The 243,793-nt window shown below is 40.6% G+C and overlaps 39 protein-coding genes across 44 annotated transcripts; all 39 read right to left on the bottom strand.

The window, feature by feature from the left end:
* Positions 1 to 262: 262 nt before the first annotated feature.
* Positions 263 to 2,665, bottom strand: LOC128363430 (protocadherin gamma-A10-like). Its single transcript, XM_053324432.1, has one exon. The coding sequence runs from the start codon at positions 2,663 to 2,665 to the stop codon at positions 263 to 265; it is 2,403 nt and encodes an 800-aa protein (XP_053180407.1).
* Positions 2,666 to 7,173: 4,508 nt separating this feature from the next.
* LOC128363429 (protocadherin-like protein) lies at positions 7,174 to 14,242 on the bottom strand. Its single transcript, XM_053324431.1, has 2 exons — positions 11,870 to 14,242; positions 7,174 to 9,606 (listed from the first exon to the last, which is right to left on the bottom strand). The coding sequence occupies exons 1-2, from the start codon at positions 14,240 to 14,242 to the stop codon at positions 7,174 to 7,176; spliced, it is 4,806 nt and encodes a 1,601-aa protein (XP_053180406.1).
* A 3,978-nt stretch (positions 14,243 to 18,220) lies between these two features.
* On the bottom strand, positions 18,221 to 20,918 carry LOC128363428 (protocadherin beta-16-like). Its single transcript, XM_053324430.1, has 2 exons — positions 18,532 to 20,918; positions 18,221 to 18,272 (listed from the first exon to the last, which is right to left on the bottom strand). The coding sequence occupies exons 1-2, from the start codon at positions 20,916 to 20,918 to the stop codon at positions 18,221 to 18,223; spliced, it is 2,439 nt and encodes an 812-aa protein (XP_053180405.1).
* Positions 20,919 to 23,150: 2,232 nt separating this feature from the next.
* On the bottom strand, positions 23,151 to 25,854 carry LOC128363427 (protocadherin beta-16-like). Its single transcript, XM_053324429.1, has 2 exons — positions 23,486 to 25,854; positions 23,151 to 23,202 (listed from the first exon to the last, which is right to left on the bottom strand). The coding sequence occupies exons 1-2, from the start codon at positions 25,852 to 25,854 to the stop codon at positions 23,151 to 23,153; spliced, it is 2,421 nt and encodes an 806-aa protein (XP_053180404.1).
* A 2,314-nt stretch (positions 25,855 to 28,168) lies between these two features.
* LOC128363426 (protocadherin beta-16-like) lies at positions 28,169 to 30,836 on the bottom strand. The gene is made up of 2 exons (XM_053324428.1): positions 28,468 to 30,836; positions 28,169 to 28,220 (listed from the first exon to the last, which is right to left on the bottom strand). The coding sequence occupies exons 1-2, from the start codon at positions 30,834 to 30,836 to the stop codon at positions 28,169 to 28,171; spliced, it is 2,421 nt and encodes an 806-aa protein (XP_053180403.1).
* Positions 30,837 to 32,147: 1,311 nt separating this feature from the next.
* Positions 32,148 to 34,553, bottom strand: LOC128363425 (protocadherin beta-15-like). The gene has a single exon (XM_053324427.1). The coding sequence runs from the start codon at positions 34,551 to 34,553 to the stop codon at positions 32,148 to 32,150; it is 2,406 nt and encodes an 801-aa protein (XP_053180402.1).
* A 2,004-nt stretch (positions 34,554 to 36,557) lies between these two features.
* Positions 36,558 to 39,004, bottom strand: LOC128363423 (protocadherin beta-15-like). Its single transcript, XM_053324426.1, has 2 exons — positions 36,966 to 39,004; positions 36,558 to 36,924 (listed from the first exon to the last, which is right to left on the bottom strand). The coding sequence occupies exons 1-2, from the start codon at positions 39,002 to 39,004 to the stop codon at positions 36,558 to 36,560; spliced, it is 2,406 nt and encodes an 801-aa protein (XP_053180401.1).
* Positions 39,005 to 41,210: 2,206 nt separating this feature from the next.
* On the bottom strand, positions 41,211 to 43,622 carry LOC128363422 (protocadherin gamma-A11-like). The gene has a single exon (XM_053324425.1). It carries the CDS (start codon positions 43,620 to 43,622, stop codon positions 41,211 to 41,213), a length of 2,412 nt encoding a protein of 803 aa, XP_053180400.1.
* A 6,040-nt stretch (positions 43,623 to 49,662) lies between these two features.
* LOC128362773 (protocadherin gamma-A11-like) lies at positions 49,663 to 52,089 on the bottom strand. Its single transcript, XM_053323625.1, has one exon. It carries the CDS (start codon positions 52,087 to 52,089, stop codon positions 49,663 to 49,665), a length of 2,427 nt encoding a protein of 808 aa, XP_053179600.1.
* A 7,735-nt stretch (positions 52,090 to 59,824) lies between these two features.
* On the bottom strand, positions 59,825 to 62,236 carry LOC128362772 (protocadherin gamma-A11-like). Its single transcript, XM_053323624.1, has one exon. It carries the CDS (start codon positions 62,234 to 62,236, stop codon positions 59,825 to 59,827), a length of 2,412 nt encoding a protein of 803 aa, XP_053179599.1.
* A 2,203-nt stretch (positions 62,237 to 64,439) lies between these two features.
* On the bottom strand, positions 64,440 to 66,976 carry LOC128362771 (protocadherin gamma-A4-like). The gene has a single exon (XM_053323623.1). The coding sequence runs from the start codon at positions 66,846 to 66,848 to the stop codon at positions 64,440 to 64,442; it is 2,409 nt and encodes an 802-aa protein (XP_053179598.1). The 5' UTR covers positions 66,849 to 66,976.
* Positions 66,977 to 67,216: 240 nt separating this feature from the next.
* Positions 67,217 to 70,797, bottom strand: LOC128362770 (protocadherin gamma-A11-like). The gene is made up of 2 exons (XM_053323622.1): positions 68,404 to 70,797; positions 67,217 to 67,231 (listed from the first exon to the last, which is right to left on the bottom strand). Exons 1-2 carry the CDS (start codon positions 70,795 to 70,797, stop codon positions 67,217 to 67,219), a joined length of 2,409 nt encoding a protein of 802 aa, XP_053179597.1.
* A 1,026-nt stretch (positions 70,798 to 71,823) lies between these two features.
* LOC128362769 (protocadherin gamma-A11-like) lies at positions 71,824 to 74,238 on the bottom strand. Its single transcript, XM_053323621.1, has one exon. The coding sequence runs from the start codon at positions 74,236 to 74,238 to the stop codon at positions 71,824 to 71,826; it is 2,415 nt and encodes an 804-aa protein (XP_053179596.1).
* A 1,759-nt stretch (positions 74,239 to 75,997) lies between these two features.
* Positions 75,998 to 78,421, bottom strand: LOC128362768 (protocadherin beta-15-like). Its single transcript, XM_053323619.1, has one exon. It carries the CDS (start codon positions 78,419 to 78,421, stop codon positions 75,998 to 76,000), a length of 2,424 nt encoding a protein of 807 aa, XP_053179594.1.
* Positions 78,422 to 80,573: 2,152 nt separating this feature from the next.
* LOC128362767 (protocadherin gamma-A11-like) lies at positions 80,574 to 82,991 on the bottom strand. Its single transcript, XM_053323618.1, has one exon. The coding sequence runs from the start codon at positions 82,989 to 82,991 to the stop codon at positions 80,574 to 80,576; it is 2,418 nt and encodes an 805-aa protein (XP_053179593.1).
* A 906-nt stretch (positions 82,992 to 83,897) lies between these two features.
* On the bottom strand, positions 83,898 to 86,545 carry LOC128362766 (protocadherin gamma-A11-like). The gene is made up of 3 exons (XM_053323617.1): positions 86,526 to 86,545; positions 86,328 to 86,358; positions 83,898 to 86,240 (listed from the first exon to the last, which is right to left on the bottom strand). Exons 1-3 carry the CDS (start codon positions 86,543 to 86,545, stop codon positions 83,898 to 83,900), a joined length of 2,394 nt encoding a protein of 797 aa, XP_053179592.1.
* A 1,550-nt stretch (positions 86,546 to 88,095) lies between these two features.
* On the bottom strand, positions 88,096 to 90,516 carry LOC128362765 (protocadherin gamma-A11-like). The gene has a single exon (XM_053323616.1). The coding sequence runs from the start codon at positions 90,514 to 90,516 to the stop codon at positions 88,096 to 88,098; it is 2,421 nt and encodes an 806-aa protein (XP_053179591.1).
* A 114-nt stretch (positions 90,517 to 90,630) lies between these two features.
* LOC128362764 (protocadherin beta-15-like) lies at positions 90,631 to 95,095 on the bottom strand. The gene is made up of 2 exons (XM_053323615.1): positions 92,708 to 95,095; positions 90,631 to 90,723 (listed from the first exon to the last, which is right to left on the bottom strand). The coding sequence occupies exons 1-2, from the start codon at positions 95,093 to 95,095 to the stop codon at positions 90,631 to 90,633; spliced, it is 2,481 nt and encodes an 826-aa protein (XP_053179590.1).
* Positions 95,096 to 96,766: 1,671 nt separating this feature from the next.
* Positions 96,767 to 99,214, bottom strand: LOC128362763 (protocadherin beta-15-like). The gene has a single exon (XM_053323614.1). It carries the CDS (start codon positions 99,212 to 99,214, stop codon positions 96,767 to 96,769), a length of 2,448 nt encoding a protein of 815 aa, XP_053179589.1.
* A 1,589-nt stretch (positions 99,215 to 100,803) lies between these two features.
* Positions 100,804 to 103,224, bottom strand: LOC128362762 (protocadherin beta-15-like). The gene has a single exon (XM_053323613.1). It carries the CDS (start codon positions 103,222 to 103,224, stop codon positions 100,804 to 100,806), a length of 2,421 nt encoding a protein of 806 aa, XP_053179588.1.
* A 2,733-nt stretch (positions 103,225 to 105,957) lies between these two features.
* Positions 105,958 to 108,375, bottom strand: LOC128362761 (protocadherin gamma-A4-like). Its single transcript, XM_053323611.1, has one exon. The coding sequence runs from the start codon at positions 108,373 to 108,375 to the stop codon at positions 105,958 to 105,960; it is 2,418 nt and encodes an 805-aa protein (XP_053179586.1).
* Positions 108,376 to 110,802: 2,427 nt separating this feature from the next.
* On the bottom strand, positions 110,803 to 113,256 carry LOC128362760 (protocadherin beta-15-like). Its single transcript, XM_053323610.1, has one exon. The coding sequence runs from the start codon at positions 113,254 to 113,256 to the stop codon at positions 110,803 to 110,805; it is 2,454 nt and encodes an 817-aa protein (XP_053179585.1).
* A 2,644-nt stretch (positions 113,257 to 115,900) lies between these two features.
* LOC128362759 (protocadherin gamma-A12-like) lies at positions 115,901 to 118,303 on the bottom strand. The gene has a single exon (XM_053323609.1). It carries the CDS (start codon positions 118,301 to 118,303, stop codon positions 115,901 to 115,903), a length of 2,403 nt encoding a protein of 800 aa, XP_053179584.1.
* A 1,465-nt stretch (positions 118,304 to 119,768) lies between these two features.
* On the bottom strand, positions 119,769 to 122,162 carry LOC128362758 (protocadherin gamma-A12-like). The gene has a single exon (XM_053323608.1). The coding sequence runs from the start codon at positions 122,160 to 122,162 to the stop codon at positions 119,769 to 119,771; it is 2,394 nt and encodes a 797-aa protein (XP_053179583.1).
* A 984-nt stretch (positions 122,163 to 123,146) lies between these two features.
* Positions 123,147 to 125,871, bottom strand: LOC128362757 (protocadherin gamma-A12-like). The gene is made up of 2 exons (XM_053323607.1): positions 123,487 to 125,871; positions 123,147 to 123,182 (listed from the first exon to the last, which is right to left on the bottom strand). Exons 1-2 carry the CDS (start codon positions 125,869 to 125,871, stop codon positions 123,147 to 123,149), a joined length of 2,421 nt encoding a protein of 806 aa, XP_053179582.1.
* A 563-nt stretch (positions 125,872 to 126,434) lies between these two features.
* On the bottom strand, positions 126,435 to 129,815 carry LOC128362756 (protocadherin gamma-A12-like). Its single transcript, XM_053323606.1, has 2 exons — positions 127,428 to 129,815; positions 126,435 to 126,458 (listed from the first exon to the last, which is right to left on the bottom strand). The coding sequence occupies exons 1-2, from the start codon at positions 129,807 to 129,809 to the stop codon at positions 126,435 to 126,437; spliced, it is 2,406 nt and encodes an 801-aa protein (XP_053179581.1). The 5' UTR covers positions 129,810 to 129,815.
* Positions 129,816 to 143,154: 13,339 nt separating this feature from the next.
* LOC128363136 (protocadherin alpha-C2-like) lies at positions 143,155 to 188,519 on the bottom strand. Of its 6 annotated transcripts, none has more exons than XM_053324060.1 (5): positions 162,123 to 164,436; positions 161,818 to 162,080; positions 158,101 to 158,165; positions 155,376 to 155,461; positions 143,155 to 146,342 (listed from the first exon to the last, which is right to left on the bottom strand). In XM_053324060.1, exons 1-5 carry the CDS (start codon positions 164,419 to 164,421, stop codon positions 146,035 to 146,037), a joined length of 3,021 nt encoding a protein of 1,006 aa, XP_053180035.1. In that variant the 5' UTR covers positions 164,422 to 164,436; the 3' UTR covers positions 143,155 to 146,034. The 6 variants fall into 6 exon arrangements, with proteins under 6 accessions (XP_053180035.1, XP_053180030.1, XP_053180031.1 ...); XM_053324055.1 differs by having other exon boundaries at positions 161,812 to 162,140; positions 162,171 to 164,421; XM_053324056.1 differs by having other exon boundaries at positions 161,818 to 162,110; positions 162,174 to 164,421.
* On the bottom strand, positions 176,831 to 179,260 carry LOC128363421 (protocadherin alpha-3-like). The gene has a single exon (XM_053324424.1). It carries the CDS (start codon positions 179,258 to 179,260, stop codon positions 176,831 to 176,833), a length of 2,430 nt encoding a protein of 809 aa, XP_053180399.1.
* LOC128363420 (protocadherin alpha-2-like) lies at positions 179,876 to 182,713 on the bottom strand. Its single transcript, XM_053324423.1, has 2 exons — positions 182,689 to 182,713; positions 179,876 to 182,415 (listed from the first exon to the last, which is right to left on the bottom strand). The coding sequence occupies exons 1-2, from the start codon at positions 182,711 to 182,713 to the stop codon at positions 179,876 to 179,878; spliced, it is 2,565 nt and encodes an 854-aa protein (XP_053180398.1).
* Positions 182,813 to 185,209, bottom strand: LOC128363419 (protocadherin alpha-13-like). Its single transcript, XM_053324422.1, has one exon. The coding sequence runs from the start codon at positions 185,207 to 185,209 to the stop codon at positions 182,813 to 182,815; it is 2,397 nt and encodes a 798-aa protein (XP_053180397.1).
* A 1,344-nt stretch (positions 188,520 to 189,863) lies between the features above and the next one.
* Positions 189,864 to 192,284, bottom strand: LOC128362755 (protocadherin alpha-3-like). Its single transcript, XM_053323604.1, has one exon. The coding sequence runs from the start codon at positions 192,282 to 192,284 to the stop codon at positions 189,864 to 189,866; it is 2,421 nt and encodes an 806-aa protein (XP_053179579.1).
* An 8,137-nt stretch (positions 192,285 to 200,421) lies between these two features.
* On the bottom strand, positions 200,422 to 202,857 carry LOC128362754 (protocadherin alpha-3-like). The gene has a single exon (XM_053323603.1). The coding sequence runs from the start codon at positions 202,855 to 202,857 to the stop codon at positions 200,422 to 200,424; it is 2,436 nt and encodes an 811-aa protein (XP_053179578.1).
* A 957-nt stretch (positions 202,858 to 203,814) lies between these two features.
* LOC128362753 (protocadherin alpha-4-like) lies at positions 203,815 to 206,232 on the bottom strand. Its single transcript, XM_053323602.1, has one exon. The coding sequence runs from the start codon at positions 206,230 to 206,232 to the stop codon at positions 203,815 to 203,817; it is 2,418 nt and encodes an 805-aa protein (XP_053179577.1).
* Positions 206,233 to 207,201: 969 nt separating this feature from the next.
* LOC128362752 (protocadherin alpha-3-like) lies at positions 207,202 to 209,667 on the bottom strand. Its single transcript, XM_053323601.1, has one exon. The coding sequence runs from the start codon at positions 209,665 to 209,667 to the stop codon at positions 207,202 to 207,204; it is 2,466 nt and encodes an 821-aa protein (XP_053179576.1).
* A 1,007-nt stretch (positions 209,668 to 210,674) lies between these two features.
* LOC128362751 (protocadherin alpha-3-like) lies at positions 210,675 to 213,074 on the bottom strand. Its single transcript, XM_053323600.1, has one exon. The coding sequence runs from the start codon at positions 213,072 to 213,074 to the stop codon at positions 210,675 to 210,677; it is 2,400 nt and encodes a 799-aa protein (XP_053179575.1).
* A 1,252-nt stretch (positions 213,075 to 214,326) lies between these two features.
* Positions 214,327 to 216,732, bottom strand: LOC128362750 (protocadherin alpha-8-like). The gene has a single exon (XM_053323599.1). The coding sequence runs from the start codon at positions 216,724 to 216,726 to the stop codon at positions 214,327 to 214,329; it is 2,400 nt and encodes a 799-aa protein (XP_053179574.1). The 5' UTR covers positions 216,727 to 216,732.
* A 4,587-nt stretch (positions 216,733 to 221,319) lies between these two features.
* LOC128363137 (protocadherin alpha-8-like) lies at positions 221,320 to 223,707 on the bottom strand. Its single transcript, XM_053324061.1, has one exon. The coding sequence runs from the start codon at positions 223,705 to 223,707 to the stop codon at positions 221,320 to 221,322; it is 2,388 nt and encodes a 795-aa protein (XP_053180036.1).
* Positions 223,708 to 224,998: 1,291 nt separating this feature from the next.
* Positions 224,999 to 234,368, bottom strand: LOC128362749 (protocadherin Fat 4-like). The gene is made up of 5 exons (XM_053323598.1): positions 231,962 to 234,368; positions 231,659 to 231,713; positions 228,630 to 231,024; positions 227,522 to 227,564; positions 224,999 to 227,403 (listed from the first exon to the last, which is right to left on the bottom strand). The coding sequence occupies exons 1-5, from the start codon at positions 234,366 to 234,368 to the stop codon at positions 224,999 to 225,001; spliced, it is 7,305 nt and encodes a 2,434-aa protein (XP_053179573.1).
* A 143-nt stretch (positions 234,369 to 234,511) lies between these two features.
* LOC128362748 (protocadherin alpha-3-like) lies at positions 234,512 to 240,608 on the bottom strand. The gene is made up of 3 exons (XM_053323595.1): positions 240,490 to 240,608; positions 235,338 to 237,727; positions 234,512 to 234,579 (listed from the first exon to the last, which is right to left on the bottom strand). The coding sequence occupies exons 1-3, from the start codon at positions 240,606 to 240,608 to the stop codon at positions 234,512 to 234,514; spliced, it is 2,577 nt and encodes an 858-aa protein (XP_053179570.1).
* Between the last annotated feature and the right edge of the window lie 3,185 nt (positions 240,609 to 243,793).

The following is a 243,793-nucleotide window of genomic DNA, read 5'->3' as shown; positions in this document are numbered from 1 at the left end:
TACTTTAATATTTCCTTTAATATTTTTTGGCGAGTAATGACTTAATTTATTATTATTATTATAATTATTATTATTATCAGTAGTAGTACTAGTAGTTGTAGTAGTAACCGAGTTGATGCGAACACTTCAAAGTCAGTCCAACCTTTCGACAACAAAAGTCTCAGTTCAGCACTTCAGCACCATGGACAGTGACAAGGCAGAGTGCAGAAAATACAAACATATGAAAATGTACTTTCTGCCAACAAATTATTATGTTCACAGATCAACTTACCAGAGTAGACATCCGAGATACAGCTGATGACTGTTCTCCATTCTGCATGGTTTCAGCGTCATCCACACTAACCAAACTTTGACTCATCGGTTGCATATACTTGATGTCACTCTTTCTGGAGTCAGTCGTCCTGCACACCTCGTAATTGTACACGTGTTGGAGAGTCCCTGTCCCCAAAGTGTCTGAGTAACGTGGTGGATAATATGGAATCACAGGGAGATTGGAGTGATACAGGATGCGAGACTGTCTCCATCTGTAGATTTTCACTGATATAATAACCACTAAACACGTGATGAAGAGGAAGGAAACTACAGCCAGAGCCAACACTAAGTAAAAAGTCAGGTTATCATTGTACTCCTTGTCGTGTGTAAAGTCAGTGAACTCTGACAGCACTTCAGGGAAGCTGTCCGCCACCGCCACGTTAACAATGACTGTAGCTGAACGAGAGGGCTGCCCGTTGTCCTCCACTATAACAGTCAGTCTTTGTTTCACAGCATCTTTATCAGTCACCTGGCGGATAGTTCTTATTTCTCCATTCTGTAAGCCCACTTCAAACAGCGCCCTGTCTGTGGCTTTCTGCAGTTTATAGGAGAGCCAGGCATTCTGTCCAGAGTCCACATCCACAGCCACCACTTTAGTGACCAGATAGCCCACATCTGCTGAACGAGGAACCATTTCAGCCACTAAAGAGCCACCGGTCTGGACTGGATACAGAACCTGAGGGGGGTTGTCGTTCTGGTCCTGGACATGTACGATAACTGTAGCGTTACTACTTAATGGCGGCGAGCCTCCATCTTGCGCTTTAACTTGAATTTTGTACTCTTTGACTTGCTCATAGTCAAGTGAACGCAAAGATTGAACGACTCCACTCTCCGTGTTAATAGAGAAATATGTGGACACGGGATTTCCATTAACCTCGTCGTCAATAAGAAGATATGATATGCGTGCATTCTGACCCTGATCTGGATCAGTAGCGCGGATCTGCAACATTTCGACACCAGGTGAATTGTTTTCCATCACCTGAGTGGTGTAAACGCTCTGGCTAAATGCTGGTGCATTGTCATTAATATCAGTGACGTCTAAAACGACCGTTTTCCTGCTTGATAAGGCAGGCAAGCCCTCATCTGTGGCAGTGAGAGTGATGTTGTACTTGGGATGCTTTTCTCGGTCGAGACTTTGCTCCGTGACCAGTGCGTAATAGTTTCTCAGAGACGTTTTGATTTTGAATGGGAGATTTTCATCTATATTTAAATGAACCTGTCCATTTTTACCGGAATCTTTATCCTGGACACTAATCAACGCCACAACTGTGCCAGGAGTAGAATCCTCTGAAATTTTACCCGAATAAGAGGCCATTGTGATAACTGGACTATTATCATTCACATCTGCTATCTCGATTATTAATTTGCTGGCGCCCACCACACCCCAAGGATCTTTTGCTTTAAGATTTATTTCGTAATTTGCTAATACCTCGTAATCAATGTCACCGGTGAGTTTAACTTCTCCCGTGTAAGGATTGATTTCAAAAGGACAGGAGGAGTCCTCTAGATGTGTGAACGAATATGTGACGTTACCATTGTAACCTTGGTCCGCATCTATAGCACTCACTTTAGCAATAACTGTGCCGTGCAAAGCATTTTCCAACACTGATACTTTGTATACGGACTGTTTAAAAACGGGTGCGTTGTCGTTTGCGTCCAGAACAGATACATGTATCCTTACTGTACCAGACCTCTGCGGCTCGCCACCATCCACAGCTGTTAATATGAGGGTATGCTCGCTTTGCTTCTCGCGGTCCAAACCACTCTGTAGTATCATTTCAGCATATTTACTCCCATCTGCCCGAGAATGTTGTTTGAGAACAAAATGCTCGTTCGCTTTTAAAGAGTAACTCTGCAGTGAGTTTATTCCTACGTCATTATCAACTGCGCTATCAAGCAAGAATACAGTACCTGTGGGCGTCGATTCGCTTATTTCCAAATTAATTTCCTTTTGGGGAAAAGCAGGAGCATGATCATTTACATCTTGTATTTCAATGGTAATGGAAAATAATTCGAGTGGATCTTCCAGGACTATTTCTAGACTAAAGCTACACGGAGATTTCTTGGCGCATAATTTTTCTCTGTCAATTCTTTCATTGACAACGATATGCCCTTTGTTCTGGTTCAACGCGACATATTGGTTATCGTCATCTATAGCGAGTCGAGCCCGACCAGAAACCAACCTTTTAACATCCAAGCCCAGGTCTTTCGCAACGTCTCCGACAAACAGCCCTTTCCTCATCTCCTCTGGTATAGAATAACGAATTTGTCCGCTGACCGCAGCAACAACGCAGAAAAGAAAAATGGAGACTCTCCAATCCCATGATGTACCATTGCTCTTCATCTTATCCATATCTGCTCCAGTTATCCGTATGATCAGAGAGACACCGTATCTCGCTCACAATATGCAGCATATATTTTGTATAGACATCTATCGAATCCAAACAATGTCACTATCTACATCAGCGTCTCTCAGCGGATATATACACAAAACCATCGCCTATTCCTTTCGAAGAGGGGTGGTGACTTGGTCTCAGTAATAAGGCCTATGTTATACAAGTAGTCTGCTTAGGCAACAGCTCCACCAACAGTGACTAAGTAAAATAACACCAGGTATGTGCGGACCAGTGCTCCACTGTCTGATCTGTCTTTTCTCCTGAATCAAAACCTTTGATGTTACGCATCTACAAAATCACAATCAAGATAAGAATCAAAGTCTTCTTAAAATGCCACTATTTTCAGAACGGATATTAATCAAATTCTTGAATTAAATCAACCAATATGCTTTCTCAGTAAACTGGCTATTATATCAGTCGACTGGGATTACAACTAGGTAAAACTGGGAGTATTGTATTTTGAAGTGGTCCCCTGTAATCACAGCTTCCTTTCAGGTCCTTTTAAATGTAACACCCAAAAACACTCAAATGAAAGAGAGAAATGGTATATTTTTTTAACAGTGCATTCAAACAATCATGGACATATACACACAGAGACAGTCAAACTGTATACTCTGTCGATAGACAGATAAATAGACAGACAGGCATATGATAGATAGATAGATAGATAGATAGATAGATAGATAGATAGATAAATAGATAAATAGATAGATAGATAGATAGATAGATAGATAGATAGATAGATAGATAGATATAGACTCTCCTCTCCTGATCCAACGTAACTAATAAGTCCAGTGACCTACATTTGAGCAGTGGAATTTACATCCCCTGTGAAATGACTGCAACACTCACACACAAGCATGAAAGTATACTGACAAATCTCACAGCAGTATATTTCTTACATTGTGCCTGCACAGACAGGAATGCAGATTTTAATAGGGCAGGACTGTGCCTAACACCGTCTCCCTGTTCATACACATTATTAGCATATAATGCCGCAAACCTTAACATTTTGCACATCGTGATTGTGCATTATTCAGGCAATGACTGCAGCAGCCAGGATTATTAATATTCATATACTTTCAAGCTTAGGGTAATATTGCACACAGCAATAAGTGCAAAGATGCTCTCTGTGTTACACTACAGATATAGCTGAAGTGTCAGTCTTACATCAATATGACTTTTAAAAGCAGTATTTGGGATTATATGTGCTTTATAAACATTCAAAAAGTTAGGTTTGTTATTTGGCTTCAATGTAGTTTGTGTATGATGAAAAAGAGAGTAAAGAAAAGAGAAAGAGAATCAATAGAAGCACATTCTGGGTCAACACTTCATACTGACTGTGGGGGATGAGTTTGGTGTAGATGCAACTATGCTGCATAAGAGAGTAATAAAATGTAGTGTACGGTGTGAGAAATGACAATGATAAATATCTTACCTGTCAGACCGAAATGGAAGTTTCATTCAAGGAGTGCACCGAGAAAAGAAAGGACAAAAAGAAAACATTTAGTGTGAATCCTGATGATAGAACAGTAATTGATGATAACATCGATCAGATATTGTCACATTACATTAATGTCCATGGTGGAACTGTGAAAATAACATCATACACTGACTTAATACTCTATCTGAAATAAACATGGACAAAGTGCTGTGGTAACATTTCAGTGGCTGTAAAAAGAATGACAGAGTCAAATTATGTCAAGCAATTCATTTTCATGTTTGTATGTTTCCCTTATTCTTTAACCAGCGTAACTTATCATCCTTTGTCATGCGATGTCATTCATTTTCACTGTCATAAGAATGACATAGCAACTCATGTGAAATCACATTCAATAAGTTCATTACATTGCAATCAAAGTACAATGCTATGCAAGAACCAGCTACTTGGGTGATAGTATGGTTTCAAATTTGAGAAACTGACAAGAAAACGTAATCAATGTCTACACACTGTTACCCAGCAAAAGTTACTTTGTGTATGTGTCTTTAAGTGCAGCTTAAAGGTGTTTCTAAAAATGCCCATGCCTACATTTACATAGATAATGTCTCAGCGTTTTCCCCAACATTTTATCCCCGACTCTGCATAATATGCGTCTTGAAAACAGAACATATCCATCCACGGTATGCAAAAACACAGAAAACTCTGATGCTTCTGTTAATTAAAATCAGTCATGCTGTTAAATCGACACACTTTTTAAGCATTCTGCAGTACTGTCGACCACACTGCTTCATACTGTGTGTTTTTGTGACCCAGATAATTTTTCCTCCTACCATAGCTGGAATTAGGAGCACAAATGGGCCTGCAGCTACATCAAGAAGACACATGAATTCACATAGGGACTCTTTTGATGACATAACCTCTCTGCTTCACTACTATGACATATTTCGTAGAAGACAAGAATACACACAGTGACACAGAAACACACATACAAAACATCATGTAACTGAGGTGTAAGGCTCTAACCACTGAGATAAGTAAGTAAGTAAGTGAGAAAGAAAGATACATCACTGAAAAAGCTGAACATTTAAAAAAGAATAATCCTTTCATCAGCACAGATATTCACCTGTTAAATACGAAAACAGAAATCTATTGTTGTCTGATGCTTATGTCTACAGACTGCTATGCAACATCTTTCACATGGTACAATAGAATAAATCAATTTGGAATATTGCTGTTATCTATCATTCAGACAGAATATTTCAAATTGTGGAAAATAAACTGTGAAAAGTGGAACTGCTTACAAGTTTTGAAAGCCTTTCGCATGTTTGAAGTGTAAGTACATGCAAATATTGCATCGTCCATGTTTGAAGGATCAGAAGACAGAGAGTCTAGAGCAGGGGTGTCAAACTCTCTTTCATTCAAGGGGCACATACAGCCCGATTTGATCTCATGTGGGCCGTACCTTTAAAAAGAGGGAAGGAAGGAAGGAAGGAAGGAAGGAAGGAAGGAAGGAAGGAAGGAAGGAAGGAAGGAAGGAAAAGAAGACAGGAAGGACAGAGGGAAGGAAGGGAGGAAGGAAGGAAAAGAAGACAGGAAGGAAAGATGGAAGAAAGGAAGGGAGGAAGAAAGGGAGGAAGGACAGATGGAAAGAAGGAAGGACATACGAATGGAAGGAAGGAAGGAAAGAAGGAAGGAAGGAAGGAAGGAAGGAAGGAAGGAAGGAAGGAAGGAAGGAAGGAAAAGAAGATAGGAAAGAGAAATGGAAGAAAGGGAGCTTTGGGAATAAAATCTGCCTAATATAAGTACAAACTTGGATGATTTTATTTTTGAATAGACTGTATCACAGCTTTAAAGTAAAATAAACTGTCTAATGCACACCTGAAATAATTGCATAGGAAAATGAAGTCATGCAAAAGAAGGCAGTGAACACTACTAAATTTCAAAAAACAAAGTTGAAGATACATCAGCTATAGATGCGTAACTTTACTCAAGGGTCTACGACAGAAACCTTTGATGTTTCAACTAATGCAGTGCTTACAGTGTGTAGGGTATCACTACCGTCTTTTTAAAATACAAAGCACCTTAAAAAGTAGCTAGTGAAAAAGTTTAAAGCATTTTCTCTGCTATGAACGGATTTATGCTGACATGCCAAGATAGATAATGATGTGATCAATTTGTTGTTTTTATCTTTAGATGATGCATTAACAATGGCATTAATCATGTTTTATTTTATGTTTTTAAATGTCTTACACCTGTGTCCTTTACAGGTTCTGTGCAAAAGCTTCATTAAGCCATTAGAGAAGTCAAACTTTTTTTCTTCAAGTTTATTTGTAATCAAATACAGTCTGTTTACATACTGTTTAAATTCATGACACCTAGTGAAAAGCTTTCATTATCTCATTATATTTTTGATTAAAACATAACAGTTATCAAAACTTCATTGTATTTCAAGTCAAGAATAGACAATAAATAACAGTATGGGAACTCATATTTGGCATCATACTAAAGTAACAGAGTACACATATTTGTAGATAAAACATCAGAAAAAAGGTCATTCTTAAAAGGACACAGATACACTGGCAGAGAGAGGGACAGACCTACTAACTACTGCTGAAGAGACAGGCAAACAAAACAAGCCTGACCAAAGTAACCACAAGTAAACTATCTGCTGCAATCTGCTAACAAAACAGAGCCAGTACAATGACATTATTTATGCCACCATGAGACTTTCTACAAGGATAATATTGCTGTTTATGTTGAAGGTTAGGTCTTTGGGGGTGAGGTTGAGATAATATGCAAAACTCCAAGTAAAATTACACATATTAATGCATTGACAACATAGTCATGCACAAATGCTGGTCACATGTTCACATTTTAAATATAGCTAACTGCAAGATATACATTTTCTATACAACCTTATTAAAACAATGAATGCAATTACAATATATGTGACAACCAGAAGGTCCAAACTAAATTCACTGCACAAGGAGTATTTCTTCAACACAATATGCTGTGACTTGACTCTCATGTGACCACATAACAAGGATGTGGTGCACCTGCCCTCACTTTCAGAGTAGATCTGTCTGTACTGGGGCGCCTTAGAGTATTTTTTTGGTAGGCTGCACTCCTTTTCTTCAATGTGTCAGTGTCTGTGTTGGTGCCGAAACGAAAATCGCCCCTCCACGACCCAGTGGTCAAAAAGGAATCATACCGCTCATCTTTTAGCAAGGTCCCACAGCGGCTTAAATCTGTGAAACTAGAGGGGCAGTATGTCGTGGGGAAAACGGGGAGACTATCAATGGTTGAACGGTAAACATAACTACGACGACACAGCTTGAAATAAAACACTGCGCTTATTAAAAGGATGAAAAGACAAGAAACAGTTAACAAAGCAACAATCAAGTATAGTGTTAAGTTATCGTTGTCCCGTGATTCATCTGCAAACTCAAAGAGTTCGTGTAAGATTGGCAGTCCATCGCCAATTACTATGCTGACTGTGGCAGAAGCAGAGAGAGTTTCGGGCCCGTTATCCGTTACTAAAACCACAACAGTTTGCTTTGGTTCATCGTCGTCCATGAATGTTCGCACAGTTCTGATTTCTCCAGTATGCAGACCTACCATAAACAGGTCAGGTCGTGTTGCTTTGATTATTCTGTATGAAAGCCAAGCGTTATGGCCAGAGTCTGCGTCCACGGCTACCACCTTAGTAACCAAGTAACCCCTGGGCGCTTCAAGTGGCACCATATCCTCAGCAATGAACCCGGTGGTTTGGACAGGATATAAGACGACAGGTGCATTGTCATTTTGGTCCTTAATGAAAACGTTTACAGTGCAGGTAGTGGAGAGTGGAGGACCCCCTCCGTCTCGAGCAGTCACCTTGATTTGGAAGTGGACTGATTGTTCGTAATCGAAGAGCCGTGATGTGAAGAGCTCTCCTGTTTCTGAGTTGATGGTAAGAAAAGAGGACACTTCTGAGTTTGTGTCTATTTGGTACAGTAGTTTAGCATTAGATGCGTCATCAATGTCCTCAGCTTTCACTTTCACCACAAACGTGCCAACGGGTTGGTTTTCCAAAATGTTGGCATTGTACTCGCTCTGCGTAAAAGTCGGGGTGTTGTCATTTATATCACTGACCAAGATTGTTAAAACTTTGACACTGGAGAGTAAGGGAGAGCCTGCATCAGTGGCAGTAACTGTGATGTTATACTCTGGTTGAAGCTCTCTGTCTAGTACTTCATCAGTCACTAGCATGTAATAGTTCTTGACCTCTGATACAATTTTAAATGGAACATGGTCTGAAATTGTACACGTGACGCGCCCACTACTTCCAGTGTCCAAGTCATAAATATTAATCAGTGCAACCATAGTTCCTGGTCTACAGTCTTCAGCCACGTTAGCAGATGCTGACTTTATTTCTATGACTGGTTTATTGTCATTTACGTCAATAACGTCAATTATAAGTTTACAGTGAGAGGTCTGACCACCGCCATCTTTAGCTTGGACATCCAGCTCGTGTGTACTGGCCTCTTCATAGTCTATGACACCTACCACCCGAACTTCTCCGCTTACAGGGTTCATTTCAACAACTCCTCCCATTTTGTCTGACAGGTGAGTGAAAGAGTATGTTACCTCTCCATAAACACCTTCATCTAAGTCTGTGGCATTTAGCGTTGCTATCACTGTCCCTATAGCAGAGTTCTCTGGCACAGAGGATTTGTAAACTCGCTGGCTAAAAACTGGGACATTATCATTGGCGTCCAAAACACGGATGTGTATAGAGGCAGTTCCTGATCTGACTGGATTTCCCCCATCGATTCCAATGATTTTCAGTACATGTTCGGTTTGTGCCTCCCGGTCCAGGGGCTTTTTAAGAACCAATTCTGGATAAGCATTGCCGTTTATTTGGGTACTCATTTCCAGCGCAAAATGATCATTTGGGCTCAGTTTATATTCACGGACAGAGTTCATGCCCAGATCGGGGTCGTGCGCGCTCTCCAACGGAAAGCGCCTGCCCAGGACTGTGGATTCGACTAAATCTAATTGTATCTCCTTCACAGCGAACACTGGGCTGTTGTCATTTATGTCTTCAATATCTAAAACCAGGCTGTATGCTTGAAGGGGATCTTCAAGTAAGAGCTGATGCTGTATGATGCAGACACTGGCTTGCGTGCAGAGCTCCTCTCGGTCTATTCGTTGGCTGATCAAAAGATTGCCCGACACAGTATCCAGTTCACACAGCTGGCTGGTTCCTTCTGCAACAACACGGGCACGACGAGAATTAAGCTCCCTTACTTGCAGCCCCAGATCCCGCGCAACATTTCCAATAACCGACCCCCGCTGCATCTCCTCTGGAAGGTCGTAACGGACCTCTCCAAACGAAATGCCAAAAAACAGGCTAAACAACAAAAAATGCAGCCACCGTTTTAAGTTTATTCGCGCTTCCATTACTAAACATGCCTTCAGACAGAGATGTGCTATCGAAATCATATCTAAATCCTTCATTTATGCATCCAAATATCGAACTGAAAGTGCTGTAATCCAACAGTTCCCTGCCTCTGTAGCTGCGTTAATCATGCTCTAATAGGAAAGCTGTCGGCTTGGATTCCTCTCTCTATCCCCATTTCTCTCTCTCTCTCTCTCTCTCTCTCTCGCTCCGGTTGCAACCTCCCATCTCCCTCTCTCACTCTCTGTGTGCCTCTGCTACACAGTCACACTCTCTCTCTCTCTCTCTCTCTCTCTCTCTCTCTCTCTCTCTCTCTCTCTCTCTCTCTCTCTCTCTCTCTCTCTCTCTCTCTCTCTCTCTCTCTCTCTCTCTCTCTCTCTCTCTCGCTCTCTCTCGCTCTCTCTCGCTCTCTCTCGCTCTCTCTCCTTTTCTCCCTCACACACATAAACACACATGCATACTCAGCCGTTGGCTCTAACCCAATGCTCCAGTTTCACTGACACAGATAGGGTGAGACTACAGAGCATCCATGAGTCAGACATTATAAAAGAGCGCCACTGAGAGACTGAAAGGATAATTACAACGCAATGAAATGTGCAATAAAATGTTTGAACTTGAAATATTAAACATTATCTTGCAACACCAAGATAACAAACACTAGGCAAAAATCAGGTTGGATGAATTAGATTTGTGTTTCAAGCAACAGAGGATCGAGACAGTAAAGGTAAAGCCTAATGTCATAAAATCCTATATACATTTTTTACAAAGTACTACTTTATGGTTAAGTTTATAGTGCTTAATAGATTTTACATTTACATTTCCATGTTCAGAAAATATAATTGATGTCACTCTGCCCCTAACAGGATTTAAACACCTCTGGAGTCAGGAAACAGGCAGGGAAAATCATTGCAGACCCATCCCAACTTTTCTCCTCTGGTAGGTGCCACACCAAACAACCCAACCAAGACACAAACAGATTTTTGAAGTTTAAATGTATGCTTAGACCTATGGTTAAATGTAGTATCTAATTGCATCTGTTGTATTAGTCTTTGCCTGCCCAGATGATACAGAATCTGGTTCTATTCATCTCTTCTATTTGTATGTGATTATTTATGTATTTATTTATTGTACACGGTCTCTGACAAATAAATGGAAAAAACCTGAACACATGCTTTATATCCCCACATTACCATACATAAATCTAAGTGTATATACTGTAGATAAAATATTCCAACAATATATATGCTTTAAAAAACTTCATAATTCATCAACATGTTCAATATGATCACTTGTGAGTAAAATGTCAAACAATAAAATTAAAATGCAAAATAAAATACCTTAAGCTGTTGCATACCATTTATACCCAAAGTGTAAGGACCAGTGAACATGCAGAACTAAAAAGTGGACTATCGCATTATGAAGAAGACGGTGCTCTGAGGGTATATAGCATTCACCATTCACAACTACTACACAAAAAGGAACCCAGAAGCTTGACAATGTCTTAATGGCAAGAGGACCACAATATCCAGAGTGTGAGGGCTCTCAAAGATTTTATGAACATATTAAAAAAAGGTCAGTGTTGTACTTCTTCACAGAAAAATATAACATTCTGTTCTTGTTTTTGAGTATACCCTACATAGTTTCTATCAATGGACTTGTTAATTTAGCGGGGATAACGCAGGTTAATTGCTTGATAAATGCACAGTAATATTTCACTTAATTACATGTCTAATATGACTCCATTATCACTTAAAGTATACAACCATTTTTCATTTTTACAATAAACAATTAAATATTGTCGTCTAGCTAGTAAATATGACTTTAAACATAATATCTCCTCTGGACCTGTCAAATCTGGGGGGTATAGAAAAAGATTTAAACAACTTATGAAAGTGAAAACACAATAAAAAATTAAAAAATCTTGAATGTGTAAGAAAGTGTTTTCAAATAACCAATTCAAACAAATTAACACAAAGCAAAAGAAAAATAAAGTTACAAATGAATACATGACAGGAGTAAATAGGCCCAAAATCACTGTTCAGCACCAAGGACAGGGGTACAAGCTGCAACAGTCACACAAAGCAGTGGCTGAAAGCAGTGGACACCACATACAGCACTCATGAACAACTATACACAGACACAGCTTAGACTGACTGTGTGTGTGTGTCTGTGCCTGTGTGTGCCTGTGTGTGCGTGAGTCCTCAAAAACAAATACTGAAGAATGACTTGTTGGACACAATTTTCCCATATAACAGATTATATGATGCATGTGCCTACCTCAGGTGAACCATTACTATCTCCAAACACATCTGCAAAGTCTGATGGACTTTTCCTCAGAGTCTGGTCAGCAGGCAGAGTGTTGTCATTGTAAGATGAAACGAACTTAAAGTCACTGGTTCTAGAACCTGTTGTCAAGTAGGCGTCATAATTATAAGTGCTGCGTAAAGTTCCTGTGGGGTCAACATCTGCGTAATTAGGAGGGAGATAAGCGCTGGGGATGGCAACTGCTCCATCAAACAACAGTCTGGGCTTTCTTCTGCGACAAAACCTCACACCCAGGATGATGATGATGAAGGTCAGAAAAAAAGTGGACACAGACACCAGCGCGATGATCAGATAAGAGGTCAGTTTGGAATTCTTCTCATCGTAAGAAATATCCTTCAGTTCTGGGACCTCAGCCAAGTTATCAGAAATAAGTAAATACACTGAACAGGTGACAGAGAGAGAGGGCTGTCCGTTATCTTTCACTGACACAATAAGGTTCTGTTTCATGCTGTCAGATTCAGAAATGTCCCGCTGTGTCCTGATCTCTCCGCTGTGAAGGCCAATAGTGAAAAGTCCCGGATCAGTGGATTTCACTATATGATAGGACAGCCAGGCGTTCTGTCCGGAGTCCGCGTCCACTGCTATCACTTTGGACACCAGAGATCCTCCGTGTGCAGCTTTGGGGACCAGCTCGGTCATGAACGACTTGCCCTCAGCAGAGGGGTACAGTATCTGAGGAGAGTTATCATTCACATCCGTTATGAACACACTGACGGTCACGTTGCTGCTCAGCGGAGGAGAACCGTTGTCTCTGGCCATCACGTGGACTTTAAAACTCCTGAACTGTTCATAATCAAACGACCTCACAGCGTGGATCACCCCCGTGTCTCCGTTAACAGACACATAGGAGGACACCGGGGCTCCGTTCACCTCACCAGCTAACAGAGAATAAATCACTGTACCGTTTTGTCTCCAGTCGGGGTCTCGAGCAGTAACAGAACATAAAGTGGAGCCAGGTTTGTTATTTTCAGTCACATATGCGCTGTACGACTGTTCCTCAAACACAGGTGGGTTGTCGTTGATGTCTGCTACAGATAACTGAACACTTTTGGAGGAGGACAGAGGTGGAGAGCCCTCGTCAGTGGCAGTGATCGTAATGTTGTAATCAGACACTAGTTCACGGTCCAGTTGTCCTGTAGTCACCAGAGAATAATAGTTTTTAATAGAAGGGACTAACTTAAAAGGAGCGCCTTGCTGAATGGAGCAGCGGACCTGTTTGTTATTCTCAGAGTCTCTGTCCTGCACATTAATGATGCCCACCTCTGTACCAGGAGGGGTGTCTTCTGGTACAGGATTCGTCAGTGATTTTAAATTAACTACAGGGGCATTGTCATTAACATCAGTAATAGAGATGATCACCTTGGCGTATGATGATTGTCCTAATCCATCTTTTGCTTTAACGCGTATTTCAAATGTTGTGGTAGCTTCATAGTCAATGTTGCCGATTACTCTTATTTCACCTACTTTACGATCAATACTGAATATCTTCTTCACATCATCTGAAACATGTCCAAAGTCATAACTCACATCTCCATTCACCCCCTCGTCTGCATCAGTTGCGCTCACTGTGACCACAACAGTGTCTAAGGGAGAGTTTTCAGGCAGACTGGCTTTATAAACGGCCTGGCTAAACACTGGGGCGTTATCATTAGCATCCAGCACAGTGACGTGTATGACTACTGTACCTGATCTCTGAGGGGAGCCACCATCTAGAGCTGTAAGGAGCAAATTAATCTCCTGTTGTTTTTCACGATCAAGCTCTTTATCAAGAACAAGCTCTATACTGTTTCCATCAACCACCAACACAAAATTATCATTATTTTTAAGGCTGTATTGCTGGACTGAATTTTGTCCAACATCCGCATCGTGTGCTTCTTCTATCGCATAACGAGCTCCCCTGTATGTAGACTCTTGGATTTCAATATTTATCAGTTCTTCGTTAAATTGTGGCGAGTTATCGTTGATATCTTGAATGTGCAGACTGATCCGATGGAGCTCGAGAGGATTCTCCAACACCAGCTCATATTTTAGGACGCACGAAGCCTTTTCTCCACAAAGCCCCTCTCTGTCAATCCTGTCAGCCACAATCAACTCTCCGTTTCTCAGGTCACAGTAACGTTCATCACTCCCGTCGGTGTCAATGCGGGCTCTTCTGCTAGATATCGCACCCGTCTCCAGCCCGAGATCCTTGGCTATATTCCCAATCACTGATCCTCGTTTCATCTCCTCTGGAAAAGAATAGCTTATGTCTCCAAATGCGCCATGCATCCAAAGGAGGAGGACATAAAAGCAACGCGCTTGGAACAAATTCATTTTCGAGTCCATTATCAAGAAGTAGGCTGTCGAATATAAAGCGAACAACGACAGGCTATGGCACAACACGAAACCACGAATAGCAACAGCAATTCCAGGGTGTGGGTCCCTATCTGAACACAAGAATATAAGAACATGCGTTCACACCGAAGGATAGAGGCATTCAAATATCTAAAGGCTGGTGTATAGCGCCACCGTGAGTGAAGTTGAATATAAACACTGCTGAAAAGAAATTAATAATAATCTTTACAATCGTTGATAACCTTCGAATTACTTTCTTCAATGTGGAAGAAATACTTCAACTACGGTGTATGACCAACATTTGCAACTTATTCACGAGGTTCCATTTAATTAATCAATCAGGATACAACCATTACAATGTCTTACTGTATGTATTTATTTAAAATAACACATTTTAAAATCAGGGCCACTTCAGTGTTCAAGACTAAATTAAAAATGGTGCAGTGAAGGCAGTGAATACAACATATTAATGTATCTTAATAGCCATACTAGAAAAACTACATGTGTACACTATGCAATGAGTCTTTTTATAGTGTTAAAGTTTTCTTCAAGTGTGCACAGTCTCCACACTTAAATAGCAAACTATGTTAACAATACAGAATTGAATACTACTATAGCCAGTGATTGCATTATATTAAAATATTATAATTTTCCTCTTATGTAACAGCATTCAATAACTAATCCAAATCTGGAAAATATTTTACAGTCATGATGAGCAGTACAGTAGGTGGAGTTCACCAGGTTTATCAGGAACATTATAGTCCTCTGCAGATCATACAACAGGTGCATCTCAGATAAGTTTCCCTTTTGTTTAAGCCTGGATGTGCTGGATGAGGATATTGTTAGATGACCTCACTATTCCAAAACTAAAATATAATTACATTATAAAGTACCATGGTGATATGAGCAGTGTGTGTGTGTTGCAATGTCATGGTGACAAATTTATGACAGATGTGTACTTTACCTGATGTTTTGTTATCCTGTCTTGGTTCTATACAGAAAGCCTTATTCCTCATACAGTGATTACAGTGATCATTATTGCACCTCATGTTCACCAAACTATATCAACAAGCAAGTAATCTATTTGGTTTAAGTTTTGAAATATATCTGTAATTATATCTCCTTTATTTAAATGATGACTTTCTGCCCCCAATTTGTTCAATTCTGTGGTGGTTTTGTTTGTACTTTCTCAGTCTTTCATTGCAAACTGAACGTATGTTTGTTATTTCTACTTCTGCTAATATAACCAAGTCTGCAAAAAGACTCATAGGTTAAGATAAGTCTTAGCTTGGGTCTCCACTTGTTCTGAGTCATATTTTTTATATTTCATTCAGATTACATGAAATACTTCAACTTGTATATTTATTATGCAAGAGCATCAAACCTCAACATCTCAAGAAAGAGCAATCCTGCAAAAAAGTAGATCACGTCACACTGACTTTGCATTTAAGAAACAGAATAAATCTAAAAGGTGTCTGCAGGGGCTGAAATGTAAATTTGATGTACTAAAAAAAATAAGTGTCTTGAATGCAGGAACAGTGTGAGAATCTCATTTTGTACAAGACACAAATGATACTGTGATGTGTTTCTTAAAAGGAAAGACCACAACCATTAAAGACAACCATTGTCAAATACACAATGACAAAATCATATAACTACAACAAATTCACAAACGCTAGTGTGACTAGCTGTTAAATATGGATCAAACTAGCCTCTTCTCTCCTCTAAAAAGAGAAAAAGAAAAACAGACTCATTCTCAGTATCACAGAACAAAGATTCAGGATACAGTCTGTCAAAGAGTATCAACAAAAATAACAGGAAATGCATCTGATCTAAAACTTGGACTGGAAGCATAACCTAGACACATGTAGTTAAGGCCAAATACATAAAAACCTTCTCAATCCACAGATGAAAACAAACAAAGCACAGCTGGCCCAAACATGATTGCACTAGAAAAATCACTGAGCTTACCTGGAAACAAAATAACCTTCTTAGGATCAGCGCTATGTTTCTCTACCTATTTAAAACCTAACCTGTATTTTGGTGAACACTCAAAAGCAAGTTGACTAATCTTGTATCAACTGTGCTACCTGAGAAGAAAACATTATTGGCAGACAGCAAAAGACCAAACTTGGACCCTCAAAGTAAAAACACAATGAAAAGACTAGATAAAATACATGTAATTTGTCAACACAATGGGTTTAATTCAGATCATATCACTGAATTTAAAAATATCACTCCAAATATCTCCATGGACATAAATTGAATTCAAAAGTGACAGAATTAAAATCCAACACTAATATTTTTGACATGTCTACATTTATGTTAACTGTAATTTACAATCACAGTGGTTGGACCAGACAGCAATCAACCATAAAAAAGCTTGAGCAAAGCCCCAATAAACACAACTGTTAAGAAAAGGTAATGGACTGGATTAAAACGTAAATACCTACATGTCTCAAATGATGCCGTCCACTTCAGGCACCACCATTGGACACAGTAGCATGTCTACTTAAGTTTATGTTCATCCAGCTCATAAGGTATTTAGTGGATAACATTATCATTGATACTATAACAACCTAATTTCCATTAGTTTAAGTGTAAACTTGATGCCTACCAGGATTTGTTTGCAATGATGGTAGTCTAAATATTACAAGCAACTCCGATTAAAAGTAAATTAATACAATTCAAAAGCTCCACAAACTACAATGTGTCAAAATGACCATGAAGTTGAATTAACAACTCTTGAAAACAGTTTCAACAAAGGCTGAAAATTATAGAATTCACAAGTAAAGGATTTACAGCAGGACATTTAAATTGTGTTATGTTTAGAAAAGTATAAGAAATAAACTAGCAAATGTGCATATACGGTGACAGACATTTTCTTTCTAACTGTGCAGGAGATGTGCTTCAGCAATAACAGTGAATGATAAAATGTAACATTAATACACACACAATGAATATGCTGAAAGTCATAAAACCACCTTGCACCCTGTATGCTCCAGCTGATCAATGTTAGGATGGTCATTTTGTCCTCAAAAACTTGATCATGTCTTTGGTGCACTACATGTATATGCTAGTAAAGTAGTGAACAATAAAAGACCATGCTTATGATGAAAGTACAAGAACTATATTCTTAAAAAGAATCCTCTCTATGTCAAACTATAAATTTGCTTACTGCTGACCAAACATCAATAATTAGGAGCCCCAGCAAGACGCCTGACTCCTGCACAAGTTTTTAGTGATGGTAGACTACCGCAAGTTAACAAAGAAAATTGCAAATATCACAAATTAAAATGAAAAAAGAATCGGAGTTAGACAACAACCATGAAATCTTGGTGACTAATTCAATAAGTCAGGATTATATTCATATGTAAGAAGGCTAAAACAATTAAGCTTCGTGTAACTAAATCTAAAACTAAATTTACAAAAAGCCTTAACTGATAACCTTAATGTTACACTTTTAAGTATACTTTCAAATGATTATGTGTCTGAATGCAGCACATGCAGTGCCATCATATACAAAAATGTGTATGTGTGTGTGTGTGTGTGTGTGTGTGTGTGTGTGTGTGTGTGTGTGTGTGTATGTGTGTGTGTGTGTGTGAGAGAGAGAGAGAGGGAGAGAGAGGAAGAGAGAGAGAGAGAGAGAGAGAGAGAGAGAGAGAGAGAGAGAGAGAGAGAGAGAGAGAGAGAGAGAGAGAGAGAGAGAGAGAGAGTGTGTGTGTTCAAATCAGAATGAATGAATAATGAACTATGAAAGACGTTTTTTGACAAACATTTTATATGACGCATGTGCCTACCTCAGGTGAACCATTACTATCTCCAAACACATCAGCAAAGTCTGCAGGTGATTAATTTGTCTTCAGATCATCACATGATCTGTAATGTTTATTTAATAGGAAATGAGAACCAATCACTATTAACAATAATCTTGTATAGACGCCTTAATAAAAAATAAATGTCACTGTGTCATACTTTATACAAGCCAAACAACAGCAACAAGAGCCACAATGAATGATCAGTCCCAACTTCATATCAGAAGTCAGTAATGTTCAAGAATGCCCTGTTAATGTCTGCAGTGAATTCATATGTAACATTCCATATTTTTTGGAAGCATAAAAAAGCCATGTCAAATCTGTGTGTGTGTGTGTGTGTGTGTGTGTGTGTGTGTGTGTGTGTGTGTGTGTGTGTGTGTGTGTGTGTGTGTGTGTGTTCAAAATCAGAATGAATGCATAATGATCTATGAAATACGTTATGTGACAAACTTTTTAATGACGCATGTGCCTACCTCAGGTGAACCATTACTATCTCCAAACACATCAGCAAAGTCTGATGGACTTTTCCTCAGAGTCTGGTCAGCAGGCAGAGTGTTGTCATTGTAAGATGAAACGAACTTAAAGTCACTGGTTCTAGAACCTGTTGTCAAGTAGGCGTCATAATTATAAGTGCTGCGTAAAGTTCCTGTGGGGTCAACATCTGCGTAATTAGGAGGGAGATAAGCACTGGGGATGGCAACTGCTCCATCAAACAACAGTCTGGGCTTTCTCCTGCGACAAAACCTCACACCTAGGATGATGATGATAAAGGTCAGAAAAAAGGTGGATACAGACACCAGCGCAATGATCAGATAAGAGGTCAGTTTGGAATTCTTCTCATCGTAAGAAATATCCTTCAGTTCTGGGACCTCAGCCAAGTTATCAGAAATAAGTAAATACATGGAACAGGTGGCAGAGAGAGAGGGCTGTCCGTTATCTTTCACTGACACAATAAGGTTCTGTTTCATGCTGTCAGATTCAGAAATGTCCCGCTGTGTCCTGATCTCTCCGCTGTGGACACCAATACTAAAAAGACCCGGATCAGTGGATTTGACTATATGATAGGACAGCCAGGCGTTCTGTCCGGAGTCTGCGTCCACCGCTATCACTTTGGACACCAGAGAGCCTCCATGTGCAGCTTTGGGAACCAGCTCGGTCATGAAGGAGTTGCCCTCCGCGGCGGGGTACAGTATCTGAGGAGAGTTGTCATTCACATCCGATATGAACACACTCACGGTCACGTTGCTGCTCAGCGGAGGAGAACCGTTGTCTCTGGCCATCACGTGGACTTTAAAACTCCTGAACTGTTCATAATCAAACGACCTCACAGCGTGGATCACCCCCGTGTCTCCGTTAACAGATACATAGGAGGACACCGGGGCTCCGTTCACCTCACCAGGTAACAGAGAATAAATCACTGTACCGTTTTGTCTCCAGTCGGGGTCTCGAGCAGTAACGGAACATAAAGTGGAGCCAGGTTTGTTATTTTCAGTCACATATGCGCTGTACGACTGTTCCTCAAACACAGGTGGGTTGTCGTTGATGTCTGCTACAGATAACTGAACAGTTTTAGAGGAAGACAGAGGTGGAGAGCCCTCGTCAGTGGCAGTGATTGTAATGTTGTAATCAGACACTAGTTCACGGTCTAGTTGTCCTGTAGTCACGAGAGAATAGTAGTTTTTAATAGAAGGGACTAATTTAAATGGGACATTTTGCTGAATGGAGCAGCGGACCTGTCGGTTGCGCTCAGAGTCTCTGTCCTGCACGTTAATGATGCCCACCTCTGTTCCAGGAGGGGTGTCTTCAGGTACAGGATTCGTCAGTGATTTTAAATTAACTACAGGGGCATTGTCATTAACATCAGTAATAGAAATTATCACCTTGGCGTATGATGATAGTCCTAATCCATCTTTTGCTTTAACGCGTATTTCAAATGTTGTGGTAGCTTCATAGTCAATGTTGCCGATTACTCGTATTTCACCTACTTTACGATCAATACTGAATATCTTCTTCACATCATCTGAAACATGTCCAAAATCATAACTCACATCTCCATTCACCCCCTCGTCTGCATCAGTTGCGCTCACTGTGACCACAACAGTGTCTAAGGGAGAGTTTTCAGGCAGATTGGCTTTATAAACGGCCTGGCTAAACACTGGGGCGTTATCATTAGCATCCAGCACAGTGACGTGTATGACTACTGTACCTGATCTCTGAGGGGAGCCGCCGTCCAGAGCTGTAAGGAGCAAATTAATCTCCTGTTGTTTTTCACGATCTAGCTCTTTATCAAGAACAAGCTCTATACTGTTTCCATCAACCACCAACACAAAATTATCGTTCTTTTTAAGGCTGTACTGCTGGACTGAATTTTGTCCTACATCCGCATCGTGCGCCTCTTCTATCACAAATTGAGCTCCCCTGTCTGTAGACTCTCGGATTTCTAGATTGATTAAGTCGTCATTAAATTGTGGTGAGTTATCGTTGATATCTTGAATGTGCAGACTGATCCGATGGAGCTCGAGAGGGTTCTCCAACACGAGCTCATGCTTTAGGATGCACGAAGCCTTTTCTCCACAAAGCCCCTCTCTGTCAACCCTGTCAGCCACAATCAACTCTCCGTTTCTCAGGTTTATGTCACAGTAACGTTCATCAGTCCCGTCGGTGTCAATGCGGGCTCTTCTGCTAGATATCGCACCCGTCTCCAGCCCGAGATCCTTGGCTATATTCCCAATCACTGATCCTCGTTTCATCTCCTCTGGAAAAGAATAGCTTATGTCTCCAAATGCGCCATGCATCCAAAGGAGGAGGAAATAAAAGCTGCTCGGACGAAACACAATAAATGTTGAACCCATTATTAAGGATTCTTAAGAGCCCCTCAAACGTTGAAGAGAATCGATGCAACAAAAACAGTTCAACGACACAAAACTAACAGTAATTTAGCGCGGTTGCTCCTACAACTAGGCCAGTCCAAATGCGGACAAGACCACCCGTCTACAAAGAATAGAGGAATTAAAACATTGTAGACTGGTGTATAGCGACACCGTGAGTTAAGTTCAACAATCACACTAATAAAAAAAAATAAAGCGGAACATTGTTCTTACTTTAAGTATCATTGAGAGTGCATTAGTTTGCTCATAAGAAGGAATATTGTAAAGAAACGAAATGAGGACCACACAAACTTTTCAAGCCCCCCGCCCCCTCCCTAACTTCACTACACATGATCTTATATAATAACTATACAAGCAAGCTCCGTAGCATTAAGTATTGTATATGTGTAGATTGTATAAGAGACACCATGCTTAAACAACATACACTGAAATAATACATAACTTAAAGTAGTATTATGTCCTTCACATGTCACTGTATACCAACTGCAATCAAAATATTTTGTTGCAATCTGATCATTCTTGGAGAGGGGGCATTTCTTTTGTTTTGTTTTTCATCTTATGAGAGGCACATTTTATCAAGAAGCAGACCAGGTTCCAGTCCATTTTCACTCTATGTGATTAAATAAAGTATGTAAAACCGAAAGGCTGTAATGACCATGACCATGATGTGTACAACAGAAGATGAGGGACCCTGGTGTGTGTGCTTTGCTCAGCATTTGTTTGCCTTATTTGCTGCTACTGACACATACAAATGGTGATGTTTTAGTAATACAGTATTACTGCATATGTGCTTACTTTGAAGTATCCTTGCAGCCACAGTAATGACTGAGAGCTTCTATTGTTGAATTATATCCAAAACTATCCATGTTTGAACTAAACCCCTGTCTGTAGGCTCTTTAAATGCTGACATAATCCAATTTGTAACTACCAAATAGAAAGGAGATGTTTTTGCCTCTATTTGGTCTGACACGCTAGCTTTAACTTGTGATGACAAACACTTCATTTCACAAGTTCTGGAAAGAGCATCAAATATGCATCAAGTTTACAGATGGAAATTCTGACAGAGAAAGTTAAGTCAAAGTTGAACTAAATACTATTTTCAATGTATTACAAAGTACTGCAGATAATGATGAGAAAACTCAACGCAAAAACTAAAAAGTCTGAAAATCTACTGAGGGGATCGACTACTCTTTACAGTATTCTCCCACCAGTATACCACTGTCATCCAATGTGACACTACCAATCTACAAACTTCAAGTTATTTATAGTGATTACAGTTATGTAATCTTACTACAACACATATAGTGAAAAGAGAAAAGGGACCAGTCTGCACCTTGCAGTAATTTCCTCCTTCTCATGGATGAAAAAAAGATATTACCTTTCAAAAGACGTCAGAATCAAGATACATTATACAATCTAACAATTAGTATTATCACAAGAACGCAACTTCTTGACAGTCATAATGCAACTGACATACATTTAGATAGATATATCCATTGAACAGTCAATGACAAACTAAAATAACAACCAAGACAGCACTTTTTTTTACATTGACTTCTTTCTTAAGGATCAATCAGATTAGACAGTATTCAAACACGACAAGGCTCAAAAAAAGAAAGGCTAATTCAGCATGCATGTTCGTAAAGGGGAGTGGACTGGCTTCAACTGTAAGACATGCAAACTTCAGGTGATGCGTTCCACCTATATGCCTACACAACAAGGTTTTCAGTCATTCAATTCATGAGACCACATAGCAGCCAATCTGCTAGATACCACATTAACAGTTTCCCCTGGACAAGTGTCAGACCAATGCCTGCCCCTAATTTTAAGCAACAAAGTCAAATATTGTAAAACACATATCATAGAAAATATCCACAGACATTATATCCACTGCAACAATAATCATGTGGTTTTGTAAGAGATGTCATTTAGTACTGACAGTCAATCTATTCAAACAGATTTCTACAGGTCACTTAAACTGCACACTATACGTTGCTGATTAGTGATGTATGGATATATCAATTTTGTATTGCTATAAAACCACTTATTTCTGTAGACTTTTACATTACTGCAGGTGATTAATTTGTCTTCAGATCATCACATGATCTGTAATGTTTATTTAATAGGAAATGACAACCAATCACTATTAACAATACTTTTGTAAAGACACCTTAACAAAAAATAAATGTCACTATGTCATACTTTATACAAGCTAAACAACAGCAACAAGAGGCACAATGAATGATCAGTCCCAACTTCATATCAGAAGTCAGTAATGTTCAAGAATGCCCTGTTAATGTCTGCAGTGAATTCATATGTAACATTCCATATTTTTTGGAAGCACAAAAAAGCCATGTCATATCTCTCTGTGTGTGTGTGTGTGTGTGTGTGTGTGTGTGTGTGTGTGTGTGTGTGTGTGTGTGTGTGTGTGTGTGTGTGTGTGTGTGTGTGTGAGTGTGTGTGTTCAAAATCAGAATGAATGCATAATGGTCTATGAAATACGTTATGTGACAAACTTTTTAATGACGCATGTGCCTACCTCAGGTGAACCATTACTATCTCCAAACACATCAGCAAAGTCTGATGGACTTTTCCTCAGAGTCTGGTCAGCAGGCAGAGTGTTGTCATTGTAAGATGAAACGAAATTAAAGTCACTGGTTCTAGAACCTGTTGTCAAGTAGGCGTCATAATTATAAGTGCTGCGTAAAGTTCCTGTGGGGTCAACATCTGCGTAATTAGGAGGGAGATAAGCGCTGGGGATGGCAACTGCTCCATCAAACAACAGTCTGGGCTTTCTCCTGCGACAAAACCTCACACCCAGGATGATGATGATGAAGGTCAGAAAAAAGGTGGACACAGACACCAGTGCGATGATCAGATAAGAGGTCAGTTTGGAATTCTTCTCATCATAAGAAATGTCCTTCAGTTCTGGGACCTCAGCCAAGTTATCAGAAATAAGTAAATACATGGAACAGGTGGCAGAGAGAGAGGGCTGTCCGTTATCTTTCACTGACACAATAAGGTTCTGTTTCATGTTGTCAGATTCAGAAATGTCCCGCTGTGTCCTGATCTCTCCGCTGTGGACACCAATACTGAAAAGTCCCGGATCAGTGGATTTCACTATATGATAGGACAGCCAGGCGTTCTGTCCGGAGTCCGCGTCCACCGCTATCACTTTGGACACCAGAGAGCCTCCGTGTGCAGCTTTGGGGACCAGCTCGGTCATGAAGGAGTTGCCCTCCGGTGCGGGGTACAGTATCTGAGGAGAGTTGTCATTCACATCGGATATGAACACACTGACGGTCACGTTGCTGCTCAGCGGAGGAGAACCGTTGTCTCTTGCCATCACGTGGACTTTAAAACTCCTGAATTGTTCATAATCAAACGACCTCACTGCGTGGATCACCCCCGTGTCTCCGTTAACAGATACATAGGAGGACACCGGGGCTCCGTTCACCTCACCAGCTAACAGAGAATAAATCACTGTACCGTTTTGTCTCCAGTCGGGGTCTCGAGCAGTAACGGAACATAAAGTGGAGCCAGGTTTGTTATTTTCACTCACATATGCGCTGTACGACTGTTCCTCAAACACAGGTGGGTTGTCGTTGATGTCTGCTATAGATAACTGAACAGTTTTAGAAGAGGACAGAGGTGGCGAGCCTTCGTCAGTGGCTGTGATTGTAATGTTGTAATCAGACACTAGTTCACGGTCCAGTTGACCTGTAGTCACCAGAGAATAGTAGTTTTTAATAGAGGGAACTAATTTAAATGGGACATTTTGCTGAATAGAGCAGCGAACTATTTGATTATTATCAGAATCTGCATCCTGCACATTAATGATGCCTACCTCTGTACCAGGTGACACATTTTCTGGTACAGGATTAGCCAGAGATTTCACATACATTACAGGTATGTTGTCATTCACGTCAGTAATAGAGATGATCACCTTGGCGTATGATGACAGTCCTAATCCATCTTTTGCTTTAACGCGTATTTCAAATGTTGTGGTAGCTTCATAGTCAATGTTGCCGATTACTCGTATTTCACCTACTTTACGATCAATACTGAATATCTTCTTCACATCCTCTGAAACATGTCCAAAGTCATAACTCACATCTCCATTCACCCCCTCGTCTGCATCAGTTGCGCTCACTGTGACCACAGCAGTGTCTAAGGGAGAGTTTTCAGGCAGACTGGCTTTATAAACGGCCTGGCTAAACACTGGGGCGTTATCATTAGCATCCAGCACAGTGACGTGTATGACTACTGTACCTGATCTCTGAGGGGAGCCACCATCTAGAGCTGTAAGGAGCAAATTAATCTCCTGTTGTTTTTCACGATCAAGCTCTTTATCAAGAACAAGCTCTATACTGTTTCCATCAACCACCAACACAAAATTATCGTTCTTTTTAAGGCTGTACTGCTGGACTGAATTCTGTCCTACATCCGCATCGTGTGCTTCTTCTATCACAAAACGAGCTCCCCTGTCTGCAGACTCTCGGATTTCTAGATTTATCGCTTCCTCGTTGAACTGTGGAGAGTTATCATTAACATCTTGAACGTGTAAAGTGAATGAATGCAGCTCCAGAGGATTCTCCAGTACAAGATCGCGTTTTATTACACACGACAGCTTTTCTCCACAAAGCTCCTCCCGGTCAATCCTGTCGTCCACAATTAAATCTCCAGTATTGCGATTGATGTCACAATACCGTTTACGATTCCCTGTTGCATCAACACGAGCGTTTCTGGAAATCAGTGTACTCGAGTCCAGGTTCAGATCCTTCGCTATATTCCCGATGAGAGATCCGCGCTTCATTTCCTCCTGAAAGTAATAGCTCGCGTCTCCATGCACGTAGTGCAAAAAAAGGAAGACAACCAAAAAGCTATGTTTGATCGCCATCACAGGACTATGTTGGTTACACAAGAACGGTCTTCTTTTTTGTCACTAATTCGAAGAGAATCACAACAATAGAACAAGGTAATCGCGAGGACTCCACATTTATTCTGGCTCCATTGTAGGATCAACTGCAACTGAAAAATGACCCTGTTATTGCTGTGCACACCAGAGGGTGGAGTGGATATGTTTTACGTAGATTAGCAAATAGCGACACCATGAGTGGAGCTAAGAAATAACAGGCTGTACAATAACAAAAATATATTTTTTTAAGGTTCGAATGAGTTTCAATCCTTAAGAGATCGTTACAATGACTCGATCACAACAACGACTCCCATTATCCATGAACAAAACCACACTTAAAAATTAAAAGGTGTTTTTTAAAAAAGAAAATCAATACAATTCGAAAGAGTTTCAATCCTTAATATCTTCTTACAATGATAACTAGATCACAACAACGATAAATGGAAACATACTATCAGAAAAGAGGTGAGAATTTTGGCAAAGACTGTATTTTTGCAAATCTACTGAAACAATATTCATCAAGGGAGAAACAAACCAAGCGTGGACCGCATGTGGAATCTATCTCTAAAACTGCATCAGGACATAAAACGGAAGTGAGCACCAAGGACAGAGCAACTACGATCAACACGGAGGACAGAGTAAGAAGGATCAACACCAAGGACAGAGCAACAAAGATCATCACCAGCAACAGCATTCCAAGGATCGTATTAGTAAAGTTTTGAGTAATTACAACATCAATAAACAACAAATTGATCAGATGTAGAGTGATGACTTTAAGGGCAAACTTCCTTTTTTAACTGTCTTGAACAATCTAAAACGGTGCAACAAATACAGAGTAGACGGTATTAGTGAGGGCCTGTTTACCCTGATAACTTGGTTGTGTGTGTGTGTGTGTGTGTTTTGTAGGTGGAATGTGTGAAAATTGTCACGATCCTCTATAAAATTTGCTGTAAGAGGTTTTTGGCATCACCGTGAGAGTATTCATTACGTCAAAGTAAACTATTGTCATAGTTTTGATATTGAAATGTTACTTTTTAGGTCAACGTTCACCTAGGAACTTGAATAAAAAACCTGCCTAAAGTCTTTATGAACTTCCACAAATGCTAGAAACAAAATTCTTGGACTTATTGATATTTTTGAATAACAAACAGCAGAAGAGACAGAGAAAGTTAAGTCAAAGTTGAACTAAATACTCATTTCAATGTATTACAAAGTACTGCAGATAATGATGAGAAAACTCAATGCAAAAACTAAAAAGTCTAAAAACCTACTGAGGGGATATACTACTCTTTACAGTACTCTCCCACCAGTATACCACTGTCATCCAATGAGACACTACCAATATACAAACTTCAAGTTATTTATAGTGATTACAGTTATGTAATCTTACTACAACACATATAGTGAAAAGAGAAAAGGGACCAGTCTGCATCTTGCAGTAATTTCCTTCTTCTCATGGATGAAAAAAAGATATTACCTTTCAAAAGACGTCAGAATCAAGATACATTATACAATCTAACAATTAGTATTATCACAAGAACGCAACTTCTTGACAGTCATAATGCAACTGACATACATTTATATAGATATATCCATTGAACAGTCAATGACAAACTAAAATAACAACCAACACAGCACTTTTTTTTACATTGACTTCTGTCTTAAGGATCAATCAGATTAGACAGTATTCAAACACGACAAGGCTCAAAAAAAGAAAGGCTAATTTAGCATGCATGTTCGTAAAGGGGAGTGGACTGGCTTCAACTGTAAGACATGCATACTTCAGGTGATGCATTCCACCTATATGCCTACACAACAAGGTTTTCAGTCATTCAATTCATGAGACCACATAGCAGCCAATCTGCTAGATACCACATTAACAGTTTCCCCTGGACAAGTGTCAGACCAATGCCTGCCCCTAATTTTAAGCAACAAAGTCAAATATTGTAAAACACATATCATAGAAAATATCCACAGACATTATATCCACTGCAACAATAATCATGTGGTTTTGTAAGAGATGCCATTTAGTACTGACAGTAAGTCTATTCAAACAGATTTCTACAGGTCACTTAAACTGCACACTATAAGTTGCTGATTGGGGATGTATGGATATATCAATTTTGTATTGCTATAAAACCACTTATTTCTGTAGACTTTTACATTACTGCAGGTGATTAATTTGTCTTCAGATCATCACATGATCTGTAATGTTTATTTAAAAGGAAATGAGAACCAATCACTATTAACAATAATCTTGTATAGACGCCTTAACAAAAAATAAATGTCACTATTGTCATACTTTATACAAGCCAAACAACAGCAACAAGAGCCACAATGAATGATCAGTCCCAACTTCATATCAGAAGTCAGTAATGTTCAAGAATGCCCTGTTAATGTCTGCAGTGAATTCATATGTAACATGCCATATTTTTTGGAAGCACAAAAAAGCCATGTCATATCTGTGTGTGTGTGTGTGTGTGTGTGTGTGTGTGTGTGTGTGTGTGTGTGTGTGTGTGTGTGTGTGTTCAAAATCAGAATGAATGCATAATGATCTATGAAATACGTTATGTGACAAACTTTTTAATGACGCATGTGCCTACCTCAGGTGAACCATTACTATCTCCAAACACATCAGCAAAGTCTGATGGACTTTTCCTCAGAGTCTGGTCAGCAGGCAGAGTGTTGTCATTGTAAGATGAAACGAACTTAAAGTCACTGGTTCTAGAACCTGTTGTCAAGTAGGCGTCATAATTATAAGTGCTGCGTAAAGTTCCTGTGGGGTCAACATCTGCGTAATTAGGAGGGAGATAAGCGCTGGGGATGGCAACTGCTCCATCAAACAACAGTCTGGGCTTTCTCCTGCGACAAAACCTCACACCAAGGATTATGATTATGAACGTCAGGAAGAAGGTGGACACAGACACCAACGCGATGATCAGATAAGAGGTCAGTTTGGAATTCTTCTCATCGTAAGAAATATCCTTCAGTTCTGGGACCTCAGCCAAGTTATCAGAAATAAGTAAATACACGGAACAGGTGACAGAGAGAGAGGGCTGTCCGTTATCTTTCACTGCCACAATAAGGTTCTGTTTCATGTTGTCAGATTCAGAAATGTCCCGCTGTGTCCTGATCTCTCCGCTGTGGACACCAATACTAAAAAGACCCGGATCAGTGGATTTGACTATATGATAGGACAGCCAGGCGTTCTGTCCGGAGTCCGCGTCCACCGCTATCACTTTGGACACCAGAGATCCTCCGTGTGCAGCTTTGGGGACCAGCTCGGTCATGAAGGAGTTGCCCTCTGGGGCGGGGTACAGTATCTGAGGGGAGTTGTCATTCACATCCGATATGAACACACTCACGGTCACGTTGCTGCTCAGCGGAGGAGAACCGTTGTCTCTGGCCATCACGTGGACTTTAAAACTCCTGAACTGTTCATAATCAAACGACCTCACAGCGTGGATCACCCCCGTGTCTCCGTTAACAGATACATAGGAGGACACCGGGGCTCCGTTCACCTCACCAGCTAACAGAGAATAAATCACTGTACCGTTTTGTCTCCAGTCGGGGTCTCGAGCAGTAACGGAACATAAAGTGGAGCCAGGTTTGTTATTTTCACTCACATATGCGCTGTACGACTGTTCCTCAAACACAGGTGGGTTGTCGTTGATGTCTGCTACAGATAACTGAACAGTTTTAGAGGAGGACAGTGGTGGAGAGCCCTCGTCAGTGGCTGTGATTGTTATGTTGTAATCAGACACTAGTTCACGGTCCAATTGACCTGTAGTCACCAGAGAATAATAGTTTTTTATAGAGGGGACTAACTTAAATGGGACACTTTGCTGAATAGAGCAGCGAACTACTTGATTATTATCAGAATCTGCATCCTGCACATTAATGATGCCTACCTCTGTACCAGGTGACACATTCTCTGGTACAGGATTAGCCAGAGATTTCACATACATTACAGGTATGTTGTCATTCACGTCAGTAATAGAGATGATCACCTTGGCGTATGATGATAGCCCTAATCCATCTTTTGCTTTAACGCGTATTTCAAATGTTGTGGTAGCTTCATAGTCAATGGTGCCGATTACTCGTATTTCACCTACTTTACGGTCAATACTGAATATCTTCTTCACATCATCTGAAACATGTCCAAAGTCATAACTCACATCTCCATTCACCCCCTCGTCTGCATCAGTTGCGCTCACTGTGACCACAGCAGTGTCTAAGGGAGAGTTTTCAGGCAGACTGGCTTTATAAACGGCCTGGCTAAACACTGGGGCGTTATCATTAGCATCCAGCACAGTGACGTGTATGACCACTGTACCTGATCTCTGAGGGGAGCCACCATCTAGAGCTGTAAGGAGCAAATTAATCTCCTGATGTTTTTCACGATCAAGCTCTTTATCAAGAACAAGCTCTATACTGTTTCCATCAACCACCAACACAAAATTATCGTTCTTTTTAAGGCTGTACTGCTGGACTGAATTTTGTCCTACATCCGCATCGTGTGCTTCTTCTATCACAAAACGAGCTCCCCTGACTGCAGACTCTCGGATTTCTAGATGTATCGCTTCTTCGTTGAACTGTGGAGAGTTATCATTAACATCTTGAACGTGTAAAGTGAATGAATGCAGCTCCAGAGGATTCTCCAGGACAAGATCGCGTTTTATTACACACGACAGCTTTTCACCACAAAGCTCCTCCCGGTCAATCCTGTCGTCCACAATTAAATCTCCAGTATTGCGATTGATGTCACAATACCGTTTACGATTCCCTGCTGCATCAACACGAGCGTTTCTGGAAATCAGTGTACTCGAGTCCAGGTTCAGATCCTTCGCTATATTCCCGATGAGAGATCCGCGCTTCATTTCCTCCTGAAAGTAATAGCTCGCGTCTCCATGCACGCAGTGCAACAAAAGGAAGACAACCAAAAAGCTATTTTTGATCGCCATCACAGGACTATGTTTGTTACACAAAAACGGTCTTCTTTTTTGTCACTAATTCGAAGAGAATCACAACAATAGAACAAGGTAATCGCGAGCACTCCACATTTATTCTGGCTCCATTGTAGGATCAACTGCAATTGAAAAAAGACCCTGTTATTGCTGTGCACACCAGTGGGTGGAGTGGATATGTTTTACGTAGATTAGCAAATAGCGACACCATGAGTGGAGCTAAGAAAAAACAGACTGTACAAATATATATATATATATATATATATATATATATATATATATATTAAGGTTTACATGTTATGCACCTTCTTAATACACTATAGGCTATTAGTGTGAGAGTAAAAATACATAGTATCTGCAACTACGATATCTGAAGTATCGTTTACAATGGAATCAATGAGCAAATATTTTGGAATTCGGTTTAAAAAACACGTCTCCTCTGAATGTATCATCACGTCTCTGACAGTTCAAACCTCTGATCGACCACAGCACCTGATAACATGAATGCAACGCGCTTTAACGGTTTATCTAGATAACAATAGAGCGAGAGACTGATAAATCCACAAACAATAATAATTTCAAAAGTGTACAGACACTATCGTACCCACACAATGTAAGTGTCCTGGACAAGAACACTCCATACAATCAGAGATTAATGAAACATTGTTAGACAAACAAACAGACACACAGATAGACAGATAGACAGAGAGATAGGACATGGAATACATTTAAAAACGTTTAAAAACACCCAGCTGGCACAAATCAAAACGTAACCTGACAATAAGTGTTGAAATACGTATTTGAACATCTCATTCAGATCATGCTGAATCAACCTAAACATAATGGCGTATATCCAATTTAATCGAAACTTTCGACAGCAATTACATACAACTAATAAGGTTTGTGTAGAAGAAAATCCAATCAGACCTTTCATTTAATATGCATCGACCATTCCAAACATTGGCCATCATAGGCTGGACTCTCCCTTTAAGTAATTAACTGTCGAGCTCTCAAACCAAAATTACACCGTTAAATCATGAATATTTTCGAGGAAAGTTTATGTAAAATTGAAAAGAAATTAAGAACTAAGAAAGAAAGAAAGAAAGAAAGAAAGAAAGAAAGAAAGAAAGAGTGTGTGCGTTGTTTCTATTTGTATTTTAAATGGGCAGTTGAGGGTAAGAAAACATTGACTTAAAAACAAATTAATGATTTGTCCTAACCCTGGGGACTCTTCAGAATCTCCAAATACATCAGCAAAGTCTGATGGAATGAATAATGAACTATGAAATACGTTTTGTGACAAACATATTATATGACGCATGTGCCTACCTCAGGTGAACCATTACTATCTCCAAACACATCAGCAAAGTCTGATGGACTTTTCCTCAGAGTCTGGTCAGCAGGCAGAGTGTTGTCATTGTAAGATGAAACGAACTTAAAGTCACTGGTTCTAGAACCTGTTGTCAAGTAGGCGTCATAATTATAAGTGCTGCGTAAAGTTCCTGTGGGGTCAACATCTGCGTAATTAGGAGGGAGATAAGCGCTGGGGATGGCAACTGCTCCATCAAACAACAGTCTGGGCTTTCTCCTGCGACAAAACCTCACACCCAGGATGATGATGATGAAGGTCAGAAAAAAGGTGGACACGGACACCAGTGCGATGATCAGATAAGAGGTCAGTTTGGAATTCTTCTCATCGTAAGACATATCCTTCAGTTCTGGGACCTCAGCCAAGTTATCAGAAATAAGTAAATATATGGAACAGGTGGCAGAGAGAGAGGGCTGTCCGTTATCTTTCACTGACACAATAAGGTTCTGTTTCATGTTGTCAGATTCAGAAATGTCTCGCTGTGTCCTGATCTCTCCGCTGTGGACACCAATAGTGAAAAGTCCCGGATCAGTGGATTTCACTATATGATAGGACAGCCAGGCGTTCTGTCCGGAGTCCGCGTCCACCGCTATCACTTTGGACACCAGAGAGCCTCCGTGTGCAGCTTTAGGGACCAGCTCGGTCATGAAGGAGTTGCCCTCAGCGGAGGGGTACAGTATCTGAGGAGAGTTGTCATTCACATCTGATATGAACACACTCACGGTCACGTTGCTGCTCAGCGGAGGAGAACCGTTGTCTCTGGCCATCACGTGGACTTTAAAACTCCTGAACTGTTCATAATCAAACGACCTCACAGCGTGGATCACCCCCGTGTCTCCGTTAACAGATACATAGGAGGACACCGGGGCTCCGTTCACCTCACCAGCTAACAGTGAATAAATCACTGTACCGTTTTGTCTCCAGTCGGGGTCTCGAGCAGTAACGGAACATAAAGTGGAGCCAGGTTTGTTATTTTCACTCACATATGCGCTGTACGACTGTTCCTCAAACACAGGTGGGTTGTCGTTGATGTCTGCTACAGATAACTGAACAGTTTTAGAGGAGGACAGAGGTGGAGAGCCCTCGTCAGTGGCAGTGATCGTAACGTTGTATTCAGACACTAGTTCACGGTCCAGTTGTCCTGTAGTCACCAGAGAATAGTAGTTTTTAATAGAAGGGACTAATTTAAAAGGAGCGCCTTGCTGAATGAAGCAGCGGACCTGTTTATTATTCTCAGAGTCTCTGTCCTGAACATTAATGATGCCCACCTCTGTACCAGGTGACACATTCTCAGGTATGGGATTAGTCAGTGATTTCAGGTGTATAACTGGTGCGTTGTCGTTCATATCCGTAATTTCAATTATTAATGTTGCATATGACGCCAATCCCAGACCATCTTTGGCGCTGATCTGCATTTCATATGATGACTCTTTTTCATAATCAATAGGTCCTACTACCTTAACCTCTCCTGTTTTGGGGTTTAGAGAAAACATTTGGTTTTCATCTGAAACATGGTCAAATCCATAAGTAACTTCACCATACATTCCTTCGTCTGCATCAGTAGCACTCATTGTGATCACAACAGTATCGAGAGGAGAGTTTTCAGGCAGACTGGCTTTATAGACGGTCTGGCTAAAAACTGGTACATTATCATTAGCATCCAGCACAGTGACGTGTATGACTACAGTGCCTGATCTCTGAGGAGAGCCACCATCAAATGCGGTAAGCAAGAGCATCATCTCTTTTTTATCTTCTCTATCTAATTCTTTGTCTAAGACTAATTCTCCGTATTTTCGCCCACTGCCCTTTGTCTTTACATTTAATGAGAAATGATCATTCTGCTGAAGTGAGTAGCCCTGAACAGCATTTTCTCCGATGTCTCCATCGTGTGCTTCATCCAGGAGAAAACGTGCACCCTTGTCTGCGGATTCCTGTATTTCAATCTTAAGTGACTCTTCTTTAAACTGCGGTGAATTATCATTTATATCTTGAACGCGGATGTTAATACGGTGCAGTTCTAATGGATTTTCTAATACAAGTTCTTGTTTTAGGACACACGATGCCTTTTTCCCACAAAGCCCTTCTCTGTCGATCCTTTCTTGAACAATCAAGTCTCCGGTATTGAGATTAACTCCGCAGTACTTAAGGTTGTCATCCTCCGTATCGATACGAGCCTTGCGAGCAGACAGTCTGCCCAAATCAAGTCCCAGATCTTTAGCGATATTTCCAATTACAGATCCACGTTTCATCTCCTCGGGAACAGAGTAGCTGACGTCTCCATAGACGGGGTGGAGGACAAGAAACATACAAGCAAGGCCGTAGTGTACAAACCTGCCGGATCCCATTGTTACTGCGAGACAAAGCAACACATTCAAAACTCCTACTAAGCAGATCAAAATATATCACCAGTGTATTCCTGATTCTTTCCAATAGAACAAAGAACAGTCTTTGCAGTTACACACGAAACGTTTGTAGTCAACTGCGTTACAATACCAGAATGAGGCTTGAAATTCATTATCAGAGAAGGGTGGAGAATGAACGCGTCTTCTCGTTTGCTGGTACACACTGACACCATGAGTATTTCTTTAGACATAGCAAGACCATGTATTCAATATTTTATTTTTTAAAGTTAAGCCAGTTCACTTGCTCATATTTACTTCAAAAACTAAAGCAAAATATAACATAACTATTTTATTGGTACAGTACCTTTATAATTTAAATGAGCTACAACATCACTGACTCAGTTGATATTGTAAAAAAAGCCACAAAAACATGAACTTGTTCTCACTGTGTCTCGGGAAAACCCCAATTTCACATCAAGTTTGGTGTGTGAAGATTGTGAACAGGCACATACACTATACTATACTCCAAGAAGGAGAGGGAAATACTTTCATTTTAGAGTAGGTGTTTCATTTTAACTCATTACTTCACATGCAGCATGAGAACTAATGTCCAAGAATCTACTTATCCCTTCTTGACTAACTGGTGCTCACACTTTTCCTCCCATTCGGAATTTGTATTATATTGCCGCCTTACTGGCATGATGAAGTAAATCACAGGGAAATATTAGCTTATATTACACATCCTATGATAAAGTACTTTGTATTTTGTAAATTAGTAGATACAAAGCACGTGGCATAAGTTATTGAACATGTTGGAGACTACATCAGAAAAGCGAGACTCCTCCAACAAAATAAAACAAACAGACACACTGTCTCCACTGTCAGTTTCTTGATACTGTTCTCCTGCCGACTCCCATTTCTCATGAACAAAATCCAAACTTAGAAATTAAAAGCTGTGGTCAAAAAAAAAGAAAAGAAAAGCAGCATTATACTTCGAACGACTTTCAATCCTTAAGAAAAGCAAAGAAAAGCGAAACTCCTCCAACATAACAGAACAAACCAACACACTGTCAATTTCTTGATACTGCGCTAGTGCCGACTCCCATTATCCATGAACAAAACCAAAATAAGAAATTGAAAGCTGTTGTGCAAAAAAAGAAAAGCAATACAATTCGAATGAGTTTCAATCCTTAACAGATCCTTACATTGATAACTAGATCACAACAACGATAAATGGAAACATACTATCAGAAAAGAGGTGAGCATTTTGGCAAAGACTGTAGTTTTGCAAATCTACTGAAACAATATTCATCAACGGAGAAACAAACCAAGCGTGGACTACATGTGGAATCTATCTCTAAAACTGCATCAGAAAATGAAACAAGTGAGCACCAAGGACAGAGCAACTACGATCAACACGGAGGACAGAGTAAGAAGGATCAGCACCAAGGACAGAGCAACAAAGATCATCACCAGCAACAGCATTCCAAGGATCGTATTAGTAAAGTTTTGAGTAATTACAACATCAATAAACAACAAATTGATCAGATGGAGAGTAATGACTTTAAGGGCAAACTTCCTTTTTAACTGTCTTGAACAATCTAAAACGGTGCAACAAATTCAGAGTAGACAGTATTAGTGAGGGCTTGCTTACACTGATAACTTGGTGTGTGTGTTTTGTAGGTGGAATGTGTGAAAATTGTCACGATCCTCTATAAAATTTGCGGTAATAGGTGTTTGGCATCACCGTGAGAGTATTAATTACATCAAAGTAAACTACTGTCATAGTTTTGATATTAAAATGTTACTTTTAAGTTCAACGTTCACCTAGAAACTTGAATAAAAATCCTGCCTAAAGTCTTTATGAACTTCCACGAATGCTAGAAACAAAATTCTTGGACGTATTGACATTGTTTAAATGACAACCGCAGAAGAGACCAATGGACCTGTAAAGAGTAAAGACAAAACACCAAAATTACTTCTGCAGGACTCAAAGCACTAGTTGACTTAAATTAAATGTGTGCATACCTCAGGAGAGAGATCACTATCTCCAAACACTTCAGCAAAGTCTGATGGACTTTTCCTCAGAGTCTGGTCAGCAGGCAGAGTGTTGTCATTGTAAGATGAAACGAACTTAAAGTCACTGGTTCTAGAACCTGTTGTCAAGTAGGCGTCATAATTATAAGTGCTGCGTAAAGTTCCTGTGGGGTCAACATCTGCGTAATTAGGAGGGAGATAAGCGCTGGGGATGGCAACTGCTCCATCAAACAACAGTCTGGGCTTTCTCCTGCGACAAAACCTCACACCCAGGATGATGATGATGAAGGTCAGAAAAAAGGTGGACACAGACACCAGCGCGATGATCAGATAAGAAAAAAGGTGGACACAGACACCAGCGCGATGATCAGATAAGAGGTCAGTTTGGAATTCTTCTCATCGTAAGAAATATCCTTCAGTTCTGGGACCTCAGCCAAGTTATCAGAAATAAGTAAATACATGGAACAGGTGGCAGAGAGAGAGGGCTGTCCGTTATCTTTCACTGACACAATAAGGTTCTGTTTCATGCTGTCAGATTCAGAAATGTCCCGCTGTGTCCTGATCTCTCCGCTGTGGACACCAATACTGAAAAGTCCCGGATCAGTGGATTTCACTATATGATAGGACAGCCATGCGTTCTGTCCGGAGTCCGCGTCCACCGCTATCACTTTGGACACCAGAGACCCTCCGTGTGCAGCTTTGGGGACCAGCTCGGTCATGAAGGAGTTGCCCTCTGGGGCGGGGTACAGTATCTGAGGAGAGTTGTCATTCACATCTGATATGAACACACTGACGGTCACGTTGCTGCTCAGCGGAGGAGAACCGTTGTCTCTGGCCATCACGTGGACTTTAAAACTCCTGAACTGTTCATAATCAAACGACCTCACAGCGTGGATCACCCCCGTGTCTCCGTTAACAGATACATAGGAGGACACCGGGGCTCCGTTCACCTCACCAGCTAACAGAGAATAAATCACTGTACCGTTTTGTCTCCAGTCGGGGTCTCGAGCAGTAACGGAACATAAAGTGGAGCCAGGTTTGTTATTTTCACTCACATATGCGCTGTACGACTGTTCCTCAAACACAGGTGGGTTGTCGTTGATGTCTGCTACAGATAACTGAACAGTTTTAGAGGAGGACAGAGGTGGAGAGCCCTCGTCAGTGGCTGTGATTGTTATGTTGTAATCAGACACTAGTTCACGGTCCAGTTGACCTGTAGTCACCAGAGAATAGTAGTTTTTAATAGAAGGGACTAATTTAAAAGGGGCGCCTTGCTGAATGGAGCAGCGGACCTGACCGTTATTCTCAGAGTCTCTGTCCTGGACATTAATGATGCCCACCTCTGTACCAGGTGACACATTCTCCGGTATGGGATTAGTCAGTGATTTCAGGTGTATTACTGGTGCGTTGTCGTTCATATCCCTAATTTCAATTATTAATGTTGCATATGACGCCAATCCCAGACCATCTTTGGCGCTGATCTGCATTTCATATGATGACTCTTTTTCATAATCAACATGTCCTGCTACCTTAACCTCTCCTGTTTTGGGGGTTAGAGAGAAGACTTGGTTTTCATCTGAAACATGGTCAAATCCATAAGTAACTTCACTATTCACTCCCTCGTCTGCATCAGTAGCACTCACTGTGATCACAACAGTATCGAGAGGAGAGTTTTCAGGCAGACTGGCTTTATAGACGGTCTGGCTAAACACTGGTACATTATCATTAGCATCCAGCACAGTGACGTGTATGACTACAGTGCCTGATCTCTGAGGAGAGCCACCATCAAATGCGGTAAGCAAGAGCATCATCTCTTTTTTATCTTCTCTATCTAATTCTTTGTCTAAGACTAATTCTCCGTATTTTCGCCCACTGCCCTTTGTCTTTACATTTAATGAGAAATGATCATTCTGCTGAAGTGAGTAGCCCTGAACAGCATTTTCTCCGATGTCTCCATCGTGTGCCTCATCCAGGAGAAAATGCGCACCCTTGACTGCCGATTCTCGTATTTCAAATCTAAGTGAATCTTCTTTAAACTGCGGTGAGTTGTCATTAATATCTTGAACGCGGATGTTAATACGGTGCAGTTCTAATGGATTTTCTAGTACAAGTTCTTGTTTTAGGACACACGATGCCTTTTTCCCACAAAGCCCTTCTCTGTCGATCCTTTCTTGAACAATCAAGTCTCCGGTATTGAGATTAACTCCGCAATACTTAACGTTATCCTCCATATCGATACGAGCCTTGCGAGCAGACAGTCTGCCCAAATCAAGTCCCAGATCTTTAGCGATATTTCCAATTACAGATCCACGTTTCATCTCCTCGGGAATAGAGTAGCTGACGTCTCCATAGACGGGTTGGAGGACAAGAAGAATACAAGCAAGGCCGTAGCGTAGAGCAAATCCACCGGATCCCATTGTTACTTCTCGACAGCGCTACTCATTCAAACTTCTCAGTAAGCAGGTCAAATTATATCACCAGTGTATTCCTGATTCTTCTAAATAACTAAAGCTTATCGTTGCAGTCATAAGAAAGCCGGATGTAGTCAACTGCGGTACAATACCAGAAGCAGGGTTTAAATTCGTTGTCAGAGAAGGGTGGAGAATGAACGTGTCGTCTCGTTTGCTGGTACACACTGACACCATGAGTATGTATTTAGACATTACAAGGCCATACATTATTTGTTGTCTTTTTAAATTATGTGAAGGGTTATCTTAACAGTAATCAATCAATCGATAGATGAACACCTGTACCAAATTTGTGGTAACCTTCATCTATAGACAGCTTTACCACATTGTGATTGAACAAACACTTTAAAATGTGGATGGACATCAAACTGTTGTTCCTTTGTCGGTGAAAGACCCTCTGGTTTAAAAAATAAGTTTGATTTTTCAAAATGTAGATACTATACAGACGATGCCCACAGAAAAAAAGAGGAACTTTTGCATTCTGTTTACGTTTCCTTTCATCTAGAGACTCCATGTTAAATATTAAATTATGTGCAGAAACCTCATATACTGTCGTTGATGAAACGATGGTCGTATTTTCCTGCCCTTCTATTTTTTCCTATCTTACAGGGTTACGTTTTGAACAGGTGAAAAACAGGAAAATCGTGTTAAATGTCTCCATATATACAGTAGGCTTTGTGTCGACATCCTGTAAAGCACTCCACAGCTTGTAATTTTTCAGAATTTAAACATTAAGGGGAAATGTGTTACTGCGTTTTAATCAGGGAAATGATTGTATTGTACCATCATATGACTGATAATCAGTAAATACAACTAGTGTGTGCTTTCAAACATATCACAAGCTGTAATTCAATTTGAGGGGACTCAGGGCAACCACAGACAGATCAATCTCAATTTATCATAAACCCACTACTTTTTTTCTTACAATTAAATGGGGGAAATCAGACTTCTCTCAAACATAAAGTAGTAATTTAAGTTAATACTTGAGTCTTCAGTAGTAAGCAACAAACATATTAAACACTGATTGCTACTGTTAAACACATTATCGAACAACTGTAACAAACGACCAATGGTTCTGGATGTATCTTATACTTGTGCTATTGTTGCATGATATATCATTTAACTGAGGTTAGGTAAACTTAAAGACAGGCTCACACTGATTAACATCTGCTGCAAAGCTCAAAAAGATATAATTCATTATATAATGGAGGATAATAATGGAGGTTAAAATGCAACATATGAAAGATATCTACATTTCAGGATATAACTAAACATTTTTTGAAAGCTGATCCGTCCAAGCCTGACTATAATGCCTTGTATTTGAATAGATGCATTCATGTGCAAACATATTTATGTCGTAAAGTTTTAAGTTTTGTAACAGTTCAATTTAACACTCATCAGCAATGGATGCTATAAATCAAACAAAAAATACATAAACACAAATATCTTTGAAATAAATGTAACTGTATAAGATGTAGTCATGGACGGTATTTAAGACGGCATGGCATAAGCTTTAGAGAGAACGTATTTTACATATAGAAGCACAATTCAGGACAGCGAAACTCCGCTAGCAAGCTAGAAAAACACAAACTCCACTATTTCACAAAGCTCGAACGGGGCGTCTTATTTCCTGCTGATGATTAATAGATCTTGACAAAGTACTGAACCACAAGACGCTCTTGCAATACAATGAGATTAGAGCAACACTATATGAAAACATAAAGGCAATTAATCTATCATTATTTTACCAAACGATGTATTGTTGCAAATGTAAAATTACTTGCAGTATTGAAACAAAACTCAGCAAAGGAGAAAAAATTACCCAAACCAAAATCTCTAGGTCTCCATTAGAAATCTAGAAGCAATTCAGCACCAAGGACAGAGTAACAGGGAACCTTATTTAAAAAAATGTTCCTTCAATGTGAAACAGACCGTAGGATGTAGTGGTAATCAAATAGAAAGAAAAAAAATGTAAAGGCTTTCGTTAAAGTAACCTATGTGATCTCCAAAAAATGTATCGACAAAACTCTTGAATTACCATAATTCTTAGCAGTGTGACACATGTGTAAACGTTATTAATCAACACCAGAAGAACAAATGCAGTGAAAACAGATAAATAAAAATAGCTTGATCGAGACGTCAAACATGATTTGGGTTAGACTAAATATATGCGTACCTCAGGAGAGCGATCACAATCTCCAAAGACTTCAGCAAAGTCTGATGGACTTTTCCTCAGAGTCTGGTCAGCAGGCAGAGTGTTGTCATTGTAAGATGAAACGAACTTAAAGTCACTGGTTCTAGAACCTGTTGTCAAGTAGGCGTCATAATTATAAGTGCTGCGTAAAGTTCCTGTGGGGTCAACATCTGCGTAATTAGGAGGGAGATAAGCGCTGGGGATGGCAACTGCTCCATCAAACAACAGTCTGGGCTTTCTCCTGCGACAAAACCTCACACCCAGGATGATGATGATGAAGGTCAGAAAAAAGGTGGACACAGACACCAGTGCGATGATCAGATAAGAAGTCAATTTGGAATTCTTCTCATCGTAAGAAATATCCTTCAGTTCTGGGACCTCAGCCAAGTTATCAGAAATAAGTAAATACATGGAACAGGTGGCAGAGAGAGAGGGCTGTCCGTTATCTTTGACTGACACAATAAGGTTCTGTTTCATGCTGTCAGATTCAGAAATGTCCCGCTGTGTCCTGATCTCTCCGCTGTGGACACCAATAGTGAAAAGTCCCGGATCGGTGGATTTGACTATATGATAGGACAGCCAGGCGTTCTGTCCGGAGTCCGCGTCCACCGCTATCACTTTGGACACCAGAGAGCCTCCGTGTGCAGCTTTGGGGACCAGCTCGGTCATGAAGGAGTTGCCCTCTGGGGCGGGGTACAGTATCTGAGGAGAGTTGTCATTCATATCCGATATGAACACACTGACGGTCACGTTGCTGCTCAGCGGAGGAGAACCGTTGTCTCTGGCCATCACGTGGACTTTAAAACTCCTGAACTGTTCATAATCAAACGACCTCACAGCGTGGATCACCCCCGTGTCTCCGTTAACAGATACATAGGAGGACACCGGGGCTCCGTTCACCTCACCAGCTAACAGAGAATAAATCACTGTACCGTTTTGTCTCCAGTCGGGGTCTCGAGCAGTAACGGAACATAAAGTGGAGCCAGGTTTATTATTTTCACTCACATATGCGCTGTACGACTGTTCCTCAAACACAGGTGGGTTGTCGTTGATGTCTGCTACAGATAACTGAACAGTTTTAGAGGAGAACAGAGGTGGAGAGCCCTCGTCAGTGGCTGTGATTGTGATGTTGTAATCAGACACTAGTTCACGGTCCAGTTGTCCTGTAGTCACCAGAGAATAATAGTTTTTAATAGAAGGGACTAATTTAAAAGGGGCGCCTTGCTGAATGGAGCAGCGAACCTGTCTATTATTTTCAGAGTCGCTGTCCTGCACATTAATGATGCCCACCTCTGTACCAGGTGACACATTCTCAGGTATGGGGTTAGACATTGATTTCAGGTAAATGACTGGTGCGTTGTCGTTCACATCAGTGACGTCAATAACTAATGTTGCATATGAAACTAATCCCAGACCATCTTTTGCGCTTATCTGCATTTCATAAGAAGACACTTTTTCATAATCAATAGCTCCAGCGACTCTAACCTCCCCCGTTTTTGAGTGTAACGAAAATACATTACTATCGTCACCTGAAACATGATCAAATTCATAGATTATTTCACTATTTAAACCTTCGTCTGCATCAGTAGCACTCACTGTAAGCACAACAGTATCGAGAGGAGAGTTTTCAGGCAGACTGGCTTTATAGACGGTCTGGCTAAACACTGGTACATTATCATTAGCATCCAGCACAGTGACGTGTATGACTACAGTGCCTGATCTCTGAGGAGAGCCACCATCAAAAGCGGTAAGCAAGAGCATCATCTCTTTTTTATCCTCTCTATCTAATTCTTTGTCTAAGACTAATTCGCAGTACTTTCGTCCACCAGATTTCGTGTTCACGTTAAGTTTAAAGTGATCATTCTGTTGAAGTGAGTAGCCTTGAACAGAATTTTCTCCGATGTCTCCATCGTGTGCCTCTCCAAGAAGAAAACGTGAACCCTTGTCTGCCATTTCGTGGATTTCAATCTTAAGTGAATCCTCTTTAAACTGCGGTGAATTGTCATTGATATCTTGAACGCGGATGTTAATACGGTGCAGTTCTAATGGATTTTCTAGTACAAGTTCTTGTTTTAGGACACACGATGCCTTTTTCCCACAAAGCCCTTCTCTGTCGATCCTTTCTTGTACAATCAAGTCTCCGGTATTGAGATTAACTCCGCAATACTTAACGCTGTTATCCTCCGTATCGATACGAGCCTTGCGAGCAGACAGTCTGCCCAAATCAAGTCCCAGATCTTTAGCGATATTTCCAATTACAGATCCACGTTTCATCTCCTCGGGAATAGAGTAGCTGACGTCTCCATAGACGGGGTGGAGGACAAGAAGAATACAAGCAAGGCCGTAGCGTAGTGCAAATCTGCCGGATCCCATTGTTACTTCTAGACAGCGCTACTCATTCAAACCTCTCAGTCAGCAGGTCAAATTATATCACCAGTGTATTCCTGATTTTTCTAAATAAGTAAAGCGTATCGTTGCAGTCATAAGAAAGTCGTATGGAGTCAACTGCGGTACAATACCAGAAGCAGGGTTTAAATTCGTTGTCAGAGAAGGGTGGAGAATGAACGTGTCGTCTCGTTTACTGGTACACACTGACACCATGAGTATGTATTTAGACATTACAAGGTCATGCATTATTTCTTTTCTTTTTAAATTATGTGTAAGATTATCTTAACAGTTATCAATCAATCGATAGATGAACACCTGTATCAATTTGTGGTTACCTTATAGACAGCTTTACCACATTGTGATTGAACAAACACTTTAAAATGTTGATGAACATCAAACTGTTGTTCCTGTGTCTGTGAAAGACCCTCTGGTTTAAAAAACAAGTTTGATGTTTCTAAATGTAGATACTATACAGACGATGCCCACAGAAAAAAGAGGACCCTTTGCATTCTGTTTAGGTTTCTGTTCATTTAGAGACTGCACATGTTGCATGTTCAATAGTAAATTATGTGAAAAAACCTAATATACTGTCGTTGATGAAACGGTGGTCGTACGTTCATGTCCTTGTATGTTTTCCCATCTTACTGGGTTACGTTTTGAGCAGGTTTAAAACAGGAAAATCGTGTTAAATGTCTCCATATATACAGTAGGCTTTGTGTCCACATCCTATAAAGCACTCCACAGCTTGTAATTTGTAAACAGAACCTTATTGTGTCAGTCAAAGATAACGGACAGCCCTCTCTCTCTGCCACCTGTTCCATGTATTTACTTATTTCTGATAACTTGGCTGAGGTCCCAGAACTGAAGGATATTTCTTACGATGAGAAGAATTCCAAATTGCTGCTGACTGTGTGCTTTCAAACATATCACAAGCTGTAATTCATTTTAAGGGGACTCATGGCAAGCAAAGAGATCAATCTCAATTAATCATAAACCTACTACTTTTTCTTACAGTTAAATGGGGGAAATCAGAGTTCTCTCAAACATAAAGTAGTAATTTAAATTAATACTTGAGTCTTCAGCAGTAAGCAACACAAATATTAAACACCGATTGTTACTGCTAAACACATTATCAAACAACTGTAACAAACGACCAATGGTTCTGGATGTATCTTATACTTGTGCTATTGTTGCATGATATATAATTTAACTGAGGTTAGGTAAACTTAAAGACAGGCTCACACTGATTAACATCTGCTGCAAAGCTCAAAAAGATGAAAACATGAATTCCACTATTTCACAAAGCTCTAACAAGGCGTACTGTTTACTGCTGATGATTAATAAATCTTGATAAAGGACTGAACCACAAGACGCTCTTGCGATGCAATGAGATTAGAGCAATAACATATGAAAACATAAAGGCAATTAATCCATCATTATTTTACCAAACGATGTATTGTTGCAAATGTAAAATTACTTGCAGAAGTATTGAAACAAAACTCAGCAAATGAGAAAAAATTACACAAACCAAAATCTCTAGGTCTCCACTAGAGATCTAGAAGCAATTCAGCACCAAGGACAGAGTAACAGGGAACCTTATGAAAAGGTTTGCCTTCAATGTGAAACAGAACGAATAGAAAGAAAACAAATGTAAAGGTTTTCGTTAAAGTAACCTATGTGATCTCCAAAAAACTGGTATGGACAAAAGTCTTGAATTATTATAATTCTTACCGGTGTAATACATGTGAAAACGTTATTAATCAACACCAGAGGCAAAAAAGCACTGAAAATAGATACATGAAAATAGCTTGATCGAGACGTTAAACACGATTTTAGTTAGATTAAATATATGCGTACCTCAGGAGAGCGATCACAATCTCCAAACACTTCAGCAAAGTCTGATGGACTTTTCCTCAGAGTCTGGTCAGCAGGCAGAGTGTTGTCATTGTAAGATGAAACGAACTTAAAGTCACTGGTTCTAGAACCTGTTGTCAAGTAGGCGTCATAATTATAAGTGCTGCGTAAAGTTCCTGTGGGGTCAACATCTGCGTAATTAGGAGGGAGATAAGCGCTGGGGATGGCAACTGCTCCATCAAACAACAGTCTGGGCTTTCTCCTGCGACAAAACCTCACACCAAGGATGATGATGATGAAGGTCAGAAAAAAGGTGGACACAGACACCAGCGCGATGATCAGATAAGAGGTCAGTTTGGAATTCTTCTCATCGTAAGAAATATCCTTCAGTTCTGGGACCTCAGCCAAGTTATCAGAAATAAGTAAATACATGGAACAGGTGGCAGAGAGAGAGGGCTGTCCGTTATCTTTCACTGACACAATAAGGTTCTGTTTCATGCTGTCAGATTCAGAAATGTCCCGCTGTGTCCTGATCTCTCCGCTGTGAAGGCCAATAGTGAAAAGTCCAGGATCAGTGGATTTAAGTATATGATAGGACAGCCAGGCGTTCTGTCCGGAATCTGCGTCCACTGCTATCACTTTGGACACCAGAGAGCCTCCGTGCGCAGCTTTAGGGACCAGCTCGGTCATGAAGGAGTTGCCCTCTGGGGCGGGGTACAGTATCTGAGGAGAATTGTCATTCACATCCGATATGAACACACTGACGGTCACGTTGTTGCTCAGCGGAGGAGAACCGTTGTCTCTGGCCATCACGTGGACTTTAAAACTCCTGAACTGTTCATAATCAAACGACCTCACAGCGTGGATCACCCCCGTGTCTCCGTTAACAGATACATAGGAGGACACCGGGGCTCCGTTCACCTCACCAGCTAACAGAGAATAAATCACTGTACCGTTTTGTCTCCAGTCGGGGTCTCGAGCAGTAACGGAACATAAAGTGGAGCCAGGTTTGTTATTTTCACTCACATATGCGCTGTACGACTGTTCCTCAAACACAGGTGGGTTGTCGTTGATGTCTGCTACAGATAACTGAACAGTTTTAGAGGAAGACAGAGGTGGAGAGCCCTCGTCAGTGGCAGTGATTGTAATGTTGTAATCAGACACTAGTTCACGGTCCAGTTGTCCTGTAGTCACCAGAGAATAGTAGTTTTTAATAGAAGGGACTAATTTAAAAGGGGCGCCTTGCTGAATGGAGCAGCGAACCTGTCCATTATTTTCTGAGTCTGCATCCTGTACGTTAATGATGCCCACCTCTGTACCAGGTGACACATTCTCAGGTATGGGGTTAGTCAATGATTTCAGGTAAATAACTGGTGCATTGTCATTCACATCAGTAACGTCAATAACTAATGTTGCATATGAAACTAATCCCAGACCATCTTTTGCGCTTATCTGCATTTCATAAGATGACTCTTTTTCATAATCAATAGCTCCAGCGACTCTGACCTCCCCCGTTTTTGAGTGTAACGAAAATACATTACTATCGTCACCTGAGACATGATCAAATTCATAGGTAATTTCACTATTTAAACCTTCGTCTGCATCAGTAGCACTCACTGTGATCACAACAGTATCTAGAGGAGAGTTTTCAGGCAGACTGGCTTTATAGACGGTCTGGCTAAACACTGGTACATTATCATTAGCATCTAGCACAGTGACGTGTATGACTACAGTGCCTGATCTCTGAGGAGAGCCACCATCAAATGCGGTAAGCAAGAGCATCATCTCTTTTTTATCTTCTCTATCTAATTCTTTGTCTAAGACTAGTTCGCAGTACTTTCGTCCACCAGATTTCGTGTTCACGTTTAGTTTAAAGTGATCATTCTGCTGAAGTGAGTAGCCTTGAACAGAATTTTCTCCGATGTCTCCATCGTGTGCCTCTCCAAGAAGAAAACGTGCACCCTTGGCTGCCGATTCACTAATTTCAATCTTAAGTGAATCCTCTTTAAACTGCGGTGAATTGTCATTGATATCTTGAACGCGGATGTTAATACGGTGCAGTTCAAATGGCTTTTCCAGCACAAGTTCTTGTTTTAAAACACACGATGCCCTTTTCCCACAAAGCCCTTCTCTGTCGATCCTTTCTTGTACAATCAAGTCTCCGGTATCGAGATTAACTCCGCAATACTTAACGTTGTTAAGCTCCGTATCGATACGAGCCTTGCGAGCAGACAGTCTTCCCAAATCAAGTCCCAGATCTCTAGCGATATTTCCAATTACAGATCCACGTTTAATCTCCTCTGGAACAGAGTAGCTGACGTCTCCATAGACGGGGTGGAGGACAAGAAAAATACAAGTAAGGCCGTAATGCAGCGCAGCCCTGCTGTATCCCATTGTTAGTGCGAGACAGAACTATAAGCAGGTCGATATATATCACCGGAGTATTCCTGATGTCCTCTAATAAACAAACTGCAGTCACAGACGACGCTTTTGTAGTCAACTGAGGTACAATAACCTACCGGAATAAGGTTTTGATTTCGTTGTCAGAGAAGGGTGGAGAATGAACGCGTCTTCTCGTTTGCTGGTACACACTGACACCATGAGTATTTCTGTAGACATAACAAGACCAAGTGTGATTTTATCTACTTTGTATGTTTGTTTTTTAATGGACGCAAATTTATTGGCCAGTAATTATAATTTAAAAAAAAAAACATGCGCTATAACACCACTTACACGTTTGTAATTTTAAAAAGAAACAGACACGTGAGTTTGTATTAACCTTATCTTTGGAAAAACCCCACTGGACATCAGTGCTGGTGTATGGAGATTATGAAAAGCAAAGGAACTATACTATGTCCAAAGAGGGAGGAGGGTCGTTGTTTTATATGTCTTTAGATTTTTCATTTTTACTCAAAAGAAAAATGCTGCATTTTGAACTGATGTCTAACAATCTACTGTCACTTCTTGATGAAATGGTGGTTGCACTTTTCCTACCTTTCTGCACATTCTTTACATCCCTAACCTCCTGATGGGATGGAGAATGCCAGACTCCTCTTGTAAAAACAAAATAAACACACACACTGACTCTGCTTTCAGTTTGCTCATACTGCTCTAACAACTTAACACTTGGAAATAAAAAGAAGGTTAAAGAAATTATCTGTAAATACACTTCGAATTAGTGTCAATCCTGAATATGCTCTTACAGTGAAAGCACATCACAACAACGGCATGTGGAAATATAGAAACAAAAGAGCTAAGCATTTCGCCATAGGGTGTATTATAGTAAAGCTTTAAAACAAATTCATAGAAGGAGGATAAAGACAACAGCCTCGACTACAGATGGACAAAAGCTCTAAAAATGCATCAGAAAATTAAACGGAGGTCATCACCAACGACAGAGTAACAGGAATCAGCACCAAGGACAGAGCAACAAGGATCATACTGGAAATGTTTTGCCACATTAGAAGATTATAATGAGCAAACATGCGATCAAATAGAGACTGATGAACTGAAAGACAATACATTTAAAGATTGGGCTGAAAAAAAATCGAAATAAGTGACAAGAATTGACAGGAGAGTGTATTAATAAGGGTCTGGGTGCGTGAGTGAAGTGTGGGACCCACAGTGAGGTTGGACATATTAATGGAGATTTAGCACATCCCCAACTCACTCTTATGTGTAATTTGTGATTGTTTTGATTCATTTGTGTTTATTCACTCATGATCTTTACTCATACTTATTGAGCGGAAAGAGAAACTGTAATATTTTAGAAGGTTAATTCAGTGATATTGGAGTAAGCTCACACAGACAGCTGAGGGGTCCTTCAGGTGGGAAAGGAGGGGCGTCTCATTCAGTAAACAAAGGCATACAGCAACGCTGAGCTAATGTGCTTGTGTTTCTGTATTTCCAGGTCAGCAAAAGTGTTGAAAACCAGTACAAAAGCAGTGACACGTGTGTATAATGTGTATGTGTATGAGTAGCGAACTATCTTCCATGTAAAGAGGAGTTTTATCGCAGTTTTGTACGTTAAAGGAAGAAATGTGATGATTGTTACAAGCCTATGTGAAATTTGCAATAACGGCTGTTTGCTAGCAATATATGAATATTGTTTGGGAGGACTAGATGAATACAAAAGCTGTCATATTTAAATACAAATTTTAAAGGGGGAGGTTTAACACGAGTTAACTGAAATTAAATGTGTGAATACCTCAGGGGAACGATCACAATCTCCAAAGACGGCAGCAAAGTCTGATGGACTTTTCCTCAGAGTCTGGTCAGCAGGCAGAGTGTTGTCATTGTAAGATGAAACGAACTTAAAGTCACTGGTTCTAGAACCTGTTGTCAAGTAGGCGTCATAATTATAAGTGCTGCGTAAAGTTCCTGTGGGGTCAACATCTGCGTAATTAGGAGGGAGATAAGCGCTGGGGATGGCAACTGCTCCATCAAACAATAGTCTGGGCTTTCTCCTGCGACAAAACCTCACACCCAGGATGATGATGATGAAGGTCAGAAAAAAGGTGGACACAGACACCAGTGCGATGATCAGATAAGAAGTCAGTTTGGAATTCTTCTCATCGTAAGAAATATCCTTCAGTTCTGGGACCTCAGCCAAGTTATCAGAAATAAGTAAATACATGGAACAGGTGGCAGAGAGAGAGGGCTGTCCGTTATCTTTCACTGACACAATAAGGTTCTGTTTCATGTTGTCAGATTCAGAAATGTCTCGCTGTGTCCTGATCTCTCCGCTGTGGACACCAATACTAAAAAGTCCAGGATCAGTGGATTTCACTATATGATAGGACAGCCAGGCGTTCTGTCCGGAGTCCGCATCCACCGCTATCACTTTGGACACCAGAGAGCCTCCGTGTGCAGCTTTGGGGACCAGCTCGGTCATGAAGGAGTTGCCCTCCGGGGCGGGGTACAGTATCTGAGGAGAGTTGTCATTCACATCCGATATGAACACACTGACGGTCACATTGCTACTCAGCGGAGGAGAACCGTTGTCTCTGGCCATCACGTGGACTTTAAAACTCCTGAACTGTTCATAATCAAACGACCTCACAGCGTGGATCACTCCCGTGTCTCCGTTAACAGATACATAGGAGGACACCGGGGCTCCGTTCACCTCACCAGCTAACAGAGAGTAAATCACTGTACCGTTTTGTCTCCAGTCGGGGTCTCGAGCAGTAACGGAACATAAAGTGGAGCCAGGTTTGTTATTTTCACTCACATATGCGCTGTACGACTGTTCCTCAAACACAGGTGGGTTGTCGTTGATGTCTGCTACAGATAACTGAACAGTTTTAGAGGAGGACAGAGGTGGAGAGCCCTCGTCAGTGGCAGTGATTGTAATGTTGTAATCAGACACTAGTTCACGGTCCAGTTGACCAGTAGTCACCAGAGAGTAGTGGTTTTTAATAGAGGGGACTAACTTAAAAGGGGCGCCTTGCTGAATGGAGCAACGGACCTGTTTATTATTCTCAGAGTCTCTGTCCTGCACATTAATGATGCCCACCTCTGTACCAGGTGACACATTCTCAGGTATGGGGTTAGTCAATGATTTCAGGTAAATAACTGGTGCATTGTCATTCACATCAGTGACGTCAATAACTAATGTTGCATATGAAACTAATCCCAGACCATCTTTTGCGCTTATCTGCATTTCATATGATGACACTTTTTCATAATCAATAGACCCAGCGACTCTAACCTCCCCCGTTTTAGAATGTAAAGAAAATACATTACTATCATCACCTGAAACATGATCAAATTCATAGGTAATTTCACTATTTAAACCTTCGTCTGCATCAGTAGCACTCACTGTGATCACAACAGTATCGAGAGGAGAGTTTTCAGGCAGACTGGCTTTATAGACGGTCTGGCTAAACACTGGTACATTATCATTAGCATCCAGCACAGTGACGTGTATGACTACAGTGCCTGATCTCTGAGGAGAGCCACCATCAAATGCGGTAAGCAAGAGCATCATCTCTTTTTTATCTTCTCTATCTAATTCTTTGTCTAAGACTAGTTCGCAGTACTTTCGTCCACCAGATTTCGTGTTCACGTTTAGTTTAAAGTGATCATTCTGCTGAAGTGAGTAGCCTTGAACAGAATTTTCTCCGATGTCTCCATCGTGTGCCTCTCCAAGAAGAAAACGTGCACCCTTGTCTGCCGATTCACTAATTTCAATCTTAAGTGAATCTTCTTTAAACTGCGGTGAATTGTCATTGATATCTTGAACGCGGATGTTAATACGGTGCAGTTCTAATGGATTTTCTAATACAAGTTCTTGTTTTAAAACACACGATGCCTTTTTCCCACAAAGCCCTTCTCTGTCGATCCTTTCTTGTACAATCAAGTCTCCGGTATTAAAATTGACTCCGCAATACTTAACGTTGCTATCCTCCGTATCGATACGAGGCTTGCGAGCAGACAGTCTTCCCAAATCAAGTCCCAGATCTTTAGCGATATTTCCAATTACAGATCCACGTTTCATCTCCTCGGGAATAGAGTAGCTGACGTCTCCATAGACGGGGTGGAGGACAAGAAAAATACAAGCAAGGCCGTAGCGTAGTGCAAATCTGCCGGATCCCATTGTTATTTCTAGACAGCGCTACTCATTCAAACCTCTCAGTCAGCAGGTCAAATTATATCACCAGTGTATTCCTGATTTTTCTAAATAAGTAAAGCGTATCGTTGCAGTCATGAGAAAGTCGTATGTAGTCAACTGCGGTACAATACCAGAAGCAGGGGGGCGCTGTTGAGCGATGAGCGAGTAGGACGCACTCTCCTGTAGCTCTTGCAGATTTTAAGTTTAAAACTCCATTTCAACAAAGCCATACGGACGAAACTTTGGGAAATTTATCCAGTAACAGTTTGAGAACTTTCATACGAGATCAGGCACGTCGAAAATGCCGAGAAAAACTAATCCGAGACACGACCTGGACGAGGAGACGGACCCGCATGAAGCCTCGGGCTCAGCTATCGAGACGAAAGCCGGTGAGAGCGCCCAGCAGGCGGATAGCAACGAGGTGCTAAAGGCCATAACATCACTCCACACAGAGCTGGCGCGTGTGAAGTCGGACATTTGCAACAAGATCGAGGCGGAGATTTCGGAGGTAAAGTACACCTTAAGAGGGGAAATAGCGGCGCTGAGAACCGATAATGACACAGCAATATCGGCGCTTAGTACCCAAATGGGCGCACAAGACCAAGCTCTGAAGGAGCTAGCCGATGCTGCTAACGACACTTCAGACACAATACAAGAGCTAGAAAACAAAGTTAAGAAACTCTCTGGGCAAGTTGAAGCACTATCAGAGAAATGCCTTGACCTGGAAGGCCGTTCGAAACGACAGAATCTGAGAATGGCCGGAATTAAAGAAGGGAGTGAAAATGGTCAAAAGCCGAGAGAGTTTGTGGCTCAGCTGCTAAAGGAGGTGTTAAACCTTACAGAGGCACCAGTCATAGACCGAGCCCATAGAGCCCTGAGGAAACGACCTGACAACGGTGAACCCCCTCGGCACTTTATTGCAAGGCTGCATTACTGCCACGCTTATGAAGATATAATGCAGAAGGCGATGTCCATCAGAGATCTAATGTACCAGGGCCAGCGGATACAGATCTTCAGAGACCTGCCACCTGAAGTCGCAAGACGCCGAGCTGCCTTCACCCCAGCCAGAAAAATACTACGTGACAAACCCGGGGTCAAGTTCGGACTCCTGTATCCTGCCAAGCTACGGGTGACACACAACGGGTCAGAGAGGCTCTTCACGGATCCAGAAGAAGCGCGCCAATACGCAACCCGCCATTTCGGGCCATCAGAGTGAGGTGATGGTGAGACTACAACAAGGGTCCAGATATGTGTAAATCTCATTCCTTGAGATGAACTGAATCTGAGGACTTCAACAGGTGACCAGAAATCACGGCGATTGCCGGCGTTTTGTTTACATTTAAAGTCACGATTAATGTTATTAGTCTTAGTGTGCTATAAGATATCCCTTTCACATTTTGGTTTAATAAGCTGAGACTAATATGTATATATATTTTCTTTTACTGAGCTGGCAACAGGGTTAGAACCTTTCCTCACTCTATTTGGGGCCGTTTATAAAACTCTTCACGTACATTCAACTCGGCATCAGGAGAGGAACAAAATACTGTGTCCTAAGATTCTCTGTTCATCATTTGAATATGAATATTCCCAGTTATCGTTAGAATCAATATAATCACAGTTTATTAAGGCTTTTGATTGTTTACATAACTGCTGAGCTACACAGTTACTGTATGAGTAGGATAAAGATTAAGAATAGGTTTTTTGATAAGAGTTGGGGAGATGGGACCTCTTGGGAAGAGGCCTGTTTACACTCCCAGGTTTTTGACTGTAGGTTGACCCGTTGGGAGACGGGCTTTTTCTTTTTGCTGGGGCTTTTCTTTACGGAGCACATTGGGACAAGGGCAGGGTGGGCAAAAGTGCTACTTAGAATAAAATACACAGAAATAGAGACGCCATGTCAGAGATCACAGGTGAAGCAGATGTGCCATCATAGCTACACATACTGACATGGCAGGGGGAGACATGAGAATAGGGGGAAGTCTAACATTTTGCTCATGGAATGTAAATGGAATTAATGAACCGATAAAACGAGGGAAGGTACTATCTCATTTGAGACAGATCCGAGCGGATGTGATTTTTTTGCAGGAGACACATCTGAAAAATGAAGCACACAATAAAATTAGAGCCAGTTGGATAAACCAAGTATACCATTCCAAATTTAATGCCAAGGCAAGGGGAGCAGCCATAATAATTCGTAAAAATGTTCCCTTTTTGCATAAATCTACCTTAGCTGACAAAGATGGGAGATTCATCATGGTCGCAGGAGAGATACACTCCATACCAATCACATTACTGAACGTGTATGGACCAAATTGGGATGACCCAGAATTTTTTAGAAAGACTTTTAGTATGATCCCAGACATCTCAAGCACGAATCTCATTATCGGTGGGGATTTCAATCTGGTTTTAGATACCTATCTGGACAAATCATCAAATCAAAGATCACCTCAATCCAATGCTTCCAATTTTCTGAATTCATTTATTAAAAATACCAATTTGGTAGATGTGTGGAGAACCTTGAATGCATCCGGTAGAGAATATTCGTTTCATTCTCGAGCACATAATGTGTACTCCAGAATCGATTTTTTTCTGTTAGACAGCAAACTTCTATCTGGGGTGAATAATGTTAAATATCACAATATAATAATCTCAGATCATTGCCCGGTTTCTGTCTCACTGCAGCTGCTTGAGCTGAGAAGAAACTTTAGATCCTGGAGGCTTGATCCGCAGTTGCTAACAAGGAAAGGATTCTGCGAATATTTGGAGACTCACATAGCAATATTTTTTGAAACAAATGATAAAGATGACATCTCCCCAGTTCTTTTGTGGGAATCTTTCAAAGCATATATAAGAGGATGCATTATTTCCTATCAGTCCTCACAAAAGAAACGCAACAATCGAAAACAGACAGACTTAGAGGAGCAGATACGAAAACTAGATGCAGAAAATGCTGCCCGGCCCTCTGCAGAGAAACACAATAAAATCTCAGCCCTTAAATACCAGCTCAATACACTTCTGTCTGAAAAAATTTCTAAAGCTTTTACTTTTACTAAACAGACTTTTTTTGAATTTGGGGATAAACCTCATAAGCTGTTGGCTAGGCAATTGCGGAAAAGGGAAAGTGATAGAGCTATTCATAAGATAAGTTCAGGAACTGGCACCCCTGTCACATCACAAAACGATGTTAATAACGCATTTCGCCATTATTATGAGGCTTTATACAGCTCCCAGGCACATGCTCCTGAGACCATGAAACAGTTCCTAAATACATGTCAATTACCAACACTGTCAGAGAGTGAGCAGAATTCCTTAGGAATGGAAATTACAGAGGGAGATATAAAGAAAACAATTAATTCCCTAAAGAATGGAAAGAGCCCGGGACCAGACGGGATATGTAATGAGTTCTATAAAAAATTTGGTAATAAACTATCCCCATTTCTTCTCAGGATGTATAAAAAATCCTTGGAGGATGGCAAATTACCATCAACACTGAACGAGGCTACAATAACACTTATCCCAAAGAAGGGGAAGGACTTGGAGCAGGTGGGCTCATATAGACCAGTGTCACTACTGAATTCTGATTTGAAAATCTTGGCTAAAACTCTGGCTTCGAGACTCAGCCCTCTTGTAACCAAGCTGATACATCCGGATCAGACCGGGTTTATCCCAGGCAGGCACTTATTTCATAATGTTAGACGCCTACTTAATATTCTGCACTCCCCTCGGCATCCAAAAGAAGATCTTTTCATTCTGAGTTTGGATGCCGAAAAGGCTTTTGATTGTGTAGAATTCCCATATTTATATGCTGTATTAGAAAAATTTGGACTTGGAACAAGATTTATCTCATGGATAAAATTACTTTACTCCAATCCCACTGCTAGAGTTCTCACTAATCAGACAATGTCAGAGACAATTAACCTACATAGAGGCACTAGACAAGGGTGCCCTCTTAGCCCCTTATTGTTTGCACTAGCACTGGAGCCATTAGCGGAGACCATTCGTACAAATAAAGAAATCCATGGTTATGACACAGAGTACACAACAAATAAAATATCGCTTTATGCGGATGACATTTTGACCTTTATTACGGAGCCACAAACTTCAATGCCTGTTTTATTGGAGACAATTGATTTATTTAGTTCGTTCTCTGGATACAGAGTGAACTGGACAAAAAGTGAGCTGATGCCAGTGCGATGCAGTGACCCAGGTGCATTAGAACAAACTCCATTCAGACTGGCACAGGAGAAATTCACATACTTGGGGTTAGAAATTACAAAGAAATATAGTAAATTATTCGACGCTAATTATATGGCTATATTAAATAAGTTTAAAAACAAACTGGAGTTCTGGAAAACCCTCCCTATTTCCTTGATAGGTAGAGTGAATGCAGTCAAAATGGTCTGTCTCCCTCAGTTACTATACCTCTTTCAAAACTTACCCATCTTCCTTAGTAAAACCTACTTTAAAAAACTGGATTCTATGATTCTTTCATTTATTTGGAATTACAAAACACATAGGATTAGAAAGGGGCATCTTTGCAAGAGCAAAACAAATGGTGGGCTGGCCCTCCCGGATTTTGTCAGGTACTATTGGGCAGCAAATATCCGATGCATCTCCTACTGGCTAGACGAAACAGTTTTGCTCGCCAGCTGGCTGGACATAGAGCGAGAGGATTGTTTTCCATATTCGATTGGTGCTATTGTGATGTCTCCCATCCATCTTAAAAAATCATACTATAGTTACAACCCAATTATACATAGCACTATTCAAATCTGGAGGCAAATATCAAAACAACTCAAACTTAGGAAACTATCCTTTACACTTCCAATAGCAGCAAACCCATCATTCACCCCTTCTATTATAAATGGAGGCTTTGATAGATGGAAAGAATTTGGACTGTACAGTGTAGGTGACCTGTACATAGGTGGTTCATTTGCATCATTTCAACAACTACAGGAGAATTATGGTCTGTCAAAAAGTGATTTTTTTAGATATCTTCAAGCCAGACATTTTGTAAGGACACATTTGGACCATTTTGAAAATGCTACCCCTGACAAGCTAGACAGATGTCTTAGAGATTGCACGACGGAGAGGAATGCAGTTTCAGCTATATACGACTCACTTCAGGAGCTAGATCAGGTGAATACGGCATACATAAAAGAAGGCTGGGAAAAAGAATTGGGTATGACGATAGCGGAGGATATATGGAAGGGAAGCCTGAGATATATCAACACTTGCTCCCTAAATGCTAGACACTGTCTGATCCAGTTTAAGACCCTGCATAGGCTGCATTACTCAAGAGTAAAATTACATAGAATATTCCCAGAAATATCACCCATCTGTGGAAAATGTAACCAAGAGGAGGCAAATCTACTTCATAGCTACACACTATGCCCCAAACTAGAGCATTTCTGGACAGCGGTGTTTTCTTTTTTCTCAAAAGTCTTCAAGACTACATTACAACCAGATCCTCTCTTGGTTATACTAGGGACATCAGGGAACATTGGGAACCTGCAGATTACACAGCGCCGCCTTTTATCCTATGGTCTCCTCTGTGGGAAAAAACTTGTTCTCCTCCACTGGAAAAAAACGGAGACACCTACTTTCAAGGAATGGTTAACGGCACTGACTGACACATTGCACCTTGAAAGGATTCGTTATTCTCTTAGTGGTAGGTTGGAAGACTTCAAAAAGATGTGGCAACCGATTATTTCTTTCTTGAACCAGGATGTAGGACAACCTGAGTAGTACTGGGTGGGTGGGATGGGGTGGGTCAGGGAGGGAGGTATTATTATTTATTTATTTCAATAATGTATTTACTTAATTTTGTATATTTTTTCTTTTGATTTTTTGATTTTTCTCCCATCTATTTTTTTTTGATTTTTTATTTTATTTATTTATTTATTTTTTCTTTTTCTTTCAATTATTTACTTGTTCGTAGGACGCCTTTGTCACTTATATTACAAAATATTGAAGCATTGCATAAACCAAGATGGATGTACTGTATATTTGATATACTATCTGCTTCACAATAAAAACATTTGAAACAATACCAGAAGCAGGGTTTAAATTCGTCGTCAGAGAAGGGTGGAGAATGAACGTGTCTTCTCGTTTGCTGGTACACACTGACACCATGAGTATTTCTGTAGACATAGCAAGGCCATGCATAATTTGTTGTCTTTTTAAATTATGTGTAAGATTATGTTAACAGTATTCAATCAATCGATAGATTAACACATGTACCAATTTGTGGTTACCTTATAGACAGCTTTACCACATTGTGATTGAACAAACACTTTAAAATGTGGATGAACATCAAACTGTTGTTCCTGTGTCTGTGAAAGACCCTCTGGTTTAAAAAACAAGTTTGATGTTTCAAAATGTACATACTATACAGACGATGCCCGCAGAAAAAAGAGGAACTTTTGCATTCTGTTTAGGTTACGTTTCATCTAGAGACTCCATGTTAAATATTAAATTATGTGCAGAAACCTCACATACTGTCGTTGATTAAACGGTGGTCGTATTTTCCTGCCCTTCTATTTTTTCCTATCTTACTGGGTTACGTTTTGAACAGTTTTAAAACAGGAAAATCGTGTTAAATGTCTCCATATATACAGTAGGTTTTGTGTCCACATCCTGTAAAGCACTCCACAGCTTGTAATTTTTGCAGAAATGAAACATTAAGGGGAAATGTGTTACTGCTTTTTAATCAGGGAAATGATTCTATTGTACCATCATATGACTTTGATAATCAGTAAATAAAACTCGTGTGTGCTTTCAAACATATCACAAGCTGTAATTCATTTTAAGGGGACTCATGGTAAGCAAAGAGATCAATCTCAATTAATCATAAACCTACTACTTTTTCTTACAGTTAAATGGGGGAAATCAGAGTCCTCTCAAACATAAAGTAGTAATTTAAATTAATACTTGAGTCTTCAGTAGTAAGCAACACAAATATTAAACACCGATTGTTACTGTTAAACACATTATCAAACAACTGTAACAAACGACCAATAGTTCTGGATGTATCTTATACTTGTGCTATTGTTGCATGATATATAATTTAACTGAGGTTAGGTAAACTTAAAGACAGGCTCACACTGATTAACATCTGCTGCAAAGCTCAAAAAGATGGAAACATGAATTCCACTATTTCACAAAGCTCTAACAAGGCGTACTGTTTACTGCTGATGATTAATAAATCTTGAGAAAGTACTGAACCACAAGACGCTCTTGCGATGCAATGAGATTAGAGCAACAACATATGAAAACATAAAGGCAATTAATCCATCATTATTTTACCAAACGATGTATTGTTGCAAATGTAAAATTACTTGCAGAAGTATTGAAACAAAACTCAGCAAAGGAGAAAAAATTACACAAGCCAAAATCTCCAGGTCTCCATGAGAGAGCTAGAAGCAATTCAGCACCAAGGACAGAGTAACAGGGAACCGTATTCAAAAAAGGTGTTCCTTCAATGTGAAACAGAACGTAGGATGGAGTGGTAATCGAATAGAAAGAAAACAAATGTAAAGGCTTTCGTTAAAGTAACCTATGTGATCTCCAAAAAATGGTATCGACAAAACTCTTGAATTATTATGATTCTTAGTAGTGTGACACATGTGAAAACGTTATTAATCAACAACAGAGGAACAAATGCACTGAAAACAGATACATAAAAATAGCTTGATCGAGACGTTAAACACGATTTGGGTTAGATTAAATATATGCGTACCTCAGGAGAGCGATCACAATCTCCAAACACTTCAGCAAAGTCTGATGGACTTTTCCTCAGAGTCTGGTCAGCAGGCAGAGTGTTGTCATTGTAAGATGAAACGAACTTAAAGTCACTGGTTCTAGAACCTGTTGTCAAGTAGGCGTCATAATTATAAGTGCTGCGTAAAGTTCCTGTGGGGTCAACATCTGCGTAATTAGGAGGGAGATAAGCGCTGGGGATGGCAACTGCTCCATCAAACAACAGTCTGGGCTTTCTCCTGCGACAAAACCTCACACCCAGGATGATGATGATGAAGGTCAGAAAAAAGGTGGACACAGACACCAGTGCGATGATCAGATAAGAAGTCAATTTGGAATTCTTCTCATCGTAAGAAATATCCTTCAGTTCTGGGACCTCAGCCAAGTTATCAGAAATAAGTAAATACATGGAACAGGTGACAGAGAGAGAGGGCTGTCCGTTATCTTTCACTGCCACAATAAGGTTCTGTTTCATGCTGTCAGATTCAGAAATGTCCCGCTGTGTCCTGATCTCTCCGCTGTGGACACCAATAGTGAAAAGTCCCGGATCAGTGGATTTCACTATATGATAGGACAGCCAGGCGTTCTGTCCGGAGTCCGCGTCCACCGCTATCACTTTGGACACCAGAGACCCTCCGTGTGCAGCTTTGGGAACCAGCTCGGTCATGAAGGAGTTGCCCTCCGGGGCGGGGTACAGTATCTGAGGAGAGTTGTCATTCACATCTGATATGAACACACTGACGGTCACGTTGCTGCTCAGCGGAGGAGAACCGTTGTCTCTGGCCATCACGTGGACTTTAAAACTCCTGAACTGTTCATAATCAAACGACCTCACTGCGTGGATCACCCCCGTGTCTCCGTTAACAGATACATAGGAGGACACCGGGGCTCCGTTCACCTCACTAGCTAACAGAGAATAAATCACTGTACCGTTTTGTCTCCAGTCGGGGTCTCGAGCAGTAACGGAACATAAAGTGGAGCCAGGTTTGTTATTTTCACTCACATATGCGCTGTACGACTGTTCCTCAAACACAGGTGGGTTGTCGTTGATGTCTGCTACAGATAACTGAACAGTTTTAGAAGAGGACAGAGGTGGAGAGCCTTCGTCAGTGGCAGTGATTGTAATGTTGTAATCAGACACTAGTTCACGGTCCAGTTGACCTGTAGTCACCAGAGAATAGTAGTTTTTAATAGAAGGGACTAACTTAAAAGGGGCGCCTTGCTGAATGGAGCAGCGTACCTGTTTATTATTCTCAGAGTCTCTGTCCTGCACATTAATGATGCCCACCTCTGTACCAGGTGACACATTCTCAGGTATGGGGTTAGTCAGTGATTTAAGGTGTATTACTGGTGCATTGTCGTTCACATCAGTGACGTCAATAACTAATGTTGCATATGAAACTAATCCCAGACCATCTTTGGCGCTTATCTGCATTTCATAAGATGACACTTTTTCATAATCAATAGCTCCAGCGACTCTAACCTCCCCCGTTTTTGAGTGTAACGAAAATACATTACTGTCTTCACCTGAAACATGATCAAATTCATAGGTAATTTCACTATTCACTCCCTCGTCTGCATCAGTAGCACTCACTGTGATCACTTCAGCATCAAGAGGAGAGTTTTCAGGCAGACTGGCTTTATAGACGGTCTGGCTAAACACTGGTACATTATCATTAGCATCCAACACAGTGACGTGTATGACTACAGTGCCTGATCTCTGAGGAGAGCCACCATCAAATGCGGTAAGCAAGAGCATCATCTCTTTTTTATCTTCTCTATCTAATTCTTTGTCTAAGACTAGTTCGCAGTACTTTCGTCCACCAGATTTCGTGTTCACGTTTAGTTTAAAGTGATCATTCTGCTGAAGTGAGTAGCCTTGAACAGAATTTTCTCCGATGTCTCCATCGTGCGCCTCTCCAAGAAGAAAACGTGCACCCTTGTCTGCCGATTCACGAATTTCAATCTTTAATGAATCTTCTTTAAACTGCGGTGAATTGTCATTAATATCTTGAACGCGGATGTTAATACGGTGCAGTTCTAATGGATTTTCTAATACAAGTTCTTGTTTTAAAACACACGATGCCTTTTTCCCACAAAGCCCTTCTCTGTCGATCCTTTCTTGAACAATCAAGTCTCCAGTATTGAGATTAACTCCGCAATACTTAACGTTGTCATCCTCCGTATCGATACGAGCCTTGCGAGCAGACAGTCTTCCCAAATCAAGTCCCAGATCTTTAGCGATATTTCCAATTACAGATCCACGTTTCATCTCCTCGGGAATAGAGTAGCTGAGGTCTCCATAGACGGGGTGGAGGACAAGAAAAATACAAGCAAGGCCATAGCGTAGCGCAAATCTGCCGGATCCCATTGTTACTTCTAGACAGCGCTACTCATTCAAACCTCTCAGTAAGCAGGTCAAATTATATCACCAGTGTATTCCTGATTCTTCTAAATAACTAAAGCTTATCGTTGCAGTCATAAGAAAGCCAGATGTAGTCAACTGCGGTACAATACCAGAAGCAGGGTTTAAATTCGTTGTCAGAGAAGGGTGGAGAATGAACGTGTCGTCTCGTTTGCTGGTACACACTGACACCATGAGTATGTATTTAGACATTACAAGACCATGCAATATTTCTTTTCTTTTTAAATTATGTGTAAGATTATCTTAACAGTTATCAACCAATCGATAGATTAACACATGTACCAACCTTCATCTATAGACAGCTTTACCACATTGTGATTGAACAAACACTTTAAAATGTGGATGAACATCAAACTGTTGTTCCTGTGTCTGTGAAAGACCCTCTGGTTTAAAAAACAAGTTTGATGTTTCAAAATGTAGATACTATACAGACGATGCCCACAGAAAAAAAGAGGAACTTTTGCATTCTGTTTAGGTTACGTTTCATCTAGAGACTCCATGTTAAATATTAAATTATGTGCAGAAACCTCACATACTGTCGTTGATTAAACGGTGGTCGTATTTTTCCTGCCCTTCTATTTTTTCCTATCTTACTGGCTTACGTTTTGAACAGGTGAAAAACAGGAAAATCGTGTTAAATGTCTCCATATATACAGTAGGTTTTGTGTCCACATCCTGTAAAGTACTCCACAGCTTGTAATTTTTGCAGAAATGAAACATTAAGGGGAAATGTGTTGCTGCTTTTTAATCAGGGAAATGATTCTATTGTACCATCATATGACTTTGATAATCAGTAAATAAAACTAGTGTGTGCTTTCAAACATATCACAAGCTGTAATTCATTTTAAGGGGACGCATGGCAACCAAAGACAGATCAATCTCAATGAATCATAAACATACTAATTTGTTTTTTCTTACAATTAAATGGGGGTGATCAGAGTTCTCTCAAACATAAAGTAGTCATTTAAATTAATATTTGAGTCTTCAGTAGGAAGCAACAAAAATATTAAACACTGATTATTACTGTTAAACACATTATCAAACAACTGTAACAAACGACCAATGGTTCTGGATGTATCTTATACTTGTGCTATAGCTGCATGATATATAATTTAACTGAGGTTAGGTAAACTTAAAGACAGGCTCACACTGATTAACATCTGCTGCAAAGCTCAAAAAGATATAATTCATTATATAATGGAGGATAATAATGGAGATTAAAATGCAACATATGAAAGATATCCACATTTCAGGATATAACTAAATATTTTTTGAAAGCTGATCCGTCCAAGCCTGACTATAATGCCTTGTATTTGAATAGATGCATTCATGTGCAAACATATTTATGTCGTAAAGTTTTAAGTTATGTAACAGTTCAATTTAACACTCATCAGCAATGGATGCTGTAAATCAAACAAAAAATACATAAACACAAATATCTCTGAAATAAATGTAACTGTATAAGATGTAGTCATGGACGGTATTTAAGACGGCATGGCATAAGCTTTAGAGAGAACGTATTTTCATATAGAAGCACAATTCAGGACAGCGAAACTCCGCTAGCAAGCTAGAAAAACATGAACTCCACTATTTCACAAAGCTCTAACAAGGTGTCTTATTTCCTGCTGATGATTAATAAATCTTGATAAAGTACTGAACCACAAGACGCTCTTGCGATGCAACGAGATCAGAGCAACACTATATGAAAACATAAAGACAATTAATCCATCATTATTTTACCAAACGATGTATTGTTGCAAATGTAAAATTACTTGCAGAAGTATTGAAACAAAACTCAGCAAATGAGAAAAAATTACACAAGCCAAAATCTCCAGGTCTCCATTAGAGATCTAGAAGAAATTCAGCACTAAGGACAGAGTAACAGGGAACCTTATTTAAAAAGTGTTCCTTCAATGTGAAACAGACCGTAGGATGGAGTGGTAATCGAATAGAAAGAACACAAATGTAAAGGCTTTCGTTAAAGTAACCTATGTGATCTCCAAAAATTGTATAGACAAAAGTCTTGAATTACTATAATTCTTAGCGGTGTGACACATGTGAAAACGTAATAAATCAACAACAGAGGAACAAATGCACTGAAAACAGATACATAAAAATAGCTTGATGGAGAGGTTAAACGTGATTTGGGTTAGATTAAATATATGCGTACCTCAGGAGAGCGATCACAATCTCCAAAGACTTCAGCAAAGTCTGATGGACTTTTCCTCAGAGTCTGGTCAGCAGGCAGAGTGTTGTCATTGTAAGATGAAACGAACTTAAAGTCACTGGTTCTAGAACCTGTTGTCAAGTAGGCGTCATAATTATAAGTGCTGCGTAAAGTTCCTGTGGGGTCAACATCTGCGTAATTAGGAGGGAGATAAGCGCTGGGGATGGCAACTGCTCCATCAAACAACAGTCTGGGCTTTCTCCTGCGACAAAACCTCACACCAAGGATTATGATTATGAACGTCAGGAAGAAGGTGGACACAGACACCAACGCGATGATCAGATAAGAGGTCAGTTTGGAATTCTTCTCATCGTAAGAAATATCCTTCAGTTCTGGGACCTCAGCCAAGTTATCAGAAATAAGTAAATACATGGAACAGGTGACAGAGAGAGAGGGCTGTCCGTTATCTTTCACTGACACAATAAGGTTCTGTTTCATGTTGTCAGATTCAGAAATGTCCCGCTGTGTCCTGATCTCTCCGCTGTGGACACCAATACTGAAAAGTCCCGGATCAGTGGATTTCACTATATGATAGGACAGCCAGGCGTTCTGTCCGGAGTCTGCGTCCACCGCTATCACTTTGGACACCAGAGACCCTCCGTGTGCAGCTTTGGGGACCAGCTCGGTCATGAAGGAGTTGCCCTCTGGGGCGGGGTACAGTATCTGAGGAGAGTTGTCATTCATATCCGATATGAACACACTGACCGTCACGTTGCTGCTCAGCGGAGGAGAACCGTTGTCTCTGGCCATCACGTGGACTTTAAAACTCCTGAATTGTTCATAATCAAACGACCTCACAGCGTGGATCACCCCCGTGTCTCCGTTAACAGATACATAGGAGGACACCGGGGATCCGTTCACCTCACCAGCTAACAGAGAATAAATCACTGTACCGTTTTGTCTCCAGTCGGGGTCTCGAGCAGTAACAGAACATAAAGTGGAGCCAGGTTTGTTATTTTCACTCACATATGCGCTGTACGACTGTTCCTCAAACACAGGTGGGTTGTCGTTGATGTCTGCTAGAGATAACTGAACAGTTTTAGAGGAAGACAGAGGTGGAGAGCCTTCGTCAGTGGCTGTTATTGTAATGTTGTAATCAGACACTTGTTCACGGTCCAGTTGACCTGTAGTCACCAGAGAATAGTAGTTTTTAATAGAAGGGACTAATTTAAAAGGAGCGCCTTGCTGAATGGAGCAGCGGACCTGTTTGTTATTCTCAGAGTCTCTGTCCTGCACATTAATGATGCCCACCTCTGTACCAGGTGACACATTCTCAGGTATGGGGTTAGTCAGTGATTTCAGGTGTATAACTGGTGCGTTGTCATTCATATCCGTAATTTCAATTATTAATGTTGCATATGACGCCAATCCCAGACCATCTTTGGCGCTGATCTGCATTTCATATGATGACTCTTTTTCATAATCAATAGGTCCTGCTACCTTAACCTCTCCTGTTTTGGGGCTTAGAGAGAAGATTTGGTTTTTATCTGAAACATGGTCAAATCCATAAGTAACTTCACTATTCACTCCCTCGTCTGCATCAGTAGCACTCACTGTAAGCACAACAGTATCGAGAGGACAGTTTTCAGGCAGACTGGCTTTATAGACGGTCTGGCTAAACACTGGTACATTATCATTAGCATCCAGCACAGTGACGTGTATGACTACAGTGCCTGATCTCTGAGGAGAGCCACCATCAAATGCGGTAAGCAAGAGCATTATCTCATGTTTATCTTCTCTATCTAATTTTTTGTCTAAGACTAATTCACCGTATTTTCGCCCACTGCCCTTTGTCTTTACATTTAATGAAAAGTGATCATTCTGCTGAAGTGAGTAGCCCTGAACAGCATTTTCTCCGATGTCTCCATCGTGTGCTTCATCCAGGAGAAAACGTGAACCTTTTTCTGCCGATTCTTGAATTTCAATCTTAAGTGACTCTTCTTTAAACTGCGGTGAATTATCATTAATATCTTGAACGCGGATGTTAATACGGTGCAGTTCTAATGGATTTTCTAATACAAGTTCTTGTTTTAGGACACACGATGCCTTTTTCCCACAAAACCCTTCTCTATCGATCCTTTCCTGAACAATCAAGTCTCCAGTATTGAGATTAACTCCGCAATACATAACGTTGCTATCCTCCGTATCGATACGAGCCTTGCGAGCAGACAGTCTTCCCAAATCAAGTCCCAGATCTTTAGCGATATTTCCAATTACAGATCCACGTTTCATCTCCTCGGGAATAGAGTAGCTGACGTCTCCATAGACGGGGTGGAGGACAAGAAACATACAAGCAAGGCCGTAGTGCATTTCAAACCTGCCGGATCCCATTGTTACTGCGAGACAGAGCAACACATTCAAAACTCCTACTAAGCAGATCAAAATATATCACCAGTGTATTCCCGATTTCGTCTAACAGAATAAAAAGACGTTGTAGTCACACACGAAGCGTTCGTCGTCAACTGAGATACAACACCAGAATCAGGCTTGAAATTCATTACCAGAGAAGGGTGGAGAATGAACGTGTCTTCTCGTTTGCTGGTACACACTGACACCATGAGTATTTCTTTAGGTATAACAAGGCCGTGCATTTTTTTAACATAAGCCAGTTCACTTGCACGCATTTAAAAAATATAAACAAATTATAACTTTACTATTTCATGGGTACGATACTTTTACAACTGAGAAGATCTACAACATCACTGCCTCATTTCCTATTGGAAAAAAGCAACAGAAACATGAAATTAGTCTCACTGTGTCTCTGGAAAAGCCCAATATCACATCAGCTTTGGTGTGTGAAAAATGTGAAAAGTAACAGAAACTATACTTTACACTAAGAATGAAAGGTAAATACGTTCATTTTAGATTAGGTGTTTCATTTTAACTCATTACTTCACATGCTGCATGAGAACTAATGTCCAAAAATCTACTATTTCTTCTTGATTAACTGATGGTAGCAAGTTTCCTCCCGTTCAGCATTTTCTTTACATTTCCACTTTATTGACATGATGAATGAAAACATAGGGGGATATTCACTTATTTTACACATCCTATGATTAAGTACTTTGTATTTTGTAAAGTCGCAGATGCAAAGCACGCGGCATAGGTTATTTTACATGTTGGAGTCTAGATCAGAAAAGCGAGACTCCTCTATCAAAACAGAACAGGCAGATTCATTGTCTCCACTTTTAGTTTACTGATATTGCGAAAGAGCCGACGCTCATTATTAATTAACAAACACCAAACGTAGAAGTTAAACTCTGTTGTCAAAAAAAAAAAAAAAAATCAGCAATATTCTTAATGAATATAAATGTCTCCATATACACAGTTGGTTTTGTGTCCACATCCTATAAAGCACTCCACCTCTTGTAATTTTGCAGAATTGAAACATTAAGGGGAAATCTCTTACTGCTTTTTAATCAGGGAAATGATTCCATTGTACCATCATTATTTTACCAAACGATGTATTGTTGCAAATGTAAAATTACTTGCAGTATTGAAACAAAACTCAGCAAATGAGAACAAACTACACAAGCCAAAATCTCAAGGTCTCCATGAGAGATCTACAAGCAATTCAGCACCAAGGACAGAGCAACAGGGAATCTCATTCAAAAAAGCTTTTCCTTCAATGTGAAACAGAACGTAGGATGGAGTGGTAATCGAATAGAAAGAAAACAAATGTAAAGTCTTTCGTTAAAGTAACCTATGTGATCTCCAAAAAATGTTATGGACAAAAGTCTTGAATTATTATAATTCTTAGTAGTGTGACACGTGTGAAAACGTTATTAATCAACACCAGAGGAAAAAATGCACTGAAAACAGATACATGAAAATAGTTTGATCGAGACGTTAAACATGATTTGGGTTAGATTAAATATATGCGTACCTCAGGAGAGCGATCACAATCTCCAAAGACTTCAGCAAAGTCTGATGGACTTTTCCTCAGAGTCTGGTCAGCAGGCAGAGTGTTGTCATTGTAAGATGAAACGAACTTAAAGTCACTGGTTCTAGAACCTGTTGTCAAGTAGGCGTCATAATTATAAGTGCTGCGTAAAGTTCCTGTGGGGTCAACATCTGCGTAATTAGGAGGGAGATAAGCGCTGGGGATGGCAACTGCTCCATCAAACAACAGTCTGGGCTTCCTCCTGCGACAAAACCTCACACCAAGGATGATGATGATGAAGGTCAGAAAAAAGGTGGACACAGACACCAACGCGATGATCAGATAAGAGGTCAGTTTGGAATTCTTCTCATCGTAAGAAATATCCTTCAGTTCTGGGACCTCAGCCAAGTTATCAGAAATAAGTAAATACATGGAACAGGTGACAGAGAGAGAGGGCTGTCCGTTATCTTTCACTGACACAATAAGGTTCTGTTTCATGCTGTCAGACTCAGAAATGTCCCGCTGTGTCCTGATCTCTCCGCTGTGGACACCAATACTGAAAAGTCCCGGATCAGTGGATTTCACTATATGATAGGACAGCCAGGCGTTCTGTCCGGAGTCCGCATCCACCGCTATCACTTTGGACACCAGGGAACCTCCGTGTGCAGCTTTGGGGACCAGCTCGGTCATGAAGGAGTTGCCCTCAGGGGCGGGGTACAGTATCTGAGGAGAGTTGTCATTCACATCCGATATGAACACACTGACGGTCACGTTGCTGCTCAGCGGAGGAGAACCGTTGTCTCTGGCCATCACGTGGACTTTAAAACTCCTGAACTGTTCATAATCAAACGACCTCACAGCGTGGATCACCCCCGTGTCTCCGTTAACAGATACATAGGAGGACACCGGGGCTCCGTTCACCTCACCAGCTAACAGAGAATAAATCACTGTACCGTTTTGTCTCCAGTCGGGGTCTCGAGCAGTAACGGAACACAAAGTGGAGCCAGGTTTGTTATTTTCACTCACATATGCGCTGTACGACTGTTCCTCAAACACAGGTGGGTTGTCGTTGATGTCTGCTACAGATAACTGAACAGTTTTAGAGGAAGACAGAGGTGGAGAGCCCTCGTCAGTGGCTGTGATTGTAATGTTGTAATCAGACACTAGTTCACGGTCCAGTTGTCCTGTAGTCACCAGAGAATAGTAGTTTTTAATAGAAGGGACTAATTTAAAAGGGGCGCCTTGCTGAATGGAGCAGCGGACCTGTCTGTTATTCTCAGAGTCTCTGTCCTGAACATTAATGATGCCCACCTCTGTACCAGGTGACACATTCTCAGGTATGGGGTTAGTCAATGATTTCAGGTAAATAACTGGTGCATTGTCATTCACATCAGTGACGTCAATAACTAATGTTGCATATGAAACTAATCCCAGACCATCTTTGGCGCTTATCTGCATTTCATAAGATGACACTTTTTCATAATCAATAGCTCCAGCGACTCTAACCTCCCCCGTTTTTGAGTGTAACGAAAATGCATTACTGTCTTCACCTGAAACATGATCAAATTCATAGGTAATGTCACTATTTAAACCTTCGTCTGCATCAGTAGCACTCACTGTGATCACTTCAGCATCAAGAGGAGAGTTTTCAGGCAGACTGGCTTTATAGACGGTCTGGCTAAACACTGGTACATTATCATTTGCATCCAACACAGTGACGTGTATGACTACAGTGCCTGATCTCTGAGGAGAGCCACCATCAAATGCGGTAAGCAAGAGCATCATCTCTTTTTTATCCTCTCTATCTAATTCTTTGTCTAAGACTAATTCGCAGTACTTTCGTCCACCGGATTTCGTGTTGACATTTAGTTTAAAGTGATCATTCTGTTGAAGTGAGTAGCCTTGAACAGAATTTTCTCCGATGTCTCCATCGTGTGCTTCTCCGAGAAGAAAATGTGCCCCCTTAATGGCAGATTCCTGAATTTCAATCTTAAGTGAATCTTCTTTAAACTGCGGTGAATTATCATTAATATCTTGAACGCGGATGTTAATACGGTGCAGTTCTAATGGATTTTCTAATACAAGTTCTTGTTTTAAAACACACGATGCCTTTTTCCCACAAAGCCCTTCTCTGTCGATCCTTTCTTGTACAATCAAGTCTCCAGTATTCAGGTTAATGCTGCAGTGCTGAACGTTGTCATCCTCAGTATCAATACGGGCTTTACGAGCAGACAGTCTGCCCAAATCAAGCCCCAAATCTTTAGCGATATTTCCGATTACAGATCCACGTTTCATCTCCTCAGGGACAGAGTAGCTGAGGTCTCCATAGACGGGACGGAGCACAAGAAAAACACACGCAAAGCCGTAGTAGGGGAGAAAAAATCGGCCTTCTCCCATTATTGCGACAAGAAAACCAAAACACGAAGATTTGGGTTTGAAACAAAATACATAAACGATGTACTTGTGATTTCCGCGTATATTCAAAAGTCCTTACACAGCGGACAAAATACCCAAACCGATTTACCCACTGCTGCAGTATACCAAAATCTGGCTTGTATTTGTCTTCATAAATGGGTGGGGATTGACCATCTATTCTCGTTTCTTAGTGCACACTGACACCTCGAGTGCGTTTTAGGTTATAACAATGGCATACAGGATTTTGTTTGAACTCATTTAAATGAGAAACATGTACAGAATACATTATACATCCTAAGCCAAAGGTAATAGTACTTTTTATATATTACCTTTACAATAACTATGAACCGATATATTGGCTAATGGTTCCGTCATACGTATGGTATATAACAGATATATCATGCTGAAAAAATAAATAAACCTGACTCGCATTAAATATTATGTGACTTAATGTTTTCCAACTAACAACAAATATAACAAGGGTGAACTGACTAACAATACAGCTGGAGATAAATACTGTCTTCAGCACCATGGACAGCGAAACTCAGAGCGGTATTCATAGTGATTATTTCACGATAAAGACCAGCAATTTGGTTAAATAAACAAATGGAACCAAAATAAAAGGACCAATGCAAGCCTCAAAAATATATATCTTTAAATAATTGACCTCTGAATTCAGTATGTTGAAAGAATGTCCGTGAGTGTTTAAGTATGAAGTTAATTAAGATGGGAAGTGAAAGTCAAGACCCTTCAAAAGGTGTTTCAATAGCTTTTCAGCAGTTCTGCGTCCAGAAAGAAAGCCTCGTTGGGCTGAAAATTTCGTGTGTGAAACATTTAACAGGAAAACAGTTACGACATGACATAGCATCATGTTAAAACGCCAAAATCAACAGCTGTTAGCGACCATAATTAAGTACAACATTTTAGCCAACACAAAAATACTTGCGTTCAAGCGACAACAAATGCAAATACAAAACTAAATCTCAAGATGTCCTTATTGTGGAAGTTTCAAGTTTGGAAAGAAGATATGACACGTTTGCCTACCTCCAGAGAACCATCACAATCTCCAAACACTTCAGCAAAGTCTGATGGACTTTTCCTCAGAGTCTGGTCAGCAGGCAGAGTGTTGTCATTGTAAGATGAAACGAACTTAAAGTCACTGGTTCTAGAACCTGTTGTCAAGTAGGCGTCATAATTATAAGTGCTGCGTAAAGTTCCTGTGGGGTCAACATCTGCGTAATTAGGAGGGAGATAAGCGCTGGGGATGGCAACTGCTCCATCAAACAAGAGTCTGGGCTTTCTCCTGCGACAAAACCTCACACCCAGGATGATGATGATGAAGGTCAGAAAAAAAGTGGACACAGACACCAGCGCGATGATCAGATAAGAGGTCAGTTTGGAATTCTTCTCATCATAAGACATATCCTTCAGTTCTGGGACCTCAGCCAAGTTATCAGAAATAAGTAAATACATGGAACAGGTGGCAGAGAGAGAGGGCTGTCCGTTATCTTTCACTGACACAATAAGGTTCTGTTTCATGCTGTCAGATTCAGAAATGTCCCGCTGTGTCCTGATCTCTCCGCTGTGGACACCAATACTGAAAAGTCCCGGATCAGTGGATTTGACTATATGATAGGACAGCCAGGCGTTCTGTCCGGAGTCCGCGTCCACTGCTATCACTTTGGACACAAGAGACCCTCCGTGTGCAGCTTTAGGGACCAGCTCGGTCATGAAGGTGTTGCCCTCTGGGGCAGGGTACAGTATCTGAGGAGCATTGTCATTCATATCCGATATGATGACACTGACGGTCACATTGCTACTCAGCGGAGGAGAACCGTTGTCTCTGGCCATCACGTGGACTTTAAAACTCCTGAACTGTTCATAATCAAACGACCTCACAGCGTGGATCACCCCCGTGTCTCCGTTAACAGATACATAGGAGGACACCGGGGCTCCGTTCACCTCACCAGCTAACAGAGAATAAATCACTGTACCGTTTTGTCTCCAGTCAGGGTCTCGAGCAGTAACGGAACATAAAGTGGAGCCAGGTTTGTTATTTTCACTCACATATGCGCTGTACGACTGTTCCTCAAACACAGGTGGGTTGTCGTTGATGTCTGCTACAGATAACTGAACAGTTTTAGAGGAGGACAGAGGTGGAGAGCCCTCGTCAGTGGCTGTGATTGTTATGTTGTAATCAGACACTAGTTCACGGTCCAGTTGACCTGTAGTCACCAGAGAATAGTAGTTTTTAACAGAGGGGGCTAATTTAAAAGGGGCGCCTTGCTGAATCGAGCAGCGGACCTGTCTGTTATTTTCAGAGTCTCTGTCCTGTACATTAATGATGCCCACCTCTGTACCAGGTGACACATTCTCAGGTATGGGGTTAGTCAGTGATTTTAGATATATTACTGGTGCGTTGTCATTCACATCTGTAACATCTATGATGATTTTGGCATAAGAAGTTAATCCCAAACCATCTTTTGCTGTAACACGCAGTTCAAATGATGACACTGTTTCAAAATCCATCATAGTCATCAATTTTATATTACCTATCTTGCGATCAATGGCAAACATTGATTTAACATCTTCTGAAATGTGTCCAAAGTCGTATGTAACCTCTCCATTTAGTCCCTCATCTGCATCAGTAGCACTTACTGTAAGCACGACAGTACCTACCGGAGAGTTTTCAGGCAGACTGGCTTTATAAACGGCCTGGCTGAACACTGGGACGTTATCATTAGCATCCAGGACAGTAATGTGAATGACCACAGTACCTGACTTTTGAGGGGAACCACCGTCCAGAGCTGTAAGAAATAGATTGATTTCCTTTAAGTTTTCACGGTCAAGCTCTTTATTAAGGACTAGTTCCACAGAATTCGTTCCAACGCCCAGAATAAAGTTCTCATTCTGCTGTAGGTTGTACGTCTGAATTGAATATTTGCCTATATCGGCATCATGCGCTTCTTCTATTGGAAAGCGAGCACCTTTCACCGCCGATTCACTAATATCTATATCAATCAGATCTTTATTAAATTGTGGAGGGTTGTCGTTTATATCCTGGACATGAAGGTTAATGCGATGTAATTCTAATGGATTCTCTAACATCAGTTCCTGTTTTAACACGCAGGATGCTTTGTCTCCACACAGGCCCTCTCTGTCAATCCTCTCGGCTACAGTCAGATCCCCGTTCGTTAGGTTTATGTCACAGTAAAGTTTGGCGCTCCCATCGGTATCAATACGGGCTTTTCGAAAGGATAGTCTGTTTGAATCCAGGCCCAGGTCTTTTGCAATATTTCCGATCACGGATCCGCGTCTCACCTCCTCCGGAAAAGAATAGCTTATATCTCCACTGGCAAAATAGAAAGAGAAGAGAAGTAAAGCAACCACGCCGTTTTGTAATTGGAATCCAGTGATAGCCATCCTGGAGCCGATCTCAAACACTGCCCACTTTCTAGTCAGTATACAGGAACAAAGCCAAAAAATATATGGATTTAAACCAAAATAGATAGAATCCAAGGCCCAGTCTCTGCCTCTCTGAACGATCTACTGCAGCATCTAAAGTCACTATATGCGTCGACGGCAGTGGGTGGATATTTGACAAAAACAAATTACAGCGAGAGGAGAGCGACATCGTGAGTCTTCTCTGGAAATTACATGCTGTTTATCTGTCTGTCTTCATAAGTCATACAATGATGAGAACATATACTGTATCAATGAGGTAAACATCAATTTAAAACGGAAATGTATGGTGGAATGCCCTGAGAGTTGTTAACATGAGCAAACATATGGGGCACTTATGAAGTAACTTTGTTTCACAAGGTGACCTCATAGTGATTACTGCTTGTATGTGTGGAAATACTCATATTTGCATGGACATTTATATACCTCTGGCTTGAAATAGCATGTCTACAAATGTAATCTTTAATGAATGGATCTTTGTGTTTAAATGTTTTTTTTTGAAATTGTATGACAGCAGGTATGACACACCTGCTTTGGTCTCAAAATATAATTTCTTTGTATGCAGTATAAAAAATAATTAATTTTCCTTTAAACACTGAAATTGTTTAATTATCAACTACATTTTTTAGATAATGTTCATGGTGATTTTAATCCAATGACAAACTATTTTTCACTGACATTTCATGAATGTCTAGACAGGAAAAAAATGGGAAACTAACCAGTTATCAAGGGCACAAAAAGAATAAAACTGGTTTAATTGCCATCACTTTGCTCAACTCCACTACAATCTTGCAAAGACTACACAATAGTTATAAAATTCCACAACTTTAGTAAATAGTTTGACTTAACTCCAAAATGCAACTGAAATTGGAAACAAATGCATAACCTTTCAAAGATTAGCATACAGGTAAATAGAAAATAGGTAGCATATCGGACCTAAATATGAAGAGGCCATTAGAAATATGTGGAGAAATGACTAAGGATTTGTTGCACATGAAGACTCCTCAAAACTGAAACATATCTAGTTTTACTGTGGAAGAAATTGTACAACATACATGACAGAAAGCCAAGAAGAATTGTTCAAGCATAGGTGATAATATATTTCCAGGGTATGTATTATTTCCTATGAGCCAGCAGGAAAGAGAAGAATTTATCTGAACAATAAATCTTTGCCCACAACACCAAACACTGAGATAAGGCATCCTTTCATCAAAAGTTAAATTACTCTACATAAGCAAGGAAACTAACATCAACACAAAATTTTCCAATACTTTAAAGAGGCATGTCTGATACAAATCTGATTCCTGTAAACATGTTGGGAATGACTAAACCTTTTATGGAAATGAAACATATTGCAAGGGAATAAATGTGCCAAAATTTAAAAACTTAAATAACAAATGGTGTGTCCAATTAATAAAATGGTTGCAAATATGCAGCTAAGTACAACTACTGTAAAAATTAGGATGAAGTGACTCTAACAACATATCTATTACTTAAATAAATTAGTCATGTTTCAGAAGAAAAATAGATTCCTAAATGACTCCTACTGTATACAGACTGTTTGAGTACTACTACAATGGTTTTTATTTATAAATCAATTTTTTCTCATGATGAATATTTCCACTTATGGAATATGCTTTTCTGATGTTTGCGTGATATGAATGTAAATTTCGGATTGATAGTCACATTTTAAGGTATAAATTTTCGATAAAATAATGGATCAAACGATTGATATTCTTACCTCGGGAGAATTATCACTATCTCCAAACACTTCAGCAAAGTCTGATGGACTTTTCCTCAGAGTCTGGTCAGCAGGCAGAGTGTTGTCATTGTAAGATGAAACGAACTTAAAGTCACTGGTTCTAGAACCTGTTGTCAAGTAGGCGTCATAATTATAAGTGCTGCGTAAAGTTCCTGTGGGGTCAACATCTGCGTAATTAGGAGGGAGATAAGCGCTGGGGATGGCAACTGCTCCATCAAACAACAGTCTGGGCTTTCTCCTGCGACAAAACCTCACACCAAGGATGATGATGATGAAAGTCAGAAAAAAGGTGGACACAGAAACCAGTGCGATGATCAGATAAGAAGTCAGTTTGGAATTCTTCTCATCGTAAGAAATATCCTTCAGTTCTGGGACCTCAGCCAAGTTATCAGAAATAAGTAAATACATGGAACAGGTGGCAGAGAGAGAGGGCTGTCCGTTATCTTTCACTGACACAATAAGGTTCTGTTTCATGTTGTCAGATTCAGAAATGTCCCGCTGTGTCCTGATCTCTCCGCTGTGGACACCAATACTGAAAAGTCCTGGATCAGTGGATTTCACTATATGATAGGACAGCCAGGCGTTCTGTCCGGAGTCTGCGTCCACCGCTATCACTTTGGACACCAGAGAGCCTCCGTGTGCAGCTTTGGGGACCAGCTCGGTCATGAAGGAGTTATCCTCAGCAGAGGGGTACAGTATCTGAGGAGAGTTGTCATTCACATCGGATATGATGACACTGACGGTCACGTTGCTGCTCAGCGGAGGAGACCCGTTGTCTCTGGCCATCACGTGGACTTTAAAACTCCTGAACTGTTCATAATCAAACGACCTCACAGCGTGGATCACCCCCGTGTCTCCGTTAACAGATACATAGGAGGACACCGGGGCTCCGTTCACCTCACCAGCTAACAGAGAATAAATCACTGTACCGTTTTGTCTCCAGTCGGGGTCTCGAGCAGTAACGGAACATAAAGTGGAGCCAGGTTTGTTATTTTCAGTCACATATGCGCTGTACGACTGTTCCTCAAACACAGGTGGGTTGTCGTTGATGTCTGCTACAGATAACTGAACAGTTTTAGAGGAGGACAGAGGTGGAGAGCCCTCGTCAGTGGCTGTTATTGTAATGTTGTAATCAGACACTAGTTCACGGTCCAGTTGTCCTGTAGTCACCAGAGAATAATAGTTTTTAATAGAGGGAACTAACTTAAAAGGGGCGCCTTGCTGAATGAAGCAGCGGACCTGTCGGTTGCGCTCAGAGTCTCTGTCCTGAACATTAATGATGCCCACCTCTGTACCAGGTGACACATTCTCAGGTATGGGATTAGTCAGTGATTTCAAACTGATAGCAGGTGGGTTGTCATTGACATCTGTTATATCTATAATTACTGTACAATACGAGGTAAGACCTGGTCCATCTTTTGCTCTTATTCGCAGTTCAATGGAGGTCTCAGTCTCATAATCTATAGAGCCGATGACTCTTACGTCTCCCTTCTTAGGATCAAGCGAGAACAAAGAGACATGCTCATCAGATACATGATCAAAATTGTATAAAATATCACCATTAGGTCCCGCGTCTGCATCAGTAGCGCTCACTGTAACAACCAGGGTATCTAAAGGTGCGTTTTCAGGAACACTTGCTTTATAAACGGCCTGGCTGAACACTGGGGCGTTATCATTGGCATCCAGCACAGTGACGTGTATGAACGCAGTACCTGATCTCTGTGGTGAGCCACCATCTATAGCTGTAAGCAGCAATTTTAGTTCTTTCTGTTGCTCCCGGTCTAATTCTTTTACCAAAACTAATTCGGGGTGTTTCCTCCCACTGCCCTCTGTGTCTACATTAATGGTGAAATGCTCATTATTTTGTAAATTGTAGCGCTGCACAGTATTTGTGCCGATATCTGCATCATGGGCTTCTGTGAGTAAGAATCGAGCTCCTTTGACTGCTGATTCTGTTATTTCAAATGAAATTAAGTCCTCACTAAACTGTGGAGCGTTGTCGTTTATATCTTGTACATGAATACTTATACGATGAAGCTCTAAAGGATTTTCCAAAACAAGTTCTTCTTTTAAAACGCAAGACGCCTTCTTACCACAAAGACCTTCCCTGTCGATCCTGTCAGTAATAATCAGATCTCCGGTGCTCAGATTAATGTCGCAAAACCGTTTATCATCTCTGTCAGTGTCAATACGAGCTTTACGCGAGGTAAGAGTGGGAATCCCAAGGCCGAGATCTTTGGCTATATTTCCGATCACAGACCCACGTTTCATCTCCTCTGCGATAGAGTAGCTCACATCTCCATACACGAAATGCAGGTCGATTAAAAGAAAAACAAGACAAAAGCCTTTCATGGAAAATCCTCTGTGAAACGTGTTTTCCATGATAAACCAAGCGTCCATCCTCTCCTGACAAATGATTTCAAACTGATCAAGAACGGTTGTATTCCTTCTTGGGCCTTATATATCCTCCTTCACCGACAGAAACACTGCAACAAAGCTTTACAATGGTGGAAAAAATGGAAGAAGCAGCCGATCATTTCTGCCTTTGTTGGTGCACAGTGACACCAAGAGATTTAACCGGTTATTGCACTGCAAACAAAAACAAACTGACAACTTTACTGGCTGTTAAGGCAGATGTTTTGTGATTTAGTCTTTTCTATTATTATAAAGACACAAGCAAATAGTGTATATTTGCTACTAAGACTTACCACACAACAGTTGTAATAGCTGTATATTTTGTGTCTGAGTAAGAGGATTCAGTGTTATTTCTTGACTATTAATTTTCTTTTTTTTAATATGTTTGTAAATTAAAGCAACCCTCAATATCTAGAATACTGCAAAATACATAATACTCAAGGGAACTAAGTGTTAGATTTGATTATTTATTGAAAAAGTCAATAATCCATGTTAAGATTAAATAATGTGCACACAAAGAATAACTAAATGTGTGAAAAATACACAAGAAAATGGTTCCATAAACCAACACGAAGCAGAGTAAGATTACGTAACAATAACACAAAACATACAGCACTCAGAATCATCCATCTCCATATGAGACTTTCAGATTAAAAAACAGCATTACTCCCCTTAGCATAAAAGAGACAGAGATCCAACATTTCTGCAGTGGAAATATTGTTTCATTTTTTGTTTTGTGTTTTTGTGTAGTATACAGGAAAAGAATGTTACATAAATGTAACAACACCAGTAATGAAATAAGCCATTTTCCTAAGAAAGGACAAACCCTTTCCCTCCTAACACTTGCCAGTACACAACTAATGTAGGTAGTACTCTGCATTTAGACAGACTTGAAAATGTCAAAACAAGGTGATAACAAACTCAATCAAAGGAATTTTCTCAAAGTACAGACATGACAGTTTGTTGTGCTTGTATGATTTCATCAAGCACCCTTACTGAATCTGTATGGCCTATTTTTCTAAATTAATCTGTGCCTTATCCTCTGAAAATGTACAGCTGTGTAGAAGATTGATGGGACTCTCCCCAATAACTGATGTAAGTAAGTGGTGTAACATGATAACTACACGGTTTGTTAAAAAACATTGTACAAAACCAAGATATAAAGTGTCATATATGGATGCGCACTTTGCAATACTATGGCATAGTTATGTTATGCCTCACTGAGCACCAAGGTAATAATACGACTTAATGATATTAGCCAAAAGAAAATGAGGTAAATTGACATAAGTGTCTGTAATTAATTGTGTTATTCTTCACATTTCTAATATTTAATGTTGTTATTAGTTTCTGGACAGCAGTTTGCATTGTTTACATTTACCATATAACCAGATGAGAAAGGGTGAACTTTAAGGTTGAAATCCCAAATTACAGATGCTGCATGTGATGCTTTTAATTCGATGACATTGTTTCAGAATAAAGTGTTGCACAAAATGTGCAGGAGCGGAAAGAGGGTTTCCTCACTCTTGTTGGATGTAGCATAACACAAATTATGTATGGAAAATAAATACACTGACAGTCCAAATGGAATCTACTGTCATGGAAGCTATAGGTTTACAATTTAATGTTTGTACTGCAATAATCAGAAAGCATTTCAGACCTACCATATTTTCAACAAGACATTATCTATAAAATATTGATGTAATTTACTTATTCTGCAGCCAGTATGGAAGCAAACTGTAATGTTATAGAACTCATTTATAAGGTGATATGTAAATAACTACAATACCATTGCTGAATAGTTCTTTTAGAGAAAATACTTGTTAGTAAAGGAGGGTTTTTCTATTTTAACAATAAATAATCCAGTCAAAAATAATCATAACTCGTTAATTAAAATGTCGACAAAATAGGATTGAAAGGATTTGTTTAGGTGAATGTGGAAACACATTGAAAGCCTACATCATAACATGTTACCTTGGTGAGCAGGGACGCACAAGAGCCAATAGGAGAAAAGTGTGACCATGTAGTGTTACAAAAGAGGACCGTCAAGATTCCAAAACACCCTTATCAAATTGGTTGTAGTTGACAAGTTAAATAAACCGGACAATGACAAACCCTAAAGTTATAACATATGTTGACCTACCTCTGGGGAATTATCTGACTGCCCGAATTCTTCAACAAAGTCTGATGGACTTTTCCTCAGAGTCTGGTCAGCAGGCAGAGTGTTGTCATTGTAAGATGAAACGAACTTAAAGTCACTGGTTCTAGAACCTGTTGTCAAGTAGGCGTCATAATTATAAGTGCTGCGTAAAGTTCCTGTGGGGTCAACATCTGCGTAATTAGGAGGGAGATAAGCGCTGGGGATGGCAACTGCTCCATCAAACAACAGTCTGGGCTTTCTCCTGCGACAAAACCTCACACCAAGGATGATGATGATGAAAGTCAGAAAAAAGGTGGACACAGACACCAACGCGATGATCAGATAAGAGGTCAGTTTGGAATTCTTCTCATCGTAAGAAATATCCTTCAGTTCTGGGACCTCAGCCAAGTTATCAGAAATAAGTAAATACATGGAACAGGTGGCAGAGAGAGAGGGCTGTCCGTTATCTTTCACTGACACAATAAGGTTCTGTTTCATGCTGTCAGATTCAGAAATGTCCCGCTGTGTCCTGATCTCTCCGCTGTGGACACCAATAGTGAAAAGTCCCGGATCAGTGGATTTCACTATATGATAGGACAGCCAGGCGTTCTGTCCGGAGTCCGCGTCCACCGCTATCACTTTGGACACCAGAGAGCCTCCGTGTGCAGCTTTGGGGACCAGCTCGGTCATGAAGGAGTTGCCCTCAGCGGCGGGGTACAGTATCTGAGGAGAGTTATCATTCAAATCCGAAATGAACACACTGACGGTCACGTTGCTGCTCAGCGGAGGAGACCCGTTGTCTCTGGCCGTCACGTGGACTTTAAAACTCCTGAATTGTTCATAATCAAACGACCTCACAGCGTGGATCACCCCCGTGTCTCCGTTAACAGATACATAGGAGGACACCGGGGCTCCGTTCACCTCACCAGCTAACAGAGAATAAATCACTGTACCGTTTTGTCTCCAGTCGGGGTCTCGAGCAGTAACGGAACATAAAGTGGAGCCAGGTTTGTTATTTTCACTCACATATGCGCTGTACGACTGTTCCTCAAACACAGGTGGGTTGTCGTTGATGTCTGCTACAGATAACTGAACAGTTTTAGAAGAGGAAAGAGGTGGAGAGCCTTCGTCAGTGGCAGTGATCGTAACGTTGTATTCAGACACTAGTTCACGGTCCAGTTGACCTGTAGTCACCAGAGAATAGTAGTTTTTAATAGAAGGGACTAATTTAAATGGGGCGCCTTGTTGAATGGAGTAGCGGACCTGTCCGTTATTCCCAGAGTCTCTGTCCTGCACATTAATGATGCCCACCTCTGTACCAGGAGGGGTGTCTTCTGGTACAAGATTCCTCAAGGACTTAATAAACGTAAGGGGGGCGTTATCATTGACATCTGTAACGTCAATTATTAGAGTACAGGAAGACACTAAACCAAGACCATCTTTGGCTGTAATTTGCATTTCATAGGCAGGTAAATCTTCATAATCTATTGATCCACTAACTCTGACTTCCCCTGTTTCCTGATCAAGAGTAAACACGTTATTTTCATCAGAGATGTGATCAATCTCGTAAATCACCTTTCCATTCATTCCCTCGTCTGCATCAGTTGCGCTCACTGTGACCACTACCGTGTTTAATGGAGAGTTTTCGGGAAGACTGGCTTTATAAACGGTTTGGCTAAACACTGGAGCGTTATCATTAGCATCCAGCACAGTGATATGAATGACTGCAGTACCTGATCTCTGAGGTGTGCCTCCGTCTGTAGCGACAAGCACAATCAATAGCTCTTGCTGCTGCTCTCTATCCAGCTCCTTCTCTAAAACCAACTCACTATATTTTCCACCTGCGCTTTTTGCAATAACATTTAATTTGAAGTTGTCGTTTGTTTCAATGCTATAGCCCTGGATGGCGTTTTGTCCGATGTCTGCATCGTGGGCCTCATCTAAACGATAGCGACCTCCTTTTATTGCAGACTCTCTAATTTCAAAGTTTATGGTATTTTTTTTAAACTGTGGAGAATTATCATTGATATCTTGAACGTGAACACTAATCCGGTGGAGCTCTAAAGGATCCTCTAAAACAAGTTCTTGTTTTAAAACGCAAGATGCCTTTTTGCCACAAAGCCCCTCTCTGTCAATCCTATCAGCAACAATGATATCTCCCGTACTGAGATTAATGTCACAGTACCGTTTGTTGTTCCCGTCTGCATCAATACGAGCCTTTCGAGCAGACAGTTTTCCCACCTCCAGTCCAATATCTTTCGCTATATTCCCAACAACTGAGCCGCGTTTCATCTCCTCTGGAAAAGAATAGGCCACATCTCCACAAACAGATTGCAACGACAGAAGAAAAGCCCCCAAAGAGGTAACCAAGCCGAGCATTGAAAATCCTTTGTATTCCATTTTCCTGGTAGCCCAGTGAAGACTCCACCACAAAGAGGACTTTAAAAAAAAATTACCAGCCAGTCGGAATCTTCATCAAACAATAGTGCATGCGACTTCGCTGCACCCACCAAATAATCTATCGTGATATGGAAATGCTTAAGTGTGTAGGGTGTCATAATGTAGGGCAGTCAAGTAAAGCTGGTAGACAGCGACACTGTGAGTAAACCGTAGGCATTACAAAAGATTCTAATGACTGATCATTCGTAATAGAACCAATAAAACAACAAAGTCCAGGCTGAAGTCAGATTCAAATATTAATAAAATACCAACAGATAATGTGTAGATTTGTCCTTAAAACTGCTTTTATAGTTCATCATTGATGAGAGTTGGAATATATACAGGTTGAAATGGTTTCAGTACCAATGATAGATACCATGGCATAATGTAAAGCAAGCACCATTAACCTGAGCCCGTGTTTATCTCTACACTGACAAGACTTTCAGAAATGCAGAACGAAATGAATTATAACCCAACTGTTGTCTTATTTCGGAATATGACACAAAAATAAAAAAATAAAAAACTTGTATTTTACGGTTGATATCAGATACAATAAGAAGTGTTTCATGGATCTGTCGTATTTCTCAGTTATCTAATTCTTCTGATACGGGTTCATTGACAGAAATATAAATGATGTACGTGTGCTTAGAAATGTAAAGGAGTCTACTAATAGATTATTTAAAAAGGCAATTCAGGCATAAATTCAAGCTATTCAGATTGGCAATAACATTAAATATGTATGTTCATCAGTCCAGCCAATGAAATACACATTTACTACATATTAACAGAGTAAAGTAACAAATCTATTTCATTTTAAGAACAAGAACAAGACTTCCAAACATATTGAGGTACTAGATTTGACTCTACTTAAAACAAGCCTACCTCTAGAGTCTCCAAGGAATCTTGAAACGCATCAGCAAAATCAGATGGACTTTTCCTCAGAGTCTGGTCAGCAGGCAGAGTGTTGTCATTGTAAGATGAAACGAACTTAAAGTCACTGGTTCTAGAACCTGTTGTCAAGTAGGCGTCATAATTATAAGTGCTGCGTAAAGTTCCTGTGGGGTCAACATCTGCGTAATTAGGAGGGAGATAAGCGCTGGGGATGGCAACTGCTCCATCAAACAACAGTCTGGGCTTTCTTCTGCGACAAAACCTCACACCCAGGATGATGATGATGAAGGTCAGAAAAAAGGTGGACACAGACACCAGCGCGATGATCAGATAAGAGGTCAGTTTGGAATTCTTCTCATCATAAGAAATATCCTTCAGTTCTGGGACCTCAGCCAAGTTATCAGAAATAAGTAAATACATGGAACAGGTGACAGAGAGAGAGGGCTGTCCGTTATCTTTCACTGCCACAATAAGGTTCTGTTTCATGCTGTCAGATTCAGAAATGTCCCGCTGTGTCCTGATCTCTCCGCTGTGGACACCAATAGTGAAAAGTCCCGGATCAGTGGATTTGACTATATGATAGGACAGCCAGGCGTTCTGTCCGGAGTCCGCGTCCACCGCTATCACTTTGGACACCAGAGAGCCTCCGTGTGCAGCTTTAGGGACCAGCTCGGTCATGAAGGAGTTGCCCTCCGGGGCCGGGTATAATATCTGAGGAGAGTTGTCATTCACATCGGATATGAACACACTGACGGTCACGTTGCTGCTCAGCGGAGGAGAACCGTTGTCTCTGGCCATCACGTGGACTTTAAAACTCCTGAACTGTTCATAATCAAACGACCTCAAAGCGTGGATCACCCCCGTGTCTCCGTTAACAGACACATAGGAGGACACCGGGGCTCCGTTCACCTCACCAGCTAACAGAGAATAAATCACTGTACCGTTTTGTCTCCAGTCGGGGTCTCGAGCAGTAACGGAACATAAAGTGGAGCCAGGTTTGTTATTTTCACTCACATATGCGCTGTACGACTGTTCCTCAAACACAGGTGGGTTGTCGTTGATGTCTGCTACAGATAACTGAACAGTTTTAGAGGAGGACAGAGGTGGAGAGCCCTCGTCAGTGGCTGTGATTGTAATGTTGTAATCAGACACTAGTTCACGGTCCAGTTGACCTGCAGTCACCAGAGAATAGTAGTTTTTAATGGAGGGTACTAATTTAAAAGGGGCGCCTTGCTGAATGGAGCAGCGGACCTGTCCGTTATTTTCTGAGTCTGCATCCTGCACATTAATGATGCCCACCTCTGTACCAGGTGACACATTCTCAGGTATGGGGTTTGCTAATGAACTAATGTGTATCACTGGAGCATTGTCATTCACGTCAATGATATCAATTACTACTTTTGTTTCTGAGTAAAGGCCATCGCCATCTTTTCCTTCAATTAGCATTTCGAATTTTGATTCTTCTTCAAAATCAATATTTCCTCCTACTGTAATTTCTCCGGTACGTTCATTCAATGAAAATATCTCTTTTGCAATACCACTAATTCCACTGAATTCATATGTTACTTTACCATTCACGCCTTCGTCTATATCAGTAGCACTCACTGTAACTACTACAGTGTCAATATGAGAGTTTTCAAGTAGAGTAGCCTCATAGACTGCCTGGCCGAAGACTGGAGCGTTATCATTCGCATCCAGCACAGTGATTTGTATGACTGCGGTTCCTGATCTCTGAGGAGTGCCACCATCGACGGCTGTGAGGAATAAAGTCATCTCATGCTGTTCTTCACGATCTAATTCTCTATCTAAAACAATCTCACTATATTTTTTGCCAAAAGAATTAGTTTGTACATTCAGAGCAAAATAATCGTTCTTTTGTAAAATGTAATTTTGGACAGCGTTTTGTCCAATGTCTGCATCGCCTGCTGCATTTATCCTATAGCGAGAGCCTTTGGGAGCTGACTCGCGTATTTCCATTTTAACAATATCCTTAATGAAAACGGGTGGATTGTCATTTACATCCTGGATTTGCAAAGATATCCGATGGGATTCGAGTGGATCCTCAAGTACTAATTCACATTTCAACAGACATGACATCTTTGCTCCACAAAGCTCCTCTCGGTCAATCCTATCAGCAACCGCCAGATCTCCGGTTTCAACATTAATCTCGCAGTAACGTTTACGGTTTCCCTCGACAACGATTCGAGCCTTCCTAGTTGAAAGTCTGCTCAGTTGAAGTCCAAGATCATTTACTATGTTCCCGATCACTGATCCGCGTTTCATTTCCTCCGGGAAAGAATAGCTCACATCGCCATGGGACATATGTAACCATAAAAGCACAAAAAATGAGCTGCAGCCCAGGTTCACTGGGAATCCAATACATGCCATCCTCCAGCAATCAATATAAATACAAAAGAGTAACGACGTGAGCAGTATTCTTCATAAACTGGCGAAATTGTAGATCTGTGAATGTGTCAAGACAAGCAGCCTAATGACAAACAATGAGAAGGAGAATGTAGGTGGAGACGCTTGGCAGTTTCATATGCGGCCTATTTACAATTGTATTGGTAGACAGCGACACTCAGAGTATATCCTAAAGATTACAGAATACAGTCAGCCAACATGCTGTTTGATACAGTACGCAACCCAGTTTCCCTGAAAAAACATCACCTCACACAGATGAATGATAAGATAGATGAAATAGATCAATTGAGAATTCATCGTGTGTATTTATATATTTTACAAGGCAATATACACTAAAGGACTGCAAATGTACAAATATCCCTAATGTAATGTACTCATCTAGTAAATAAGACACGTTTAGTCTGTTACACTTAAGTTTTTTGTGTCCACTATTATAGATTTTTCAATGTTTTGTATCTTATTGGTTGAGAAAAACGTTTTAGAAATACCTTCCAATGTACTTAATACAACACCATCACAAACAGTAGCATATTACATCCCTGTAGATTTGAAGCAACACTTATCAACAAGTAATAACTACTTGGCACAGAAGTAGAATTTAGAACTGTTGGATCCAATTGCATTGCAATAAGTGTGTACATCCAAGTGCAGATTGTTGTCTTACCACAGCAGTTGGCTGTGAATAATATTTTGAGTATAGATACAGTATAAGCAAAAACATCAATGTGACTGAAAAGATGTACAAAAACAAAACTTTACAAGTATTTTCTGTGGTGATGAAATCAAGGTCAGTTTCATTAAAAGTGTGATTCAAAAATTGAGTAGGACTGAATTTTTGGGTTATCTGTTGTGTTCAGGACGATAGACAGCGACAGATCATGAAAAGAAACCAAGGGCTTCAATTTATCACAGACTTAAATTATCACAAAAAGCTGTGATTTACTGGTGTACTGTTTGTTTCAGTTAAAAGTGGTCATAACACTGCATAGTAGGGACACATGAATTATCATGAATTATCTTTTCATGTTTGCAAGACTTCAAACAAGAAAAGATAATTCATGTAATCATGTAACTATTAGAAATGTACAATAATTACAATATCTATCTATCTAATGTGAGAGCAATACTTAAAGCAACAACTAAGATATTTAAATCTGAATAACTCATAATGTCCATGTCTTCTTCAGAGTTAAATGGACATGGACATGCTCAGTCACAGTAGTCCATATGTATTCTGTTGAAATCCAAAGGTTGTAATAATTAACACCAAAGCATGGCTTTTTCATGGCTTTTTCATGGCTTTATTGTGTTTGTTGACCTCTACATAGAGTTGGGACCTGGTCCTTCTTTAACACTGATAAATAACGTGATTGTTTGCATGGTATCAAATGTGTTAAGCTTTAATGGTCTTTAATGTCTTTAATGAGCCAGAAACATGATGATGTCAGCCTGTCCATTTAATTGAAGACTTAACTGTGAACAAGACATGATCATCATTAACAACTAAAAAATCATGATTGAAATACTTTAGTTCTTGCATGAATTTAAGTATTGTTATGGAATTAAGGCATAATTGAGATCCTGTATATTATTGTAGTTTTTTGATAGCTCACGAGGTATTAAATGATGTGTTCACAAAGCAGACAAGCATTACAGTTTTAATAATTCTTGATGAAAGTAATTTTGATCACTATAAAAAGATGCCAAAAAGCAATACTCGTCACAGTGATTCAGCACAATAGTTACCTATTCATACATCCATAAATGAATGTGTTTTGAAGCCTACCTCCAGTGAATCCTGTGATTCCCGAAATGCTTCAACAAAGTCTGATGGACTTTTCCTCAGAGTCTGGTCAGCAGGCAGAGTGTTGTCATTGTAAGATGAAACGAACTTAAAGTCACTGGTTCTAGAACCTGTTGTCAAGTAGGCGTCATAATTATAAGTGCTGCGTAAAGTTCCTGTGGGGTCAACATCTGCGTAATTAGGAGGGAGATAAGCGCTGGGGATGGCAACTGCTCCATCAAACAACAGTCTGGGCTTTCTCCTGCGACAAAACCTCACACCCAGGATGATGATGATGAAGGTCAGAAAAAAGGTGGACACAGACACCAGTGCGATGATCAGATAAGAAGTCAGTTTGGAATTCTTCTCATCGTAAGAAATATCCTTCAGTTCTGGGACCTCAGCCAAGTTATCAGAAATAAGTAAATACATGGAACAGGTGGCAGAGAGAGAGGGCTGTCCGTTATCTTTCACTGACACAATAAGGTTCTGTTTCATGCTGTCAGATTCAGAAATGTCCCGCTGTGTCCTGATCTCTCCGCTGTGGACACCAATAGTGAAAAGCCCCGGATCAGTGGATTTCACTATATGATAGGACAGCCAGGCGTTCTGTCCGGAGTCCGCGTCCACCGCTATCACTTTGGACACCAGAGAGCCTCCGTGTGCGGCTTTGGGAACCAGCTCGGTCATGAAGGAGTTGCCCTCAGCGGCGGGGTACAGTATCTGCGGAGAGTTGTCATTCACATCGGATATGAACACACTCACGGTCACGTTGCTACTCAGCGGAGGAGAACCGTTGTCTCTGGCCATCACGTGGACTTTAAAACTCCTGAACTGTTCATAATCAAACGACCTCACAGCGTGGATCACCCCCGTGTCTCCGTTAACAGATACATAGGAGGACACCGGGGCTCCGTTCACCTCACCAGCTAACAGAGAATAAATCACTGTACCGTTTTGTCTCCAGTCGGGGTCTCGAGCAGTAACGGAACATAAAGTGGAGCCAGGTTTGTTATTTTCAGTCACATATGCGCTGTACGACTGTTCCTCAAACACAGGTGGGTTGTCGTTGATGTCTGCTACAGATAACTGAACAGTTTTAGAGGAAGACAGAGGTGGAGAGCCCTCGTCAGTGGCAGTGATTGTAATGTTGTAATCAGACACTAGTTCACGGTCCAGTTGTCCTGTAGTCACCAGAGAATAGTAGTTTTTAATAGAAGGGACTAATTTAAAAGGAGCGCCTTGCTGAATGAAGCAGCGGACCTGTCCGTTATTCTCAGAGTCTCTGTCCTGCACATTAATGATGCCCACCTCTGTACCAGGTGACACGTTTTCAGGTATGGCGTTAGTCAACGATTTCAAATATATTACAGGTGCATTATCATTTACATCAATAAGATCTATGTAAACCTTAGCGTAGGAGCTTAATCCTAAACCATCTTTTGCCATGACACGAAGTTCAAATGAATTCTTCTTCTCATAGTCTGTGCTGCCAATTACTTTAATTTCTCCAGTAGCCCTTTCAATAGAGAACAGTTTTCCATCAGTTTCTGAAACGTGACCATATTCATACGTAACCTCACCATTAACACCATCATCTGCATCAGAAGCAGTTACTCTAACAACTACAGTGTCAAGAGGAGAGTTTTCAGGCAGACTAGCTTTATAAACGGCCTGGCTAAAAACTGGGGCGTTATCATTAGCATCCAGCACAGTAACGTGTATGATCACAGTACCTGATCGCTGTGGAGAACCACCATCAACAGCTGTTAGAAGCAAATTCATCTCTTGTTGTTTCTCTCTATCAAGTTTATTCTCTAGAACAAGTTCAGCTTTATTGGCATCTGTGATTAGAACAAAATTTTCATTATTTTGTAGGCTGTACCTCTGAATTGAATTTAGACCAATGTCCGCATCATGTGCTTCCTCTATTACGAAACGAGTACCCTTCTCCGCTGACTCTCTTATTTCCATTCGAATTGACTCTCTTTTGAATTGCGGGAAGTTGTCGTTGATATCTTGAATATGTAGATTTATACGGTGCAATTCCAATGGATTCTCGACTACAAGATCCTGGAATACAATGCAAGATGGTTTAGTGCCACAGAGGCTCTCTCTGTCAATCCGCTCAGCAACACTTAAATCCCCGGTTTTCAAATTCACAGCACAAAACCGTTCATTATTCCCTTCTGTATCAATGCGAGCCTTGCGAGTTGATAGTGTATTCATATCCAGACCGAGGTCTTTAGCTATATTTCCAATGGTAGTTCCTGGTTTCATCTCTTCTGGGATTGAATAGTTCACCTCGGCACATACATTTTGCAGCGCAAGAAGACACATGACAAGGCCGGTAACCAGGCCAAGCTTTGAAAATCCTTCGTGTTCCATTACGTGAAATAACAAATATCCGCAGACGAAATATTTAAAAGGTATTTCGTTTAACACGGCGATACGTTTGAGGTGGACTAAATCAGATAAATCCGAAGCCAGAAATCATGATCGTTATTCCAAAGCCCCGGCATAACTGGAAATACACAGCTTGGCAACAATGGGTGGAGACGATACACTCCATAACGTTGCAATGTTTTTTGTAAACTGGTAGACAGTGACACAGTGTGTTCATTCGAAATAGGGCATACGATAAAACGCAAAGCACATGATTGACAGCTCACTGGCGCGATACTCACACCCCCAATAGTAGAAAGCACAATGTCACAACATAACAGAGAAAATTGTATGACATGTATATTATTCAACCAAATTACTGGTAAACATAGCAGAAGATTTAACTGGAATTGAACTTTTAGTCTAGTTTTATACATTTTTAAAAACGTACAGTGAAAAAAATAACTACACTAAGCATATTGGATTAATAGTTTTCTTCTCTATTAAACAAGCACCATGCATCTCTAAATGAGAAGAGATGTTTTATGCCGAATTTTGCTACTAGCTAGTTTCCATCTGCAGTCCTTGAGCAGATCACTGAACAATCACCAGACACTAAAAGCATTAATTTACATGCAAAACCATTACATCGTCTCTCTCACACTAACAATTATACAGACCAATCTACATAAACTGACAATTTGTTACAATTGAGAATTGGAACCACGTTCAAAATGAATGTGAAAATTAAATTATTGATGATGATAAATGATTGACACGCATAGGCATATGTTGTAAAACTATTAAAAGTAACTTGCAAAAATAACTTGAAAAATAGAAATATTACTCTTTCCGTTTTCTATATACATTTTACTGATGTGCGTGTTTTAAAGAAACCGATATAGCACCTGTAACAACGTATAGAGAATTGCCTTGGAACTCCCTAGTACCTTTCTATGAGTTCAGCACCATGGACAGAGCTTGCTAGGAAAAATCAGGAGAGCAGCAAAAGGGCCGGTTTCTAAAAGCACTAGAAGACACACGATCATGTATGTCTTCTTTAAAAACAATTGTTGCTTCACCAATGAACCATGAAATTTAGCAGCCCATTACAACAATGACATTCCAAAAGAAATATAAGTAAACAACATAACATGGCCATTGCTTACGTAGCAGAACTCAGCAACCATGAACTAAAAGACTGGTGTTTGTTGGAATTAACAAATAATTGTAGTAGCTGTTATTCGGTACAAATGTTGGGGGTGTTGCCTGGACACAAATGTATGGCTAAGTCCAATTAAACAGAGTCAGTAAAGGAGAAAAGTGACCCATTTGTGTGAAATTGAGCATACTAATGAGAAAGCATGGTTGATATTTAAAGAAGACACTTAACCAGCATGCATTGGGATCAGTGTGTACTCTATTGCACGTCTGTACAGGGTCTGATATATCGCGAGGTTTATTGCTGCAATTTCATATATGACTGTCTGCCTTCCAGTACTGACACATGTTAAAATGTAAAGCTACATAGGAATACCAGACAGGTACATGTTATTAAAAAAGATTGTGAACTATTGGCAATGAGATTATTTAAGGTGCTTTTTGGACTGCATTCCTGTGAATTGGTTTTAATTTACTTGTGCTTAGATGAGCAAACATTAAAAAAGCTTAACAGTGTAATACATCCTGGTATCTTTGCAACAAGCTGAACTCTGGCAAATATCAACAACAATTATGAACCCTGTTTCACACAGTAGATTATATTTAATATTTTTGGAATGGATTGCATCAAAGGAGGTAACTATAAAGTTACTGTGCGCATCTAATTGCAGATGGTTTTAATAGCAACTTAACTGAAAACCATTGAGAAAGTAAGTTGTGTAATAAGTACATGGAAAGCTATACAGTATGACAATTTTCAGCTCCATTAACAGCAAAATCGAGAAACGATAATCCAGTAAGAATGTCTGAATTTTCCTTGTGTGCAGGACCATGGATAGAGACACAACATAAAAGGGCAACAAGTCACATTTCTATCAACTGTCATTATTTTTTCTTGTTGTTGTTTTTTTTTGTTGTCTATAAATTAAATATGTGGACTGCAATGTAAAATAGGGTAGCTTCATGGTCACATGTGATTTGTAGCTGAAGTCAAATGAGTGTGGGAAAAAAACGTATATTCTGAAATTCCTACCTGTAAAGAATCGTAAGAATCACCAAACACTTCAGCAAAGTCTGATGGACTTTTCCTCAGAGTCTGGTCAGCAGGCAGAGTGTTGTCATTGTAAGATGAAACGAACTTAAAGTCACTGGTTCTAGAACCTGTTGTCAAGTAGGCGTCATAATTATAAGTGCTGCGTAAAGTTCCTGTGGGGTCAACATCTGCGTAGTTAGGAGGGAGATAAGCGCTGGGGATGGCAACTGCTCCATCAAACAACAGTCTGGGCTTTCTCCTGCGACAAAACCTCACACCAAGGATGATGATGATGAAGGTCAGAAAAAAGGTGGACACAGACACCAGCGCGATGATCAGATAAGAGGTCAGTTTGGAATTCTTCTCATCGTAAGAAATATCCTTCAGTTCTGGGACCTCAGCCAAGTTATCAGAAATAAGTAAATACATGGAACAGGTGGCAGAGAGAGAAGGCTGTCCGTTATCTTTCACTGACACAATAAGGTTCTGTTTCATGCTGTCAGATTCAGAAATGTCCCGCTGTGTCCTGATCTCTCCGCTGTGGACACCAATACTGAAAAGTCCCGGATCAGTGGATTTGACTATATGATAGGACAGCCAGGCGTTCTGTCCGGAGTCCGCGTCCACCGCTATCACTTTGGACACCAGAGATCCTCCGTGTGCAGCTTTGGGGACCAGCTCGGTCATGAAGGAGTTGCCCTCTGGGGCGGGGTACAGTATCTGAGGAGAGTTGTCATTCATATCCGATATGAACACACTGACGGTCACGTTGCTGCTCAGCGGAGGAGAACCGTTGTCTCTGGCCATCACGTGGACTTTAAAACTCCTGAACTGTTCATAATCAAATGACCTCACAGCGTGGATCACCCCCGTGTCTCCGTTAACAGATACATAGGAGGACACCGGGGCTCCGTTCACTTCACCAGCTAACAGAGAATAAATCACTGTACCGTTCTGTCTCCAGTCGGGGTCTCGAGCAGTAACGGAACATAAAGTGGAGCCAGGTTTGTTATTTTCACTCACATATGCGCTGTACGACTGTTCCTCAAACACAGGTGGGTTGTCGTTGATGTCTGCTACAGATAACTGAACAGTTTTGGAGGAAGACAGAGGTGGAGAGCCTTCGTCACTGGCCGTAATTGTAATGTTGTAATCAGACACTAGTTCACGGTCCAGTTGTCCTGTAGTCACCAGAGAATAGTAGTTTTTAATAGAGGGTACTAACTTAAAGGGGGCGCCTTGCTGAATGGAGCAGCGGACCTGTTTATTATTATCAGAGTCTCTGTCCTGCACGTTAATGATGCCCACCTCTGTGCCAGGTGACACATTCTCAGGTACGGGATTAATCAGGGATTTTATATGTATAGCTGGAGCGTTGTCATTAACATCAGTGATATCAATAATCAGTTTGGAATCAGAGGAGAGTCCATAACCATCTTTGGCAACGATTCGCATTTCATATTTAGAATTACTCTCGAAATCAAGAGGCCCTATGACTTTAATCTCTCCAGTTTTACTATTCAATGAGAAAACATTTTTAGCCTTTTCTGAAATGCGGCTAAACTCATAAGTCACTTCTCCATTGACTCCTTCATCTGCATCAGTGGCACTTACTGTGATAACAACAGTTTCAACAGCAGAGTTTTCAGGTAGACTGGCTTTATAAACCGCTTGGTCAAACACTGGGGCGTTATCATTAGCATCCAACACAGTCACGTGTATAATAGCTGTTCCTGATCTTTGTGGATTGCCACCATCAACAGCTGTTAGCACGAAATCTAAATCGTGTTCTTTTTCACGGTCGAGCTCTTTATCTAACACCAACTCTACATTCTTAGACCCATCAGTGTCCTCTCGAACGGCCAAAACAAAATGTTCATTTTTCTGTAAACTGTATTGTTTAACTGTATTTTGACCGATGTCAGCGTCATGTGCTTCACTGACACGATATCGAGCCCCCTTGTCCGCTGACTCTCTGATTTCCAGTTTAACGTTATCCTTTGGGAAAACAGGTGAATTGTCGTTTATGTCCTGCACGAGCAGTGAAATGCGGTGCAGCTCCAAAGGGTTTTCGAGGACTAACTCGAATTTAAGCAGACACGAAACCTTCTCTCCACAAAGCTCCTCTCTGTCAACCCTTTCCCTCATGACAAAATTCCCCGTTTTTACATCAATATCGCAGTAACCTCCATTTTCATCACTATCAATACGGGCTTTACGAGAGGAAAATGTCACTACGTTTAGTCCGAGATCCCTGGCGACATTTCCAACAATGGATCCGGGTCTCATCTCCTCCGGAACAGAATAGCTGAGGTCTGCAACGGTGATGTCGACTAAAATAACAAATCCACAGAGAAACCTCCAAAGCGATTGTCCTTTACGGTCCATTGTTTCTCCCTTGCTATGATACGAACACGCAAATCTTCATAAAGGCGCTGTTTAGATCAAAACCTTATCGTGATAGTTAGTATAGCCACCCCAACAACAATGGCAGATCTGGTTTTAATGCTGTTGGAGTGGGTGGAGAAATGAACCTCCTCATATTTGCAAGTGAGCAGCGACGCCGTGAGTTTATCTAGAATATTACAAATAAATAACTACTGGCCCAACATAGGATGCCGCAGTACTGTCATAATGTACTCAACACAGCAGTGTAATATTTCAATATCAACACACACATAGAGGGTTGTTGGGTTTTTTGCCAGGATGGTTTTGGTATATTTGTAACGGGTGTATGCAGAGTAAACACAGTTCAGCACCATGGACAGAGTCTGGCCAGTCAGGGGTAGACCCACAGATTTACTTAATTTAACATTTATGCTCTCAAAGTTACTGAATTGACAATTATTACTATGAAACCACAGTTTACTATATCGTGAAATTGCGTTCAAATACAACTTAATGTTTTTTTTTTCCAATTACTTCACGGTCAATATGTAATAACAGCCTAGAGTAAGCATCGTATTGTAGAATCAATGAAGTACTACATTTATGAGTGAAAAACTGCGGTTTTCGTTAAATGTCAATAGATGCGTGGTCTGGAGCTTAAATCCATTGCAGATTTTCTTCTATATTAATCCAATACCATGATTTCTCCCTAACTATAATCAAATGCAGCCAGTTCCTAAATCAACCCAGTCTCTAGCTCACAGCAGCATCGATCTGTTGGCTAAACACATATGTTATAACCAGTAAGCATTGTTATGAAAGCCACGTTAACTTACAATCTACACAAAAAATGAAGCCAGGACAAGTCAACACAATAGTAACATCAGCTACATCATTGACAGCAACCCAGGGCATTAACTAACTATACAATCATAGCGTTATTCGAGACCGAGGGGTCGCACGTAATGTTACATGTTAACCACATCTGACTAAACCAAAATTAGCCACTTTGAATTTTGCAATCAGTCATTATATATTAAAGTAGATTGTTGTCAGCTCACTTCATGCCTTTGCACGATGTTCCTGTCGATAAAAGCACAAACCAATTATCCATGTATTGATTGGGTAAAATATTCCAGTCAGCAAAAGGAGATTTATACTTCAGCAGTTCAGGTCAAGCTGCAGTTTTGCAGTATCCCCACGATTTGTCCGCATTATCATCGTAAATGTAACGTCACTATGACACGTTGCATCTTGTGTTTTATGCCTATGACTGTTATTGTTATTCACAGGACAAATTATGTCAAGAGGTCTTGGTTTAAATTACACTGAATTGTGTTTAAAACGTAGTGATTAAAAAGTTTAGGTTGCATTTAACTTTTCTTTCAATAGTGTTCGAATGACAACAAATCAACGTGTAGCAGGTCCTACTTTCAAATCGGAAGTCCTTTAACCTGTAAATGAACAACATCTTGGCGACGGAGTGCTTATTTTCTGCATTTCAATGGCATTAGCCTCAGCAATTTTTGGTGAATAAATACTATAATATTTGAAGGAGTGTACAACATGTGTCAAAGCAGATAAAACTAACATTAAACAAAGTAAGAACAAACTCACGAATCTTTATGTATACTGGGGGGAAATAGAATACAGGAAATTTGAAATGCGACACTATTGTAAGTTAACAATCAACACTAAAGAGTAATTATGCAAATGTGAGTGTCCTACCTCTGGAGACTCATCTGACGCACCAAACACATCTGCAAAGTCTGATGGACTTTTCCTCAGAGTCTGGTCAGCAGGCAGAGTGTTGTCATTGTAAGATGAAACGAACTTAAAGTCACTGGTTCTAGAACCTGTTGTCAAGTAGGCGTCATAATTATAAGTGCTGCGTAAAGTTCCTGTGGGGTCAACATCTGCGTAATTAGGAGGGAGATAAGCGCTGGGGATGGCAACTGCTCCATCAAACAACAGTCTGGGCTTTCTCCTGCGACAAAACCTCACACCCAGGATGATGATGATGAAGGTCAGAAAAAAGGTGGACACAGACACCAGCGCGATGATCAGATAAGAAGTCAGTTTGGAATTCTTCTCATCGTAAGAAATATCCTTCAGTTCTGGGACCTCAGCCAAGTTATCAGAAATAAGTAAATACATGGAACAGGTGGCAGAGAGAGAGGGCTGTCCGTTATCTTTCACTGACACAATAAGGTTCTGTTTCATGCTGTCAGATTCAGAAATGTCCCGCTGTGTCCTGATCTCTCCGCTGTGGACACCAATAGTGAAAAGTCCTGGATCAGTGGATTTCACTATATGATAGGACAGCCAGGCGTTCTGTCCGGAGTCCGCGTCCACCGCTATCACTTTGGACACCAGAGATCCTCCGTGTGCAGCTTTAGGGACCAGCTCGGTCATGAAGGAGTTGCCCTCAGCCGCGGGGTACAGTATCTGAGGAGAGTTGTCATTGACATCGGATATGAACACACTGACGGTCACGTTGCTGCTCAGCGGAGGAGAACCGTTGTCTCTGGCCATCACGTGGACTTTAAAACTCCTGAACTGTTCATAATCAAACGACCTCACAGCGTGGATCACCCCCGTGTCTCCGTTAACAGATACATAGGAGGACACCGGGGCTCCGTTCACCTCACCAGCTAACAGAGAATAAATCACTGTACCGTTTTGTCTCCAGTCGGGGTCTCGAGCAGTAACGGAACATAAAGTGGAGCCAGGTTTGTTATTTTCACTCACATATGCGCTGTACGACTGTTCCTCAAACACAGGTGGGTTGTCGTTGATGTCTGCTACAGATAACTGAACAGTTTTAGAGGAGGACAGAGGTGGAGAGCCTTCGTCAGTGGCAGTGATTGTAATGTTGTAATCGGACACTAGTTCACGGTCCAGTTGTCCTGTAGTCACCAGAGAATAGTAGTTTTTAATAGAGGGGACTAATTTAAAAGGGGCGCCTTGCTGAATGGAGCAACGGACCTGTCTGTTATTCTCAGAGTCTCTGTCCTGTACGTTTATGATGCCCACCTCTGTACCAGGTGACACATTTTCAGGTATTGGGTTGGACAGCGATTTCAGATATATCAATGGAGGATTGTCATTAACATCAGTGATGTCAATTATCACTTTAGAATCAGAGGAAAGTCCATAACCATCTTTGGCATCGACTCGCATTTCATATTTCGAATCACTCTCGAAATCAAGAGGCCCTATGACTTTAATCTCTCCAGTTTTACTGTTCAGTGAGAAAACATTTTTAGCCTTTTCTGAAATGCGGCTAAACTCATAAGTCACTTCTCCATTGACTCCTTCATCTGCATCACTGGCACTTACTGTGATAACAACAGTTTCAACAGCAGAGTTTTCAGGTAGACTGGCTTTATAAACCGCTTGGTCAAACACTGGGGCGTTATCATTAGCATCCAACACAGTCACGTGTATAATAGCTGTTCCTGATCTTTGTGGATTGCCACCATCAACAGCTGTTAGCACGAAATCTAAATCGTGTTCTTTTTCACGGTCGAGCTCTTTATCTAACACCAACTCTACATTCTTAGATCCATCAGTGTCCTCTCGAACAGACAAAACAAAATGTTCATTTTTCTGTAAACTGTATTGTTTAACTGTATTTTGACCGATGTCAGCGTCATGCGCTTCGTTGACACGATATCGAGCCCCCTTGTCCGCTGATTCTGTGATTTCAAGTTTAATCTTATCCTTTGGAAAAACAGGTGCATTGTCGTTTATATCCTGCACGAGCAGTGAAATGCGGTGCAGCTCCAAAGGGTTTTCTAGTACCAACTCGAATTTAAGCAAACACGAAACCTTCTCTCCACAAAGCTCCTCTCTGTCAACCCTTTCCCTCATGACAAAATTTCCCGTTTTTAGATCAATATCGCAGTAATGTTGGTACTTCTCTTCTGCATCAATACGGGCTTTGCGAGAGGACAATTTCACTACTTCTAGTCCGAGATCCCTGGCCATATTTCCAACAATGGATCCGGGTCTCATCTCCTCCGGAACAGAATAGCTGAGGTCTGCAACGGTGATGTCGACTAAAAGAATAAATCCATAGAGAAACCTCCAAAGCGATTGTCCTTTACGGTCCATTGTTTCCCCCGTACTAATAGGCCTATACGAACACGCAAATCTTCATAAAGGCGCTGTTTAAATCAAAACCTTATCGTGATAGTTAGTATAGCCACCCCAACAACAATGGAAGATCTGGTTTTAATGCAGTTGGAGTGGGTGGAGAAATGAACCTCCTCATATCTGCAAGTGAGCAGCGACGCCGTGAGTTGATTTAGAATATTACAAATAAATAACTACTGGTTCAACAGAGGAAGACGCAATACTGCCATGATGTACACAACACAGCAGTATAATATTTAAATATTAAGACACAAATAGAGGGGTTTTGTCATGGTGGTTTTTGTATATTTGTAACGGGTGTATGCAAAGTAAACACTGTTCAGCACCATGGACAGAGTTTGAACAGTGAGGGGTAGACCCACAGATTTACTTCATTCAACATTTCTGCACTCAAAGTTACTGCATTGACCATTAATTACTATGAAACTACAGTATACTATCTCATGAAATTGCGTTCACATATTACTAAATGGTTTTCCCAATTACTTCACGGTCAACATGTAATGACTGCCTACAGAGCAAGCAACGTGTTGTAGAATAAATGAAGCAATAGGTATGACTGAAAGCCTGACATTTCCGTTAAATGTCAATAAATACGTCGTGAGGTTAAATCCATTGCAGACTGTCTTGTTTATAAATCCAAAACCACATTATTTCCCTAACCATAGTTAAATGCTGCCAGTTACTAAATATAAACATAGCAAGGTATAATAGCGACTGCTAGGGGACATTGTATTACAAGTTCTGATGTTTGGGCAAAAAAACTACAATTCGTTGTCGGTGAACATTTCTGCAACTTGCCAGATACTTTAATTGAGAAAAAAATCGTTATGGGGAAAGCAAATGTGACAAGACATCCATGTACACACACTGTTGCAAAGTAGTATCATACAAACAATTTCTAGGAGGCATGGTTGCAAAAAAAACTCATTATCACCCAACATCACAAGTAATAAAGGAAGTATACCAACATTATAAAACAGAGGAAAAAAACTTCTTTCCATTTTAAAGAAAATATGCCATTTATCAGGCGCTACAAAACGCTTTTATCTCAGTATGGTCGAAAAACAATTAGTTGTGTTGTTGTTTTTATTGTTTTTCTTTGTTTGGGTTTTTTGTGATGAGTCAAGGGATTTAAAATAAAATAAATCGATTGGATTACGGTATTCAAAGGCAAATATGTTATCAAGGCTATGTTTGAAGGCCACATCTGTAAAAAAAAAAAAAAAAAAAAAAAACATTTTTTCATGAACGAGGCTGATATTTAAAACTTAATTTTTAACTTAATTATTCACAAAAGCAGCAATATTCAACATAATTATTCGAAATCTGTAAGGATAATCACAGTTTTGTCACTTGATCGTATTAGATTCCGATGTTATATGTGAAGAAATACTGTAAAATCATACTAAGTCCGTGGACTAAATGTGTCCTACCAGAAAAAGTTGAACTGATAGCCATTATATTATATTATAGAACAAAGTCATGACAAATCTCTCATGTTTACTGAAACACTTAGATGACTGGCGACTTGAAATGTGATACATTTATACGATACTGAATAAACTGAAGTGTCCTACCTCTGGAGACTCATCTGACGCACCAAATACTTCAGCAAAGTCTGATGGACTTTTCCTCAGAGTCTGGTCAGCAGGCAGAGTGTTGTCATTGTAAGACGAAACGAACTTAAAGTCACTGGTTCTAGAACCTGTTGTCAAGTAGGCGTCATAATTATAAGTGCTGCGTAAAGTTCCTGTGGGGTCAACATCTGCGTAATTAGGAGGGAGATAAGCGCTGGGGATGGCAACTGCTCCATCAAACAACAGTCTGGGCTTTCTCCTGCGACAAAACCTCACACCCAGGATGATGATGATGAAGGTCAGAAAAAAGGTGGACACAGACACCAGCGCGATGATCAGATAAGAAGTCAGTTTGGAATTCTTCTCATCGTAAGAAATATCCTTCAGTTCTGGGACCTCAGCCAAGTTATCAGAAATAAGTAAATACATGGAACAGGTGGCAGAGAGAGAGGGCTGTCCGTTATCTTTCACTGACACAATAAGGTTCTGTTTCATGTTGTCAGATTCAGAAATGTCCCGCTGTGTCCTGATCTCTCCGCTGTGGATACCAATACTAAAAAGTCCCGGATCAGTGGATTTGACTATATGATAGGACAGCCAGGCGTTCTGTCCGGAGTCCGCGTCCACCGCTATCACTTTGGACACCAGAGAGCCTCCGTGTGCAGCTTTAGGGACCAGCTCGGTCATGAAGGAGTTGCCCTCAGCGGCGGGGTACAGTATCTGAGGAGAATTATCATTCACATCCGATATGAATACACTGACGGTCACGTTGCTGCTCAGCGGAGGAGAACCGTTGTCTCTGGCCATCACGTGGACTTTAAAACTCCTGAACTGTTCATAATCAAACGACCTCACAGCGTGGATCACCCCCGTGTCTCCGTTAACAGATACATAGGAGGACACCGGGGCCCCGTTCACCTCACCAGCTAACAGAGAGTAAATCACTGTACCGTTTTGTCTCCAGTCGGGGTCTCGAGCAGTAACAGAACATAAAGTGGAGCCAGGTTTGTTATTTTCACTCACATATGCGCTGTACGACTGTTCCTCAAACACAGGTGGGTTGTCGTTGATGTCTGCTACAGATAACTGAACAGTTTTAGAGGAAGACAGAGGTGGAGAGCCCTCGTCAGTGGCAGTTATTGTAATGTTGTAATCAGACACTAGTTCACGGTCCAGTTGTCCTGTAGTCACCAGAGAATAGTAGTTTTTAATAGAGGGTACTAACTTAAAAGGGGCGCCTTGCTGAATGGAGCAGCGGACCTGTTTATTATTCTCAGAGTCTCTGTCCTGCACATTAATGATGCCCACCTCTGTGCCAGGTGACACATTCTCAGGTACGGGGTTAATCAGGGATTTTATATGTATAGCTGGAGCGTTGTCATTAACATCAGTGATATCAATAATCAGTTTGGAATCAGAGGAGAGTCCATAACCATCTTTGGCAACGATTCGCATTTCATATTTAGAATTACTCTCGAAATCAAGAGGCCCTACAACTTTTATCTCTCCAGTTTTACTGTTCAGTGAGAAAACATTTTTAGCCTTTTCTGAAATGCGGCTAAACTCATAAGTCACTTCTCCATTGACTCCTTCATCTGCATCAGTGGCACTTACTGTGATAACAACAGTTTCAACAGCAGAGTTTTCAGGTAGACTGGCTTTATAAACCGCTTGGTCAAACACTGGGGCGTTATCATTAGCATCCAACACAGTCACGTGTATAATAGCTGTTCCTGATCTTTGTGGATTGCCACCATCAACAGCTGTTAGCACGAAATCTAAATCGTGTTCTTTTTCACGGTCGAGCTCTTTATCTAACACCAACTCTACATTCTTAGACCCATCAGTGTCCTCTCGAACGGCCAAAACAAAATGTTCATTTTTCTGTAAACTGTATTGTTTAACTGTATTTTGACCGATGTCAGCGTCATGTGCTTCACTGACACGATATCGAGCACCTTTGACCGCTGATTCTCTGATTTCAAGTTTAACGTTATCCTTTGGGAAAACAGGTGAATTGTCGTTTATATCCTGCACGAGCAGTGAAATGCGGTGCAGCTCCAAATGGTTTTCTAGTACCAACTCGAATTTGAGCATGCACGAAACCTTCTCTCCACAAAGCTCCTCTCTGTCAATCATTTCCCTCATTACAAGATTCCCCGTTTTTAGATCAATATCGCAGTAACCTCCATTTTCATCACTATCAATACGGGCTTTGCGAGAGGACAATTTCACTACTTCTAATCCGAGATCCCTGGCGACATTTCCAACAATGGATCCGGCTCTCATCTCCTCCGGAACAGAATAGCTGAGGTCTGCAACGGTGATGTCGACTAAAAGAATAAATCCATAGAGAAACCTCCAAAGCGACTGTCCTTCACGGCCCATTGTTTCTCCCGTACTAATATACGAACACGCAAATCTTCATAAAGGCGCTGTTTAAATCAAAACCTTATCGTGATAGTTAGTATAGCCACCCCAACAACAATGGCAGATCTGGTTTTAATGCTGCTGGAGTGGGTGGAGAAATGAACCTCCCCATATCTGCAAGTAAGCAGCGACGCCGTGAGTTTATTTAGAATATTACAAATAAATTACTACTGGCCCAACATAGGATGCCGCAGTACTGGCATGATATACTCAACACGGCAGTGTAATATTTCAATATCAACACACAAATAGAGGGTTTTTTGCCAGGATAATTTTGGTATGTTTGTAACGGGTGAATGCAGAGAAAACACCGTTCAGCACCATGGATAGAGACTGAACGGTGAGAAGTGGACCCACAGATTTACTTCATTTAACGTTTCTGCTTTCAAAATGATTGCACTGACTATTAATGACCTTAAAACTACAGTACACTATCTCATGAAATTGCGTTAATATATTATTAAAGAGTTTTTCCAATTACTTTACGGTAAAAATGTAATGGCTTCCTGGATCACATTCAGAAGCAACGTGTTGTAGAATCAATGAAGTACTTCATTTATGAGTGAAAGACTGTGGTTTCCGTTAAATGTCAATAGATACGTCGCGTCTTGAGCATTAATCCATTGCAGATTTTATTCTGTATTAATCCAATACTATATTATTTCATTAACCGTAATCAAATGCTGCCAGTTAATAAACATGACTACAACAAGGTAGAATAATGCTATAGCGACTACGAGCAGCTATTGTATTGCAATATGTTATATTACGTTGTCACTGAAAATTCTATTCGTATCTTCTGTATCAATATTTCTGAGACTTGCCGGATATTTTAATTAAAAATACTCCTCATTATGTTGCTACCAACCGTAGGCTAATTATGTTCCCCAATACCCGTATTCCTGTTGTAACTTAGTACCATACAAGTATAATTTCTAGGAGCCGTGGTTGCATAAAAAACAATTCTTATTAACATCCTAATAAGGGAGGTATTACAACACTAATAAACAAAGGACGGCACAAGCTTGTTTCCGTTCTAAATCAAATATGTCACCTAGCAAATACTAGGTATCTCAATATGTAATCAAGAACTAATGAGCTGGTTTGTTTTCCTTTTTTTCCTATAACCTATAAATCCTTCAGTAGATTCTAAATAAAAACAAATAGCTTGGAATATGAAATTCAAAAGGTATATGTGATATCAAAGCAATGTCTGAAGGCCACATCTGTAGAAAATAAACACATTTTTCATTAGCTAAGCTGATAGATAGGCTAATACTTACCATTTTAGTTCTTCAAAATAATCAGCATTATTTAGCTACTAAACTCGCTTGAAATCTGTTAAAGAAACACAACACATCTTATTTACCACTTGATCGCGTCTATCCAGTTTGTGATTAGAACAAACTACATATATTACTCAACACTTTCTTTATGAGTCAAACAAAACTACAAAAAGTTTGTAAACAAAGTAGCTATAGTTAGCTAACTTTAAGTCACCAAGTAACAAACCAGTTAAGTTCTTCCGTAAGTCAAAGTTATTGCTGATCACAACAGCAACAATCTGTTGGCTAAACACATAGGCTATGTTATAACCAGCAAACAGTGTTTTAATGTTAGCCACGCTAACTTAGAATTAAAAGGTCACGTGAAGTAGCATTATAACAAAGTTATACTGTCCTAACATTTGACCGCTAATCAGCTGTCATACAAGTGTAAAGTAAACATGGCCTATGAAATGTTAACGGCAACATATCCACTCCTAAATCCAATTTCATAATATCTCAAGACATATCCAGCAAGCTAGCTACATTACCATCTACACAATAATAAGCCGGGACAAGTCAACACAATAGGAACATCAGCTACATCATTGACAGCAACACGGGACATTAACTAACCACACAATAAGGCAACATACAGTTATTCGAAACCGAGGGGTCGCATATATTGTTACATGTTAACCCAAAATTAGCCACCTTGAATATTGCAATCAGTCATCATATATTAACGTAGTTTGTAGTCAGCTCACTTACATACATTTACACGATTTTCCTCTCGGTAAAAGCACACACGTTATTAATATATTGATCGGGTAAAATATTCCAGTAAGCAAAAGTAGATTTGTACTTCAGCAGTTCAGGACAAGCTTACAGTTTTGAAAACTTTCTACTATTTGTCCGCATTATCATCGTAAATTTAACGTCACTATGACACGCTGTATCTTATGTTTTATGTCTGTGACTGTTATGTTGTTCACAGGACAAATTATGTCAAGAGAACTTTGAACTACGCTGAATTTTGCTTAAAAACGAGATATCTGGGGTAGGTACATTTAACTGTATTTTCAATAGTGTAGTGAATGACAACAAATCAACGTGTAATAGTTCTTAGTTACAAATCACAGGGAGGACACTGATATGTAAACAATCTTTTCACCTGTGAATGAACAACATCATGGCGACGGGGTGTTTATTTTCTGCATTTCAATGGCATTGGCTTCAGCAATTTTTGGTGAATAAATACTATAACAGTTCAAGGAGTGTGAAAGCAGATAAAACTAACATTAGACCAACTACAATATAGAACAAACTCATAAGCTTTTCATGTTTTTGTATACTGAAAAAATAGAAAATAGAATAAAGGCAATTTGAAATACGACACTAGGCTATTGGAAGTTCACAATCAACATTAAATGGTATTAATGAAATGTGAGTGTCCTACCTCTGGAGACTCATCTGAGGCACCAAACACCTCAGCAAAGTCTGATGGACTTTTCCTCAGAGTCTGGTCAGCAGGCAGAGTGTTGTCATTGTAAGATGAAACGAACTTAAAGTCACTGGTTCTAGAACCTGTTGTCAAGTAGGCGTCATAATTATAAGTGCTGCGTAAAGTTCCTGTGGGGTCAACATCTGCGTAATTAGGAGGGAGATAAGCGCTGGGGATGGCAACTGCTCCATCAAACAACAGTCTGGGCTTTCTCCTGCGACAAAACCTCACACCCAGGATGATGATGATGAAGGTCAGAAAAAAGGTGGACACAGACACCAGCGCGATGATCAGATAAGAGGTCAGTTTGGAATTCTTCTCATCGTAAGAAATATCCTTCAGTTCTGGGACCTCAGCCAAGTTATCAGAAATAAGTAAATACATGGAACAGGTGGCAGAGAGAGAGGGCTGTCCGTTATCTTTCACTGAAACAATAAGGTTCTGTTTCATGCTATCAGATTCAGAAATGTCCCGCTGTGTCCTGATCTCTCCGCTGTGAATGCCAATAGTGAAAAGTCCTGGATCAGTGGATTTGACTATATGATAGGACAGCCAGGCGTTCTGTCCGGAGTCCGCGTCCACCGCTATCACTTTGGACACCAGAGATCCTCCGTGTGCAGCTTTGGGGACCAGCTCGGTCATGAAGGAGTTACCCTCAGCGGCGGGGTACAGTATCTGAGGGGAGTTGTCATTCAAATCCGAAATAAACACATTGACGGTCACGTTGCTGCTCAGCGGAGGAGAACCGTTGTCTCTGGCCATCAAGTGGACTTTAAAACTCCTGAACTGTTCATAATCAAACGACCTCACAGCGTGGATCACCCCCGTGTCTCCGTTAACAGATACATAGGAGGACACCGGGGCTCCGTTCACCTCACTAGCTAACAGTGAATAAATCACTGTACCGTTTTGTCTCCAGTCGGGGTCTCGAGCAGTAACGAAACATAAAGTGGAGCCAGGTTTGTTATTTTCACTCACATATGCGCTGTACGACTGTTCCTCAAACACAGGTGGGTTGTCGTTGATGTCTGCTACAGATAACTGAACAGTTTTAGAGGAGGACAGAGGTGGAGAGCCCTCGTCAGTGGCTGTGATTGTAATGTTGTAATCAGACACTAGTTCACGGTCCAGTTGACTTGTAGTCACCAGAGAATAATAGTTTTTAATAGAAGGGACTAACTTAAAAGGAGCGCCTTGCTGAATTGAGCAGCGGACCTGACCGTTATTCTCAGAGTCTCTGTCCTGCACGTTAATGATGCCCACCTCTGTACCAGGTGACACATTCTCAGGTATGGAGTTAGACAGTGATTTCAGATATATCACTGGAGCATTGTCATTTACATCAGTAACATCTATTATAACTTTGGCGTATGAGGTTAGCCCTAAACCATCTTTAGCTTTGACTCTCACCTCAAAAGAACTACTGTCTTCAAAATCAATCACACCAGTCACTGTAATTTCTCCAGTTTTCGGATCAATAGAAAATAAATTCACATCATCGTTTGAAACATGACCGAAGTGAAACGTAACATCTCCATTCACTCCTTCATCTGCGTCAGTGGCACTAACACGAATCACTGTGGTATCTGGAGGAGAGTTTTCTGGCAGACTAGCTTTATAAACGGCCTGGCTAAACACTGGGGCGTTATCATTAGCATCCAGCACAGTGACATGTATGACTACTGTACCTGATCTCTGAGGAGATCCACCATCTAAAGCAGTGAGAAGCAAATTCATCTCTTTTTGTTTCTCTCGATCAAGTTTATTCTCCAAAACAAGCTCAACCTTATTACTATCAACAGCAAGAATAAAATTGTCGTTCTGCTGTAAGTTGTACCTTTGAACAGCATTTGGACCTATATCTGCGTCATGGGCCTCCTCGATTGAGAAGCGGTTACCCTTTTCAGCTGACTCGCTTATTTCCATTTCAATCAACTCGTCGTTGAATGTCGGTGAGTTGTCATTTACATCCTGAATATGAAGTGTTACACGATGAAGCTCCAAAGGATTTTCTAACACCAGATCAACCTTTACAACACACGATGGTTTCTTACTACAAAGGCTCTCTCTGTCAATTCTTTCCGATGTGATCAAATCTCCGGTATTCAGATTAATGGCACAGTACTGTTTACGAGTCCCCTCAAAATCAACACGGGCCTTTCGTGAAGATAAAGTCCTCAAATCGAGACCGAGATCTTTGGCTATATTCCCAATAACAGATTCGCGTTTCATCTCTTCTGGGATGGAATAGCTCAGGTCTCCATAAACAAAGTGCAGCGTTATGAAGAAGGAAACAAAGCAAAAGCTCGTACGAAGCACTGGAAATCCTTTGTCTCCCATCCTGTCGGAAAATGCTTCCTCGATTTGTATAATTTACTGCCCAGTGCGAAACACTTAATATATCCAAAATGAATCAAGATGTCAACACTCCACAGCAGTGTAAACCATGAAATATAATCAAGGGTTTGACCGATAGACCAGAAAACATACAACTGTGTCTCGTGCAGCAGTAGTGGGTGGAGTGGCGTGTGTATATTTACTGTCAGCCAACAGCGACGCCGTGAGTCTCTTTTTATTTTCACACTGATAAATAAATAAGCATTTTCCACTGAGTCTATAACCACACCAAGACAATATTTTCCGACGTTGACATAAAATATCTACACCAAGTTTAAAAAGGCAGCATCCCAACGGATGAGGCTTGTAGAAAAGTAACATCAACTGAATGAATACAACCCTTTCAGCAGTTTACTAATGCCATAATATCCGCCTTAAACTTAATTATTCAAAGTAATTAAATTATTTTGAGTTCTGGGCTAGATTAGATAGAGAACTATGACTGTAGCACAAAAGAGACAAATGTTTTCGCACTCTGGACACGTACAGCATCTCTGAACAAATAACCTTATTGTCACTCGGCAGAAAATTGTATGTATGTAATTGTTCTAATATTTTTTGAAGTAGGTCATGCCCACTATATCCCAACACTAAAACCTACTGCTTTGCATTATTACTGTTATTATTGTCAGTGTTGCCATTATCACTAGTGAGCAAATCTTTATAGTTCATTAACATTATTAAAACACAACTGAAAGAAGATGAAAGCATATGATATTTTTAAGTGCACTTGTGCCTGAGAAGTGTTTCAGCACCACGGACAGATACCATCAGACATTGAGGCGATGCTACACAAAGAGTTTACATAGCTCTACTGAATACCGGCAGGGTAACACTTTACTCGAAGGTATCGTCATAAGAGTGACATGACTGTGTCATAACTGTTACATGACACAGTCATGATCGTGTCATAAACATTATGTCAATGTCATAAACGTTTATGACTGTTGTCATTAAGTGTCATTCGGTTTTTAACATGACAAGTTGACATTGTTTGGGTTATCTTGATTATGACAACTTGACATTAATCAAAGTGACATGACCAGAAGTTGTTTTTGTCATGATAACTTGACATTAAATTTGTTTGGGATGTCCTTATTATGACAACTTGACTCCTCCATGATATCTTAATGACAAATTGACAAATCAAAATGCTACCACTTTACTTAAAGTTCAAATAATATCTTCATTACACTGTCATAAAGGAGACATGAGAGTCAGTTTATCCTTCATTATATGTTAATGGCAAATCAAAAATATCCACTTTACTTGAGGTCAAAGAATTTCTTAATTAAACTGTCATTAATTAAACTGTCACAACGGTGTCATGACAGTCAGTTGTGGGTATCATGTCCGTATCCTGTCAAACATCTAAGACCAAGTGCTAGAATTTGTCTGTAACCTTGCACATCTAATTTTAATAATCATTATGTCAACTTGCCATAAACATAAAAATAGGTGCATATTTTGTTAATGTCAAGAAGTCATGACAAAGATATTTTCTGTTAATGTCACTTTGATTAATGTCAAAGTGATTTGATCAAGACAAACCAAACAATGTCAAACCAATGACACTTAATGACAATAGTCATAAACATTTATGACATTGACATAATGTTTATGACACGTTCATGACTGTGTCATGTAACCGTTATGACAGTGTCACTCTTATGACGATACCTTTAAGTAAAGTGTTACCAGGGGGGTGTAAAAGTGTAATAAGTTTTGCACTTCGACTCATCTAATTACACTTTATCCTGCTGATAAGTGACAAAAATAGAGCTAACAGGAGATCAATGTTTTGAGGGGCAGCAGTAATGTTTAAATCTTATTAGAAGCCTTTGCTTTTCTGAAAACCTTACTTTCTTTATAAAAAAAATGTCTTACAACGATGAAACATTTCATGAGACCCGAGGTCCCCTTAAAAACAGCCGATTTGCATAATTTCACTGTCACATTTACTTGCAGTTCACCAAACAGACTAACGTATTAGTCCATTTTAAACACTCTACAACAGACACTAAAATACATAGAAATAATGAACAATTATATGTCACAAGTAAAAGTAAATGTTGATCATTATAAAAATTGACACCGGAAGTAATCCAGTCTGCAAAAAAATGGACAGCGTGTTTTTACAAGAAGAAATAAAGAAAATACACATTTAACAAACAAAGGTGAAATGGTAAATTCAATGGCCGTGAAGATAAAAAATTAATACTTCAACATTTGCTAACATGCTCAACAAATAAAACAGTGACAACGGAAATTAAAATGCATTTTCATACACGTTTCACATGAACAACTATGAACCACTTTTCTATTTACTTACAATACATAACTACTGGAGCCAGACAGCCATTGTACAACTCAACAAACACGCAAGAAATGATATCTATTAGGGGTGTTTTCAACGATTCCTACCTCTACAGATGCCTCCAAATCTTCAAAGGAATCAACAAAGTCTGATGGACTTTTCCTCAGAGTCTGGTCAGCAGGCAGAGTGTTGTCATTGTAAGACGAAACGAACTTAAAGTCACTGGTTCTAGAACCTGTTGTCAAGTAGGCGTCATAATTATAAGTGCTGCGTAAAGTTCCTGTGGGGTCAACATCTGCGTAATTAGGAGGGAGATAAGCGCTGGGGATGGCAACTGCTCCATCAAACAACAGTCTGGGCTTTCTCCTGCGACAAAACCTCACACCCAGGATGATGATGATGAAGGTCAGAAAAAAGGTGGACACAGACACCAGTGCGATGATCAGATAAGAGGTCAGTTTGGAATTCTTCTCATCGTAAGAAATATCCTTCAGTTCTGGGACCTCAGCCAAGTTATCAGAAATAAGTAAATACATGGAACAGGTGGCAGAGAGAGAGGGCTGTCCGTTATCTTTCACTGACACAATAAGGTTCTGTTTCATGTTGTCAGATTCAGAAATGTCCCTCTGTGTCCTGATCTCTCCGCTGTGGACACCAATGGTGAAAAGTCCCGGATCAGTGGATTTGACTATATGATAGGACAGCCAGGCGTTCTGTCCGGAGTCCGCGTCCACCGCTATCACTTTGGACACCAGAGAGCCTCCGTGTGCAGCTTTGGGGATCAGCTCGGTCATGAAGGAGTTACCCTCAGCGGCGGGGTACAATATCTGAGGGGAATTGTCATTCACGTCTGATATGAACAAACTCACGGTCACGTTACTGCTCAGCGGAGGAGAACCGTTGTCTCTGGCCATCACGTGGACTTTAAAACTCCTGAACTGTTCATAATCAAACGACCTCACTGCGTGGATCACCCCCGTGTCTCCGTTAACAGATACATAGGAGGACACCGGGGCTCCGTTCACCTCACCAGGTAACAGAGAATAAATCACTGTACCGTTTTGTCTCCAGTCGGGGTCTCGAGCAGTAACGGAACATAAAGTGGAGCCAGGTTTGTTATTTTCACTCACATATGCGCTGTACGACTGTCCCTCAAACACAGGTGGGTTGTCGTTGATGTCTGCTACAGATAACTGAACAGTTTTAGAGGAGGACAGAGGTGGAGAGCCTTCGTCAGTGGCTTTGATTGTAATGTTGTAATCAGACACTAGTTCACGGTCCAGTTGTCCTGTAGTCACCAGAGAATAATAGTTTTTAATAGAAGGGACTAACTTAAAAGGGGCGCCTTGCTGAATGAAGCAGCGGACCTGTCCACTATTCTCAGAGTCTCTGTCCTGCACATTAATGATGCCCACCTCTGTACCAGGTGACACATTCTCAGGTATGGGGTTATTAAGAGAGTTCAAATATATTTCAGGTGAGTTGTCATTAACATCAGAAACTTGAATTATCACTCTAGACTCTGAAGTAAGGCCATATCCATCTTTGGCATCAACGCGCATCTCATATGTTGACTCCTCCTCGAAATCCAAAGGCCCTATTACTTTAATTTCTCCTGAAGTGTGATTTAAAGCAAAAGCTCTTCTGCCTGATTCTGAAATACGGCTTAATTCATAAGTCACCTCACCATTTAGACCCTCATCTGCGTCAGTTGCTGCCACTAAAACAACTATTGTATCTAGAGGAGAGTTTTCAGGCAGAGTGGTTTCATACACGGCCTGGCTGAACACAGGAGCGTTATCATTAGCATCCAGGACTGTCACATGCACAGTTGCAGTACCAGTTCTTTGAGGGCTGCCTCCATCTAGTGCAGTGAGCAGTAATCTCAATTCCTTCTGCTCCTCGCGGTCTAACTCCATTTCCAAAACTAGCTCTGCAAATTTACCTCCATCTGATTTTGACTGAATATTCAGCACTAAATATTTGTTGGTTTGTAATGCATAGCTTTGAACTGAGTTTTGCCCAATATCAATATCGTGCGCCTCCAAAACACGAAAACGAGATCCTTTATCAGCGAATTCGTTTATTTCTATCTTGATTTCATCTTTAGTAAAAACAGGAGGATTATCATTGATATCACGTATTTGAAGCGAAATGCGGTGCAATTCTAGGGGTGCCTCTAAGATCAAGTCAAATTTCAGGACACAAGACGTCTTTTCACCGCAAAGCGCTTCTCTGTCAATTCTTTCAGCTACAATCAAATCTCCAGTGTTAAGATTTATGTCACAGTACCGTTTACGTTTCGGCTCGCTGTCAATGCGGGCCTTCCGAGCAGATAATTTCCCCACGTTCAGCCCAAGGTCCTTTGCTATATTTCCTATGACAAATCCCTGTTTCGTTTCCTCGGGGAAAGAATAGCTTAAGTCTCCGTTAACGACAAGAATCAACCGAAGAAAGAAAGCAAAGCTGTAGAGCAGGCCCACCGCAGAATATCTGTTATGTGCCATCATGAGACAAAAATAGAAAGAAAGTCAGCAACGTGGAATGGTGTCTATTATTCCGGTACACAAATCTGACCCGATATCAGTTACATTTGCAAACAGCGTATATGAAGCGAATAGTTGAACAAAGCACCTCCAGAAGTGCAATATGGCAAGGAGAAGATGCAGCAATACAGTAACAAAGCACGAGCAAGGGGTGGAGGCTTTTTCTTCTGCTGGTGAACAGCGACACGGTGAGTTCAATTTAATCTGTGCATGTGAAAGATCCACACTAAATGTAAACAACATAACTAACTGTCTTGTTCATTTCATCATAATTCGGGCGTAAACACGAAAAGGGAGCAGGTAAAAAATAAATTAATTAATAATACCACGTTTCGTATTAAATTTAGAAAGAAAAAACAAAAGCAAGCCAACCTGCAAATCAACCGTCTTTAGGCTGCCCCTAAACCTTCTTTTTCTTTGGCTGCAGATGCAAAATATTATTTTATGAAAATTCAGCTCCAGGTAAAAATATCATACTTCCTGGCTATGGTACCACTGATGTGCAGAAAAAAGAAAGTGAATGCACACAAGGTTTGGGGAGGTGAATAGAGGGAGTATGTTAGAGTTGAGTAGGAACTGTAAAAATGATAAAGCTCCACACTGAATGCTTAAATTGACAAATCACATACAAAGTCTATGTAAACACAAGACAACCATGCATGTTCTTAGACAATATAAACATATACCAGGGAGCCATAGAGGAAAACAGTAGCCTCAATTAATTGTGCTGTTATAGAATATATTTATAAACTTAGGGATCTATTATGATCATGCATACTTTAATGAACTCCCATGTTGTACAGGCAAAACATCCACATGGGCAGGAAACATTGATGCACTCAAACGCTTTTTTGGAATGAATGCCTGGACAAGAGAGGGGAGTTACCTGAAATCAGTCACAAAACACTATTGCACTGCATTTAATTCCCATACCTGAATATATCCATAGCAATGGCATATTTAAAACAAGGACAAAGAAGCAGGTCTTAATGGACAAAGGAGTCTTTACAGTTCTATTTTGTAAAATTTGAAAGGGGGATCATGAATGTGGATCACATCTTATAATGGACCAATGAGTGTTGTCCCTGGCCTCTGATGTTAGCTTGTGGGAGAGCTGAGTATTACCCTTTACACTGAGGAAAATACATTTGGGGAGAGGCATGTAGATTGGGTGGATTTTTTTACATTCATTGCTGGCTTGCTCATTATTGATATACACTGGTGGAATCAGTCTCAGTCTCTCTTACTCTGTCTGTCTGTCTGTCTGTCTGTCTGTCTGTCTGTCTGTCTGTCTGTCTGTCTGTCTCTCTCTCTCAGTTTCTCTACTAGTCTATAGTTTGCACTTCTGATTTGATTGAGTTTTGTAACTGTTATTTTTGTACATATATGTCTCATGAAATTACTGCTCGCAGCATTTCAATCACTTGCATACTAGGCACTATTATTATTTTAGGTTACATTCTGGTAAATCAATCTATGATGAAAGTCAAGTGGTTATTCTTCATTTGTGTTACCTTCCTTTAAGGCTGTAGAAAACTGCTGTATCACAGCAAGAGTTCATTGTAACAAAGCAAGCACAAAACACATCCAGGGCCACTATACCTGTGTCTATAGCTGAAACCATGGCTCTTTATCACCATACAATTAATGTATATGCTCGAGGTTGGTAGTGTGGCTAAAAAATAGATTGGACAGTTTTACCCAAAGATTTTTGATCAAAATATAATTTCAAACTAACCAGCCTTTCATGATTGCTATTGTATTTTCACAAACTAATACCAGAATTTTTAGCATTCATCATTCAGACTTTTAAACATTTTTCAAGACAAAAATAAACCACAGGAGGACACTCTTGCTTGTAGAAGAAACAATGAAACAGTGGATTCTTGAAGCAGTAATCAAGTGTTATGTGGGTGCATATCACACCAGAACTATCAGATCATCTTTCCAAATTAAATTCAAAAACATGTACTGTAAATGTTGACATTGAAAACATGAAAGGATCAATATCATGGTCAATCATAATCAGTTCAAAACGAAAACAACATGTTTAAGTACTACATGTATCTCTCTTGCCAGAATGTTTCCTCGACACCAAAACAGCGAGAGGTAAAACCTCACAACCTGCCAACTATGAAACACAAAACAGAGCTTATTATTCAATAGGCCCACATGTCAGTTACATGAATGTTTTCATTTATTTTATTTTATTTTTTAAATATGTACAGAATTTAACATCTGCAAAGGAAGGCATACTATCATTGTATGTGACTTTAAATTGTTTCCCTATATTACATTATCGATATGATTATTATTATTATTATTATTGTGCAGAAGGATACTAGTATTGACACACCACTACATCCAAGTGTACAACTACTCTACTCTCTAATATTTAAATGTATTTGTTTTTTAAGTGTCTGATCTCCTAAAGCTGAGATAATTAAAGGCATTAAAACAAAGAATATTTCAGATATTTTACATTTAAAAGAACAGCTAAGTCTACAATGAATAACCAAAGGAATTTCGCTGCATCTGTGATCACACAGGGAAATAGCAGGGGGCAAAAACGAGTGAAACAAATTTTAATTGAATCTTAAGTAAATTAGAAAGTTCCTACCTCTGGAAATGCATCGGATTCTCCAAACACATCTGCAAAGTCTGATGGACTTTTCCTCAGAGTCTGGTCAGCAGGCAGAGTGTTGTCATTGTAAGATGAAACGAACTTAAAGTCACTGGTTCTAGAACCTGTTGTCAAGTAGGCGTCATAATTATAAGTGCTGCGTAAAGTTCCTGTGGGGTCAACATCTGCGTAATTAGGAGGGAGATAAGCGCTGGGGATGGCAACTGCTCCATCAAACAACAGTCTGGGCTTTCTCCTGCGACAAAACCTCACACCAAGGATGATGATGATGAAGGTCAGAAAAAAGGTGGACACAGACACCAGCGCGATGATCAGATAAGAGGTCAGTTTGGAATTCTTCTCATCGTAAGAAATATCCTTCAGTTCTGGGACCTCAGCCAAGTTATCAGAAATAAGTAAATACATGGAACAGGTGGCAGAGAGAGAGGGCTGTCCGTTATCTTTCACTGACACAATAAGGTTCTGTTTCATGCTGTCAGATTCAGAAATGTCCCGCTGTGTCCTGATCTCTCCGCTGTGGACACCAATAGTGAAAAGTCCCGGATCAGTGGATTTCACTATATGATAGGACAGCCAGGCGTTCTGTCCGGAGTCCGCGTCCACCGCTATCACTTTGGACACTAGAGAGCCTCCGTGTGCAGCTTTGGGGACCAGCTCGGTCATGAAGGAGTTGCCCTCTGGGGCGGGGTACAGTATCTGAGGAGAGTTGTCATTCATATCCGATATGAACACACTGACGGTCACGTTGCTGCTCAGCGGAGGAGAACCGTTGTCTCTGGCCATCACGTGGACTTTAAAACTCCTGAACTGTTCATAATCAAACGACCTCACAGCGTGGATCACCCCCGTGTCTCCGTTAACAGACACATGGGAGGACACCGGGGCTCCGTTCACCTCACCAGCTAACAGAGAATAAATCACTGTACCGTTTTGTCTCCAGTCGGGGTCTCGAGCGGTAACGGAACATAAAGTGGAGCCAGGTTTGTTATTTTCAGTCACATATGCGCTGTACGACTGTTCCTCAAACACAGGTGGGTTGTCGTTGATGTCTGCTACAGATAACTGAACAGTTTTAGAAGAGGACAGAGGTGGAGAGCCCTCGTCAGTGGCTGTGATTGTAATGTTGTAATCAGACACTAGTTCACGGTCCAGTTGTCCTGTAGTCACCAGAGAATAATAGTTTTTAATAGAAGGCACTAACTTAAAAGGGGCTCCTTGCTGAATGGAGCAGCGGACCTGTCTGTTATTCTCAGAGTCTCTGTCCTGCACATTAATGATTCCCACCTCTGTACCAGGTGACACATTCTCAGGTATGGGGTTAGACAGTGATTTCAGATAAATCACTGGAGCATTGTCATTTACATCAGTAACGTCTATTATAACTTTGGCGTATGAGGTTAGCCCTAAACCATCTTTAGCTTGTACTCTCATCTCAAAAGAACTACTGTCTTCAAAGTCAATCACACCGGTTATACTAATTTCGCCTGTTTTCGGATCAATAGAAAACAAATTAACATCCTCGTCAGATATATGGCCAAGCTGATATGTCACATCTCCATAGACTCCTTCATCTGCGTCAGTGGCACTGACACGAATCACTGTGGTATCTGGAGGAGAGTTTTCAGGCAGACTAGCTTTATAAACGGCCTGGCTAAACACTGGGGCGTTATCATTAGCATCCAGCACAGTGACGTGTATGACTACTGTACCTGATCTCTGAGGAGATCCACCATCTAAAGCAGTGAGAATCAAAGTAATCTCTTTGTGTTTCTCTCGATCAAGTGTTTTCTCTAGTACAAGTTCAACCTTATTAGTGTCAACAGCGAGAATAAAGTTATCGTTCTGCTGTAGGTTGTACCTTTGAACAGCATTTTGACCTATATCTGTGTCATGGGCCTCCTCGATTGAGAAACTATTACCCTTGACTGCTGATTCGCTTATTTCCATTTCAATCAAATTTTCTCGAAATTTTGGTGAGTTGTCATTTACATCTTGTATGTGAAGAGTAATACGATGAAGCTCCAAAGGATTTTCTAACACCAGATCAACCTTTACAACACACGATGGTTTCTTACTACAAAGGCTTTCTCTGTCAATTCTTTCCGATGTGATCAAATCTCCGGTATTAAGATTCATGGCACAGTACCTTTTACGAGACCCCTCAAAATCAACACGGGCCTTTCTTGAAGTTAAAGTCCTTAAATCGAGACCGAGATCTTTGGCTATATTTCCAATAACAGAGTCGCGTTTCATCTCTTCTGGGATAGAATAACTTAGATCTCCATGAACGATGTGCAGCATTACGAAGAAGGAAACAAAGCATACTAGCGCACGAAACACTGAAAATCCTTTGTCTCCCATCATGAGATAATGCGCCTCTTCAGCTTGTACAATTTACTGTGCAGTGCCAAGCATTAAATAAATCCAAAAAGAGGCAATGAATCAACACTCCACACCAATACATACGATGAATTATAACCAGTGGTTCAACCGATTCTCGAGAAAAACTAGGACTGATTTTCATGCAGAAGTAGTGGGTGGAGTGGTATGTGTATGTATTTTCTGTTAGCCAACAGCGACGCCGCGAGTCGCTTTTTATTTTCACATTTTTATGAAAGCAAATGTTCTGCACAAAAAGTACAACCGCATTAGAGTCCTATTCACAGACCTTCGTGCGTACAATATGTTGAAATAAATTGTAATAGATAATGATGAGAGAAAAATAGGAGAGCAGATTAAATATGACTGTTGAAGGGTCTCTCTGATGTTATACTATTCTACCATGCAAACAGAACATTTAATGGAGAAAAAAAGGCACAAAATAATTCGTTTTGAAGACGAACAAAAATTACCTACAGTTTAACACACAGGGAAGTTCAGCACCACTGACAGATACAGCAGCTCACTATTTAGTGAAGGACGTAACCTCGTGTCATGATAAAACAATGTCAATACACAACTGCATGTGTGGTAGCCTATTCAAGTTTAGAAAACAGGGCGAAAGGGAACGAACATACAATATATCCAGTTATACTTATTTCAGCACCACGGAGAGAGACCTTCAGATATCGATGGGTGGCTGCACAAAGAGTTACATTACATTATTATACTAACTTAAACTAGCCCCTCCTGACGTCCATAAGCTGATTTAGACAATTGAACCATAACAAAGAAATACTCATTTTACACCTTAAAAGGTTTGCCTCACATTCTTAAACTTAATTAGATGCAGTGTTTCAACCATTTAATGAGACTTACTGATAACTGAAAAGAACAGATTAAAAAAATAATGAAAATAAAGGTTTTTTTAGAAAGTGCACAGCGCAGGTGTATGGCTAATGTTAATTCCGATGGCTGCAGGTTCTCGGTTAAATTGCCTTAACAGCAAAAACATTGTCTCTTAAAGCCTATGTTTCTGCTTAAAATATCTGGTATGTTTCGGATCACAATCGATTGAAATCGTACTCATTAATTGACAGCTGTCTAAAAGCAATCTATTATATGTGAATACTGGTTGTCAGTCGTACTAATAATCCTGAAACAAGACCACCAAAAAGGAAATATCAAAAAGTGATAAGCACTGTGTACTGAAAAGAACAGAAAGCAATTTCATTCAGTATTTCAGTCCCATGTCTTGAACGAAAGGAGAAAATATGAACATTTTCTGACGTAATGTACAGGTAATTAGAAGAAATTTATTTCCTACTTTACAAAATATGCTTCATCGCCAACCACACAACGCTTTACAAATTCCGACACACTAAATTGTTGAAACCAGTTGGACGTTAGAGAACTCAACAAACAAGCAGAAAAATAATCGCTTTTGGAATTAAAAGGCTCCTACCTCTACAGATGCATCCAAATCTTCGAAGGGATCAACAAAGTCTGATGGACTTTTCCTCAGAGTCTGGTCAGCAGGCAGAGTGTTGTCATTGTAAGATGAAACGAATTTAAAGTCACTGGTTCTAGAACCTGTTGTCAAGTAGGCGTCATAATTATAAGTGCTGCGTAAAGTTCCTGTGGGGTCAACATCTGCGTAATTAGGAGGGAGATAAGCGCTGGGGATGGCAACTGCTCCATCAAACAACAGTCTGGGCTTTCTCCTGCGACAAAACCTCACACCCAGGATGATGATGATGAAGGTCAGAAAAAAGGTGGACACAGACACCAGCGCGATGATCAGATAAGAGGTCAGTTTGGAATTCTTCTCATCGTAAGAAATATCCTTCAGTTCTGGGACCTCAGCCAAGTTATCAGAAATAAGTAAATACATGGAACAGGTGGCAGAGAGAGAGGGCTGTCCGTTATCTTTCACTGCCACAATAAGGTTCTGTTTCATGCTATCAGATTCAGAAATGTCCCGCTGTGTCCTGATCTCTCCGCTGTGGACACCAATACTGAAAAGTCCCGGATCAGTGGATTTGACTATATGATAGGACAGCCAGGCGTTCTGTCCGGAATCTGCGTCCACCGCTATCACTTTGGACACCAGAGAGCCTCCGTGTGCAGCTTTAGGGACCAGCTCGGTCATGAAGGAGTTGCCCTCCGGGGCGGGGTACAGTATCTGAGGGGAGTTGTCATTCACATCCGATATGAACACACTGACGGTCACGTTGCTGCTCAGCGGAGGAGAACCGTTGTCTCTGGCCATCACGTGGACTTTAAAACTCCTGAACTGTTCATAATCAAACGACCTCACAGCGTGGATCACCCCCGTGTCTCCGTTAACAGATACATAGGAGGACACCGGGGCTCCGTTCACCTCACCAGTTAACAGAGAATAAATCACTGTACCGTTTTGTCTCCAGTCGGGGTCTCGAGCAGTAACGGAACATAAAGTGGAGCCAGGTTTGTTATTTTCAGTCACATATGCGCTGTACGACTGTTCCTCAAACACAGGTGGGTTGTCGTTGATGTCTGCTACAGATAACTGAACAGTTTTAGAGGAGGACAGAGGTGGAGAGCCCTCGTCTGTGGCTGTGATTGTAATGTTGTAATCAGACACTAGTTCACGGTCCATTTGACCAGTAGTCACCAGAGAATAGTAGTTCTTTATAGAAGGGACTAACTTAAACGGGGCGCCTTGCTGAATAGAGCAGCGAACCTGACCGTTATTCTCAGAGTCTCTGTCCTGAACATTAATGATTCCCACCTCTGTACCAGGTGACACATTCTCAGGTATGGGGTTAGACAGTGATTTCAGATAAATCACTGGAGCATTGTCATTAACATCAGTAACATCTATTATAACTTTGGCGTATGAGGTTAGCCCTAAACCATCTTTAGCTTGTACTCTCATCTCAAAAGAACTACTGTCTTCAAAGTCAATCACACCAATCACTCTAATCTCTCCTGTTTTCGGATCAATAGAAAATACATTTACATCGTCGTCTGAAACATGACCAAACTGATATGCCAAATCTCCATTCACTCCTTCATCTGCATCAGTAGCACTGACTATAATCACTGTGGTATCTGGAGGAGAGTTTTCAGGCAGATTAGCTTTATAAACGGCCTGGCTAAACACTGGGGCGTTATCATTAGCATCCAGCACAGTTACGTGTATGACTACTGTACCTGATCTCTGAGGGGAGCCACCATCTAAAGCAGTGAGAAGCAAATTAATCTCTCTTTGTTCTTCGCGGTCAAGTTTATTTTCCAATACTAGATCAGCCTTGTTACGGTCAACTGATAGAATGAAATGATCGTTCTTTGCTAGGTTGTATCCTTGAACAGCATTTTGACCTATATCTGTATCATGGGCCTCCTCGATTGGAAAACGAGTACCCTTTTCAGTCAATTCACTTATTTCCATTTCAATCAAATTTTCTCTGAATAGGGGCGAGTTGTCGTTTACATCTTGAATAAAGAGACTAACACGGTGAAGCTCTAACGGATTTTCTAACACCAGATCTACTTTTAAAACACAAGACGGTTTCTTGCCACAAAGGGTTTCTCTGTCCATTCTCTCCGTTGCGACCAGATCTCCTGTGTTCATTTTAATGTCACAGTACCTTTTTTGATTTCCCTGAAAGTCAACACGGGCATGTCTTGAAGAAAAGCTGCCGCGGTTGAGACCGAGATCTTTGGCTATGTTTCCAATAAAAGCGTCGCGTTTCATCTCTTCTTGAATAGAATAACTCAGATCTCCATAGACGAGGTGCAGCATTACAAAGAAGGAAACGAATATCGGACGAAGCACTGCAAATCCTTTGTCTCCCATTCTGACAAAAAAACGTGTCATCCGCATGTACAATTTACTGTGCGGTGCGAAATATCCAATACGTCTAAAAAGTGTTAATGCATCAGCACTTCAAAGCAGTATACGTGATGAAATACATGCGGAGATTAAACCGACATTCGGTAAACAAATGCGACTGATATCCATGCAGTATGGTGGGTGGAGTGGTGTGTGTATGTTTTCTGCTGGGCAACAGCGACGCCGAGAGTCGCTATTTAGATATACACTGGTATGCAGCGTATGCAGCGTATGCAGCGTTTCATGTCACTATACATCCATGCAATATGTGTAGCGATTGTTTTAAACATGTATCATTATTATTATTATTATTAGTTGTTGTTGTTGTAGCAGTAGTCGTCGTAGTAGTGGCAGTCGTAGGTAAAGTATCTGTAGTTGCATTTGTGCCTGAGATGTGTGTCAGCACCACAGACATACACTTTGGGATACTGCGGTGCTAGTTGCACAAACATATTCATGTTCATTTGCTCTTTCTTTCTTTAGATACGTCAAAGGCAAGCTCATATACAAAATTAAAAGGCTGATTTTAGACGGACAAAAATTACATATATCTTCATTTACGTCAGAACCAAAGCCAAAAGTATTTCACCGAGTTAATGGCACTTGCTGTAACTATAAAATACAGCTTTGTAGCGCAAACAAGCACAATTTTGTGTAATATAAATAGGCTGTGGCAACCGCTTGTCTCACAAATGCACTTCCCATGTAACTATTAATCAAATCCTGATTTAAAATTCCACGGTTTTCAACTAGAAAAGACATGATTGATTAATATTCTTGTTCACATATACTCGCATCTGTTAAACATCGAATTAGTCCAGCTTTAGATAAACAACAACTTATACATTTCTTAAACTAAAAGACTTTAATTTATACATGAAGACAAACTCTTGGCGGAAATCATAATGACCATTTGTCTTTATGAAACGAAACCATAAAAAAAAATCATCAAACAAACGCTGTCACAATGTAGTGGCAGGAACACTGACAGCAAAACACACAAGTGTTTTAACAAAAAGAATGTGGCAGTGGGTAGCAGGCAAAGATATTTGTATATTTGCTTACATAATTTATAGGTTAGGTGAAAGAAAGAAAGGAAGAAAGAAAGAAAGAAAGAAAGAAAGAAAGAAAGAAAGAAAGAAAGAAAGAAGGTGACCTATCATGTAGCAAAACTCTCACTTTATGAAGACAGCGTGGTCAAAGATTTGAGCGAAAATGACATAAAAGAAAGGGGACAACGCCAAAATTCAACAACCTTACGCATTATAGTTATTTGACTGGCTCCTACCTCTACAGGTGCATCCAAATCTTCAAAGGGATCAACAAAGTCTGATGGACTTTTCCTCAAAGTCTGGTCAGCAGGCAGAGTGTTGTCATTGTAAGATGAAACGAACTTAAAGTCACTGGTTCTAGAACCTGTTGTCAAGTAGGCGTCATAATTATAAGTGCTGCGTAAAGTTCCTGTGGGGTCAACATCTGCGTAATTAGGAGGGAGATAAGCGCTGGGGATGGCAACTGCTCCATCAAACAACAGTCTGGGCTTTCTCCTGCGACAAAACCTCACACCCAGGATGATGATGATGAAGGTCAGGAAAAAGGTGGACACGGACACCAGCGCGATGATCAGATAAGAGGTCAGTTTGGAATTCTTCTCATCGTAAGACATATCCTTCAGTTCTGGGACCTCAGCCAAGTTATCAGAAATAAGTAAATACATTGAACAGGTGGCAGAGAGAGAGGGCTGTCCGTTATCTTTCACTGACACAATAAGGTTCTGTTTCATGTTGTCAGATTCAGAAATGTCCCGCTGTGTCCTGATCTCTCCGCTGTGGACACCAATACTGAAAAGTCCCGGATCGGTGGATTTCACTATATGATAGGACAGCCAGGCGTTCTGTCCGGAGTCCGCGTCCACCGCTATCACTTTGGACACCAGAGAGCCTCCGTGTGCAGCTTTGGGGACCAGCTCGGTCATGAAGGAGTTGCCCTCAGCGGCGGGGTACAGTATCTGAGGAGAGTTGTCATTCACATCCGATATGAACACATTGACGGTCACGTTGCTGCTCAGCGGAGGAGAACCGTTGTCTCTGGCCATCACGTGGACTTTAAAACTCCTGAACTGTTCATAATCAAACGACCTCACAGCGTGGATCACCCCCGTGTCTCCGTTAACAGATACATAGGAGGACACCGGGGCTCCGTTCACCTCACCAGGTAACAGAGAATAAATCACTGTACCGTTCTGTCTCCAGTCGGGGTCTCGAGCAGTAACGGAACATAAAGTGGAGCCAGGTTTGTTATTTTCAGTCAGATATGCGCTGTACGACTGCTCCTCAAACACAGGTGGGTTGTCGTTGATGTCTGCTACAGATAACTGAACAGTTTTAGAGGAGGACAGAGGTGGAGAGCCCTTGTCGGTGGCTGTGATTGTAATGTTGTAATCAGACACTAGTTCACGGTCCAGTTGTCCTGTAGTCACGAGAGAATAATAGTTTTTAATAGAGGGAACTAACTTAAAAGGGGCGCCTTGCTGAATGGAGCAGCGGACCTGTCCGTTATTCTCTGAGTCTCTGTCCTGTACATTAATGATGCCCACCTCTGTACCAGGTGACACATTCTCAGGTATGGAGTTAGACAGTGATTTCAGATATATCACTGGAGCATTGTCATTTACATCAGTAACATCTATTATAACTTTGGCGTATGAGGTTACACCTAAACCATCTTTAGCTTCCACTCTCATCTCAAAAGAACTACTGTCTTCAAAGTCAATCACACCAGTTACTGTAATTTCTCCCGTTGTAGAATCAATAGAAAATACATTCACATCATCATCTGACACATGGCCAAAGTCATATGTCACATCTCCATTCACTCCTTCATCTACGTCAGTGGCACTGACATACATCACTGTGGTATCTGGAGGAGAGTTTTCTGGCAGAGTAGCTTTATAAACGGCCTGGCTAAACACTGGGGCGTTATCATTAGCATCCAGCACAGTTACGTGTATGACTACTGTACCTGATCTCTGAGGAGATCCACCATCTAACGCAGTGAGAAGCAAATTCATCTCTTTTTGTTTCTCTCGATCAAGTTTATTCTCCAGTACAAGTTCAACCTTATTACTATCAACAGCGAGAATAAAGTTATCGTTCTGCTGTAAGTTGTACCTTTGAACAGCATTTGGACCTATATCTGCATCATGGGCCTCCTCGATAGAGAAGCGATTTCCCTTTTCAGCTGACTCGCTTATTTCCATTTCAATCAAATTTTTCTTGAATTTCGGCGAGTTGTCGTTTACATCTTGAACGTTAAGTGTTATACGATGAAGCTCCAAAGGATTTTCCAACACCAGGTCAACCTTTACAACACACGATGGTTTCTTGCTACAAAGGCTTTCTCTGTCAATTCTTTCCGACGTGATTAAATCTCCGGTATTCAGATGAATCTCACAGTACCTTTTACGAGACCCCTCAAAATCAACACGGGCCTTTCTTGAAGTTAAAGTCCTCAAATCGAGACCGAGATCTTTGGCTATATTTCCAATAGCAGAGTCGCGTTTCATCTCTTCTGGGATAGAATAACTCAGATCTCCATAAACAAGGTGCAGCGTTACGAAGGAAACAAAGCATACTATCGCAGGAAACACTGAAAATCCTTTGTCTCCCATCATGAGATAATGCGCCTCTTCAGCTGGTACAATTTACTCTCCAGTGAGAAATATTGAATGAATGCAAAAAGAGTCAAAGAATCAACACTCCACACAAATACATACGACGAAATATAATTGGGAGTTCAACCGATTCACGAGAAAAAGCTGGGACTGATATTCATGCAGCTATAGTGGGTGGAGTGGTGTGTGTGTGTGTATGTGTGTACATTTTCTGTCAGCCAACAGCGACGCCGTGAGTCGCATTTCATTTTCACACTGTTGTGCAAGAAATGTTCCGCACAAGCTCTCAACCCGCATTAAAGCAATATTCGCTGACCTTCACTATGTTGAAATAGAAATGTTCAAATTAATAATGCTGAACAAACATGACAGCGCTAATTAAATATAACTATTACAAGTTCTATCTGATTTTATACTATTCTACGATGCAAACAGAAAATTTGATTACCAAAAAAAAGCACAGAATAATTAGTTCTCAATAGGATATGATCAAGAATTATGGGCGCAGTGCAACAGGCAGCAAATTTCAGCGCAACTGACAGATACAGCAGCTCACTGTTGACTTAAGGATGTAATCCTGCCATGTCCTGATAAAACAGCGTCAATGCACACGTGCAGGTGTGGCAGTGTTTAATCAATGTTAGTAGTAGTAGTAGTTATCTTCGTAGTACAACAAATGCCATTAAGCCGATGAAGATACAGTATCTCCAATTATTAGTTTCAGCACCACGGACAGATACCTTCAGATAACGAAGGGTGGTTGCACAAAGGAGATATATTACACCGTTCTACTGACTTAAACTAGTCCTCCTTTTATCACAAGACTAGTCTAATGGGAGTGAAACAGATTAATCAAACTAAATAATGAATTCAATGCATAAAAGGTTTGCCTCCCATTCCTAAGCTGAATGATAACTGGGAGATGCAGTTTTTTCCATCATTAAATGACACTGGCTGACGAAAGTGAAAAGCAGAACAAAAACTAGGAAGTAAAATATTTTTGAAAGACTCCACATCTCAGTTTTATTACTAATGTTGATTCGCATGAATGCAGGTTTCTTGGTTGTATTGTCCTTGTCAGCAAACAATCGTTCATATGGCATGTTTAATGTTTGAAAACGTCTGAAGTATGCTTTGGATCACAATCGATTAAAATCCTATTCATTCAGTGACAGCTTTCTGAATGTAATCTATTATATATGAAGACTATTTGTCTGAAGTCATAATCTTTCTGAAGGTCGATCAACAATATAAACTTGTCATAAAAGAAAAACACTGTCTGTTGAAAAGAAAAGGAAAGGCAAACAATGTATGTTTCACATATAGAACGCTAAATTCGAGTTCAATATCTTGAAGAAAATAAAAAACTGTACATTTGCTGGCGTAATATAAATGGTAGAAAATAAGAATATATTTTCTGCTTTGCAAAAAATGTGTCTTCAACAACCACACAGCATTTGAAAACTCGAACACACTATTGTAGCAGCCACTGGAACGTTAGACAACTCAACAAACAAGCAGAAAATCAATCGATTTTGAAAAAGAATTAATCCTACCTCTACAGATGCCTCCAAATCTTCAAAGGAATCAACAAAGTCTGATGGACTTTTCCTCAGAGTCTGGTCAGCAGGCAGAGTGTTGTCATTGTAAGATGAAACGAACTTAAAGTCACTGGTTCTAGAACCTGTTGTCAAGTAGGCGTCATAATTATAAGTGCTGCGTAAAGTTCCTGTGGGGTCAACATCTGCGTAATTAGGAGGGAGATAAGCGCTGGGGATGGCAACTGCTCCATCAAACAACAGTCTGGGCTTTCTCCTGCGACAAAACCTCACACCAAGGATGATGATGATGAAGGTCAGAAAAAAGGTGGACACAGACACCAGCGCGATGATCAGATAAGAGGTCAGTTTGGAATTCTTCTCATCGTAAGAAATATCCTTCAGTTCTGGGACCTCAGCCAAGTTATCAGAAATAAGTAAATACATGGAACAGGTGGCAGAGAGAGAGGGATGTCCGTTATCTTTCACTGACACAATAAGGTTCTGTTTCATGCTATCAGATTCAGAAATGTCCCGCTGTGTCCTTATCTCTCCGCTGTGGACACCAATAGTGAAAAGTCCCGGATCAGTGGATTTCACTATATGATAGGACAGCCAGGCGTTCTGTCCGGAGTCCGCGTCCACCGCTATCACTTTGGACACCAGAGAGCCTCCGTGTGCAGCTTTGGGGACCAGCTCGGTCATGAAGGAGTTGCCCTCTGGGGCAGGGTACAGTATCTGAGGAGAGTTGTCATTCACATCGGATATGATGACACTGACGGTCACATTGCTGCTCAGCGGAGGAGACCCGTTGTCTCTGGCCATCACGTGGACTTTAAAACTCCTGAACTGTTCATAATCAAACGACCTCACAGCGTGGATCACCCCCGTGTCTCCGTTAACAGATACATAGGAGGACACCGGGGCTCCGTTCACCTCACCAGCTAACAGAGAGTAAATCACTGTACCGTTTTGTCTCCAGTCGGGGTCTCGAGCAGTAACGGAACATAAAGTGGAGCCAGGTTTGTTATTTTCAGTCACATATGCGCTGTACGACTGTTCCTCAAACACAGGTGGGTTGTCGTTGATGTCTGCTACAGATAACTGAACAGTTTTAGAGGAGGACAGAGGCGGAGAGCCCTTGTCAGTGGCAGAGATCGTAACGTTGTAATCAGACACTAGTTCACGGTCCAGTTGTCCTGTAGTCACCAGAGAATAGTAGTTTTTAATAGAAGGGACTAACTTAAAAGGGGCGCCTTGCTGAATGGAGCAGCGGACCTGTCCGTTATTCTCAGAGTCGCTGTCCTGAACATTAATGATGCCCACCTCTGTACCAGGTGACACATTCTCAGGTATGGGGTTAGACAGTGATTTCAGATATATCACTGGAGCATTGTCATTTACATCAGTAACATCTATTGTAACTTTGGCGTATGAGGTTAACCCTAAACCATCTTTAGCTTCCACACTCATTTCAAAAGAACTACTGTCTTCAAAATCAATTACACCAATTACTATAATTTCTCCCGTTGTAGAATCAATAGAAAATACATTAACATCATCATCTGACACATGGCCAAAGTCATATGTCACATCTCCATTCACTCCTTCATCTGCGTCAGTGGCACTGACACGAATCACCGTGGTACCTGAAAGAGAGTTTTCTGGCAGACTAGCTTTATAAACGGCCTGGCTAAACACTGGGGCGTTATCATTAGCATCCAGCACAGTGACGTGTATGACTACTGTACCTGATCTCTGAGGAGATCCACCATCTAAAGCAGTGAGAAGCAAATTCATCTCTTTTTGTTTCTCTCGATCAAGTTTATTCTCCAAAACAAGCTCAACCTTATTACTATCAACAGCAAGAATAAAGTTGTCATTATGCTGTAGGTTGTACTTTTGAACGGCATTTTGACCTATATCTGTGTCATGGGCCCCCTCGATTGAGAAGCGATTGCTTTTGTCCGCTGACTCGCTTATTTCCATTTCAATTACATTTTTCTTGAATTTCGGTGCGTTGTCATTAACATCTTGGATATGAATAATAATACGATGAAGCTCCAACGGATTTTCTAAAACCAGATCTACTGTAAAAACACACGATGGTTTCTTACTACAAAGGCTTTCTCTGTCAATTCTTTCCGATGTGATCAAATCTCCGGTATTCAAATTAATGTCACAGTACCGTTTACGAGTCCCCACAAAATCAACACGGGCCTTTCGTGAAGATAAAGTCCTCAGGTCGAGACCAAGATCTTTGGCTACATTTCCAATAACAGAGTCGCGTTTCATTTCTTCTGGAATGGAATAGCTTAGGTCTCCATAAACAAGGTGCAGCGTTACAATGTAAGCAAAGCAGACGATTGGGCCTAGCGCTGAAAATCCTTTGTCTCCCATCCTCGGAAAAACACAAGTTTACGGCTTAAACAAATTGGTGTCCGGGGGGGGGGAAATCAAAATCCAAAAACGTAATCTGTAATCCAATATTTCCTAAAAGCAATAACGACAAAATGTAGCAATAGAATTGAGTGATCAAAAATTACAACTGATCGTAATGCAGTAACAGTGGGTGGAGATGTCTGTGTTGGTTTTGTGTTGGCCCACAGCGGCACCATGAGTCGTTTTTCATTCTTTACACTTGAATCCATCCAAACATGTCTGACTGTGCCTGCCTAATCTCTCTTCACGCTGCCTGTGTGCCACTTGCAAAGCATCTAATGGATAATGTTCAAAAACATAAGTAGTGAACTCAATGTGGAAAAATGTGTTTATTGACATTACGGCCAGAATATTGCAGATATCAATCGTAACAGCAGATTAAATAATTTTAAGGTTAATTTGTTCGGATAAAGCATGATTCAGCATCACGGATCAACTACAGCCGCTCTTTAATCAGTGAAGATCTGACCTTTTATATATCTGCACAATAATGTCAGCACAAAGTGCCTTTGATATAGCGTTATGTTACAGTTATATATACTCTCTTCACCATTTGGACACAATCAACTCACAAATAGAATGATTTAAAATGTGTTGCCAAAGTATTTAGTAGGAAGATGCTTTTCATATAAAGTACTTCATGTGTATGCTTAGTCATATACCTGACTATATATATCTTACTTTTACAACATATTCAAGATTTATAGTATGATTGTAGGGATAGTTTAATATTTACATGATTATGATCATCACTTCTGGTAGTAGTAGTAGTAGTAGTACTACAAGTACAATAAGTTGTAGAAACATTTTTTAAATGTCACAAATCCCAGAAATCATGACTATAAAGGAGAAAAATTGTTCTCTGTTACTTCAGCACCATGGACAGAGACAACAGGCAAACATGTCTACTGAGTTACCATTTTGTCTCCAGACAATATAGGATAAGATATCAGAAACAACCTAAAATAATTTTCAGTACTGGATAGAAATTAACTGTGTCAGCACCATGGAAAGTGTCACACCAATCAAAATGCATCAATGTGGATGCATTTGTAAATGTCAATTTGCAATGTCATCACATTTTTACATTTAAAAAATGAAAGTGAAAGTTAACTTTTAATACTATACTATATTTATAGTCTCTTCAAATTAGCTTAAAAATCAAAGATAGCGAACACTCTCAACAAGTATAATCCATTTGAATGTATTATTAAGGCATATTATTAAGCATGTACTTCATTATAACCACAATATGACCACAATGCTACTACATCTAAGCATTAAGAGATAATGATTTCAATGACGCACATGATGACAGATATGTCAAAATTTCCTGGGTAATAGTTCAACAAAATCACACAGATTTTACAATTCCTATATTCCTATATTTATAAAAACACTCATTATGTTATTTTCTGCTGTTTCTGGAAAGTGGAAACCATGGTCTGAAGCATTCCCAATTAGCTGTAAACAAAAGCCAGCTGTTTTGCCTTACAGCTCTTAGTCACTAGATATTTTAGCCTCAGTGAAACAAGCTGGCCAGCAACACCTTCATCTCTTCACAGCTGTGCCTCCACTCAGCTCCCTGACCAATCCCTCAGGCTGTGCTAAACTGGAAAACTGGATTGCATTGCTGTCTGCCGCAGTGCCAGAGGCAGAGAGCTTTAAACTGTCCTCTTGATAGCTTCAAATATGAACTTCATACACATATCCTAGATCCGAAATATCAACTGTAAATCCTTAACTCTAATGAATCCCAGATTACAGTGCCTGCCACAGTGACTCTGCACCACTGTGATCAACTCTTCTTTGTCATTCTTTTCTTTTTCGCTTCTAAATGATGGAAGTCACAGCTCAGTGATTCTACCAAAACTACAGCAAGAATCAACAAACATCACTCCAGCAATATCATACTGATCATTCATTTTACTATTTGTTATAGTACTTATGCAGACATGACACACTTTTACAGTGATATGAACAGTGCTTATGTCATAAAATATTAAATGATTTTCAGTTTGTCAATATCCCAGACTTTGTTCTCAAAAAAAGTATATTTCTACTAAGCTGACGCGTAGAGCATGATTTAACTTCATTTACTCACCAGCTCATTTACTCAAACAACTTCTTCAGTTATGTCCAGTAGTATCCAGAAGTAGGGGTGGTCTGTCAGGAATCACAGAAACCTGAGAAAGGAATACAAGACCATCAGATTTACTGTACTATCAGCACTTTCTACTGATGCACAGCTTGGTGTGAATTGGCCCTTATCCTTTCCAGCTACCTTAAAACATAAAGCATGCATTTTGCATTTTATAACTATATTTTAAACTGTCATTATTCATTTGTGTTAACACACACATTCCCAGACAAATTGTGCTCAAGTGTTTTTAAAAATGCCCTGTTGGTCATTGGTGGGTAGAAGTATGGCTAATGTAAAACTAATGGGAACTTTAAAAGGTTATACCATATGTAAATATAATGAAATGTCAGTTGAGCCTAATACAGAACCTTTACAACACAACAATTTCTTTTGTATTTACCCATATTACATCATTTTTTATGCTTACTTAGCATCTATCTTGATGCTGAGTTACCTTTCTTTCTGCAACTGAATGTATTCATTAACTTATTTATGTAATTACTTTTCTTATTTATGTTAGGCTGTACACTCTTTAATAGGATTTTCACACTGCTTTTAGCCCATTCTTAAAACCGTCTTAGCCCCACGCTAAGGAAGCTTTCACACTGGCACGATCCTGGTTCATTCCAAAGAGGGCTCACCCTGACTTTAGACTATGTCATGCTGGCCCTGCTCCCACCCACTCAGAGAAACTATAAGCATTCAGGGCCATCTACACCAAGAACGATAACTATGACGACAACTATAAAAACATAGTTTTTACAAAACAAGGGCATGACGGAGTCATCATCACAACTTTGATGGGCCATCCACACAAAGAACAATAACTATAAACGACAACTTAAGTATCAACACCACTGTAAGCCTGGATAAGTTGAAATTGGTTGCCTTAAAAAAGTGAGTAATGTGTACAGAAAACGTGAATTCAACTTAAATTGTTCAAGAGCTAGAATTATTGCTTCAAGTTCAATACACTAAATTTATTTAACTTAAAATCATTTGTAATGTCAAATACTTTGCACAATTACTCTACTTAGCACTTTAAATTTAAGTACCCAATATCTTTATTTTATTTTTTTTTATTTGCTAAATAAGAACATCTAAATAAAAAATGTTTGAAAAAGCAATAGACAAAAGATTCATTCTTAATCAGTTTTATTCCCATTTAGAAGTTTTTGTGTTTGAAAATACAACATTGGTTTTATAACTGAGCAGGTCTTGAAGAAGGATCATCTCTCAAGATGACTGGCAGTCCTCAAAGACTAAGGCACCTGATGACTGTTGGTTCACTGGTCTGGAAGATAGTGGACATAGAGTACAACATACAGTTTGTTAAGTATACTCACATTGATTTTCCCCACAACCCTTTATGGTTTTATTGCAAATTACAAGGACTGGAAAGTACAGGAGAGGACAAGAGGAGATGACATGAAAGGACAAGGAGAGAAGAGTGGAAAGGGGCAGGACAGAAAGTTAAAAGGTAAAGGATAGAAGAGGAAGGATGAAACGAGACAAAAGAGCAATGCAGAGAGGACAGGAGAAAATAGGAAAGGAGACAGGAGATGAGGAAACGAGGAGATTAAAGAATGGAGAGGAAAAGTGAGGAGTGAACAGAGAAAAAGAGGGCAAATATATATATATATATATATATATATATATATATTTAATAAGCAGCTCTTTGAGTGAAAAAAAACAATAAAAAGTTCTGGTGAAAAATGTCTAAGTGGTTAACTCCTCATCAGCAGCCCCTCCAATTCACACACACTTGCTACTAGGAGAAAATTACCGCTTTACTCTGCAATAGCTAATCACGGTAGCGAGCGGCGCGGTCTATCAACAGCCGTCCCAAAACACAGAGGTCGCTAATGGTAACTCAGTGATACTCTACTCACCAGATTCAGTAAACTGCGGTACAGCAGTCGTCCCGTCGCCCTCCTCTCTCCTCCGCCCACTTGTCAAAGCACACGTCTGCAGCACCTCGAGCGTCGCCGGGCAGGGGTTCAATACAGGAGTTGGTGAAAATGTCCAGCCGAACTTGTGAAAACAACATTTTCTCGGCTCACAAACCCCCCAGTGTCGAAGTTATAACACGTGAAAAACGTCTGTCGAAGTAAAAGGTTCCACTGCTCACAAAGAGCTCCTCCAGTGAAAAACGTTTTAAAAGTAACAGGTCAAAAAAGTCTGTCGAACTGGTTAAAACAAACTTCTCACCAATCGCTCTGAAAGTGATCCCAACGATATCTTCACCTCTGTCGCTGCCGTTATGGTTGTCTGGGGCGATTGTAGGATCAGACCTTTAAGGGGGCTCAGCTCTGAGATTTTGACATACATTGCTCTGCAAGTATTAAAAAAGCACCATAATAATTTATTTATTTATAGTTGGGGTGCTGAGATTAAGTATTTTGTCTTTGTACTTTGTCCATAAGTGTCGATGCTTACTTCTTTGTTCTTTGTTATCTTGTGAAAAGCGCTAGGTTATAGGGTTAACAGAGTCAAGAGGTGACTACTCCACTGTTTATTTTAGCCAGGTTTCCCACCAGAAACTTTTAGCCGTGGGTTTAGTCAATTTTCAGGGGATATACATGTACCAGGATTGTGCCAGTGTGAAAGCTTTCTTCGCCTGCGACTAAAAAAGGTTTTAAGAATGATTTAAGCCCTGGACTAAGTGTAGAGTGAAAAGCCCTTAATTAGCATTATGTCTTTTGGCGGGCTACCAGCTGTGTTCAGTGAAAAGCATACAAGTGTACTAGCTAACTCTATTAATACGCAAACAAGTAAATGTAAAATACTTACTTGCTTGGTCACACGATTGAATCCACCAGCTAGCATCTGCAAAACAAGACTAAAACAGATAATGTCTATTAAATGACGTTTTCACGCCAATTTACCATGTTTGCTGCCATTTTGGTTACAATGATGGGCATGTTAACTTACCGATTAATTTCATGTCGCCGAAGTCGAGTTTGTTGTCCTGAGCAACCCAGGCGGTATTTTCCATCGTTTGAGCAACATTGCGGGACTGTTACATTCATCACTTACACAATATTTAAACGATAATTGGGTAGAAGAAGCGACCACCCCCACATAGAGATGGCACAGCATGGTGAATGGCTAATTCAATGTAGCGGACTCATTTGCATGACGGACCGCGCCAACCTCTGACCTTACCTGTAACCAATTATTTCCGCTTCCGTCAAAATAAATTTGAATATTTGAATATCAATTTAAATATTTAGTTTTTCAAGTTCCACCCCTGTTTATTTTTATTTGTGTTTAGGATTTAAGATTTAGATTGTCACATTTATAGTTGTACTTATATTTACAATTTAGATCAAACTAGCATAAAAGTAGGATACAATGTTAGATTTATTATTTAGGATTTAAATGGATTTAAATGTAATATTTAGTACCACGTTCAGCACTTTGAACTACCACTCTTTTTTATATAGGCTACTTAATTTATTGTCATCTCTTTCATTTTATGCATTCTGTGCTTGTACCTCCCATCATGCAGTTATGACAATCCTATGTGATTAGGTGTATCACCCAGTGAATACAACACAATAAGTAAAAACAATTAGATAAATAAAAATAAATAAATACAGCAATTAGCCAAGCAATTAGCAACAGTATTCACAGTAGAAATACACTTCATCACAACACATTGTGGACATTCAAATTCAAAGACTTCACAAAAAATACACAAATAAATAGTTAACAAAAGAGCCAAAAAATAAACAAAAAAACATATCAGCAATAACAAACAAAAAATGTTTTTAAAGAAATACTGTTGTACACAATATCCTTAAGTATCCATCATTCTCATTTTTAATTTCATCTACCAATTTACCTAACCGTGCAAGTCTTTATTCAAATGTACAACATAATTTAACATGGATTTTAATTTCCCTCTGTATGTTATTCCACACTCCCTCCAGAAGTTTGATAATATTTTACTGTTATATTTAACTTCTTGCACTGGTGTTATAAAATAATATGATTGTATTTTCCATGCATATTCTGTCCAATAAGGGGATGCTGTGGTTGTGTGTATATTTCGATTCTTTTCCTTCCAAGTATATTCTGATGTGTTTGTATTAATGTTAACTTTGACATTACTATAGTTACTATATACTAAGAATTGTACAAGTGGGTGGAGATCCTTGCTCACCTTATTTCCAATGTTATTCTGTATGTAACTTCTCAGATATCTAAAGAATTAGGAGTGTGCTAAATGATGTTGTTGCCTTATTCAGGTAATATTCAAATGAGATTAATCCCTTTTCATTTAGATATTGACCAAATATAACCAATCCCCTCCCCATATATTTAACATTGTATCATGTTTACTAGGAATAAATTCAGGGTATTTCTTAATCTCTCTCAATACAGTTATGTCCCAACTCATTTCACATTCTCTCTTCATTCTACCATACACCTCTAAAGTATTTTTAGTTAGTGTATTACCAGTGTTACTTGTGTTCTTCTTCAGTATCTTCATTTTAACTAGGTTTTTTATCGTCCCATATAACTTTGCTTATCATTCTGTCCCAGTTTTTGAAAGCATTTGCACTTATATAGAGGGGTAATGTCTGGAATAAAAATAAAAAGCAAGGGTGAACATTCTTCCCAATGGTGGAAGGACAGTTCTAAATCGAAACAGATCTTGTTTAATTTGTATTTCCAAAGAGTTGTAATTTAGTTGTAAATTTAATTTCCCAGATATTTAATTCTATCTTTATCCCATCGCCATGAGTATTCTTCTTTTAATTCTTTGTAGGTAGAGCCAACCATTGCTTCGCACTTCTGCATATTCAACTTGTACCCTGATGCAGAGCTGTATTTTTTAATACAGCTACCACTCGTGAATGAAATACTTACTTATTTAGACAACAAACGTTGTGCTCTCATATTAGTTGATTTGTTGAGAAGTGTTGAGAACAACGGCATTGAAAGGGTTAACATGCCAAGGAAGGAGGGAGGAGGGGCCTAAAATTGGCTGAGCAGCCCATAAACAGGATGGGTTTCAAGTTACTGACCTTCAACAGCAGAACATTGAGATCCTTTTTCTTTGCTTCAGTCTAACAATAAGCTACAAACGGGGTCTGATCCATTCGATTAATCTCATGTGCTCCTGATGACTGAATGCAAACCATAAGAGTTTATCCTCACCCGGAAACCAGTGAAACAATCCTACTCAGTCCTCAGTATTTTACAAAAATCATTTAATAGCCCTACAGCTGATCATTCTGTAGGTTGAGTGGAATGTGCATTTAGAATTGTTATTTATCTAGTTTTAGCTTTTTACTTTTTTACTTACTGCTTTGAGACCCATCCTCACTTGGTGCAATGACATTTCGTTTTGTTTTGTTTTTTACAATGACAATCAGGAATCTTGAAATCTTGTAGACAGATGTTTGTTTGTTTGTTTGTTTGTTATGGGTCTTTTTGTGCTCTAACTTATCCTTGACACGATGCTGTCTGCTCTCTTAGACCCATTTTTTCAGTTTATCATTCAGTTTTTTCAGATAGCTCCAGTAGTTACAACCACACCTTGTAAGTTATTTGGCCAACTGGCCTTCACTAAGAGACATACCTACTCATCACTTTATAAACAAAGCCCCTGTTGAAAAATTGCCATTTTTTCTTTACCATATGTAAGTATGTAAATATGTTTTGCATATTTTCAAGTAAAATTAACCAGAAAATAACAACAGTATTTTTTGAGGATTTTTAAATTATATCTAATTCATTAAAAAATGGTTACAAGACAATCACATAGGGAATAACAAATTAATTTTTGTACAAAAAAAAGTAAAGTAACAGTGGCAAATGGCACAAAGAAAAGAAAAAGAAAAACATTAAAAGGCCCAAAAGCCTGTTTGCAAGATGAAGTGTCACATCAGAGCAATATTATACACTGATGTGTGTAAATGTCATTCTACTGACTGCCATTATCTCCCAATGTAGCATGCCCATCATGTTAGTGCCAAAGCAAACACACTCTTGCTCCCTTTATCATAATCATCCAGTGTGTGGTCGTGTTTTAACTTTTGTTTTTTTTACTTAAATGGTGGAGTTGAATGCTGTCCTATCACAATGGTGCGCAAAAAATAACTACCTAATTGGACTGTTAACATACCAGCAGGTATTCAGGGTACTTCATTCAGACTTTAGCATCTTCTCACTATAAACTGGTACTCAGGTTTTGATGATGCCTCAGACTGAAGAATCAAAAGATTATGCAATCGGTGGGATGGACAAGAAATGACAATAATGGTTTCAAAATGTGATGTTTGGTGAAATGGCATGGTTATAACTCTTCAAATATATTATACAGCTTCAACATGCACCATTCCCGGGGTATCCAATAAACACAGATACTCAGCAAAAATGTCCATCAGATGTGTTGTCCAACTGTCTCAGACTCACTTTGCCTATGAACTGTTGTCTTCTTGATCTCTGTTTTCTCTCAGGTATCTGGAACAACATCTGTCCTGGAACCACTCTGCTTTCCAGAGGTCTTGTACCCGGCTCCTCAACCGCACCTGTGGTGTCCTTATCTCTCTCTCTCTCTCCATTGTGTGTGTGGTTTCTTGTCTCTCCTTCCTCTATGTGAATGGTGTGATGTGAACTTGTGTGTATGTGTAGTCTGTCCTCTTTCTAGGTCTGCCCTCCCTCTGGATATCACATGGCCCAGGTCTAATCTGTTTTTGGTGGCACCTGGAAGTTGCACAGAGGTGGGCAACACAAGAAATATCCACTTCAGCAGTCTCTGGCCTGTGTTGTCTTTTTCTCCACTACAACTTCTCAGGAATGACCCCCTGCTTGGGATGCAACTAGGTGGCATACAGCCTAATGTCAGTCTAATACAACAGCCCTGCAATAAAGCATACTTTCTGAAGGGTTTCTATTGAAACTGTTATAGACACAGTGTTTACAGTCATCTTTGATGCTGCAATATGTGGTCCTGATGGCAATATTGTGTTAGTCTGAGAAGTGTTTCAAACATCAGTCTACCATCATCAAAATAAATGTCCAGTTGATTCAGTACTCTAGTGAAGTTTAAACCAGTAAAGCCCCCTGGAGGTATACATTTCCATTATAATTTAAGTAAAACCTATTTAAATCTGTCTTCATGGACAGATTCCTGAAAAGTTTAATTGATCAAAGAATATGGAGATTAGCTGATCATGAAAACATTTTTAGTTGTACCTTCATATTTATAACACATCGTCTTTTTACAATCTTTATCAATTTTTAATGAACAAATAAGTTAAGTGAGTGAGATAGTGCTTTAAATAGTAAATACATATTATAAATATAAAAAGCAAATAATATATACAAATGTTTAACATATTTGAAAACATTGGCAATATAGATTTAGATTGAAAGCAAAGATTTTAATTCTTGCATGACAATTGATTCAAAATCATTCTGAAACAGTAATTCATCTGTCAGCAATCTGTCCAGGAGGTTGACTCACTCAGGCACTTTGCAAATTAACACCACACCCACAACAGTGACCAAACAATCCAAATGTTTATTTTTCAGAAGACATTCAGCAAAAGTTCCCCACTCACCACTGATGTCCCACTCAGCCTGAAATCAACCTACTACTGGTAGATACTCGGCCACCATGCATCATCTGAAACCTCACTGTATTTAATCAGAATTCACACATAATGTTGTATACTAGCCTGTATTTACCTTGCTTTCCTCTACTTTCTTTAGTAAGTCATTTTGATTCTGCAATGAAGTGAGGACAGTTTGGTTATCATGACAATTTGTGCTGTAAGACTGGAACCAGGAGATGGCGCCTTTTGCTCACCACTCCAGCATGTAATACAGGTGCAGCGGTCAGGATTAGATGAAAAAGCAATGTGCTGCCATGAAGTAGGTTAAATTCATACAGAAAGGTTTTTATAACATTAACCTGTCTGACACTTTAAGGAAATATCTTACAATGTAAACGTACGAACATATCCGTCCAATTTCCTCTTATTTTATCTAACAGGAATGATGGATGCTGAAGCACTATCGTCACTGAGCAAAGGGGTGTCCTACGCTCTGCACGCACTGCATCATGGTATATGAAGTCCAACATCCAAGAGTTGCACACTGTTCTGAAGCTTAACAAGAGCTGAGCGTTGAATGCAATGATGCCCTAGCTTACTGAGTCTTTTTTTTCGGTTAGTCACAGCAGATGGCAAAGTCGGCTATAAAACACAAAGCACAACCTCAGGCACACAGCAGGCTATCAAATGACCTCTACATTGTGACCGCAACGTGTCTATCTTACGGCAGAGACTGATCCAGTAGAAAGCAGTTATTGTTCTGGCTCATCTATCATCACTTATCACTTAATAGAAAGGCTACGGTTTGTGTGGTGGTAGCCTGCACTGGAAACTATCAAGGCCTCTTGTATTTAATGTGTAGCTTTTCATTGACTGTTCCTTCGAATGAATTAAATATTGGATAGTTATATTATGACATTTTAGACCACACAAACAAAAACACAGGGACATATAGATAGATAGATAGATAGATAGATAGATAGATAGATAGATTAAAAAAATACAGCATGGGGTTGAATAACTGGGAAAAGTCAGAATGTATTATCTCATTTGTTAACTCTAATTTACTAGAACTATGTTTATTCTAGTCATGCCTACATTTGTGTCTACATTTTCCTGCAATATTTTTCTATCTGCTACGTTGGATCCAATGTAGGATTTAGCAAAACTGATTTTCTCTAAAGAGACAGACCCCCAGCTTTCACTTATTCATTTTTATTTCATTAAATGCAAATTTAATAAAACACCAAATATCAAGACCAAATTTGCACTTAAGTATGGCTTATTTATCCCTATTTAGGCTACCAGTAAAGGGCAATTAAGATCAGTGGCATTAATCATGACAGGCTGAAATAAATTTAGTCTACTTAATTCTAAACTTCTGTCTCACCCTGTTTAATTAACTCCCTTGCACCTTCTCTCTCTCTCTCTCTCTCTCTCTCTCTCTCTCTCTCATATACACACACACACACACACACAAACATACACGCACAAACACACGCACACACGAACACACACACACACACACACACACACACGCACAAACATATACGCACAAACACATGCACACGCACGCACACAAACACACGATGTGACATCTTGTGGTGTTGTTGCCACAGGCCAGAATCATTGTGCACATTAATCTCTCCATCTCCATCCTGGCTGCTCCCAAGTCACTCCATTTGGCTTCCTCAGCAGGATGATGGTCCTGCTGAGTCACTGCAGCTGGCAACATCACCAGCTAACAAACCCACTAAAACAAACATACAGATTTTACTGTGATTGTACCATTTATACCATTTATACCATGATTTGGCATACATTTAATTGCTATCAACACATGTTCAAAGACCCCTTTCACATACTTATAAAGATCATTTAGTTGTTTCTATTTCACTGTTTGGCTTTCCACCCTCCTTGGTTGTTTAAGGTATGGGGCTATGCACTGCACAGTAAAATGTAGTCTGTGTTCATGTCATGCAAGTCTAATCTGGTTTACATTTGTCGCTGTGCAATGAACAGCTTATAAAGAGGGTGAGCAGAGTGGCCCACTGCTCTGCTTGCATGGCTCTGTTCACTCTGCCATAATATATATCCATATTCATCAGCCAGAGATTCACTGCTGTGCAGACCAAACACTGCAGGCTACTTTTCTGCAAACAGAGCCAGTTTGCTTGTTTGTTAATTTGTTTGTATAACTCAAATGAGCCAAAATTCAGAAAGACCAGAACACATTTTGTGAATGCTCATGGGAATACATAACTGCAGGGATTTTAAATGTGTGGGTGGTATTAAGTTCTTCTATGGATCACCCGCTCTTAACAGTAGTGTATTTAAAGGAGTCAGAGGTGCTGTTTGTGTTTTTAGCAGTCATCTGTGCTGCCTGTGACACATGAAAGGACACACCCTTGACCTCATCCTGGGCATCCCACTGGTTAGATGCTCCTGTGTTTGCTAAGCATATAAGGCTGTTGCTATAGAAACTGTCCCCCCAATAGCTGTAACCATAGAAACCATTTATCTGTCTCCTGGAGAGAGAATGGGATGTAGCATTTTCGCACGCATAACATGAACTCTTGAACCTCTCTCAGTGCTATCTCCTCTCTATGGAGCCAAGATGAAAGCCAAAACTGGAAAGAGTGAGGCTTCATTAAGTTTATATATTTCAAGAGCAGCATGAGTATAAAGAGACAAAAACACGCAAACACATCTACCTTATACTCAGCTGTGAATGATTATACCAGACAGACAAATAACAACAAAATAGAAATTCTGTTGTTGTTTCTGGATTTCTAACCTTTTTAGGAAACTAGAGTTGCATGTGTAAGCGGATGACTCGATAAAAGTATTGATTATCTATGCTGAATTTTATCTAGGCCAGCATGACTGATGACTCCTCATTGTTATATTCACCCACTGGGATACAATAAATCTACTTAGCCACTCTATTAAATTATATTGTGTCTGGAAGCTTCCTTTCACAAGGGACTGTTTCGACCATCTGTGACTATGGCTTTCCACAAGGACAAATGAGGCATCAGTGCTGGCCAGGTAACTCAGCCTGCGTGTCTTACCTCTGCTGGGAATGTGCTTTTCTGAAAGCTTGTCAGTGCAGAGAAGAAGTGGGATGTGAGTATGTGTGAGAGAAGAGAGCAGCCGAGCCCTTGCTGATGTGATGAGACATACTCTTTCTACCAGTAACTAATCAATTATTTCCCACTCTTATAGAATGTCACATTGACCTTTTAGAAACTTGCCTGAGATAATCTGTCTAAGTTAAATAAAATTCTGATACTGATTTTAAATTAAAGCTGTAATTTGCATATTTTAAATTGTCCTATTCATTCCACAGTATTTTAAGAAATGTAGATGAACTGTTTACTTATGTATCACCATTTTAATAAAAATCCTAAACAAACCCAAAATCTAAATTCAGTCATATCCTTTATTTGTTACCCCTCTAAACCAGTCATTATGCTTGTAATGTCTAAAGACTCACATTGCAATGAATCTCTTATAATGAGAAAGTAAAACACATCCACACATACAAATGGCCCCAAGACAATAAATTCAAATGTATTTTTAAGAAAGAAAACTTTATTAGTGATTTATAAACAAAACACATTACCACTGTATCCATTTAGGTAAAATAAAAAAGTCCGAAAATAAATGAAATAAATGAAATTCACTACTGCACTGTTACAGTTGATGAGCGGGTGTACAAAAAAAGGGTTTTACAACAGATCTGGGCTGGTCCATATAGGACAGCACATTGCCACCATAGTTCACCACCATACATTGGGAAAGAATGACAGCATGAACGCTCACTAAACACAAGCATACACTACATATACCTTTTTTTTTTGCTTTTTTTTTTCTTTACACTGGAATATTTTTTTCAGTCATTTTTTTCTTTTTTTAAGAGTGAAAGGGAAGTGATAGCTCATCATAGGATCATACATATTTCAGTTACAATATTACAGTGTTAGTTAGATCGTCATGTCAAAGCCGGACACAGAGTGATTTTTTTTTTTTAAGTTTTTTTTTTCTTGCTTTGCTTGATCTCAAAAGCATAAATGATAGTTTGGAAAAGAAAAAAAAAAACTTGCGTTGAAAGGTATCACACTATAGCATTTACAAATATCTAAAGAGGTTTAGTGAATGCCATACAACATCTGTGGAGCGTGAAGATTGTAGTACATAGATGTTTGGCATAGACAGAAGTACATACAAATAACTCCTGCGCGAGTAATGAAGAAAAATGATAATACAAAAGAATAAACTCATAGCCATCTATCTATTTATATATATATTTCTCTATATAGTATGTGTTTCCTTAGAGCAGTACATGCAGCAGCCACTTAATGGAGTGACGTCATACTGAACCGCAAAACTTTGGGGACATGGCAACAAGTTACAGGCAGGGGACAGGAACCAACAGAAGCAGGTCTTGAGGCATGTCTCTTTTTCAAAACCTCCTGAGAGAGGATTGGTGGGATATAGCTGTGGGATGGGAATCCCTAGATGCCCATATTTTTAGCAGGTTTCAATTACTAGTGTAGAGACAATCTATGAAAAGTCTACGCTACATTTACAGCGTACATAAAATCTATGTGACTCAATGATCCTAAACAATCAGTTTTCTTCTCTTGCACATGGAGGGGGAGGGCCAGCCCACGGCACCTGTCTCCTCACTTTATCCCAGTCCTCCACCCCTGTAATCTGCCTCATCCCACCTGGTCCCCTCTCATCAGTGGCTACAAACAGGAAATGAACAGCGTACTGTAGTATTCACAAGTTAAAAGCACTGAACCGTTTTGCACTTAGAGAGACATCTGACAAAGAGTTCAGGGTGTTGACCCCCGACTGGCTTCCCCAGGCCTCATCCACATTACTCCATGCTGTTCTCAGCACACCACAATGTTCAGAGCAGGCCATTCCCAGGATGGATCCTGAGCAGGGGGGTTCAGAGCGGGAGTAAGGGGGCAGTTTCTGAGGGCAAATGGGAGCGGGCATGACATGCAAAAAGCAGTTAAAGCTGTGAGGAACAAAAATAAAAAGGATGTAATAGTGAATCTCTTTAGAGAATAAAGAAAAACAGATTAAGTTCACAAACTTCATCATCACATGAAGAGGCAGTCAGTGGGATGGGTGACTGTGGGGGAAAAAGGCAGTTGGGGGGGAGGAGAGGATGGCTTGTGGCAGCTTGGGGCAAGTACAAGCAGGTGAGCAGTTGTAAACTCAAGGTATCAGGTAAGGACTGGTTGCTACCAAACATTCAAAGCAGAAAGCATTAGGCTTTTGCTGCAGCAGGGGAAGAAGAGACAGTATTATCAAAATCTCAAGACTCTCCTAATATTCTGTAAGGTTTCATCAGAGTCCACTGACTGAAAGCGGAGTCACAAGCAAGCTCAGCGGGACTCTTCCCTCTGTGATCCTCAGTAGAATGTGAGGTATCTTCCCATCTCTCCATCTTTCCTGTGCTCTCTGCATTCCTCAGTTGGGGTTCTGTCTGGAGATGTAGCTCTCTGTGTCCTTCTAACTGCAGTGAGCTAAATACAGAGTGATTGCAAAGGATGCTGCTTCCAGCCTGAGAGAGTTGATGTACACATGTGCACCGCATTGGTGACTGTGCAGGGCAAAAAGCTTGCAGTGTCTAGTTTTAAGCACATTTCTTTGATGTCAGTTGATTCTCCTTTTTTTTATTACCCCTCCTTCTCTCCAGGTCTCAAGTGCTTTCCGTGTCCACCTTGTCATGATAAGTGTGTGTCTCTGTGTTTGTTTGCATGTTTGAGTGTGTGAGCATGCGTGTGTGTGCATGAGATCTCAGGAAACACTGTTGGTAGTTACCAGAGGATTTTGCAGCAGTGTCATGTCAAGCCGTAGTTTCAGTGACTCTCTCCTGTGCTATTTACAAGTAGTGTGTGTCCAGCTCCAGATTGCATACATCTGAATCAATCTTCGTTGTCTTTCTTCTTTTCCTTAGCTGGCACAGAGCTTTTTGTTGTTCTTGAACAAAGTATTTGTCTTCTCTCACAGAGAATGGTTTACAAATCATAGTTGGGGAGGGGGTAAGACAGAGGTGCCAACACGCCCAATGGGTTAAAGGACAAAAAATTCAAGACAAGGGCAAAGAGTGGTCTTTCCTTATTTCAAAGGATGACATTAGTTGACTTGTGGTATATAGGCACATAGGGGCGTGGAGGAAAATCAATCCTTTTATTGTTTATCAAGGCAAGATCAATAATTTACCTCAGTAAGGGACTGAAGGCAAAATAAATATTGGTAAGGCCAGGTTCAAAACAGAAAGAGCTTTAAAATGTTTTCATCGAAAATAGTTAATAAAATGAAATTGGAAAATTCATAATAGTTTTCACATTTTCTTTTTGCCCAGTGGACTTTGGTTGGTACCTCTGTTTTAACAACGCCCTTTTCTTCATTGCTGTTTTCTCTCTCTGCTCCTCTACTCATCTCCATCATCCTTTCCCTTATCCTTCTTGTCTTTCTTCTCCTTCTTCTTCTTCTTCTTTTTCTTGGCCTCCTCTTTCTTACCGAAGGTGATGAAATCGCTCTTGTCGTCCTCTCCTCCCTGGTTTTGTCTGATGGATATTATGGCAGGGGAGCCTGGGATGATGAAAGCCTCTGGGGGAACCTCACCAGGCTTCAAGTGCTGTGGGGGTGCACCAGGACCGCCGGGGCCATAGCGAAAGTGCCAGCTGTTGCTGTCTACGCCAGCACCCATTGGGGGTGACACCTCTCCCCCTTCAGCATCTGAAAGAAAACAAAAAGAGATAGATGACGGATTATTATTTGCTATTTATTTGCTTCAGAAAGATGTCAATAATTATGATACATGGACCACTATTTGTGACATTTGTGACCGTCAGCATTAAATTTGCCAACATTATATCCTAAGAGCTCTGAACCTTAACACAAAAAGCTGCAATTGCCAGGTATCATTCACTGGCAAAATTCTTCAGACACACTGGATAAGATTTACTAATCATTTTGCATCTAACTCTGTCTCCTCACTGTTGGCTACTACTCTCCATTTCTTATTAAAAACCTGTTATTTGTGTTTTTGAACTAACTACTAGATTTATTTCAGAAATTTGAACTTGAAATTCACTAAGCTGCTACTGCACTAAACCAGTCATGTTCAAGGAGAGGCTGTCTGATAAATTGCAGTGGCTTATATTTTGTATATGCAATATTTTCTACTGTGAATCACTGTATGTCTTATATATGAATTCTATTTTGTTTCATACATGTACAGGTATATCTCAATCTCAGTATTTCTTACATTTGAAGTCTTGTTTAGATCTGACAAATCTCACCCTGAACCTTTAAGACCCGTCACTTGCAGAATGTGCTTGTGGGAGGCAGTTTTAGCAGCTAACTGTAAAATTAACTGCAAACTCAAAGAATTCGCCATGCCCTTTTATGTACATATATTTGGCATACTGTGTCAAAAATCTGACCGTAACAAGAATCCACTGATCTTCACAGCAGTGACTGAAAAAATCTTATCGTCAATAATAAGTACCATTCCCTGAGGAAAAGCCATGGCTATGCTATAAAAGGTAGGAGGTAGTGGAACTTAAAGAGAGATTTCCATAAAGAGACTGCTAAGTGGCAATGAATCAAAGGCCCCCTCCTGCCACTGCTAACATCCGTGGCGCAATTTAATAAAACATTAAAACTCCCATCAAAATATTAAAGGCTGGGGACAGACATAGAGTTAAGATTTCAGAGGAAGATTTCTGTAACATGTACAAGTATAACACTTATAACACTAAGAAAAGTGGACACAAAGCCAGCACAACATTATTGAGGCATTGGCAGGGGTAACTGTATTTAGGAAGGCATGACCACCCAGCCTGTATATTAAGGAATGATCAAACCATTCCATTTTGTGTGTGAGTGTGTGTCATTGTATGAATGTTTATGTGTAGTAAATAACAAAGCTAAAGTCAGTCTACCAGTAAAAGACCCCATCACTTTGGTTCTTTCCTCATAGCAGTGACCTACTTGCCACACTTGCCTCACATATTCCCTTTTATTTCTTTGACTCTTTTTTGAGTTCTTTCCAAAGGGGAGATTAGCTGAGCAGGGCTCCATCCGACCAGAAGGAACAGTGTCTGGAGAAGTAGCCTGACCTAATGCAGTACCCAGGGCAGAGAATACCATCCCACAATCTTATCGTATCCCTCTGACCCAGCCAGCTCCAAAATACACAGTGTATGTTCAGTTTCCCCTTTCCTCATGTTGCAGCTTTTACACAAAGTAGACTGTGTCATCCTAAAAATAGTGGGAAACAGATTGCAAACAGAGGTGAAGACAAGGTCAGCCTCTTTGCAGATGGCAATAAGGGCAGCAACTCAGTTACTTATCTGAAATTTCTCAGATTATGATGACTCTGTGATGCAACACACTAGGATCAAAATGATCCCAGGGAGACTGTAGCCCACTGTTTCTAAACACTATCAACATACCTCAATCCTCCATTACATCACTGAGATCAATCTCAAGTTGTCCCCTTTTTCAAATATTATGCACTCCAATCTTATTTCTTTTATAACTACTGCTACAGTCTTCTCTTTGCTCATACTTGTTTTCCCTTCCATATTTCACTAACTCCCAGTGAGATCTGCTCACAGTGAAGGATTCATGGAATAAATCCGTAGCAAACATGATGTCTCCCGCTTGGCACACAATCCTAATCAGTCATAGAGGCACGCACTGCTGCAAAGCTCCTCCGTCTGCCTGAGTCGAAGCAGAGAATGCCATTCTATTCCATTTCATTTAAAAATCTGAAAGCACACACACACACACACACACACACACACACACACACACACACACACACACACACACACACACACACACACACACACACACACACACACACACACACACACTCTCTAAAGGGTATCTAGAATACTTAGTTTGAATTAGAGCTGAAAAGATTAGTTGATCAGCAGAAAATTACTCAGTGACTATTTTGATAATTGATCAGACAATTAATTGTTTTAGTCATGTCAAGCAAGAAAACAACAAACATGCTCTGATTCCAGCTTCTCCATTGTGATGATTTGCTATAACTGGAATATGTTTGGATTTTTGACTGTTGGTTGGATGAAACAAGCAATTTCATGATGTTATGATGTTTCACTATTTAAATATATGTAAAATACTATAATATAGTATTTGGAAATAATTGTTAGTTGCAGCTCAAGGAACTGTAATTCCCTCAGATATTCTTAAAAATCAGACATTGTACTTGAATTGGTCCACATTACTATTTGCCAAAAAGTTCTCATGCTTTCACCCACTGTGACAACACAGCTGCAAGTTCTTCAGAAAGACGACAGAATTTGACAAAGAGACTGAGGAGATTAGGACAGGACAGTCTAGATCCAGTCATTGCTTCCTCCACATGTAGACACAGAGACTGCAAGAGTCACATTCGTTTACAAGGCAAGAGTCCTCTCATCCATGATAAGTCCTCATCTGACTCCTCCAGCAAACATAAGAAAAAGTGCACAAAAATACTAGATGAAATATGCAGAATACTAGAATGCAGGCAATGCTTTGCTCTAAAGTGTCCATGCCGTTGCTTGAGAAATTACCTGTCAAACTCAATGTGGGAATTTGATGAGACACCAATGCCCCCATGCAAACTTACACTCATAAACAAAACAACACCCCGGAGAGTGATGAGTCATGCTGAGAGCAGACATATGCAAAAAAGGAAGACAGGACTGGGCAACTCTTAAAAGGGCCAATGTCTTACTGCTGGCTTAAAAAAGACAAAAAACTAATAATTGGCTGTGCTGTTATCTGCTCTTATTATAAACTGAAGAGGCCATATCAGTCTTTACTGCTGCCTATGTAGCTATATTTGGATGTTACCAGCAAATCTGACACATGATTTGACCTATAATGGAAACTAGACCTCTGTCTCCTCTATATTTAAACCATTTTAACTGTCATCTTATGTATCCCTGTATATCCTTTCTCTCTTCATTTGCTCTTTGCCTCTTTCCTTTTCCTTCATGGCGGTAACAGACTCACTTCACCTATAACTGATCTCCACACAGCCATTGCTTCTATCTGATTTGTCGATGGCTGTTGCAGAGCAAAATTCTCCCTCTCTTCTCTCCTCTCTGTTCCTCCTGCTCAGCCTCTCTCCCCCTTCTTCTTTCTTTTCCCTGCCACCCTCTCTCACTCATTTCCCCTGACCTTTCATCTAATCTGGCGTGAAAACCCAGCCAGCCAACACCAGTCCCTCCCAGTTATTGACAAAAGTCTTAATCATGCCTATCAATGCTTGTGATAACATTAATGTGATTGGGTATTAAACAGCTTGTCCATCAGTGATAACTGCCAGGCACATTAGAGAGGAGGATGATTTCTCTGCTTTATCGAGGATGATGACGACTGTTGCCCCTAACTGTATTACTGTTTCCATATATCTGTAACCTGCACTATTTTTATCCCTCTGTATTTGAAATGCTAGATTGATACACACCACTGTGATCAATAACATTACAGACTGTGATTCTTGCTGTATCTGTACCCTTAAGTTTGATCTCTGGAGTTTTCATCCAGTATCTTTGCGTGTCCTTTCGCTCCCCTGTGCCGCCCAAGGTTTTCACAGCCACTTAAATCACCCAAGCTCCATTTTGCCACGTCTACTTTATTCATCCCCCTGTCTCGCCCTACCATGGGCCAGTTGGGCAGAAGCGCAGTGCAGCGTTACATAACGAGCTGAGGAGGAAGAGGAGGAGGAGGAGGAAGAGGGGCAGGGAAGTGCAAGGATGCAGATATGAAACACGATGCTCACCACCAAAATGGAGGGTAGGAGGAGGACAGAAAAAAATGGATTAAAATATACTGAAGGAGCAACTCTTTTTTCTTCTTCTTTTTTTTTTTTTTTTTTTACACTGCAGTAAAAAAGCGTGATTGTTATGATGGCAGACGCTTGGAGGGACCACACCCTTTTCCAAGATAGCACCTGTGTCTGTTAGTGAGCTGTGCAACATTTGTGTACATTTTGATAAAAAAGTGTGATACTGCAGTCTATAAAACATAATTCATAATCATGTGTATGTGCTTTCACTTCTATGCCTATGGTGGTGGTAGAAGAATACATTTAGGTGCCTGCATAAATCAACATATATTACCCAATCTGCTTGCATAAGTGAAAGACATAAGTAAAAGTGTCATGGTTAAAAACACGACAAAGATAACTGATTATAAGCTCTTAAGAACAGTGCTGTTTGAGTGTACAATTGTGTGTTTGTGTGTCTGTGCGCACATCTGTTGGGTTTCACGCCAGGTTGAGCACCTTGCAGTCTGTTACCTGCTGGATCATGTGGCAGATGGTGGACACAAGTTATCCCAAGTGACAGGACTTAACACAATAAAAATAGCACCCAGTATAGGTGTGTGTGTGTGTTTGTGTGTTGAGGGGATGTGTGTTGAGTTGATACCTGTGTATCTGTTTGTGTAGTGTGTAGTTAGTATGTGTGGGTACTATGACAAAAAAAAGTGTTAGAAGAGAAGCAGAAATCCATTCATTCTCCAGAGAGAGAGAGAAAGAGAGATAGAGCTGGCAAGATATTTAAAGAATAGGAGAGTGCAGGATGGGATCAAAAAACACAGTGACAATAAAAGGAAAGCAAAGCACTGAAGTTGAGAATAGGAAACAGATGGGGCGCAGGGGTTCGGAAACAGTAAGAAGTCCCTGACAGCTTCTAGAGTGTTCTACCTTGCCTTTTTGATTCTGCCAAAAATCACTTTGCGGCAAAAAAGTATAACATGCAACCATAAATTGAATTTACTCTCTTTATAAGTTCCTTGCCCAACTCTGTCTTTATCTCTTTTTCCTCCACTCAGACATAATATCTCAAATTTGACCTGAAACACTCACCTGCCCTTCCTGATGTGACAGATAATGATTCAATACATATAAATGGATCAGGTGGTGGTCCCAACTTCTCAACAGCAGTTTTTATATCCAGGGTCTTAGTTTTTGGGATATTTATATATAACCTTTTTCTCCCTTACTTTTCTATTGCGTTCACCCTTCAGTGCATTTTTGGCCTGACAGGTGCTTACTGCAGAGGATTACTGTTCCCTCTAATCATATCTGTCTTTTCTCTGTCCCTCTGCGTGTATGTTTCATTGCATGCGTGCGATCAGGGCTGATACAGAAAACAGTAAACCTGCATCCAACTCTGCAGTACACCACCACCCCAGTGAATGTAGGTCACTCTCCTTCTGTTACTCACTCCTCTGCTCTCTCCTTCCCTTTACACCTCTTATCCCCGACTCTCACCTTCCAAACACATCCCTTCCTCCTTTGACTCTATCACTACCTCTGGTTCAGTTTTTAAATTTTGCTCATGTATGTGCATTTCTGTCAACTCCTCCTTTTGTCTTGTCCTTCACCTGATGCTACAGTAACCCCCCCCCCCCCCCCCGCCCACCACCACCAACCCCCAACCCATTTCAGCACCTTTTGCCCTACACCATATGTTTGCACTCCCCTCTATATAACAGCTCCCTCCTTTCCTCTCTCCTGCCAATATTAGGCGCCATGAATGGTTGCCTTGGAAACAACTTCCTCCAGTGAAGCAGTAGGACATTGGAAGGAGTCATGATGACAGTGCTTGTGCTGATGGAGAATAATGCTGCAAGCTCTCTCTCTCTCTCTCTCTCCCTCTCTCTCTCTCTTTGTCTGGTCTAACCACTCTCCCCTAGCAACAGCAGCCTCATACAGATTCCTCTCTTTCTTTTGCAGACTTTGCTTCAGTCTATCCCTCCGATTTATTCATCGTCACTCCCTCCCAAACAGTTCATGTCCGTCTCTGCTCTACCTTCCAATCCACCTCATCCTTTATTGTGTGTTTCTTGTTCCTTTTCAGTCCCTTGCTTTGCAAACCACCCACCTCCCTCCTCCTAGCTTTCTCTCTCTGCCCATCTCCCTTGGGGATGGTTACAATTCTGCATGGTTCTCTCTGAATCCCTAAGTGCCCTTGGTTTACAGACAAAGCTGTGAAAGCGGAATAAGATGATAAAGGAGTGAGGAACAGATAGGGAGAGAGGGAGAGAGACAGTGAGCAGAACCCTGATTTCATTAATGTGGGTCTGTTAATCTGGGCGTGGGCTGCGCTCCATCTGTCACAGCAGGAGCAGCACACAGAGCAAACAGCCAAAACACACTCAGAAAAACAGCCAAGCACTCACGCACACAAACACACATGTACACACGAAACCACAAAATAAAATGTGCCAGCACATGTATGCAACTAAACAAACACACACATTAATACCAACACACAAATCCACATGCTCTAAATGAAAAGGGAAGAAACAGGGGCGTTGTCAATTGCTCAGAGCAAAAAATAGACTGTGAGGCAAAACAGCACCCACACTGAAACTATTCTCTAAAACAGACCAAACTCCCCTATACCCCTGCTCCCCACCTAAGGACCACAGTCTGCCTAACAAACAAGACAATTTAGCTATAAATAGCACTGTCTATGACTCATAGGGATGTGACAGGCCACATTGAATGAATATCTCAATTTGTATCATTTCTGGGACATGATAATCATTCTCAAAGTAAGAACACAAATCTTTTTCAATCTTATACTATAGCATGGAAGCTCCAGATTTTTTTTCATATTATTTGACATTCTCATAATTATCTTTAATCCAACCCCAACTCAGTTTGACCTGAAGCTGATAGAGCCTTCAGCTAATATTTCCATTCTTAACCTGGCTAACAATGAGATAAAGAAGGGACAGCTTGCCCCAAGTCAAATCAGGGTTAGTGTGGACTGAAGTGCCACGACCTAATTAGACCACCTTAAATCCTCACCAGCTGATCTTGTTACCACTGACCCATCCTGATGACGTCACTGCAGTCTGTTCTGCTCTTTCTCTCTCTTTCTCCTTGTCTCTCTATCCATCTATTTGTCTCTCTATCTCTCATGTTTTGAAGTGCCTCCAGGCTGTAAGTCCTCAGCCAAGGCAGGAAATCGATGGCAGAGAGGAGGAGGCTGTGTGTGTATGTGTGTGTGTGTGTGTGTGTGTGTGTGTGTGTGTGTGTAGGAAGAGACAGTGTGTGGGTAGTTTGTCTGCCTGCCCAGCCCACCGCCTCCTGTCTATAAAAGACACTAGGCCACGCCACCTCTACATTCTTAATTACAACAAATCACATCTTTATCTAAACTGAACTGCACTGCCGTCCTCACTCCAGTCATTATACATACTTCTGTCTTGGTCTCTCACCTGTCTTCTCCTTCATTTTACTCTGCTCAGCTACTTTTTCTCTCTATATTTTTCTGCTTTTATAAAACAGAATTGGAGGAGAAGTTGAGTTGACAACCAAATTCTCTTCGATGCACAGAGGGCGCTGACAGTGTGTATGCAGTGCATCTCTGGTCATATATCTTGGTTAGGGGCAGTAGATATGTCATCATATGCAATGACATTCACATTACTTTGTGTTGAAATGTCATCTGGCATAGAATATGCTGTCATTTTCCCCAATGTTTCTGTTCTTAAACTAGCACTAAACTACCAGTGTTGTTATGCTTTGTTTGTTGTTTGTCTGTTCCATCCTGATGAAGGCCAGATGGGAAAACACAAGCCTTGTTGTTGTTTTCAAGCCTTTTGAAAATAATGTGACTTCTTCCATTGAGTGTGACCCTCTGTTTTGCCATCATTAGTTAACATAATAAGGATAGGGCACCAACCTTTCTAAGCAAGGTGGAAACTATATATGTCTGTTCTAACCTTGCAGTTTTCCTGCAGCTCTGTCAACAAAATGCAGCAAAATATGTGAATGTTAAATTTAGACTTGATGTTTATGAAGTAGAGAGCTAACTTGACACTCCCATGTGCGTCACTTGCCCGAAGCAGCTTCACAGCAAAGCACTTCCAATAATTACCATTCTATTTGATTTTCACATTTTGGCTCAGATTTGCAATTTCTCAGGCTGTCTTACAAATTAAAAATGCCTGATGGTAGAAGTTCTTCAAAAGATTGTTTCCTACATGTCAGCAATATTGAAATCTAGCTATACTCATGTATAGTTAGCATTCAACTGCTTAATGTCAGTAATAACGCACAAATTCATAACCATAAATGTCTATACATTAAATAAAATTAGTCGAAACAAATGTATCTACACATTGAAAATTAATATTTGTTGCCCCCATCACCCACTCCTAATCTTGGTCTTTGTGAACATGTGTATAAAAGAGTTAGACAATGAGAGAGATCCACATTAAAGGAGAGGGAATGTAATTCTGTTTATTATTCTTATCTAATGTGTTCTCTAATGTTTGTCCTCTGTGGTTTGGTGGCTTATGCCTCTGTAAACATCTTGCTGATAATCCAATCAACCATTGGCCCTCTCCCTCTTTTTTTCTCTGCATTGTCTCTTCCTGCGACAGAGAGCAGAGATATCCATCTCCGCCTACGTAGCACATGTCATTTCCTCTCCCTGCAGTAGTGGGAAGTGGAAGGAGTGGGTAGGGGCGATCTCGTAGTTGATATCTGTTTTCCTCATTTTATTACTCTCTCATGGTTTGATAAGCTCTTCAGGAGTGTGCAGTCATTGGTATTCACTGGTAGTCAGATTTTTCTGTCTGTCATGGAATGTTTGCATCTTGGGACACACAGATCTATTAGAAAATAATTGTGGATGGTCTCTTTTTCTGTGCATATACCACTGTTGACATTGGTTTTGATGAGGTGAAGATGGGCTTACTGATTCTTACCAGCAGCGCTGGATGCAGTGGGCCAGTTCTGAACCAGGACCCCCTGGGCTCCCTGCATTACCGAGGACTCCTCCATGTGCACTGAACTGGAACACAAAAAACATTCATATAATCATACATTACACACCGGGAAGGTAGGAAATATAATATACTGTAACTCACAGACAGTATATAGTAGGCTTTGTTAAATTCATTTAATACATACCTACATAATTTATTACTTTGGGGAACTGATTGTATATCCAATTCTATCTCTTTTCTATCTCTAATCTATCTATCACATGTTTCCTATATTACAAATTCAAACCCCCTTGGCATGAGTGGAGGGGTTGAGATTACAGTAAACGCAATCCCAGAAATGCAATTTTCAGATTAGGTTTTAACCATTTACTCCACATTTCATTTCACTGGCATTCTCTGGATTATGGATTACAGATGGCCGTTACATTTTCACACCCACTCTGTGGGATTTTAGCACCCTCCCCTCCCCTGAAAAACACCACACTCTCTGCAGTGTTGAACAGCAAACAGAAACACTGCTACAAAGAACAGTTCTCTCTCACTGACTCTGCCTACCCTTTAACAAAGAATGATTACATTTTCCATCCCTGACAATAATATTTTATCTACCTGCTGCTGTTCAACTTTTAATACACCTGTCCACTGTTCTCCCAACTGTCCTCAAGTGTGAAATGAGGTTTTAAGTTGTTTTAATCTGTTTATTTTGTTTTAATTTCTTGAAAGGAAGAGGCTTTCAATTTAATGAACATTTTTAAGGAGGAGTATTGAAATAGAACTTTGTAAATATGTGTACAAGTCTGTAGTTTATGTATCTGACCATATCCCTGTGCTTACAGCATGCACAGTGTGAGGAGAACACGAGTGATTTGGTGATGGAAGCCATTTTAAGTGCTGCTAAGCACCAGTGTCATCCAGAAGCTGATCAAATATTAGAAGAAAACACTGCATTGATACTACACTTTTCAGCTTATGCTAGTCCATTTTACTCATTTTCTACTTTCTGTTTGCAGTGTTAAGATTTTTCATTAAGCTTACTTTGTGTTAAACCATAACCACAATGATGGCCAAATGAACCCAAACACAACCTAGTAAATCTCAGGAAAGGTTGTGCTTTCCACTAGAGATTTAATGAAATGAAATAGGTCAGCATCATTACATGGTGTTTGGGTGTGGTATCCAAAATCTCTGACACAAGCTCCGATTATGTAGTGGGCTATAAACAGATAAACATTTAGTGGGGCTTGGTAATGGGCCATGGGAGAGAGTCAACCTATAATATATCAGAGTTAGCGAGTCACAGGAACGATTTAGTATATTTGACACATGCATATTAACTTGCATTAATCCCTGCTGTAATTATGAGATATGTATAACATTAATGACACTCAAATGGTTCACTGTTCATAATCTGAAAGTGCATACACATGAATATTGCAGATATGTGTATCTATTCTGATACTGTAATGGGCATGCTCCTACACAGCATTATATAAATAAAGAACTGATGCAAAATAAAGTCAAACATGCTGCTCAACACACACACTTGAGCTTCAGGAGAAAGGTCTCTTGAGGAGCAACAGACAAATGCTATTTATATGGAAGCTTTTTGTAATTATGATGACATCTCATTAGCATGACCCTTAATTTGGTTGGGTCCATCTGATCCCACAGCAGGTGCATGCCCAGTGTCTTATGGGTAATGTGATCACTGGTTTGGTCATGCTGCAATCCCCCTGTCCCTGATAGGGCATCTTTCCACCTGACTACCTGCCCTTCATCCATCACTGACCCCCTGCTTACCCTTTCCTCCTGTCAGTACTCCATCTGTCTATGGCAATATGAAGAGAGCCATTTCCAACTGCATTTCTACTCACTGCCCATCCTCTCTCACTTTTCCCATTCCATTGTTTTTCATGACTATAATGAGATTATCAAAATGTGATGTTGGCAAATTACGGATTTTAAGAAAGGCCCTGTTTATCCTCTGTGCTGCAATCACAGCTGAGCAACAGCAGGCAGCAAGCATGATCTCTATGTCTTCTCAAAGGTAAATATTATCACCCAAAGGTTAACTAATCAAAATCAAAATCTGTATACATTAAGGTGACCCAGCTTGAAAAGAAACATTAAAAAGGTTGCCATATATATTAGATACTTCAACTATTCAGAGTACTTTGACAAAGCCACAAATCATATTGTCATTGACTGAATATGTACACCTTTGCTGTAAACAGCCATATTGTAAGAGAAATTAAGTTTTTGGTATGAAATTAAGATCTGTGGCTTCTTCACATCCATCACTCCTACTCCTCATTAATGATGACAGAAGAGTGACTTTGCTTTAACCTTTTGCAAATCGCATACAATTTCATGAATATATGATCTTAATTTATGCATCAATCATTTTTTGAAGCCCCTTCCGTAGACTTTTAGAAGATATGTTCCAGATTACCATGTTGTTGGTAGTACGTTGTCTGAAGTAGCAGTCAGGTTTAAATAAGGGGAGGGTGGGCATGTTTAAGATCACTCAGCTGGTAAACGTTGCAGGATTAGTGTTTTTGTTCAAATCTTCATACATTATTAGGTGGTAAAAGTACTGAACATATCTTTTGGTCTTTAACAAAACATGATGCAAATGTATGAGTAAGGTATGGTGAGATACTTGACAAAATGACAGAAACAGAAACAAAATGGGGGTTCTTACCTCTGCATTACACCTCCTGCTCTCAGGGAGGCTGAATATCTCCAGTCTGCATTTGGTGGCTTGGGCTGCAAGAGAGAGGAATAGATTCTTAAGTACAGGTGAAACCCAATATGTCTCATTAATAAGTCATGGCGCGAACTGTTAGTGCATGTGCATCAGACACACACACACACACACACACACACACAAACACACACACAATCATAGCAGTGACAGCTTGCCTCTGCCTTTGGGGGGAAGTGAGTGATGAATTGGAGTTTGTAGGTGCACACATCCCCGCCCCCATCCCCTTCCTATGTCCTTTAAAATAGGACTGTGAGAGATTTCACTCTTGTGACACAAATGCCCTCAAGCTACTTGTCCTGGGTTTGTCCACTCAGACTAGTCTGATTGTGATACAGTCCACTACCACAGATGTGTGAAATGTTGCAAGACTCTCACATAGTTGTATGTCCCTCTCTATCTCTATATGATCTATTACTCTTTATTATACTTTCAAAATATGACATCACAAAAGCCATCATAGTAGTGTTGAAATATCACAATGTTTATCAGCAATGCTAGATAATGGCAATGGTTTCTGAACAACCTCCATTGTCTTCTGCCTCTGTATATTCATCACTCCCTTTCTTGTGCCTTTGAGTCCTTTCTCCCTGTTATATCGTCTTTACACCGACCTTGAGTTTCACTGGCACAGAGTTTGCCTGAATCAGTCTGACAAATCTCACCATGGAAACTGTGTGTAGAGCCATGTTTTCATTTTACCCTCTACCCTCTGTCATTTCACTCCTATGAAGGTCACAGGTGGCAGAAGGAAGGGGAGGGGGTGGTATCAATTCAACCCCCTCAGCTCATCATTGAGATTCAAGACACATTAAAACAGAGAGACAAAGGAACATCACATCACTACAACATCTGCCTGTCTGCCATTAACACAATTTGATGGTGACATCCTAACATAAGACATGTCCATGTGCTTCTTGCAAGTTCCTATTACCATAAATATATAAAGATACAACATCATAAAACCTGAACAAATGTGGTAAAAGGACTAAGATTAATTAGTGGTTGAGTTTCTTCTGTGGATCGTGCAGCATAATGGGTTGTTAAGCTGAACATATAAGCAAGATAAGATTGCATTTTCTCTCGTCTCAAACTAAACCACGAATGGATAGAGCTAAACCAATCTGACTGAGAACACAACATTCTCCCAGCTTTGCCATGCAGTTCATAAGAGACCCATTTGCAATCCCATTTCCTCTCAAATATGACAGATGTTCACTTGCTGCTGAAGCTGCATTGACCTCTATGAAGTCTGCAGTGGACATTCATCACCCCTGAAATCCAATATTGGGTCTTAATGAGAGAAGCCTGGTATTCCTCCAGGAGTCATTCAAGCAGAGCAGGTTCTCTACAGGGACACCGAGTACGGCAGCATGACACTCATCCATACTAGACGTAGGTGCAATTGTTAATTATTTGCAGACAATCACTTATTAAAACTGACTGATATTTAAAAAAGATGTTAGTTTGACATTAAACACAGAGTTAAAAAAACCCTTGTTCTCATTTTGTCTTTTGTAGCATGAACAGAAAGAAAATGAGACAAAAAACATAAAAATACAGCCAGATTGTCTGCAAATGGGACTAAACAGCTTTACTAAATGTTTCCCCTGTTGCAGAATGGCTGTGGCCGAAGGGAGACTGGTCTGCTTGGCCGTATGGTGTTTATGAGGGTAAATGAAAACACACACACACACACACACACACACACACACACACACACACTAGTACATACTAGATCCAAGCACATGGAAAGTACACATGTCTGCAGTCTGATATACACCTAACAGAAGACACATGCAAAGCTAAAATATTAACAGTCTTCACAATAAGTGTAGATAAAAATATACAAAAACAAAAATCAGACGAATGAGAAAAAGAAATCAGTGCATTTTGTTTCATTATTTGAAAAAGGAAAAATAAAATTAAGAGTAGATAGAAAATAACAATCCTGTAGGTTTTTAGTGTACCAATTTCCTTGGCTGTTTATCATAAATCAGGAGGAAAGAAAGCTTTTGATCTGGTTGCACAACCCTTTTCTTGCCTTTTCCTCCATTCTTCCCTCTCCCTCAGACTGAACTCTTTCTAGCATGGATACAGAGCTCACACCTCCGCCATCAACACTGTGTCCAATCACCTTTCATCCCCCGCCTCATCTGCACAGAGCCAGCCAATCCACACACAGTACTGAGAAACCCATCGCTGCCAGTTAATTACATAGCAAGAACAAACATGACTGGCATTTAATGAGGAACATGTCGATTGATAACAGAACAATTACCTTAAAAATGTCTAAATTCCTCTTTTAATCATTTATTTTCTCCCTTATCCTTTTCTGCACTGTACAGACAGAACCACAGACGCTCTGGGGCAAACATGATTTTGCTGAAAACAAATAATGTTTGTTTTATCCTAATATTACTGTTTATTTAGCTACCACCAGGGATGATGCAAACAACTCTGCATATTGTCATCAACCTCTTACATGGGGAAACAATCCCATGGGAGAAAACAATACTATGAGACCATGAAATAAAGCTTGCATCTAAATGAAATTCAGACGGCAGGAATAACAGTCTCTGCCTCATTCCTGCCTTCTTCGCCGATTCACAAACTCTGGCTTAGTGTTCAGCACCAGAGAGGTACGTGACCAGAAGAGGATATTTTGGTGCAGTGGGACTGGTGGCCCTTGAAGTTGGCAAAGGCTGCACTATTTTCCAGACTCTCCCTCCATCTAGAGATGACCACTTAATGCCCTCTGGACCCACTGGACTTGAATGTTGTGGCACACAGCTCACAGCAGACAAACAACACTGACTGTGTGAGGTCATAGGTGAACAAGCTATGCAAATATTCTAGTTTGCTTTGGTAAAGTGAAAATAAGAAATGGGGAGTGAGACAGACAGAGGGATGCTTTTAAACATTATATATACTGAGTACAGCTCGATGCACAACTATGGAGGACAGAAATCTGGTGTTTAGCAAGCCGGGGATAGACATAAAGACGCACTACCACATGCAGTAGAAATCAGAGTCAACCCATCCACCTACTCAAATAAATACACAACCCAGAGAAGCTACCCACACATGAGTATGCCAGCTTTCTTCCTAATATCAAGATGTAAAACTGAGGATAAATGCAAGTAATGCAAAAAACACTAAAAAGGTAATAATGGAATTATATAGTACATCAACAAAATGGAGGTGTCTGTTTTTCTTTATCCTGATACACACAAATCATTTAAATGTGTGCGAGATAACTCAAGGGACTAAGCATATAATTGGAGTGGCACACAAATATAAACATTTCTTTCTGTTTTTGTTACAACGATGTCTTACGTCCAAGTGATAGAAAGGCTGAATAAATTTTCATGTACAACTAGAAAAACAATCTATTTAAAAAGGAAACGTCATGGGTTTTTTTTCTTTTTTAATCACATGCCAGAGGAACAGCTGAGACTTGTATACAGCTCCAGAGCTGTAAATGTCAAATGCAACCCTACTGCAAGAACTCAGCCCCACAGCAAAACCTAAACCATAACTCTCAAGTCAGTTGTCCTTTTATGGCTCATGTTTATTGGGTAACTGTTGTTATAAGTCACTGCTGTAAGACAATCTTAAATAACCAATACACACATCAAACCAGACACACACCTGAATGGCAGTTGCGTCTGGCATACTGAGACGCCGAACAAATAACTGGCTCTGTCCGCTGTGGCTGGTGACGTAGCCTGAGCCCCAGGTGCCACTATGGGGCCGTCCCGTGTTGTAGAACATAAAAGTGTCACTTCCTGACGTTGCAGTCAGGCATGTTTTGTAACAGTATGTTTTGGTCAAAGACCCATTACCCCGCACTTCAATATAATGCGGTTCCACTTTGAGGTCACGGCGCATGGCCACATTGTTGCCTTGTTGCCCTGCACCACCACCACCGCCGCCGCCGCCGCCTCCGCCTCCACCTCCACCTCCGCCTCCGCCTCCACCTGCAGCTCTTGCTCCACCCCCACCACCAGCTGCTGAGGTTCCACCCTCTGTCACACTCTTCTTGGACACACAACACGGGGAGCAGGAACCAGGCTGGGTGCAGTAGGCATGGCAACGTACAATGGCCAGCACGAAGACGGTGACCAAGAACACAAAGGTAGTGGCACTCAGGGCAATGATGAGGTAGAGGGTGACATTGGAAAACATTAGGGGGCTATTGGGCCTGATGATGCGTTTGGGGTCAGGGGCCAACTTTGGCGGCAGCTCCATAACGTGCACATGAATGGTGGTGGTGGAAGAAAGCGGTGGCAGGCCATTATCACGCACCAGTACCGTCAAGGCGAAGGAGGTGGAGTTGTCCTCAATGACACGTCTTGTGGTGCGGATCTCACCAGTGTGCTCATGCACCTTGAACAGGTCAAAGTCTGCACTGGTCTGCTCCAGGGCATAGAGCAGCCAAGCATTCTGGCCTGCATCATAATCCCATGCCACCACCTTGGCTACCAACACTCCTGCTTCAGCGTTTTTCATCAATGTCTCTGTGGTGCGGCTTCCATTGGCGGGTGGGTATACGATCTTGGGCACGTGGTCATTCTGATCCATGATGTAAACATACACTGTGGCCACACGGCTGAGGGGAGGTACGCCGTTGTCCTGGGCTTTAACCTGAAAGTGAAACTCTCTCAGCTTCTCAAAGTCGAAGGCTCGCAGGGCATAAGCTTCGCCTGTATTAGGTTTGATGCTGACGTAGCTCGCTACTGGGATACCATGATTGTTGTCATTGAGGACAGTATAGGTGATGCGTGCATTTTCTGCAGCATCAGCGTCTGTGGCCTTAACAACACACAGAGGTGCACCGGGAGCATTGTTCTCCGTAATGTAAACAGTATACGATGTCTGTTCAAAGCGAGGTGGATTATCATTAACATCTGCAACGTTAACTTTAAAGGTCATTTGAGATGACAGCGGTGGAGTGCCTCCATCGATGGCGTTGACTGTGACATTGTAGGATGAGATGGTTTCCCGGTCCAGGAAGGCGGCTGTGACGATGGTATAGTGGTTACGGAAGGACTTGATCTTAAAAGGCAAATTAGGCATGATCTCCAGGGTTACTTGTTTGTTTGGTCCAGAGTCACGGTCATTCACACTGATCAGTGCTACACCCGTGTCAGCCCGGGCATCTTCACGTACAGGGCTGGAGAGTGAAGACAGTACAATGTCAGGAATGTTGTCATTCACATCTAAAACTTCTACTACTACTTTACAGTGCACTGCAACAGGAGCTGGCCCTTTGTCCATTGCCTGTATGTACATTTCATATGAGTTTGTCTCCTCATAGTCTATATTGTTTTTCACCCTGATTTCCCCAGTGTCTGTATCCATTGAAAACATCTGTCTGACTCTTTCTGGCGTGTAACTGCTGAAGGAGTAAAAAACTTCCCCATTTGAACCCTCATCAGGATCTGTGGCGTTTAATTTAATCACGAGTGCGCCCTTTGGAGAGTTTTCAGACAGTTTTACTTTGTACACGGAGCTGTCAAACACAGGCACATTGTCATTTGCATCAAGGATACGAACATTGATTTTGGCTGTGCCAGTTCGCTGTGGGGTGCCTCCATCCATAGCTGTCAGGATTAGCTGATGAGAGGGCATCTGCTCGCGGTCAAAGGGCTTTTTGAGAATGAGCTCTATGTGCTTATTATTGAAAAAGGGCTTAATGGAGTCCAGAGTGAGGTGGTCGTTTAGGCTGAGGCGGTACTGCTTCACGGAGTTGGAGCCGTCATCCGCATCCTGAGCTCCCTCTATGTGGAACCGCGACCCGGTGAGTGCGGATTCCGACACCTCAAGTTGATACTCATCTCGAGGGAATTGCGGTGAGTTATCATTCACGTCCAAAATCTCCACCTCCACGTTGTGCTTCTCCGGCGGATTCTCTAATACCACCTCCAGATTGCGTGAACAGGTGCCACTGAATTCACAAATTGTCTCTCGGTCAATGCGGTCACTCACCACCAGCTTCCCGGTTTTGTGGTTTAGGGTGAAATATCTCCGTCCACTGTCAGGTGTGATTCTGACGCGACGGGTGGAAAGTTTCCTCAGGTCCAAATCCAAATCCCGGACAATGTCACCGACCAATGCCCCGTTCTCCAGCTCCTCCGGAATGGAGTACTGAATTTGTGCGTTTGTAAGGCCACCTAGTACGAACATAACCAAATATAAAGAAAAAGGCACATTCTCTTTTACACTGTAACAACATCGTGCCGTCACAGCCATCGCAGGCACACAGGATAAGGAGACGGGTTGGAGAAATCTTTCCGCCTTTTTAGCTTGCTGTGCGTCCCCACCCGCCTCATTAAAAACGAGGGAATAGTCCGTACATAACTCCGATTACGTGCAGGACGGCCACCGCATCCTCTCTGGTGCTTGGTTGAAGTGGATTTTTCCCTGTGCCCCCATGTTTTCCTTTGTTTGGCTGGGTGATGTTTTTAAATTTCTCTATGCTCCCAGCAAGGCTGAGTCCTTTCACTGTTGCTGCCTATTGGTCTCTCTCCCCCTCCCTCTCCCTCTCCCTCTCTCTCCCTCTCTGCGATGTGGTGATGGTGTCTGTGGACAAAAGGGGAGGGGGAGCCACTCGCTGAAATGATGCTGGCTGCATTTCAGCACCTTAGATAAAATGATCGTGCACTATCTAATAAAAATATAACCCCCAAAGACGAAAGGTTTTTCAGTCTTATCAATATATCCATCTTCAAATTTTCAGCATCGTACATGGAGCAGGTAGCGTCATCTGGGGAAATTAATTCGACACAACCGTTTTCCATCTTTTTGTCAGTGCCACCGCCCTTTTCATTGTACGCCGGGAAACTGATTTATGAACCAGCCTGGCGATTAGACTTCCTCACTGGTGCAAACCCACAATTAGTGAGGAGCCCTCTAGCCAAAGCAGATTTCTGACAAATACAGACTGTTTAGAAAATAAACGGAAACGGTTAAATAAAGAAACTGTACAGAATAAAGCACCATCCAATTGATTTATGGCGCAGCAACTCAGTGTTTATAATTTTCAGTGTATATATTCTATACTATAAAGACGAAAGCCGAGATGACAGGTGAACGGAAATGATCCATAAGACCAACAGTGAAATCTGGCTGTTTCACCTTGTGTCTGTCTGCGACTTAACTGCAGAGGCACTGGGGATTTATGGCAGCACAAAAACATTTTCTGTTCCTTCATGATACCACTTTGCTCCACAGTGACAGCTGACGAAGCCTTGTCCTTAAACCCGCTATAGGAAGTGGGTGCTGCAGAGTCCTTTCTGCCACAGGTTCAGTCTCTCATAAGTAACACACAAACCCAAAGTGATGTCATGAGGTTGTTCAGCAGTAACGACGCTATAGCCGCCTTTAGTGACAAGATGCACCAGATGTGGCCCCTTAACACATCATGGCAAAAATACACATTTGACTTCATCTCCTGACAGGCAGCACTTCCAAAGAGTGACAGCTTGGAAGAATTTTGCTCCATTATCACATTTATAGCCTTGATTAAAAAAAAACAAAAGTACTCATGATCAGCCACAATATCATATAGCTACCACATCATATGACCAATTATGCATTTTAAAACAGCCAACTTCATAGATGTAATTACAGGAAAATCAGACCTTCTCAGTTTCAGATGACAAGACACACATTTTAAGAGTCCAAGATGATCTGACAGTGCATGTCTAATCCAAGTACTTCAGGATCAGGACCCATGTACCTCAATTAAATTATAATTTAAAGTGGATTCAAGTTAATTGGACGGGACTTTACCCCTAATACAATCCACATGGCAGAGACTAATGGAAGATCTTCTGACACTAGATTAAATTTCAAAAAGCTCCTGATAACTCTCCAAAATGATATGGGTTTTCAGATGAATTCATCCATACACATTAACACTTGTTTGTTGTGAACAATAACCACTCCTTAGATATTATGCTGTGGAGATGCCCTCGTGAGACCCTGAGCTATCCTGATTCACCCCGGCCATTAGGCCAAGATGCGCGCCCACCGCCCACATCTTTCCCCTCTTCTGGTGTGCTGCCACTCTAACCCACGCCTAGTCTGCCCACGGCAATGAGAGTGCTTGGCATCCCGGGAGACGGGGAGAAGACAGTGACTCACTTGGATGCTGCCAGTGGATGGGTAGATGCAAAGCGACTCTTCACACTCCAAGGTGACAAGGAGGAGGTGGCGAAACGAGGAGTTAGAGAAGCAATCAAGTGTCCTTTGAAAGAATTATTACATACAAAAAAATCCCTACTACCTACAGTGGGTTTATAAAAGACTCAGTCTGTGGTTAATGGTTAATCTCTGACATCAGTGTAATAGTAGCAAAGTGTCCCTGTATGATGTAATTTGAATATTTATCAGTACCTATCTTTGCAGTGCTTCTGCAAAATATTCAAGAGTCTATATTTGGCATGACTTTTTCTCTCTGCATTATTATCCCTCTGAGCAGCGGTGATAACAGGATTTCTTTTAGCTGGGGCTAGTAGTCTCTGATGGGTCTACATGAACGGTCCGCCACGCTATCTGTGACATTTAGCAGATTTTCCCGGTGGCATGTGTGGACCTGTCTGTTTGGCAATGACACAAAAATGAAAAAGACTTTTATCTCTTCTATTACACACGAGCTGGATTTACACCCGACCTTTACACCCTTCTCCTTTCCTCTCCTCTCCTGTCCTCTCATCTCCGTACTGTACTTAAGGATATGTTACAGCTCTCTCATACCTGTTTAAAAACGCACATCTGTTTCAGCATTAATTACACACCACTGAGCTGTTCATTTATCACTCAAGGGTGCTGTAGATAAAGTTATCACCATTAGTCCACCAGCAGACAGACACCTTTTACGCATCAACAAGCTGATTTCAAAGAGACAATTAGGTATTTCTTTTAACTCCACCCTGTCTTAAACATGTTGTCTTAACTCTGTCCAAATCCATCCGCATACATTCATTTACCTTAATTTAACAGTATTTCTTATCCTCAATCCCCTTTTGCAATCCCTTCATGCTCTCACTTCCCCCCATCGTCTCTTGCCTACTCTCTCCACTCTGGAGTGTATCCAGCTGTGGCCCTGTCCTCGACATCCGCTGTGCCAGCTGAGGGCTGGCTGAGGGGCATACTGGGGTCTTAAGTGGGAACACAAGAGCTCATGCCTTTTTTAGAATGATAGAGACACACATAAAAAAACAGTGGGTGAGAAAAACCCCCCAAATGTTATGGTTTATGATAGCAATGAAGAAGAGCGATACAGATTGTAAAAAAACGAGACTCCATCCTCCCTATGCTGGAATATTAACATCTCCCATTCAATTAATTATGCAAGATGGCCACTATATTAATAACATCCCCTTCACCAAGACACAATCTCATTAATATTGTAAACGACCATTCTAAAAGCCATTCATATCACCTCCCCTAAGAATCTGTTATGTGGAATTCCCCATTTTCAGTGAGTCAGATGAGACCAGGGATCCACCGAGAAACAGGTCACAGCTGGGCTATCATGAAGCAGGGCTCCTTACATCACTCCATCAGTCAACTTATATACAAACAAGAGGCAGTCATGCAAACTTAAAGGGCACTTGTGCCTGTGGGCGTGCATGCTCTCACACACACTCACACTCACACTCACACACACAGTGTACAAGACAATTGTATAAACACAAATGATAACTAAGGCCAAACAAAATTATTTTATCTGGATGAATGTCAGAGCATGCCAGCATTTGTTTCCTCTAATTTTAATGATTTATGTTCAATATTGTCTGAGGAGCAGGGAATTAATTTAATTAAAAGACATCAGTCACAGTGAATGGTAAGTGCAAAAGCTGTCACAGCCTTTGATAAACAGATGCACTGACTGAAGGGAAAGCACTACAGGTTACTGACTCTAGGTTCACATGTAAAAGTTAATTAAAAGCCTTATTGTAAAGTATTCAGAGAGAGGGAAATTCTCTATCATCATCAAATACAGCTACCCTAAAGTTCTGTTTGAAATCAGTGTTATTCTAGTCAAAACTCATATTGCATTATAGACTACATTAGTAGGCCTACTGGTATGTTTAAGGCACTAATAATGCCTTCATTTTTTCTTCATGCTATAGGAAATGTCTTCAGGCTGTTTTGTCGGTGGGCACCAGTGTCTGTGGTGCCAGAAAATGTGTTTTCAGATTTAGTTAATTAAAAAGGGATGTGCTGAAATAAAGAAACTGACACAGAAACAGCCTTTTTCTTAGAGGTGACAGCACAACCTGGTGCTTTAACATGTCATCATGGCATGTAGTAAGTTACACTAATAAAAGACAGTGGAAATAGTTTAAGAATCACAAGCCAATCACATTAACAATTCATCTAATGCTGCATTAGGTCCAGTTCATGTTGCCCTTTGGTAATCACTTCTGCTAAAACCAAGCTATGAAATATGTATGGCAAGAAATTAGTCACTTCAGGATAAGTCTAATAAATGCTGTGTATTTAGATTCAGTTATACCTGTTAAAACAAAGAAAGATTAAAAGTAATGCTAACAGCACAGCACATTTAACTCTACCGTAAGAAAGAGTGATGGAGTCAGCCCAAGCAAGAAGGAACAAAGGTGGGAGAGACAGTGAAATTGGTCCCTCTGTTGGAATAAATTGGTAGTACAAGGGTTGGACACGTGATCATCACCCCACTGCCCATCCGCACAGGCTTTCTCATTAAGCCAGAGCACTAAAACATAATCCCAGCTATGAGTGTGAGTGTGAGTGTGTGCGTGTGAGTGAGAGAGAGAGAAAGAGACAGAGAGAGAGACAGAGAGCGTAAGTCATTTTCTATCTTATATCCACTACAGTGACAGGAAATAGGTAGTGCAAGATACCATGGAAGGCATCCTCCAGAGGTGAAATGATAAAGGGTAGAAAGCATCGGCATATACAACACATTGATAATAGAATCTACAGTACCAATATTTAAAACTACATTTACCATAAATTTACTGGATGATGCACAAACTTAAAACGAGGATTCATGTCAAATGTGAGAAAAAGCCAGCTTATCTGAAGCATTTTGTCTCCAAGGATGTTGTTTAACCATAGAAGCAACACTTTATCACAGTTAAGACAGAATTTATATCAAATTCAAAGAATTAAAAAATGTGCAGAAATAAATTCTGAAAAGCAAAAAAACTCTAAATACACACTGCTAAATTGGATCAGCTTCTACAGACTAAAGCTAATATCTACCATATTGGTTTATGACAAAGCTGTGTTCTCATACCTCCTTGTCATCAATATTTCCTCTGCAAAAAAAAACTTTTCCATTTTCAAATCTCCGAAACAAAGTCCCATGGTAACCACAATCCCTTTACTCAGGTGGACACAGTAAGCGGGTAGAGGAGGCATTCTCTGGGTATGTTTGTTTGTCTTGATCCCTTGTGTACCTTGCTTTCAAAAATAAAGGGCATGAGAAAACTAAAAGCAGCACAAATCCCTCCCTGTGGGACTCTATAAGGGTTAAACAGCTCCTTGGTTGTCCTGGTTCAGCATGTGCATAAATCAAACAGATTCTTGTTGTGGTACTGAACAAAGCTATCAGGAAATGCAGGCAGGCTTTGGATACTTCCCTCTCAGGATGCCCTGGCTTTATATCCTTGCCGGATGGGAGAGGATGGAACCCGTGGTTCTGAGCATGACAAAGCTAATCTAACAACTGCAACAACATCCCGATGCCACTAAGAGGGAGTATGGATGAAGGACGAGTTGGTGGAAGTAGGGGAGAAAAGGGTGGGGTGGTGATAAATTCTTCCCTTTATCTGTGACCAATTGTAAGCCTGTGGTGTTCTCACTCAGCTTCAGGGCATGTATTTAATGTGTTTTTTTTTTGTCCATTTCATCCTAAGAAGCTCTCGTTTTCTCACTATCTCATGCTCAAGGCTTGAGTGCTGTATTTGAGTCTTCCACTAAAACCCTCTCAATTTAAAAAAAAAAATTCTCTAATCTCACACATTTGCTTACTTCCTTTATCCACTGACTTGGCATTTCTGCTCCTGATGCTGTACATCTTCAGTCTGCATCTCTCTCTTTGTCTCTCTAACAAGCTCTCCTGTCTCCTATTGTGTCCACCTTGCTTCCTTCCTGCTTGCCTCTACGCACATGCTCGGATGGATGTGTGTGGGTGGGGGCGGGTACATAATGGCAGCTCCCTGGAAACAGACTAGTTCATCATTTCGTTAAGGCTCAGAACAGTCTCCATGACAACCTCAGACAGCAGCACTAACCTCACTCACACAAAGGACACACCCTGTAAGGGAGAAAAACAGGAAGTGCTACATGTAAGTGCTTTACTGAGAAGGGGGAGTGACTGAGGTAAAGATGTATCAGATTGAGATAACAGTCCAAAAATAACCAGGACACAATCATATTGCTGTTCTGTCATTTTGTATTAAAACTGCTGCAGTAAGGACATTTCTTTCTGGTCCATCTGTTAAACCCATCTGTCCAACAGAACTGTAACAACTAGCTGATTTGTTGCCAACTATCTTGATAATCACTGAATCGATTTGAGTCCATTTTTTAAGGAAATCCAAATTCACAGATTCATGCTCCTGAAGTATGAATATTGCTCTGGTTTATTTAGTCCTCTATGATAGTAACATCATATCTTGTGTGTCTGTTTCACTTTGGGCAGTGTGTTTTTCAACATTTTATGTAGCTAACAACTAATCAATTTATTGAGATAATAACTGACATATTAATCGATAATGAAAATAATGGTATGTTGCAGCACTGCTATGTAGGCTACACCACAAAAATGACTTTACTGTATGACTGCCATCTATGAACTGTGGACCACTTAGTGTGTGCCTCAACCAGGATAATGTGTTATAGAATCAATAATTTAATGCACTTTGCAGTATAGGGGAGGCAGAGTTAGAAGCTTTCATCGGATACACAATCTAAACCCAATCATCATCCTATGTACGGCCAGGACATTACTAAGCTCCTCTCTCAACAGTAAGTGTGTACACATCATTAACATTATGGTGGTTGTATAAAACACCCACCCCAAGCAAATGTTGCATATGCTCAGACGCAGTATCTTGCGGTCACACAGCACTCGGACAAAAACACACGATGTTCTGATGGCTGCATGGATAAAAGCCTCTCCTCCACATCCTCATCCTCCCTGGCCTTTTGCCCCGCCCAACCGGTTTAGCTGTGACTAGGTGTTGTCAGCCCCGCCCAACCGCAGAGCAGAGCAGGAGGCAGAGCTGAGCCGAGCGGAGCTGATACCTCGATTGGTACTGACGCTGCCTGCTTCTGTGACTGCAGCGAGTAGCGGAAAATTACCTGCCCCTCCCCCCTCTCTTCCACATTCACAGAGAACTGCGGCATACAGAATACATACTGAATCGCTTTTACGCGCTCCAGGCATTGTTTGAGGAAACACAGTAGATTGTGTCAGAGCAGAGGGAGGGATGAAAAAAGCAACCACCTAACGCAGGCTTCTTCAGATGGCGCATGTAGCACGCTGCCACCTTTAAATCACATGCTGACCCACTTAAAAGCTACACAGTCCATACGCATCGACTGCTACATGCAATGTCTGAGTGTGAGCATACAAAGCACTGATCGAGTCTCCATCACACTGAACCAACCACACGAAGGGAGCTTTGACAGATCGGGCCATGCTTGTTTGTGCTGAACCACTCCCTGAAATGAGGTCATGTTGTCTGAGTGAGTCAAAGCATCACGGATCCACAGCAGCACACAGTGCACTGAATTTCACCGAGATTATCTGAACACAGTCTACCAGTTAAGAGAAATAACAACATTACTGAATGCTTAGAAATGTCACGAATGTACATGAAACACAAGATTTAACCGCTGACAAATTCAATCAAAACGGAATAGCTACACAGGGGCTTGTGTGCTATTTGGTATGAGCGGATCAGGGTCATAGGAATGTTAATGATAATATATTAAATCGTGTTTACAGCGCTCTAAAGCTGATAGCACACGTCTGTAGAGATGGACGCTAATTCCCTGTTAGTTCTCTCAGCTGCTCCCCTTCTCAGGGATTGCTGGTGAAGAAGAGGGGGAGGGGAAGAGATCTGGCAGCATGGATGAGGATGATGAGAAAAAAAGGACCAGGTTTGGGATGAATAATATCTTGATGTTGCACAGCTCAAAAAGGGGGAAATAGAACAGGCAGTTGAATAAAAAATAACCAGGGAATAACATGTATAACTTGCACATTACATTTGTTGGATGAGAGCATGGTATTTTAACACATAACATTTATATTTAAAGCAGAGAATAGCCTATGAACACATGGTCCTTGGCTCACAAATCTTTTTTGTATTGAAAGTAAAAAGATAGCTCGGCAAAACAGCAATTTTTTCTAAGGGTGTTCATCTATTATTAGAGACACATCATCACACAGTACCTGATGAAATGTAACTGTGTTTCACAATACATTTGGGTCTTGAAGTGCAGTCTCTAACAGATTTTATAAAATATCACTTAATACTTAGGCTACAAATATGTAAGAAATTGCTGAGTAGAATTTACTGCACAAACACTAGAGAAAGGATAATGACTCCATAGAAGCTGAAGTAAATATCTCAGGAGAAACAGTAGATTGCAAGACTGAACAAATATGAGCAGAGCACAGTCAAATTCTGACAAAAAGATAAGATTTTTAAGGCTGAAATGCTACAGTTACAAACCTGGGAGAATTAAAGGCCCTACCCACACAGGTGTTTCCACTTATTTTGCCTAATTAGACCCCCTCTTGGGAACAGTAGGCATGTTCATACAGTATGTGCTTGATTGACACCTCCCTCACTTTCCTGATGTGCATGTCGGGGTGGGTCAAAATACACCTTTATCATTCTTGTAGGCTTTTTTCCCAGAAGACACTCTGACATGAACACAGTAGGAAGAACACAGGCTGAGTTCTATAGCTGCATTGCTTTCAGCATCCTGATACTGTGCATGTTGCATGGTTCACTGTCACACTGCTATGGTATACATGAAGACTTGAATACAACAGACAGAACCATCGTTAATGTAATTAGTTATACCTGTACTTCTCCAACTATGCCTAAGTCTGTTGTAAGAAAACCCAACTTTGAGCACCTTGGAAGCCCAATGGTTACAGTGCATGCCATGTAATGGCTGCGTCCAGGTTCGATTCCGGCCAGAGGCCTATGCTGCAAGTCATTCCCCTCTCTCTCTCCCTGTTTCCTATCAGCCTCTCTGCCACCTGCTATCTAAAATAAAAAGGCAAGAAGCCCAAAATAAATCTAAAAAACACAACATCTTCAACCTGGGTTGCATAATAACTAAATAAAACACCTATGTCTGGGAACACTGTGCAGGGCCTATTAAAACTACAATCTTTGTAACATACAAATAAAATTTATGCACAGTCAGAGAACATTACAACATTAATTTCTCAACAAGTTTTGTCTTATGATAATAAACCAAGAGCTTATAAAATAATAAGCCAAGAGCTTATAAAATAATAAGCCAAGAGCTTATAAAATAATAAGATAAGAGCCAAATATCAAGTTGTTTTTCACCCACAGAGACATTTCATCTGATGCTAAGACAGCAGACATTTCCTAATTTTAATGCAGAACTATTAACACAAATAAGTATAACCTTTCAAAAATGGATGGACTGAACCTATGCTGCTGTCAATAATGCCCCCATCAAGTGCAATGCCACAGAAATCAAAGACAGGTATGAACAGACACCAGGTAGCAAGAGATTTTCAAAGAGTTACAACTAGTGCCATTTACTTTTCCCCCCCATCCCAGATATGAGCTTGTTCAAAGTCAGCAAATGGGCTGTTAAAATCACAACAGACCCATCACACCCTGTATATTAGTTCTACAGAACACTGTAGGCTATGCCAAAACAACTAAACAAAATAACGGTTTCTCTCCTACACTGCCACGACTATAAACAGTTAAATCAGTCACAAAGCAATCCCTGTCCAATCACCCTGAACTAACACACTGGATATATTACAATTCATATTACAGTTTAACATTGAGTTATAAATGTAAGTAAATACCTCAATGTATACAGTCTGCAATGTCTATACTGAACATGGACATGTATACAAACAGTACTGCCATATATTAAAACATTAACCCATACTTCCCATATGACCATTAATCCATCCCTCTTTGTACAAACACCCACCCTTGCACCTGTGAATCATTTGTGTTTATGCTTACTTGTCTAACCTTGTTTTGGCATTACCACCATATGAATGATCCTACACGTTGTTACATCTGTGTGTAAGCACATTGACAGTAATCGGAAACCGGAGTAAACCTCTTTGTAAGTGTAACACAGTTGGCCAAAAAAGCTGATTCTGACAGATTCAGGTTTCGTATCAGTGGGGCAAACAAAGTATTTCATATGTTAGGTTGAAACGTGTACATAAATAGACGATGCAAAGTTAAAAAAACAAGACTTACTCAGTTGGAGGACAGCGATTTGCATGAAATACAATACAACCCATGTGAAGCACCTTATGGCTGGCGGAAGAGATGAAGACGAAGAACCCAAATGAGGTCCAAAATGGCCTCACGTGTGGCCTAAACACAGATGCATGATAAGACGCCAGCTCCTACATAAAAGGTTGCAGTAGCGCTTTAGGCCATCAGTGGCAGCACTGAGCGCAATGCTGTTATCGTCAGCAGGTGATGGGCGAAGAAGACCCGCCATCTTGTGTTTTCTTATATCCAGTCTATGGTTTTACATGAGTAGTTGTCAGTGTGGACTCATGAAGCACTTACTTAGAGCAAGTTATGTTTCTGTTACATTAAAACATACATAACACACACTCATTTCATCGAACAGGTCGCTAAGAAGTCTAACCTATCTCCGGTGAGTTTGTATTTTCAACATTAAGTAACTTAATAAACTCTGAATGGACACTGAATTGTGATTTGAGTCACTGCTGCGAGCTTCTGAGAGGCATAAACTTCTCAAATCACTCCTGTAATAAAGTGTGTTTTCTACCGAGGCTCCCCGCAAAGCTAACTATTCTAAACAGACGCCGTTTTGCCGGTAAAACACGTATTTAGCATCATGCTAACTACGCTACAACCTTTGGCGCTATGAGGAGGCTACACAACAAAACACAGAAGTAGTTTCTGTTAAATGTTAGGAGTATTTTAACTAATAAACACATGTTGTAGAAGTGGTTTATGCTACAGGAGTGGTTTGACAAGTTGTTGGATATGTTTTAATATGTTTGCGCACCTTGTTTTGTTGAAATAGCTTGGTTGGCAAGCCAGCTTAACTACTGTGAACACTGGTTGACGCAACAGCTGTAGATACACTGTGATTTCAAGAAAAGATTGGGAACCCTGTAACAGGTTTTCAAGCTTACATACGGATATATAATATAATATTTTATAATATTATATATTCCAGGGCCTGTTAACCAACAACTGGACTCCAACTTGCCTACAGGGCCAAGAAGGGCAAATAGGATGCTGTGGTCTGCCTGCTCTGCCTCCATCTCCAGCACCTGGATACCTCAGGCACCTTCCAGAATCCTTCTTGTGGACTTCAGTTCTGCTTTCAATACCAAAGGCACCTGATGATCTTCAATCTATACCAACGCATCACTCGTCCCCCATCTCATCCATCTCCTACACTATTTCTTCAGTGACCAACAACAAGCTGTTTGGGTAGGCAAAACATCATCACCTGAACTCACCACCAACTCTTTAAGATGTACACCAATGACTGCACTGGACCCTTACTCACCACTACTTAACTCAAATACTCCACACTGCCATTCTTGCTCTTCTCACAGATAACCATGATGCTCGAGACTATCATAACACTGTTGCACACTTCACCTAATGGTGTGGGCGTAACCACCTTCAGAGCTCAACTGTACATGCATTGCAGATACACCCACTCAATTGCCACTTCACTGTGCTGCCCTGTGGGTGCAGCTACAGGTCCCCGACATGCAGAAGGGCTCACTTTGGCAAAAGCCTCGTACCTGCAGCCATAGCAGCCCTATTTCTGTCTGTCATTGTTGTGTGATGGTGTGTGTAAAGTGTAATGTTGATTTTTTTTTTCCTGTGATGTACAGTGCTGTAAAAAGGATTTCCCCCCCTGGGGACAATAAATTATAACCAATTATCAACTAATCTAACTAATATCATCTGTTTCCATAATAATATTCAAGTAAATATGCAAACAATAACACATAGGCTGTGAGAGGATATTAAATATTGAATTACACTTCTTAAACTTATTCAAACTTATACAATGAAGTGTTTCTTTAAGATAACAGGATCAGTTTGGTGCCTTAGTTCCACCAGTTGTTTCACTAAATTTATTCTTACTCTTATTCTACTTTAAGTTATTATGGCAACTTTTACTTCATTAATATGAAGTGTAATACCTTCTTATAAACACTCTATGACCCACTTCTTTTTTTGTTGTGCTCTGTTGGTTGGTACTGAGGGGACATTTTGACAAAGATTCTTTAACAAGCCCTGTGATTTCAGCACCATGGACAGCGCTTGAGCCACAGCAGGCAGAGATAGAGAAAAAAGTGGGCTAGTGAGACATGTAATGGCAGCAATATTAATTACAAAAGTTCAAAAACTTGTTTGGGAGGATAACATCTTACCTTTTCCTTATTAGGTAATGTCTGTGTTTTGGTAAAAGTGTCTTCTCCATTAATACTGATCAGTTCAGCATCTACAGGTGGAAATGGTGCGGGGAAAACCACCATGTCACTCTTGAGTGTGTCTGAGCTGAAACACACATCATACTGCTGAGTAGCTTTAGAGTAAGACCAGCTCCCATCAGGGTGGGTGGTGATCATTGGGGCGCTGTACCTGCTGAAACTGCTGTCTGTCCTGTGACATTTGACAGCTATTAAACTGATGAGGCTCAGCAAAAAGATCGCTGACACCGACACAATGGCGATCAGCAGATACAGGTTTAAATCAGAGAAGCTGTCCTCCTTCACAGGAACATGTCTGAACTGAGTCTGGATGTCAGCTGTGCTTTCAACCACCACCACATCAATAGACACAGTAGCTGACAGGGAGGGTTCTCCGTTATCAGAAACCAACACCACCAAGGGGTGAGTTTTCAGGTCATTGTCACTCATTCTCCTCTTAGTCCTGATCTCCCCGGTGCTGGTTCCGATCCGGAAGAGGTTGTTTCCTTTTGGCTCAGACAGGTGATAAGAAAGCAGCGCATTGTATCCAGAGTCTGCGTCTACAGCCCTGATCTTTGCCACAAAGTATCCCGCTTCAGCAGAATAGGGGATGCTCTCACTGTTAACAGAGCCGTGCTCAGAATAGGGCGCCAGAACAGCTGGATTATTGTCATTCTCATCCAGAATAAAAACGTTGACAGTCACGTTGCTGCTGAGCGGAGGAACACCAGAATCTGTGGCCTGAACTTTAAACTGAAACGTTTTTAACTCCTCAAAGTTAAAAGACTGCAGTGTGACTATATCTCCAGTCTCTGAGTTGATGTTTATAACAGATCCTATTACATTGTTTTGATGATTATTATTAATAACTGAAAACGTTACTTGTGCATTTTTGTCTACATCCGGATCATCTGCAGTCATAGTATAGATAACAGCCCCTATGGGACTGTTTTCCTTAACGAAAATGTTTATCATAGGTTCTTTAAAACGAGGTGCATTGTCATTGACATCAGAAACGTGCACTGTAATAACACTTGTCCCGGAAAGAGGCGGGACCCCTTCGTCAGTCGCTATTATTGTTACATTATATTTAGAAGCTTGTTCTCTATCTAGAGTTCCGTCTACGACCAAAGAATAATGGTTCTTGTATGTATTCTTAATTTTAAACGGAACAGAATCAACTATTCTAACCTGAACAACTCCGTTTTTATCTGCGTCGTTATCTTTCACTGTTATAAGTCCAACCATCGTGTCTAGTTGTGAATCTTCTCTGACCACATTGACTAAAGACGTCACTGATATTTCTGGTGCATTATCATTAACATCTGTGATTTCAACTAGTACTTTACAATGAGATGCTCTTGGAATTGGTCCTTTGTCTTTCGCTTGGACCCGGATTTCGACTGCACTGTTTTTTTCGTGATCTATTTCACCGTTTACCGTAATTTCTCCCGTTATGGAGTTAATGGCAAATTTATCAACATCATTGTCACTGCCGTGGTTGATAAAAGAATACAGTATTTCTCCATTAAGACCGTCATCTAAATCCCGAGCATGCACCAAAATTACGCTTGTACCACGAGGTTCGTTTTCTGGCACCGTGGCTTTGTACAACGACTTATCAAAAATTGGAATATTATCATTTACATCTTGCACATTAACAGTGATATGCAATGTGCCTGATTTAGGAGGTTTTCCTCCATCTATAGCCGTCAGTGTGAGTTTGATAGCTGGCCGTTTCTCACGGTCTAAGGCTTTCTGTAGTACCATTTCAGCAGACATTGTCTGCTCTCCAGCATTCTGCACATCCAGGGTGAAATGTTCATTTTGGCTCAGCTTGTAGCTTTTTACCGAATAAGTACCCACATCAGCATCGAAAGCCTTTGCCAGTGTAAATCTTTCACCAGGAAAAGCTGATTCAGACACATTAAGAACAATTCCTGGAATCCGAAAAGAGGGCGCGTTGTCATTTATATCCAAAATATTAACCTCAAATCGGTAGAGATTTAGCGGAGAGTTGACAATGGCTTCCACTTCCAGAGAGCACTTCACGCTGCGAGAGCACAGCTCCTCTCGGTCTATTCTGTCTTTCACCAGAAGTATTCCGGTCTTAACATTTACTTCGAAATACCTCGTGTTTGGTCCTGATATTTCAAAACCTCGATTTTCCAGCTCTTGTACATCTAAATGTAAATCCTTAGCCAAATTTCCCACAGTGGTACCCGGGCTCGATTCCTCCGTCACCGAATATGCAATCTGTGCTGTTGCGACACTCCATATGTGAAACGCAGGGAAAACATAATACATCCAGTGCCGGATAATGTTCCCGTGGCGTTGCATTCTTTTCATAGCCTGCTAGACAAGTGACTTGGAAATATTTGGCTCAAGTCGTAACATTGTTTGGTACTATTACACTCAGATAAGAGCCCCTCAGTGCAATGAGGGTGTTCTGTATAATATGACGGACAAAGACTTACAAACCCTCTCTCTTTAATAAAAAAGGGAGGAGCTTCACACAGAATAGTTTCAACTCTGTGAGCTGATAGCGACATCTTATGGTAACATAGAAGACAAGAAAATAATGAAATATATTGTAAGATAATTAAAACATTAGGGTTTTCCTGAAATTAAGATAATAGAAAATCTATACTAAATTACCACTAACAAAAACGGCAACAAAAAAAACAACAAAAACACATGTGACATTCTAGCCAGACTACATCGCCCTAGCAACATTCAGTTATTGTAAAGAGGAATGAGAAATTGGTTAAATATTTAAAATTTGTTTCACAGTCTATTCGTTTTCTTTACAGCACACAAGAGCATCATAGCATGGCCAACAAAACCAGAGAGCAATGTAGGATATATTTAGAATGTCATCATTTTTCTTTAAGTCATACAATAAAGGAATGGCCGTTTAATCTTGAATATCATGTGAGTAGGCTACAACAAAAAGTTCTAGCCCTATGTATTATGTACCATTATTTTTACCTTTTCTTTATTAGGTAAAGTCTGAGTCCTGTTGAAAGTGTCTCCTCCGTTAATACTGATCAGCTCCGCATCTACAGACGGAAACGGCGCGGGGAAAACCACCATGTCACTCTTGAGTGTGTCTGAGCTGAAACACACGTCATACTGCTGAGTAGCTTTAGAGTAAGACCAGCTCCCGTCAGGGTGGGTGGTGATCATTGGGGCGCTGTACCTGCTGAAACTGCCGTCTGTCCTGTGGCATTTGACAGCTATTAAACTGATGAGGCTCAGCAGAAAGATCGCTGACACCGACACAATGGCGATCAGCAGATACAGGTTTAAATCAGAGAAGCTGTCCTCCTTCACAGGAACATGTCTGAACTGAGTCTGGATGTCAGCTGTGCTTTCAACCACCACCACATCAATAGACACAGTAGCTGACAGGGAGGGTTCTCCATTATCAGAAACCAACACCACCAAGGAGTGAGTTTTCAGGTCATTGTCACTCATTCTCCTCTTAGTCCTGATCTCCCCGGTACTGGTTCCGATCCGGAAGAGGTTGTTTCCTTTGGGCTCAGACAGGTGATAAGAAAGCAGCGCATTGTATCCAGAGTCTGCGTCTACAGCCCTGATCTTTGCCACAAAGTATCCCGCTTCAGCAGAATAGGGGATGTTCTCACTGTTAACGGAGCCATGCTCAGAATAGGGCGCCAGAACAGCTGGATTATTGTCATTTTCATCCAGAATAAAAACATTGACAGTCACGTTGCTGCTGAGCGGAGGAACACCAGAGTCTGTGGCCTGAACTTTAAACTGAAACGTTTTTAACTCCTCAAAGTTAAAAGACTGCAAACTGATTATATCTCCAGTCTCTGAGTTAATGTTTACCACGGACGTTATCGGAATAGTTTTTGAATCACCTAACAATGAGTAGGTTACTCTCGCGTTTTCATTTATATCAGGATCAACTGCAGTTATTGTGTAGATAGTGGCTCCCACTACACTATTTTCTTTCACATATACATTTATCACAGGCTCTGAGAATAGAGGCGCATTATCATTCACATCAGAAATGTGAACAGAAATAACACTGGTGCTGGAGAGAGGTGGAGTGCCTTGATCGGTAGCTGTGATAGTGACATTATATAGAGAAACACTCTCTCTGTCAAGAGGTCCATCAACTGTCAATGAATAATAATTTTTGTAGTTTAACTTTAGTTTAAAGGGCACCAACCCAACAATTGTAGCACTGGTAAGCCCATTATTACCCCCATCTTTGTCAGTGACAGTCACCAAAGCAACCACTGTACCTATCTCAGCGTCCTCTTTAACGGGGCTCATAAGAGAAGTTATGATGATTTCAGGAATATTGTCATTAACGTCGATTACTTCCACTAACACTTTACCATGCACACTACGAGATGGCGTGCCTTTGTCTCTTGCCTGTACACGAATATCATATGCTGTATTCTCTTCATAGTCTACTTTTCCACTTACAGTTATTTCCCCTGTGTCTGGATTTATTAAGAACACAGTTTCAGGATTGAAATTTCCCCTCTCAATAAATGAATACACAATCTCACCATTTATTCCCTCATCTAAATCTGTAGCTGTTACAATCAGTATGGATGTCTGAAACGGAGTATTCTCAGTGACCCGGGCCTTATACAGAGGTTGGCTAAATACCGGAACATTGTCATTTATATCTATTACATTTACAACTATTTTTAATGTCCCTGACCTGGCAGGTTTTCCTCCGTCCAGAGCAGTTAACGTCAGGTGGATTACGGATTGTTTCTCTCTGTCTAAAGATTTCTGCAGGACCAGCTCGGCAGACTCACTGTGTTGTCCACCGCTCTGTACGTCTAATGAGAAATATTCATTTGGACTCAGCTTGTAGCTCTTTACGGAGTTACTGCCCGTGTCTGCGTCATTTGCCATGGGGAGTAAATACCTCTCCCCTGTAAAAGACGATTCCGAAATATTAAAAGTCTTCTCTTTTTCATGAAAAGATGGTGCGTTATCGTTTATATCAATAATCTGAACCTCTATGCGATGCAGATGCATCGGGTTGCTCAGGATGGCTTCTATATTGAGAGCACATTTGACCGTGTTTGGACAGAGCTCCTCACGGTCAATCCTATCGCAAACATATAGAACACCAGTTTTTAAATCCACGTCGAAATATTTCTTTGAATTTCCAGATACAACTCGCAGATCCCGTTTTTCCAATTCGTGAACGTTAATTTGTAAATCCTTAGCAAGATTTCCCACCACCGTCCCTTTGTCAACCTCTTCGGAAACGGAAAACGATAGCTGCGATGTAGCACGATCACACAAAGAGAGCAAGGCTGTAATCATTTGTATCCAAAGCGTGACTGTTAGTCTTCCACGTCCCATTGCTGCAACCGAATGGACGAAATAAGCTAATACTTTACGAGCATATCCACCGTTTAGCAGAGTAACAGACGAAGCCCTCTCCGTCTTGTGGTCATTTGTGTAATTTCTGACAAAGCACGGGTGGACAACGGATGCTTCACAAGGAAAGGAGGAGTTTGGGGAAAGAAAGCAGCCATACGAACATTTGTGGTCTCCAGCGACACCAACTGTTATTTCGGTGCTATTTTTTTAAAGATGTGGATATGCTATATAGCCCATAATATTTGTGCATGGGGTCATACTAGTGGAAGAATATTCAAAACCTCGTTCACAACGCATTTTATGTTGCGTAAGAAAAGTTTAAATTAATGTAAAAGCGAGAGGCAGCCTTTTTCACTGCACGCTACACCACCATGTAGAGTCAGCACCATGGACAGTTTCCATGGGCACCATTATGTAACAGTGCTGAATCAACATATAATATCTTGTATAGAAAGGCCAAAACAAGTCTTCCACAAATCAAATGACACCGTCATCAGAAAGACCCCAGATCTAATTCTTGGGTGGCAAACAACTCACCTTTTCTTTATTAGGTAAAGTCTGAGTCCTGGTATAAGTGTCTCCTCCGTTAATACTGATCAGCTCCGCATCTCCAGGTGGAAACGGCGCGGGGAAAACCACCATGTCACTCTTGAGTGTGTCTGAGCTGAAACACACGTCATACTGCTGAGTAGCTTTAGAATAAGACCAGCTCCCATCAGGGTGGGTGGTGATCATTGGGGCGCTGTACCTGCTGAAACTGCCGTCTGTCCTGTGGCATTTGACAGCTATTAAACTGATGAGGCTCAGCAGAAAGATCGCTGATACCGACACAATGGCGATCAGAAGATACAGGTTTAAATCAGAGAAGCTGTCCTCCTTCACAGGAACATGTCTGAACTGAGTCTGGATGTCAGCTGTGCTTTCAACCACCACCACATCAATAGACACAGTAGCTGACAGGGAGGGTTCTCCATTATCAGAAACCAACACCACCAAGGGGTGAGTTTTTAGGTCATTGTCACTCATTCTCCTCTTAGTCCTGATTTCCCCGGTGCTGGTTCCTATCCGGAAGAGGTTGTTCCCTTTTGGTTCAGACAGATGATAAGAAAGCAGCGCATTGTATCCAGAGTCTGCGTCTACAGCCCTGATCTTTGCCACAAAGTATCCCGCTTCAGCAGAATAGGGGATGCTCTCACTGTTAACGGAGCCGTGCTCAGAATAGGGCGCCAGAACAGCTGGATTATTGTCATTTTCATCCAGAATAAAAACGTTGACAGTCACGTTGCTGCTGAGCGGAGGAACACCAGAGTCTTTGGCCTGAACTTTAAACTGAAACGTTTTTAACTCCTCAAAGTTAAAAGACTGCAAACTGATTACATCTCCAGTCTCTGAGTTAATGTTTACCACGGACGTTATCGGAATAGTTTTTGAATCACCTAACAATGAGTAGGTTACTCTCGCGTTTTCATTTATATCAGGATCAACTGCAGTTATTGTGTAGATACTAGCTCCAACTGCACTGTTTTCTTTTACATAAATATTAATCACAGGCTGCATAAATCGAGGCGCGTTGTCGTTGGCGTCAGAAACATGAACGGTAATAATGCTGGTGCTCGATAGAGGCGGCGTACCTTCATCAGTAGCTGTAATCGTAACATTGTAAACAGAGCATCCTTCCCTGTCAAGAGGTCCATCCACGACTAAAGAGTAATAATTTTTATAATTAGAAGTGAGCTTAAAGGGCGCGGAACCAATTAGTTTACAGTTAGTCTGTCCGTTTTTCCCTCCATCTTTATCAGTCACTGTCACTAAAGCGACAACGCTTCCTATGTCAGCATCCTCTTTAACGGGGTTCATGAGTGACGTCACCACAATTTCTGGGGCATTGTCGTTCACATCTATTACCTCCACCAGCAGCTTTCCATTTGCTCTTCTTGGCGACGAACCTTTATCTGTCGCTTGAACATGGATTTCATATGCTGGCTGTGCCTCAAAATCCAAATCACCCTTGACAGTGATCTCACCAGTCTCTGCATTAATAAGAAACACATCTGACGGATTGAAGTTTGCACGCTTCACAAAGGAGTAAGTCAGCCTTCCGTTGTCCCCTTCATCTAAATCTGTGGCACTTAGTTGAATTACTGACGAACCAGCTGGTGCATTTTCATTTACACGTGCCTTGTAAAGCGTTTTACTAAATGATGGCGTGTTATCGTTAACATCCAAAACATTTACATTTATTTTTAAAGTTCCCGTTTTAGGAGGTTTTCCTCCGTCTACAGCGGTCAGAATTAGTGTAATAAGGGCTTGTTTTTCTCGATCCAAAGCTTTCAGTAGCACTAATTCAGCAGACACACTATGTTCCCCACCGTTCTGTACATCTAGAGAGAAGTATTCATTTGGACTTAGTCTGTAAGTCTTTACTGAATTGCTTCCCATATCTGCATCAAGAGCCATAGGAAGCAAGAAATGCTCGCCTGTAGGCGATAATTCAGAAATGTTAAGTGAATGTGACCTCTCGACGAAGGTAGGTGCGTTGTCATTCAAATCAGTAACTACCACCTCAATACGGTGGAGTACCATAGGATTACTCAGTATGGCCTCTAATTTTAACGTGCATTTTATCGTATTTGGACAAAGCTCCTCGCGGTCAATTCGCTCATTAACATAAAGATCCCCCGTTTTAAAATTCGCCTCGAAATATTTCTTACTGTACCCAGACACGATATTTAGATTCCTCGCTTGCAGGTCCCGAGCATTGACATTTAGATCCTTCGCGAGATTCCCCACCACAGTTCCTTTGTCCACCTCCTCGGAAACAGAGTAGGATATCTGAGCAACACAGCAGTCACATAAAAACAGAATAAACACCCAGCAGAGAGTCCGATTATTCCGTCCACAGCCCATCGCTTCTTTCAACAAATCTGACGCGAGAAAAAAAGTATACGTCCATGAAAGGCCACTCGATCTCCCATAATCTGTTATCCCATCCCCTCCAGTCCTCTCATTTTCATCGCTGTTCGTGTTCCTCTCACAAAGCAATGGCAGTCTGCTGCTGACGCGACACACTGAAAGGGAGGAGACTGAAAACGCCGAGCTCACAAAATCATGTGGTCATCAGCGACCCCACGCGTTACAACTGTGACTTGAACACACTTTCAGAAAAAAACAGGTGTTGTAATTGTTACACAGTACAATATGAAATACCTTGACGTTAAAGTTCCAAGAACAAGACTGAAAGTTTCGTTCTGTCCAAGTGTGTAAAAAGGAAAAATTAAGCCAAACCAGTCAGACTTAATGATGGAAATGGCAGTTATCTAGAAGCAGTCTGAAATTAAACGTCAAAAACATATAATAAGTTCAAACTTATGGACAATATTTTCTGTACAGTTAAGTTATAACAGACATCAACAAAATATTTAAAGACAAGTTCGGCCAGTATTAAACTAATGGATTGATTGATTGATATTGGTATTGATATCACAGGTAAAAGGAAACATGCAAGAAGAGGTTGCAATTGACAGACCAAGTAATTAAACAGGAGTGATAGCATAATTCAACTCTGTCAAGACATATCATTTGATTTGTGAGCACAAGTGCACGAAAAGGACGCAAATGCTGTTTCAGCACCACGGAAAGCGCCATACACACCCAGTGGCAGGATATGCGAACTATTTTCACCCCTAAATAAATCCCTTCATAGTGTTTGTTTTCAATTAAAAGCTACAAAGACTATTTTGGCAAAGAGCAGCGATGTTTACGATGAAATTATGTTGGCAGAAGAAGCTGATCCTAATGTCACTCCTTAAAGTGGAGTGAAAAAATGCAAACAACTCACCTTTTCTTTGTTTGGTAAAGTCTGAGTCCTGGTATAAGTGTCTCCTCCGTTAATACTGATCAGCTCCGCATCTACAGACGGAAACGGTGCGGGGAAAACCACCATATCACTCTTGAGTGTGTCTGAGCTGAAACACACGTCATACTGCTGAGTAGCTTTAGAGTAAGACCAGCTCCCGTCAGGGTGGGTGGTGATCATTGGGGCGCTGTACCTGCTGAAACTGCCGTCTGTCCTGTGACATTTGACAGCTATTAAACTGATGAGGCTCAGCAGAAAGATCGCTGACACCGACACAATGGCGATCAGCAGATACAGGTTTAAATCAGAGAAGCTGTCCTCCTTCACAGGAACATGTCTGAACTGAGTCTGGATGTCAGCTGTGCTTTCAACCACCACCACATCAATAGACACAGTAGCTGACAGGGAGGGTTCTCCGTTATCAGAAACCAACACCACCAAGGGGTGAGTTTTCAGGTCATTGTCACTCATTCTCCTCTTAGTCCTGATCTCCCCGGTGCTGGTTCCGATCCGGAAGAGGTTGTTTCCTTTGGGTTCAGACAGGTGATAAGAAAGCAGCGCATTGTATCCAGAGTCTGCGTCTACAGCCCTGATCTTTGCCACAAAGTATCCCGCTTCAGCAGAATAGGGGATGCTCTCACTGTTAACGGAGCCGTGCTCAGAATAGGGCGCCAAAACAGCGGGATTATTGTCATTTTCATCCAAAATCAAAACGTTGACGGTCACGTTGCTGCTGAGCGGAGGAACACCAGAGTCTGTGGCTTGAACTTTAAACTGAAACGTTTTTAACTCCTCAAAGTTAAAAGACTGCAGTGTGACTATATCTCCTGTCTCCGAGTTAATATTTAAAACGGATGAAATCGGAATATTTTTTGGATAATTGTCTAATAATGCATACGTCACTTTGGCATTACTGTCCAAATCAGCATCAAACGCACTTACCGTATAAATGACGGAGCCTGTCGGACTATTTTCTTTAACATAAACATTAATCACAGGCTCCATGAAACGAGGTGCGTTGTCATTGACATCAGAAACATGAACAGTAATGACCCTGATACTGGACAGAGGCGGACTTCCTTCGTCTGTGGCTGTAATGGTGACATTGTAAAGAGAAGTGTTTTCTCTGTCCAGCGGTCCGTCTACTACTAATGAATAGTCGTTTTTGTAGTTTAGCTTCAGTTTAAAGGGAACAGACCCCATTACCTTACAGTTGGTTACACCATTGCTTCCTCCATCTTTATCACTCACTGTAACTAAAGCAACGATTGTCCCCAATTCTGCGTCTTCTTTTACTGGGGTCATCAGTGACGTCACAGATATTTCTGGGGCATTGTCATTCACATCAATTATCTCTATCAGTAGTTTAGCATGAGCACTACGAGGAAAAGGACCTTGATCCTTTGCTTGAACTCTGACTTCATAAGCAGGCGTTTCTTCATAGTCTAAATTACCTTTCACTGTGATTTCTCCAGTTTCTGAATTTAGATCAAAAATATTTGAGGGATCAATATTGCCTCGTTTGTTCAGGGAGTACAGGATCTTACTGTTCATGCCCTCGTCTAAATCTGTTGCATTTAACTTTATTACCACTGTTCTACTTGGGGTATTTTCATGCACACGTACTTTATAAAGAGATTTGCTAAAAGTTGGTACATTATCATTCACATCTAATACATTTACACGTATCTGCAATGTACCGGATCTAGCAGGTTTTCCTCCATCTACAGCGGTGAGAAGAAGTGTGATGACCGACTGTTTCTCTCGATCTAAAGCTTTCTGCAGCACTAACTCAGCAGACACACCATGTTCTCCACCGCTCTGCACATCAAGCGAGAAGTGTTCATTTTGGCTCAGCTTGTATGTCTTAACTGTGTTGCTGCCGATGTCTGCATCTACTGCTATTGGGAGAAGATATCTCTCTCCCGTCAAAGATGATTCGTAAATATCTAATGAATGCGTCTTTTCAACGAAATCAGGCGAATTGTCGTTTATATCTAACACGTTAACCTCTATGCGGTGTGCAGTCATTGGATTGTTTAAAACAGCTTGTATTTTCAAAGAGCATTTTACCACATTCGGACAAAGCTCCTCTCTGTCTATCCTCTCATCAACAAAGAGGTTTCCGGTTCGCAAATTCACGTCCAAATATTTCTTACTGTAACTCGAAACAATTCGTAGATCTCTGGTCTCCAGATCCTGTACATTGATGTTTAAATCCTTTGCGATATTCCCCACTACTGTGCCTTTGTTCACCTCCTCGGATATCGAGTAGGATAACTGCGAAGCAACCGAGTCACTGAGACAAAGAAACAAAACACATTGAATCCAGACGTATTCCCTCTGCCGTCGAACATACATCGTTGATGCAACAAAAGAGCTGAATCCAAGTAATCATTTATCCACAGTTCAAATAATTCAGTGGAAAGCAATACTGTTGTGGGGAGCCTCCCGCTGTTGTCGCCACTGAACCTTCCGCGGTTGTACTAAAGGCCGGTGACGATTTCATTTTTTTTTCCCCAGACAGGGAGGAGGAGTTTTGGATATGAATACATTCCTGTCTATGGTCTCCTGCGACATCGTGTGGTGAATGATAGGTAAGAAAATACAAAACTGTTACCCTAATAATATTAACAATTATGTTATATAAAAGCATTTGTCTCAGATCCAGCTCGAGTCCACCCTGGTGATCTCATAGTGATCACATTTTAGGAGTGCTCACTTGATGATTCATGTCGTGACAAACAACCAAGATACTATGTTTATACTATGTGCTATGGTATACATGGTCTTTTGTGATATTTAGTTTGACAACCTCGAATTGACGAATGAGCTAAATATCTCAGTAGTAAAGCGAGGTGCTGTAAAGTTCAATATATGCAACGCAATATAAACAGTAAAACACGTGAATATATTTAAATACTTTAATTCCTATACAGTAATTCAAAAGTCCCACATTTTTAATAAATCATAAACTAGAGAGGCAAGTTTGTTTCACTGAAAGATTGCTTAGAAACCATACAGTATATTGTAAAGAGAAAGTCTAGCACCATGGACAGCGATTTCTCACTCATTTCAGAGAGCTTTTTTCAGAGGGCATTGTCAGTGCAATGTGGTACCAGCTACACACAAAATAGATTGTAGGTTCAGCACCACGGTAAGCCTTGTTTCCGTAGACAGAGCAGCCTAGATCCATGTAATCACAAATTAAATTGTTTCAACAAACAGGAATAATAGCAGCTGGTTTTGCGGCAGAACAGTAGAAAGAGCGGCTTCAGCACTACAGTGGGCACAAATATTAGCAGGAAATAAACTGGCTTGATCATCTCATTTCAAACATACGAGTTGTTTCAAGAAGCGATTTGACAACATTTATTTGTTCATATTCATTAATAGCATATGTTGTCAGCACAAATGAACGTCCTGGTCATTGACTCTGTCGAAGCCTACTCAAACAGATTATTGAAGCTTGGTATTTCAAGACAGGCCACCTAAAGCAGAGAACACGCAATTATTCAAATTCTGAAATGACTTAAATGTATGTCACAACTGTTGCTTGTTGCTGAGTTATTTGATTTCAATCAGCCTAAAAGTGCATTTGTGTTGTCATGAATGTTTGTCAGTAGTTGTTTCAAAAGGCCTGGTTGCAAAATTGTAGTCTTTAAGTGCACGTTCATCATGCATCAATATGGAATAATCGTGATATCATAAGAAACCAGGAAAAGGCCTTGCAAATGTATAGCCTACCTTTTCTTTATTAGGTAACGTCTGAGTCCTGGTATAAGTGTCTCCTCCGTTAATACTGATCAGCTCCGCATCTGCAGGCGGAAACTGCGCGGGGAAAACCACCATGTCACTCTTGAGTGTGTCTGAGCTGAAACACACGTCATACTGCTGAGTAGCTTTAGAGTAAGACCAGCTCCCGTCAGGGTGGGTGGTGATCATTGGGGCGCTGTACCTGCTGAAACTGCCGTCTGTCCTGTGACATTTGACAGCTATTAAACTGATGAGGCTCAGCAGAAAGATCGCTGACACCGACACAATGGCGATCAGCAGATACAGGTTTAAATCAGAGAAGCTGTCCTCCTTCACAGGAACATGTCTGAACTGAGTCTGGATGTCAGCTGTGCTTTCAACCACCACCACATCAATAGACACAGTAGCTGACAGGGAGGGTTCTCCGTTATCAGAAACCAAGACTACCAAGGGGTGAGTTTTCAGGTCATTGTCACTCATTCTCCTCTTAGTCCTGATCTCCCCGGTGCTGGTTCCGATCCGGAAGAGGTTGTTCCCTTTGGGTTCAGACAGGTGATAAGAAAGCAGCGCATTGTATCCAGAGTCTGCATCTACAGCCCTGATCTTTGCCACAAAGTATCCCGCTTCAGCAGAATAGGGGATGCTCTCACTGTTAACGGAGCCGTGCTCAGAATAGGGCGCCAGAACAGCTGGATTATTGTCATTTTCATCCAAAATAAAAACGTTGACAGTCACGTTGCTGCTGAGCGGAGGAACACCAGAGTCTGTGGCCTGAACTTTAAACTGAAACGTTTTTAACTCCTCAAAGTTAAAAGACTGCAGTGTGACTATATCTCCTGTCTCCGAGTTAATATTTAAAACTGATGAAATCGGAATATTTCTTGGATAACTGTCTAATAATGTATACGTCACTTTGGCATTTCTGTCCAAATCAGGATCAAACGCACTTACCGTATAAATGACGGAGCCTGTCGGACTATTTTCTTTCACATAAACATTAATCACAGGCTCCGTGAAACGAGGTGCGTTGTCATTGACATCAGAAACATGAACAGTAATGACCCTGATACTGGACAGAGGCGGACTTCCTTCGTCTGTGGCTGTAATGTTGACATTGTAAAGAGAAGTGTTTTCTCTGTCCAGCGGTCCGTCTACTACTAATGAATAGTCGTTTTTGTAGTTAGACTTCAGTTTAAAGGGAACAGACCCCATTACCTTACAGTTGGTTACACCATTGCTTCCTCCATCTTTATCACTCACTGTAACTAAAGCAACGATTGTCCCCAATTCTGCGTCTTCTTTTACCGGGGTCATCAGTGACGTCACAGATATTTCTGGGGCATTGTCATTCACATCAATTATCTCTATCAGTAGTTTAGCATGACCACTACGAGGAGAATGTCCCTGGTCCATTGCCTGAACTCTGACTTCATAAGCAGGCGTTTCTTCATAGTCTAAATTACCTTTTACAGTGATTTCGCCAGTTTCTGAATTTAGATGAAAAATACTTGAAGGATCAATATTGCCTCGTTTGTTCAGGGAGTACAGGATCTTACTGTTCATGCCCTCGTCTAAATCTGTTGCATTTAACTTTATTACCACTGTTCCACGTGGGGCATTTTCATGCACACGTACTTTATAAAGAGATTTGCTAAAAGTTGGTACATTATCATTCACATCTAATACATTTACACGTATCTGCAATGTACCGGATCTAGCAGGTTTTCCTCCATCTACAGCGGTGAGAAGAAGTGTGATGACCGACTGTTTCTCTCGATCTAAAGCTTTCTGCAGCACTAACTCAGCAGACACACCATGTTCTCCACCGCTCTGCACATCAAGCGAGAAGTGTTCATTTTGGCTCAGCTTGTATGTCTTAACTGTGTTGCTGCCGATGTCTGCATCTACTGCTACCGGGAGAAAATATCTCTCTCCCGTTAAAGACGATTCAGAAATATTCAAAGTATATGCTCTTTCAACGAAATCAGGCGAATTGTCGTTTATATCTAACACGTTAACCTCTATGCGGTGTGCAGTCATTGGATTGTTTAAAACAGCTTGTATTTTCAAAGAGCATTTTACCACATTCGGACAAAGCTCCTCTCTGTCTATCCTCTCATCAACAAAGAGGTTTCCGGTTCGCAAATTCACTTCGAAATATTTCTTACTGTCACTCGAAACAATACGTAGATCTCTGGTCTCCAGATCCTGTACATTGATGTTTAAATCCTTTGCGATATTCCCCACTACTGTGCCTTTGTTCACCTCCTCGGATATCGAGTAGGATAACTGCGAAGCAACTGAGTCACTGAGACAAAGAAACAAAACACATTGAATCCAGACGTATTCCCTCTGCCGTCGAACATACATCGTTGATGCAACAAAAAAGCTGAATCCAAGTAATCATTTATCCACAGTAAAGATAATTCAGTGGAAAGCAATACTGTTGTGGGGAGTCTCCTGCTTTTCTCGCCACTGGACCTTCCGCGGTTGTACTAAAGGTCGGTGACGATTTATTTTTTTTTCCCAGGCAGGGAGGAGGAGTTTTGGATATGAATACATTCCTGTCTATGGTCTCCTGCGACATCGTGTGGTGAATGATAGGTAAGAAAATACAAAACTGTTAACCTAATAATTTAACCAATTATGTTATATAAAAGCATTTGTGTCAGAACCAGCTCCAGTCCACCCTGGTGATCTAACAGAAATCAAATTTTAGGAGTGCCCAATTGAAGATTAATGTCGTGACAAATAACCAAGATACTATGTTTATACTATGTACTATGTATACATGGCCTTTTATGATATTTAGTTTCACACCCTCGAATTGACGGAGGAGCTAAATATATCAGTAGTAAAGCGAGGTGCTGTAAATTACAATATATGCAACGCAATATAAACAGTAAAACACATGTGAATATATTTAAATAATTGAATTCCTACATAGTAATTAAAAAGTCCCACATTTTGAATAAATTATAAACTAGAGAGGCAAGTTTGTTTCACTGAAAGATTGCTTAGAAACCATACAGTATATTGCAAAGAGAAAGTCTAGCACCATGGACAGCGATTTCTCACTCATTTCAGAGAGCTTTTTTCAGAGGGCATTGTCAGTGCAATGTGGTACCAGCTACACACAGAATAGATTGTAGGTTCAGCACCACGGTAAACAATGTTTCCATAGAAAGAGCAGCCTAGATCCATGTAATCACAAATTAAATAGTTTGAACAAACAGGAATAATAGCAGCTGGTTTTGCGGCAGAACAGTACAAAGACCGGCTTCAGCACCACAGTGAGCGCAAATATTAACAGGAAATAAACTGGCCTGATCATCTCATTTCAAACACATAAGGTGTCTAAAGAAGCCATTTTACAAGGTTTATTTTTCATATTCATCAATAGCATATGTTTTCAGCACAAATGAACATCCTAACTCCTTGTCTCTGTCGAAGCCTACTCAAACAGATTATGAAGCTTGGTATTTCAAGACTAAAGCAGAGAACAGGCAATGATTCAAATTCTGAAATGGCTAAAATGTATGTCACAACTGGTGCTTGTTGCTGAGTTACTTGATTTCCATCAGCCTCAAAGTGCATTTGTGTTGTCATGAATGTTTGTCAGTAGCTGTTTCAGAATGCTAGTAGGTCTCTGTTGCAAAATTATAGTCTTTAAGTGCACGTTCTTCGTGCATCAATATGGAAGAATCGTGATATCATAAGGAACCAGGAAAAGGCCTTAGAAATGTATAGCCTACCTTTTCTTTGTTGGGTAAAGTTTGAGTCCTGGTATAAGTGTCTCCTCCATTAATACTGATCAGCTCCGCATCTACAGACGGAAACGGGGCGGGGAAAACCACCATGTCACTCTTGAGTGTGTCTGAGCTGAAACACACGTCATACTGCTGAGTAGCTTTAGAGTAAGACCAGCTCCCGTCAGGGTGGGTAGTGATCATTGGGGCGCTGTACCTGCCGAAACTGCCGTCTGTCCTGTGGCATTTGACAGCTATTAAACTGATGAGGCTCAGCAGAAAGATCGCTGACACCGACACAATGGCGATCAGCAGATACAGGTTTAAATCAGAGAAGCTGTCCTCCTTCACAGGAACATGTCTGAACTGAGTCTGGATGTCAGCTGTGCTTTCAACCACCACCACATCAATAGACACAGTAGCTGACAGGGAGGGTTCTCCGTTATCAGAAACCAACACCACCAAGGGGTGAGTTTTCAGGTCATTGTCAATCATTCTCCTCTTAGTCCTGATCTCCCCGGTGCTGGTTCCGATCCGGAAGAGGTTGTTTCCTTTTGGCTCAGACAGGTGATAAGAAAGCAGCGCATTGTATCCAGAGTCTGCGTCTACAGCCCTGATCTTTGCCACAAAGTATCCCGCTTCAGCAGAATAGGGGATGCTCTCACTGTTAACAGAGCCGTGCTCAGAATAGGGCGCCAGAACAGCTGGATTATTGTCATTTTCATCCAGAATAAAAACGTTGACAGTCACGTTGCTGCTGAGCGGAGGAACACCAGAGTCTGTGGCCTGAACTTTAAACTGAAACGTTTTTAACTCCTCAAAGTTAAAAGACTGCAGTGTGACTATATCTCCTGTCTCCGAGTTAATATTTAAAACTGATGAAATCGGAATATTTCTTGGATAACTGTCTAATAATGTATACGTCAATTTGGCATTTCTGTCCAAATCAGGATCAAACGCACTTATAGTATAAATGACGGAGCCTGTCGGACTATTTTCTTTCACATAAACATTAATCACAGGCTCCATGAAACGAGGTGCGTTGTCATTGACATCAGAAACATGAACAGTAATGACCCTGATACTGGACAGAGGCGGACTTCCTTCGTCTGTGGCTGTAATGGTGACATTGTAAAGAGAAGTGTTTTCTCTGTCCAGCGGTCCGTCTACTACTAATGAATAGTCGTTTTTGTAGTTAGACTTCAGTTTAAAGGGAACAGACCCCATTACCTTACAGTTGGTTATACCATTGTTTCCTCCATCTTTATCACTCACTGTAACTAAAGCAACGATTGTCCCCAATTCTGCGTCTTCTTTTACTGGGGTCATCAGTGACGTCACAGATATTTCTGGGGCATTGTCATTCACATCAATTATCTCTATCAGTAGTTTAGCATGAGCACTACGAGGAGAATGTCCCTGGTCCATTGCTTGAACTCTGACTTCATAAGCAGGCGTTTCCTCATAGTCTAAATTACCTTTCACTGTGATTTCTCCAGTTTCTGAATTTAGATCAAATATATTTGATGGATCAGCAGTCCCTCGTTTGACCAGTGAATATAGGATCTTACTGTTCATGCCCTCGTCTAAATCTGTTGCATTTAACTTTATTACTACTGTTCCGTGTGCAGCATTTTCACTGACGCGTACCTTATATAGTGATTTGCTGAAAATGGGTGTATTATCATTCGCATCTATTACATTTACACGTATCTGCAATGTACCTGATCTAGCAGGTTTTCCTCCATCTACAGCGGTGAGAAGAAGTGTGATGACCGACTGTTTCTCTCGATCTAAAGCTTTCTGCAGCACTAACTCAGCAGACACACCGTGTTCTCCACCGCTCTGCACATCAAGCGAGAAGTGTTCATTTTGGCTCAGCTTATATGTCTTAACTGTGTTGCTGCCTACGTCCGCATCCTCTGCTATTGGGAGAAGATATCTCTCTCCTGGTGTCATTGATTCGGAGATGTTCAAGGAATAGATATGTTCCATGAATTCTGGCGATTTATCGTTTACATCCAAAACATTGATCTCAATGCGGTGTACATTCATTGGATTGCTTAAAACTGCTTGTATTCTTAGGGAGCACTGTGCCGTGTTCGGGCAAAGCTCTTCTCTGTCTATCCTGTCGTCAACAAAGAGGTTTCCGGTCCGTAAATTCACGTCAAAATATTTCTTACTGTAACTCGAAACAATACGTAGATCTCTGGTCTCTAGCTCTTGCACATTCAAATTCAAATCCTTTGCGATATTTCCCACCACGGTGCCTTTGTTCACCTCCTCGGAAATGGAGTACGATAATTGCGAAGCAGACCAGTCACAAAGACAAAGAAAGAAAAGACAGTGAATCCAGACGTATTCATCGTGCCGTCGAACCCTCATGGTTGTTCAATAAACTCTGAATCCCGCTAAACATGTATCTCCAGATTATGTATATATCCGACATAAACACGATTCTCCAGTAGCAACAGCAGCCCTCTCTGCCACAGTACAGTCCCAGTGAATGTCTAAAGTGAAGACCAGTGACGGTTTCAGATTCCCTGTTCAGGGAGGAGTTATAGAAACAGTGTAACAATCATATCTATGGTCTCCAGCGACCTCGTGTGGTAAAGAACAGTTAGGTCAGTAAAAATCTGAATGAAATTATAGTTATCAAAATATGTTTTCTTTCTTTCTTTCTTTTTCTTTTTTTTTTTTTTTACATCGTTAACACATGAATTTTGCCTCAGTGTGTGGGAATTAAACCATTAGTTATTTTTTCAGTCTCATATGAAATTTGATATTTCATGTGTTAATACTTAATTATGTCAATCAATTTTCAGATGTAAATGTGAACATTGAGGGAGCCATTTGTAGCTATAGTAAAATTCTGGGTGGTACAGAAGATGGCTAATTTTATTTTCTAATAAAACTGTACAAAACTAACAATTACTTAATGAAGTATTTGATCAAGCAACCAACTACTGATACCAGTAGTGTAAAACAATTCTTCATGGTATAAATATAGATAACTTAACAACAGGAGGCTGCACAAAACCTTAAATGTTAGAAAGGGGAATCAAAAGGTTACATTTAGACTCATTTCAGCACCTTGGAGAGCGATGCACATGCGGCTACACACTGATTTGTGCCCATCAATACTAATATATTTTAGAGCAAACAATGTAAAATATGGGTGAGAGGCGAGCAGCTGAATTTCATCACATTTTTTCAATAAATTCTACAATAGAAATTACACCACACAAAGGCAGTAAATACCGGAAACCGTTGCTATGACAGCTTTGGAGCAATTGTTGTTATTTTCCTTGCAATTTGTGGTTCTGTAATCATGTATGTACACTTTCACATAAATAGTTTAGAAAAAGTGTTAATCATGATGATCATCAGTAATTACATTTTAGTTGCAACATTGTTTCAAACTTAAATCATTCAAAGCAAACTTAAGGACACATACCTTTTCTTTATTAGGTAATGTCTGAGTCCTGGTATAAGTGTCTCCTCCATTAATACTGATCAGCTCCGCATCTACAGACGGAAACGGCGCGGGGAAAACCACCATGTCACTCTTGAGTGTGTCTGAGCTGAAACACACGTCATACTGCTGAGTAGCTTTAGAGTAAGACCAGCTCCCGTCAGGGTGGGTGGTGATCATTGGGGCGCTGTACCTGCCGAAACTGCTGTCTGTCCTGTGACATTTGACAGCTATTAAACTGATGAGGCTCAGCAGAAAGATCGCTGACACCGACACAATGGCGATCAGCAGATACAGGTTTAAATCAGAGAAGCTGTCCTCCTTCACAGGAACATGTCTGAACTGAGTCTGGATGTCAGCTGTGCTTTCAACCACCACCACATCAATAGACACAGTAGCTGACAGGGAGGGTTCTCCGTTATCAGAAACCAACACCACCAAGGGGTGAGTTTTCAGGTCATTGTCACTCATTCTCCTCTTAGTCCTGATCTCCCCGGTGCTGGTTCCGATCCGGAAGAGGTTGTTTCCTTTGGGTTCAGACAGGTGATAAGAAAGCAGCGCATTGTATCCAGAGTCTGCGTCTACAGCCCTGATCTTTGCCACAAAGTATCCCGCTTCAGCAGAATAGGGGATGCTCTCACTGTTAACGGAGCCGTGCTCAGAATAGGGCGCCAAAACAGCGGGATTATTGTCATTTTCATCCAAAATCAAAACGTTGACGGTCACGTTGCTGCTGAGTGGAGGAACACCAGAGTCTGTGGCCTGAACTTTAAACTGAAACGTTTTTAACTCCTCAAAGTTAAAAGACTGCAGTGTCACTATATCTCCAGTCTCCGAGTTAATATTTAAAACGGATGAAATCGGAATATTTCTTGGATAACTGTCTAATAATGCATACGTCACTTTGGCATTAGTGTCCAAATCAGGATCAAACGCACTTACCGTATAAATGACGGAGCCTGTCGGACTATTTTCTTTAACATAAACATTAATCACAGGCTCCATGAAACGAGGTGCGTTGTCATTGACATCAGAAACATGAACAGTAATGACCCTGATACTGGACAGAGGCGGACTTCCTTCGTCTGTGGCTGTAATGGTGACATTGTAAAGAGAAGTGTTTTCTCTGTCCAGCGGTCCGTCTACTACTAATGAATAGTCGTTTTTGTAGTTAGACTTCAGTTTAAAGGGAACAGACCCCATCACCTTACAGTTGGTTACACCATTGTTTCCTCCATCTTTATCACTCACTGTAACTAAAGCAACGATTGTCCCCAATTCTGCGTCTTCTTTTACTGGGGTCATCAGTGACGTCACAGATATTTCTGGGGCATTGTCATTCACATCAATTATCTCTATCAGTAGTTTAGCATGAGCACTACGAGGAGAATGTCCCTGGTCCATTGCTTGAACTCTGACTTCATAAGCAGGCGTTTCCTCATAGTCTAAATTACCTTTCACTGTGATTTCTCCAGTTTCTGAATTTAGATCAAAAATATTTGAAGGATCAATATTGCCTCGTTTGTTCAGGGAGTATAGGATCTTACTGTTCATGCCCTCGTCTAAATCTGTTGCATTTAACTTTATTATCACTGCTCCGTGTGCTGTATTTTCATACACACGTACTTTATAAAGCGATTTGCTAAAAGTTGGTGTATTATCATTCACATCTAATACATTTACACGTATCTGCAATGTACCTGATCTAGCAGGTTTTCCTCCATCTACAGCGGTGAGAAGAAGTGTGATGACCGACTGTTTCTCTCGATCTAAAGCTTTCTGCAGCACTAACTCAGCAGACACACCGTGTTCTCCACCGCTCTGCACATCAAGCGAGAAGTGTTCATTTTGGCTCAGCTTATATGTCTTAACTGTGTTGCTGCCTACGTCCGCATCCTCTGCTATTGGGAGAAGAAATCTCTCTCCCACTGACATAGATTCAGAGATGTTCAACCAATGGAAATGTTCAATGAATTCTGGCGAGTTGTCGTTTATATCTAAAACATTGATCTCAATGCGGTGCACATTCATTGGATTGCTTAAAACGGCTTGTACTCTTAGGGGACATTGTGCCGTGTTCGGGCAAAGCTCTTCTCTGTCTATCCTGTCGTCAACAAAAAGGTTTCCGGTCCGTAAATTCACGTCGAAATATTTCTTACTGTAACTCGAAACAATGCGTAGATCTCTGGTCTCTAGCTCTTGCACATTCAAATTCAAATCCTTTGCGATATTTCCCACCACGGTGCCTTTGTTCACCTCCTCGGAAATGGAGTAAGACAATTGCGAAGCAGACCAGTCACAAAGACAAAGAAAGAACAGACAGTAAATCCAGACGTATTCATCGTGCCGTCGAACCCTCATGGTTGTACACTAAATACTGAATCCCGCTAAACTTGTATCTCCAGATTATGTATATATCCGACATAAACACGATTCTCCAGAGCAGCAGCAGCCCTCTTTGCCACAGTACAATCCCAGTGAATGTCTAAAGTGATAGCCAATCGCGGTTTCAGATTTCTCTTTCAGGGAGGAGTTATAGAAATAGTGTAACAATCATATCTATGGTCTCCAGCGACCTCGTGTGGTAAAGAACAGTTAAATCAATACAAATCTGAATAAAGGGTGGGAATTAAACCAGGAGTTTTTTTCAGTCTCATATGAAATTTGATATTTCATGTGTTAATACTTAATTATGTCAATCAATTTTCAGATGTAAATGTGAACATTGAGGGAGCCATTTGTAGCTATAGTAAAATTCTGGGTGGTACAGAAGATGGCTAATTTTATTTTCTAATAAAACTGTACAAAACTAACAATTACTTAATGAAGTATTTGATCAAGCAACCAACTACTAATACCAGTAGTGTAAAACAATTCTTCATGGAATAAATATAGATAACCTAACAACAGGAGCCTGCACAAAACCTTAAATGTTAGAAAGGGGAATGAAAAGGTTACATTTAGACTCATTTCAGCACCATGGAGAGCGTTACACATGCTGTTACACACTGCTTTGTGCCCATCAATACTAATATATTTTAGAGTAAACAATGTGAAATATGGGTGAGAGGCGAGCAGCTGAATTTCATCACATTTTTTCAATAAATTCTACAATAGAAGACACCAAACAAAGGCAGTAAATACTGGAACCCGTTGCTATGAAAACTTGGGAGCAATTAATGTTATTTTCCTTGGAATTTGTGGTTTTGTTATCTTGTATGTATACTTTCACATAAATAGTTTAGAAAAAGTGTTAATCATGACGATCATCAGTAATTACATTTTAATTGCAACATTGTTTCAAACTTAAATCATTCAAAGCAAACTTAAGGACACATACCTTTTCTTTGTTAGGTAAAGTCTGAGTCCTGGTATAAGTGTCTCCTCCATTAATACTGATCAGCTCCCCATCTACAGGAGGAAACGGCGCGGGGAAAACCACCATGTCACTCTTGAGTGTGTCTGAGCTGAAACACACGTCATACTGCTGAGTAGCTTTAGAGTAAGACCAGCTCCCATCAGGGTGGGTGGTGATCATTGGGGCACTGTACCTGCCGAAACTGCCGTCTGTCCTGTGACATTTGACAGCTATTAAACTGATGAGGCTCAGCAGAAAGATCGCTGACACCGACACAATGGCGATCAGCAGATACAGGTTTAAATCAGAGAAGCTGTCCTCCTTCACAGGAACATGTCTGAACTGAGTCTGGATGTCAGCTGTGCTTTCAACCACCACCACATCTATAGACACAGTAGCTGACAGGGAGGGTTCTCCGTTATCAGAAACCAAGACTACCAAGGAGTGAGTTTTCAGGTCATTGTCACTCATTCTCCTCTTAGTCCTGATCTCCCCGGTACTGGTTCCGATCCGGAAGAGGTTGTTTCCTTTGGGCTCAGACAGGTGATAAGAAAGCAGTGCGTTGTATCCAGAGTCTGCGTCTACAGCCCTGATCTTTGCCACAAAGTATCCCGCTTCAGCAGAATAGGGGATGCTCTCACTGTTAACAGAGCCGTGCTCAGAATAGGGCGCCAGAACAGCTGGATTATTGTCATTTTCATCCAGAATAAAAACGTTGACAGTCACGTTGCTGCTGAGCGGAGGAACACCAGAGTCTGTGGCCTGAACTTTAAACTGAAACGTTTTTAACTCCTCAAAGTTAAAAGACTGCAGTGTCACTATATCTCCTGTCTCCGAGTTAATATTTAAAACTGATGAAATCGGAATATTTGTTGGATAACTGTCTAATAATGCATACGTCAATTTGGCATTACTGTCCAAATCAGCATCAAACGCACTTATCGCATAAATGAAGGAGCCTGTCGGACTATTTTCTTTCACATAAACATTAATCACAGGCTCCATGAAACGAGGTGCGTTGTCATTGACATCAGAAACATGAACAGTAATGACCCTGATACTGGATAGAGGCGGACTTCCTTCGTCTGTGGCTGTAATGGTGACATTGTAAAGAGAAGTGTTTTCTCTGTCCAGCGGTCCGTCTACTACTAATGAATAGTCGTTTTTGTAGTTAGACTTCAGTTTAAAGGGAACAGACCCCATCACCTTACAGTTGGTTACACCATTGTTTCCTCCATCTTTATCACTCACTGTAACTAAAGCAACGATTGTCCCCAATTCTGCGTCTTCTTTTACCGGGGTCATCAGTGACGTCACAGATATTTCTGGGGCATTGTCATTCACATCAATTATCTCTATCAGTAGTTTAGCATGAGCACTACGAGGAGAATGCCCCTGGTCCATTGCCTGAACTCTGACTTCATAAGCAGGCGTTTCCTCATAGTCTAAATTACCTTTCACTGTGATTTCTCCAGTTTCTGAATTTAGATGAAAAATATTTGAAGGATCAATATTGCCTCGCTTCATCAGGGAGTATAGGATCTTACTGTTCATGCCTTCGTCTAAATCTGTTGCATTTAACTTTATTACCACTGCTCCGTGTGCTGTATTTTCATACACACGTACTTTATAAAGCGATTTGCTAAAAGTTGGTGTATTATCATTCACATCTAATACATGTACACGTATCTGCAATGTACCTGATCTAGCAGGTTTTCCTCCATCTACAGCGGTGAGAAGAAGTGTGATGACCGACTGTTTCTCTCGATCTAAAGCTTTCTGCAGCACTAACTCAGCAGACACACCGTGTTCTCCACCGCTCTGCACATCAAGCGAGAAGTGTTCATTTTGGCTCAGCTTATATGTCTTAACTGTGTTGCTGCCTATGTCTGCATCTACTGCTATTGGGAGAAAATATCGCTGTCCCGGTGTCGTCGATTCAGAGATGTTCAACCAATGGATCTGTTCAATGAATTCTGGCGAGTTGTCGTTTATATCTAAAACATTGATCTCAATACGGTGCACATTCATTGGATTGCTTAAAACGGCTTGTACTCTTAGGGGACATTGTGCCGTGTTCGGGCAAAGCTCTTCTCTGTCTATCCTGTCGTCAACAAAAAGGTTTCCGGTCCGCAAATTCACGTCAAAATATTTCTTACTGTAACTCGAAACAATACGTAGATCTCTGGTCTCTAGCTCTTGCACTTTCAAATTCAAATCTTTTGCGATATTTCCCACCACGGTGCCTTTGTTCACCTCCTCGGAAATAGAGTAAGACAATTGCGAAGCAGACCAGTCACAAAGACAAAGAAAGAGAAGACCGTAAATCCAGACGTGTTCCTCATATCGTCGAAAAGTCATTTTTGTTAAATAAACGCCGTATCTTGCTCAAAATGTATCTCCAGATTATGTATATATCCGACATAAACACGATTCTCCAGCAGCAGCAGCCCTCTTTGCCACAGTGCAATACGAGTGAATGTCTAAAGTGAACACCAATGACGGTTTCAGGTTCCCCGTTCAGGGAGGAGTTTTGGAAATAGTGTAACATTCATATCTATGGTCTCCAGCGACCTCTTGTGGTAAAAGAAAGATAAGTTAATATAAATATGAGTAAAACTGCACTATATTAAAACGTGTTTAAATGGTTTACACATAATTTGGCTACAGTATGTGAAAATAACATGGAACTGTCATTTGTGAGTCTTATGGATTTAGATTTCTTACATGTTCATATTAACGTTTGTCAATTTTCAAATGCAAATACGAATATTGAAGAGGCCACCCGAAACCACAACAAAGGAGGGGGCAGGAAAAGGCGACATTTATTTTATGATTTAAAACTCATAAAACTAATAATTACTTAATGAATTAACCAACTAGTGAAAAATACAAATATAAAACTGTGAAACAATTTTTTGTTGAAAAATGTGGATGGATTAAGAACAGAATTGTGAAGAAAACATCAATGGTTAGAAGGGGAATCAAAAGGCTTCATGTAGACTCATTTCAGCACCATGGAGAGCGTTGCACATGCGGCTACACACTTCTTTGTGACTGTCAATATTGAGTATTTAAGATCAAACAATATGAGCTGTGGTTGAGACGCTAGCAGCTGAATTTAATCACAATTGGCCAATAAATTAATCAATTGAAATGTATAAAAGTGCATGAATACTGGAAGTCATTGCTATTACAATGGGGAAGGAATTGCTGTTATTTGCCTGTTTTTCTGGTTCTGTTGGCATTTGTACGTATACTATCAAATATTTTTAAATGGGGATCGTCACATGTGATTATATTTTAGTTGCAATATTGTTATGAGCTTAAACAGTTCAATGCAAATTTAAGAGCACATACCTTTTCTTTGTTAGGTAAAGTCTGAGTCCTGGTATAAGTGTCTCCTCCATTAATACTGATCAGCTCCGCATCTGCAGGCGGAAACTGCGCGGGGAAAACCACCATGTCACTCTTGAGTGTGTCTGAGCTGAAACACACGTCATACTGCTGAGTAGCTTTAGAGTAAGACCAGCTCCCGTCAGGGTGGGTGGTGATCATTGGGGCGCTGTACCTGCTGAAACTGCCGTCTGTCCTGTGGCATTTGACAGCTATTAAACTGATGAGGCTCAGCAGGAAGATCGCTGACACCGACACAATGGCGATCAGCAGATATAGGTTTAAATCAGAGAAGCTGTCCTCCTTCACAGGAACATGTCTGAACTGAGTCTGGATGTCAGCTGTGCTTTCAACCACCACCACATCAATAGACACAGTAGCTGACAGGGAGGGTTCTCCGTTATCAGAAACCAACACCACCAAGGGGTGAGTTTTCAGGTCATTGTCACTCATTCTTCTCTTAGTCCTGATCTCCCCGGTGCTGGTACCGATCCGGAAGAGGTTGTTCCCTTTAGGCTCAGACAGGTGATAAGAAAGCAGCGCATTGTATCCAGAGTCTGCGTCTACAGCCCTGATCTTTGCCACAAAGTATCCCGCTTCAGCAGAATAGGGGATGCTCTCACTGTTAACGGAGCCGTGCTCAGAATAGGGCGCCAGAACAGATGGATTATTGTCATTTTCATCCAGAATAAAAACATTGACAGTCACGTTGCTGCTGAGCGGAGGAACACCAGAGTCTGTGGCCTGAACTTTAAACTGAAACGTTTTTAACTCCTCAAAGTTAAAAGACTGCAAACTGACTATATCTCCTGTCTCCGAGTTGATGTTAACAATCGTTGAAATCGGATACGTTTTTGGATGATTGTCCAACAATGAATAAGTCAATTTAGCATTTTCATGTTCGTCTGCATCCTGTGCAGTTGTTCTTGCGATAATATCTCCCACTTTACTGTTCTCTTTCACGTAAACATTTACACTGGCTTCTGGGAAAATAGGCGCGTTGTCATTAATATCCGTAATGTATATGGTTATTACAGCAGTGCTAGAAAGAGGAGGACTACCTTCATCCGTCGCAGTGATGGTTACATTGTAGTGGGATACGGTCTCCCTGTCAAGGAGACCATCAACCATCAATGAGTAATAGTTTTTGTAATTTGATTTTAATGTAAAAGGGACTGCATCTTTAATCTTACACTTGGTAAGACCGTTTTGCCCTCCATCTTTATCAGTCACAGTCACCAATGCTACGACTGTTCCAATTTCCGCACTTTCCTTTACCGGACTCATTAGTGAAGTTACAGAGATTTCTGGTGCATTGTCATTGACATCGATCACCTCTACCAACACTTTAGAATAACCACTGCGAGGGGAGGAGCCTTGGTCTGTTGCTCGCACTCGTATTTCATATGCATTGCTCTCTTCATAATCCAAATTTGCTTTCACAATAATCTCACCACTCTCAGGAATTATTGTGAATTTTTCAGGCGAGTGTGCATCCCCTGTCCTCATTAAAGTATATCGTATATCTGAATTTGACCCCTGGTCTAAATCAGTTGCATTTAATTTCAATATTGTTTTGCCTATGGGCACATTTTCGCTAACACTTACCTTATAAAGAGACTTGCTAAACGATGGTATGTTATCATTAACATCTACCACATTCACTAGAATCTGCAAAGTGCCAGATCTGGCAGGTTTCCCCCCGTCTACAGCTGTCAATGTTAGTTTAATAATAGGTTGCTTCTCCCGATCTAAAGCTTTGTGCAGCACTAACTCTGCAGACAAAGTCTCTCCTCCGCTACTCACATCTATGGAGAAATGCTCGTTCGGACTTAACTTGTAGGTTTTCACGGAATTACTGCCGATGTCTGCATCTTGAGCTATCGGGAGAGGGTACCTTTCTCCCGTTGAGGAAGACTCAGATATGTTAAATACATGAGTTTGCTCGATAAATGACGGCGCATTGTCATTTATGTCAGTGACGCTGACTTCAATACGATAAATATTCATAGGATGGTTCAGTAGTCCCTCTATATTTAAGGAGCATTTGAGTAAATTCGGACAGAGCTCTTCACGGTCTATTCTTTCGTTAACAAACAACACTCCTGTTCTTAGATTCGCCTCGAAATATGTCTTACTGTATCCCGATACAATCCGAAAACCCCGTTCTTCCAGTTGCTGTGGTTGGATGTTTAAATCCTTAGCGAGATTCCCTACCACTGTGCCTTTGTCCACCTCCTCGGAAACGGAGTAGGAAATCTGAGCTGCGGACCAGTCAGATAAACAAAGAAGAATGGCGCACAACATCCATTCGGCCCCTCCATACTGCCGGCTATTCATCCTTATGTTAGATTCAAGCGAGCAAACGCTACACATCCAGAAAAAACGGGGAAATATCCAACAGACAGCAAGGTTCTCTTCATTTCGGGACCATCTTTCCTGACGAATTGGATTACTAACCAAACCCCTCGGAAATGTACCGACAGTGGAGGAGGAGTTTCAGGTTATAAATGAACACGATTCAACGGGCGGTCTCCAGCGACATCGTGCGTTCATTTGATACATCTATGCAAAGTGGATTCTTTACTAAACACATCACATGTTTTTTTAAAGAATACACTCGTATGACTGACAATCAAATTTTCCCTCAAGCCTTACGCTGAGATTGCAAAAACGAAACCATAAGAACAGTATAGAATAGTACAAAATGGTAAGAAAGCTGCGTCTGGTCTGGCTGAGTCTCCAGTAAACTGGATCTCTTATTTAAAAAGTGAATATGTAAAATGACTTAAAGCCTAGCCTTTGCTTCTTTATGTTATTTAGTACACTTCTACCACACCATTTGAATATAGTTTGTTTCATAAATCATTTGATTATTTAAGACAGAATCTCCAGCGTATAGTGATCTTACAGAAAGTGCTCCTTTTTGCCGTCTTATTGTTTACCGGATGATTAAATTAATTTTGTTCATCTCTAATATCTAATACAAATATGCACAACCATGACGAGCTATAGCACTTGCAGTACGTGTTTATCATAAGAATGAATTTACTGGAAGTCAAGCATGTTCTGAAGACTGAAAAATACATTGATATATCAGCACCATGGAGAGCATCTTTCCCACTAAGCTGTATCAGACACTGTTAAAACTGGGCAAAAAAGTGGCAATCCACCAGACTTTTTCTTAATACCAGACAGTTGATAATGAATGACAACGGGGTGGACACCTGCACCATACTTACTTACTTCACAATTGTCTATTGAAAACACCTACAGTAACAGTGACTCATTCCTTGTGAATGCATATATTTAGCCTTCACACAATGCAGCTAAAGCAATATATGAAAGACACACAATATGCACTATTTGATAGTGTTCATTCTTAATGCCTCTTACCTTTTCTTTATTAGGTAAAGTCTGAGTCCTGGTATAAGTGTCTCCTCCATTAATACTGATCAGCTCCGCATCAACAGATGGAAAAGGCGCCGGAAAAACCACCATGTCACTCTTGAGTGTGTCTGAGCTGAAACACACGTCATACTGCTGAGTAGCTTTAGAGTAAGACCAGCTCCCATCAGGGTGGGTGGTGATCATTGGGGCACTGTACCTGCCGAAACTGCCGTCTGTCCTGTGACATTTGACAGCTATTAAACTGATGAGGCTCAGCAGAAAGATCGCTGACACCGACACAATGGCGATCAGCAGATACAGGTTTAAATCAGAGAAGCTGTCCTCCTTCACAGGAACATGTCTGAACTGAGTCTGGATGTCAGCTGTGCTTTCAACCACCACCACATCAATAGACACAGTAGCTGACAGGGAGGGTTCTCCGTTATCAGAAACCAACACCACCAAGGGGTGAGTTTTTAGGTCATTGTCACTCATTCTCCTCTTAGTCCTGATCTCCCCGGTGCTGGTTCCGATCCGGAAGAGGTTGTTCCCTTTAGGCTCAGACAGATGATAAGAAAGCAGCGCATTGTATCCAGAGTCTGCATCTACAGCCCTGATCTTTGCCACAAAGTATCCCGCTTCAGCAGAATAGGGGATGCTCTCACTGTTAACGGAGCCGTGCTCAGAATAGGGCGCCAGAACAGCTGGATTATTGTCATTTTCATCCAGAATAAAAACGTTGACGGTCACGTTGCTGCTGAGCGGAGGAACACCAGAGTCTGTGGCCTGAACTTTAAACTGAAACGTTTTTAACTCCTCAAAGTTAAAAGACTGCAAACTGACTATATCCCCTGTCTCTGCGTTCACAGTTACCATTGAAGCTGTCTGTGTGCTCTTAGGAGAGCCGTTAAATAAATGATATGTTACTTTTGAATTTTCATTTAAATCTGAATCTAACGTGGTCAGTGTATGAATAGTCGTTCCAGTCGGACTATTTTCTTTAACATAAATATTAATCAGAGGTTCCAGAAATCGAGGCGGATTGTCATTGACATCCGAAATTTGAACACTAATTACACTTGTGCTCGACAGAGGGGGAATTCCTTCATCTGTAGCTGTAATTGAAACATTGTACAGGGGAACAGCCTCTCTGTCAAGAGGCCCGTCAACCAACAAAGAGTAGTAGTTTTTATAGTTGGATTTTAATTTAAATGGCACTGTACCTGTTATCTTACAGTTTGTCTGGCCATTTTTGCCTCCGTCTTTATCAGTGATAGTCACCATAGCAACAACTGTGCCCATTTCAGCGTCCTCTTTCACTGGACTCATGAGTGATGACACTGATATTTCTGGAGTATTGTCATTGACATCAATGACCTCAAGTAAAACCTTGCCATGTGCTGTGCGAGGAGGATTGCCTTTATCCCGTGCTTGAACACGAATCTCATATGCTTGATTTTCCTCATAATCAATATTGCCTTTTACGGTAATTTCTCCGGTATTGTCGTTCAATGCAAATTTGTCATCAGGGTTTAAACGTCCCCTTTCTGTAAAAGAGTATACAAGCTGACCATTAACACCATCATCTAAATCAGTTGCTGATATTGTTAATAACGCTGTGCCAATATTTGCATTTTCAACAATCTGCACCTTGTAGAGAGATTTACTGAACAAAGGTGAATTGTCATTTACATCTAGTACATTCACTTTTATCGGCAGAGTCCCCGTTTTGGGAGGTTTTCCTCCATCGATCGCAGTGAGCGTGAGTTCAATAACAGCCTGTTTTTCACGATCTAATGCTTTCTGTAGAACTAACTCAGCTGAGACACTCTGGTCTCCAATGCTCTGTATATCCAAAACGAAATATTCATTCGGGTTCAATTTGTAATTCTTTACCGAGTTCGCACCTACGTCTGCATCATGAGCTATCGGCAGCGGATGCCTTTCTCCTACATATGAAGACTCATACATATCAATTGTACTTATTTCTTCCAGAAAAGACGGGGCATTGTCATTAATGTCATTAATTACCACTTCAATTCGATGGAGGCTGCGAGGGTTACTCAATATGGCCTCTATATTTAAGGAGCACTTTACCGTATTGGGACAAAGCTCTTCTCGATCTATCCTCTCGCTAACGACAAGTATCCCAGATTCCTGATTTATGTCAAAATACTGCTTTTTATACCCAGAGGTAATCTGAAGACCCGTAGATTGTAGTTGTTGTACATTGAGATTTAAATCCTTGGCGAGATTTCCCACCGCTGTCCCTTTGTCCACCTCCTCTGAAATGGAATAGGATATCTGAGCTACGGACCAGTCGCAGAGACAAAGCAGAGTGAGAAACAGACCTCCAATATTATCCCATAGTTCCCGAGCAGCCATTGCTGTTTAATTGAATGCAATGATCCTGGTTTTTGCCTCACGACCTATCCACGGAAAAATGAAAAACAAAACGCCTTTTTATATATCCATTCTCGCCTAAGATCCTCTCTCTTCGGGGCTTCACTAGTCTGTAAACGCTGTTTTCACAAAGCACTGCCAGATGATGACGTTTCCTTTTTTGTCATGAATATAGGAGGAGTTTCTAAACACTGGACACAAGATTTTTGCGTGGTCTCCAGCGACATCTCGTGACAGATTTATGTAAGGGAAAAATGACCCAAAACAAAAGCGAAAATGTTGAATCTAAAGTACAGTAAACTCTATTAACGAGGCTGATTGTCGAAGACGAATCCGTCTAGTACGCTGTTCATAAAATATGTTTCTATAAAATATGCAGTTCAGTTAACTCGTTTATCAATTCATCTACATATAACATCCGCATGTTTGGCTTATTTTACACTATCGTTTTCTCTCATCACTTACTGAACGCAACACACAGAATATACATGCAGAAATTACACTTCACTATATCAGCACCACAAACAGCGCCCGAATGCACTGTAAGGGAGACATTATTTCAGGACCATGGAAAGCGTCTCAATGCACGCGTGCCATTGCTCAAGTGACAGCACAGTGCTGTATTGAAGACACATAAGTAAGTAAACTGATTTCAACATTGTTATCCACAAAAGTATTTACACATCATTTAGCCATTCTCGACATATACGCTTGATAACATTTATTCTTTCTAGTAGTTAACAAAGCGCCATCAAACAATTTAGACTCATATTTACGTGTTCTCAACAACGAGTAGAGCAGGATTAGTAATATAGGTAAAGTTGAAACTGACATTGAAATCAAACAAAAACAAAAACATTCCAATTGGCCAACACTTAAATCATGTGCTATGAGGGGACATGCATATTTTTGAAACATATTAGTACACAATACTCGCATAGCATGTTCTCCCAAACATGAAATATATTCACTCCTTCAGACGAATGAAATCAGGCATGGCTTACCTTTTCTTTATTAGGTAAAGTTTGAGTCCTGGTATAAGTGTCTCCTCCATTAATACTGATCAGCTCCGCATCTGCAGGCGGAAACTGCGCGGGGAAAACCACCATGTCACTCTTGAGTGTGTCTGAGCTGAAACACACGTCATACTGCTGAGTAGCTTTAGAGTAAGACCAGCTCCCGTCAGGGTGGGTGGTGATCATTGGGGCGCTGTACCTGCTGAAACTGCCGTCTGTCCTGTGACATTTGACAGCTATTAAACTGATGAGGCTCAGCAGAAAGATCGCTGACACCGACACAATGGCGATCAGCAGATACAGGTTTAAATCAGAGAAGCTGTCCTCCTTCACAGGAACATGTCTGAACTGAGTCTGGATGTCAGCTGTGCTTTCAACCACCACCACATCAATAGACACAGTAGCTGACAGGGAGGGTTCTCCGTTATCAGAAACCAACACCACCAAGGGGTGGGTTTTCAGGTCATTGTCACTCATTCTCCTCTTAGTCCTGATTTCCCCAGAGCTGGTTCCGATCCGGAAGAGGTTGTTTCCTTTTGGTTCAGACAGGTGATAAGAAAGCAGCGCATTGTATCCAGAGTCTGCGTCTACAGCCCTGATCTTTGCCACAAAGTATCCCGCTTCAGCAGAATAGGGGATGCTCTCACTGTTAACTGAGCCGTGCTCAGAATAGGGCGCCAGAACAGCTGGATTATTGTCATTCTCATCCAGAATAAAAACATTGACAGTCACGTTGCTGCTGAGCGGAGGAACACCAGAGTCTGTGGCCTGAACTTTAAACTGAAACGTTTTTAACTCCTCAAAGTTAAAAGACTGCAGACTAACTATATCACCTGTTTCTGAGTTTACATGTACCATGGTGGGGAAGGACAGTGATTTACTACCAATGTCTAAAAGTGAGTATGTCACCTGACCATTGTTGCTGACGTCAGCATCAGTTGCAGTAACGCTTTTAATAACCGTTCCTACTTTGCTATTTTCCTTCACATAAACATTTATCACACGTTCTGGGAAATGTGGAGCATTATCATTAACATCAGAAACGTGAACAGTAATTACACTGATGTTAGAAAGAGGCGGAGTCCCTTCATCTGTAGCTGAAATTGTCACATTGTACTGGGGAGTTATTTCTCTGTCTATATGTCCGTCAACCACTAAAGAAAAGTAGTTTTTGTAATTTGACTCCAGTTTGAACGGAACATTATTTAAGATCTCACATTTCACTTCTCCATTTTTTCCACTGTCTCTATCAAGAACTGATACAAGTGCAATGGCTGTACCCAAACCAGCGTCCTCATTCACTGTGCTGAGGAGTGACGTCACCGTGATTTCAGGTGCGTTGTCATTTACATCAATTACTTCAACCAGCACTTTACTATGAGCAGACATAGGAGGCTGGCCTTTGTCCCTGGCCTCTGCTCGGATCTCAAAAGCTTTCTTTTCCTCATAGTCGATTTGACCTTTCACTGAAATAATCCCCGTGTCAGGGTCAATTTTGAAAGTATCTAGAATATGATCCTGATCTTTGCTACGAAGAGAAAAAATTATTTCACTGTTTGGTCCTTCATCAGCGTCGGTCGCATTTAAGGTGATAACTGCAGTACCAATGGGGATATTTTCTAACAGTCTAATTTTGTAAAGAGTACTGCTGAACACTGGTGCATTGTCATTACTATCTAGTACATTTATTTCTATTTCTGAAGTCCCTGACTTTGATGGTATTCCTCCGTCTACTGCAGTTAACGTGAGCTGCATATTAGGTTTTTTCTCGCGGTCTAGGGCTTTCTGCAACACTAACTCTGGAGATATACTCTCTCCTCTTGTGTGTGTTGCAAGAGTGAAGTATTCGTTTGGACTGAGCTTATACGCACTAACGCCATTCTTACCCACATCAGCATCGCTTGCCTCCGACAACGCGAATCTAAATCCAGGCAACGTGTTCTCTGCAATGTCCAGCGTTTGCGATTTTGTGTTAAAAGACGGCGAATGGTCATTTACATCTCTAATTTCTATTTCTACTCGGTAAAGCTTTAATGGGTTGTTTATCACAGCTTCTACACTGACAGTACACTTGGATTCATCTGCACATAGCTCCTCACGGTCTATCCTTTCATTAACATACAGATATCCGCTCTTCAGATTTACCTCGAAGAATTTCCTCTTTGATCCCGCAACAATCTGAAACAAACGGGTCTCCAAATCCTGCACACTGAGGTTTAGATCCTTGGCGATATTTCCGACATTAGTCCCCGGGTTTACTTCCTCTGAGACAGAGTAGGACAACTGCCCAGACGCCGCTTCCCAGAAACAATCCAGCAAAACAAGCACGAGATATGGAACAATGAACCTCCTACTACTCGGTAAAGGCATCATTCCGCTGATAAAGAACAAAGCATACATCCACAGTGGTGTTTCTATCGCGAAGTGATGAGGTTTGAAAAAAAATTAGGCAACGCTATTTCACCGTTCTTCATTTTAAAGACAAATACTTCGTTATGTCGTCAACTGTCCTCCTGTGTCTCTTTGTGATGAAAATCCACAATCATTCCGTTTTATTCTTTGGGAGGAGCCTCAACATTTCTGTGTTACGGTCTATAGCGTCACTTTGTGGTGATGGTGAATAACTGCACATCTTACAAAACATTGAACTAAAATACATCTCCTAATTCAGAGAAGCTGATAACTCAATTTTAAATAGCAATAGGAGATATTTAAATTATTAGGATAAATAACAAATTAAAACCTAACTATATATCTCAAAGCATATAGACAGTCTCTCAGTTTTTATAACTCCACAGGCAGAATGTGGATCGTAAACCATAACTAGTGAATATGCTGTAACTTTGCTGTATTTAATTACAAAAACGACCAGTATCTCATACTATTATACTCATCGGTAACATTAAGTGTGTATGTTGAAACAGAATCATTAAACATGGAATGATAAACAGTTATTTTCTCTTTTACTACTTACTTTACTATTTATGATATTCTTTGTGTCATATAAATATTCAAGTTTCCAGTTTCTAAGATTGCAGTTTGCAAAACCTGAAATTATCGCCACTCAATCTGTGCCCAGTCACATAAAAACCTCAAAACTACACACACACACACACACACACACACACACACACACTGACAAGCAAAAGTCTGAGTCACAGGAAAACTGTCTTTTTTAGTGAATATCCGAAGAATGACTGAAGGATGAATTTTCACATGCTATTTTCATCTTAAAATGAATACAAAATATGTAAAATATATATGTACATTTGTAGATATAGTGCACCGTTGTTTATAGGTCTTAGTTAAAATGAAATATGTATTTTCTAGATGTGACGTGCCACAGGCAGAGGAGTTTCAGAAACTTCTGTTCAGCACCACCGACAGCTACATACACATTATAATGCAGTGAGCAGCCAAAAGTGAGGGGATTGCCACACCATATACTCATGTGCAGCAGATGTATATCAACATACCATAGGAACCTTAGTTAATTTTCATTTAAGTTGCACATCAAGTCTATTATAATGAAAGCTTGCTGTTGCTTAGGTAGCATAAAGCCCATTGAAATTACCATAAAACTACAATTTCACTGTTGATTGTTATCCAGAATGAAGTGCAATATTTAAATGTATGCCAGTATTCTTACCTTTTCTTTATTAGGTAAAGTCTGAGTCCTGGTATAAGTGTCTCCTCCGTTAATACTGATCAGCTCCGCATCTACAGACGGAAATGGCGCGGGGAAAACCACCATGTCACTCTTGAGTGTGTCTGAGCTGAAACACACGTCATACTGCTGAGTAGCTTTAGAGTAAGACCAGCTCCCGTCAGGGTGGGTGGTGATCATTGGGGCGCTGTACCTGCTGAAACTGCCGTCTGTCCTGTGACATTTGACAGCTATTAAACTGATGAGGCTCAGCAGAAAGATCGCTGACACCGACACAATGGCGATCAGCAGATACAGGTTTAAATCAGAGAAGTTGTCCTCCTTCACAGGAACATGTCTGAACTGAGTCTGGATGTCAGCTGTGCTTTCAACCACCACCACATCAATAGACACAGTAGCTGACAGGGAGGGTTCTCCGTTATCAGAAACCAACACCACCAAGGGGTGAGTTTTCAGGTCATTGTCACTCATTCTCCTCTTAGTCCTGATTTCCCCAGAGCTGGTTCCGATCCGGAAGAGGTTGTTCCCTTTTGGTTCAGACAGGTGATAAGAAAGCAGCGCATTGTATCCAGAGTCTGCATCTACAGCCCTGATCTTTGCCACAAAGTATCCCGCTTCAGCAGAATAGGGGATGTTCTCACTGTTAACCGAGCCGTGCTCAGAGTAGGGTGCCAGAACAGCTGGATTATTGTCATTTTCATCCAGAATAAAAACATTCACAGTCACGTTGCTGCTGAGCGGAGGAACACCAGAGTCTGTGGCCTGAACTTTAAACTGAAACGTTTTTAACTCCTCAAAGTTAAAAGACTGCAAACTGACTATATCTCCCGTCTCCGAGTTGATGTTAATCATTGTAGACAGTGATACTAAGGTATTATCACTGATTAATGAATAGGTTACTATGCCATTTCCACTAATGTCAGCATCAGCTGCAGATAAGGCTTTCAAAACTGTCCCAACTGGACTGTTTTCTTTCATATACATATTAATTACAGTCTCTGAAAACCGAGGTGCATTGTCATTTACATCAGATACCTGAACAATAACCACGTTGGTATTGGAGAGAGGGGGCTTTCCTTCATCAGTAGCTTTGATAGTGATATTATAGCTGGAAATGAGCTCTCTATCCAGGGCTGCACCAATAACTAAAGAATAATAGTTTTTATAATTTGTCTCTAATTTAAAGGGAACTGAATTCAATATTTTACAGTCAACTTTGCCGTTTTTGCCCCCATCTTTGTCAAGGACTGAAACGAGTGCAATTGCAGTGCCAATTTCAGCGTCCTCCCTCACGGTGCTGAGCAGCGACGTCACCGTGATGTCAGGCGCATTGTCATTCAGGTCCACCACCTCCACTAATACTTTACACTGTACTGTCAATGGAGGCTGCCCTTTGTCAGCAGCCTGCACACGAATTTCAAAGGCAGGATTTGTTTCAAAGTCGATGTTTCCTTTAACTGTTATTATTCCTGATTCCGAGTCAATTTCAAAAATGTCCAACACATGATCCTGATCTTTCGAATTGAGTAAATATACGATATCTTTGTTTGTCCCCTCATCAGCGTCAGTTGCACTCACTCTAACTACTGTAGTGCCAGGCGGTGCATTTTCTGTAATACTCGTTTTATACAATGTTTTGGTAAAGGTTGGGATATTATCGTTTGTGTCCAATACATTAATTAAGATCTCCGACGTACCTGATTTAAGTGGTGTCCCCCCGTCTATAGCGGTGAGTGTGAGTTTTATTAAAGCCTGTTTTTCTCGATCTAACGCTTTCTGGAGGACTAACTCCGCTGACACACTCTCTCCTTTGTGCACCGATAAAGAAAAATATTCATTAGTATTTAGCTTGTACGTGTTAATACCATTTTTACCCACATCAGCATCGTAGGCCGACAGCACAGGGAATGTAGCTCCCGGCAATATGCTCTCCGCTATGTCGATAGTCTGGGATTTAGCACTGAATGTGGGGTGATTATCATTTACATCAAGAATATTAACTTCAATGCGGTAAAGTCTCAGTGGATTGTTAACTACAGCCTCTATATTCAGTGTGCATTTTGTAGCTTTTGCGCAGAGCTCCTCTCTATTTATTCTCTCACTTACATAGAGGAAACCCGATTTCAAATTTACATCGAAATATTTTCTCTTTGATCCGGTAACAATCTGAAACATACGTGACTCCAAGTCCTGTACATTAAGGTTTAGATCTTTGGCCAGATTTCCAACAGACGTCCCTACGTTTACCTCCTCAGAGACGGAATAGGAGAGCTGTCCAGACACTGCTCCCCAGTTATGCTCCAGGATAACAAACACTAGATATATTCCAATAGTCGTCTTTCTTGTTGGCAGATGCATAATTCCATACAGCGAGAACAACGCATAGATCCGTATATCGACGTGTCTTTTGCCTATTTAGTCCAAAAAAAATCATAAACACTAAATTAATGTCAGGAGAATATATTCTACCTCAATTTCCCGTCGCCCTTCTGCTCATTCTAACAAAGAACTGAGAAAAATAATGATCCTTTTCATGTGGGAGGAGCCTCGACACAACGGCCACCTACAGGCGGTGTTACGGTCTATAGTGTCGCCTCATGGCCATTTTAAATAACTACAACGTTTTGAAATAAACACATCAAATGCTGCTTTTTCTGTGATATAACCATAATTGAAATCACTGTCAGTGATGAACTACTAAAATGAAACCATCTTAATTACGCTGACTATTACAGGGCTCTTACAACAGAATGCATATTTCAGAACCATGGACAGAGCATCATTACACTGATGCAGCGTGGCGAGACAGCTTGGAGAGAAGACCTGCAATGATTGATCTGAAGTAAAAACATACTCGTTGTAACACAGCAACAAGGGACGTGGTTTATGACTGTGACCCAACATAGGAGGTTCATTCCAATACAAAACCACGACTCAGCAGACAAACAAACCATCATAACTAAATGATATTGCTTTTTTCTCTTTACTGTGTCTTTGGCGCATTAAACTTACATCCAGAAGATGCATTCTGAACCAAAGACCGCGATATTTTTAATGTGATATTCCAGATGAATAGATGAATATCCCTACAACTCTTTACAAAGTAGATTTTTATATCAGTATTTGCCATGCAATAGGACGGAATAAAATGAATTCAAATAATATTTTCAAGTTGACGCGCTAAAAGCCCTTATCTAAAGTACAGTTAGTTGTAAATGGGCACCCTTGTCCAAGTCAGCAACACGAAAGACAATAACGTTGCCATCTAGACTAAAGCATTGAAAAACTTCAAAATATGTTAATACTGTTTTTGGTCATGAATATTCTCTTTGCTATTATTAACAATAAACGTGGTTTTGATGAAAAGAACTGCGACGACAATGAATGCTACAGGTGCATAGACGAATCCCCATTCCTAACATTAAAGTTAGCACATGCAACTCTTCCCTTTACGTTACAAAGTAACACAAAACATCACAAGTCATCCGAATGAAAAGGATTACCATCGACTTTGTGTAATCTTACCTTTTCTTTATTGGGTAAAGTCTGAGTCCTGGTATACGTGTCTCCTCCGTTAATACTGATCAGCTCCGCATCTGCAGGCGGAAACGGCCCAGGGAAAACTACCATGTCACTCTTGAGTGTGTCTGAGCTGAAACACACGTCATACTGCTGAGTAGCTTTAGAGTAAGACCAGCTCCCGTCAGGGTGGGTGGTGATCATTGGGGCGCTGTACCTGCTGAAACTGCCGTCTGTCCTGTGGCATTTGACAGCTATTAAACTGATGAGACTCAGCAGAAAGATCGCTGACACCGACACAATGGCGATCAGCAGATACAGGTTTAAATCAGAGAAGCTGTCCTCCTTCACAGGAACATGTCTGAACTGAGTCTGGATGTCAGCTGTGCTTTCAACCACCACCACATCAATAGACACAGTAGCTGACAGGGAGGGTTCTCCGTTATCAGAAACCAACACCACCAAGGGGTGAGTTTTCAGGTCATTGTCACTCATTCTCCTCTTAGTCCTGATCTCCCCGGTGCTGGTTCCGATCCGGAAGAGGTTGTTTCCTTTGGGTTCAGACAGGTGATAAGAAAGCAGCGCATTGTATCCAGAGTCTGCGTCTACAGCCCTGATCTTTGCCACAAAGTATCCTGCTTCAGCAGAATAGGGGATGCTCTCACTGTTAACAGAGCCATGCTCAGAATAGGGCGCCAGAACAGCTGGATTATTGTCATTTTCATCCAGAATAAAAACGTTGACGGTCACGTTGCTGCTGAGCGGAGGAACACCAGAGTCTGTGGCCTGAACTTTAAACTGAAACGTTTTTAACTCCTCAAAGTTAAAAGATTGCAAACTGACTATATCTCCAGTGTCTGAATTAATGTTCACCATAGTTGAGATTGGTAACGAGTTACTGTGGTCAGTTAAAAATGAATAGCTCACGTGACCATTTTGATTGACGTCATCATCAATCGCTGACACTGTTTTTATAACTGCCCCTACTGGACTGTTCTCCTTCACATACACATTGATTATGCTTTCTGTGAAGAGAGGTTTGTTATCGTTGACATCTGATATGTGTACATGAATAACGCTGGTGCTGGATAGTGGTGGGCTGCCTTCATCAATAGCAGTTATGCTGATATTGTATTGCGATACGCTCTCTCTGTCAAGAGGACCGTCCACAACCAAAGAATAGTAATTCTTATAATTTGACTCTAATTTAAAAGGTACATTATTGGAAATTTTGCTGTGCACCATGCTATTTTTGCCCCCATCTTTATCAAACACTGAAACAAGTGCAATTGCAGTGCCAATGGATACATCCTCTTTCACTGTGTTTAACAGTGATGTAACTGAAATTTCTGGGGCATTGTCATTGATATCTAAAATTTCAATTAGTAACTTTGCATGTGTGGTCAGGGGAGGAGTAGCTCCGTCACTGACCTGAACTCGAATCTCAAAATTATTATTCTCTTCAAAGTCTATATTATTTTTATTTGTTACAGTTCCAGTTTGTTCGTCTATAGCAAACAGATCAGCTTGTTTCCCTCTACCTACTTCACTGAATGAATAAAACACTTGTCCATTTAGGCCTGCATCTAAATCAGTAGAATTTAAAGTGATTATTGAAGTGCCTATCTTTACATTTTCATACACACTGGCTTTGTATAGAGTTTGACTAAATACGGGAGCGTTATCGTTTATGTCCAGCACATTTACTATTATAGTCATTGTGCCAGATTTAGCCGGAATTCCACCATCAATGGCAGTCATTGTGAGTCGAATCACAGGCTCTTTTTCTCTGTCTACAACCCTCTGAAGCAATAATTCTGGAGTTACACTCTCTCCTTTTTGTGTATCGAGAGAGAAGTGTTCATTTAGGCTTAGTTTGTAGGTACTGACAGTATTTTTACCGACGTCAGCATCATGAGCTGCATGCAGAGGAAATTTCGTACCTGCTGCCGTGTTCTCACTTATGTTTAATACCTGTAACGTGTTGATAAACGATGGAGAATTGTCATTCACATCTAAGATTACAATTTCAATACGGTACAGTTTTAACGGGTTATTAATAACTGCTTCTATGCTGAGGGAACATTTAGGCTGATCGCCACAGAGTTCCTCTCGATCTATTCTCTCATTAACGTAGAGGACACCCGTCTTTAGATTTACCTCGAAATATTTTCTCTTTGATCCAGCAACGATCTGAAACATGCGAGACTCCAAATCTTGGACATTGAGGTTCAGATCTTTAGCGATATTTCCGACAGAAGTCCCCAGGTTCACCTCCTCTGAGACGGAGTAAGAGAGCTGCCCAGACGCCGCTTCCAAGTAACAATCCAGCAGCACGAACAAGACATAAATCCACACAGAGCTCGTTCTGCTCGGTAAATGCATTTTTCCACACATCGAGAGAAACCATAGAGGAAGATTCGTTCTGTTACGTCACAAAATAACGAATTGACGGTCCTTATGAAAACACAGGAAAATAATTTAAACTGCCACACGCAATCGTCCTCGGACCCTTCCCTCTCACCCTCTCGTTCTCTTTGTTTCAATCGCCGGAGAAATATCATCGTCCTTTGAATCTGGGAGGAGTTCCGAGCCATCAAAAGCAAGTTAAAATGTGATGGTCTACAGTGTCCCCTTGTGGATACTTACAAGAACTACATTCAGCATCAATAATGTTAGTTGTTGTCATGATCCTGACTTTCTTCATGACTTTTTGAACATTTATCCTATGTAACCCACAGAGAAGGGTCAGTATAAATGCCAGTTTTTTATAATTAACATTTAATCATCCCAGTGTTTACATCAATACGACCTGTTTCAGAAAAATAAGTTCAATGCTCGTGTGTGTCAAGTATTAAGTGACTATACGCATAATATCCACATTCCAGACAGATAGTTTAGTCTTGCATGTAAGCAAACAAATGCCCTAGTCCCATCGTAACCCAACATCGCACATCACATTTTTTTTCTAGAACAAATGGCAAAGACGAAATACAGAGTTATCTTGGAAGTTGATTATGCAATACTTTCTGCAATGGTGTGAATTAAATTATTAATATACAGGTATATCACCCTACTGTACATATATTTGTTATGAATGAGCATTTTCTTCTTTTTAGTTTTGACGATTACAAACAGCACGTGATCAGCACCATGGATAGCTACATACACGTGAAAACAAAACCTGCCCAAAAATAATGGCTGATATGTTAACCCATCAATACATTGAAAATAGCTTTACACAACAAAGCAACATATCCACAAAATTGTAATTCTATAACTGAAACTTAGATCGATTCATCTGTTAGTATATAGTCATTTTCACAACATGACACCAAACTATTTTAAAAACTATTTCCATCGAAACCGCATCAATTAGTACACATTGCTCGTCATAAATGTTGTACAATAAGGAGCATTATTCCAATGCAATTATGGTCTTACCTTTTCTTTATTGGGTAAAGTCTGAGTCCTGGTATAAGTGTCCCCTCCGTTAATACTGATCAGCTCCCCATCTACAGGTGGAAACTGCGCGGGGAAAACCACCATGTCACTCTTGAGTGTGTCTGAGCTGAAACACACGTCATACTGCTGAGTAGCTTTAGAGTAAGACCAGCTCCCATCAGGGTGGGTGGTGATCATTGGGGCGCTGTACCTGCTGAAACTGCCGTCTGTCCTGTGACATTTGACAGCTATTAAACTGATGAGGCTCAGTAGAAAGATCGCTGACACCGACACAATGGCGATCAGCAGATACAGGTTTAAATCAGAGAAGCTGTCCTCCTTCACAGGAACATGTCTGAACTGAGTCTGGATGTCAGCTGTGCTTTCAACCACCACCACATCAATAGACACAGTAGCTGACAGGGAGGGTTCTCCGTTATCAGAAACCAACACCACCAAAGGGTGAGTTTTCAGGTCATTGTCACTCATTCTCCTCTTAGTCCTGATCTCCCCGGTGCTGGTTCCGATCCGGAAGAGGTTGTTTCCTTTGGGTTCAGACAGGTGATAAGAAAGCAGCGCATTGTATCCAGAGTCTGCGTCTACAGCCCTGATCTTTGCCACAAAGTATCCCGCTTCAGCAGAATAGGGGATGCTCTCACTGTTAACGGAGCCGTGCTCAGAATAGGGCGCCAGAACAGCTGGATTATTGTCATTTTCATCCAGAATAAAAACATTGACGGTCACGTTGCTGCTGAGCGGAGGAACACCAGAGTCTGTGGCCTGAACTTTAAACTGAAACGTTTTTAACTCCTCAAAGTTAAAAGACTGTAAACTGACTATATCTCCAGTCTCTGAGTTGATATTTACCATTGTAGATAAAGGCAATGAATTACTGTTAATTTCGAGAATTGAGTAGCTCACCTGGGCATTTTGATCGGTGTCTGCGTCAACTGCACTTAGTCTTCTGAGAACAACTCCAACTGGACTGTTCTCCTTTAAAGAAATATTGATCAATGTTTCTGAAAAACGAGGAGCGTTATCATTGACATCCGAAATATAAACTGTAAGGTCGCTGTTGCTCGTGAGAGCAGGGGTCCCATCATCTGTAGCTGTGATGGTGATATTATAGTGTGAAGCACTCTCTCTATCTAGCTCTCCGTCTACCACCAAGGAATAGTAATTTTTGTAATTTGTTTCTAATTTAAAGGGGCTGTCATTTTTAATATCACAACGAACTACTCCATTTTTACCTCCATCTCTGTCCACGACTGACACAAGTGCAACCGCAGTACCTATTTTTTCATCCTCTTTCACGGCATTAATCAGCGATGTTACAAATATTTCTGGGGCATTATCATTTAGATCCACCACCTCTATTAGTACTTTGCACTGTGCTGCCATTGGAGGGGAGCCTTTGTCACTAGCTGTCACGCGGATTTCAAAAGCAAGGTGCTCTTCATAGTCAATCTTCCCCATAACTGTCAACAAACCTGTGTGTTCATCAATTTTAAAAATTTCCAAAATATGATCTTGATCTTTGCTGCTCAGTGAATATGAAATCTCCCCGTTTGGCCCTTCATCGGCGTCTGATGCCGTTACTGTTATAACTGAAGCACCAACCGGTACATTCTCAGTAATACTCGTTTTATACAATGGTTTGGTAAATACTGGGATGTTATCGTTGGTGTCTAAGACGTTTATTATTATCTCTGATGTTCCAGATTTCGGAGGTGTGCCGCCATCCACAGCGGTCAGCGTAAGTTTAATTACAGGCTGTTTTTCTCGGTCTAAAGGTTTCTGGAGAACGAGCTCAGCAGACACACTATCGCCTTTGTTCACTGCTAATGCAAAATGATCATTTGTATTTAGCTTGTACGTACTGATACCATTCTTCCCTGCGTCTGCATCATAGGCCGATAGCACAAGGAATTTGGCCCCAGGTAATGTGTTTTCTGGTATCTCAATACTCTGCGAACTGGTACTGAAAGACGGATAATTGTCATTCACATCCAGAATGTTTATTTCTAAACGATAAAGCTTTAATGGGGAATTTATCACAGCCTCTACGCTCATCGTGCATTTTGTTGCCTTCGCACAGAGCTCCTCTCTGTCTATTCTATCATTGACAAAGAGAATACCAGTCTTAAGATTTACCTCGAAAAATGTTCTCTTTGATCCGGTAACAATCTGAAACATACGAGACTCCAGATCATTTACACTGAGGTTTAGATCCTTGGCTATATTTCCCACAGAAGTCCCCGTATTCACCTCTTCTGAAATGGAATAGGAAAGCTGTCCGGACACAGCTTCCCAGTAACAGTCCAGCAGCACAAATAACACGTACGCCAGCACAGGATTCCTCTTAATTGAAAACATAATCCCACTCGACGTGAAATCAACATAGAAACAAGTTGTGGATGTTATCCGTCGAGAAAAGTCCAGGGAAAACTATGTTCCTTTCATTTGTATTCGTCCACAATGCAGATCATATACGAGTCTTCTCTCTCTGCTTCTGCATCTCTTTGTGTCAAAGCCCAACAAGACATCGTCACTCTCTTAATCTGGGAGGGGCGTCAAAACCTGAGTAAAATCATCTGTGTTATGGTCTATACTGCCTCCCTCTGGCCTTTTACACACATTACATTACAAATAAAAATAAAAAATAATACAGCATTACAAAACCTACGTGTCTGTATTGCTCAACATAAAACTAAATTATTAGAAGACAAACGGGATGCCGGTGAATATCAGACTGTATTCTTGTCATTTTTAATGAAATGGTCAGATTGTCTGTCAATATTTAAGGATTGATGTATGACAACATAAGGGTCTCCACATGTATTTGTGATTGGCATAATATGGCTTTAACTGGAGTATAATCTACATTCAAACAATCCTTACAGCAGAAATCTCAAATGGTCATTGTTGATATGCTCAAAAAAGGTAACTGAAAGGGTACACCTCCAGAATAATTAGAAAGTCACTTAAAATAAATAACTCTCTTCTATAGAAACAGAGGCATGGACTATGAAAAACTACTGCACGCCAACACTGCAAATTGACCAGTTATCAAATGGATGAGTAATCATTGAATTCCATGTAACGGTAGCATTGTCAGAAGAAGAAACAAGGAAGTTACCCTTGACAAGTGACTGAGATTAGTATATAAATTGGTGAAATTAAAAATTGATGACAAATAAATGTGAAAATATTGAATATTAATGTGAAAAACTATGAATATAATGTGTGTGTGTGTGTGTGTGTGTGTGTGTGTGTGTGTGTGTGAGAAACTACAGGACAACACAATCTGATTTTCGAGTAAGACTAGGCAACGCTATCCCCTTGAAATTATGTTTATACACAACTAAACGATTTTCCTAATGATTATATTTGCAGGAAAACTTTCTTTTGAATGAATGAAGCCTTCATGTTCATACCTTACTGCAGTTTTAAGGAGTAAGTCAATGGTCTACAGCACCATGGACAGTGACAATTGTATTAGGATGGAGGAGACTGATTTATCGGTTGTATACGATGACAGATACAAAATATCTCCTTTTTCAAAGCATCCAATACAACAAATTGTAGGAAATCAGTTTTCACAACAATGCATATGTGTAACAATATCTACAAAGAGACAAATAATGAAGGAAAAACTAACAAATGACTAAATACAGGAATAGCAAATAAGGTCATTGTTTAATAACACGTATTGGCTACATTTGTAAGCTGATATAAGCCGATACAAGTGTGCTGCTCTTACCTTTTCTTTGTTCGGTAATGTCTGAGTCCTGGTATAAGTGTCTCCTCCGTTAATACTGATTAGCTCCCCATCTACAGGTGGAAAAGGCCCAGGGAAAACCACCATGTCACTCTTGAGTGTGTCTGAGCTGAAACACACGTCATACTGCTGAGTAGCTTTAGAGTAAGACCAGCTCCCATCAGGGTGGGTGGTGATCATTGGGGCGCTGTACCTGCCGAAACTGCCGTCTGTCCTGTGACATTTGACAGCTATTAAACTGATGAGGCTCAGCAGAAAGATCGCTGACACCGACACAATGGCGATCAGCAGATACAGGTTTAAATCAGAGAAGCTGTCCTCCTTCACAGGAACATGTCTGAACTGAGTCTGGATGTCAGCTGTGCTTTCAACCACCACCACATCAATAGACACAGTAGCTGACAGGGAGGGTTCTCCGTTATCAGAAACCAACACCACCAAGGGGTGAGTTTTCAGGTCATTGTCACTCATTCTCCTCTTAGTCCTGATTTCCCCAGAGCTGGTTCCGATCCGGAAGAGGTTGTTTCCTTTTGGTTCAGACAGGTGATAAGAAAGCAGCGCATTGTATCCAGAGTCTGCGTCTACAGCCCTGATCTTTGCCACAAAGTATCCCGCTTCAGCAGAATAGGGGATGCTCTCACTGTTAACAGAGCCGTGCTCAGAATAGGGCGCCAGAACAGCTGGATTATTGTCATTTTCATCCAAAATAAAAACATTGACGGTCACGTTGCTGCCGAGAGGAGGAACACCAGAGTCTGTGGCCTGAACTTTAAACTGAAACGTTTTTAACTCCTCAAAGTTAAAAGACTGCAAACTGACTATATCTCCAGTCTCTGAGTTGATGTTAATCATTGTAGTTAAAGGTAACGAGTTACTGTTACTTTGTATGAATGAGTAGCTCACCTGACCATTTTGATTTGCATCAGCATCAAGTGCTGTCATTGTTTTAATAACTGATCCTACTGGACTGTTTTCTTTCACATAAACATTAACAAGCGATTCCGAGAACCGAGGAGGGTTGTCATTGACATCAGAGATATGAACAGTCATTATACTGGTGCTGGAAAGAGGTGGAGTCCCTTCATCAGTAGCTATGATAGTGACATTATATTGGGCCATATTCTCTCTATCGAGTGGTCCATCAACTACTAACGAGTAATAGTTTTTATAATTTGTGTCCAATTTAAATGGAGTTTCATTTGAAATGACAGCTTTTACTTCACCGTTCTTCCCTCCATCCTTGTCCAGTACAGAGACAAGTGCAATAGCAGTGCCCACATTCGCATCTTCTTTTACTGTCTTTAGCAGTGATGTTACAGTAATTTCAGGAGCATTGTCATTTTTGTCCAAAACCTCCACCAGCACTTTACAATGAGCAGACATTGGAGGTGTGCCTTTATCACTGGCCTGTGCATGAATCTCAAACGCAGGATTTTCTTCATAGTCGATCTTACCTTTGACTGTAATTTCGCCTGTTTTTGAGTCAATTTCAAATACATCTAAAACATGATCCTGACCCTTACTCCTTAATGAATATTCTATCTCACTGTTTGAACTCTCATCTGCATCAGTTGCATTGAGAGTGATCACTTTAGAGCCTTTTGGCAGGTTTTCATGAATTTGAATCTTGTATAAAGCTTTACTGAAAACGGGAGGATTGTCATTTGTATCTAAAACGTTGATAATAATTTGTGAGGTTCCTGACTTCGATGGATTTCCTCCGTCTACTGAAGCCAGTGTGAGTTTTATAACAGAGTCTTGCTCACGGTCTAAAGATTTCTGCAGCACTAACTCGGCAGACACACTCTCTCCCCCTTTGTGAATTTCTAGAGAGAAATAATCATTCGTACTAAGCGTATATGTACTAACACCGTTCTTGCCAACATCCAAATCTGATGCCTCTATCAGCCCAAATTTCACTCCCGGTAGAGTATTTTCTGAAATGTCAAGTGACTGCAATTGCTCAGAAAAATGTGGTGCATTATCATTTATATCTAATATCGTTACTTCCAAACGATAAAGCTTCAGCGGGTCGTTGATCACGGCTTCTACACTGACAGTACACTTTGTAGCCTTTGCACAGAGCTCTTCTCTGTCTAATCTTTCATTAACATAAAGGACTCCCGTTTTCAGATTCACATCGAAATATTTTCTCTTTGATCCACTAACAATCTGAAACATGCGAGACTCCAAATCCTGGACGTTTAGATTTAGATCTTTGGCGATATTTCCAACAGAAGTTCCCGTATTTACCTCCTCTGAGACGGAATAAGAGAGCTGTCCAGACACCGCTTCCCAACAATAATTCAGCAGCACGACCACAACATATATCCGAAAATGACTCGTTCTTCTTGAGAAAAACATAATTATATCCAGCCCGAAAAAAATAAGAAATCCAAGTCCAACCACTCTCGTCAAACAATATTAAAATCAAAGAACACAAATCCAATTCCTCGCATTTTTATCAGCCAGCGTGGAAATGTTTTCAGTCCGTTCTCTTCGCTCTCTGTCTCTTTGTAACAAAGACCAGAGAGACATCATCATCGTCATCCTCATCCTCTGTTTCTGGGAGGAGTCTTGCACCTCCTGAAATAACGTCCAGATGTCATGGTCTACAGTGTCCCCATGTGGTGATATAAAGGAGTTGCATTCAACCTCTGACAACAACACGGGAATGACTAATCAGCATTGCAAACGCAACAGTTTCGTAAAACTAAGGAGATATTTAACCGTGTTCAACTATGTCAAAATATCACAAGTACTACAATGTGAATTGACCCCACCCCCTCTTTTTAACGTAGTTGTCTTGGTTTCAATCCATACCGATAGAGTTACACTTGTTACAGATGCACCGGGTACAAAGTTACACATCTTAAAATAAATATTACATCACATTTATCAAAATACAGAGAAAGTTGAAGGTATTGATGGGAAATAAACATTGCTCTTGTACTATTTTCCGCATACGAAAAGATGTATGTATTGAAATATATTCCCTAAATGTAATGAAATAGAGTTAACACCATTAATCAACAAAAAACAAAGAACTGCCATAAAACCATAAAACCCCAATAAATGCGAAAAAGGCAATACACTTTTGTGTCATGCTTAAACACATTTTCCTTGGACCGCACACAACAGCGTGTACTTTAGCACCATGGACAGCTACCTACACATTCTGTACAGTGAAAGACACTTAAAAAACTCAAATGCCATTACCTTGGCTCCTGACAGTCGAATTTAAGACAAATTCAAACCCACAAATACATTTAGAAATATGACGCGGAACGTATAAAGTATGTGTATTAGAACTAAATAGATAAATATAAAAATGGAGGGATAATGCTTTAAGCGCCTTTAGACAATAAAATCGCACGAAGTGAGGCACGTTGATTTTACATATTTTGTTTTAAACTTAATATACAAGAACAAAGATGGAGGGGATTTTGTTCACCCACGTCCCCCAAATGTAAAACGATATGAATTGAGACATATTGATTTTTCATAGTTTTCTTACCTTTTCTTTGTTAGGTAAAGTCTGAGTCCTGGTATAAGTGTCTCCTCCGTTAATACTGATCAGCTCCGCATCTACAGGTGGAAACGGCCCGGGGAAAACCACCATGTCACTCTTGAGTGTGTCTGAGCTGAAACACACGTCATACTGCTGAGTAGCTTTAGAGTAAGACCAGCTCCCGTCAGGGTGGGTGGTTATCATTGGGGCGCTGTACCTGCTGAAACTGCCTTCTGTCCTGTGACATTTGACAGCTATTAAACTGATGAGGCTCAGCAGAAAGATCGCTGACACCGACACAATGGCGATCAGCAGATACAGGTTTAAATCAGAGAAGCTGTCCTCCTTCACAGGAACATGTCTGAACTGAGTCTGGATGTCAGCTGTGCTTTCAACCACCACCACATCAATAGACACAGTAGCTGACAGGGAGGGTTCTCCGTTATCAGAAATCAACACCACCAAGGGGTGAGTTTTCAGGTCATTGTCACTCATTCTCCTCTTAGTCCTGATCTCCCCGGTGCTGGTTCCGATCCGGAAGAGGTTGTTTCCTTTGGGCTCAGACAGGTGATAAGAAAGCAGCGCATTGTATCCAGAGTCTGCATCTACAGCCCTGATCTTTGCCACAAAGTATCCTGCTTCAGCAGAATAGGGGATGCTCTCACTGTTAACAGAGCCGTGCTCAGAATAGGGCGCCAGAACAGCTGGATTATTGTCATTTTCATCCAGAATAAAAACGTTGACAGTCACGTTGCTGCTGAGCGGAGGAACACCAGAGTCTGTGGCCTGAACTTTAAATTGAAACGTTTTTAACTCCTCAAAGTTAAAAGACTGTAAACTGACTATATCTCCAGTCTCTGAGTTGATATTTACCATTGTAGTTAACGATAAAGAATTACTGTTACTTTGTATGAATGAGTAGCTTACCTGACCGTTTTCTTTGATATCAGCATCAAGTGCTGTTACGGTTTTAATAACTGATCCTACTGGACTGTTTTCTTTCACATAAACATTAATAAGCGGCTCCGAGAACCTAGGCGCGTTGTCATTGACATCAGAGACGTGAACAGTCACTATACTGGTGCTGGAGAGAGGTGGAGTCCCTTCATCAGTAGCTATGATAGTGATATTATACTGGGCCTTAGTCTCTCTATCGAGCGGTCCATCAACTACTAATGAGTAATAGTTTTTATAATTTGTGTCTAATTTAAATGGAGTTTCATTTGAAATGACAGCTTTTACTTCACCGTTCTTCCCTCCATCCTTGTCCAGTACAGAGACAAGTGCAATCGCAGTGCCGACTTCAGCGTCCTCCTTTACTGTGTTTAATAGTGACGTCACAGTAATCTCAGGAGCATTGTCATTTATGTCCAAAACCTCTACCAGCACTTTACAATCAGTAGACATTGGAGGTGTGCCTTTATCACTGGCCTGTGCGTGAATCTCAAACGCAGGATTTTCTTCATAGTCGATCTTACCTTTGACTGTAATTGCACCTGTTTGAGAATCAATTTGAAATAAATCTAAAACATGATCCTGACCTTTACTTCTCAATGAATATTCTATCTCACTGTTTAAACCCTCATCTGCGTCTGTCGCATTCAAGATTAACACTGTCTTTCCTACTGGTAAGTTTTCAGAAATCCGTGCTTTGTACAATGAACTACTGAAAACCGGAGAGTTATCGTTATTGTCTAAAACATTGATAACAATTTGAGATGTCCCTGATTTGGGTGGATTTCCGCCATCGACAGCAGTCACTGTAAGTTTAACAGTGTTTTGTTTTTCTCTGTCTAAAGCTTTCTGAAGCACAAGCCGCGCAGATACACTCTCTCCCCCTTTGTGAACCTCTATAGAAAAATACTCATTCGGACTTATCTTGTATGTACTAACATCATTCTTACCAACATCGAGGTCTGACGCCCCAATAAATCCAAATTTCCCTCCTGGCACAGTACTCTCGGCAATGTTAAGAGACTGCAAATTCTCCGGGAAATAAGGTGCATTATCATTTATATCGACTATATTTATCTCCAAACGATAAAGCTTCAGGGGACTGTTGATCACGGCCTCTACACTGAGAGTACATTTTGTAGCCTTCGCACAGAGCTCCTCGCGGTCGATTCTTTCATTCACATAAAGGACTCCCGTTTTCAGATTTACATCGAAATATTTTCGTTTTGATCCGCTGACAATCTGAAACATACGCGCCTCCAAGTCGTTAACATTAAGGTTTAGATCTTTGGCGAGATTTCCCACAGAGGTCCCCGGGTTTACCTCCTCAGACACCGAGTAAGAGAGCTGTCCAGATACCGCTTCCCAACAACAATCCAAGAGAACAACGACTATATAAATCCCAAAAGGGCTCCATATCCTCCGCGTCGACATGTTTGTATCCAGCCTGAACAAAGCATAAAGATTCCCGTCTCAAGAATCCCCTCTATTCATTGAGGATGATCGCACAATTCCAGGATCCAGTGTCTTTTCTTTTTAAGGGGCAACAAACAGACAATAAATGATCACCACACAATTCACTCTTGCACTGCGTCTCTTTGTAACAAAGCCCCGAGAAACATCATCATCCTCTGAATCTGGGAGGAGCCTGAAGCCTTTAAGAGGAACATCAAAATGTGATGGTCTACGATGTCCCCTTGTGGTCATATGAAACAACTACATTCATCACAAATTCAGACAAACCACCTTAAGTATCCCCAACTGTGAAGTCCACACACAGCTAATAGGAAGTTATAACTCATACGACATTAACAGTTATAAATGAACTTTATTCAGTTATTCTCTGTAACCATATAATTAAAAACAAACAAACTAAACTAAATTAAAATGCATGTACAAAATACTTTTCTTTTACACCTTCATCTACTCTACAGACGTTTATACCTACATCCTTTGCTCTAATACAAGGTAATTAAATTATCTAAAGAAATATATTTTTTAATTTTGATGAAACCTTATGTGCATAATTTATATCAGTAAATATACTTAGCTGTAGTTGTGATGAAGTATTAGTTTCTCACCTTCCACACATTGTGGCGCTACTTTCAGCACCATGGACAACGACACATTGCAATACTGCTCTCGAAGAATAAAGTAGAAGTTTTATTGTTAACCTCAACATTGTAATTACTTTGGTTTATGTATCCTTGCAAATTTAAAACTAAACACGTTTAGTGAATGTATATTTGTTGAAAAGTAGTATTTTCAATTAATATTTAAGAGAAGTAGACGGTCTTTTTCGCACTTTATGTGTAAGAATAAAAACACGGACTAACAATAATGATATAAATGATAATATGATGAATAATAATATGAACACATACATTGTTGTTTTCGTATTTCTCTTACCTTTTCTTTATTGGGTAAAGTCTGAGTCCTGGTATAAGTGTCTCCTCCGTTAATACTGATTAGCTCCCCATCTCCAGGTGGAAACTGCGCGGGGAAAACCACCATGTCACTCTTGAGTGTGTCTGAGCTGAAACACACGTCATACTGCTGAGTAGCTTTAGAGTAAGACCAGCTTCCATCAGGGTGGGTGGTGATCATTGGGGCGCTGTACCTGCTGAAACTGCCGTCTGTCCTGTGACATTTGACAGCTATTAAACTGATGAGGCTCAGCAGAAAGATCGCTGACACCGACACAATGGCGATCAGCAGATACAGGTTTAAATCAGAGAAGCTGTCCTCCTTCACAGGAACATGTCTGAACTGAGTCTGGATGTCAGCTGTGCTTTCAACCACCACCACATCAATAGACACAGTAGCTGACAGGGAGGGTTCTCCGTTATCAGAAACCAACACTACCAAGGGGTGAGTTTTCAGGTCATTGTCACTCATTCTCCTCTTAGTCCTGATTTCCCCGGTACTGGTTCCGATCCGGAAGAGGTTGTTCCCTTTGGGCTCAGACAGGTGATAAGAAAGCAGCGCATTGTATCCAGAGTCTGCATCTACAGCCCTGATCTTTGCCACAAAGTATCCCGCTTCAGCAGAATAGGGGATGCTCTCACTGTTAACAGAGCCGTGCTCAGAATAGGGTGCCAGAACAGCTGGATTATTGTCATTTTCATCCAGAATAAAAACATTGACAGTCACGTTGCTGCTGAGCGGAGGAACACCAGAGTCTGTGGCCTGAACTTTAAACTGAAACGTTTTTAACTCCTCAAAGTTAAAAGACTGCAAACTGACTATATCTCCAGTCTCTGAGTTGATATTTACCATTGTAGTTAACGATAAAGAATTACTGTTACTTTGTATGAATGAGTAGCTTACCTGACCGTTTTCATTGATATCAGCATCAAGTGCTGTTACGGTTTTAATAACTGATCCTACTGGACTGTTTTCTTTTACATAAACATTAACGAGAGGCTCCGAGAAGCGAGGAGGGTTGTCATTGACATCAGAGACGTGAACAGTCACTATACTGGTGCTGGAGAGAGGTGGAGTCCCTTCATCAGTAGCTATGATAGTGATATTATACTGGGCCTTAGTCTCTCTATCAAGCGGTCCATCAACTACTAACGAGTAATAGTTTCTATAATTTGTGTCCAATTTAAATGGAGTTTCATTTGAAATGACAGCTTTTACTTCACCGTTCTTCCCTCCATCACTGTCCAGTACAGAGACAAGTGCAATAGCAGTGCCGACTTCAGCGTCCTCCTTTACTGTGTTTAATAGTGACGTCACAGTAATCTCAGGAGCATTGTCATTTATGTCCAAAACCTCTACCAGCACTTTACAACGAGCCGATATTGGAGATTGACCTTTATCACTGGCCTCTGCATGAATTTCAAAAGCAGGATTTTCTTCATAGTCGATCTTACCTTTGACTGTAATTGCACCTGTTTGAGAATCAATTTGAAATAAATCTAAAACATGATCCTGACCTTTACTTCTCAATGAATATTCTATCTCACTGTTTAAACCCTCATCTGCGTCTGTCGCATTCAAAATAATCACTGTTTTACCAACTGGTAGGTTTTCAGAAATCCGTGCTTTGTACAATGAACTACTGAAAACCGGAGCATTGTCGTTAATGTCTAAAACATTGATAACAATTTGAGATGTCCCTGATTTGGGTGGATTTCCGCCATCGACAGCAGTCACTGTAAGTTTAACAGTGTTTTGTTTTTCTCTGTCTAAAGCTTTCTGAAGAACAAGCTCGGCAGATACACTCTCTCCCCCTTTGTGAACCTCTATAGAAAAATACTCATTCGGACTTATCTTGTATGTACTAACATCATTCTTACCAACATCGAGGTCTGACGCCCCAATAAATCCAAATTTCCCTCCTGGTACAGCAATCTCTGTAATGTTAAGAGACTGCAAATTCTCCGGGAAATAAGGTGCATTATCATTTATATCGACTATATTTATCTCCAAACGATAAAGCTTCAGGGGACTGTTGATCATGGCCTCTACACTGAGAGTACATTTTGTAGCCTTCGCACAGAGCTCCTCGCGGTCGATTCTTTCATTCACATAAAGGACTCCCGTTTTCAGATTTACATCGAAATATTTTCGTTTTGATCCGCTGACAATCTGAAACATACGCGCCTCCAAGTCGTTAATATTAAGGTTTAGATCTTTGGCGATATTTCCCACAGAGGTCCCCGGGTTTACCTCCTCAGACACCGAGTAAGAGAGCTGTCCAGATACCGCTTCCCAACAACAATCCAAGAGAACAACGACTATATAAATCCCAAAAGGGCTCCATATCCTCCACGTCGACATGTTTGTATCCAGCCTGAACAAAGCATAAAGATTCCCGTCTCAAAAATCCCCTCTATTCATTGAGGATGATCGCACAATTCCAGGATCCAGTGTCTTTTCTTTTTAAGGGGCAACAAACAGACAATAAATGATCGTCACACAAGTCACTCGTTCACTGCGTCTCTTTGTAACAAAGCCCCGAGAAACATCATCCTCTGAATCTGGGAGGAGCCTGGAGCCTTTAAGAGGAACATCAAAATGTGATGGTCTACGATGTCCCCGTGTGGTCATATGAAACAACTACATTCACCACAAATTCAGACAAACCACCTTAAGTATCCCCGACTGTGAAGTCCACACACAGCTAATAGGAAGTTATAAATCATACGACATTAACAATTATAAATGAACTTTATTCAGTTATCCCCTGTCACCATAGAATTAAAAACAAACAAACTAAACTTAATTAAAATGCATGTACAAAATACTTTTCTTTTACACCTTCATCTACTCTACAGACGTTTATACCTACATCCTTTGCTCTAATACAACAAGGTAATTCAATTATCCAGAGAAATATATTTTTAAATTGTGATGAAACCTGATGTGCATAATTTATTATATTATTAAATATACTTAGCTATAATTGTGAGATGTTTGGTCGATGAAGTATTAGTTTCTTTCCTTCCAGACAACATTGTGGCGCTACTTTCAGCACCATGGACAACGACACATTGCAATACTGCTCTCGAAGAATAAAGTAGAAGTTTTATTGTTAACCTCAACATTGTAATTACTTTGGTTTATGTATCCATGCAAATTTAAAACTGAACACGTTTAGTTAATGTATATTTGTTGAAAAGTAGTATTTTCAATTAATATTTAAGAAAAATAGACGATCTTTTTTGTAATTTATGTGTGAGAATAAAAACACGGACTAACAATAATGATATAAATGATAATATGATGAATAATAATATGAACACATACATTGTTGTTTTCGTATTTCTCTTACCTTTTCTTTATTGGGTAAAGTCTGAGTCCTGGTATAAGTGTCTCCTCCATTAATACTGATCAGCTCCCCATCTCCAGGTGGAAACTGCGCGGGGAAAACCACCATGTCACTCTTGAGTGTGTCTGAGCTGAAACACACGTCATACTGCTGAGTAGCTTTAGAGTAAGACCAGCTCCCGTCAGGGTGGGTGGTGATCATTGGGGCGCTGTACCTGCCGAAACTGCCGTCTGTCCTGTGACATTTGACAGCTAGTAAACTGATGAGGCTCAGCAGAAAGATCGCTGACACTGACACAATGGCGATCAGCAGATACAGGTTTAAATCAGAGAAGCTGTCCTCCTTCACAGGAACATGTCTGAACTGAGTCTGGATGTCAGCTGTGCTTTCAACCACCACCACATCAATAGACACAGTAGCTGACAGGGAGGGTTCTCCGTTATCAGAAACCAAGACTACCAAGGGGTGAGTTTTCAGGTCATTGTCACTCATTCTCCTCTTAGTCCTGATCTCCCCGGTGCTGGTTCCGATCCGGAAGAGGTTGTTCCCTTTGGGTTCAGACAGGTGATAAGAAAGCAGCGCGTTGTATCCAGAGTCTGCGTCTACAGCCCTGATCTTTGCCACAAAGTATCCCGCTTCAGCAGAATAGGGGATGCTCTCACTGTTAACGGAGCCGTGCTCAGAATAGGGTGCCAGAACAGCTGGATTATTGTCATTTTCATCCAGAATAAAAACATTGACAGTCACGTTGCTGCTGAGAGGAGGAACACCAGAGTCTGTGGCCTGAACTTTAAACTGAAACGTTTTTAACTCCTCAAAGTTAAAAGACTGCAAACTCACTATATCTCCTGTCTCTGAATTGATATTTACCATTGTAGATAACGGTAACGAGTTACTGTTGCTCTGCAATAATGAGTAGCTCACCTGGCTGTTCTGGTCAGTGTCAGCATCAGTTGCAGTTACCCTTTTAATAACTGCTCCTACTGGTCTGTTCTCATTTACATAAACATTAAGCACAGGCTTCGAGAAAAGAGGCGCGTTGTCATTGACATCAGAAACGTGAATAGAAACTACACTCGTGCTGGAGAGAGCCGGGGTGCCTTTATCAGTGGCGACTATACTGACATTATAGTTAGAGGCAGTCTCTCTATCCAAAGGCCCATCAACTAACAAAGAATAATAATTTTTGTAGTTTGTTTCAAGTTTAAGTGGAACCTCATTTTGAATTTGGATGTTCACATAACCATTTAGTCCATCATCTTTATCGAGGACTGATACAAGTGCAACTACGGTACCTATATTTGAGTCCTCTTTCACTGTGTTATGCAGTGACGTAATGGTGATCTCAGGAGCATTGTCATTTTGGTCCACGACTTCTACCAGCACTTTACAATGAGCTGACATCGGAGGCTGACCTTTATCACTGGCCTCCACGCGTATCTCAAAAGCCTTTCTTTCTTCAAAGTTTATTTTGCCTTTTACCTTAATGACACCCGTTTGACTTTCAATTTCAAAGATATCAAGTACGTGATTTTGATCTTTGCTTCTTAATGAATACACAATCTCGCTGTTCAGGCCCTCATCTGCATCGGTGGCGTTCACAGCGATTACTGGTGTGCCCAGGGGTGTGTTTTCGGTAATCTTTATCTTATACAAAGATTCACTGAATATCGGAATATTATCATTATTGTCTAAAACATTGATAACAAGCTGTGAGGTGCCTGATTTCGGAGGAGTGCCTCCATCTACAGCGGTCAGTGTCATTGTGATCACAGGCTGCTTCTCTCTGTCTAAAGCTTTCTTCAGCACTAACTCAGTAGACACACTATCGCCTGCTTTGTGCACAGCCAAAGAGAAATGTTCATTGTGGCTTAATTTGTAAGTATTGACCCCATTTCTCCCCACATCTGCATCGGTTGCTTCTGATAATGCGAATTTCACTCCTGGTAAAGTACTCTCTGCTATATACAAATTTTGCGTTTTGGTGGTAAACAAAGGCGCATTGTCATTTACATCTAAAATGTCTATGTCAATGCGATAAAGCTTCAAAGGGTTATTTATCACTGCCTCTACACTGACCGAGCATTTAAGTTCCTCTGCGCAAAGCTCCTCTCTGTCCATTCTCTCACTGACATACAGTACACCAGTCTTTAGATTTACCTCGAAAAAACTTCTCTTTGATCCAGTTACAATCTGAAACATGCGGGTTTTCAAGTCCTGTAAATTAACATTGAGATCCTTTGCGATGTTTCCAACGGGGGTCCCCGTGTTTACCTCCTCTGAAACGGAATAGGAAAGCTGCCCAGACACCGTTTGCCAGTAACAATTCAATAGAAAAAGCCATAGATATATCCCGAAATAGCTCCATCTACAAGGTGAAGACATACTTCTGTCCAATGTGAAGAAAACATACATTAAAAAAAAAGAAAATCCAACTGCGGTCAAATGTTTTAGACACTATGAAAGATAAGCTTTGGATACAGAGGGAATATAGCGTGCTTGTTCCACCGTCCTCTATCTCTTTATAACAAAGACTGAAGAAATGTCCCTATAGCCTGGGAACGGGAGGGGCCTAGATGTATCACAGGGAGGCGCTGACTCTGATGGATCAACAGCGGCGCTACGTGGTAAAAGAAGCAATGTGCACAGAGTAGTGGATATGTGTTGTTGCTTCTTAAGGACTCACTGGAGCTATAAAAACCACCAAAAACATGAACAAGAAAAAAAGTCATAATTATATGTGCTCTTCAACAGCCTAACTGATATAATAGAAAAACTGCATTTTCTTTTATGTAGCTTTAAATTACTTTTCAGAACCAATAACATGCTCTGAGTATAAAAGTTTTTCTTCCTGTCTGCAGGTGCGCTAACTCTGCCAAAATTCATATTTGTACATGAATGCAATGCGATGTAGAAATTAATTATACATTTTCCTCCCACTGCGCCCCTATCTCCTTTTCTCTGTGTTTTCCTGTTATCCCCGTGGGCAACTGATGAATTTAATTGCATGAACACAGGAGGGATAGACGTATGCTGCGCTGTATTTTGGTGTATTTTGGTGTTCCTCCGCATTTCCACAGAGACGGTAGTCATGAGGTTATGAACATTCCCTCGTTTGTAATCCCAGGATTAAGCCCTGGATTCAGAAACCCCTGTCCCATTTCCATTCTGTAAGAAACATGATTTGATTTGAAAATGTTAATAACTATCACACACTGAGCCGCAGTCGAGTGTTAACCCATAAATGCAATAATAATAATAGTTCACAAACAATGACTTCTATACTTCATTTTCCTAATATATGGCAAAATAAATATTCTATCTATATTGACATTGAGTGGATAGCACGTGTTTGTTATGTACATCCATCTAAGTACACAAAGACCAAATGAACCATCAGACCCAGACAGCCCATGATGATTCATGGTTTATTTGTAGGTCACAGTCTATATTGCTCCAACCTCAAAGGACTCCAGTCTGGATTATCTTTCTCATAAACATAACACACATTGACCACTGATGTTACAGTTTACTCAACAGTATAAAGTTAATTCATCCTTTTTAAAAATTGGAAACACTGGAAATTCTGATTTGTGGCCTGCTGACACTGTGACTTTATTTTATATTCTAAATGGGCAGGTCAGTGTATATTAAACACACTATTTGTCAGATTTCCATAAAGTAATAAACCAAAACTACGATGGCACACATTAATTTAGTAATTGCATAGCCTAAACACAGTATATGGATGATATCAGAGGCTGCAGTATTTAATCTACACTGAGAGCTAAGTCAGGGCCTTTTACAGAGTATGCTCATTTGGCCATGTGGAGGAAACACTGATTGTTTAACAAAGGTGCAAACAACACTAAAGACACTGAGCTGCCACATACAGCTTCACAGGGAAATATCATAAGAGGGGTCCATAAATCAATCAGTAGCTCTGTGTGCACTTATGCAGAAACAATAACTGATGCACGCATATACCTTGAATTGTGAAAGCTCTAGTTTATTGGATTAACCAAGCATTCAAAATTTTAATCATGGACTCTGTATGTATGCATTGATGGAAATCACATTTCCTGAGGATATGATAATTGAATTTGCTGAATAATTAATAGTGAATAAATAGTGGTTAAGAAAGATACACAGTGTTTTCTCCCTGAACACAGGGAGCTGTGTAAATAAATATAGTGGTTAAATTAATGTGTGGCTATTAACCTGCTTCTTTGTCTGTTTGCCCATCACGTGATATAGGAGAAACAGTTGGGAGCACCAAGAGCAGTGTGACGAGAGGAGGGGAGTGAGCAGTGAGCAGTACATGAGGGGAGTGGTGGGCACAGGTGGAAGCAGTGGCTAGCTATTTTTTAAGGTGTGTTAATGCATTAACACAGGACTACCACCACACACAGTCACCAAATTAGCAACTGTATCTCCTCCATACTGATTTAATAATTTTCAAAGCCAACAGCTGTGTATGTGTGTGTGTGTGTGTGTGCTTGAGAGTAAGTGTGTGTTATGAGGGCGTGTACTGTAGTGTTCATCTGTGTGTGAGTAGATGGGGGAAGGGTGCTATCTGAACATGCTCCAAGGCGAGTCCCCCCCCCCCCCTCTCTCTCCTTCTGCACAGCTCTCGTCTCTATAGCAACACCATCTCAGGAACAGACATGATGCATGTGTGCATGCACACACACACACACAGAGAAACACACTAACACACAAGCCTATGGGTTTATTTTTCAAAAGGCAGGATATAGTACAAAAAGTAACACACCAGAAAGTAACACACTAGAATCTGTACCCTCTTCCGTATTTTTATCTGCCACTGCTCATTTCAATGCTGCCTTTTCATCTCACTGAATGAATAAGATCACATCATAGTGACAGGCACACACAAACACACACATACACTTACCCACCCACCCAAGCAAACACAAACCACACTCCTCTGCATACCAGACCAGGCTGTCCATGGTTGCAGTTGGACTGCTCATGCATTGGTAATGTTGCACTGCAGCAGCATATTCACTATGACAGATTCACTTCAGCAGCAGCGCCTGCTTCTCTTTCCACCCCCACACCACACTGATAGCCTGACCTTTTCATTCAACCATGCCCAGCCCACTGTACCCTCTCTGGGCCAGGCCTCTGGAGACCACCCCCACTCCTGCAGTCCGCACACTATATCCTTCTTCATGTGACAGGATACTGATGTCATGGTGCTGTTTTTTGTGTGGAGTAGAGCTCATTAGGGCACAAGGGGGCAACCTACTCCTTGTGCATGTTTTAATCTTCATTCACATGTATCATAGTCATTGCACTGATCGATAATTTATGTCTGCTGATGTGATTAACCAAATTCATTGTTTTAAAAATAAATTGGTGATTATAAAGAGCTGTGACAGCTGTGACTAGATCCTTACCTAACTGCAGTAGTGTACTAATGACTGAGATTATCTGATAAAACAAAGGACATACAGAGAGATAAAGAAGTAATAGATTGGCATAATGTAATAGAAACAGTCCATAGGGAACCACAGGAAACATGGGCAAGTGAAAAAACAGCAGAGAATTAAATCAATTAAGTCAGAGGGAAGACAGAAAAGGAAATGGTACTTGGAGTATAAAGAAATCTAAAAATACCAGAAAATGTCCTGACTTTTTCATGAGGACATAGTTTCCAAATGGGAGAATTACCTCCATATCTAACATAAGACACAGATGTTTTAAAATATTAAAATTTGTTTTTAGTGGTGGATTTATGAAACCCTATAGATTATCCATAAACTAAAAATCCATCGACTCACACTGCACTCATACCCTAACCATTTATACATGAACATGCACACAAAAATCCTCTATGACATAATTTATGGTAGATAGAAAGAGAGAGAGGGACAGGTGGGGGCAAAGATGAATCCCTCCTAGTATTTAATCCAACTACCACTTAATCATTTATTTCCAAATCTGAGCTATCCTCCACTGGTTGCTGGAATAAGTAGGACAGGGGCGGGTCTAGGGAAACATGAGCCGGAACAAGATGAAAACCAGGACACAGCAATATGGAGCATGCCCAAACACACACATGCACATACCCCAGAGATAAAAATAGAAGCACACCAACACAGTGTTCACTCATTTGGAAAGTAATGCCCAAAAAATCATATAATTAGTTACTCTACTGTGAAACAACAGGCAGGGGACAGCGTACTATTGTTGCTGAATGTTCATTTGATGCTGTCATGAGGTGCCCAGATGGGGAGACATTGCTGATGTAACATTGTAATTTGTACCGTTGTACATACCCAATATTCTTAATTAATTTTATACAATACTTTTTATACATATGTACAGTTTCTGAGCAACTGTCACATATAATATACTGTTTTAGCCTATTTTAAGCTGTAATGGTGAGTCTAGAATAATCAGTGTGGGGGTTAGCTGCTGGAGGAAATTATCAGGGTTTGTGTAATTTGTGTGTGTGTGTGTGTGTGTCACAAGTGTCTGTGTGCATAAGAGAGGTGTGAGAGAAATAGACAGAAATGGAAAGAGAAAAAACAAAGAGATGATGTGTGTCTGTGCATGAATTTCCTTCATATATAGTAGTTCAGGGAGCTTGTCTTATTTTGTTTATTCTATAAAAAAATATAATCTAGCAAAAAGGTTGTAAAAGGAACAATACATTAATCAAAGCTGTCAAGCTGTCTTTTTTACAATAAGCTTTGGGAACAGCAAAGGCACACAGCATGGAAATCTGATTGGCCAGGTAGAATCAATATGACTGTAAAGAACACTCTGATTGGCTCAATGTTGTGCCTAGTGACAAAGGCAGTGTCCGTTAGATCTCTGCTTCCACAAAGGGAGTACCCATAATTGATTCACCATCTCCCATCTTGTATCCATGGTAACGCAGATGCAGCCTCTGACAGTGCCACTCCCTGCACCCACCTGCTTCGCACCCATCCTTATGCGCACTCTGAGAACATATGCCAAAGACATGGTGTCCACCTCATTGAAATTCAATAATCTGGATTACATTTGACTAAATTACATATATTTTCCACCTTGTGCACACTCATTAATTTTATATAATGGGTGTGTTGTATAACATAAAATATAAGAGAACACACTCTCTCTCTCTCTCTCTCTCTCTCTCTCTCTCTCTCTTTCTCTCTGCACTCCATCTTTCCTATTCTTCCTATTATTTTTGTCTCTCTCACACACAGCAACAGCATGAACCAAACATTTTTTTTAGATTAAGAATAAATCTGGCTTTGTAGTCAAGCATGGATAACCTAGATGTGTCAATCAAACAGTTCACTGGGGAAGAGGGCATGTATCAGTTGTATATACTGGAAAATGGGACAGGACCCCACTATATGTGAATCAATAATGACAAAAAAACTCAATAACAATACCAGTCAATACACTACCACATACAGAGTGGCAACATGCTAAATAATTGAATGTATTGACACACAGACACACATACTATGGCACAAAAGATGTTCCACGTTTCACCACAAGGGGGAGCTTTTTCACCCTTCTTCTTTGTTCTCTATAGCAGGTTCCACATGCACAGACAGACACACACTGATGCTAGAGGCAGGCAAAGCTATAAAGCCTTATATTAGATTAGCACACTCACACACTCCAAAAATTGTATCAGTGGTACAGATACACTAGCAGTCTCGGTGTGTCTGCCACACATTTGCTCTGCCTGCGGAAATTAAAACGTCAGCTCTCCCAGATGGGAAAGGAGATGTGAGTGTATTGAACAATACCTGCACATTGTCGTCCAGCCGATACATATCAAAACAAAGAGGAAAGACAGAGATAATTCCATGTGCCACAGCTGAAGATTATGTTACATACTCTATCCTTTATAGAGTATTTACATATATTGTACTTTACGTCATTCACATATGAAGGGCAAATACAGGACATGAGCTATAAAGCATAGTTTATCCACACGTTGGTGTCTCATTTATATTTTCCATGTCCCACCACATTATACCCGTATATATCAATGTATGTTCAAGCATTACGTAATATATTATTACTCATGCAGTATTGAATAAGCAGCAGGCAGTGCTGCAAGTGAAGTGCACTGCAGGTGCAGGCCTGCTGCACTAGGGCTTGGCCCATTTCTTAAAAAAAGAAAAGAGGGGGTGGGTCTGAATAATAGAGGAGAGTGCTGGCCTGCAGAGAGTCTGAGGTTGGAAACTGTTGAAATGGTTTTGTGAGGTTGCTCCATTTTCCACAGAATATGCTGATAACTATTTATAAAATAATGACTTGCCTACCAATCATTTCAGCTTAGTGGAGCTCTCCGAGAATAGCAAACACATTCTTCCACTCTCATCACCATCAAAACTTAAACAGCTACATGGACAGAAGCTTCTTTTTTTTGTGATGATGATGGTAAGGATTT

This window comes from Scomber japonicus, chromosome 8 (genome assembly GCF_027409825.1).
Source record: "Scomber japonicus isolate fScoJap1 chromosome 8, fScoJap1.pri, whole genome shotgun sequence".
Taxonomy (NCBI): domain Eukaryota; kingdom Metazoa; phylum Chordata; class Actinopteri; order Scombriformes; family Scombridae; genus Scomber; species Scomber japonicus.
The sequence above is the reverse complement of the archived record's forward strand: the minus strand, read 5'-3'. Positions and strand labels throughout refer to the sequence as shown.

Excerpts from the sequence above, each read along its gene's own strand:
- LOC128362752 (XM_053323601.1), bottom strand. The coding sequence starts at position 209,667 with ATGGCTGCTCGGGAACTATGGGATAATATTGGAGGTCTGTTTCTCACT.
- LOC128362771 (XM_053323623.1), bottom strand. The coding sequence starts at position 66,848 with ATGGGATCCGGCAGGTTTGAAATGCACTACGGCCTTGCTTGTATGTTT.
- LOC128363421 (XM_053324424.1), bottom strand. The coding sequence starts at position 179,260 with ATGAAAAGAATGCAACGCCACGGGAACATTATCCGGCACTGGATGTAT.
- LOC128363423 (XM_053324426.1), bottom strand. The coding sequence starts at position 39,004 with ATGGGATCCGGTGGATTTGCTCTACGCTACGGCCTTGCTTGTATTCTT. Across the intron at positions 36,925-36,965 it reads GAGAAGAATTCCAAACTGAC|TTCTTATCTGATCATCGCGC; the intron begins CTCTTATCTGAT and ends TGTCCACCTTTT.
- LOC128362764 (XM_053323615.1), bottom strand. The coding sequence starts at position 95,095 with ATGGACCGTAAAGGACAATCGCTTTGGAGGTTTCTCTGTGGATTTGTT. Across the intron at positions 90,724-92,707 it reads ATTCTTACGATTCTTTACAG|TTTACAAAAAACATTGCAAC; the intron begins GTAGGAATTTCA and ends ACTGTCTACCAG.
- LOC128362767 (XM_053323618.1), bottom strand. The coding sequence starts at position 82,991 with ATGGAATACAAAGGATTTTCAATGCTCGGCTTGGTTACCTCTTTGGGG.
- LOC128363428 (XM_053324430.1), bottom strand. The coding sequence starts at position 20,918 with ATGGGTTCAACATTTATTGTGTTTCGTCCGAGCAGCTTTTATTTCCTC. Across the intron at positions 18,273-18,531 it reads GGTTCACCTGAGGTAGGCAC|TGATCATTCATTGTGGCTCT; the intron begins ATGCGTCATTAA and ends TGAAGTTGGGAC.
- LOC128362749 (XM_053323598.1), bottom strand. The coding sequence starts at position 234,368 with ATGTCGACGTGGAGGATATGGAGCCCTTTTGGGATTTATATAGTCGTT. Across the intron at positions 227,565-228,629 it reads CTTTACCTAACAAAGAAAAG|GAATTGGATTTGTGTTCTTT; the intron begins GTAAGAAAACTA and ends TAAAAATGCGAG. Across the intron at positions 227,404-227,521 it reads TTTAATATTGTTTGACGAGA|CGGTGTCTGGACAGCTCTCT; the intron begins GTGGTTGGACTT and ends ATTGTTGGGAAG.
- LOC128362763 (XM_053323614.1), bottom strand. The coding sequence starts at position 99,214 with ATGGACCGTAAAGGACAATCGCTTTGGAGGTTTCTCTATGGATTTATT.
- LOC128363427 (XM_053324429.1), bottom strand. The coding sequence starts at position 25,854 with ATGGCGATCAAACATAGCTTTTTGGTTGTCTTCCTTTTTTTGCACTAC. Across the intron at positions 23,203-23,485 it reads GGTTCACCTGAGGTAGGCAC|TGATCATTCATTGTGCCTCT; the intron begins ATGCGTCATTAA and ends TGAAGTTGGGAC.
- LOC128362748 (XM_053323595.1), bottom strand. The coding sequence starts at position 240,608 with ATGAGCTCTACTCCACACAAAAAACAGCACCATGACATCAGTATCCTG. Across the intron at positions 237,728-240,489 it reads AGAGGCCTGGCCCAGAGAGG|ATGGAGCTATTTCGGGATAT; the intron begins GTACAGTGGGCT and ends TTCACCTTGTAG. Across the intron at positions 234,580-235,337 it reads AGAAATACGAAAACAACAAT|GCTCCTCCCAGATTCAGAGG; the intron begins GTATGTGTTCAT and ends TAAAGGCTCCAG.
- LOC128362759 (XM_053323609.1), bottom strand. The coding sequence starts at position 118,303 with ATGATGGGAGACAAAGGATTTTCAGTGTTTCGTGCGCTAGTATGCTTT.
- LOC128363425 (XM_053324427.1), bottom strand. The coding sequence starts at position 34,553 with ATGGGATCCGGCAGGTTTGTACACTACGGCCTTGCTTGTATGTTTCTT.
- LOC128363430 (XM_053324432.1), bottom strand. The coding sequence starts at position 2,665 with ATGGATAAGATGAAGAGCAATGGTACATCATGGGATTGGAGAGTCTCC.
- LOC128363426 (XM_053324428.1), bottom strand. The coding sequence starts at position 30,836 with ATGGCGATCAAAAATAGCTTTTTGGTTGTCTTCCTTTTGTTGCACTGC. Across the intron at positions 28,221-28,467 it reads GGTTCACCTGAGGTAGGCAC|TGATCATTCATTGTGGCTCT; the intron begins ATGCGTCATTAA and ends TGAAGTTGGGAC.
- LOC128362758 (XM_053323608.1), bottom strand. The coding sequence starts at position 122,162 with ATGGGAGACAAAGGATTTGCAGTGCTTCGTCCGATATTCGTTTCCTTC.
- LOC128362750 (XM_053323599.1), bottom strand. The coding sequence starts at position 216,726 with ATGCATCTGCCAACAAGAAAGACGACTATTGGAATATATCTAGTGTTT.
- LOC128362756 (XM_053323606.1), bottom strand. The coding sequence starts at position 129,809 with ATGGGAGACAAAGGATTTTCAGCGCTAGGCCCAATCGTCTGCTTTGCT. Across the intron at positions 126,459-127,427 it reads ATTTGGAGGCATCTGTAGAG|GACATGGCAGGATTACATCC; the intron begins GTAGGATTAATT and ends CTGTTTTATCAG.
- LOC128362768 (XM_053323619.1), bottom strand. The coding sequence starts at position 78,421 with ATGGAAAACACGTTTCACAGAGGATTTTCCATGAAAGGCTTTTGTCTT.
- LOC128362762 (XM_053323613.1), bottom strand. The coding sequence starts at position 103,224 with ATGGGCCGTGAAGGACAGTCGCTTTGGAGGTTTCTCTATGGATTTATT.
- LOC128362755 (XM_053323604.1), bottom strand. The coding sequence starts at position 192,284 with ATGTATGTTCGACGGCAGAGGGAATACGTCTGGATTCAATGTGTTTTG.
- LOC128362772 (XM_053323624.1), bottom strand. The coding sequence starts at position 62,236 with ATGGGATCCGGCAGATTTGCGCTACGCTATGGCCTTGCTTGTATTTTT.
- LOC128362773 (XM_053323625.1), bottom strand. The coding sequence starts at position 52,089 with ATGGGATCCGGCAGATTTGCACTACGCTACGGCCTTGCTTGTATTTTT.
- LOC128362760 (XM_053323610.1), bottom strand. The coding sequence starts at position 113,256 with ATGGCACATAACAGATATTCTGCGGTGGGCCTGCTCTACAGCTTTGCT.
- LOC128363137 (XM_053324061.1), bottom strand. The coding sequence starts at position 223,707 with ATGTTTTCAATTAAGAGGAATCCTGTGCTGGCGTACGTGTTATTTGTG.
- LOC128362770 (XM_053323622.1), bottom strand. The coding sequence starts at position 70,797 with ATGGGAGAAGGCCGATTTTTTCTCCCCTACTACGGCTTTGCGTGTGTT.
- LOC128363429 (XM_053324431.1), bottom strand. The coding sequence starts at position 14,242 with ATGGACTCGAAAATGAATTTGTTCCAAGCGCGTTGCTTTTATGTCCTC. Across the intron at positions 9,607-11,869 it reads ATAGTAATGGTTCACCTGAG|GCATGTTTAGTAATGGAAGC; the intron begins GTAGGCACATGC and ends CTCTGTCTGAAG.
- LOC128363422 (XM_053324425.1), bottom strand. The coding sequence starts at position 43,622 with ATGGGATCCGGCAGATTTGCACTACGCTACGGCCTTGCTTGTATTCTT.
- LOC128362757 (XM_053323607.1), bottom strand. The coding sequence starts at position 125,871 with ATGATGGGAGACAAAGGATTTTCAGTGTTTCCTGCGATAGTATGCTTT. Across the intron at positions 123,183-123,486 it reads ATTTGGATGCACCTGTAGAG|TGTTCCTGCCACTACATTGT; the intron begins GTAGGAGCCAGT and ends TTTTGCTGTCAG.
- LOC128362765 (XM_053323616.1), bottom strand. The coding sequence starts at position 90,516 with ATGGAACACGAAGGATTTTCAAAGCTTGGCCTGGTTACCGGCCTTGTC.
- LOC128362753 (XM_053323602.1), bottom strand. The coding sequence starts at position 206,232 with ATGAATAGCCGGCAGTATGGAGGGGCCGAATGGATGTTGTGCGCCATT.
- LOC128362751 (XM_053323600.1), bottom strand. The coding sequence starts at position 213,074 with ATGATGCCTTTACCGAGTAGTAGGAGGTTCATTGTTCCATATCTCGTG.
- LOC128362761 (XM_053323611.1), bottom strand. The coding sequence starts at position 108,375 with ATGGGAGACAAAGGATTTCCAGTGCTTCGTACGAGCTTTTGCTTTGTT.
- LOC128363419 (XM_053324422.1), bottom strand. The coding sequence starts at position 185,209 with ATGGGCTGTGGACGGAATAATCGGACTCTCTGCTGGGTGTTTATTCTG.
- LOC128362754 (XM_053323603.1), bottom strand. The coding sequence starts at position 202,857 with ATGACTTTTCGACGATATGAGGAACACGTCTGGATTTACGGTCTTCTC.
- LOC128363136 (XM_053324054.1), bottom strand. The coding sequence starts at position 164,421 with ATGGCTGTGACGGCACGATGTTGTTACAGTGTAAAAGAGAATGTGCCT. Across the intron at positions 158,166-161,817 it reads CAGACGCAACTGCCATTCAG|CCCAAGCCACCAAATGCAGA; the intron begins GTGTGTGTCTGG and ends TCTCTCTTGCAG. Across the intron at positions 155,462-158,100 it reads GCAGGAGGTGTAATGCAGAG|TTCAGTGCACATGGAGGAGT; the intron begins GTAAGAACCCCC and ends TTTGTGTTCCAG.
- LOC128363420 (XM_053324423.1), bottom strand. The coding sequence starts at position 182,713 with ATGGTGCCCATGGAAACTGTCCATG. Across the intron at positions 182,416-182,688 it reads GCCCATGGAAACTGTCCATG|CATCCGTTGTCCACCCGTGC; the intron begins GTGCTGACTCTA and ends TTCCTTGTGAAG.
- LOC128362766 (XM_053323617.1), bottom strand. The coding sequence starts at position 86,545 with ATGTTGGCTGACTGTATTCT. Across the intron at positions 86,359-86,525 it reads ATGTTGGCTGACTGTATTCT|AATACTGCTCACGTCGTTAC; the intron begins GTAATCTTTAGG and ends CAGTTTATGAAG. Across the intron at positions 86,241-86,327 it reads CGTCGTTACTCTTTTGTATT|TCCCATGGCGATGTGAGCTA; the intron begins TATATTGATTGC and ends TGGTTACATATG.
- LOC128362769 (XM_053323621.1), bottom strand. The coding sequence starts at position 74,238 with ATGGCTATCACTGGATTCCAATTACAAAACGGCGTGGTTGCTTTACTT.